The 288,358-nt window shown below is 44.7% G+C and overlaps 1 protein-coding gene across 1 annotated transcript; it reads right to left on the bottom strand.

Annotated features, from left to right (window-relative positions):
* Positions 1–80,487: 80,487 nt before the first annotated feature.
* Positions 80,488–266,980, bottom strand: ABLIM1 (actin binding LIM protein 1). The gene is made up of 24 exons (XM_060099208.1): positions 266,827–266,980; positions 240,328–240,462; positions 209,171–209,354; positions 204,545–204,654; positions 184,688–184,814; positions 183,050–183,143; positions 135,789–135,876; positions 131,629–131,687; positions 128,598–128,681; positions 118,809–118,886; positions 117,619–117,774; positions 114,184–114,219; positions 111,674–111,803; positions 101,478–101,582; positions 99,734–99,781; positions 96,601–96,747; positions 93,855–93,946; positions 92,553–92,664; positions 90,600–90,664; positions 89,900–89,960; positions 89,106–89,113; positions 88,197–88,271; positions 86,831–86,911; positions 80,488–85,707 (listed from the first exon to the last, which is right to left on the bottom strand). Exons 1-24 carry the CDS (start codon positions 266,840–266,842, stop codon positions 85,594–85,596), a joined length of 2,205 nt encoding a protein of 734 aa, XP_059955191.1. The 5' UTR covers positions 266,843–266,980; the 3' UTR covers positions 80,488–85,593.
* Between the last annotated feature and the right edge of the window lie 21,378 nt (positions 266,981–288,358).

Raw genomic sequence — 288,358 nt, 5'->3', positions numbered from 1 at the left:
TCGTCCCAATTCCCTTCCCCCATCACCCCCACATTGCTCATTTTGGTCTCTTCCTCATCCTCCAGTGGAGGGAGGGAAAAATAAGTGTGCTGTTCATCGTGGAAACTGTAGGCCCTTGTGCAGGCTTTCCATCCGGGCTCTGTTAAAGTTCAGAGTTGTCTGCTCACGGGCTGACAAATCATCAATAAGATTCTTGTTCAGGACTTGCAAGGCCCACGCAGAGCTGGACGGGTCAACTGCTCGATTCATCGCCCTCAGCCCCGGCAAAGCTCTGCGTCCAGATGACCTCCTCCCCCAGTTTTTCTCATCCCGAGGCAGTCCTGCTTTTTGGTCACTAGGTTCCCAACCATAAATGTCTTCCCAACATGCCAAAAAAGCTGCTTCTCGTGATTCCCCTGCTGTTTTACACACAGTTTTATTTATTCAGCTGCGTTTGCTGAAGACCCGTGATTGAGGGTGATTTTCCTTCCAAACGTGAAACTAAGCAGACCTGTTCTTTTAAGTATAAAGACATACATCCCCCTCCCTGCCCCAACGGGGTTCCGAACATTGAGCCACAGGGCATATTATTTGCATGAACCCGACTGCTGGGGACCAACCAAAGTTATGAAGCTGGTGAAAGTTTCTGTGACAAGCAACAGCATCAGGTGGGCTGCAATGAAGAGCAGAAAATGCCAGTAGATTCATCCTGGTCATAGAGAACCGTCAAGTTTTCAAGAATGAGCTTTGGGAAAACACGCCCCTTTACTCCACCTAAAAGGAGACCTCCCCCCACTTCTAGGAGGCCCAATCCCCCTTTCTCTAAAAGTGCCAAATGCCAAGTCAGCCTTTACCAAGTACCCGATGTACCGATGGGTATGTGCCAGGCAAGCTGATAGGAAGTGGGTTTCTTTCTTTCTTTTTTATGGTGGTAATACACACATAACTTTACATTAATTTACCACTTTAGCCACTTTAAAGCTTACAACTCAGTGTTACAATGCCATGCAACCATCACCACCACTACCTAGTTCCAGAACTTTTTCATCACCTGAAACATAAACTCATTAGGTTGTTGCTCTCCATTCTTTCCTCCCCCAGATTTGCGGCAACCACAAAGCTGCTTTCTGACTCTGTAGATTTGCCAGTTCTGAATATTTCATGTAAATGGAATCATATAACATGTAGCCTTTTGAGTGTGGCTTCTTTCACAATGCATCATGATTTCCAGGTTCATCCATGCTGTAGCATGTATGGTATTTCATTCCTTCTTACGGCTGAATAATGTTCCCTTGTATGGATATACCACATTCTGTTTGTCCCTTCATCATTAATGAGGAAGTGGGGTTTTTTAAACAAAAATAATTTTTTAATTGGGCTATAACTTACATACAGCAACATCCTCTGTTTTTGCTGTATAAAAATCTAGTGTTTTGACAAACACACTCAGCTGTGGCAACTACCACCACAATTAAGATACAGAACAATTCCATCACCCAAAAAGTGCCTTTGTGCCCTTCTGCAGGTGACCCCTTCTCTACTTCCAGGCCCGGGCAACCTGCAGAACCCTTGGAGTCTGGCTCCTTTTATTGAACATAAGGCATTTGAGATTCGTCCATTGTTGTTCCATGTATGAGAAGTTTGCTCCTTTTGATTGCTGTGTAGTATTCCATCCTATGGCTGGAGGAAGCCCATATGTCTCCATATATTAAGAGATCTCTTCTCTGCTGGGTGCTTCTGCACAGACACAGCAGGTTCCTGTGTCCTCACACCAGTTTCTCATGCTCTTGAAGGCACCCTCCTGCTGACTTTCAAGGGCACCCCTGCTTTCAGGACACCGAATGGAAGACCACTCAGGGCCATGCATACAAAAGACAAAGCAGTGATTCTCAGCAAAGGCTGCACATTGGAATCAACTGGGGACTTAAAAAAAATTCCTGATGCCTGGGTCCACCCCCAGAGCTCCTGCTGTAATTGCTCTGGGTGTGGTCTGGTCCTCAGGAGTTTTCAAAGCTTCCCAGGTGATTCTACTATGCAGCCAAGGTGATGAACCACAGAGATAAAGGTGTGATGATTGCTTAATGAAAAGTCTTTTTACTTTATACAATTACTTATGAGTCCTTAAAAAACAAATTTCCATAGTGCTGCTATATAACTCAATTCTGATTTCACATGGAGAACTTTCTAGGTTCATGCTGGTCATATCAAATCAGATACATTTGAAAATATCTTTTTTTTCCTCCTAACATCTTTTCCCTTCTGGACAGTGAGGGTGTGGAAGGCAAGAACCAAGATGTCTCTGTGTTTACACACCACTGAACTCAGTTCTTTGTCCTGCTTAAACAACTGGGAGCTCTTATCACTGGTAATCAGCACCCAAAAGGTTTGCAGGCTACTCCTCCGGTGGGCTGTCATTGATCCCGTCTGCTTGGACCTCAGGAGACTGAGCCAGAAATGTAAATAACTTTCTCCAGAATAAATACTCCAGGAGTTTTTCTTTATCTCCATCTCCAAGAAATGGCGAGGGGGAGAGGGCTGTGCTCCATTTACCAGCGCTGTGACTGCGCTTCTCCCCGCTGAGTCTGACCTTCAAGGTCAGTTTGTCATCCTTTTTGCAAGATCTGCTTTTTCTCACCTATCTTGGAGTCTCATCACTTAAAACACATCCCCAAGAAGAGGCCGCCGTCTGTATTCCCAGATCATCTGTGCGGGCTTGAAGAGATGGACAGATGCTTTGCTGTGGCTGCACTACTGGAAAAACAACTCGAGCTGCTCGCTGGTGACCTCTCAGATGGAACAAACCTCCCCAAGAGCAGAATTCCAACCCCAGCTACGAAGCCAACTGGAACCAGAGCCGCTCAGACAGGGCCTCTCAGAAATTCACATAGTAACCACCAAAGACATCAAACCAAGCACAGCGAGGAAGAGAGGCCAGGTGCCTGCCAAGGGCCACTTTCTCTCTGCCTCAGCCTGCCCAGAAGCATCACCTGTCCATCCGGTCCAACAGCACAGGGACTATTACTTGGTGATTCTCCCATCTTTATTTTCTATTTGTCCCATGAATGCAAGTCCTTGGTCCCTAGTGAAGTTGAAGGCTCTGTGGAGGTAGGGACCACATCTTCTGGTTTGTTTTCCCCCACTGTGCTTAAACAGTGCTTTGCTCAAAAGTCAGTGCTTGGAAAACATCTGCTGAGCATAAGGCTTACACACGCACACGCACACGCGCGCGCGCACACACACACACACACACGCACGCACACACGGCCTAAGGAAGGCTCCGCCTGAATTGTTTTGTAATAAAAGGATTACAAGACAGGCCAGGGGCTGGTCTGTCCAGTAGGCTGGGGCAGGGGGCTCACCAGTTACAGACCACAGTTCAGGTCCCCACAGCTAACAGCTCTGGAAGGACCATCCAGAGGCAGCCCCTAGCAGCGGACATATCTCACACCTGGGCAAGACTCTGGTGGGAGAACTTACTCAAGGGTGCAGGTGGGAGGGGCATGGAGGTGGCCGTTCCCCTGGAGACCAGGAACCCAGGGCCAAAGGAGCTCGACCCCCAGGGCACTCCAGCAGGTCAAGGGGCGGCGCAGGAGGGCCGGAGCGAGGCACCCCAGGTTCCAGCAGCCACCAGGGTCCAGGCCAGACAAAGAGGCTTTGGGGCCCAGGGGGCCTTTGTCCCCGGGCTCAGTTAGGACATTCCTTAAATGCAATCTGCCAGAAGAGTGGCTTCATTCAGACTCAGTTATGCGGGTGGGAGGCGCAGAGGTTCAGCTGGGTGGCTCCCCGCATGGCAAGTCCCACAGCAGCTGGCACAAACCATTTCAGTCTCTGAACAAGAGGCTGTCAGGGGTCACTCAAGTTCACTTTGGAAGTTTGGGAAGTACTGTGTCTCACAGAAAAAAAAAAAAAAGAAGGCTGGAAAATAGCAGTGGTTATCTCTCGGTGGAGAGGTTCTGGGAAATTTTTCATTCCTGCTTTACACCCTCCCCTTTTCCTCAACACAAAAGAGCAGTGAGTTATGACATGAAGAGAAGACACTGCTGAGGGGCTGGTATGCTTTCGGTTTGGGCTGCAAATTTAGGTTTGTTCTTATTCACTTGCTATTTGTATTAGACAAAAAGGACACAAACTAAAAATGTATGGAAAGAAACAACAATCACTGTACTGTTCAGATTTCCTGTTTCTTTCCGGCAGTTGGCAAAAGTAATGACACACCACTGGGCTGATGTGCCAGTGGGGCCCCTTCATCCTGTTCAGGCCTCCAACGCGAAGGTCAAAATCAGCCCTGGCAATCTAAAACCACGACCCCCTTGACCTTGGAGTCAGCCGGCAGCAGGCTACCCCCAGCCTGATTCAATGCCCCCATGGCCCACACAGGCAAGAGCCCTTCCTTGGGGCTCCAAGGAAGCTGGGCTAGAGGACAAAGGCCTCCTAGCCCCCCAGCCTCCTTGTCTGGCCTGGACCCTGGTGGCTGCTGGAACCTGGAGTTTCTCGCCCCTGCCCTCACACTGCCTCTGAACTGCTGGAATGTCCTGGGCAGGTTGGGGGTGGGAGTTGTGTACCTTTTGCCCTGGGTTCCTGGTCCAGAGAAAGCAGTGTCCTTCATGCCCTTCCCCCCTGTACAAGATTCTAAATTCCCACTGCTTAGGGACTTCCCTGGTGGCGCAGTGGTTGAGAATCCGCCTGCCAATGCAGGGGACACGGGTTCAATCCCTGGTCGAGGAAGATCCCACATGCCGCGGAGCAAGTAAGCCCATGCACCACAACTACTGAGTCTGCACTCTAGAGCCCACGAGCCACAACTACTGAGCCCACGTGCCGCAACTACTGAAGCCCGCGCGCCTAGAGCCTGTGCTCCACAACAAGAGAAGCCACCGGATTGAGAAGCCCACATACTGCAACGAAGAGTAGCCCCCGCTCACGGCAACTAGAGAAAGCCCGCACACAACAACGAAGACTCAATGCAGCCTAAATAAATACATAAATAAATAAATTATTTAAAAAACCAAATTTCCTTTGCTTAAATCTTAGTTCCAAATCGTGGCTCACCCTTGGCTTTACCACATACAGGCTGTGTGGCCTTGGAGAGCTGAATTCACTTCTCTGTGCTCCAGTTTCCTCATTTGTAAAATGGGGTTAATAACAGTACCAACTTCGTAAGACTGGTGTAAAGATCACAAAATAATCCCATAAAGTACATACACTAAGGTAAATGTTAGCTGCTAAATAAAACCTAAATCTCTCCTAGAAGATGGATATGGAAGACCCTCCATAAACACACACTCCCACACACATATACATTGTAATTTTAGTAGAACAGTTTCAAAAAAGTGATTGGAAATATGCCTGTTTGGTTTTTGCAGGACTGCTACACTGTGTCCTGGCACAAGGACAGCCGAGGTAACTGGGGTGGAATTCGGGTTAAGCCCCTCTGAGGAACCACCTTCCTAGAAACACAGAATGTTGAAAATAAATAAGTGCAGGTTTTCCAAGCTTCCTGTAGCTCCCCAACCCAGGTCTCCATACCAGATACACATGTGCAGAACGAGAGTCAATGGCAGGCTGTGAATTGAGACGTGGCTACCAGGTCCTGGGCTTCTTTTCCACCCTCTGCCCATCTAACCCCTGACCCTGCAGCACCACTCGCCCTACCTGCCTTGATAGCAACTCAGGCAACGTTCCTACGGGCAAAGAGCACACCACCATTAAAAACGTTGCCTCAGGGCTTCCCTGGTGGCGCAGTGATTGAGAGTCCGACTGCCGATGCAAAGGACACGGGTTCATGCCCCGGTCAGGGAAGATACCACATGCCGCGGAGTGGCTGGGCCCGTGAGCCATGGCCGCTGAGCCTGCGCATCTGGATCCTGTGCTCCGCAACGGGAGAGGCCACAGCAGTGAGAGGCCCGCGTACCGCAAAAAAAAAAAATGTTGCCTCAGAAGGGACAACCCATGAGCGTGTGCAGTGGATCCTATCTGCTGTTTTTCCCCCTTCCCCAGCATCTACTTGCCCTTCTTATTTGTACCCAATTTCTCTTTGGGAAACCCTTTTACCCAGCTGTATTTGCAGCTTGGGCGGGACTAGAAGCCCCACCCCCGACTCCATAGCAGCTACATGACCCTGGAGTTCGCCAGAGTGTTTCATTCCCTGAGCCACAGTGATTGGCTTAGGGATGGCCTCATGATGAGAACCAAGCCAATCAGCGGCAGCCGTGGGACTCTTCCTAGAACTACTCCTTGGTCTCCGGAGCTGCTGGAATGTCAGCCCGGGGCCACCTTGGCCATCTCCAGGTACAGCCTCCCAAGGAAACAAAACAGAGCCTGGAGACTCTGACCTTTCAAACCCCGACTCAAACGAGCCTTCTCCTATACCGCTCAGTTTTGTGCGGCCAGGATTTCCCATTTTTTGATTAAGCCAGATTGAGCTGGGTTCTCCCTTGCTTGCAAATGGAGAGTCAGCTACCACAGCACATTTTTTGAGCCTGGAATCTGGGCCGGGCAGTCTGCACACACAATTTCAGTTCATCCTGTGGGGTAGACATTATCATCCCCATTTCACAGAGGGGAGACCTGAGGCCAAAGGAGGGCCACAATGTAAACACCAGAGCTCAGAATCAACAGGGCCTTCTGGCCCCATGCCTAGAGTTTACTCCATTAATCTGAGTCTACTTTACATTGGTAAGGATTTGCTTATTACAGCAGAGAGTAGAATTAAAAAACATTCTAATGAAAGCGAAGTGTGGGGAAAGATCCAGGAAAAAAAGTCCCTTGAGAAGCCTGGGATAAAATGTCACCAAGGCCTGGGATGAGGGCAGAGATACATGGGCAAAGGGCAGTGAAGATCAACTTCGGCCAGCCTTAGGAACACCAGCGGAAGGAAAACTGGAAGGGAAATTCCAAAGGCCCAGAGGGGAAAAGCAGAGCAGGGCACGGCACTGGGGATACGGAAGGACCTGAAAGAAGACCTTCACTTATTCCAGGCAGGGCTGACAGATTTCAAGACAGCCAAGCCCTCCAGGGCAGGCTGATGGGAGAAACAATGGTGGCAGCTGCAACTCTTGGCTCAGGGAGCAAAAGAGCTGGGAGAGAGCATGCCATCCCCAAACCTCCAAACCCGACTCCCCATACCCATAGGATGGAACAGAAAATGGGAGGGGCCGGGGTTGTTCAGTTGTGGGAGAGCAGAAGAAAGGGTCTACCTACAACGGTCCTTAATACTAGGAGGACTGGAGAAGCAGAAGTCCACACAAAGGTGCAACTTTAATAAAGCCAGCAGTTCTGAACAGACAGCTCTTTAGCTAGACCAGCCCTGCCTCTGCTGATAGAACATCTCTAATGGCCGAGAACTGATAATCAGGCAAAGAGCTGCATATCATCCCGGTACGTGAACCTCATCAACTTGGAATCGGTCCCTTTAGCAGCGCTGCAGGAATTAGGAATCGATAATGAATGGAAATTAATTATTTTTGGTAAACTTAACATTCTTTTCCCCTTCTTTTGGTAATGGGAGGAACTGTTCCAGACAGTTCAGATCTGGCGGGCCCCACCTGAGCCATGGGAGGTGGGGATGTAGCTGAGGACTGGCCATTCTTTAGGCCCCAGTGATGGGTTCAAGCAAGGCCAGAATTTCCCCTAGGATTGGCTCTACTGGCTTTGGGAGAAAGAGGCCTTTCCTGTCTTCAGATTATAAACCACGAGGATATATACTTGGAGCTGCAGCCGACTCTCCATCCTCCACGCCACCTTCCCAGTCTGAAGATGAAGCCAGTGCTCAGAGGGGAGGAAAGCTGATAACTAGAGAAAGAGACAGAGCCCTACCCACATTGCTAGAGTTCCTAGGTCCAGCCATGCCTGAAGCTACCTTTGAACTTGCCAACTGCATGAACCTTTTTCACATAAGCTGGGTTTTAGTCACCAATGACCAGAAAGTCCTTATTCATGTGTAAGTGAAGTTTGAACAAATGGTGGCTTCATGTAAACCACCCCCTTTACAAGGCATGCCTCCATTTCCCAAAGCTATAAAATGGCCCCATAGTCATCTTAATTTCCCGCTCCCTTTGAAACGTCCAAGCACAAAGCCAGCACAAAGCACAAAATTTTCTTGGATGACAAATATGGTGCCCGAACCACCAGAAAAACAGCTGACGATGGCCCACAAACACTGAGGGCATATGGCACCACAAGAAGCACCAGGCCTAGGGACAGATGGCAGGGGGTTGCTTCCCAGCCAGGAACCCGGCTCCTCTCTTTCCGGACCGGTGTCCATGTCCTTGTGCTACTCTCCACAGTCCCCAGGACAGGGCCCACAGCACTGCTTTTCAAACGGGACACGACCCTTGAGCGGGCTATGCTGTTAACTCAGTGAGTGACCAGCAGCTCGGAAAAAAATGTAGTAGGAAATATCAGGATGCATAGCATCTAGTAAAGGAGTGTAATCTTTCATAAAGCTTTTGTTTTTAGAGGTATGTCCTGGCATACAACGTAAAATACATTTCTTACCACGGTCACAATCAAAAGGTCTGAAAAACACTACTGTAGGCCCATGATCTCTTATCTGAAACCCACAAAGGCAGAGGTGTTTTGAAAGTCTGTACGTTTTAAATTCTAGAAAAGGACCATGGTGCATAAAGTCTGGGGAAACACTCAGGAATAAAACTCATTAACGTTTCTATAGCAAAATACACAAACATGGGCTTCCCTGGTGGCGCAGTGGTTGAGAATCTGCCTGCCAGTGCAGGGGACACGGGTTCGAGCCCTGGTCTGGGAAGATCCCACATGCCGCGGAGCAACTAGGCCCGTGAGCCACAATTACTGAGCCTGCGCGTCTAGAGCCTGTGCTCTGCAACAAGAGAGGCCGTGATAGTGAGAGGCCCCGCGCACTGCAATGAAGAGTGGCCCCCACTTGCCACAACTAGAGAAAGCCCTCGCATAGAAATGAAGACCCAACACAGCCATAAATAAATAAATAAATAAATAAATAAATAAAATTAAAAAAAAAAATCCAGATGTCGAAAATCTTAAAAAAAAAAAAAATACACAAACATTCAAGCTAAGTGGGCTTGATAGATTATATATCCCCTCACATCATTTCAGATGCCTTCATATTAATTTGTTCCAACCTTACCAAAAAACTCCTGGCTTTCCAAGTTTGGAGATTTGGGAATTGAAGCGAGAAAACTGTGGACCTATGTAGGGATTCTCAGGACCTTTCTCCTTCTTCTGCCTCGAAATTGACTCTTAATTTTCCAATTTTTAAAAAAGACCTCGTGAATAATGGCAAATCCACACTAGACTTTTAATGACTTAATGCAAAACCGCAAAGTCTAAGAAATTCACAGGGCTATGGGCAGGTGGGCCTTTTAAGAATCCTCCTCAAATTAACTTTGCTTCTGAGTGGGGCTCACCCAGTGACTGATGGTGTAAAATGGCACCGTCCGGTTCTTTGGCCACTAGCCACAGGTGGCTGCTGAGCACATGAAATGTGGTTCATCTGAACTGAGATGTGCTGTAAGTATAAAGATGAAATTTCAAAGACCTAGTGCCTGCCCCACAAAAAAGACTGCAAACTATCTCAACAGTTTTTTTCAATCTCTTGATTCCACGTTGAAATGATGGTAGTTTGGATGTACGGAATTTAATAAAATATATTCTTAAAATTCATTTCACCTGTTTTTTAAGTTTAAACATTTTAAACATACTTTAAAATGACATGTGCTTTATAGGTCTATTGGACATCACTGGTCTAAAATGTCTATCATAGGGCTTCCCTGGTGGCACAGTGGTTGAGAGTCCGTCTGCCGACGCAGGGGACACGGGTTCGTGTCCTGTCTGGGAAGATCCCACATGACGCGGAGAGGCTGGGCCCGTGAGCCATGGCTGCTGAGCCTGCACGTCCGGAGCCTGTGCTCTGCAACGGGAGAGGCCACAACAGTGAGAGGCCCGCGTACCGCAAAAAAAAAAAAATAATAAAAAAAATAAAATGTCTATCATAGACTGGGAGCATTTTGAAAGCAAGAAAAAAGTTATCCCTCGGATGGAAACAAAACAAGGTTCAGAGAAAGGGACTTTGCCAAGGTCATACGGTCAGTTTGTAGAAAGCTTAATTTCCTATATCTGCCCTAGGCCTTCTAAACCTAAATTCAAGTAGTTTTGTATCCTAGAGAGTAAAGGAAAGCACAAGGGTCATTCTTTAATAAGAGTTGCATGGGAGCAGCAGAGAAGGCCCCAGAAGATTCTAAATGTATTGGTTGCGATTCACCAAAGTGAGAGGGGCAAGAAGAGGGAAGTTCTCGCCACAGAAAAACAGCTGTGACCTGGATGGAAAAGACTGGGTTCCTTGGTCCAGGCTGTTCTTTGTTTACATGAACAAGGGCCAGATATTCATCACAGAAATAGTCTAAATTAAACCCTTGAAGCCCTGTTATATAAACAACATAAAGGTATCACAGAGTTTTGAGTTGGATCATTGTTTTTGTTTTGACAAAATTTGTCAAAAGAAACTGCTGATGGACAATTTCTGACTCTTCCAGAGCATTTCAGTTTGGGGGAACATTTTAAGTTTGCATTTGGCTCTTTCTTCAAATCTCCCTTTCCCTCCCTGGCCAATCTCTTAGGGACCTCTCCGCTCCTTATCTCCATGTGCCAATGTCTCCAACACAGTGGCCCCCAGCCTCAGACACTCTGAAACTGTCTTCAGCCACCTTTTCTCTGCCATAGCCAAGTTCTCTAACGCAACACCCACACTCTATCTGAACTACTATCCCCTTGACCCTCAAACCAGGCTTTAAGAGCCCCCTAAGGCATGGTCGGCACTTCTGCCCAGCAGTGCGACCTACCCCATCTCACCACCGCCCTGGCCCTGTCTACCCACGCCAACTGTTCAGCAAGTATTTTCCGAGTGCCGGCTACACATCAGTGGTCCTTTTACAATGTAGTAAGCGCCTACTCTCTGTCAGGGCCATGCTAAGCAATACAATAGGGGAGAAAAACGGGCAAATTTCTATTTCTCTATTTCAATTTGCATATATTCCTTGAAATCATAAAACAAGAATGCATGCTGCAACTCTGTTTGCATGTAATGTAGTAGTGTTTCCTTTATTCCCTCCCTCAACCACGGTGCTACTAAATTGAGGATGCTTCTTGTAACCAGTGACATCTTAGAATTAGTCATCCCTCAGTCAGGTCTTCCCCTTCCCACCACAGTGACTTTCCATTCACTCATAGTGAGGGCTATTTGCACCGTGTTAAGTTTCTCTGGACAAGTTACTTTCTAAGTGTTTTCAAGTCTCCTCAATGCTAAAATTGTGTCTGTCTCAAATCTCAAACCAGATGTCTACAGTGCAAGCATCGGAGTTCACTGTAGGTATCCCTGCACCTGGTAAGTACCTGGGTAGGTACCTGTTAGGCACGGGTTAGGCGCACAGCCCTGAGCAGGAGTTCACACATTTGATGACTAAAGTGGTGCTGGGCCTGGGTGAAGAACCCCCCTCTTCCAGCCCATGGCTCTGAAAATCCCTGTCCTGTCCATTCAGAACTGGTTGTTGGGACCCCATCCAGCATCTCCAGAACAATCTTAGCTCTGAATCCCAAACTTGGTTCAGGAGTTGCTTACTTAGAAATAAGGCTTAATTTTAAAAACCTGGGAGTAAAGGTGCCTTCTTTTGCGTTACCATTGTTCTGAATATACTTTGGTGTAAAGTAAAGCAAAAATGCAATGAACTCTAAATTCAGCAACCAGGATTAAGAGATTATATGATGGGCAGTTTTCTACTGAAACTTGAACAATGAAGACAGAATTACGATTAAATAAATAACACAAAATGCTACTCATAATAAGCCAGTAAAAGAGAAAGAATATAAACTAAAAGAGGAAAACTGCTTTTATTAAGAATAAAGTCAACCAAAAGACTGACAAAGTTTATCACACTGAGCTCTTAATAATAAACCTATACAGTAGACATAATTATCCCTTAGATGAAGAAACAGACTCAGGGAGGTTAAGTAACCTGCCCAAAGTCACAAAGCTAGTACATTCAGATCTGAATTTTCAAATCACTCTGGCCTCTCCCACCATAACCTTGGCTGGCCTCCCTTGCAATTTCTTCTTTCATGTCCAGACAGTACAACTTACAAAAAAAAAAGAAGAAGAAGAAGAAAATCTGCAGCCATTTGAAAATAGCGCCTAGCAGAACTGGCATACCTAAGAGAATATTATTGCCTAGATTTATATATAAATACAGAAGATCTCTGCTAGTCCATTTCAACCCTCCTTATTCATACAAGTTGCCAATGACCAAATCACATCCTATGAGAACAGTAACAGTAAAAGAGAACAGTAAACACTCGGGAAATACATTTAACTCACAACAGGAGCTGAGACCACTATTATTAGAATTATTATTAAAGTTTCTGGTGTGTGACATTTAGTTATTCAAATACCCGACAAGTTTACCAGTAAATCTTGCATGGTAATTATTTTGCTAATGCAATATCTGTTAAGCATCAGTAGCCAAATTACAAAAAGTATCAACTTTATTACTGGGTTTAAAATGACTTTTGGTTTTAAAAAGACTAAATGCCTTGTAATCCAGTTAGCCAATAAAAAAAAAAAATCCACCACTCAAATGTATTTTGTGAGCCATGCATGTATACATGCCTTGCACTTGTCAACACAGCAACTGGGAAATGAAAAGTGGTGGGAAGGGGGCTGAGTGAATGTACATGGACCGATCCTACTGGAGGTATTCATCGAAGTCCTCTGGAAATTAACTGACTTTCCTTGCCCCCTGCATAGCAAGTCTATTCAACCAGAGTGGATTCATGGTGGGGTGGGGGGCGGGTTATATCTGGTAATAAAAAGGGAAAGGGTTTGTTTGGCAAATGTGGTTTTAATCAAAGCCTTCCTCTGGCTATTAGAAACAGGTTTCAAACAAGTGACCTGTTGGCTTATTGTAGACGTGGTCAAAGAAAGCCAGACACCTCTCCCTGAACTGTAATAACATATCTTATCCATCTTTTCTTTCATTCATTTAAAAAAAAAAAGGTACTGATATGGTCAGGACAAGAAGCAAAGGAAGCCAGTGGAAACTTAGAAGACTAAGAAAACATTCTATCTTATGAGCCACTGTTTTGTTTCCTGCCTTGGCCCCTACACTCTTTGGTTTCAGCTGAATATACCTTTGCCAAGGACATTAAAAAGGGTCATATCTATGACACTGCCACCTTACTAAAGCTAAGAATGAACAAATGCCACAGAGATAAAGTGTGAGTTAATTTTAGGGGGTCAATTTGACTGGGCCACGAGCATCTATAATCACAGGAACCAATTCCTGATAATAAATCTCTTCCAATGGATGGATGTATAGATGGTTTTGCTTCTCTGAAGAACCCTAATACACAGAGCTTTTGCAAACCAAGGAGATGTCCCATTCAAGTTGAAAGACATTTAGAAAACAGCAAGGAAAATTTCACATGGTTGGGAATTAAAACATTCACCACTGGGCTTCCCTGGTGGCGCAGTAGTTAAGAATCTGCCTGCCGGGCTTCCCTGGTGGCACAGTGGTTGAGAGTCTACCTGCCGATGCAGGGGACACGGGTTCGTGCCCCGGTCCGGGAAGATCCCACATGCCACGGAGCGGCTGGGCCCGTGAGCCATGGCCACTGAGCCTGCGCGTCCGGAGCCTGTGCTCCGCAACGGGAGAGGCCACAACAGTGACAGGCCCGCATACCGCAAATAAATAAATAAATAAATAAAATTTAAAAAGAATCTGTCTGCCAGTGAAGGGGTCATGGTTCGATCCCTGGTCTGGGAAGATCCCACATGCCGCGGAGCAACAAAGCCCATGGGCCATAGCTACTGGGCCTGTGCTCTAGAGCCCGCGAGCCACAACTGTTGAAGCCTGCGGGTCTAGAGCCCGTGCTCTGAAACAAGAGAAGCCACCGCACTGCAACAAAGAGTAGCCCCTGCTCACTTGCCACAACTAGAGAAAGCCTGTGCGCAGCAAAGAAGACCCAACACAGCCAAAAATAAAATAAATAAATAAATTTATGAAAAAAACAAAAGACTATTTAAAAAAAACATTCACCACTATCGTCCTGAAATCTCAAATCTCCTAGGTACTTTTCTATCCCAAATTTATTCCATCAAGCATGGTTCAAAACCCCACAGATCTGGACAGTTTCTTGGGTGCTGAGGCTCAGAAGTTCTCAGAACTTTGAACATGCATTTTCTTTTCCAAGCAAAATTTCTGCAGCAGTACAATAATTTTCTCCATTTGCATATGTGCTATCCCTGTGAAATCATGGGACCAAGTGTCAGGAGATGAACCCAGGCAGAAAATGGTCTGTAGCATTCCTGTGATGTCTCAACCGATCCCAGTTCAGAAATATCAGTGAGACAACTGAGATTATTCCCAAACTCCTGGCACCTGACTTTTAATACAGACTTAAGAAAATCACTCCCATGTGACATGTGACATCTGAGCAGACAGGCTAGAACAACTCTGGTGCAAAGAGTGTGCAAAGTGATGGAATCATTTTGACTTTCTTTTGGCAACTAAGGGGTCACATCCCATAGGGGGGTGTTGTCCCAAGGTGACCGTGTCCTTATGCTTCTCACAGCTTCATTTCTTCAGGCGTTCATTTATTCACCAAATATTTATGGAGTGCCTAATATGTGTTAGACCCTTAGATTCAACCACTAAATAAAATGGGTATGGACCTCCTGGAGTACAGTGTAATCAATACACTTCAGTATAAACTCTTTTCTTATAGTTATGTTAGCTTTTCAGCACCTTTTGGATGAACATCAATACAAAATTCCTGCTATTCTTTTTTTCCCCCTAATCCTGTATTGCCCCTCCCCCTCCCAGTCCCCACTGGTAACCACTAGTTTGTTCTCTATATCTGTAAGTCTGCTTCTTTTTTTTTTTATTCACTATTTGTTGTCTTTTTTAGATTCCACATAAGTGATATCATACAGTATGTCCTTCTCTATCTGACTTATTTCACTTAGCATAATGCCCTCCAAATCCATCCACATTGCTGCAAACAGCAAAATTTCATTCTTTTTTATGACTAATATTCCATTGTAAAAAATTCCTGTTTTTTTTTTTTTTTTTTTTTTTTTTTGCAGTACACGGGCCTCTCCGGACGCACAGGCTCAGCGGCCATGGCTCACGGGCCCAGCCGCTCTGCGGCATGTGGGATCTTCCCAGACCGGGGCACGAACCCATGTCCCCTGCATTGGCAGGCGGACTCCCAACCACTGCACCACCAGGGAAGCCCTCTCTTGGTATTCTTAATGTCCCAATATTCTTCTGTGATTCTTCATGCATGAATGAGTGGCAGAAAAACCTATATGTTTTTTCTATGGCTATTTTACGATGATAGCTGTTAAATTCTCTCCCTCTTACGATGAAGGATGGCCCCCGTATAGTGGAAGGAACTGGGTTGAAATTCAGTGGCTGTACTAACAAGCTGTTTGAACTTCAACAAGTTTCACAACTTCTTGGAACCTTCGTTTTCCCACCTACAGAAGTGGGAAGAAATGGTACCTATTTTCTAGGGTTGGTGTGGGGATTAAATGAAATAACATGTGAAAACCACCAGACACAAAGCATCATTTAATAAATGTTATTAGTACCCCTTGTAGTGGGTGGAATAGAGGTCCCCAGAAAGATATGTCCAAGTCCTAACCCCTGGTACCCGTGCATGTGACCTTATTTGGAATTGGGCCTTTGCTGATGTCGTTAAATTAAGGATCTCAAGATGAGATTTTTCTGGATTTAGGGTGGGCTCTAAATCCAATGACTGATGTCACTGAAGAAACGAGGAGGAGCTTTAAGATACAGAAACACAGGGAAGAAGGCCATGTGGAGACAGACTGGAGTGATACCCACAGCCGAGGAATGCCAGGCCCCACCCAAAGTGGGAAGAGGCAAGAAAGGATCCTCCCCGAGGGTCATCAGAGGGAGCATGGCCCTGCTGATGCCTTGATTTTTGATTTCCGGCCTCCAGAATGAAGAGAGAACAAGATTCTGGCGTTTTAAGCCACCTAGTCTGTGGTAGTTTGTTCCTGCAATCCTAGGTAACTAACACACTTGCCTTCAACTCATGGAACTAGGACAGAATATTCCTACACAGCTTAGGAAGAAAACAAAGGGCCCAGTGAAGACTAGATTTACAAAAGATTTAGCCTGGTTGGAAAGCTCTGAGTTTCCACTGAGTTAGAAGAATCTGATTAGGTTTAAAATCAGGCAGGTAAAAACATCTGAATTTGAAAACATCCATTCTGGTGAAACAGAGCCCTCCATTTTGGCCATAAATGATAGTAAACAACTTTCACAAAAAGCTGAGCAGGTGGCGCAGTGGTTGAGAGTCCGCCTGCCGATGCAGGGGACACGGGTTCGTGCCCCGGTCCGGGAGGATCCCACATGCCGCAGAGCGGCTGGGCCCGTGAGCCATGGCCGCTGAGCCTGCGCGTCCGGAGCCTGTGCTCCGCAACGGGAGAGGCCACAACAGTGAGAGGCCCGCGTACCACAAAAAAAAAAAAAAAAAAAAAAAGCTGAGCGGGTGGTGGGCCCAGGGCTTCTAGGCCAGACCCTGACAGGTGAGAGCAGGACAGCTGCACAGGGCCCAGGGGAGAAGAACGAGGCTGGGATGCAGGCTCTGCTCTCCACTTGGTGCTGGTGAGGTCCAAGCCACTCATGCCCCGGGAGCTGTCTTGCAAGAGTAGGTGCTGGACACAGAAGCAGTGAACTGGGAAAACAGAAGTCGGGGTGGGGCAACCCCTGGAACATACGCCAGACTCAGATTCCAAGTTGTGGCTCTTGGAAGGTTCTCTTGAGCCCACTGGCTTCGCATCCCACGTACAGCCTGCAGTGTGTACACCACACGTGCCTCAAGGCCCAGAGTCAGGCCAGCTACACATTCTAGACTCAGCGCCCTGGGCTCCCAGCGGCCCCCGTCGCAAGAACCAGGCTGAGCCCCTGCTCTGGTTCTGAGTCCTGGTCCTTCCTGTCCTTTCATGTGAGCCCCCGACCAACACTGACAAATGACACTTGCATCATTTCATCTTCCACAGTCTTACTACAGACTTTGCTAACCAATCTTAAAGTTGAGGACCCTGAGTGAAGTAACTTTCTTAAGGTCACAGAGGTGACCAATGGCAGAGCCAAAATTCAAGCTCAGATCTTTTCCCTACCATCCAGGGCTCATCCCCACATCGGGGAGGCCTTCCCTGATCAATCCAGGAGGTTTGTTTCCTCCACCACTCAGCCTGCTCTGTTCATGGCGCTAAAACAACAGCGCTTTCACCTGACGGCTGCCTTACCAAGGTGTTTACTCACATTTTATCTAATCCTCATGACAATCCTATATGAAATATATCATTATCCCCATTTTATAGATGGGGAAACTAAGGTCTCCGAGAGAGACACCGCCTGGCTCAAAGCCACACAACTAATGCGATGCAGAGTGGGATTAGAGCCAAGGCCCCAAAGTGCATGCTCTTTCCCCACACAGAACACTGATCGAGCCCCTGACTTGATAATGAAGCCATAATGCTCAGCAGCTGTTGCTGTGGAACCACTTAAGGGAGAGCCAAGCTGTCACTTACACTTTTTGGAGTCCCCTTTTCCCTTGCTGACATTCCCCTCTGCAGGCTGCTACCTTGTTAAAAACTCAGGAAAGTCACAGTGACAGCTGCTGAGGGTTTGCCTCTGGGTTCCTGCTGCCTGGCATTACCCTTCCCATGGGCACAACCCTTAGGGTCTGTATTAGTGTCCTAGGGCTGCCACAACAACATACACGGAATGATGACTTAAATCAACAGGAATGTACTCTCTCCCAGCCCTGGAGGCTAGAAGTCCAAAATCAGGTGTTGACAGGATCATGCTCCTCTGATGTATGCGGGGAAGAACACTTCCTTGTCTCTTTCTAGCTTCTGGTGGTTGCTGGCAATCCCTGGTATTCCTTGTCTTGCAGCTGCATCGGTCCAATCTTTGCCTCTGTCATCACATGACATTCTCCCTGTGTGTCTCTGAATCCAAATTGCCCTCTTCTTTTTTTTTTTTTTTTTTTGCCGTATGCAGGCCTCTCACTTTCACGGCCTCTCCCGTTGCAGAGCACAGGCTCCGGACGCGCAGGCCCCACGGCCATGGCTCATGGGCCAGCCGCTCCGCAGCGTGTGGGATCCTCCCAGACCAGAGCACGAACCCGTGTCTCCTGCATCGGCAGGTGGACTCTCAACCACTGCACCACCAGGGAAGCCCTGTCCTCTTCTTATAAGGACATTTTATCCTTATTGGATAAGGGCGCATCCTAATCCAGTAGGACCACTGGATCTTAACTGGATTACACCTGCAAAGACCCTATTTCCAAATAAGGCCATATTCTGGGGGTTGGAACTTGAACATAGCTTTCTGGGGGCTCCACAAGAGGCCACATGGAAACCCAAACAAATAGATCTTCTTCTCTGAGCCCTCTCATCTATGGCCCCAGCACTGAGCAAGGCCCTTGCTTCTCAGCTCCATGGGGGCAGGATGGGGGGCCCTTTGGGGTCCTCCTGCTCCCCTTGGACCATGAGTTTTGTTTTAATATCCACACCCCAGACCAAATAAGTCAGACTCTCTCTTGTTGGGTCCAAGCACCTGGAGGCTCCCCAGCTGATTCACACGAGCAGACAGGATTAAGAATGAGAGCCCTGGGCTTCCCTGGTGGCGCAGTGGTTGAGAGTCCGCCTGCCGATGCAGGGGACACGGGTTCGTGCCCCGGTCCGGGAAGATCCCACATGCCGCGGAGCGGCTGGGCCCGTGAGCCATGGCCACTGAGCCTGTGCGTCCGGAGGCTGTGCTCCGTAACGGGAGAGGCCACAGCAGTGAGAGGCCCGCGTACCGCAAAAAAAAAAAAGAATGAGAGCCCTGGGGTATAAGTTGATTAAATCACTGGTTCGAGAGGGGTGGTAAGTCATATGCAACGAATAACTGACACTCCTCTGCAACATGTTCCAGTGCTTCCAGACTCCTTGTATGATAACACGCCTGAGTTGCCAAAGCTTGTTTAAGGCCTGCCTCTCCCCAATTTCCCCTCAGTCTATAAGCTTCATGAGGAATAGTCCTCCATGTCTGTCTTGACCACTGCTTACTCGCAATGCCAAATTTAGTGGCTGGCCCAGAGCAGCTACTCAATACAAACTTGCTAAACGAACGAGTGAGCAAATGAATGAGTACATGAGTGAATGAACAAATGGACACAGGTACTGTGAAGGGCGTCTTAGAAGGAGACAAAGCCACATCAGCGGTAAGTTGAATCCTGCCATCCATCCAAGAGTTCGTAACCCCGAAGGGGGGCAGACCCACCACCCACCACAACTCGAGTAAGAACGTGTCAAGCCTCCATGATTGCCATCCTATGGGGGAGGAAAGGGGAGTGACAAGGGACGGGGGTGATCAGAGCGGGCAAAATGGTGCCTGGGCTGGGCTGTGGGGGGTTTGGATAAAGGGAGATGGGGCAAAGGCGGCGTTCAAGGAGGTGGTGAGAGTGATCAGAGCTTTGGGGGCTGCTGCGAGGGAACAGTGACTGCAGCCCGTGCTTCATTCAGGCAGGCGAACGGTGAGATGAGGCTCCCATGGGGTCGGCCTTGCCAACCAGGTGGAGGTGTGTTCCCCAGGTGAAGCACCCAGGTGGTAATGGGAAATCATAAATGGCTTGGAGCAGAGAAGTAATGATGAAAACAGAATCATAGAAGAGTTAGCTGGCTGTGGTGTGTGGAAACCAGCAATCGGAGGCCCATCTCTGTTCCAGCCCAGCCACAAACTCAAGTTCCCAATGCAGACAGAGGCTGGGCATCAGAGGCTGTCTGATGAACATTACATACTATCCAGAAACTCCTAACAAGACATGTTTTACAAGGCCAATGGCTTGAAATCAGAACTTCAACGCTGAGGGCTTTCAATAGGAAAGAATTCTCTCCCCCTTTCTCTGTATACATACTTATTAAATCATTGGGATCCTTTTGGAAAAGAAAGCTAACTTCTCTGGGCCCTGTTTGACTCACAGTAACATAACAAGGCAGTGTTAAACACACAAAATGTGCAGAAGTGTCGAGGCGTGTGTATTGTTCTCTTGCATTCTCAAGCTAACAAACAATCCAGGAACCTCCCCCCGCCCAAGCATAACCTTGTGGACCCTCCAGGGAATCCAGTTTGTATGAGTATTTTTGGTCATCCCTGGGCACCAACCTGATAGTAAATGTAACTGAGGCTATAAAGTCTGAGTCATAGGTAGCCATCCAGATGATCCAGAAGAGGCTTAAAATAATTTTATAAATTAGTACCAAAATGAAAATATAAAATTCAAATCATCATAGAGAGCTTAGAAACAAATATCTAGGGCTCAGTTTGAGAAAAGTAATCTTCAGTCAGATGCAGAAAACCATCTACAATAGCTTCCAAGGAACCAGTCCCCACCCTCCACCGCACTCCCTGCAGAGCTCATGACCCTCACAAAGGCCTTTCCAACCAAGTCTGTCCAAATCCAGTTATACAATCAGTTTAAGGGGCAACCTTTCTTTGAGCATCTTTGAGATGCCCATCACACATCTGTAACTATCTTTGGGGCTGAGATTGACAACAGAGGTATCCCTAGCAGGACTGTTTAGTGAGCAGCTTCATCAATTACAGAGAAGAGCTGTGGGCCTCAGTTCCAAGGAACAAGATACTGCCTCTTAGCAAAAAGGAAAGATTCTCAGACACTCGTGAAAGATGCAACGGAGGCAGGCCTGGGCTGTGAAAAGGCAGGCCTGGTCGGGATTCTGTCAGGAGGAAGGACACAGCCTCCCAGCGGGGAGGGCTGAGTAGGGTCCTCAAAACCAAAGGACAAAGCGATGATGGATGGACGGGGAGTGCGGATCAATGCCTCTGAAGAGGTCACTTATTTGCGCCTGGTACGCTTCCTAAACGGTTTCTGAAAATGGAAACAGAAAACCAAAACCAAAAGGAGGGGAAAGAAAATGTACCCCAAACCCAGGCTAAAGTTGTAAAGAATATGAAATATGAGCTTTGCCTTTCAAGGGAGTCAAATCAGGTAAAGGAGGGGAGGCAATTATTCTTACCTGATCAAAGGGAACATACCAGTCCTTCGTCTTTTTCCTGATACTACACTGCAAGAGGGATTATTGACCTCTGACAGATCAAGGCTCCTCCAGTGTTTTTTTCATATTATTAATACTTAGCAGCAGGGCCAAGCTGGTCGGCTAAGATGGCCAGGCCACACCACGCCAGTAAACAAGGCTCCAGATGTGTGGGAGGTGACAGCCCACACGTCACTTTCTGGCTGAGCCAAAGGGAAAATAGAGCTTTGGGTGACTTCCCATCTCTTCTGTGTAACGGGAGGCTTCTTGACAAAAGGCAAGAAGACAAATAGCCTTCTGGAAACACTCCGTCTGTGCCAGAGGGCAAAACATCATCAGCTGTTTGCAGACAGACATTCTGGGACTTAAGACTCGTATCAGGCCAACCTCACGTTCTCCGAGAACGTGTTACAGAGAGTGAATTTCAGGGTGCATCACATCTCCAAAATGTCAGGGGAAAATGACTTGGTGATTCGGTCCACCTGTCCAGGGCGGCTGCCTCTATCTCACACCCCTCCCCTGCTTCAGCGCGGGGTAGCCCAATACTGTCCGGTGCTAAAGGGACAGGATGTGATTGTGGGCAGGAGCTAAACGTGAAAAGGGTTGTTTGCAGAGCAGCCAGGAACTGACCAGTAATGAGCCCCAGTCCCCGAAGCTGCTGATAACAGGAGGCCAGAGGCCACACTAGAATGTAACCTCCAGTAAATCACTCTTAATTGCCAGGGGGAGAGGAATGAAGGCTCTGCTTGCACTTGCAAGTTGATTTCAGGTCATTCCACAGCCTTCCCAGGGGCTCCCTGGCAAGGAGGTGAGGCGGGCAGAGGGGCTGGGAGAAACACTGCTCTCCACCCTTTTCTGTGTCCTTTTTGGCAGCGGCCACTGCAAATGCACACACACACGGGAACGCACACACACTCCCAACAGAAAGCTTACTTCTTCCCACCCTTGCAGGCCAGGCTGGAGCATGGCTCTTGGAGTAATTAACTATATGAACACATTAACATACACCGCTGCACACAGGGAGCAGAGACAAGAAGCAGGAGTCACAAGAGTGGGATTCCATGGGCTTCCCTGGTGGCACAGTGGTTGAGAATCTGCCTGCTAATGCAGGGGACATGGGTTCGAGCCCTGGTCTGGGAAGATCTCACATGCCACGGAGCAACTAGGCCCGTGAGCCAGAACTACTGAGCCTGCGCATCTGGAGCCTGTGCTCTGCGACAAGAGAGGCCACCATAGTGAAGAGGCCCACGCACCGCGATGAAGAGTGGCCCCCACTTGCCGCAACTAGAGAAAGCCCTCGCAAAGAAACGAAGACCCCACACAACCAAAAATAAATTAAAAAAAAAAAAAAGAGTGGGATTCCATAAATGGCTCAGAGTGAGTTGGTGCCACACTGCCCTAGCGGTGGAGGAGATGAGAGGCTACGGACACCTGCCTCAAGGGGTTGATGGCTCAGAAAAGGATGCCACTATCTGGTTGGGTGTGAAAACTCACTGCTGATTTTTAACAACTTTTAATGAAAATTTTTAATAAGATTTATGAAATTTTAAAGAAAAATTGCAAACATGTAAAGTAGGAATAGTAAAATGGACCCCCCATGAACCCATTACTGAGGTCATCATTTTCTAACAGTTCTAAACATATCGCCATTCTTATTTCATCTCCTGCTCCACCTATTTTTGCTGAAGTATTAAAAACAAATCTATTGGGGCTTCCCTGGTGGTGCAGTGGTTGGGAGTCCACCTGCCGATGCAGGGGACACGGGTTCGTGCCCCGGTCCGGGAAGATCCCACATGCCGCAGAGCGGCTGGGCCCGTGAGCCATGGCCGCTGAGCCTGCGCATCCAGAGCCTGTGCTCCACGACGGGAGAGGCCACAACAGTGAGAGGCCCACGTACCACAAAAAAAACAAAACAAAACAAAAAAACAAATCTATTCAAAATAGAATACGTTTAAGTTCTGCAATATGCATAAATACCTCAGTGTGTCTCTAGCAGGTAAAGCCTTTTTACATTCAAAACAGATGATCATACAGATGAATGAATAAAGAAGCTGTGGTACATATATACAATGGAATATTACTCGCCATTGAGAAGAATGAAATAATGCCATTTGCAGCAACATGGATGGACCTGGAGATTATCATGCTAAGTGAAGTAAGTCAGAGAAAGACAGCTATCATATATCGCTTATATGCAGAATCTAAAAAAACGATACAAATGAACTTATTTACAAAACAGAGTCACTGACTTAGAGAACTAACTTATGGCTACCAGGGGGGAACCATAAGTTAGTCGGGGGAGGGGGGAGGGGAAAGGTGGGGGGGATGAATAAATTGGGAGTTTGGGATTGACATGTCCGCACTGCTAGATATAAAATAGACAACCAACAAGGACCTACTGTATAGCACAGGGAACTCTGCTCAATACTCTGTAATAACCTAAATGGGAAAAGAATTTGAAAAAGAATAGATACAAGTATATGTATAACTGAATCACTTTGCTGTACACCTGAAACTAACACAACACTGTTAATCAACTATACTCCAATATAAAATAAAAATTAGAAAAAAACCCAGTGATCATACCCAACAAAATGAACACGCCTGTTCTTTAGTTATTTTGGCACCTCCTGCCCAGATGCAGGATTCAGTGGGTAGGAAGGGCAGGACTTGAGATACCCCGTCCTCTTTTGCCACCACCAAGCAGGGTGACCCCAGGCGAGCTGATCAACCTCCCTGGCCCACAGTTTCCTCATCACTAATAGAAAATCAGAGGGGTTGGTCTCTCAAGTTTCATCCAAACTCCAAATATAGCTATTCTCAGGTCTCCGAGGGTTTAAGGGTTTAAGGGTGTGTAGTACTGCCTATAATCCACTTTCACACTCTTCTTTGAATAGTGCAATATATGTGTGCAAGTAAGTTAATCTAAATCCACACCCCAGGGTGGGGAGCTCATACTTAAAGTACCCTAAACAGATTACACACACCAGGAGCTTTGGTTAGTTGAAAGACTCCGATCACAAATCCACACCCCAGGGGCAGCTACTACAGGTCTTTAGTTATTCTGAAGGATGCTGAAACTGTTTCATTGCTGACTCGAGCGGTGTTCCCATAAACGGAGTAGCTAGAAACCCTCTTCCGGAGCCTCCACCCTCGCACGAACCAGGCCCGGGACAAAACGCAGCGCGTTGCTCACGCGTTGCTGGATGATCCACTAGGGTAGCTAAATCCTTCCACAAGCATTTTATGGAACCTGCCTTAAGTGAGGTGCCTGTTGGGCAGAACAGAAAGCTGGGTCTTCATTAGGCCCATAGAACAGACTAAGGCTGTTCTTCTTTTTTTTTAACATCTTTATTGGAGTATAATTGCTTTACAAGGGTGTGTTAGTTTCTGCTTTATAACAAAGTGAATCAGTTATACATATACATATGTTCCCATATCTCTTCCCTCTTGCGTCTCCCTCCCTCCCACCCTCCCTATCCCACCCCTCTAGGTGGTCACAAAGCACCGAGCTGATCTCCCTGTGCTATGCGGCTGCTTCCCACTAGCTATCTACCTTACGTTTGGTAGTGTATATATGTCCATGCCTCTCTCTCACTTCGTCCCAGCTTACCCTTCCCCCTCCCCACATCCTCAAGTCCATTCTCTAGTAAGGCTGTTCTTGTATCGGCTGGCTCACAGATACTTGGGGTGCAGCTGAATTTGGTCTGAGACTTGGTTTCGTTTTAACACAGCAGCAGGGAGTGAAATTGTGCGGGAGGGGACCCACGGCCCCCTTCTATATCTTACACTGGAAGTCACGATGTTTGCCAAAAGCACCCACAGTGGGGCGCTCTGCCCACTTCTGAACTTTTACTCCCGTTACTTTCCTTTATCTGAATTCCCCTCCCCCCGCACCCCGCTTCTCTATAAATTCTTTCCATCTGTTCCAGCCCAACGCAAATCCTGCTTCCTCCAAAGAGCCTTCCCCAGCCAACAGGACCCAGGCAGCAGTCAGGCAACGTCGAACTAATCTTTTCATTTCCCATGACCGTGAGATATATTTGGGGGCTGCAGGAATGCGGTGAGTTACTCACTCTGACAGGCTGGTGTCTGCGGGGCCTCCCACAGGGTCCCAAGGAGAGGACATTGGCTGGTGGGAGCCAAGCGGGGGTGCACTCCTTCTCTCCCATCTTTCCCCACCTGCCACTGGGCAAAGCAGCTAAAATAACGCTGAAAACTCTTCTCAGTCTGCCTGTGACATGCTCAGTTCTCCGTGGAGAAAGCCAGGTGGGTTTGTACCGAGGAAGCGAAGTGGGGAAGAGAAGCCAGGGATTTGGCTACCATCTTGGAAAGAAGGAGCTCAGCTGAGAACAGGCAGATCATCAAATTAAAGGCTTCTGGTGAGGGTAGTTGTAAATGCTGACTCTGAAGAAAGTAGACCGGCAGGGCAAGACCCCTCATCAGTCCAAAAAAAGATGATTTACCAAGGTCAGAATTTGGGCCATGGAAAATTCCCTTTGCTTACTCCTTTTTTTTTTTTTTTTTTTTTTAAGCAGCCCAAGAGCAGAGGGAAGATTATCTTTTTGCGGGGGAAAAAAAAGGCCCCACCGTATGCTAACACATATATATGGAATTTAAGAAGAAAAAAAATGTCATGAAGAACCTAGGGGTAAGACAGGAATAAAGACACAGACCTACTAGAGAATGGACTTGAGCATATGGGGAGGGGGAAGGGTAAGCTGTGACAAAGCAAAAGAGAGGCATGGACATATATACACTACCAAACGTAAGGTAGATAGCTAGTGGGAAGCAGCCGCATAGCACAGGGAGATCAGCTCGGTGCTTTGTGACCACCTAGAGGGGTGGGATAAGGGAGGGTGGGAAGGAGGGAGACGCAAGAGGGAAGAGATATGGGAACATATGTATATGTATAACTGATTCACTTTGTTATAAAGCAGAAACTAACACACCATTGTTAAGCAATTATACGCCAATAAAGATGTAAAAAAAAAAGTCCCCTTTTATAGCTCATAAACCTAGTGAATTAAATGGGTAATATGGAGGAGTTCTATTGTATTTTATCACGGGAAAAAAGATTAATTGGAATGCCTCTCCCCACGAGAACCACTACATTAACTTCTCCCCAGCAAGTCACATCCTGTAGAGACAACAGCAACAAAGGTTTCTTTCCCTTAACTTGGATGAAACAGCAAAATTCCTGAGTAATTTGTTCCAAATTGAAGTTTCTCCTTGGGCTTGAAAAGGGATGCTGTTAAGAGTAGTTTTGTGGAGAATCTCAGGATGGCTGGAGAGCTTAACCCCGAGAATGACCACCGGTCTTTTCCCTTGGCCCCTGGGCAGTCACCTGGACGGGCTCTAGAGCCACCTTGGGGGCCCTCCCTCCCGGCCCAGAAGCCCAGAGCGCCATTATGCATTCCAATGAATTCCAATGGGTTCCCAGATTTTTCCTCTGTAAACACCAAGTCCAGCCCTGGGCTGACTTGCCATTGTTTGGCCCCGAATTTATGGCTCAGATAAGGGAAGCAGCATAGGGCTGGGTGGGGTGGGAGGGGCAGGGGTTGCCACAAGTGAAATAACCCAGTATTTTCTTGTGCTTTTTTCTCCATATCTCAAGGTCCAGAACAGGCTGAGGGTGACCAGCCCCGGAAGCTTCCATGATGCGAAATACCTTCTCAATGACTTCTTTTGTGTACTTTCTTCTATTTTTATTAAACTTTTACTGGAAAATGGAATGTATGCACATGGTAAAAATATACTTATTTGTTTATTTACTTATTTATTTATTCACATCAAACAGCAGCACAAATGTAGAGGATGAGAAGTTTCCTTTTCACCTCAGAACCCCCAGCACCAGCCCCCTCCCTGGCAACTACTATCAAGGGACTATATGTATCTTACCAGGGCTTTCTACTGCATACTAGTCTATGTAAAAAAAAATACATAGAAAAATACAGGTAAAGCTCTTTTATACTAGCAAGCTTGCACCACCTATGGCATTCTGAACCTTCCTATTTCCACCTGTCGATGCCCCCTTGGAGAGCCACTCTGGGTAACACATGGATGTGTCTTGTTCTTTTTAACAGTTACATGGTACTCCACTGAATGGATGCAACATGTTTAAAAATATATATTTTTGTTTATAAAATACTACGGCTATTATTTTGCAAACCTGCACTACAGGAAACGCATAGTAACGAGGAAAATCTCATTAACCCCTCCTTCCCCTCTTTTTTAAACTTTCAGTCCTAGCACTCCAAAATCCCCGTCCCGTAGGTTGCCCCAAAATGATGACACTAGGACATTCACGTGGCGGCCAGCAGAGAGGACAGGGACTGGGAAGATAAAGGCCAGGCCCCCAGAGCTCTGTCTGCACTCTCTGGTCTCTGTCTTGGAAGTCCCCAGGCCTCTGTCACCATGATTACCTGCCAGTGCACCACCCCCCGCCCTTCTCCCAAGGCCAGGCAGCAAAGTAATCTTGTCCCTTCTCTGCTGGTAAAATCAGCAAGACCTGGGTTCACAGTGGACAGAACACTGACTGGGACCCCAGGACCACCCCTGCCTAGTGTTTGTAGAAGATACAAAGCCCCTCGTTGGGCTTCCGTGTGGCGTCAAAGAGAGAAACACCACCGTCCCACCGATTAAAACCGTCTCCCAAGCTCTACACCCCTCTCGCTCCTCAGGCTGTGGCTTCAGCATTCCAGGCTGGGGAGGACACTTTGTCAGTTATTTGGTTATTTCACAGACCTTAACATGCCCACCCCTTAAATCTCCTAGGCAACATTACCCTAAACATCCCAGCTCAAGTTACAGATTTGAAACGCCTGCACGTTATCATTGGATTTTTCTGAAACTTGGTCATTCAAGCAGAAAGGGAAAAAGCGTTCCTGGAAACGCTCTCCGTGAGACAAACAGTACAGCTGGCTAACCCTCTGACACGGGACCATCATGCCCGGGGCAACAGGCCTGCCAACAAGGATGAGGGCTCATGGAAGGAACTGCAGATGTGCAGCTGCCCAGGAGGGTCTTCACAGACACCCAGCTGAGGGACGGAAAGCCCTACGGGTCTCGGAAGACTCTCCATGAGGCTCCCCCCTTCCCCAGCCTTGGCCTCAGAATAAAGGCAGATGCTGCAAGCCCTGGTTCTGGGAGGCCGTTCTCGCTGGTTGCGGAGCAGCAGGGTTTGCTCCAGATTTGTCTTTAGCTGCTCAGCCTTTACACAGGAGCTGCCAGAGTCCTGAACTCACCCCCTTGCTGGATGATTCTAGAAGAAAAAAAAAAAAATCATGCAGCTGTTTCAGCTTCTCCATCCTTGGAAAAACCTTCCAACTAGGAGCTGGAAGGGGCCCAGGGCTGATGTCGCATCCTGAAGAAACTCTTTCCTAGACAGATTTTAGAGAACTAGGTCTGTGGGACGGTGGGTGCGGGATGTTCGATCCCTCGCAGCCGAGGAGTGGCCTGTGGGAGAGCTTGCCTTGTGGCAGTGGTGAGAAGGGAGTCTGTCACTAGACCAGACATTACCTAGTCTAGTATTATTTCAGGTTCAGGTTGACTAGTGAGCTAACCTAGTCACTAAGGCATTAGGGGGGTTACTGCTTCATCCTCTAGAACAGGGGTAAGCAAACGACGGCCCACGGGCCAGATTGAACCCGCCACCTCTTTTTGTACAGCCCTCATGCTAGGATAGGTTTTTACGTCTTTCAATGGTTGAAAGAAAATCCAAAGAAGAATATTTTGTAACACATGAAAATGATATGAAATTCAAGTTTCAGGGTCCGTAAATAAAGTTTTGTTGGAACTCACCCACGTCCATTTGTTTACCGTCTATGGCTGCTTACACATTACAATGGCAGAGTTCAGTCACTGCCACAGAGACCATATGGCCACAAATCCTGAAATATTTACTATTTGCCCTTTACAGAAAAGTTTTCTGGTCCCCTCATTCTAGAGCAGGCCACCAGGTAAAAATCAAGGATATTATGCAGGTACTACTATAACAAGAGAAATCACAAATTTCTACAAATTTTCTATTGACAAAATTGAAAATATCATAATTGAGTACAATGTTGTATAATACAGGTCCAACGCAAAGGAAAATCCTTTTATGGGGGGATAGTTTGCTTATTGGGGGTTCCAAGTTAGTGTTCCCTTTCACCAAATTGATGGCAAATGTTCATCTGTAAAAACCTTTTTTAGCTTGAAGGCCACTGGCCAGTACAAAAAAGATGACTTCAATTTTCTGATCTCTTATTTCCATTCCATGAGAGTCTAATCGGGAACAAATATTAACCATTTTAAATTGGATTTGGGACAACAACAGAGTACATGGTCAGTTATACTGTTCCTTCCTACCCCTCCCCCACAAAAGTCAGCCTCTTAAAGGAACCACACACACTAAAGTTTGTTCGAGAGATTGTGAGAAATTCCAGAGGAAGGACCATGTTTATTTATAAGCACTCTGACGTGTGACATAAACCAAAATATACGGAGCATCAGCTATGAACCAGGCCTTGTACTTGGGTCTGGTGGAGGTGGGGTAGGGGTGGTGAGTTCAATACAAAGAAGTATGAAATGTTATCTACATTTAAGGACTTGCAACTAAGAGGAGAAGAGAAGGAATAAATAACAGTTAAATAATAGAACTAAACTCTGACACCAGTGCTGCTGCTATGGTAGCATGTGACTAGCATGTAAGCAGTCTTTACTGGAGCCTATAAATGCAATTTCTCCTAACGTGGGGGTGGGTATTCAGTTTCCCTTACTCAGAACTGAAAAACCTGTACAATCACTGCTCCTCTTGCAAGAGGATTACAGCAATTACCTATCTCAAAAACCGCAAAGAAGAGCATTCTGAAACAATCACAGTGGGGACTTCCCTGGCCGTCCAGTGGTTAGGACACCACGCTTCCACGGAAGGGGGCACAGTTTCCACCCCTGGTCTGGGAGCTGAGATCCCGCATGCCGCACGGCGAGGCCAAAAAAAAAAAAAAAAAAAAAAAAAAAGAGAAAAAGAAAGAAAAAAAAAAAGAATCAATCACAGGGGCTGAAACAACACTGCAAATTCAGACCCTGATAATGCAGTTGCTGAATGTGTTGTAACCAGCACTGTCAAAACTCAGTTAAAAACACACACAACGACTTCAACCCTATCCAAGGGATAGAAACACTGAAGACATAAGAATAGAGAAACATGGGAAGAATAAAAGACCACCCAGGCAGAATCAGCCAGAGCCTGAGAAACCATTGGAGCTTTCACGCCTCCCTAGAAGTCACCACCCACAGAGACATGAGCCAGCAGGAACGGAAAGAAATGGTGGACGAAGCCCAGGGGATGGGGCTCAGCACAGCCTTCACCTGCCTTCCCGAGGCAGGGAAGGAGAAGGGTACTCTGCTTGGTGCTTTCAAGCATCCCTAGGGACGTTACACAAGTCAAGGTCATAATACACATAGAAAATGTCTCCTTTGGCCCACAGTTTACTAATTCACATTACCCCCCTCCCTCCTAGCCCTGGCTTCCTCAGTGAAAGAGCACCTCTGAACAACCAAACGTGAGATGCTGCGAACTTCATCTTGACTAGCACACGAAGAGTTATCACACAAGTTCAGTACGTGGAATATTTTAGCAGATTATCTGAAAAGCCCAGTGGAGATATTCCTTTTCTACGACTCTTTAGAGAAGCCAGTCTCAGAGTAAGGATCAAATGTGGCACAAAGTGTGACTCTGGATGAAGTCCAACCAAGGACAATTCTGTGCTTCTTGAAAAGAAGCCATCACTGTGCCCATCAAGGTATAGTGTGTGGGTGGCGAATGTGCAGGACACGAACATTCGTGGACCGTTTGCTGTACCGTAGACACTGGACCATACAACGAGCGTAATAATCAAGGGAGTACAACTTTTACATCCATGGTCAATGCTGTCTACAGAACCACGTTCTTGGCAAAATAGCAGTTAATGGAAGAGAATGGTTAGTGGTTTTCCCCCGTGTGATGATATAATTATTAAATAATTATTTTTTGAGCCCTCACACTCTTCTAGACACAAAAATGAGTAAGATGCATTTCTACCCTCAAATGCCTTTGCTTCAATCCAGCAAGACAATGGTGAGCCAAGGGTGAGGGGAGCCCAGAGAAAGGAGTACCTATTGGCCTGAGAGGCTTAAGGAGAGAGCATCACACAGGTGGCTCCATTTCAAAGGGACACTGAGAATCCTCCCCATGTCTGGAAAAGTCTGTGGGCTCAAATGTGTTTTCTGCAACATTGCTCAGAAGGTGCTTCCCAGGAAACTGAATCATGGTTCTTCTGGGTCTTCGCTGGTGCCACACCTCCCATGTGCTTTGTCCCTATTTGCCAGGAAGCATTTCAGGCAAGGAGGTTCTGTCACAGCAGAATCAGAGCCTAAGTCAAGGGAAAGGACCTTCAGAATGAGGATACAAATCACCAGGTGTCTCACCACCTGCTCAGGGACTGCCTGCTGGCAAAGAACATGAAGGAGCATTCTTCTTTACATTACTCATGGAACTCACAAGACAAGCTGCTTATGAATCTTTCTTGTTTGAATGCTAAACATGTTTCTAAAATAAGCACTAGCTGTGTACTGACACAGGAAATTGACTGAAATTTTCAGTCAATTGGGTACAAAACCATCTCATTACCACTGAAGCTTAACCTTTACTTTATTAATCCTCACCAGTCAATAACATTGTAGACACCTGGATGGAACACAGTAAAGGCTAAAACAAAAGTAGAACACACACTAAAATCAGAGCTTACCAGGACAAACTGAGAAGCTTTCTATGAAGAAATATTAAAAGTACTGTCATTGTCTTCATTATCCCTAGACGCCAGGAGATGTACAATGTAAATATCTTCTAATATGATGAACTACAATTTCTACATGAGAAAGGTAGAGTCATTCTCCATAAAGCAGTGTTATTTTGCTTTTCCTGCAAATGTACCATCTTCCAGATTGTCAGAGATCCCCGCTTCTAAAATGGTACCTGAAATTAAGTTAGCCCCCAAAAAACAAAGCTAAGGGCCTGGAAGAGAAGTAATGACCCCCACTTCCCAGCTTCCCAAGACACTACAGTCCAAGAAGTTCTCAAAGAAAACTCATGGAGGAAGAAGCTTGGCCTCCAGGTCTACAGGGGTGTTCTGGCCACCATGGAAGACAGGGAATACATTGCTGGTCATCACTAAGAGGGTCTGGGCCAGTGAGCCCCAGACCCACCAACCTTGAGGAAGCACCTGCCTCTGGCATGGCCTGGGCCAAGACATGAACCAGATGGAGAAGGGGCTACACCAGCTATGCCAGCGATACAGACACCCCCTGTACCAGCTCCTCTGTAGTGGTGATGTCTGACACTAAGTTAGCAAAACCAGGATCTTCAAAACCAGGTCACACTGGCCTAAATATCCTATTTTTCCACAATAAAAAACAAAGGACAAGTCATCTACCACCCAGTGGAATAGTTAAAACTTTGGGAAAATTTTCCCATAAAACAAACGTCTTTAGGGGGTGATAGGAAGACAGATGAAGAGACAGACACACATTTTTTCCTTCAGTGGAAGTTCTGAAATATTGACTCAACTTGGATTGCATTTTTACTGCCACTTCCAGGCAAAATCCTTTTGAGATTTCTTGTTCTGCATGGGTTTACCCCACATTCCTACAAGTGAATGCTTCCAGGGCGGTCACAAGATACTCTCTTAATCCCATAACCCCCAAACCCCGAGTGTTTGATGAAGGTTGAGGAAGTGAAAATTAAGTAGGTCTTTTCCTTGAGTAAATCAGTTCCCTTGCCTTAATACCCCCCAGAGAGTGGAAATCAGCCAAGGTCAGGAGAGTGAGTCTGCCTGGGAAGAGATGATTTCATTGATTGGGACTTTATGGGGCTTGTATGTTTTATGTGGCAAATACTTTTGCTACCCTTTTGCAAGGGCGGGGGGCGGGGTGGGGGTGGGGAACAAAACAAAAACTCCATCCCTGGCAGGGATCCTGAGTCACACAATCTGGGAAGGGAATGAAGTCCAACCTCATTTCCCTACTGTCTGGAGTCTCAATGGCAATTTAGTTCTGCGGGGGTGACAGGGTTTACATCCAAGAGGCTTCCATTCCAAAGTGTGGGGCTCTCTTCAAAAGGCTCACTCACCCTGATCATTCCATGATGAGGGAGCAGACACTGGCTCCAGGGAAGACCCTGAGTGAATTCACACCACACTGCCCTGGACAGTCTCTCCATTGACAAGGCACCCAAGAGCACCTGACCCAGAACTCTTTGAAGACAACACTGTAAGTGTCTTGTCTTCTTTCTGTCTCAAGGTTACCTGTCTCACATCTACAATGGGAATGCAAAGCTCTAGCTACCCTTATAGAATTGTAAGGTGAAATAAGATAATTCACGTAACACATTTGTTAGAGGCATGGCAATGAGAACTCTTCTTTACTCTGAGCTTCTAGGTGGCAGGAACAATATTGGATATGACTTGCACAATCTCTGACTCTGCACTATATATAGATAAGGGTTTAATAAATGCTTGTGATGAGTGGGTTTTTTAAAAATTAAGAGTGAAGGAACATGTTACAAAGCTACAAAAATTAAAACAGCGTGGCAATGACATGTGAATGGACAAACAAATCAACGGAAAAGACTAGAGTGTACAGAATAGGCCCTAGTATATACAGTGATTTAGTTTATGATAAAGACATTGAGAAGGAAAGATTACTGAAAAACACTGTTGGTACAACAGGGTAGCCATCTGGAAAAATATACATTTAGACCCCTATGTCATACCTTGTGAAGAACTTCAGATTGTTCAAAAACTTAAAACATGAAAAATAAGATCACAAAAGTGCTAGAAGAATGCATGGCTGGTGGGAATGTAAAATGTTATAGTCACTTTGAAAAACAGTCTGGCAGTTCCTCAAATGATTAAACATAAAGTTACCACATAACCCAGAAATTCTACTTCTAGGTATATACCCAAGAGAAACAAAAATGTATCATAAAAACTTATATGCAAATACTTATAGCAACATTATTCACAAGAGCCAAAAAGTGGGAACAACACAAATGTTCATCAATGGATGAATGGATAAACCAGGTGTGTTGTATGTATATATAGACATGCAATGGAATATTATTTGGTCATAAAAAGGAATGAAGTACTGATAACGTGCTACAACTTGGATTGAACCTTGAAAATATTATGCCAAGTTAAAGAAGCCAATCACAAGAGTCTGCATATTACGTGATTCTATTCATATGAGAGTCCAGAGTAGGAAAGTAGATTAGTAGTTGCTTAGGGCTGGGGGGAAGGAGAGAACGGAGGATAAGGGGGTGACAGCTAAAGGGTAAGGGGTCTTTTTTTTTTTTGAGGTGATGAAATGTTCTAAAATTGACTGTGATGATGGTTGCAGATGTCTGTGAATACAAAAAAATACCCCACTGAATTGTACACTTTAAATGGTAAATTGTATGGTATGCAAATGATATCTTGATAAGGCTGTTAAGAAAAAAAAAAAAAGATTTTTTAAGTAGAATTTTATGGAAAGACTTTCTAAGTACCAGCAAAACCCAGAGCTATAAAAGGAGATAAATTTGACCACACACATACAGAAAAAACTCTAGTTTAGAAAAATAAACATAAAAACAAGTCAAAAGACAAGAAACTGGGTGGCGGGGGTAGGGGTACAATTTTGCAGCTCATATCCAAAGGGTTAATTTCCTGAGGCTGGAAGCACTGAGATACCTACTCCCAGCCCAAGGCCAGAAGTCCTCACTGGCTCTACCTAACTCTCCACCTCATCTTCTCTTTCTCCATCATCCCTTCTGATCTGGTTACAGGAGGAAAGCAGCAGATTCAGGGGAGGAACCAGGGTCAAGTTCAAGGGCTCTAGCTCTTCATCTCTCTTAGCCTCGGTCCCTCTAGAGAAACATGCTCTGCCCTAGAAGGACTAGACCCTCCAAAACCTATGATCCTTTAAGAACTGCAGTGGGCTTTGCAAATGTATCAAGGGGGAGGGCCATCATCCCATAAGTCACCTTCTAGAAGGCAGCATTTGAGAGGCGGAATCATTCACTCTGATTATTTGGGACCTTTCTCAGCAGCCATCAATCCCATCCTTTTCTCTGTCTCTTGCTGCCTCCAGCCTCTCCATTTTCGCGGCTGTTTGGAGCCCTCCTTGCTGAATCAATGGCATCTTGTCTGTGGTCTTGACCCAGCTCCAAGTGATGAACCAACTTCATTGGGAGCGTCTGCTGAGGGCTCTCTGAGAAGGGCCATTGTTCCCCCCACACTTGTCCAAAGCCTCCATTTAGGGACGGCTGTGAGCGTGGATGGAGGACATTCATCACCGGGAACATTTGCCAACAAATGAGAGACAGCTGTTGGGCTCGAAGGGTGTGTGGCTGAATGTTGCCTGCAGTGAGATTTATTTTTCCAAATGAGAATATCCTCACTTGCCTTTTCTTCTTCCAAATTATAAGAAATGGGGGAAATGCTCACCTTCTCCCTTACCTGTCAGAATCCATGGCCACCCCACTAATCATACAGCGTGCAAGGCACCATGGGAGCACATGAGCAAACAAGGCCTCCCGCACAGAGCGTGCATACACTGCACACACACCTGCCTCCAGGCCCACGGGGAGAAGTGGCTGGGTCACGCGACCCGTGCCCTCTGGCCAGGGATCGGGCCTTGCCTCTCCCGACCCTCCATGTGCCCACAGCAGTGCTGGGTCCACACACTCAGCAGGGACTCCTGAAGGCTGGCTGAGAGAGGCAGATGGGAAACTGGACTGAGACTCCCGGGAATTACCAGGAACAAAGCAAATGCCCACTTATGTGCCAAACATTCTGCTGTCCATTTTAGGGGCTGTAAAACTAGCCATGGGGACAAGGCAGGGATACGAGGAACAGAGACGCACGTACGCCAGCCCAGGGAAGTGCTGACTGGACCCCACGTGGAGTCTGAGCATCTGGAGCCAGATGTGGTCAATGGAAGCTTCCAGAGGCAGGGGTGGTGATGAGGTGGGTGTGAGTGGGAAGGGAGGAGGGATGGGAGCACACGTTCCCTGTCATAAAGAACAGCAGAAGCGCAGGTCTGGCCAGGCCAGCTGAGGATGCAACAGGCAGACAGGACACCTGGAAGCCAGGCACACAGAGAAGCCTGCTTTTAGGAAAGGCTGTTTCATCGGCCAGGGCTCTCCTCAGAGACAGCTAAGCCTCAGCTGTGAGCAATGTTGGGGAATCCTCATCCCTGTCCCAAAGGGGTACACCAAGAGGGTGGACTGCAGCTGGGAGACTCAACACCCCATGTAACATAAGATTCGAATGTGGCTGCCAATCAGGTTTGAAGCCATTTGAGGATGGAGATCATGAGCTCGATCAGGCTCCACCAAGCTGCAGAATGCGCTGTAGGGTCCGACGGAGCTGGGTTTGGATCCTCCCAGATTGGCTGTGAGCTTTTGCTTGTGTTGCCTCTGGCCTCAACGGCTGGCTTCAATTTCCTCCATCCACAGAAAAAGGATAATAATATTTACTGCTGGATTCCTGCCTCCCTGCCCCCATGCCCAGTCCCGATTCGGCAGGCCTAGAATAAGATGAAAGTGTCCAATGGAAAAGCTCTGGGAAGCCTTTTATTAACATTCTAAGCTCAGCCTAACTCAGGGGAACAAGCCTCTGCATTCCAGGGGACTTCTCCCACAGCAAAGCAATGACAAGAATGTCACTGAAAGATTCTAAGATGCTTCTCCTATCAAACCCTCCCAGGTATGCAGCTCCCCCCAGGGAGGCTACAGGTACCTGGGGAGGGGGAGAGGAGGGATGTGAGGGGCTCCCCACCATCCCCCAGGAGGATGTAGGGATTAAATGAGAGGGTGAGAACAGAATGCCAGGGGAGAGAGGCCACTGCTGAGCCCGTGAACACGGCCAATACCAGATGTGGGCAGCGAGACTTACACTCGGCTGAGAGTCTGAAAACTCGCCTTCTGGTAGAAACAGCTTCCTAGTCGGTAGTGACAGTTAAGTTTAAAGGCTCAGGCCCTCAGTTACCCCGTGGGGAAAACAGCTATCTTAAGATTTCTGACACATCTCACTGGGATATTCGTGAAAGTTGAAAATGGAACATACACTGAAATAAGCAGTAGAAGATACTGGTATTATTATTTTTTCATAATCACTATTATCACTCTTGATGCTCCACTTAATATGGAGAAGGCGGCAGCATCTGCAGAGCAGGGAAGATGAAGACAGTCAGGGTTGACGGGTGGGGGGCAACCGCCCCAGAGACAGGCAGTGCTGGAAGTCACGAGAGGTCCAATGCATGTGTCCCAGGCAGCAGCTGCCAGGAAGCCAGGGCTTCCCTGGGCCCAGCAGGACCCCACTGCCAGGCCAGGGAGCAGCAACCTGGGACGAGCAAGCAAAATATACCCCGCAGCAACGTGGCTCTGAGCAGATGTTCTCGTGAGGTTGCAACTGGTAACCAGGCCATGTGGACCCCGGTCCCGTGACTACAGGGGGCTTATCACCCTCCTCATCTTGTAGATGGGCACTTGGCACGGAAGCGTCCACTGCCTGTGGGACTGAAACGAACTTCACCAGCCTGACCGAATCTCTTACTGAGACTTCACTGCTGACTGTGATCCCGCATCTAATTGCCCATCTCAGCAGACAATCTCAGACACGTTCCCACAATGACCCAGAAAGCCCGCCTTCTGGGGAGAGCTGAGAACTAGTCAGGGACAGTAGCAATGCCTAAGGAAGCACCATGGACTGCCCTCTGCCTGCTGTGCAAATCCCAGTCCAGCACTGAAATAACCACCTTTCATACATGTTCGGTGCTTTTCAGTTTTCAGGGCACTTTCATGCGTGGTTTTCATTCATCTTCCCAACAAGCCTGGGACAGGAGTAGAGTGATGATTATTACAGATGGAGAAAACTGAGGCTGGGGTGACAGAGGACTGATGAGGCACAGCGTCCTCATACTAACGGGTTCAGAAACAGGAAACAGTCAGCTTGCCCCTCCCTCACACAGCCTTAGTGGCCGCACTACTGAAAGCAAAGGTTTTAGGCATCAGAAATAAACATGGCAGGGGCTTCCCTGGTGGCGCAGTGGTTGAGAATCCGCCTGCCAATGCAGGGGACACGGGTTCAAGCCCTGGTCTGGGAAGATCCCACATGCCGTGGAGCAACTAAGCCCGTGTGCCACAACTACTGAGCCCGTGTGCCACAACTACTGAAGCCCACGCGCCTAGAGCATGTGCTGCACAACGAGGGAAGCCACTGCAATGAGAAGCTGGTGCACCACAACGAAGAGTAGCCCCCATTCACCGCAACTAGAGAAAGCCCCCGCGCACAGCAACAAAGACCCAACACAGCCAAAAATAATAAATAAATAATACAATAAATAAATTTATTTTTTTTTAAAAAGAAATAAACATGGCAGATCCATGGCAAATACAGAGCAGTACCTTGTTTCACCACCACCTACGGCCCGTAACTAGCCTCTTGGGGCTCTGACCGTGTGCTGAACCTGTGGAGAAGTACAGGATTTCACTCAGTTCTTATAAACCTCTAGGGAAAAGGGTGATCAGCCCCTTTCAGATGAAGACACCGAGGCTCAGAGAGGGCAAGTAACTGCTCAACGTTGCAAGTATCCAAGCTGGATACGAACCAGGTGGGCATAAACCCTGCCACTTTTGACCATTATTATATTCCCTGCAACCTGCACAGTGGGGGAATAAAGCATTCAATGCCTCTTAACAGGGAGAAGTAATTCAGAGATGTTAGGTGGTTCAGAGATCAAACAGCTACTTTCCTTCCCTGGCTTTGCCTGGTGGGAAGGATGCAGGACCATCATTCGGGAATCTCAGGCAACTGTCCTACACCTGCCACCAATGAGCTGTGCGCCTGCGGTCTTTCTCCATGCCCGATCTCACCCTCAGAACCCTCTTCAGTAAAGTGTGGAAAACTGTAATAGGCCTGTAGCACCTCAATCTCTTCAGAGAAGTACGAAGGAGAATATTCTTCTAGGATGTGCTTAGATTTTTGCTATGGAATAAAAGACTGGTGGTAACCTACCCATTTGTAAGAGGCAGTGGGTGACTGGGAAGCTAAATTCCACTGCTTGTAAAGTGCTCTCAGAATATGACCAATTTTGGCTTTGATTGTAATAAACATACTATATTTTGAAAATCTTAAAAAAAAAAAAAAGAATACAACCCAAGCTTTTGGCTCTCCCATCTCATCTCTCACCACCGTCCCATTGCTGACTCTGTTCCCAGCTCCCAGCCCCTAATCCATATTATTCAAGCTCTTGATGATCTCAGGACCTTTGCACCTGCTGCTTTCTCTGCCTGGAACTCCCAACCCTGGTTCTCCATGCAGCAGGCCCCTCCTCTTCACTTAGATCTCAACCCAAACGTCATCTCCGAGAGCCTCTCTGTGACCACCTGGCTGATACTGGGACTGCTCCCTCCCCCTGCCAATTACTCTCAAAACATGCTGTTTTTCATGTTACTACTATCTGAAAGTATCCTTTATTAGACCCATTAATACCGTGCCCAGCTTTATCTCAACACCCAGACGACACCTGGCACATGATGAAGCTCAAAAAATGCCTATGGTGTGAACACCTGGAAATTCGCCATTACAGAGGGCTATTTACACACATCAGCAAGTTCAGTAAAAAAAAACCCACCAAACCCTTCTAATTGGAAAGGACCCTGGGGCTGACACTTGCACTTAGGAGAACAGAAATGAAGATCTACATTGTTCCAACACTGAGGTATACACATTCCAGTGGAGCCAGGAATGGGGAATTCAGGGCAGAAATTAAACTTGGTCAGTAAATGGACAGGTCAGATGAAGAACAGCTAGAAGAAAAAGACATCAGTGCATGAGAAAGAACGGTGGGAGAACAATCAAACCAGCAGAGCCAAGATCAGGGTTTTTTCCATTTTCTGAAAACCTTAAGCTTTATTTCCTGGCTTTTACACATAGCTGGATTTGCTGCTCCGCACCCCCGGCTGAGCCACACCTGAAAGACTCAGCTCTTCTGCCCACGCTCACGAGACCCCAGGCAGCCTCGCAGAGCACACACTGGGCAGAGCAGAAGCAGGCAGTGGTCTCCTCGGTCCAAATGGCTCTACCACACACACCTTTGAATCTCAAAAAAGACATAAAAAAGACAAAGGAAAACAAGTATATTTCAAGTAGGAATAGAGGTGGAACAAAAAATTTCAGGGGCCAACTCTGTTCAGATTAAATAGACCCCAGGTCTGTTTGTGGAGAAGCAGTTGCTCTCGTCTGGATGCACCGATTTTGAGTGAATAGTCCCATGTCCTGGGTGGAGAGAAGCAAAAAAAGAACGGCTGTACAGAGTCTAGCAACTTCGTGTCCAATCAATCAGGTACTGGAAAAATCCAATTCCAATGCCTTCGACTCAATCTGATAAACCTTTGGACACAGCCCTTGGCCGTGACCTGTATGTACTTATTAGCAATCTGAACCCAAAGATGACGCCTGGTGCTCAGAGTAGCTGGAGGTGACTGAAAAATAACACAACTATTAAAAGCCAGCTCTATCATCCCACGCTTATCCAAGGGTGGGTTACAAGCACCCCCTCCCCTCCTGACCACGGCAGGCTGCTAATCACCACTACAGCTCTGAAAAACACATTAACTTTGGTGTGAATTGTAAGGGTGGTCTATCATCACAACCTCACTGGCAAAGGGTCTTGGACAGCCCAGCACTTAACAGAAAGAAAATGGCCTCCCCATTACCTCTTCCCCCTGGCGCGGGGCTGCAGGGAGATGAGTGCCCACCCGACTCCCACCTCTCCATCTCTCCACCGCACACTGCATGCGCTGCTGGTGATGCCATCACTACGCCCAATTCTATTTCAAGTCAGATTTGTAGGCTTCTGGCATCAGCAGCAGACTATAAACAAACTCTTACAAATTCCCTTTCCTGGGCTTCCCCGGTGGTGCAGTGGTTAAGAATCCACCTGCAAACGCAGGGGACACAGGTTCGACCCCTGGTCCGGGAAGATCCCACATGCCGCGGAGCAACTAAGCCCGTGCGCCACAACTACTGAGCCTGTGCTCTAGAGCACGTGAGCCACAACTACTGAGCCCACGTGCCACAACTACTGAAACCTGCACGCCTAGAGCCTGTGCTCTGCAACAAGGAGTAGCCCCCGCTCTCAGCAACTAGAGAAAACCCACGCACAGCAACAAGGATCCAATGCAGCCAAAAATTAAATAAATTAATTAAAAAAAAATTCCCTTTCATGCCCGTATCCCACATTCCCCACTACCAACAGAGATGACATTCTCTCCATTAGGTACCTTTTTTTCTTGGTATGTGTTCCTGCTCAATGTGTACTGCTTTATGAATTTTTAATGGCCTGAAATGCAATTGTCAAAAGGGCCCTTCTGCTTCCTACCTTTCAGTCAGCACTACGTCGTAAAGAGCCATCTATGTTTCTGGACAGACATTTAATCCATTGCTTCCACTGCTGCATAATTTTCTAGAATGTGCACCTGCTGTCATAGTTCACCTAGACACCAAGACCACTTCCCGCACTCCACCACCAAAAATAACGCTGCAAAGATCATCTTCAAACCTGTCTGGGGTGGACCCATGCAGAAAGTTCTGAGTGTTCTGAGAACACTTGGCCTCCTGCAGCCCCTCATTTCCGCCAGCCTACTGGGCGGTTGTTTTGGCTGGTTTGGCTCTGAAAACTAAAGGAGCCCAAGCAAGCGTTTCTTCAGGTGCTCGTTACCGTTCCAGAGGCTCCTTCACCTGTAAACTCCCATTGACACCCTTTACTCACCTTTTCTATTGAGATTTCTGCCTTTTTCTGGCTGATTTGCCAGAGTTCCTTGAATATTCTAAATGTTAATCCCCTGAAGCTTTTAGACAGTGTAAATCTCTCTCTCCTTTCTGCCAGCTGCCTATTACCTTTGTCCGGAAATCTCATTAATGAACAGAAGCCCTTAACTTTGATGCAATCAAACTCAGAAAACAAGGACAGCAACCATTTCTCAAGCACACAATCCTATACATGAGCACTGACAATACACCACCCGTGGAGTGAGGTGCTGTGGACACAAAGAGGAATGTTCCTGGGAACATAGACTTTCCATCAACTGTAACATGACCATGGCCATGGCGAGTCATGCAAGGTGCAGTGAGGGGTTAAAGTCTTCAGGGGGTCAAGGTTAAGGGTGAGTGAGCATTGACAGGTAAGCCTGGCAGGCAGCCCTGAGTGGAGAACATTCCAGGTCAAAGGAACAGCATTTGCAAAAGTCCAATTTGGGTAATCACAAGGAATCCAGTATGGCTGGGGCACAGAACAAAGTGATAAATAGCCATAGGGGCTGGACAAAGAGGCATGGACCACTGCAGAAGGAGCTCAGATTTTTTCCAGTGCCGGACAAGGCAGAGCACATCTCCCTGCTCTCTGCACAGCCACTGGAGAGTTGCTTTAGCCACTGCCTGCACTCAAGGTAGAGGGCCTGGTTCAGGGACCCTAAGAAATCTGGGCTCAAGAAATCTGGGCTCACACGTAGCAAAGTATTGAAGTCTAAGAGAAACCCACAGAATATTCTAGAAAGAAAAGGTTTATGAGCATCCGAGTTAAACTACCAAGGTGGTAAGAGACACCCATTGGACAGATCTGGACTGTCTTGAATGAAATGAAGACTTTCCTTCCTGGCCTCAGCTGGAAGCTGCTCCGCTGCTGCTCTTGCCTTGGTGAAAGTTCTCAGCGACAGAATTCCCCAACTGCCCAGTGTGCTTGTGCCGGAAATGTACCTAATAAAGCCATTAGTGACAGCGGAATCTTACCCAAGACCCCACCAGGATCTCTGCCAGCCAGCTGTTTCCTCCTGAATCTAAACCATTTTCACACTCAGTAATGGTAATGTTTTAAGAAAGAAAAGAAAAAAAAAAAAGCCATTTGTAGAGAATATTTTGCTCCAAGCTATGTGACTGGCCTTATTTTTTCCAGCCAGAGAAGAAATCCATATGCACAGACACATGGCAGCCAAGGATGAAAGCACAGAGCAGCGTCGTGCAAGATGCAGTGAGGGGTTGAAGGCTTGGGTTGGGGGTGGGGTGGGGTCGAGGTCAAGGTGTCAAGGCTGAGTGAGCCTTGACGGATAAGTGTGGGATCTGGGTGTCAGTCCACCCCAGCAGAACACGTCCTCTGAATTCTCACGTTCTCTCTCCCAAGCTGCCTCAACCTCCCCAGGGCAGAAAAATAAATCTTGTTGTAGGCCACCAATCTTATCCTTTAAGGGCATTAGGTAAATAGCTTTAGGAAATTTCAAGAAAATGGGGCTGATTGTCGCTGACAGCTCTTCTCCAAGACACACACACACACACACATACACACACACACACACACACACACACGTGTCCCAATCATGCCTAATGTCTGTGAAGTGAATGATTTTATCAGCTTCTTTCCCCTTTACTGGGGCCCCACCCGCTAGGTATGTTAAGGGCTGCAAGGATGCAAAGAGGGGGGAAGCCAGACCCTCGACATCGGTGCCCCCCATGTCCCCCAACTGTCCCCCAACTGTCCAAAGGCATTTTCAAACACAATCCCCGCAACCACTTTTGCTCTGAGATGACTTCCGAGTCTATTGCTAGGGCCAGGGAGGTAACAAAGTGCCCAAAGCTGCCTACACACTTTAGAGGCCTCCTGCTTAGGACAAGAGGCTCCCACCTGCCAGCTGCCATGAGGGCGTCCGGCGTCCAGCTGTACTTGAGAAACGAGGCTGAAACTGACCTGAAACTTGCCCTGGTGCGTGGGCTCCACATTCTCACACAGAGAATGCAGGCTCCTCTGTCTGCTCGTCAGTCAAGAGCATCACGTCGATGCCTCCCTGCAGACTTGAGAGCACTCGGGGCCCCTACCTCGGGGTCAGAGAAGCAAAAACCCCACTCACTCATGAATTAGAGTCCCCTCCCCCAGTCTCTTTCAGTCGTGAGTGGAGACCTGGGGGGTAGGGGCACGGGAGACAGTCATGCTTCCAAAGGATTTGATCTCAAAAGCAACCGACTAAATTCTCCCTTGGAGAACAAAATGACCTTTCCCACTCTCAAGGGAACCAGTGCGTGGCGAGCCAGGAGCGACACCTGGATCCCATAACTCTCGGAGACTTGCCCCCAGCCTGAACTGTTTACAATTACACGCACCAAACCAGCATCAGATGGGCGGGAGATGGACACTTGCCCACGGGGAAGCCAGGAGGTCAATGGGAAAAAATTATTTTAGTCAGTGTTGAGCCTTCATGTTTGGAACGTTTATCCAAACTGTGGCGATGTTCTCATGCTCCCCCTGTGCAGATGCCAGGCCTTCCTCTGAAGCTCATTTCCAGGGAGCTTGGGATGGCAGTGGGAGGAGCCCCACCCAGGGCTGAGACTACTTCTTCCAGCCCTCGGAGGTGAGCAGGTCACGGGGCTGTTTAAGGACCAGCAGAGAGAGAGCAAGAACCTTCCTGGGCATCCTAGTCTCTGTGACTAGTCACATTAACCCGCCCTAGGTCAGGTGGGATGGCTGGCAAGCTTTCATGGTTAGCAAGTGACTTGGACCATGAGGGTTGGGGAAGGTGACTGTCTTTGCAGCAGGCAGTGTGGAGTGACACTTTCTAGGGCCTGATGAAGCAGCAGGGGCTGCACCGAACAGACTTCACTCAGGCCTCCTCTTCCAGGAAGGAATGAGCTGCTCCTCGTTGGGCTGGGAGCGTGCCCCGTTTCCCACCCTGCCTCTGAGGTCATCAGCTCCTGCTGGGGAGGCCTGGAGTTCTAGCCTTGGCTGCTAGAAATAAGAGCAGAGACCTGGAGGCAAGGGGAGGCTCTCTCTTTCTGGGTCTTTCTGACCTTAGGGTCCTGGGGAAGATCCTTTTTCTAAAGATACAGGAGACCTGAACAGAATTGACAGAAAAAAAAAAAGTGAGAAAGTGTGAGAAAGTCAAGAGGAAGAGAATAAAGGAATGAAAGAAGAGAGCAAGGGTGGGGGAGGGAGAAAAAGAGAGAGAGAGAGAGGACGTTGAATGTACAGAAGAAGGTGTGAGCCTGTGTGCGCCCAGGAGGGGTCTTGCAGCACCTAACATGCACTCACACTTGCCGGAGCTGGTTTTGTCATCAACCTGACCTGCTTTGCCACAGTCTAAGTTTCAGGGCACCTGGGACATTACTGACTTGAACCAGAGAAAGGCTTTCACGAGTCTCACCCCAGCTCAGGTTGCCGGCAGTGGCTCTCTCAGGAGACCCTCAAGGGCTTCACACACCTGGAACTGTCACCACGCACTAGACAATGGCACCGGACCGTCAAACACACCATGATCCTCAGCCACAACTCCAGAAATACCATCCACAGAGACCCCATCTCCAAAACAGGCTAAAAGACATGTATCCAACTCTGCTATGACTGTCATGGCCCAGCCGCACTGCACCAGGCACTCGAGCAGTAGGTGTGACGTTGTTTGGTACTTGCTGCCTCTGTCCAAGCTCTGCCACATCACCACCCTTTACTTCCTTCCACTCGTGCAGGAAACTGCCAAGCAGAAGCCACAAGGAGCCTCTGTTAATGGAAGTACCTAGTGGTGGTGTCCATCTTCATTTCTTCAGAGAAAGTGCTAGAAGGGGATGCCACAAAAGGCCTGATGATGCAAAGCGCAGTAGGGTGGTGACCATCTCAGGCTCATAAGACGTCTGGGATTGTAAAAGAGTATTTTCCCCCAAGGAGACCCAAGAGCATGAAGATGAAGATAAGATGCCCCCAGCAAACCTGCCACCCAGTAAGTCCCAGCCCTGATACCAGGGACACCCAGCACCCTCAGAGTTCCTTCCCAAAGGCCCATATTTGAATTTTAGTAAATCAGCTCAATATGTTCTAGGATTGTGGGTATTAAATAAGTCAGTGAAATCTCCAAACAATAAGCTCATTCAACACAATCTTTCTTCTCCCCCCTTCTGGGGACTTGAATATAGCTAACATGAATAAATCCTCTTGTGTAAAAACTGGGAGAGAAGAAAAAGGGGGGTGGAGGGTGGAAGGAAATGGCAGGATTCCCACTTGTTGGTCTAAGGGGATGGCTGACAGTCCTCAGAACCCCCAAAAATGCCAGTACGCCAGGGTAGCCTGGGGAGATGGTGGTAATCGTTTGCAGTCCGGGGAAGGAAGTATCTGGAATTTCCCTACCCGTGCACTCCCAGCTTCTCCTCTGCAGCCCTCAAACTAGAATTCAAACTAGTACTCATGTTTGTACTCAACCTAGAAGTGGGTCCTTGGGCTGCCCCAAACCTGGCCCTTCCAAGGTGGACCCTCCACAAGCCAGGCCTGACCCTGCATCAGGGAAGATTCACTGCAAATATGCACAAAAAATATTCCCTACCTCTACCCCGCCCTCCACCACTGTCCCCCAACAGAGTTGAGAAAATTAGGACTAAGGACTGCAAGTATTCTATTATTATTCTGCTATTATTCAGCAACTCTTCCTGAATACCCCAAGAACAGGTAGAACAGACCTGCCCCTGTGGGTAACTAGTGTCCTGGACACATTTATGATTAAGAACAGTTGCATGTGTGAAATTCTCCAGTGTAATTCATGACTGAAAGTTATCTGGGCCCATATGGTCCTCAGGGATGAAAGTTCTGCAGCCTTCCAACCCACTGTACTTAATGAAGATGAGAAGACACACAGTCAGCTACCCGGGTCATAGAGCCAAACACAGTTCACCTGAAGAACAAGACAGTTTGACTTAGAGTTTGAGTTTCTGGGAAATGGGAACCACTAAGCTCTTCAGATTCCATTAAGACCACCAGAATGATACTTCCTCATTCTCGGGGGATTCTGCATCCCGTCTCCTGGACTGGTGAGCAAGGGCTGCTGCTGCTCGTGCATCACAAGGCTTTTCCCCACCTGGAAACAAAAGGGCTGATCCCTTACCTCACATGGGAATAGGTGCATTATTTTGCTAAATCATGCATTCTCCCCCCACTCAAAATCAATCCTAGCTAGCACAGACACGCAGGATTGCCAAAATCAAAAGGTCAGCCAGGAAATAATTATAGTGTAGACTCAATTCCAATTCAATAACTTCATTGGTGAAAAAAACAAAACAAAAAACAACAAAAAAAAAACAAACCTTGCAGCATAAAGCCTGCCAAAGTCAATACATTAGATCCATGTGTGTGTAGCAGAAGAGTTCCCAGGGTGGGAACCCAGAGCTAATGCTTCAATATTCCATGACCCTCCTGGGCACATCTGCTGCCTGGGTTTTAGGAGACCTGCTTTTCCTTTTCTCTAAATAGAGGGAGAGCTTCCACCATCACCCTGTCTGTGCCTCACAGATAAGTCTCTTGCGTTTAGCATACCGTCACATAGTCATTTTGTTTTGCACCAAAATTCTTCACTGTCTTCTGCTGCACCTCCAGATGGCTGCAGGCATGACCACACCAAGACCTCAGATGCTATTTACAACCTGTGATGGCCAACCACACGCTTGATGGATTCTTCATCTTATACCACAGTGTCACAAATGGCTAGTGTTTGTTTTAAAGTCAGCTTTCTGGAGGTATAATTTACACAAAGAAAGAAAAAAACAAAAGTGCTTCCCTGTTGGCTGCACAGCTCTAGAACTGTGTAACCACCACCACTATAAAGATGCAAAAAAATGAAGATTTGTATCATTCTAGAAATTTTCCTCCTGCTCCTTTGTGGTGGACCCCTTGTCCCAGCCCTAGCAGCTACTGACCTGTCTCCCTTTCCGACAGTTTTGCCTTTTCCAGAAAGTCACATAAATGCAATCATGCAGTGTGTATAGGCTTTTCGAGTCTGGCTTCTCTCCCTTAGGATACTGGTATATATCCTTCGTGGTTAGTTGCAAATGGCTAGTTTTTAAGCTTTGGACTTCTGCTTTCTGGTCAAAGAGACGAAATAATTGGCTCTAGTTCGTCTTTGCTACGGAGCAACCACATGTTCGATTTAGAGCCTTTTAATAAAGCTGAGGCCTGGGAACAAGGTGACCCACCATCTCGGGTCTGCCCGGGACTAAGGGATTTCCTGAGACTTGGCACTTTCGGTAGCAAAACCAGGAAAGTCCCAGGCAAACTGGGACAGTTGGTCACCCTCTCTGGGAAAGACACCTCTACAGGCAGGAATGCACATGGCCCCACTCAGATTCCTTCTGGGAGCAGCAGGCTGCTCTCTCAGAGCTAACAGCTAACCATCCTTCCTCCATTTAATCAGGAGCAGAAGGCCTATTTGCAATCTGCTGGGGCACAGCTCACCACACTCAACAGGCCTGCTGCTGTCTTTGATATCCTTGCGAGGGGCTCAAGGAAGTGAGAGGAGAACTCAGGGGCCTGTTTAGGAAACAACAGAGCAGGGCTTCTGTTGCTGTCGGTGCCCCTCCCTGCTCCTCCCTGAAATTTAAAGCCCACGGAGAGACGGGACGTGAAAATACAATACGCTGGGCTCATCTGGTTTTGCACCAGTGCAGCACGACGTCCAGGGTAACGCAGGCTCCAACATTTTCTACACATTCTCCCTACTCCCTCTCCATGGAGTTTTTCGTTAGTTTGTTTTGAGACCAACTAGGGAGAAGGTGAGAGCCAAGTGACAGAAAATTAGTAGAGAGCTTGAAGTTCCAGTTAGAATTTAAGGGTCTCTCCTATATAAACGTACTGAGACAGCAAAGAAATTCCTTGCCCAGCTCCTTTCCAGCTGACCTCAAGGGGATTACACAGATGCTCTGAGAAGCTAGGCTGCCTGGGAACGGGCTGAACATCCCCAGCTCAGAGCTCCCAATAGCTTTGTAAAGCATGTGATGGGCACAGCTGGTGCCCAAATTAACGGTGAGGAACCACCCAACCCCCAAGAAGGCAGGAACTGGTGGGGCCAGGACCACATCACCGAAGTTTCAGGGTATTTGCTCCCCTGAATTAATACAACATTGCCCCTTACAAGTACAACACAGAAGCTCTTAACAATTATTCCATCAAGCAGCAGTTAGTAATCATTAGCCTCACTCGTACAGGTGAGGAGACAAGGCCCAGAGAGATTAATTGACTTGCCCAAGGTCGCACAGCGAGTTAGTGGCAAAGGCCAGATTAGAACCCTGAGCCCCGGAGTGCCCAGGCTGGCGCCCAGCTCCACGAGATCCCTCAGCCATCGGTCCAGAGCATGGGCAGAGCCAAGTCTGTGCCCTCGGGAGCCCTGGAGGCCGGGTGAGCTTCTGCAGAGGGCACAGGCAGGCTCATACTCACAGGCAGAAACCTGCAGCATCCTTCTCTGTACCACCAGACAGCAACACCCCTGTGCTGGAACAGACAGAAACAAGGCTCAAGTCGGGAAAGCCAAGGGTGGCCACTGCTGGCTTGCATCTCCACTTCCGGAATCTGGCTTTGAGATCATGCCTCATTTCCCTTTGTGACCCAGGGCTGCTCCTGAGGGCCAGAACCTCAGAGAGGAGGCACTCCTGTTGCCTGCAATTCATTCCTTCATTCATCCCCCCGTCATGTCTCAGGCACTTACTATGTGCCTGGCAGTGCACTAGGGGCTGAGGGGGAGGGATCCTTGGAGGAGAGAGATACCCCTGTCTTGAAGGGGCTTCAGGGGAGACAGACATAGAGGCATATAATGATAAGACAATGTGACTTTAATTCAACAAACAGTTTTTGAGCACTTACGATGTGCTACACCTAAAATAGTGAGGGAACGCAGAGCAACTCAGGGGAGGCTTCATGGAAGAGGAGGCATGTGGGCCAGGTCCTGAAGACGGAGGAGAGTTTCACTGAGTGGCTAATCCCTTCCTGGCTAAAAGTACACTGATAAGGAATGAGCCTGAAAACGGCTCCTAGAACTTCTTTCTAAATAAGCCCTTGCTGTTATTAGAACAGGAATCTACCCTTTAGAAACTCACTTCTCAGGGATCTCTTATCTTGGTTGTGACATGCTGAGCTGTTGCTTAATCTCTTTCGGCCTCAGTGGATCTGTCTCTCAAATGGAAGCGAATAATCCTGCATTTCAGAGAGTGGCTCCGGGCTTTGGAGACACGTTCACACAAAGGTCCTTGAGAAACAAATTCCTCGCATGTCCGATGGCATTCTCTTTCCCACCAAGGCTGCCGTTCTCCACTCTCAACAGGAAATTGGTTTTATTTATAAGAATCACAATCCTAAACTGGAGTTTGTTGGGCTGCCCACATTCCCTCCCTCATTTTCCTCCCCTCCTCAAGACATAGCCTCCCTCCAGAGATTCCTCAGCAACCACAGAGCAAGTAGCATTGAAGAGTGCTCGGAAAACCTGATGGACAAACACTGGAGGTTGTTTTCTAGAAGGGGAAACGGAGGCCTGGAGAGCTCAGCATCTCGCCTGACCAAGCAGATCCCCTGGGACTCCCGGTTCCCAAGCTGCTGCTTCTTCCTTGCACCCTGACTGTTCTCCCTTCCATTTCAGCCTGGGTTCTGGGCAGATGTGCCATCCTCCCTTGGCTTGGGGAAAGTCTCCCTTCTCTGGATGACAGAAGTCTTTAGAGAAACATTTCCCATCATTAAAGGGATTTGGAAGAAAACTGGCACAGCTTCCTCAGCTTTGAAGCTCCTTGGCCCCTCCCGGCCCTTTAATAGTCCTTGGAACCAGCCCAGTTCCCAGAGCTCCCGCCCCTTCAGAAGACGGGAAGGGCCCAGAGCAGAATTCCCCCACCCCTCCTGGCCTTTCAGCACCAAAGGTGACCTCTCAGTATTTGTTTCAGACCATTTCATTGCCAAGGCATCAGGGGCTCCCACACAAAGAGCTTCAAAGTCAGGAGTGCTTGGGGTCAAGTACAACCATGAGCAAACCCTGAGCTTAGGATTCTGAAGCATCACATTGGAGATTGTTTTTCAGTAGCTTCCCCACAGTCTTTTAAAGCCCATGCTTCAGGTGAATTACATTAGATTTCTGTAGGTATCACAAGATTTGGTTAAACCACATCATGTGAGTATGGAGGGGGTATCTGTTTCACTCCACACTTGCTTAGTTTTCCAGGTGAGAAAAGTGTTATATAATTATCTTTTTTCAATGGTTCTCATTGTTGGCTACACACTAGAATCACCTAAAAAACACGCTTAAGCCGAACCCTTAGACCAATTAAATCAGAATGCCTTGGGTGGGGTCTATGCATCCATATTTTTTAAAGCTCCCTGGATGTTTCCCACATGTGTCTAAAGTTAAGACACTCTGCTTTAAGTAGAACTTCAACTGGGAAAACCTGAGCTCCTAGACATGGAAAAACAACATATTCAGATGATTCTTCTGAAGGTGAAATGAATATTATCAATCTGTTTATCTCTTTTAATTAGTTTTCCTTTTTTGGACCTTCCCTGACCACAGATCTCATGATTCCCACATAAGCTTTCAAGTATTTTTACTGGCTTGACTCTTCACAGCTCATCTCTACCTTCCAGTACCCTAGAACCAAGTGCCCTCTCCTGAGAATCAGGTGATATGATTCAGAAACCAAAGAACACAGGAAAAGAATGATACACGGGCTTCCCTGGTGGCGCAGTGGTTGAGAGTCCGCCTGCCGATGCATGGGACACGGGTTCGTGCCCCGGTCCAGGAAGATCCCACATGCCGCGGAGCGGCTGGGCCCGTGAGCCATGGCCACTGAGCCTGCGCGTCCGGAGCCTGTGCTCCACAACGGCAGAGGCCACAACAGTGAGAGGCCCGCGTACTGCAAAAAAAAAAAAAAAAAAAAAAAACCAACAAAAGAATGATACACTTTCAACCAATTACTGTGATCCAAATTAAAGTGACTATCTCAACCTTGTTTGTATCCAAGTGTGACGCAATTTCAGGAAGCTTTGGCATGGACTTCCGAGTGCAATACCACAGATAGAAGGTCAGTTGCATTTGGCCCTGGACACACTCACCAGCTGGAAGAGGAGTAGGAACCAGAATCCTTAACTACACGGTGTGAGTTCAGCCAGTGGGCTTATGCACAGTGATACAAGGATGCCCTTACGAGATTCATAAATATGTAAACACCCAAGGATGGGAACCATCTCAACGTACCCCGCAGGGCTTAGCACAGCTTAGACAACACCAAAGAGATTCACGTACAAGATACAGCAATTCTACCATTACTTTCTAGGACAACTCTTATAAAAGCTCCACCTCTCTGGGGAAGACACCCTCACCTACTGCCTCCACCACCACCTTGTTTTTGCTTAAGAGAATCATGGCCGTCTCCAGAATGGCTTAGAAGGGATGAGGAGAAAGCCTGGAAATGTTTCTGCATTACACACAGGGTGATATTCCAACCACTCTTTACCTCTTACAGAACAATGGAAAGTCAGCCCAGAGCCTAAAAATGTTAGGCTGGTTTTGGAGATGCACAATATGTGACATGTAGGCTGGGGAACGTGGAAAACAATTTCTCCTACATGGACTGATTTGTGAGATTTACAAATGAGAGAAAACATTTTGAGAATCTGGAGATGGTGATGAGGCATTCAACCTATTTGGGGGGAGAGAGAGCTCAAAACTGGGAATTTAGAAATATAGAAGGAGACACTTAAATAACAAATTTTAAAAGTGTTACAAACAATTCTTTACAATTTTTACCTATGTTCTGAGAGCCCAAGTATATCTTGCTCTTCCATTTAATTTTGTTGTTAAAACCACCATACCTAGTCATTCCATAATTATTCAATCTTACAAAAAAAAAAAAAAAAAAAAAAAAACAGGGCTTCCCTGGTGGCGCAGTGCTTGAGGGTCCGCCTGCCGATGCGGGGGACACGGGTTCGTGCCCCGGTGTGGGAGGATCCCACATGCCGCGGAGCGGCTGGGCCCGTGAGCCATGGCCGCTGAGCCTGCGCGTCCGGAGCCTGTGCTCTGCAACGGGAGAGGCCACAGCAGTGAGAGGCCCGCGTACCGCAAAAACAAACAAACAAACAAAAACCCTCACTCTCTGACAAGGAAGAGACTACAGATACTAGTTAGAGTTGCAGGAAGATTGGGTCCAACATGCTTAATTTTGCACAGATCTACTTTTCAAGTCAATGACTGTTCAAAGCACAACTCAGCTTCTCCAGTGAATGGGGAATTCTACATCCCTGGTGAGGTGGGGGATTCCCAAATTCCTCAGCTTAAAGGTCTAGTAAACATATTAGTGGCATTCACCAGTGAAACCTGGAGATTTTTCTCCAGAGTCAAACACTAAAAGATGAGCTGGATTAGCCTCTGCAATCCAGATAATTCTCAGATGTATTCACTTATCACTCGCTGTGCTTGATTTACTGCAAAATGAGGAGGCAGATACATGTGTTACCAAAAACATAAACACTTTGAAACTAAATTTCCTTCAGTTGGCAAAAACCTCTTAGAGGTTTGAGGGTGGGAGGATGTTAAACCCCCAAGAGGAAAAGATAAGTAAGAAGACTTTCTCAGGTTAAGGGCCAAGTCAAAAGCTATTAATACAGAAACCTTCTGATAATAACTGGGCATTTGGAAAGATGACACAAAATGTTATCATTTGCCCTAGCTCAGAAAGATTAATATACTGAATTGAGAAAGTAGCTTACAACCAGGACCTTAAATCAGCAGCTAACACAATTCAGGAAGGGCAGACTCTGAGCTGGAAGTGGCCCTCAGGGAGGCGACTCAAGTCTCGAATTCCCTGGGAGGGTCCCTCCCAAAGGGCGGAGGGGTCCCAGCGGGGTGGGGAGCAGCAAACTGCCATTTTAGAAGGAGAGGGCCTGTGGCTTCCTCAAGTGTTCTGAGACTACCGAAGCACACATTCGGGCACAAAACTGATGTGATCTCAGCAGAATCTGAGACAAAAAACCACCCGGTTAAAAATGTGAGAGAGGCTCCAGGGAGGGCTCACGGAAAACAAAAAAAGAAAGGCTGTCAACTGATTTAACTCGGTCTCCGCAGCTGGCTTCCGTGCTCCTGGCAAAGACCCTTCCTTTCCATGTGAAGCCCTGCCCAAGATTTAGTTCTTTCACCCTCACCTGTAACCAGGTGACCCAAATAAGGAAAATAAGAAAGAAAAATCAAAAGATACAACTAGTTTAGGGGACCAAAGCTGAGCCCTAAAAGTTTGTCAGTTCAGAAATGAGAAACCACTGGAGTGAGATTCCTTGGGAATCTGAGCGGTCTCCTTTATTACTCTCTCCCAGGGGGAAATAAATATAGAAACAGTATTTCCTTTTGCAGGTTTGGCAGAGACGAGTCCAGGACGAGATGTGCAAGAAGCTTTGCCAAAGGAAAGGAGTTGGCGGAGGGGTCCCGGGGGGTCCCCGCAGCGTCATGCTTAAGGGGCAGCTCTTTAACCTCCTTTTCCAGACGCTGTGCAATCCGAGGCTTCTAGACTCCAGTCCCGGCGCTCTAAGCACGGGAGCGAGTCGGGCACAACCAGCACACCAGGGTTTGGCCGAGATCCCCGGCCCAGGCCAACCCCAAAACTTGCCCAGCTGATTACAAGCTAAGCCCTTGGGCTGAGACGCGCTCCACCTGCTGGGCACCCCGCTCTGCCCCCAATCCCTGCACCTCGCTCTTGCTTGGGGGTAAAGCGGCGGAGAAGGGCTCGGAGAGAGAGTTTACCGGAGCGGCTGAACGACTGGGATGGCCCGACCAAGCCCGGAAGAAAGCTGCGCGCCCACCCCCAACTTACGCCCAAGCGCATCCCCTCGCAGGCTTTCTCCGGGTGTGCAAGAAGCCCTCCACTCCGGCTGGCGCCCGCTCGAGAAACCCCAACTACCTGCCCCTTTGCCACCCAAGCAGCCCCGCACTGTTCCGACCTCACTCGGGAACTCCTCGGCCTCGCTCCATCTTTCCGGGGCGACCGGGGCTTAGAGGGTGGGTCTCCAAGCGCACCCCGGGTCCTCCAACAGGTGAGAAGCCTCGCCACGCCGACCCCGGCCCTCCGCGCCTGGGAGGATCAAAGCGCCCGGGCCGCAGCCGCCACCTAGGAGTCCGCTCTACCACCCCGCGGCGCCGCTGTGGCCCGGGTCTTCGGCCCAGATCCGGGCTGGGCGGGGGCAGCCGGCCTGGCTCACCTGAGCCCCGGCGGGACGCGAGGCGCACCTGGTGACGCCTCTCGCTATCCCCAGCCTTGCTTTCTGCCGTGGCGCGGGGCGAGTAGGTGTTGGGGGCGCGCCGACCCGGGACCCGCGTCCTCACCTTTGAACCGCTCCATCTGGGCCGCGGCGTGCGCTCCTCGCGGCTCGGCTCCGGCGCTGCGCTCTCTGCGCTCGGCTCCGCGCCCAGGGCTGCCGCGCTGGCCCCTCCCCGTGAGGTCACGCTCGCGGCGGGACCTCCTGGCGCGCCTGCCGCGCCCGGGGCCCTCGGACCCGGTCCCCTCCCGGCGCGCCGGCCCCGCCGAGGAACTCCGCGGCCGGCCCGGGCGGACCTTCAACGCTCAAGTCCGTGCGCGCCCCGGGCCCCACTCCCGAGGCCGCGGCTGCTTGGCAGCTGCTTCACGTCCCGGCCCCGGGATGGCGGGACAGAGACCGAGACATGCCCAAACCCTGGGGGAGGCCCCGGGGAGGGGCGGGCTCGGGCGGGCCTATGAGAGCCGTTCTTCCAGCCGCTGGGCTGCGAACCCACTGCCGAGAGCGGGAGACTGAGGTCTCGGTCGGAAGGCAGATAGGTGCCTAGAGCGCCCCCCGCTTGACCCCCGGGCCCGCGCGCTTTCGCCTTTGGCATTTCTCGAGGGGCGTCGTGGGGAGAGCGCTGGGGTCAACCGAGCCCATCCCCAGTTCTTCGTGAATCGCTCCCACTCTCTCGCAATCTCTCTGGGCAGCCGATGGCACACACATCTACTTGCTGTCTTTTACCCCAGCCCAGGTTTCCTGGGCGCCTTGTGCCAGGCTCTTCTGAGAAGGACTAGGATTTCTAGAGCCCCCTAGATGAATCCTGGGGCGCCGGGTTTCTGGGCTGGCACAGCGCCAACCGTCCTGGAGGGGTACCACCTCTTCCATAGGGCTCTAACTGCACCCTGCACCACCCTTGCAACCAAGGTCCACACTTCTGTCCTTTACATTTTGTTGTTGTTTTTTGGGGGGAGGGGGTTGCCATCCATCCCTTCACTCTCTCACGCCCTCTCAACACGCCCATGTCCTCCCCACCTGCCCCCAAAGAAGATCCATGTTTTCCTTTAAACTTCCATTTTCACTTTAAAATCTCAATCACAGTTTTTGCTGAACGCCTGGTTTTTCAACACGTCTCCCCCAACTTCCTTGAAGGAACACTTAAGGATGATTTGTTGTTGCTGTTTTCTAAAAGACTTCCTAATTCTTCCTTGGAACAGCAGAGTTAGCTCTGATATTTGGAGACCTTCCGTCCCAGCAGTCTTAGAAATGTTTTTCTCAGTTCCATTAGCAGCTAACATCCATGGAGCCATCCTCACAAACCAGGCATGATGCTAAGGGCTGTACATGCACAGCCTTTAATTTTCCCAATAACCCTGTGAATTATTTCTGTCATGTAGTTGAAGAAACTGAGGCTTACAGAGGTTAAACAACTTGCCCAAAGTCATGCAGCTAAAAGAGAACACAGCAGACATTAGGCTCACGTGGTCTGCTTCCAGATGTTTATTCACAAAACTTTCCTGGGGCTCATAGGAAGTGCCAGGGTGTCTGTCATTGTCTTGGTGAGCACGCAGACAAGTGAACAGTGATGGCCCGGCCAGGTAGGGGCTCTGATTAGACCCAAGCACAAGGGATTCTGGAAGCCCAGTGGAGGGCCCTGATCCAGCCTGGAAAAGCCTCCTAAGCCTTCTAGAAGAGGGGATGGCTGAGCTGAGTCTTAAAAGATGAGTTAGAGCTAGGGTGATGACAGGAGAGGCAAAATGACTGCAGCCTTCCAGGCAGAAAGGACAGTGGGGACAATGGCAAAGAGGCCACATCGAGGCTCTGTGCCTGAGCACAGGGCGTGAGGGAGATGGAAGGGCCAAGGCGGACGCTGCGGTTTCCAGCAACTTAGATGACCAGGTGGTGAGTGTCCCCAGTCAGTCAGTCCTCAGATATTTATTACCTGAGCCCCTGTCAGGTGCCAGGCACTACCGGGCACTGCAGAGCGTGTGAGTCAGGTGGCCGAGGGACCGCTGCTAGGAGTGTGGGGTGGGACGACAAGCAGGAAACGAGCTGAGCATCCCTGAGTCAGACGCAGAGAAGTGTTAGCAGGTTGGGGTGTTGGGGGCGGAATGTGAAGGGCCCCCAGCATCTCCAGGGGGCTTAGAGTCCTGAATCTGAGCCTTCAAACTCACCCCCGTACATTATTTCAATTCTCGCAGCCGCTCTTCCAGGTGGGCCCGGCTCATGGGGGTTCAAAAAATAGGAAAAGTGAAGGTTGCAGCAAGAATGCAAGCATCTCAGGGGACCAGGGGACAGGAAATAGTGTTCAGGGGGCCTTGGGAAGCTGGGACAGGGAACCGGGTTGGGACGGAGGGTGCTTTTGCTTTTCTGTGTTCTCCCTCGTCCCTCCCTTTCCCCATCTTGCAAATGGCCAGGCCTGGTGCCCACCCTCCCATGGACAGTGTCCATCACCGGGTCCCGGGTTTCCTTTCAAGTTCTCAAGAAGAATCTGATCATGCAGCTCGTCGTTTTGAAACCAGCCTCAAGTCTGGTGGCTGGTCACTCTTGGGCAGATTTCAGCTCCAGCTGTCAGCTGGGGCCAGCAGGGAGAGGTTACATGGTCCAGCCCCACTCAGCAGGGCCTTTGTTCCAGCTGACCCTCCCAGAGGGATGAGAGCAGGCTTGGCTCTGACTGAGGTCACTAAGTATAAAAGGTAGGGTTAAACTACCTCCATCCTATGAATGAGAGGAGTTAGGGCCTCACCAAAGTCACCAAGTTAGGTAATCTCTCTTTCAGAACTCGGACTCAAAACTCAGGTTTCCTGATTCCAAACCCTGTGCTGTGTCACACCCCTGAGTTCCGGCTTTCCCGGGGCTCTAACTGGACAGGGCTTTCTTTACCCCAGCCGGTCCTCTGGTAGCTGTCTCTGTAAGCACTTCCTGTAACCGCAACCCCTCTCTGCAGGCTGGGGAGGGGGAGGCTCGATATCCCTATCATGCCTACCTCCCCCCACCCCCCACCCCCCCCCCGCCAGGGTCCAGCCCCTTAATTATCTCTTCCTAAATCTGCTCTAGTTTATCACGGAAACTTGGCAAATCCCAGAGCCTCTAGACAAACAGAAATCAATCGGAAATGTATGCAGAGTGAATTTAAAATGAGACTTCACTGCCCTTTGCAAGAATGAAACCGAAACACTACTTCAAACCATCAGTAGGAATCAGGCCTCTGGAAAGCTCAGTACTGTGTCCCCCTCTCTCCAAGTTCTGGGTGCGGTTTAACCCTGTGTCTTTAGTCACTTTGCAACTTCCACAAAGGAGCCACTCACATTCAAATTATAATTCATTGAGTTTCTGGCCTCCGGGGGATCAGACAAGCTGGTTTCCAGCACCTTCTCAACCTTCTGAGGGCCATGACCGACCCCACCCCATACCATAGGATCCCAAATGGGCTGCTCTGTTGCAGGCAGTCCTAAAACCAAACTGAGTACCTGCAGCCTGGAGTGTAGGTGGTGGGTGGGGGGTGGTGGTGGAGGTGCACCGGGCCCTCTGGGTGTGCAGGTGAAAGTGTCGGCGACACAGATGACTGAAGGGCTCCTTCTCCCTTAATTCCTAAACCAATTCTAGGCACCAGACAGCTTTCTTCAACTGCAAAGGGGTTGAGGCAATTGCCAGCTGAGGCAATGAAGAGGGGAGCCCAGTTTTACAAAATTTATCCTGTTTGATTCTCACAGCCATCCAGGCAGCAGATACTATTTCCCCTTATTTCACACATGGAGAACCTAAGTAACTTGCCCGAGGTCACCACTGGGCAGGACCCAAGCCAGTCCCATTTGAACACCATCTCTGACCCAACTACCGAGGAGTAGAAATGCTGCATCATATGGTACTTCTGTGTTTGACTTTTTGAGGAACCACCAAAATATTTTCCCCAGTGGCTCCACCATTTTACATTCCCACCAGCAACGCACAAGTGCTACAATTTCTCTACCCCCTCACCAACACTTATTTTCCATTTTTTAAAATTACTCCCATCCTAGTGGGTTTCTTTATTATTTTAAGTCTCTGAAGTCAACATGGCATGAAATTAACATTTCTTAAATCTGAATCGTTGCCACAAGAGTGTATTTTATATTATACAGTGAGGACCGCTGGCTGGAGTCCAACCCTCTCGTACTTTTACGTTTGAGGAAACCAAGGCCTGGAATCTTGACGTAGGAAGTGTTCATTCAATATTCAGGTGATTGAGCCTCTCAGCCAGCATGTTTGAAATACTCCAGGATTTAAAAACAAAAAACAAACAAAAAAACCAATAGGGCTTCCCTGGTGGCGCAGTGGTTGAGAGTCCACCTGCCGATGCAGGGGACACGGGTTCATGCCCCGGTCCGGGAAGATCCCACATACCACGGAGCGGCTGGGCCCGTGAGCCATGGCCGCTGAGCCTGTGCGTCCGGAGGCTGTGCTCCGCAATGGGAGAGGCCACAACAGTGAGAGGCCTGCATACCGCAAAAAAAAAACAAACAAACAAACAAAAAAAAAAAACAATAAATATTTGGCCTAAAGAAAGCAAGCAAATCTAGGCTGAAGGAGTAGATAGAGGCGAGGAGAGTGGGGCAGTCGGAGGAGGGGGATTCCTAGGTGCCCCTCTGGTTGGACTCTGTGCCAGAGGTAGCTTGATAGGGAAAAGCAGAAAGTGCCAGCGCCGCTCCCTGGTCTCCTGGTGCCCTTACCTCCATAGCAGGGCTGGCACAGCAGAGGGATACAGGCCTACAAACTGGGGAGAATGTGAGCTTTTAGCTGTACCTCTAGGAAATTTTCAGCTTAGAAAAAACACTCCTAGTCTATTCTGGTCAATATTCCTATAATGATTTGATTTCTATAAAGGGGCTATTTATGTTTATAAGTTTCCTTCAAATATTCCTATCAGGTAGAGTAAACGAAAGGTGACTCTCCGAAGATCTACATAATTGAAGATTGAAGAATCCAAGAATGTCCCTTTGGAAGTAGTTGGACACAGGACCCCTTATTTCATACCAGAGAGGCCTGTGATTCCAGGAGCACGTCTGCTTGCCCAGGTCATGCTGGGGGTCAAGGGCTCATGGCCCAGGGCCCATGGCTCCTCTGGGCCTCCCTTCTGTGGCCTGTGTGTCCTGGGCCCTCCTTGGTCCCTAGGACCCTAGATGGGCAGGGCTACTGGGTTTCCTGACTCCGTGTACAAAGGTCACATTCTGTTCTCACAGCTCTGCAGTGCCAGCTGGGCCGCACACTTCCTCTCAACTCTGGAAAAGCACACTGGAGGTTTTCATAAACGACTCCCACACCATCCCCATTCTGATGTGCCACCCCCCACTCTCCAGAGAGATCAAGGATTGACTCTCCTTCATCACCTTTCTCCCTTTCCTCCTGAAGTCACACATCCACTCCTAGCTAACAGGTAAGAGTCTCAAACGCTCAGCTGGGTCTTCTCTCCAGTAAATTGGGACTGTGGGAGTGAAAGGACACATCCTCCAGTCATCTTCCCACCAAACTGGAGGCTCTGAAACTCGGTGGACACAGGCATCCTCACTCTGTCTTTTCCTCTCTCTGTGTTGTCGCTCCTAACACTTGCCCCAGCCCATCTCTAGGCCCTTTGCCTCCCATTTCCTGCCTTGATTCCCAGTCCATCGATGCAGAACATTTCACAGCTGTCTGGAAACTTGGAATCATTAGCGAATCCAACCGTGTGACCTGACGCTCGGGATGCAGGAACCCAGAGAGGTGCCAGCACCCACCCAAGGGGGCCAGCAGCTGGCAGGTGGCACCAGAGCCCAGACACGGTATCCAGCAAGAGCTCTTCTTCCAGCTGCTTCTGCTCAGGGCTTGGCTGCCCTTTCTCCCTGGGTAGTCCTAATCCTGTGTCATCCTGGATCATACAGGAGCCCTGACATTTGCCTGAATTCTGGTGCCTGGGCAGTTGTCAGAGTCTTGATCATGGATTCACTTCCTTGATTGTTTTTGCTGACTCTTCCCGTGGTTGCTAAGATCATCCTTTCTCAGATGAGGCTCAGACAGAAATGCAGCTGGACCAGAACTGGCAGCCCCGCAGGTCCTTCAGAGTCCCCAGATAAGGCCACCTTGCAGAGGAATCACTCATTTGTGCCTGGAAGCAGAGAGTACTTCCTGCTTCCTTTCCTGAACTCCCTTCCCCTACAGAGTCCCAGCTGTCCTTCCAGACTCAGCCCAGAGGCCTTTCTCCTCCATCCAGTCTTCCCAGAATGTTTTGAAAAGACTGAAGAACTGAAAGGATTCTTGAACTCCTGTAATACTTCCCCCTCCCCCTCCCAGATCCATTTCTTATTTAATAACAGAAAAAAAATGACCGTCTTTTTAAGTCTTAGTATCTCCAAATAGCCTATCGGATCCTGTGAGCAGGAACTCCGTATAGGCTCCTAGATAGCCCGCCAGTCAGGACTGGCATGCCTTGGGTGCCTGGGATTTATAGATTGGTTGTGGGCCCACAGACCCTGCCACAAGCCCACAGCCGCTCACACAGAGGCAGCCACCTCTCTGCAGTCGGTGCTTCCCCAGCACTGCGCTGCCAACAGGCTTAGCTCCCCAAGGCCTCTTGGGGCTGCCTGGGCCCCATACCAGGCCAGAACAGCTCAGCCTGTTAATCCTTCTCCATCTAGCAAGGCTGAGCTTCTTCAGACTCTCGTTGCTGGGTTTCAGAATCCACTCTCTCCCGGTTGACATGCCAGGTGACGCTTCTTCCCACTCCTTGGTGTCCTCTTTTTGGATCCCTTTCCAATGGTTGGATGAATGGAGTGGAATTTTAAGTCTTTTCCCCCAAAGTCACTGATCGGGGTAAGGGATAGCAACGGGAAGTCATCACGTGGAGGTTGGCTCAATCTTGCGGAAACAAGATTCCGTTAGTGTTTAAGGCAAAGTGGGCCCGCACCGATGCAGCTTCTGCCAAGCAGCCCCAGGGCAGGCAGGAGTGGGGCGGAAGGCTGTCCGGAGGGCACGGGCGCATCTCTGTGACCCTGATCCAAGAGCCTTGCCCAGCAGGTCCCGGGTGCTGCTGCCAGCGCACCACGCCGCCTACCCTTAGACTTGGTTTTCCTTTAAAAGCACCAGTTTAGTTCAAACCCCCATTTTCAAGGTTGGTAACGGATGTGCTGAGAGAATGACTGACCCAGAGCCACAGAAGCAGGACTGGGGCTGGACTCTGGGTCTCCTGATTCGCAGGCGGGGCTCTTCCTGCCGCAGCCACTGTGCTGAGGGTGAAAGCAGGTCTGAACCGGTTCCTCCAGGATGGGAAATGTTGCCACATCGGCCAAGGCCCCCTGGTCCTGTTCTGCTCAAAGATGGCCTTTCTAGAGCCCCAAACACCAGGCTCCTCACTATGGGTACAGCCTGGCACACAGAATTGTCCGCAAATCCTCCTGAAAGAGTGAAGTACTCTCCACGGGAGTGAGTGTATCCCTGAGCGGACAAAACTTTGTTCTTGGGGTAGGGTGAAAAAAACCTTACAGTGTATAACTAGACACACACGCACATAGTATATAAACAGATATACAGTCTATCTGTGGGATTAAAATTTCACAGGGGAGTAAGAGCTCAGCCGCCTATTACAATGTGTGTGTGGGGGGGGTTCCCCACGCCCCCAAGCAATGCTCTGACATCAGCTGGGTATTCTACAGTTCAACTCCATTCTGACACCATCTCCCTGGAGATAGCATTAAATCCCACAGGTTAAGGGCTCGGTCCTACAAGACTGTGCACCAAGCCCTTCCCTGGCCCCAAGCCCCACAGCTTCAGATGCCAACTCCAAGTTCAGGTGATCACATGTACTTGTGATCAACTGCCTATGTATTGGTAGCTCCCACAACTTTCTCCTCAGGTTTGATTTATTTGCTAGAGTGGCTCACAGAACTCAGGAATACATTTTACTTACTAGATTACGAGTTTATAATAAAAGGATATAACTCAAGAACGGCCAGGTGGAAGAAATGCATAGGGCAAGGGATGGGGGAAGGGCACAGAACTTCTATGCCTCTCCCAGCTCTCCACTATCTCCACATCTCCAGGGATTCGTGAAGACAGAAGTGCTCTGAACCCTTTTCTTTTGGGTTTTTATGGAGTTTTCATTACATGGGTATCATTGATTAAATCATTGGCCACGGGGGGGGGGGGGGGGGGGGCGGGGGGGGGAAGGGCGGGGACTGATTCAACCTCAAGCCCTTCTCCCCTCCCCGGAAGTCAGCGGGTTGGGACTGAAAGTTCCAAACCTTCAGTCACATGGTTGATTCCCCTGGCAACCAGCCCCCACCCTTAGGAACTTTCCAAAAGTCACCTCATTAACGTAAACTCAGGTGTGGTGAGAGGGGGTTGTTATGCTTATCGAGACACCTTTGTCACTCTTATCACTTAGGAAATTCCAAGGGTTTTAGGAGCTCTGTGTCAGAGATATAAATTTCTTGTTATAAATCACAATGTCACAAGGAGAAAATGTCTACAAAGGTTCCTGGATGGAGGCGACAATGAAAGAAATGTGAGAAACCCCGGAATATAGGCTCTGGAGTCAAGATTAGAATCTCCCCTCTACCTCTTTCTAGCCGGTGACCTTGGGCAACTCATTCAACCTTTCTGTACCCCAGTTTATCCCTTAGTCAAATAGGAATAAAAATTATACTCATCTTGGGCTTCCCTGGTGGCACAGTGGTTGAGAGTCTACCTGCCGATGCAGGGGACACGGGTTCGTGCCCCGGTCCGGGAAGATCCCACGTGCCGCAGAGCGGCTGGGCCCGTGAGCCATGGCCACTGAGCCTGCGCGTCCAGAGCCTGTGCTCCGCAACGGGAGAGGCCACAACAGTGAGAGGCCCGTGTACCGCAAAAAAAAAAAAAAAAAAATTATACTCATCTCATAGGTTGGCTGTGAGAACTACATGAGATGATACACATAAAGAACTTAGTTCCATGTCTGAGACGTTAGTTCACAACAGGTGTTAGATGCATCTTTCAGATTAAGTGGCTGAAAATGAGGGCGTCCTCCTCCACATGATAAGAATCACTCAGGCCTCCGGTGGCAGAGAAAACAGCTATGGATTGTTTCAGCCATCACTCTACATGCAGAAAGGTCCTAATCGGTGCTAAGGATTAGAATTGGCGCTAGGATTTCAACCACCCATCTACCCACCCACCCACTCAGGTGTCTGCCCTCCACCTCTCTGTATCTGACACTAAGCTGGCCACCTGGCATTTTATTAGATGATAAATTGCATGAAGTCCTCAAGGGATTTAGAGCCTAAAGCGGCGGCCAGAGACTCCATCAGCACTGGCAAAAAATGCCTTATCTACTAAGTCAGTGCTTCTTAGACATTAACAGGTATAGAAATCACCTGGGGGTCTTAACATTCAACTTCTGATTTGGAAGGTCTGGAGTGGGACCAGAGAGTTTGCATTTCTCACAAGCTCCCGATGCTGCTGGTTCAGGACTACAAATTGAGGGGCCACGTATACAAGAAGCTGCCCTTTCCCACAATTAGCCAAACCGAGGAAATGATGTTCCCCTTTCTCTGCTGATGGCTGACTATTATTCTGACATCTTTTGGGGCCCACAATAAAGTGTCTAGACAATTTCACGTTGGTAAGTTCTGGAACAAGATCTTCAAGGCGAGTTTATCCTGCACCTGGGGTCATGACCGGTCTCTGAGGATTTCAAACACTGAGTTACAATGAGCTCGCTTCAGTGCTCCTGCTGGATCACACAGTTGAACTTGATTTTCTTCCAGGATCAAAAGACTTCAGGGGGAGGGAGAAGCAAAGACAGGAGAGGAGGAGAGAGGGGAGAGAGAGAGGAGGATCGTAGTAAAGCGGCTTCCCAACTTCCTTTTGGAAACAGCCTCAGGTAGCCACCACTTCTTCTGGCAGAAACAACTGAGAGAATGTAAATGGGAATCCTTTATAGAGGAGTCTCCACCAGGGCAGAGCATTTGAAACCAGGCCACTACAATTGGACAGTGTCTGGGGATCTCATTCTGTCACTCGATTAGAATTTTTAGTGTAATTCAAGTAGTGTTTACGGAAGGCCCCCAAGCAGAAGGGCCTGGGGTGTGGGGTTTGGAGCCAAGAACAGGCAAAGAGGCAGGTCCCAGATGGCAAGGAACAACCATCTTTTTTATTTTTTTAATGCATTTGAGGAGCAGTTTCCTCAGCAAATGAGTAAACTGTTAACACATAAAGATGAAATAACTTGAACTGTTCAGAGAATGAAGCTGCAAGTGGGTTTGACTTGTGGATTTGCTCTTGGACCTGCCCCATTGACCTGAGGGCTCTTGGTAGGATTCACATCCTACCTCACACAAATATTGTCACTTAATTCAAACAACACCTGGGAACATCAAAGTGGTGAGTGTCTTAGAATCTGTGGTCTGCCCAACAGATGGGCCACCTCCAGGGGGGTTGTAAAAGTGGGAGAGCTTGGGAGGCTGTGAGAAAGATTTTCCTGAGCTGGGTCATGTCTTGACTCAGTCCTTCAGACTGAAGGGCCGGCATGTCCTACTTATCCCACCTCCATCGTTTATGATCCGTGCGACATTGGGCACAGTTCTTTATCTGTAAAATGGGGATAATAATAATACCTACTTCATGAACACATTGTAAGGATGCTACAGGATGAAGCACACAAAAAACTTAGCATAACATCTGCTATTGAGTGAATCCTCAAAAATGGGTAGTGGGTACATTTAGCAAGTGCTCAAGTCTCGGGGGGCGGGTGGAGGAGTAAGGCAAAGGAAAGAACTAGAACGCTGTTTTTCAACAAACGCTTTCCTTCGTGTGCATAGAACCAAATTCACTGCCCTCATCCTAAGCCATAAATGTACATCCCACCTGCCCAAGCTTCTTGCCCACTTCCTACTGGGTTAAAAGCCAACACAGCCAGCTCTGAGCCTCTCATGACAGAGCTATGGAAGCACACTGCCCTCGCTCTTGATTTCCACCATCTCCAGTCTCCCATCCTTCTGCATCTCCAGCTGACACTTGGCTGGATCTCACTCTTCTCCAAAATCGACTGCATCTTTCTCCACTACATAGCTTTTGTTTTTGACAACAAAAATAAAACTCTGTTTACATCTTTTCAAATTAATTGCCCTTCTTTGTCATTGCATGTATTTTTAATTGTTGTGTTGAATTCCAACTTATTGATTTGTCATTATTTTTATAATCATTCTCCCACGGAAGTATTTGAGTGATTTCTAGATTTCAATATTCTAAATAGAACATCTAAAAACATCTTAATCCAGATTATCTTCTTCCTTTAAAAAAACATTTTTATTGAGATATAATTGACATACCATGCAAATCACCCATTTAAAGTGTACAATTGAATGGTTTTTACTATGTTAACAGAGTTGTGCACACATCACTACAATTAATTTTAGAACATCTTTATCACCCTAAGAGGAAACCTTATACCCATTAGTAGTCATCCCATTCTCCCCATTTCCCCAGCCTTAGGCAACCACTAATCTATCTTCTGACTCTATAGATTTGCCTATTCTGGAAATGGCATATAAATGGAATTATTTAATATTTCCAAAGACCATTCCATTCCATAGTCTTTTGGGCCTGGCTTCTTTTACTTAGCGTAATATTTTCAAGTTTCATCCATGTTGTAGCAGGTATCAGTATTTATTCCTTTGTATTGCCAAATAATATTCCATTGTATGGCTATATCACATTTTATTTATTCATTCATCAGTTGTTGGACATTGGTCTATTATGAATAATGCTGCTATAAATATTCACGTACAAGGTTTTGCATGCACGTACATTTTCATTTCTGTTGGGTGCACTGCATAGTTATGCCCCTAATCGGGTGTTGCTCTCGTGGTTCAACCCTTGTTCATATGTTGAGCTCATGCTCTCCTCTTCACCCCAAACCTGCTCCTCTTCCAAAGTACACTGCAGGTTCCACCACCTCTCCTGTTGCACAATCCAGAAGCTTAGCAGTCATCCTGTATGCACCCTCAGCTCCTCCATCCTCCACCCCACTGCAACCCACATCTAGTCCAGTTGCAATTCAAATAGAAGCATTCCTCAGAGCATGCTTTGCAGACGTTCTAGAATCAATCAGGCCATTAACTCTCTTTTTATTTTTTTGGCTGCGTCGGGTCTTAGTTGTGGCATGTAGGCTCTTTGCTGCGGCACCCGGGCTTCTCCCTAGTTGCGGTGCACGGGCTTCAGGGCACGTGGGCTCTGTAGTTTGTGGTACACGGGTTCTAGTTGAGGCGCGCGAGCTCAGTAGTTGTGGTTTGCGGGCTCAGTTGCCCCATGGCATATGGGATCTTAGTTTTCTGACCAAGGATCGAACCCGCACCCCCTGCATTGGAAGGGGAATTCTTAACCACTGGACCACCAGGGAAGTCTCAGACCATTAATTCTTTACACACTCATACCCCTCTATTTATACTTGTAGGGTTACTTGATTAATGTCTGCTTGCTCCCTGTTTTATCTCAAGTGCTTAGCATAGTGCCTACTTTATAGCAAGACTGTAAGCCTCTCAAGATTGGATATATATCACATTTCTTTTATAACATCTCACAGATCCCAGTACACTAGTATTGGTAATAAAAATGTGTTGACTTGAACTGCTTTTATTATTATAATTTTTTACAAATTTTTAATTAAGGTATAATTTCCTTACAGAAAATTCAGCCTTTTTGGTGTGCAGTTCCATGGGTTTTGATAAATGTACACAGTCACATGATCACCACCACAATTAAGACCCAGAACATTTCATCACCTCCCAGAATTTCCATGTGTTCCTTTGTAGTCAACCCTCTGCCTCCCCTATTCCCATGAAACCTCTGATTTGTGGTTTTCTATCTCTATAGTTTTGTCTTTTCCGGAATCTCATGTAAATCTAATCATATATCTGTAGCTTTTTGATTCTGGTTTTTCTTCCACTTAGCTCATGCATTTGTGCTTCACCTATGTTATTGTAAGAGCTCATTCCTTTTTATTGCTGAATACTATTCTGTTGTATGGAAGAACTACCGTTTGTTTACCCATTCCTCAGTTAAAGAACATTTGGGATGTTTCTAGCTTTAGGCAATGTGAATCATGGCAGTATAAACACTGATGTACAGGTTTTGTGTGAGCCAAGGTTTTGGTTTTACTTGGATAAAGACCTAGGAGCCGGACTGTGATATCATACGATCAATGTATGTTTAACTTTTAAGGAACTGTCAAACTGTTTTCCAAAGCAGTTGTATCATTCTGCATCCCCGCCAGTGGTGTCCAGGAGCCCAGTTGCCCTGCATCCTCACCAGCACTTGACAGTGAGAATTCTTCACATAGTCTGGATTCCAGTACTTTATGAGATATGTGATTTGCAAATATTTTTTCCCATCTGAGGCTTGTTTTTTCATTCTCTTTATATCTTTCAAAGAGCAGAAGTTCTTAATTTTGATGAACACCAATGTGTCACTTTTTAAATTTTACGAATCATGCTTTTGGTATCATATATAAGAAATCTTTGCCGAACTCAAGGTCATGAAAAATTTCCCCTATGTTTTCTTCTAGAAAATTTGCAGGTTTAGGGTTTTTACATTTAGGTCCTTGGTCCATTTGATTTCTTTTTTATCTCACGAACTTTTTCATCTGCTTTAGGTCCTAAATCTAACCTACGATATGCTTGCCCACATTGCTCTCCAGCCTTTAAGCTCCTTGAGGGCAGGGATTGTGTTTTCTAAATGTCAATATTTGCATGACCCTGAGAATGAGCTCTCCTTAAACTGTGAGCCCTCAGCACCTCACTTGGCTCACCCTAGTCCCCACCCCTTATTTTACTCATGTTCATATTTTCCATAACACCAAGCATCATGTCTTTCACTTTAGGTACTGAATACATGTTACTGACATTTTAAACATGAGATATTCGAATGGCTTTAGGCTGCCTATCCCACTGAGAATGAAGGAGAATTAGCACAACTAGGAAAAAGCATTTCTAGTCATTTAATCAGCACTGACTGTACGCTGTGCACCTACTATGCACCAGATGCTGGAATGCCTCCTGGTGGCCCAGACCTCCAGAAGGGTACTTCATCCTATGTGGCCTTCTTATAGCAGTGCTTATGACATCACCCAGTAAGCAGGAATACAGAATTATACAACCAACCAAAGTGCTCTGATGGGATGTTTTCAAAATCTGAAACACATTCAGGTAGAAAGTATGATAGATAAATAATGTGTCAGTCCCCCCACGTGGCAGACGCTCTATCTTGAGTTCAAGTGAGGCCAGATGTAAAAAGACAAGGGTCTTTTTACTTGCAGGGCTACTTCTCTCTCGTTTTCCCTCTATTTTTCCCTCTAGTTGCACTTTTTCCCCCAACAGGAAAGAGCTTTCAGGGAACACCCACTGTGTGGCTACCTGGACAGAGGGAAGGGAAGGGGGCTTTCCCCATTCAAGGTTTGCAGACTCAAAGACTGAAGGAAAAACCCAGTTTGTCTGGAAGGTGACTTTCTGACTGTCTCAGGCTGTTATAATAAAAATATCATGAACTGGGTGGCTTACACACAGCAGAAATTTATTTCTGACAGTTCTGGAGGCTGGTGATCTGACATTGAGGTGCCAGCACGGTGGGATGAGGGCCTCACCCAGGTTGCACCCAGGTTGCAGACGTCTCCTGCTAACCTCACAAGGTGGAATGGGCTGAGGGATCTTGCTGGAGCCGCTTTTATTGGGTTGGCCAAAAAGCTCGTTCGGGTTTTTCCATAAGATGTTACGGAAAATCCGAACGCACTTTCTCACTAACCCAATATAAGGACACTAATCCCATGAGGGCTCTGCCCTCATCACCCGCCAAAGGCCTCACCTTTGGTCAGGTGTGCTGGGGTGGCAGTTAGATGCCCCCTGTGCCTCTGCTCATGTGTTCCGGCAAAGGGGACACAGTGACTTAGGAAGGACAAATCCATTCTCATCTCTGGAAAGATCTTAAAGAACTTTGATGTTTTGACAGAATATTTCATCCCAGACTAGAAAAAAAAATCTATTTAAATACTGTGCTGTTGTTGTTGTTTTTCTTTTTAAATTACGTAGGTTGAGAAATCGTGAGTTTAAAGCTTAGTGATTTGAACTTAAGCACGTTCTAGAGGCAGGAAAAGACTCATTAAAATAAATTTTATGACCTTGGCATTTTGTATTGTTTAAAGGTAACCAATTACAGAAAATGGAAATGAGATGTCAAGATTTCAATTTTAGTTTTAAAAGCAAACCTAGTTCCCTCTTAGTAATTAATAATTAAAATAAACTTCATAGTTCTAGGGAACAACCTAATTTGGGCAATGTTTTTAAAAATTATAATTTGTGAACCACCAGTCCTAGAATCACTTGACAGGTTTGTTAATAATCTCGCCTTCCTCCCTCTTTTCCTTCCTCCCTCCCTCCCTCCCTCCCTCCTTCCCTCCCTCCCTCCCTCCCTTCCTCCCTCCCTCCCTCCCTTCCTCCCTTCCTTCCCTCCCTCCCTCCCTTCATTCCTCCCTCCCTCCTTCCTTCCCTCCCTCCCTCCTTCCTCCCTTCCCTCCTTCCTCCCTCCCTCCCTCCCTCCCTTCCTTCCCTCCCTCCCTTCCTCCCTCCCTTCCTCCCTCCCTCCCTCCCCTCCTTCCTCCCTCCCTCTCTTCCTCCCTCCCTCCCTTCCTCCCTCCCTTCCTCCCTCCCTTCCTTCCTCCCTTCCCTCCTTCCCTCCTTCCTCCCTCCCTCCTTCCTTCCTTCCCTCCTTCCCCCCTCCCTCCCTCCTTCCTTTCTTCTCTCTCTCTCTCTCTCTCTCTCTTTCACACACACACACACACACACACACACAGAAGTTACTGGGTCCCCCATTAAACCTATCTGGTGGTGAGGCCTGGGAGTTTGCATTCTTAATAAACTCCTGGGATATAGACATTTTCATTCAAGTTTTAAATCACTAATGTATGGGCTCTTTCCCTGTCATGGTAATAACACCCAGTACTAAATACTAATAATACTAACAATAATAATATTTTGCTAACCTTTATTGGGTGTTAGTGTGGGCCTGTTTTGAGTGTACCTCATGCATTAACTCATGTAATCCTCTCAGCAACTCCTGGAATAAGCGGCATCTTCCTCCTCGTTATGGAGATGCAGAAACTGAGGCAAGAGTGCCTTGTCCAGGTCGTGCTGCTGGGTAGTGGCTCTGGACTAAAGGAGTTCATGAGGCACAGGGGGCTCCTGAGGACCCCAGGGGAGAGGTGAACTCACAGGCGCCTTTGCCCCTGCACGCTGGCAGATGGACATTTACATCAATGTGTGCTCTGCGTCTAGCCTAGCCCAGGGCTAGGCTCATCCTAAAGAGCGAAGTCCCCTGAGGGAGGAGGAGACATGCTGCCACCTGACTGGCCAGCTCAGTTCTGCCCAGAGGGGCTCCATCCCCAAGGTGGACTCTACCTGCTTCGGGCTTACCAGTTGAAAACATTCTAACTAGGTTGGGCCACTGAGGCCTGCTAGGCAAGTCAACTGATAGCCAGGCAAACGCTGATCTTCTTTTCTAGGAAGAGAAAAATCAGACCCTTATCTGCCTCTCTGGTGTTGGAGAAGTAGGCCTTGTCTCTCCATACCTGGTCAGTGGCATCACAGTGCCCTGGGGCCCTAGGTCAGTACACTGAGGGCATCTGGCTTAGACCCTTGCCTGCTCCACCTTGCTGAGGAGTCACGAGACCTTTTTTCACTGATAAAAATGCAGTATTAATTTCTTTGGGCTGTCATAACAAATAACCAGAAACTGGATGGCTGAAGACAACAGAACTTCATTCTCTCATCGTTGTAGAGTCCAGAAGTCTAAAATCAAGGTGTAGGCAGGGTCATGCTCCTGCTGAAGGTGCTAGGAGAGGACCCTTCCTTGCCTCTTCCAGATCCTGGTGGCTCCTTGGCTTATGGTAACACAACTCTGATCTTTGCCTTTGCCTTCATATGGCCTTCATTTTTGTGTCTATCTCTGTGTCTTTCCTTTTGAGTATCATATAAGGACATGCGTGGTGAGATTTAGGGCCCACCTGAATCTAGGATGGTCTTATCTCCAGATCCTTGCCTGAATTACATCTGCAAAGACCCTAATTCCAAATAAGGGCATATTCTGAGGTTCTGGGCGGACATATCTTTTGAGGGACATTATTTCAACTCACTGTAGATGCTTTCATATATAAGGATTCAAACATAAAAACAACCACGTTTATGTAAAAGAAGAGTTTGCAGACATAACTCCTGGCTTCCTTGGTCTTACTCTCTCCCCAGCCAGGCCCTGAAGATAGTTCCCAAATTTCCCTGGAGTAACTGTCTCAACAGAAAACTTAGGACTAGAGTTTTTTATACCCACCCTTCCAGCAAACAATAGACTGAAAAAACAGTGAGCACATTGGGGGAAAAAATAAGTTGTCTGGTAGAATAATAGGATTTCTAGGCCATGTTTTCAACCTTCAGACGTTTCTCAAGGTTGTGAGAGGAGAAAGGGAGGTGAAAAGATGCCAGTGGATTGTTTTTCCTTTAAGCAACTAGGCACCTGACCCGTTTTCTCTCATCTCATGCTTCTTTCTGTAAATGGAGACAATCTCCTTCATCTCCTTGAGAATAAGGTGACATTTGAGCAGATTCTGAATCAGAGAGCTAGACACCCTGTTGTGTGAAGGATGGTGCCAGTGATTTCTTAGGGAGGCCTCTGGAGACTGCAGGCCTATTTGCAAGGGCAGACTTCCAAGGCCTTGGTCTGACTTCTGGTCGCATGTGTTAGGGTGATGCAGTCTTGCAAGGTCTGGCGATGGATGCTTGGTGAGTCACAGACCAGCTCCACTCTTGACCTGAGGCCATGCAGCGTGGGCCAGGGGTTCCTAAACTTGGTTGATCATCAGAATTATCTGGAAGCTTTGATATTTTGTTTTAGGACACAGCTTCCTGGCTCCCTCCCCAGACCTACATAATCAGAATCTCCTTGTGGATGAAGCATAAGCTTTTCAGTTAGACCTGGGGCCACATCTTGACTCTCCCCCATCTCCGCATGTGAGTGTGACAGGTCAGCCAAGCTCTGATCTGTGTATTGAGGGCAATGACACTTCCCCAGGTTGCTTTTGGTGGGGGGTAGGGGGAAGGTTCAGAGGCGATGCTTGTGAAAGTGCCACATCCAGTGGAAGCCATCTGATTCAAATAACGATTAATAAATACTAGCAATTTACTCCGAGTTGTCTGAAATACCTTGTTTTTATGTGGAGGAGGAAGAATTTGTTCTATATATTTAAAAAAGAAGAAAGAAAGAAAGAAAGAGAGAGAGGGAGAAAGGAAGAAAGGAAGGAAGAAAAAGAAAGACAGGGTAATCCAGTTGACTCTTACTCCTATCTGATGGGAATGTAACTGCCCACAACATTTTCTAACTTTTCATTAAGAAGCATATGCTTTGGGACAATAGCAGGAATGAAAAAAACTTATACTTTCTGTGCAGTTTCAAGCAAAATGTTGTTATTCATGGCCAGGCTCCACCTTGCAGAGAAAGGCTGGGATTAGTCTTTGCAAAGATGGTCCTTTTGGCAAATCTTAGAAACCACGTGCAAATGAGGAGACCCCAGAGAGCTGTGACAGCCTCAGGAGGAATATGGCTGTTGGACGTGATGGGAAGGGGCTAGAATCTCCACCACTTTTTGGTGGGCCTCTCCCAGTCCTGGGTTTACCCTTCACCGATGAAATGAAATAATCTACACAGAGTAATACTTAGCCCTGAGCCTGGCACTCCAGAGGCTCTCAAAGAATGTCAGCCGTGGCCATCAGACCATCATCATCCATCTTCCTCTTAGACTATCTGGATTCATGTACCCTCAAGTCTGATTCCCAAGCTCTGGTTCTGGAAGCCAGGTGGCTCTACCCTGCCTCTAGGCCTTCTGGAACATCCCAGGATGTTCTGGGAGGGCCCACAAGTAAAACATGCTCAGGACAAAGCAGAAACAGCCTCTGCTTTGGAGGGAGGTTTTCCCAAGCCAGTTTTTCTTTTTATCTGATGGGAAGGGCCAAGTTAAGGGGCGGCAGCAGGGGGACAGCACAAATAAATACAGAGAAACCTCTCCAGGGCCTGCTATTGTGCTTAGCACAATGACAGGCTCTGGAGAGCATTTTTATCCAGTTGAGACTGGAAACTAAAATAAATGTGGTCATATTACACCCTCCTCCAGGGCTCCTCCAGAGCCCTCCTCACCACAGCACTTCCCCGAGTGCCGTAGGATGGAAGGGGCATTTCTTTGTCCGAGTCCTGGCTGGTGTGGGGGGAGAAGGGAATTTAGGGTGTGAAGGCAGGTCCTCAAAATTGGGGCTGAGATCCCCAAAGCCTTGGGCACTAGTCCTTTGACCACCCTGAACTTTCTCAAAAGCTGCTAACACCAAGTCCCCACCCTTCCCAGGGCTTTCCGGCCAACAATGGGCCATGTCCAGCAGGGTGGGGCTGGTGACACACCCAGGCAAGGCTGACTCTGCAGGGAGGAGGAGGGAGCCCCGTTCCAGAAACAGGCAGGGGGGCGCTAAGTAGGACTGGTAGCTTTCTTGAGCCTAGGAAGTGTCCCCCAAGACTGTAAGGACTGGCGGTTCGGCCTCTGCTGCCTTTGGCTGCTTTGAAGTGAGTCATACATTGGAAAGATCTTTCTGAAACCAAAGCCATCTTTCATGGGAATGAGTCTCAACTCTTCTGCAGCTGGTGTTTCTAAACACCCCTCGAGCAGGCTGGGGAAATCCTCCCCACCCAGAAAACACTGAGGTCCAACGGCTCTAAAACTCCTTGGGAAAAGCTGAGCCCCCAAGCTGGCACATTTGGACGCTTCCATCGTAGGCGGCCTGGGACCCTGGCTCCTGCAGTACCCGTGGGGACACCTGAGCCCTTCTCTGCATGATATTTGCTTACATTTTGAGCTTGGAACTGGGGAGATGGGGTCTGAATCCCAGGCCCACCACTCAATAGGCAGATCTTGTATAAGGCACTTGGTTTCTCTGGGTCTGTTTCCTCAGTTCTAAAGTAGAAGTGAGGTAAGGAACTCCATGAAACAGAGCGTGCAATATGCTTAGCTCAGAACTGGGCAAATAGTAAGTCCTCACTACATGGCAGCTGCTTTATTAATAAAAGCTAATATTTGAGTGCCGATTTTGTATCATGCCGGGTCCTATTATACCTGATTCTCACAATAACTCTTTGAGGTAGGTATTTTTATTATTATTCCTATCTTATAGAAATACAAATTGAGGCTTAGAGAAGTTAGGCAAACTGTCACTAGTCACACAGCTAATTATTGGTGGAGCTCAAACTCAAACCCAGGGAGTTTGGGCTTCCCTGGTGGCTCAGTGGTTAAGAATCTGCCTGCCAATGCAGGGGACACGGGTTCGAGCCCTGGTCCGGGAAGATCCCACATGCCGCAGAGCAACTAAACCCATGCGCCACAACTACTGAGCCTGAGCTCTAGAGCCCGCAAGCCACAACTACTGAGCCCATGTGCCACAACTACTAAAGCCTGTGCGCCTAGAGCCCATGCTCTGCAACAAGAGAAGCCACGGCAATGAGAAGCCCGCGCACTGCAACGAAGAGTAACCCCTGCTCACAGCAACTAGAGAAAGCCCGTGCACAGCAACGAAGACCCAACACAGCCAAAAATAAATAAATAAATAAATTTATAAAAACAAAACAAAACAAAAAAATCCCAGGGAGCTTGATGCTATAGCCCACACTCAACTGCTATGTAACACTGTTATTATTACTATTAATTAGCACATCTTGGGAATTCTGTGGTGGTACAGTGGTTAGGACTCCAAGCTTCCACTGCAGGGGGCCTGGGTTCAATCCCTGGTCAGGGAACTAAGATTCCATAAGCCACGTGGTATGGCCAAAAAAAAAAAAAAAAAAATCACAGCTTCAGGGGATCTCAATCATAGATGATTAATGGACAAGAGAGTGTTGTTATTGAAGCATATAAAAGCTGTGGGCTTGTTTTAATGCTGGAGAATTCATATAAAGACTAGAGGGGGAAAAAGCCCAGAACAAAAACTACAATTCTTGAATGATTAAACTATTTAAAATAGTAGTAGACCGTTGGTGGGAATGTAAATTGATGCAGCCACTATGGAGAACAGTATGGAAGTTCCTTGAGAAACTAAAAATAGGACTACCATATGATCCTGCAATACCACCACTGGGCATATATCCAGAGAAAACTATAATTCAAAAAGATACATGCACCCCAATGTTCACAGCAGTGCTATTCACAACAGCCAAGACATGGAAGCAACCTAAATGTCCATTGACAGATGAATGGATAAAGAAGATGTGGTATAGGGCTTCCCTGGTGGCGCAGTGGTTGAGAATCTGCCTGCCAATGCAGGGGACACGGGTTCGAGCCCTGGTCTGGGAAGATCCCACATGCCGTGGAGCAACTAGGCCCATGAGCCACAACTACTGAGCCTGCGCGTCTGGAGCTTGTGCTCCGCAACAAGAGAGGCCGCAATAGTGAGAGGCCAGTGCACCGCAATGAAGAGTGGTTCCCGCTTGCCACAACTAGGGGAAGCCCTCACACAGAAATGAAGACCCAACACAGCAAACATAAATAAATTAATTAATAAACTCCTACCCCCAACATCTTCTTTAAAAAAAAAAAAAGAAGAAGATGTGGTATATTTATACAATGGAATATTAGTCAGCCATAAAAAAGAATGAAATAATGCCATTTGCAGCAACATGGATGGACCTAGAGATTATCATACTAAGTGGAGTAAGCCAGACAGAGACAAATATCATATGATATCGCTTATATGTGGAGTCTAAAAAAAAAAGATACAAATGAACTTATATACAAAATGGAAACAAACCCACAGACATAGAAAACAAACTTATGGTTACCAAGGGGGAAACGGGGGTGGAGAGCTAAATTAGGAGCTGGAGATTAACATATACACACTACTATATATAAAATAGATAACCAACAAGGACCCACTGTACAGCACAGGCAGCTATACTCAATATTTTGTAATAACCTATAAGGGAAAGGAATCTTAAAAAAAATAGATATATATATATGTATGTATAACTGAATCATGTTGCTATATACCTGAAACTAACATAACATTGTAAATCAACTATACTTTAAAAATAAAATAAAATAAAATAAAATACTAGTAGACCTTGTCCAAGTACCAGAGACCCTCATTACCCAATATCATCTGTAAACATAGTGTCTGAGCAGTTCTACTCTATTTCATTTGGCCTCACAACCCCATAAGACAGCCAGAGCAGGTATTCATTCCTAATTTACTGATGAGAAAACTGAGGTTCAGAGAGCATTTGGGATTCTTCAAGTCTAAGTGGCTAATTACCCTTAATAAAGATCACTCAAGTTTCCTGACCAATGACTACATGCTAGGTCCTGCGCTGTGCTCAACAGGTGTTATGATTTAGCAACAATCTTCTGATGGATCTTATTATTTTGTCTATTTTACAGATGAGCAAACTGAGGCCCAAAGAGGTTCAATAACTGGCCCTGAGACACACAGCTAGTGAGTACCCCCCAACTGCTATTTATAACCGTGCCTTGGTGGTAGTGCTGTGGCTCATGGCCGACTGAAGGGAACTGGCCAGTCTCACATTGAGAGCCTCCTCTGTGCAGTGTGCACCCAGAGATTTAGAATATGGGGGATGCATTCCTTGCAGTGTGCCCCCAGAGATTTAGAATATGGGGGATGCATTCCTTGCTTTCAGAGTCACAGGCAGGGACTTCCCTGGTGGTCCAGTGGCTAAGACTCCGAGCTCCCAATGCCGGGGGCCGGGGTTCGATCAGGGAACTAGATTGCCCATGCAGCAACTAAAAGGTCCTGTGTGCGGCAAAGAAGATCCCGCAACTAAGACCGGGTTCAGCCAAATAAATAAATAATTAATTAATTTTAAAAAAAGAGGGCTTCCCTGGTGGCGCAGTGGTTGAGAGTCCGCCTGCTGATGCAGGGGACACGGGTTCGTGCCCCGGTCCGGGAGGATCCCACATGCCGTGTAGCGGCTGGGCCCGTGAGCCATGGCCGCTGAGCCTGCACGTCCGGAGCCTGTGCTCCACAACAGGAGAGGCCAAAATGGTGAGAGGCCCCAACGGTGAGAGGCCCGCGTACCGCAAAAAAATTAAAAAAAAAAAAGAAAGTCACAGGCAGAGAGACATTGAAAAACAGCATGCGATTTGCAGTGGGACAGACGTGGGTAATACCAGCTTTGCTGCTCCCTGAACAGTCAGGCACGTTTAATTAGCTTCTGAGCTTTAGTTTCCTCACATGTATAAGTGGAGCTACAATTATCTGCTTGTAGGGCCGTCCTGGGGGACCCAGTTAATGTAAAGCTAACACAAAGCACTCAAGATAGAGACGATCTCACTACTGTTCAGCTGAGGAGCAGAAACACAGGCAAAACGAGCAGTATTAGGCAAAACTTGAAAAGCGTGCAACGTGATGTTCACCCATAGGCGTGCAAAGAATTTACTGGGGCAGGTTGGGCTGGGCCCACCGAGGCAGGCTCCTAGAGAGGGTGTGCACTGGGGTGTGTCTTTGATTTAGGGCAGATGGAGCCCATGGGAAACTCACAGGGTAACTTCAAAGAGCTGTGGGCAACTGACCTCACAGTTAACACTGCCATCACCTCCTTTCCTCAGGGCCGGGTCTCTCCACCTCCTAGAAGAGCTGGACGTCGTACAGAAGACATGACGCTGGCAAAGCTGTAGAGGTGGGGGAGGGCATGGTGTGTTCAGGGAACTCGTCGTACAGAAGACATGACGTTGGCAAAGCTGTAGCGGCAGGGGAGGGAACTCGAGGTGCTTTGGAAGAGCTGGAGGGTGAGATTCGAGGGTGGGCGTGGTGGGAGGGGCAGCCGAGAGCAGTGGGCGAGCCAGGGCCAGGCAGGCAGGGCCTCGGATTCCCAGCGCAGTCCGTGAGCTCTGCTGTGGGCAGGCATGGGAGACCACCCGACGGCACAGCGAGTTGACTTCCCATGAAATGATGATCAATGGTGGCGAATGCCACAGGGCGCTCAAGATAACCTCGCCCGAAGATCCCACTGGCTGCGGGAACCGCGACCCGAGTGGTGATGTCGGTGTGGGCGGCGGTCAACGGCGAGCGGAACACAGACCTCCAGCCGGGGCCTCCGGGCCCGTTTTCCACAGTAGCCAACTAACCTGCCAGTTGCCTTGAAAATAACCTGTTTCTGGCTTCCAGGAGAGGGTCCACATGAATGCCAGGGCGCCGGATCCCTGGGCAGGTATGAAGGACTGCATGTTTGTGTCCTCCCCAAATTCTTAGATTGAAGTCCTAACACCCAAGGGGATGATATTAGGAGGCGGGGCTTTGGGGAGGTAATTCGATCATGAAGGTGGAGCCCTCCTGGTGGAATTAGTTCCCTTAGAAGAAGAGATGTCAGTGAGATTACTTCCTCTCTTCTCTCACCATGTGAGGACTCAAGGAGAAGACGGCTGTCTACAAAGCCAAGAGGGTTCTCGCCAGACATTGGATCTGCCAGCACCTTGATCTTGGACTTCCAGCTTCCAGAACTGTGAGAAATAACTGTTTGCCATTCAAGGTACCCGGTCTCTGGTGGTGTGTTGTAGCAGCCCATGTGGACTAAGGCACCAGGCTTGGTAGACACATAGTAGGATGGCTACGGTCGGAGAGACCATTGTGAGTATAAATATATCCTTGTGTTTTCTGGCAAGCCCCAAATCTTGGCGGTGAGGATAGCAAGTAAATTGAAATCCTTAAGATTTTCTTTGCTTAAAGTTTGATAATGCAGTGGAGGTCAAAGATGTTTTGAAAGATGTTTTCCTCCCACTGCGTTCTAGTTTCTTAGTAAAATGGCCCAACTCATGGCAGTGGTTCAGAAGCTCCTGTCCTCAAATCTCAAATCCCCAGCCTTGCCTAAGTGATGAGACCATTGCTGCTCTGTGTCACACACAAAACTGAATACCAGCTAGACCAGCACAGTGCAACAGCTCTATTAAATTTTTTTTTCTTTAGTTGACTTGGTCAGTATGGTCTGGGTCATTGGGCAAACAGTTCTGGAATATACCACTGCTATCTGATGCATTTCCCCCTCTAACCTGCCTTCCTACGTGATAAAAGTGCATTCCCAGAACTTTGATTTTGATTTTGTTTTTGTCTTTAGAAGTTGGGCTGGCACTTTTTCAAATGGGACAGACCTTTAAGGGGAGCAGGGGAACCAGAAAGGAAACACGGTGTGGAGGCAGTTACGCATTAAGCACACACTTTATTCACTGAGTTGTGAGGACAACAGTGACGCAGGACAGCGGCAGAGGGGCGGCAGGAGTGTGGAGTGCGTTGGGTGTCCCAAGCACAGTAACGCAGGCCCAGGGCCATCCCACCTCTGCACACTGGCATGTGGCATTCAGGATGCCGACCGATATCCACTCACTTTCACGGGGGACATGATACATCTTTTAAGCAGCATTTCTTCCAAATATTTGCTTTCTTGTTTCTGGAAGGGGAGGGGAGGCAGGAAGAACAGTATGCCTTCCAACACTTGAAAAAAATTCCATTAAACCCAACTTAAAAAGGAAAGAACTGCAAAAGCTTCGATGCAGGATTGTCAGCAACTCACGGAAACCACACATGTTTATTACGGGACAGGTCTGTACATAACACCCCAAAAGAACACCAATCCTGCGGACATTCGTCTTCTCTTCCATAGGGTAAAGAAACATACACATATACAATCACTAAGTGGCTCACTGCCTTTCTGAATGTTAGTGGATGCAGTCTTTTCCTCTACCTTTGGCAAACGGGCTCAGAAAGTGACTCATGGCATCGTCATTCTTGGGAGATACTCTTTTGGGAAGAATTTTATTTAATGATATCAATCGCCACTCAATTACACTAAGCATCAGAAAAGATTGGGTTTAATTTTGCTGTGTACACATATATTGTTTAGAAAGTTTTTCAGCTTAAACTGACCACCTCCCCCTTTCGAGTTTGCCATAAATGAAACTTGCCCCAAATGAAAAATACAAAGATCCATATGCAAAGCGTGTCAGACACCATCTCCCCACTACTCCCTAGGCAGCAAATAGAAAGACAGTGATTTTTTAAATTGCCAAAGTCAAAGTTTCTCCTTCTTTCATTACAACATAATTGGGTAGTTCCCTTAACACACATCGCCACCATAAGGTGTCATTACGAACCTCAAGCCTGAAATGATCGCTTTTTCTGGATAGAATGTTCTTCAAAAGGGAGTACTAATGAGTGAATTTTAGGGCAATCTGACAAACACTTGGTTTATAAAAAGGAAAATGATTTTACAAGCCAGATAAAATCAAGCCTGGCCTAGGAAGTAGATTAAACCGTGACCGGAAATACAGATGAGGTGATTTGTAAAAACTGAGCTTGCTTCAGAGGATGCAGAAGGGTTGATGGCACGGAATTCATCTTCCTTCCAGCATCTTTCCTGACAGTCAGAAAGAGGGCTCTGGGAGCCCACAGCCTGGAGGGTCCCCTGCCCCTTCAACATGCAAGAGAACGCTAACATCAAGTTTGCTTTAAAGAGTTTTTTAGAAAGACCTACCTAGTCAAAAGTGGTTCATTTGAATTTTTAAACTTGCAAAAGCATAGATATATATATTGTATAATCATCTAAGAAGCAGTTCTTTAGAAAAAGGTGTTTGCTTTAAAGTGTAAAGAAGTTAGATGAAAGTTTTAGAAACATTTCTAGCAAGACTTTTCCAAGTGGAGTTGATCGACATCACCAGATGGAGGGGATAGGAATTGAAAAGAGCATTGTTCCAGCCTCACCTCGGAAGAGGAAACTCAGCTTGGAAACAACAGAATGGGGAGTTGGGGAGAAGTGGGGAGACTAGAGGACATGACAGATAGAAACTACTTTTTTTTCTTTTCTTTGCGCCTTATTACCCATTGTCTCTAGCTTTTCTGTTCAAGGTTTCAGGGAACAGGCAGTTTACCTTTTGTTATTGAAGGAGTCACATTAAGAACATTTCATAATGAACCCAAACCAACATGTAGATACCCAGCGAGCTGGACAAGTTTCCAAACGCTCTTTATATCTCAACATAAATCACACCAGAAGACTAAATGGTATCCTGGCTTTTTTGGAAGAAACTTTAAAGGAAGCACTGACTTTCAGGTCATCATAGAGGCCTCTTCATGCAATCAGCCTATGCTTCAAGAATCACTAGTAAGCCCAATGCTCAAAAATGTAGCCCTTTATGTATGCACTAGGGAAGCTTACCATGTGTATACTTCCTTTCCTAGAGTAAACAATCCTCATTAATTTGATTGTGTTAACAACTGGAATTTTTTTATGCGGGGCAGGGTTCAAGCAGAGAACACTGATTTCCTGTGTAGTGACCTGGACATTTTCGGGACAAGCATGCTGAGTCCAGTTCAACAAAACACATAGGGCGTTGTAGCCCACTGATTCAATTTGGCAGTTGGAAGAATCAGGTTGCCCTGTGACCCATGCCCGTGGCTGGAGCCTTCTGCTGGGGAGTGGGGTTGGGAAGCCCACTCTGCATTCCCAGTGCCCCCTTCCCTAGAGCACAGCACTGCTCTGCTTGCAGCCAGGAAGCTACTGGCATTTTCTGGCAAGGCATTTTTGCACGGTGTAGTTTAAATTAGCTCATACACTTGATATGGAAAGAAGCTATTTCCCACCCCACCCCCCGCCAAGATGGATGCAAAACTGAATTCAAAAGTTACAAGAAAAGTAGAGTTTCATTAGTGGCGGCAAATTTAGGCTCAGTTCTTTAACTACCATCGCCATTTTTCTTACACTGACATTTAATCTGCAAGTACGTGGATTATAACTCATTAGCCGATGAAAAAAAACCCTCTCCTCCAGCCGGGCCCTCGGATACGTTTGGCCATTCCTTGTTACTGGTCGTGGCAGGGGAACACTGGGACTACACCATGGTCCTCACCCCTCACACTTTGCCAGAGCGGAGCAAGGATTAGGACACACAGGCGTTGTGCCCAGGCTACCCATGCAAGAGAGGTCGCAGAAGATGGGACAGCGGATGTACTGAATGAAGCAAGAGGCAACAGATAGATGAAAGGGTGAAACTGTGGGCTGCAGTCTGCCTTCAGTCCAAGGAGGAGGTGGTCTCACACCTACCTCATCAGAGCCATTTGCTAAATACGTTAGTAGGTCCAACACACACACACACACACACACACACACACACACACACATTTGTGAGAACAGTCCTCAAACATTCAGTGTCTAGCAAAGGTCAGGCAGATTTAGATTCCCTCGGGAAGCACACAGAATACTATGAAGCAATTGCAGTATTCACTACAGCACCCGGTTGCTAGAGTGTGTCACACGTTAGGTCTGCAGTACAAGGTCAGAAAGAATATTCTACTTGCTTTTTACCACTGGTGGTGTCAGCTACTAACTCATTCTAATACTTGGTGCCAGCAGGAAGAATTTCTGAGCTTTTATGATTAGTGGTATACGCAGGTGAATTCAGATGTTTTCTTCTTTGGCTTTAAAATAGAGTTTAAATTCCTAAACAGAGCCCCAAAGCATGACAATAAATGTGACAACCTCCTACACGTGAGTCACGTCCTGTCTGAGTCTCAGCCAGAGGCTTTCAGGAACCATGGTGGGGTCTTAAATGCAAGTTTTGGGGTAATCTTCAGCTCCAATGTGAATCTTGTGTTACTGAGTTTGAGGACTCCGGTGAGATGTTCTGCTGTCTACACACAGTCTGATCCTAGGTCTGCGGTCTTCGGTCTGATGCTGACTTGAGCTACATCTGTCATGGAATATGCTGGCTTCTAACCACCAACACCCTTCCACAGGGGACCTGGTGGCAGGGATGCAGTTAGCCTCACTCTTGACCTTTGAGTCATGTGCACCTGTGCAAACGTCCCTGAGGAGCTGCAGCATAGTGGGACAAACATTCGAGCAGGAATGAAGTTTAAAAGCACATGCAGACTCACCAAACTGCCCTGGGTGAGTGAAACACATAAACACACACATGCAAACCAGGAAGTCAACAGAGCTAGGCAAGAAAGAAAGCTCAAAAGACCAAGTTAAATCAGTTGGAGGCAATCTACCTTGGAGTTGCAGAGATTTCAAAGAGAAAAACATGCCTTTCCTTAGCCTACTACTGAAAAGACCTTTAAAAAAACCAAAATCAGCGAGGGCTTGATGTGATTTAGAGGATGCCGGATAGAGAGCAGAGTTTGCTGGGTGGGAGAACTTGCATTGAGAGGAGACAGAACTTTTGTTTTTGATCAAGACTGCTGTGGCCTTTGGACAAAACTCGCCTAACAGCATACAACTGGGCCAATCTGGAGACAATCCCCCTTTCCTTTCTTTGTAAGAGTGGAGGGCTGCGGGGCTGAGACATCTCCTGTCCTTGGTGGGGAGAAGCACGCTTTCTGAAGTAGAAAAGGGTTTAAGGAGAATTTTCATTCACTCCTTTTCCTCTCTTTCTCTTAATTCTTTTTTCTTTTTAATAATAGGCTAAGTGGGCTTCCCTGGTGGCGCAGTGGTTGAGAGTCCGCCTGCCGATGCAGGGGACGCGGGTTCGTGCCCCGGTCCGGGAAGATCCCACATGCTGCAGAGCGGCTGGGCCTGTGAGCCATGGCCGCTGAGCCTGTGCATCCGGAGCCTGTGCTCCACAACGGGAGAGGCCACAACAGTGAGAGGCCCGCGTACCACAAAAAAAAAAAAATAATAATAATACTAATAATAGGCTAAGTAATTTGCCAATCAGGTCCTAGCATACAGTAGGGGACAAGGAGCATGTTAAAAATGACTTTGGTGGCTGTTGAAACAGAGCTGCCGGGGGCCCCGATTCTGCTTTCCCTCCTGCTGAAGTCCAGGCAGGGCTGCAGGAGGCCAGTGAGGAAAGGGAGGGCAAAGGCTGCTGCCACATGGATCTATCCCTCGGGCTCTTCCTTCTCAGCCGCGGCGCTACATAATAAATATACTTGTACTTTGGAATAATTACAACTGCTTTTGTCCATGCGGCATCCTAAGGGCACTTGCTGGCTCTTACCCATACAGTCCCACTATTATTGAATAACAGTTGAAAGAAAACAAAAGTAGCTCCTGCTGTGCACATAAGGTGATGGAAAAAGGTCACACGTGAACACTACTGTCGAGAGTGGGCACACAGACATTTCTACCCCACTGCTTCTGGGCGAACGTTGCCATGGGCTGGCCCGACATTTGGCTCATGGGTGTTTTAATCAGATTTTCCCTTTTGGTTGCTGCTGAGGGACAGTAGTTTGCAAATTCTCCAATCAAGTTGGGGCCTTACTACAACATCCTATGTGTCACCGCCATGGTCAGTCCTTTTTCTAATTGCTGTCTATGGGTGGTACTCAGAAGAGTTTTGCTTTTTTCTTCATGTCGTTGCGTCTCCAAAGAGGTAACTTGTCAAAATCCTGGATGGACATTCCAAAGATTTCCCGAAACACTTCTGGGGCTAAGTGGCGCTGTGATGGGAGAAGAGAACAGTGGTCAGTCCTGATGGCCACATGGATGACCTTGAGAGTTGCTCTCCAGTTTATAAGTAATTGTTTTGAAGAGCAAAAGGCAGAATGATGGAAGAGGAGTTTATCTCTGAGGCTTCTTAGCAGGCACTGGACCCAGTGGTTCCTTACCTGGCCAGGCCAGGTGAGGCACCCTTCCTACCAAAGAAAAGAGCTGGTGGAGTATTAATGATGATTGTAATAACACTGCATGGCCATGGGGCACGGTACGAGGATTCATTATGCTGGAGGTGACTCCGCTTCAGGTCCTTGGGACGCTGAGGAGATGCAGGGAAAATGGACCAGAGCAATAAGAAAGCCAGAAAGAGATTTCCAGAGGGGTCCTTTGGCAGCCCTGGGGCGTCTTCCTGCCTCAGCAGTGGGAGTTCAGGTGGTTGCTTGGTCTACTGAGGAGACCAAGAACTTCAATCTCTGGCCCGCCTAGTAAAGTTCTCTTAGGACAGTGGAGGCTTTATTCTCTGTGCCAGCCTGACCTCACATACAGATGTACTGCTTTTTGTCAGAGAAAATTAATGATTCTTTATGAGATTAGCAGACAGAGTTTTTCTTAATTAAAACCATTCAGATGGAAAAGTACAAAGATCAGTCTTCCACATCTAAGGAGGTCTTGGGTAGGTGTACCCAGCTAACCCTCCAACAAGGAATGTGGAAACAGCCAAGAGAGAAACTTGCCTAGTACACACCTGTTTACTGAACGCTCCCTCCCCAACCTCAACAAACTCAACCCAGGCTCAGAGAAAGATAAGGATTTGGGGGTATCTGAAGAGTGATGGAGTCTCCATTCTACATCACCAGCCCTAAATGAGGGCAACATCACATTTCCAAAGAAAATGACTAAACTCATACTGCATCTCCTGGGTTGTTCTTCTGAGTTTTACCATACGTTTTTAGGCTCATCTCCTAAATACAAATTTGGGTTTTCCTCCAAGTTAGCTTAGTTTAACCTAGGTTGATCCTTTTTATTTTTTGCCTTAACTGGAACATTTCTTAGGGAAAAGTTGTGGAAAATGCACAGGAATATGCAGTTGGGACAAGTTTTTTTGTTTGTTTGTTGTTTTTTTTTTACCTCTAGCCTGGTTCTGTCCACGTCTCTTAGGATTTTGCTGCGCCCTCTGTTGGTCACCATCAGCATTTCATATGGAAATATCTGAGAAGCAAAGAAAAACACCTCTTCTAGAATACTGCTATTCATTTTATTTTATTTTATTTTTTTTTGGCCATGTGGCATGTGGGATCTTAGATCAACTAGGGATCGAACCCGTGCCCCCTGCAGTGGAAGTGCGGAGCCCTAACCACTGGACAGCCAGGGAAAAATTCCCACCGCTGTCCATTTTATTAACAAGCAGAAGCTACCTAAAATCTAAGACTCCCAAGATAGAGCTTCTAAGACACTATGGTTAGAGTATTAGAGTGATGGGTGTTCCTCACTCAAGTCTCCAGCAGACAGGGTCAGGTTCCTATACATTCCCAATACCCAAAAGTGTCTCATGTGGCACTGTGCCTCTGGAGGGCGTTGCTGAGTAAAAGAATACAACTTAGTATGTATTGGGGATGAAGGTAAAAATTAGAAGAGAATTGAAATTACAGGTATATGTTTTACAAGGCAGTACACATTTGCAGGGTTAAACAATCTCGTTCCATGACCAGCTCATGAATCCAAGGAACCATGCAGCCCCAGAAGCAGTGTTTTGGTAGATGACCTATTGAAATAAGCCCCAGTTATAGTCACCAAGGAGCACAGCTCTTGGATACCTTTGGAGTCACAGGATGTTCTGGAGCTGGGGCAACCAATCATCCCAGTTTGCTTGGGACTGAGGAGGATCCCAGGATGCAAGACTTCCGGTGCTACAACCAGGGAAGTCTTGGGCAAGCTACGATGTGTTGGTCACCCTATCTGGAGTGGGCTGTAGCTGCTCCACATGGAGCAGGCTTTGCCATGCTCATGGCAGGGGCCACGTAGACACCGAGGTCATAGGAGAGAAGTGATGGTACTTCACTGGGAACACACAGCACCAGACCCAGTGAGGGCTTAAACCTGCCGACTTGGTGTGAAAAACCCACAGAGTGGAAAGATGCTTTATGACACGGCTTGCCTAATGCACTGGCCTGGAGCCAAGTGGGTCTCAACCCTGAAAATGGTGAAAAAGATAGAAAATCAAATCTTTTTAGGGTTATGTCCCAGTTTCATCCCATGTGAGAGGAAAGAGAAAAAGAGCCATACTTGGGCTTCCCTGGTGGCACAGTGGTTGAGAGTCCGCCTGCCGATGCAGGGGACACGGGTTCGTGCCCCGGTCTGGGAAGATCCCACATGCCGCGGAGTGGCTGGGCCCGTGAGCCATGGCCGCTGAGCCTGCGCTCCGCAACGGGAGAGGCCACAACACTGAGAGGCCCGCATACCGCAAAAAAAAAAAAAAAAAAAGAGCCACACTTGCCTTTGGTTCCAACATGTTAGGCATGGAGACACCCCGGTCCATCCTCATTCCAGGCATGTGGCCATCTGGGAGGGTCTGCAACAGAAATACAGGTTTCAGGAGCAGCCCATGGCAGCATGGGGAGCTGAGGGAGAGCTCTGTGGGCTCCTAGACCTCCCTGTTTGGGTCTCAAATCTTCACTGCCATTTTAGAGATGTGTCATCTTAATTACCATGGATTTTTCAAAATGAGCTCCTTGTTAAATAAAAGCAGGGATAGTGGGAATGCTGCTCTTTTATACTCCAGTTGATGAAAGGTTTTGGCTTAATAACTATTACTAATCCCTGAATGCAGGCTGCGCGCGTTAAAGTATATGGTACATCAAAGAACTGCCAGGTCTGTGCTTGTTTTTTATTTTTTAATTCTAATCTTAGCTTTCTTTGCATTTTTCCCCTTTTCTCATTCTCCATTATCATTTTACAAGGTTTAGGTTCTAGGAAAAAAGAATGGTACCACAGCAGCTCTTTCCTATTGGCCAAGACAGGGGTTTCTTTTCATCTGTGACCACACAGAGGAGGGGAGGGCCTCAAGGAGTGAGTGGTTATAACTAAAAGAAAAAGCAGCTGTATGTGTGTGGACCCTTGATGCTGGTCCACTTCCACCCCAGAGAGGATTCTCCAAAGGCAGAGCAAGAGGGTCCTCTGACACCTGGTCTGGTTCATGCAGGCCTGCAGGACCAGGTTGACCTGGGCGCCAGGCATGCCTGCTGCTTATGGCTCCTCACATCTGTGGACTAATGATTAGATGGATCAACCAAAGTCAGGGTCTTCTCAACAGAAACCCTTCCCTGGAGCAGCAGCAGAACGTGTCTGGATTGTGAAAAGGCTGTTTTGCTGGTGTGGCCAACTTGAGAAAGGCAGTGTTCCATACCTGGTAGTCTGGAAAGGAAAGAAAAAGAAAATCTCAGAAGGGCAAGACCACAGAAAAAAATGGAAACATCAACAGAGATTATACCCTATTGCAATTCTCCAAACATTCCCCAACAAGCCACGCTCTCCTGGCTCCGGGTCTCTGTGCACACTGTCTGGCTGCTCCCTGAAGCTGGAAGATGCCTGCTCTGGTTTTAGTTATCAGTTTAAACACCATTTCTTGTGGAAGCTGATACCCTGAAGGTGTTTCTCCCTTCTCTCTGCATCTCCGATCACAGCATTTATCTCACAGAGTTTCCCTCTCTCTTTCTGTCTCTGTCACATGCATTTTTTATTAGTTATCTATTTTATACATATTAGTGTATATATGTCAATCTCAATCTCCCAGTTCATCCCAGCCCTGTCTGCCACCCCCTCCTGCCCCCTGCTTTCCCCCCTTGGTGTCCACACATTTGTTCTCTACATCTGTGTCTCTGTTTCTGCCTTGCACACCAGTTCATCTGTAGCCACATGCATTTTGAAGGTAGGCCCATGTCTTGCTTATCACAGTACTTCCAGGGATCTAATTAGTTCTCAGCACATAGCAGGAGCAATGAATTCCCTCCTACAAACTCGCTTCTTGTGGTCTCACATCAGGAGAGGTCCTCTGGGATTTTAGTAAATGCCCTGATGGCTCAAAGGACAGATGTGACCTGACCGTAGGATGTGACACAGCCTGAGCCCAGCCAACATGCCTGTGACAGCACAGCCCCTTCTTTCCCTTGGTCAGCCAACACCCGGCCGCAGGGCCCTCACCTCGCACTCCCCCGCTGACATCCCCGTAGCTGTTGTACTGAGCAAAGTCTGTAGAAACAGGCTGAAATGAAGAAAAACACACCATTAGAAAATCTGCTCCACAGTACTCGTTTTGGAGTCAGGTGAAAAGAAAGATAGGATGTACAACATCCTAAGAATTCCTCCCAAGCCGAATTCCTGGACCCCTATTATTTTTCCTACCTAGTTCTTCTTCTCTGAAATACCCGTGTTTTGTGGTATATCCTATGCTACTGATCAGCAGGTCCTTGGCAAGCAAGTATCTCTTGCTGATAAATAAAAACACATTTTTCCACATCACAGCTACACAGTTACACTTGTTCTATGCTTTGTGCAGAGGGAGGTTGTGACAACCTTTCCTGTATCTTTTTACAGCAGAGATAATGGCTCCAGTAATTACCTTCTGCTTGATTGTAGAAATATTTGGCACACAATTCATCTAGTCTTCCCATAAGCTTATACAGGCTATTCTTTTATCTAAAGTCAATTTCTCTTTCTCTCAATAGAAAGATCTTATTTTGCCTGTAACTCAAAGTGATTTACCAGGAGAGCAGAGTGATTACAATTTTCATTATATCCAACACTGAGATCATACTGTCAGATGTATTCAGACGATACATCAGCACTCCAACCAGGACTCAAGAGGGAAGAGACTCAGAAACGAGTAATTGAGAAATCTCACCCGGTGAAGCCCATTTTTCCCATAGCCTGGGAGAGATGAGGTTTTCGATGATAGAGCATGTGAAGCTGAATAAGAGAAAGATAAAAAAAAAAGTAATTGTTAGGAACCCAAAGTCCATTTTAGAAAAATAACAATCCAAATATTGAGCTCAAATGTTCACAAAATGCCACCCTATTTGGGTGATGCAGGGAATGGGTGGGCAGTGAAATTTTCGAGGCGGGATGGGGAAGGAAGAAGTGCTTGGCATCTCTGAATCCTCAACACAATCCTAATAATGATGGTAGTGTTTCCATTTTACAGGAGAAGAAATAGGGGCTAATAGAAAGTTAAGTATCTTGCCCACAGTTGCTCAGCTTGTAAAGATCTAAGCAATGATCTAAACCCAGGGCTATTGGGATACATAGGCCCAAGCCCCAGTTGGTATGGCAGCGATAACTGATCTGGAGGCCTACACTTAAGTTACTAAGATCTACTGGCCAACCACAGTTGGACTCCTGGGAGGCTTGGGATAGGGTAGCCCATTGATCAACAGCGTGGACACCTCGTAAACTGCTGGGCTTTGGAGGCAGAAGACCTGGGCTTGAATTCTGGCTCTGCAACTTAACACGTCTGCATCTTCGGGCACGGTATTCCATCTTGTTACGTCTTCACCTCTTGACCCATGTAGATACAGTGCTATTTATTTTTATACAACAGATTTGCAGAATTGGAAGGAACTCTAAAGATTACTAAACCACCTAATCCAAGATTAATGCCAGTGACACATCTATGAGAAGTAGCAGGGCATTCCGGTTAAGGGTGTGGGCTCTGGGGTTATAATACTTGGACTCCTAAACCTTAGTTTTGGTAGTTATCAGCAATGTGACATCAGGTAAGTTACTTAAACTTCCCTTTACTTGTCTCCTGATCTACAAAATGGGGAAGATGAAAATAATCATAATATCATCTACCTCATTGGTATGTTGTGAAGATTAAATGAAATAATGTTTAGCATAGGAAACACTAAACACATGTTTAAAGGAATCTTCAGGAGAGAAAATTATGCACTAGTTCACAACATGTGAGAAGATATCTTGTGGGTTAAAAGAGAACAAGCTTATGACAAGTAGAAGCAGGGGAAATATACCGAAAGACTATTTCAGCCCAGTATATAAGGAATCTCTTTCAAAAGTATCAACAACAGCACTGTTAGCCCTCAGCTCTTACACTGAATATAGTAAAGTCATAATACTTTGAAAAAATTGTTCACGCTCTCTACAGTTAAAAAGCATTCTGGGGCTTCCCCGGTGGCGCAGTGGTTGAGAGTCTGCCTGCCGATGCAGGGGACATGGAGGATCCCACATGCCGCGGAGCGGCTGGGCCCGTGAGCCATGGCCGCTGAGCCTGCGCGTCCAGAGCCTGTGCTCCGCAACGGGAGAGGCCACAACAGTGAGAGGCCCGCATACCGCAAAAAAAAAAAAAAAAAAAAAAAAAAAGCATTCTGTTCTTGGACTTCCCTGGAGGTCCAGTGGTTAAGACTCTATGCGTCCACTGCAGGGGGCATGCGTTCAGTCCCTGGTTGGGGAACTAATGCCGCACAGCGCAACCAAATCAAAAAAACAATTATAAAAAGCATTCTGTTCTCTATGAGGATTTTCTTTTTGCCGCTTCCCTCTGAGATGTATGTTCTAGAAGGTAGACCCAGCACAAGGGAACTGACCCCTCTTGGTTCTTGAGACCCTCCAAGGGCTCCCCCCTATTTCCAACAGGAAGGAAACACACATTTAAGGAAGAGCCGTGGCAGGCCCTTAAGCTAAGTTGACGTGACATAGGATTCTTACACTTCCTTTCCTATGGAACGCTCTGCAGACTCCACCAGAAACCACCCTGCCTCTCCTGGAACCGTCAAAATAGGCTCCTTGCAGGCAGGTGGCCAGCTGCTGGCTCAGGGAAGGAGGTGGGTCTGCTGCTCACCTGAGTTGATGGAAGAATCATAGCGCCCGGCGGCCAGGGAGGACCTCTCTCGGCTCTCCCTCTCCTTCTCCATCTCTTCTTTCAGTATCAACTGGCCCAGGCCCGAGTTGAGCTATTCACAGAGAAAAGAAAAATGAAAGCAAAGCCCACAATTACTTTTAGGGAACTGCAGTTTCTTTTTAGGAGATCCTGCAAGAAGTTCCTGACTCTGGAGAGGGCTGAGGCATATTGTCCCAGAGCCTGGTGGCTCCCCAAAAGGTCAGCCAGGTTTTGGACCTTGAACCTACCATAGCCCCTTCAATGTCTAGGCTCTGTTGCCCTAAACCAGGCTCCACATCAGAAGAATGTTCTCCCTCCTTTGCCCTCCCCGCAAAGCGCCAGCAGGTAGACTCAGGAGGGCAACGTGTGAGTATGTACAGATTTTTGATGTGGGAAGGGAAGACTGGGGATAGTAGCCTTTAAAGGTAAATTACACTGATTTGTTTAAAAACAGGGAAAAAAATAATGCACGCTCCTTGTACAGATTTTAGAAAATCCAGAAGGAAAGAATAGCCCATAATCCACCACTCAGAGATAACCCCCATTTACATTCTGATCTGTATCTATCCAGTATTTTTCTATGCACATAATATACAAAATTGGGAACACATAATAAAAGTAACTTTGTATATAACGAGTATCATGTGCATTCCCCATGTGATTAAGTATCTTTGGAAAATGACCCTTACTGGTAGGAGGTGATCATTTCTCGGCTCCCTCAACCCCAGGCCTTCTGGGATGCTGTGGGCCTATGCTGGAGACAGAGGGTATAATGAGGATGTCTTAGTGACAGCCCATTTTATCCCCTCTCTCTTGGCCCAGATGTACACACACAAGGTCCTGTGAGTCCCGAGGAAAGACTTGGAGAAAGGCTCTTTCCCAGGGGAATTCCTTCAGCAGAGCCTGCGTGAGGGCAGGAAGTGTTGTACCACCTCGGAGTGCACTTCGGCTTTACCTGGCCTTTCAGCATCCTTTCGACACATGCACCACACCCACACACCCCACACAGAGTCTCGCTCTCCTCGAAAAGGCCCAAACATTCCGTGTCTCTCTGACCTCCAGGTCACGTCTTCCAGAACCCGCTAAGTATTCTGCCTTATTACAGTCACTAGATGCCCATCTTGTCTCTCCCACTGGACAGGAAGCCCCTGAGGGCTGGGAGTACCTCCTGCTCATCTTGGTGGCTTGCCCACAGCAATCATTCAGTAACGTGGATCGACAGAACCGAAGCGAAGACTGCAGCAAAGTAGTTTAAGGACAAACCTTCATTAATTGCTCCTCTTGTAGCTGCCGGCGTCTCAGGAACTCCTCGTCATCTTCCTCTCTGCCGCTAGATCTGCGTCTCATGTCAGCTCCTAAGTCCACAGCAAAGACAACCTCTCACGTTAGCCCCACAGCCAGGGGAGCTCAAGGGACTAGTCCACCTGTGCTCAACGTGTCAGGCGGGTAAAGTCAGCAGTGGTCTTCAAAATTCGTGAACAACACATGGGAAAAAAGTGTCTGCCACCAGTTCAGCTGGTTTCTTGAGACAACGGGCCCCGTTCGACAAGCCAGTCCACAAATGTGATTCAGTAAGGCATGCCTCCCAACAATCTGATCTGCTCAATTAGAACTCGGTTTGCCATTATGATTGGGTCTAAGTCATCCCACTGGCCACTAGTGAGAGCTTCCATAGTAGGTGGGAGGGGCATCTACGGTTATTATTTTGATGTCCCTGAGGTCATTGTTCAAATACAGAGGAAGCCAAATTCATCTAGATACCATCAAATAGGTGAGACACTCTCTTGTGATGAATTTCAAAATCTTGTTTTCTTTTTCTGAATACTTAGGTTTGTCACCATACCATCACCCTGTCTTCTACCTCCAATAAATTCATTAAGAAGCATGCTTCAGTGGTTAAGACTCCACGCTCCCAATGCAGGGGGGCCCAGGTTCGATCCCTGGTCGGGGAACTAAATCCCACACGCATGCCACAACTAAGAGTTTGCATGCCACAACTAAGGAGCCCATGTGTCGCAACTAAGAAGGCAGCAAGCCACAACTAAGAAGCTCTCAAGCCACAACTAAGGAGCCCACCTGCTGCAACTAAGACCCAGTGCAACCAAATAAATAAATATTTTTAAAAAAAGAAAAAAGAAGCATGCTTTATTTTTCTTTGAGGGGATGGGTCTCTAATGTTTCCTTGCTCTCAGTCTTTCGGAAAATGGTCACAAAAGAGTTTTATACTAATGGGCCAATAAAAAGGGTTAATGCAGCTAAAAAGTTACTTATTTCAGTATAATAGAGCAGATCATGTACAATTTTTAAGCTTCCTGGAAAAGGGGAGATGGAGGGAAAAGGAGGAATCTGTCTGAATGGCTGGAAAATTAAGATAATTATCACTTTTCCTAAGTGGCTTGGACTAATTTAGCTGTGGGAGTAGATGGGAAAGCCTGCTAATCTAATCAAAATAAACTCTAACTAATACCTTCAGGGTTTGATCAGTTGGATTAATGGACCAGAAGCTTTCTTCATTTTGGAACCCCAAACTATTTAGTGATGACAAGTGGTAACAACAAAATATTAATTCTCCCCCAAAGTTTAGCTGTTTAATGTCCCTGCTATGCAACACGACTGAACTAGGAACCTCAGCGGCCCCAAGAACTGCCTGAAGGACGTGGACCAGCAGGAAAAAAAAGCTGACAACTGAGTCTTAGTTTCTAAAATCATGAATATCAACGTGAATTTTCTCTCTTTAATCTACGCTAACAAAAATGAATAGACATAAGGTTTCAAGAACTAGATACATCTTAAGTCAACATAACATATAGAATACTTGTGAATAATGAAACCAGGAGGTATAATAGATTTTTCCTTCAACTATTTCTACAGATATCAATTGCTTTAAAATCCACTTCTATTGCTTGTAAAAGTTATCCCAAAAATAACTTGGCGAAAAATAGAAGGATGAAGAAAATTTGGGAATTTTGGAAAATTGAAGGCCTTTTAGGTTGTCAACAGAAATGTGATAAGATAGTCATATCTTTGTAAAGCTGACTCACTAAATTTTCAGTACTAGCTTCTGAGTTTGCTAATACCATTTTTTAGGGCCAAGTGATTTCACTAATGACAAAACAGTAAACACACAGACACAGTTCTAAAGCATAAATGTGTGGTTCAAAGCAAAGAATGAAACAGCTCAAATGTGACATTTTAGCACAGAAGTCATGGAAATGACAGATGTGAAATCATGTAACTTTACATGAGTAATATTCCAGAACACCTGCTACTCTGTAACAGCCCTTCTTAGTAATGGAGAACATGATCAGGCAAGAAAAATGAAAGAGCTTCAGTGTTAAGACTGGTTGTTAAGAGAATTGTAATTACAACCCAGAAATCGTCTAAAACAAACTTAATTCAAAGAAGTCACACTTCTGTGGACACTCAGTAAATCCACCCACTATGCTCTAACTATATAGAACGAAGTTCTTGGCAGGAGGCTTTGATTCAACTATGCTCAAAAGAGTTACTGGGGCTTCCCTGGCAGTGCAGTGGTTGGGAGTCCACCTGCCAATGCGGGGGACATGGGTTAGTGCCATGGTCCGGGAGGATCCCACGTGCCGCGGAGCGGCTGGGCCCACGAGCCATGGCCGCTGAGCCTGCACGTCTGGAGCCTGTGCTCCACAGCGGGAGAGGCCACAACAGTGAGAGGCCCACGTACCACACACACACACACAAAAAAGAGTTACTGACTTTACAATAATAACTGAGAGTCCACGCAAAACACCCGTTTTAGACCAGTTCTGCACCTCACTGGGTTTGGTTAGCACAAGGCTCTGGTGGTTGGGTTTTTGAAGCACTCTGCACACATGTTAACACTACCTTAGTTCTTTTCACTGTTCTAACTCTTGGTCATACTTTTCTTAAAAAATCTTTACACTAGGACACATTTCCTTGCATATTTTTAAGCACTGCATTTTGAGATCTCCTAGCAATTTGTCCATTTGGCTTAGCTGCTACAGTTGCATACCTATGGCGGCAAGTGAGGGGGGACCAGGCCAGTGGTCCGTCTCAATCTTTGGTATCTCGCTGGGGTCTGGAGCCTGGGCTGCTGGGAACTTGGAAAACTTGATGATGTCTTCTGAAGACTTGCTCTGGGCTGCCAAGGCAGCTGCATCTGGATGAGAATCAGGGGCAGCTTAGCTATCGGTCTGTAAGGCCGTGGTAGTACAATCCTCTTACATAGTTTTCTCGTGCTCTGGCAAAAAGTGTGAACTCCAGAGAGCTGTTTATCACCATTATCAATCACCCAGTCACTAATAGTTCCTAGTGACAACTCGACTCATCCTCCTTACGTTCTGCCAGAAGCAAGACTTCATTCTACATCTGAAAAATCTTGTTCCAGAGCTGTGCTGTCCAATACTAGCTCAAGCTACATGTGGCTATTTACATTTAAATTAATACAATTAAATAAAATTAAAATTCAGTTCCTCAGTGGCACTAGCCACATTTTATGTGATCCACACCTACACGTGATTAGCGGCTACTGTATTGGACAGTATACTTATAAAACATTTCCATCATCACGGAAAGTTCCACTGGACAATTCTAGAGCAATTAGAAATCTGAATCTAGTTAATTTGAAATTAAAGAGGTTAGTGAAAAGCATGACATTGTCATTTGACTGTAGGTGTTAATCACAAGAGAGTTGGTTGGCTTTGAGTTTTTGTGGCTTCTTAGCCGGTTTGTGGCTTCTTGGTCCGTTTCATTTCAATCCTTGACTATTGTATATGTGTCCTTGATTCCCAGGTGAAATGGCAGCAGGAAAATCCACTGTCAGCTTGCAGGAATTTAGCCTTGAGACTTGGGTTTGCCATACCCACTCGTTGTTTTGTTCAAGGGGCTGCATATACAAATGAGTCATCCAGCTTTAAAACCACAAAAGCCAGAATAGGAGCAGCATTAGTTCACAGAGTTCTTAATGGCTGTGCTTATAGGTGGAGTCATTGGCTTAGAGCCCCAAATGGAATCACAGAAATGGAGCAAAACAAACCAGGTTAAATGGTCAGTCCCTGATTCTGGCTAATTTTGCAAGCTGACCTGGGACGTTACTAAACATTTCACAATATATTTATAATGCTATAAATAAAATTTGCCCCCTTCCCTGGGCTCACAGATTTTTAAATCTGGAAGTAACTTTTTGAATTTTCTTATCCAATTTCACATTTTTAAAGTAACTTTCTGGGTCTCAATTTGCTTAAGTAACTTGACTGAGGTCGCCCTACATAATAATAAGGGGTAAATTTTCAGCCAGGCATGGAACAGTGTTTTTCTGAATTTCTAACCTCATGAGAATAAAAGATAAAATCAGCTTGGAAAACACTGCACACTATATCCTCTTCTTAAAGAAGGACAATATGTGTTAGCATATTAAAGACTAAGAAGTGTGACTTTATTTAAGTCTAGCATTTTCCAAATGCACAGGGCATAGACACCAGTCTTTGGTATGACATCTATTTCTATCACAGAGAACTGCTCTTTTGCAGAATGTCCTTTGGGATGTACCGCTCTGGTTGTGCTACTCTTGATTACAAGAGACTGAAAGAAAGTAAAGAGTAAAGTCAAAGTCAATTTCACAAAAAGAAGCAAACTAATCTCTTCCAAATAAATAACCTAACATTATCCTCTCTTTTTAAATCTTAATTATTTGATTATTTTTATTTGGAGAGGCAGGGTCTTAGAGATTTTAGTATTTTAAAAAAAGTCTCTAAACTGATAAATCAAACTGGGAATCCTCTTCTTAAATTAAAAAGAAAATTTCTTTTAAAGCCAGACTTCAAACAGTACTTACGCATTAGAATTGGTGAAGTCAGTAAACATTCACATGTTAATGAGTGGGTGAGAAGACATTAAACCATAAAAAAAAGCAAACAAAAACAAGGTTAAGAAACTTAAAAAAGCAAGCACATGGTGTAAACTCAAAAAAAACACACCACAGATGAAGAAAAAAAAATTATAGTCCTAGAACCGTTACAATACATACATTCTTTTCCCCCTAGAATGTTGGCCTGAAGTTTTTTTCCTTTTTGCATTTTCAACTTTATTTGCTTTTCATGTCATCCTAAGCCTTTAGGACTCATTAATGTCAACTGGATTCTAAAGGCAGCCTTCAAATTTCCAGGCACAATTTGTGTATAATTTTCTGAAATCGCCTGGAGACCAGTCTTGGCTTTCTACCCATTCACAAAGATTTATAGCAGCTGAATTTATAGAGAACTAATAATGTTGGAGGGAAATGTGATTTACAAAGAGTAATATGATTTCCTGGGTTTAAAAATTCTATATTCCCAGAAAAGGAAAACACAATTATAAATCCACATCAGTGGTTCTTAGTTTGCAGGAATTTCAGAGACAAGCTGGCCTAATGTGCTGGTTTTTGCAGGTGAGAAAACTGAAGGACAGAGGTTACGTCTCTGATATCACAGAACCGTTTAGCTGAAGAGCTGGGATCAAGGCTAGGGCCTCCATCTCAGCATGAGTCCCATCCCCTCTACCACAGGGTGCAGACATCTGCATGCCCCATCGGAAACTGGCGAACTGGACATTCAGGCTGATGGAAGCCTGGTCACGTTAATTTTTTTTTGGCCACGCGGCTTGCAGTATCTTAGTTCCCTGACCAGAGATCGAACCTGTGCCCCCTGCAACGGAAGCACAGAGTCCTAACCACTGGAACGCCAGGGAATTCCCTTGATCAAATTAATTTTTAGGTAGCTAGCCTTCACTAGTTTTAATTAGTTAAACTAACTGCAAGCTCATCAAAATTATCAGAGAGGTTGGTTAAATTATTTGATGGCCCCCCCAAAAAGCCTTGTTAGGGAGTTTGTGAATTACTGTGTGACCGTAGCTTTCCCTCTCTATGAGTGAAATGATACATGGTTTGATGGGCTCAGAAATAAGCTAGGAGTTTCCTAATCAAGCTAAGTGTTCTCTATCTAGGAAAACCGACTTCATAATATTTGCATCATAGGAGACCATAAAGGCATAATACACTGGACGCCCCAGTTTGATTCTCAAAAGCAGCAGCAGGTAAGCCTTTCAGAGGACAGTGAAGAGTTCAGCTGACGTTGCTACTTAAAAGCTACGCGGAGGAAAGCGGGTTTTACCATGCTGTTTGTAGATGGGTGGTTTTCGGTAAATGTTGATCCCTTGATCTGTGGAAATGAAAAGCAAAGGTGTGTGATTATGGGGAGCCATCCACCGATGGGAAAAACAGATCAACCAAGAGGCAAACCAAACTGAAGATTCTCCAACAAAAATAACCCAGAAGGTTAACTTTGTATTACAAAGATTGAGGTTACTGGAAGAAGAAATTACAGGCATGAGTGAATTACCATAGACATGTGACATGGAATCCTTTGTAATACATCTTAGGATATAGAGAGATGTCATTCACTCATGAGCCATTTATTTCAAATATACACTTCACTAAAAGTGGGGTTAAAACAGGAAGAAATGCAAGCAGTGCAGATACTGTGATGGTGAGGAAGACATAACCAGTTTGGGGAAGATCCCCAAATTGCTACTGTCTCGAAATTGAGCTCCCAGTAGAGACCAGTGGCTCAATTTACTTTTCAACTAATGAGTGGAACAGTGGAAAGCGATGCAGTGAAATTAAGAGTATATTTTTGTAAAACATAGAAACAATTTTTAGGTGCGAGGCTAGTCTGATGTATTGACGGGATGTTTGACAAAATCCTAGTGTGTATAGGCCAAATTTTACAAAAGAAAAGAAAAATAAAGAGATGCCAAATATCATTCATATATTTATATAGAACCCCATTTGATGATGCAACCATTAAACTTTGACTGCAAATACTCAGGAGGTTTCAAAAGGTTTCCCCAGAATCTTGGGCACTGGATCCTGGTTGGGCATTCTTCATGAAAAAAGTTGCAAACGTACAACAATGATTTTCAAGGTTCGATGAAACTTCATTTATATATATATTTTAAAGGCAGTCCTATCTCAGTGGTATGAATCCCATTGAACTTTCCTCTGTTCAAACTTCTAGGTAAGTTTGGAATGCAAAAGAGAAAAACTACTACAGATTCCAAATATGTATGCTAACATTAACATAATGGGTAATTTATTAAACCACTTTCAGTAGCTAAAAGAAGCAAAACAATGTACTTCTGATGGAAAAATAATATCATGACTTCTGATGGCCAATCTTGCCTTCACAAAGATTGTGAGCTGACCGTAAATGTTAAGATACTGATGGGTTCTGATTTTTCCAGTTCCTGATGGCAAATTACTATTCGTACCATGACAGCAAAGCTTATAGCACCAAGCCTAAATTGCAAGATGTCTTTGTGGGCTATGGAGGTGGTTCGTTAATTACACACTGCAGAAAGACCCTCCAAATGACCCCATTTTTCAGCTCTCTGAAAAGTCCATAGAAAGAATCTCCACACTGGAGACAGATAAAATAAAGTACTCTCAAGAACGCTGTGGTTCAGTCTTTATGCTGAGAAGATAACTAGATTGCCATTGTGTTAGACAATGACACTAAACCACAGAGTGGTATCTCAGAAGGTACTAATATAAGGGTAAAATTAAAAATTTTGTCAAAACAAGACAAAACAAAGCAACTCAACCCTTATTCCTTCACCCTCTGCCTCCCATCCCCCTTCAAAAATTTTAGAGAAAACGTACACCTTCAATACAATCCTGGCATCTCCCATACAGAGCTTTTGAAAGGCCCTCTAGGTCAGATCCTGCAATTTAGGGTTTGTCAGCTGTGAGCATCTCAATTAAAAGAGCATGAGAAATGGAGACGAGACAGAGGCGACAAGGCTACATTCTGCACGGTGACAGGACACCAAGACACAGACCATGTCAGCTCCTACCTGGAACATGGAAATGTTTAGGGGCCTGAGCGTAAGTTGGAGTGAGAGGGCGGCTGTCTGGCCGATAAGGGAGAGGGGAGTTCCGGCCGCTGGATGGCTCATTGCCTCCAATGAGAAGAATGGAGAAAACAAAATGAGAGAAGGGAGAGCAAGAAAGAAAACAAAGCTAGCATAATAAAAATTCAAAATGAACAAACCGGAAGGAGGTACATCAAAAAGGAGAAACCAAAGAAACAAACTCTGTTCATCAACTTGGCTCACAAAGGTGACTGGTATAAGGTTGACTTTTCCAAAAGAGAGATTTGAGTTCAAGTGGAACTAGGTTAAAAGCAGTGAGCGGTAAGATGCATCATTCCAATGGCATGCGGTTGAAGGCTGTGAGCTGGCAGCAAACTGATTAGATGGAAAGTACATTAAGAAGAATGGAAAGTCACTTGCTAATGATTCAGGGTCAGTTGTCAGATGGTTACAACCCAAGCATGTAAAGGGGTGGGATATGCAAACCCCAAAACAATCACTTCCAGGCATAATGGCAGAGGCTGGCAATCAGAATCTATTTCTCTGAATGGGAGGCTGAGTCTGGGAACCTGTGTGGTCCTTCCTCTGAGCAACACAAAGTGCCTTCATTGTAGCCTATGTTTCTGTTGCTTCACTTTGAAATACACACAGTAGAGTCAGACCCCTTTCTTCCAGGTACTTTGGGACCACTTATACTTCTCTCCACCTTTCTCTTAAAAGAGGCTCTACCCAGTCTAAAAATTCCATCAGTGAGACATTTACTGAGCATCTACTATGGCTGGGCAGTGAGCTTCGTTTGAGGTTAAGTAGGTGAATAAGATGTGGTGCCTGGCTGCAAGGGGCTCAGGGTCTACCTAAGGAGACAGGCTTATAAGCAACAAGTACACGTAATATCACGTAAGTGCTTACTCGGGGGTATGAGAAAAATTCTATGGCACTCACGTGAAGGTGCCATTGATTTTTCAGAAAGGCTACAGAAAGATGCTAGAATTGAGTTGGTCATTGAAGAGTAAGCTCACCAGGTGGATGGGTGGCTGGAGGGGTGAGAAGGTCCAGATCCTAGGGAGCTGGAACATCACGGGGAAGGAAGGGCCACGGTGTGTGGGAGCAACAGGACGGGCCTCTGCGGCTGGGCAGCACGGCGTTCTTGGAGGGGGGAGTGGGGAAGAGCCTGCAACGTGCTGGTGGGCTTGGCTGCAAAAGCCTTGAGGACCCCCCCATAGCCACCATCATTCCCTCAGATAAGAACTGCAGGGTGAACTGAGACTTGTGCAAAATCGGAAAGAGTTCAGCTCTTACCCTACTGTCCTCCTTCCCCATGACTGAGCGAACATCCGTGCAAGAATACACCAGAAGATATAGGACTATCAAAAGTTAATGAATTAGTAAGGTAACTACTTTTATGATTGAGTTGTAAGGGTTCTTTACATATTCTGGATAACAAGTTTCTTATCGGACATATGATTTGCAAATATTTTCTCCCACTTTGTGGTTGTCTTTTACCTTCTTGATAGTGTCCTTTGAAGCACAAAAGTTTTAAATTTTGATAAAGTCCAATTTATCTATCAGTTAAGGCTAACAATTTTAAATAAATCATAGATCTTCAGAAAATAGAGGAGTCAATTTTTCTCTCTCTCTCTCTCTCTTTTTTTTTTTACTTTGTCTTAAATTTTTTTTTTTAAATTGAGATACAACTGACATATAACATTATATTAGTTTTAGGTGTACAAGAGCCAATTTCTTCAAGTAGATCAAACTGTTCTAAATCTGGCCAGTAATGCACTAAAGATGTCTGGAGTCTCAAAATAACATGTTCAATAGAGTTTTAATTTTTTGATATGTACAGTTTTAGATAACCAGAGCACAGATCTGTACCAAATGGGCAGTAAGATGTTCAGAATATGAGATCTGAAGTTGTTACTGTCTCAGATTTAGAGTCCAGGTTTTTGGTTATCATGTTCTAAAACTTTTGTCCTTTTTTCTTTTTTTGTTTCAAGAGTCAGTTTAGCATCTAGCTCCCAATATATCATATGCTGACTTTACTAAAGTGAGATATTAGCTCCTAAAAATTATGAAGTTTCACCTACAACCACTGATCTATTAAAAAGCTCATTTAAAGAGAAAGTTACCTCATTTACTATCACTCTCCTAAAGAGTAATAACCAGCTCGTGTCTGAAAAAATTAATATAAAAAACACAGGTAGAGGCAAGCAGGGGAAGGAAGAATACAGTTTACGTTTAGAAGAGAATCCTGCTTTAAACCTAAGGCTGAATCAGAACTAGATCTCATTTACCTCTGTGTGTTCAACACAGTGCCTGGCCACGACTAAGTGCTTAATAAATGTCTGTGAATGAATGACTGAAGTAGGCCAACTAATTAACTCTACAGCAGTGATGACCTAATTTAGTGAGCACCACTGCAGGATCAACCATCATCTTTCTCTTAATTATAGGCAGCCAGATGCTAGGACACAGCAATGGGATCACAATAGTACCTTTTTTCTTTTTTTAAAAAAAATAGCTTTCCCTATAGTTGATCCTTAATAACCCCAATTTAATTGTTTCACTTCAGAAGAATTCTTTACTCCTACAAACATTAGAGATTATTCACAAGAGTAATCCATAATTAAAAAACAGAATAATTCTTGTGGGCTATTCTCAAAGGAAGTTCTAGACTCAACTTTCTTGCTTTATTTGAGTTTTTTTTTCTGAAGACCTTGCATATCTTGAACACTGGTGCTACTGCTTTGGAACCACACTACTCCCTGCCCTTAATCCTGCACCTCTAACCTTCCTGTACTTGTAGAACATCAGATTTTCGGGGGAGGGGAATGTTCTCACAGGTTTTGGTTATAATATCCAATCAGACGAAACTCCATTAAATTTGTTCTGATAGTTACTAGCCAGGGTCCCGCACACACAAAAATAGCTGTATATATGGGACATCAAGGTTTAAGGTCATTAGAATTAGCATTTGCCCAAGTATTCTATCATTAAGATGCTCTGCTGCCCAGTGGCAGTAGAAACCCATCACTTCCATGGTTGACGGCTCTCAAAGGCTATGGAACGACTGTCTGATTTCCCACAAGGTGTATTCTGGCTGAATGCTGTCTCCAGTTGGGCAGAGTTTTTTACTTAGCAGCATATCTTCGGCAACCACCGACCTTTCTAGTGGCTAGAAAAAATGCTAGTATGTTCAAGTCTTTGTAAGTAGATTTAACTCTATAATCATTTAAAATCTCCCATGAGACATTTAAAAACACTAGGTAAACAGCTACTCAGCAACACACCCACCTAAGTGACCCCTGCATAGTATGATTTCTAAACATCACAACGGCTCGTTGGGGAAAAGGTCTCAGAGTACATAACGTTGCTAGGTACCAAATTCTTAGTCCTTGAAATGCGAAAGGCATTAAACATTTTGGCATTAACAAAAAAATTCTCAAGATGAGGCCTTTTCTAAGTTAAACACCCTTTCTTTAAGTGATAAAACGTTTCACTCTATCCTGGATGGAAATGACTGATGAAGGCCCTAAAAGGTTATTTTCGTGCTTAGTTCACTACTCAGGCAAAGTGATATATAAGCCATCAGATGAAATATCATATACGGAAGGTATCATCATCGTCATCGTCATCATCATCATCTATCAGCCTGGAGTTGACATTGTTTAAAAATCATATAATAGTGTATATATCAAAAACTATTGTATATATCACACTCATAGCCATTTTGTTCCTTTAAATAAGTCCTTGCATTGGTTCATCTAAGTTGTTAGTGATCCTAGCTCCTGGGGTGAGAAGCTACTGTATATATAGTACATTTCTTGGTCTTCATTTTTAGCTCCTTCCAAGTCAGCCCAATAGGCCAATTTTTCAGTCCTTGGGAGATCATTCACTGAAGGATTCCCACTGTACTTAAATTCAAATGCTCTGTCCTACTTTTATTCTTCTTTTCGCCACCATGAGAGCCTCAGTGACAAATTCTGAGACAAGTCAATCTAAATGGCAATGCTTGCGTCTGCTGTGGGAAACGGCTGGCAACACTTAGCTTCTGGACTCTAAGTGCTTGTGCTCCAAGATATAAATTCTGAGGGGACCTTAAAGTTGGCAGCATCTAGAATGTCATGACAGAGTTTCAAGATTACTGGTCCTTGTCTAAAGCTTCAATAAACGTTATGGTTTCCTTCAGCAAGTGTCAAATACATATTTGGATCATAGCAACTCATATCTATGGCAAAACAAGGAAGACGTCTTTCAAAGAGACTTAATATATGTAGCCCTCCTGTTTGCAAATCTGATTCATGGACACAGAAGGTAATATCTAACAGTATCTCAAAGGGGAAGGAAGAGAAACTCTGCAAACATGGCACAAAGCCCAAAACAAGGTGAAAATAGTTTTTCCAAATAGGCATGCACTTGTCCAAATGGCCCAACAATGATATACTGATATAGAATGAAGCTGCAAGGAAGGTCAGAGAACAGAAATAAAAAACACAATGGAAAACAAGATGGGCATTACAGAAAATGGATGGGGAAGCCAATGAGATAGAGAGAAAGCTGGTGATGTGCATCTCAGCTCTACACCCATGCAGGTGTCCTGAGCTCCATGGACCCTGGGGGCCTGGGCCACATGCGTCTGAAATAAGGGCCAAGAATTGGACTTGGGCAATGGGAGGTGGGCTTCTGGCTGCCAGAGGGGCAAGGGGACCCCTGCTTTCAGCTACACCTTCCTGAGATGGACATCCTACCCTGGGGTCCTCAAGCTCCTTGGCTTACATTTGTTTTAAAAATAATTTCCCTGAGATTGCAAAACAAGCTCCGAGATAAAGAGTGAATGTTCAAATGAAGAGCCATGGAAAACCCTGGGAGACTTTGCTCCTTTAAAGGTATCTTAGATGTGTTTCTCTAATGGCCATACGTTCCCCCTGGCCTGGAGAGGGCTTTCATGTAAATGGATACGTTTTTCAAAATAACTAAGACGTAATTCTTTGCAGAATCCGTATTTAGCTGTTCAACTAAACTAGGCTTTTAAAGCAATCTCTTTAATATACAAATTCTGCATGATTGATTTTGTAGTTTAGCAAAAAGCTGATTTTAAAACTAAGCATATACTGTTATGTACATTACATTTTGTATCTGAAGTATATAAACTATTTCATCTGAACAAACTGTAGGCATATATCCAGTAAAAAGAAAGTGGGAGACAGACCATTAGATATTTTTTAAGCATAAGCTCGAAGTAACAAACTATTGCTTTCTATAATTTAAACCTATACTATTTGACTGTGTACTTCGAATTCAGACTGAAAAAAGAGAAGATTGTGTATCTACGTTTTTAATAAAGCACGACTTAGGCACACTGAAGTACTGTAATTTTCCTAACCACTTGTTATTTCTATGGAAAAGTTAATTTTGTAGTTTAAATGCCTGAAAGTAGCTGTTTGTCTTGGCCTCCATAAGAATGCAATTTTCTAGTTAAAAAGAGATGGAAAATAAAAGTTTGCTTTAAAATTTATACTTCGTGTATAGCATTTAGACCGAAACGCACCCCCCTTGTAGGAATGAGGGATGAGAAGGCTTGGGGTCTATCTAGTCCTGATGCTGCCACTTCCTAGCTGTGAGTCCTTGGCTGGGTCACTTAACCAGGGCCTCAGCTCTTCATCCACCCCCATGCCTGCCCCCTGCTACTTTACTTCATAGGGACGCTGTGAAGAGTGATGGATTGATGCAACCGGAAGGGCTCTAAGAGCACCATGCCAAGGGGGAAATCACAGAGGGACCAGAGTTGAGTGCTCACTACACCAGGGCATTTCACCTTGCCAACTGCAAATTGGTGCTTGCCGTCTACCTCTACAAGGATGAAATCATGAGCCGCAGCAACTGCTGACCTTCAACACCCCCTGAAAGGAGTGCAGGGTGGAGATCAGGAACGAGGCCCTCTGTGCTCTGGGAAAAACTGACAGGACAGGTCTTCAGAGAGTTAGATACTTTCAGGAGAAGACTTTATGAGCCCACTTCTTGCATCTCCTCGTATCTAGAAAAGCACTAAAATCCTTCATGGTGACATCGACTCCTCGAGACTAGCAGAATCCTTCTGCAAAAAATATGTGCTTGATTGCATGGATTCCCCCTTCACCAAAATCACATCTATACTGACCTTCCCCCTACCTCTTTGGAGCAGTTTCTCAGAGCTATCTGAAATGCTGTCTCCCGGGCTATAGTCCTCATTTTGCCCCAAATAAAATTTAACTCACAGCTCTCACGTTGTGCTTTTTTAAAATTTTTTCTTCAGTCGACAACCTCACACCCCCCAATACCCTAGGAGAGGTTTCATAGATGAGGCAAGTGGCACTCAAAAGGCTAAGTCTACAATCCAAGGTCCCATAGCTAGCATGTGACAGAGATAATATTCAAAGCCGGGACTCCAGTGTCCACATGGGTGCCCATCTCGCCATAAGGCTGCGCACACACACGAGGTATTGAGTCTTGATATTCTGTGATGTGTTATTTGTATAAACTCTGTATAACTTTATAGGGTACATGACATTTTTCTTCCTACACAAAGTAGCTTTCTGAAAGATGAAATATATAATAACCGAATAAGGCAGTTTACATTTTGATGAATTAAAAAATGTATTTTCCCTTGCATATTAGAAACAGAGAAACAAGAATCTTAATTTGGCCAAGGGCTTCTATATTAAAGTCTCTTTAAAATACATCTCTGAAGTTTTTTTCAATAATTTCTTATGGTTTTATAGACATTCTCTAAAGTATCATCTTGACATCTAAGTAATAAAAGTCTTTCCTCCCCCAATACTAATTAGCAGTAATAATTTTACATAAGCTGTCAAGAATTTTAGAAAGTGCTGCACCTGCTGAAAAATCTCTTTGCTAGTGGCAAACGGTATGTGTCTTCAAATAAGCTTGTCAGCAATGTTATTTTTACAGCACAGACAATGCTAAACTCGCATGCTTGTGGAATGACTGCAAAGGGAATTCAGTCAAAGAGCACAACATTTAGGCTGCTTGAGAAAGTGTTAGTGACGTGAGCTCTGGGAACTCGGGGTTAGAATCCCTTAGGTCTGTCTTAAGACCCATGACAACATCTGTGCTTGCCCGCTACTCCCTCCTTAAGCTATTCTCTTCGGTTAATTTGGTTCAAGTCAAGACTACGGAAAAAGTTAGCATCCTCTGGGAGCTCCTACTTATTTTAAATGATGGCTCCTACTTATTTTAAATTGGGGGCTCTTGGCTCGACTGAGAATGGCTGTGGAAACATAACAGACCATGAGGACAATGGGAAGGGCAGAAATAGGCAGGAACAGAAGACAGAAGGCAACGTCCCTCTTCTCCATCGTGCAGAAATCAGGACAGGTCAAAGGAAGATTACTCTAAGGGTTGCCTCAAGGAGAGAAATTTAAGTTACGTTGCCATAGGTCTTTCATACCGTCCGAACATTTTAATATTGTTACGTGGTTAAGTGGCTTATCACCATTAAGACAACTTTGGAACCCTCGTGGCTGAATACTGTTGTGTTTTGCTGAGCCATCACACATACGAAAACCAGGAAGATTCCCCAGATATATATTATATTTTGCTTTTGACCGGAGAAAAACAAAATAGTAATATATATTTTTCTTAAGCAGTAGATAACAAATCTTAGGGTCTCAAACATATTTCCTGTTTCTTCATCTAGAGCCCTTTAGAAATGACATATTTCTCCTAACGAGAGATGCTATGCCAGTTCTAAGACACGGCTGGGTGTAGTCATGACACACGCAGGCATGCTGAGAAGTCCGAAGCTCGGAGCTGACTCTTGGAGATACACCTTATTAGCCTTCCCAGGGTGCTAATAAATCTCCGCTATGCAGGGTGCTGCCTGGAGAAGCCTGCCTCCTTACCTTTGATATGGGGAAGGAAGTGGTGTCGGAAAGGGGAGTTGGGGCGGGAGTCGCTGTGGCCGGAGCTGAGGCTGCCGGTGTGCAGGAAGGACCTCTGCACACCAGGAGACAACAGCTCTGTGCAGCAAGGATCGGGGGCAGGACACGGTGCAAACAGAAAAGAAGAGCACAAATTAACACACGAGCAGGGACAACGCCATCGCTCCAAGGGAGGGAAAAAAAAAAAGAACGTTAATCAGGAGTCTGCAAAAGGAGGAAGGAAAAGGGGTTAAGAAGGCACCTACGAAGGGTCACACAAAGTGGGGAGAGTCTGCAAACAGGTTCAGGTCAGTACAGAGTTCACTCTCCGAGAATAAATGGCTTTAGTGGGAGGGAACGGCCACCAGAAGGTTCTGTCAGGATGACACCAGCTACCACTGAGCCAGGACTGGGCACGTCACTTAGCCTCCACCATAGCTGGTTTGAAAAGGCACCTGACGAAACAGAACCCTCTGAAACATATGTACAAAGCTGACAATCATTTCAAGAACCTTGCAAAGAAATACTTATACGTAAGGGTCAGATTCTTTGTTTTTTAAGCTGCAAACGTCTCCTACTGCAAGTTTAATTTGACTTTGCCTATGTAGAAGGGAAACCTGTCTGTATCCCCTGGGTAGCAAAGAGCTACCTGTGATCCTGAGAATTGGGTAATGGTGACACCAGGGGAGCTGGAAGCTCAGTTATGGACCCTTAACCTAAGCCCAGACCTAAGGACGTGCGTTATCCTCTGGGATCTAGAACGTAGGAGTGGATACTCTGAGGTGCTCTGTGCTGACCATGACTATGCTAGCAGAGCCCCACCTCGAAAAAATAATTATGAGCCCTAACAACCGACATCACGCATGTCCATGACGTATTGTGAAGGGGGAAGAGAAGTGCTTAGAATGGGGAATGTTCTACAGGCTCTTGGCATCAGAACCATGACTAGAACAGAGGAAAACTTTCTACTGCCCAATGAGGACATGACCTTTTAGGGAAACAATGTCCCTGGCTGACCACTCCCTTGCTATCCAGGGATTCTCTCGAACAACAATTTCCCAGGGAACCTCGCATCATTCTGACAAGGGTACGGCTGCAGTATCAGGGTATGCCCATACGTAGGGGTGGTGGCATAGGGATTTCTCATCACCTAGACAGAAAATGGTGTAAATCCAAACCCAGAATTAAAATGAATATCACTGTACATGAAAAATAAAAGGAATTTCTTTCCTGAAAAATTTTCCTTTAACGTAACTCAACACATACTGAGTAAATATTTGAGTCTAGAGAAAACTATACTTTATTGAAGGATCAAAAAGTAAAAATGTAATCCTCTACAAGCATTAAATCTATGGCTTTAAAGAGAAGATTGCAGCCTTTTTACATTCTGTTCATTTCCTTTGGTTTTATTTTATAAAATACGTTAGCATATGAATGGGCTTATTCTCATCAGCCTGCACAGAAGCAAGAGGCTTAAAATGAAGTCTTCATAGACATACATCATCACCAAGTTTGTTTAGAAGGCCAAAATCTTCCCTGGTGAATCTATTTCTCAGGAATCCTCGGTCTGTGCTGGGATCTCCATGCTTTTTCTACTCTACATAGGAGATACCCACTAATAGTAAAAGGGACCACATGCTGCAGAGATAAAGGTAAATGAAGTCCACTGCGCTTAATATTCTCCATCATGGCACACCTCTAGTGTTTTTATACTTTCCAAGTCTGATTCAAAATCTTAGGTTGGAAGGCATCTTAAAAGTTACCAAATACAACCCCGAGGTTGTATATGAGACTTCTTTCTAGCAGGTTCTTAACCAAGCATGCTTAGTAATATACCATGTGCCCGGATGAGGGAAACATAATAAACCCACAAGTAAATGACTAATACTGGATTTAGATTTTAGATAAGCCTAAAAGGCACATCACCATATTTTCTTTTGGAGATCTCCATTTTAAGTCTCAAAGTGCTGAGATTTTCTTCAAGTCTAAAAAAACCAAAAAACCTCCTTGCTTCTAGGTGTTCACTGTCAACATGTAATTATTTAATAAGTCATAATGAATATAACCATAACATGACTCTTGTTTTGAGAAAAGAAATAACACAAACTACAAGGGAATAGGAGTTTGCAATTTTTTCTGGGAGAGGGGCAGGTAGATTTGGCAGCCAGATTTTAAAATACGCTATCAGCGGTGGGGAAAACAATCACATAGAAACACGGATGACTCTAGAGGGTGAATCCCGGGAACAGGTGCCCTTACCAGGTCTGTGAAAATGCTGGGGAGAGCGAGACGTGGTTGGAGTGTAGCTGTGACGGCTGTACACAGGGGAGTTGATGGAGCCCTGGCTGGTGGACCGGTGGATCATCCGGTCCCGCCCATCCTGGTACCCCTGGAAGCAAGTGCGAGAAAGTGGGAGCACAAGGCATACACGCAGGCTGTTGTCAGGTTCACGTGAAATCAAGCTGCACCAAAGTCACCCAGGAACTATCCCGTCTACCTGTTCACGTATACACTTTAGGGCCATATTTCTTAAATAGGTATGCAAAGAAGCATTCCATGGTTAGTGCTTTTTGTTCAAAACCTGTAGTGCTTGCCTTTACCAAGATTTTAAGATGTAAAAAGGATAACCTCCAGTGTTGATAGAGCTCTGGGAAAAGAGGGAATAATTCCAATGACCACGCTTATATGGTGCTTTTCAGTTTTACAAAGTCTGTTCACATAGGTTGTACCATCAGATCCGCATCATAAAGAAGGTAGAACACATGGTATCACCTCCCTTCTTCACAAATGCAGAATCTTTCAGAAGGTTCCACGCAGGTAAGAGACCCGTGTGTGCAGGTGGAGCCTGCTTCAGAACCAGCCTCCTGACTCTCATCTCATCCCTGGATCCAACCACCAACCCACACCATCCATGCTGTTAATCTGGTGATGTTTTACGTCGATTTTCCTGGAGAACAAGCCTGTGGTGGCCTCAAATCCAGTAATTCTACTTCTACTTAAGGAAGCAAATTCCAAAAAGAAAAAAAAAATTTTTTAAACGATCTTTAAGTGGAAAAATTTCCTCAGACATTTATAATGCCACCATTTATAAAGACAAAACTTTGTATTATGTGCTCAACAAAACTGGGGAATAATTAGGTTATGGCATATCAATTTAATGGAATACAATAGCACCACCAGTCTGTCACCATGTCCAAATCTAGAAAAGAATATTGTGGGTATAAAGTATAAAAAAAATCATACACACACAAACATAACATAAAACTTTAAAAGAATTAGAAGAGTACAAGGAACGTTTTACATTTTAGGAATTTGTTGCCCTATGAAGTTTCTACTAGCACGATAAAAATAAAAGTTTGAAAGAATGCATGAAAAAGGACTAAATTAAAACCTCAAAAACTATGGATGTGTGCAATTTGAGAGCAAGAGGCAAAAAAACTTTGATTTGATCCTAGCTGGCTGTAACAATAAATTAAAACAACAACAAAACAAAATTCCCCCAATAATGTGCCTCAACCTATTATTTTTATTATTGACAAGGGGTCAATAATAGAAATTAATTCTTCATAACTTCAGTTGAAAATGATCAGAATATTCATAGAAATTAGTTATTCATAGCACTCGGTCATAAACCACCACAATACTACAGAGATTTTACCATCTCAAATTATAGTGATTACTTAAGATCAGTCCAGTTTTATATAGACTATCCAGCCAGTTACTTAGCTTTAAGACAAGACTACTGATTTTATTTATTATTATTATTTTTAGAAGGGGGTAGACCTAACCCCTGAGGAGTTTGCTCATTGGATACATAAGGAAATGCAAAATAATAAGAAGCACACTAAACAAACAATCCCTTGATTATTATTACCTGTAATAGCTTAAATGAAAGTGCTGGGTTAGACCTGGACCATGCTCAGATTTGAGCTGGTCTGAGCTCAGGCCACCCTCCAAGGGAAACATTATTCTGGGACAACAGAAAGTGCTTCTAAGACCTCTGGTCACCAAGCACCTCTGTCACTGTGGGTGACAGCAAAACCAAGACGCTCCTGGGATCAGGGGTATAGTGTGAAGGGGCTGTTTCATTTTATAGAACAGTATTGTCAACTTCCTGAAGAACCTTTAATAAAATGGGTTGGGAGCGTAACTAATTTGGGGGCTGTGTCTTTGGTGCTGGATGCCGCAGAGGGGAAGAGCATGTTTGGGTTGATAGGGGACCCATGGCTCACTACGGAACCATCACTGACAGCTCTACATGATCCTCAGGAGGTTATTCCTGAGGGAACAGCCAGCCTGGTGGATTTGATAAAAGCCACTATAAGGTCCGTTTACTCTGAGAGGGGGGACAAGATTATTGATTTTAGACTAAGAGAAGTGGCCTCCCATGAAGATGGCTCTGCTGATAGAAACACCATGACCACGGCTGGCCATTTCAGATAATCAGTAGGTTAGGATTCAGATCAATCAATTATAGATGAGAGGAGAGAGCCCAATATCGGGACAAGTGACCCCATTCTCCACTCTCTTTCCTACCACTCAGAGGTGCAGGGTAAGGCTGGTTTTATCCCCTAGTCTCCATTTAGAAAGAAATTTACTTCTGGGTCTTACAGTCATATCTTACACGTAAGGAATCCTACATTCATCATAATCTTGTACACGGGTTTTCTGTTCTTTTGTTTAATGTCCTTTTGCAAAAATTTGAGTCTAGGAATGGTCCAAGTAACTCCCCAATTCCACCCAATATAATTTTCAAAAATGGCACTTACTTCTGCTGAAGGAGTGGGAGACAAAGTCCTTGGAGACTAGAAGAATAAAAGAGAATGAAAGTCACAACGTTTATTAGCTCACTTTCAGTTTTAATTAGAGTTGCTTATCAGAATCACCCGGAAACGTTATTCAAGATACACATGCCAGCACCTTTGCCCATTCCCCGTCTTCTGATTCAGTAAGTTGAGAGTGGGGCTCAGACAGGTACACAAGGACAAAGCTCCCACGAGACTAGGGCACATGTCTCTGCTTAAGACGCATGGGCTTTGGAAATATGTTGCGATGCTTTAGGTGATTAAGTTAGAGAAATTGGAACTATTTCCCCTATATGCTCAAACTACGCTGTTTACTACTATGAGTTACAGTGTCTACTGAAACACAAGAGTTTGGTAAACACAGTTGTTGACTAAATTATAACCGTAGTAATCACCTGATATGTTATGATGACCAGGTCCGTAGCATCCTCCCCAGTGGCCTTGCCAACCTCAACACCATTCACCTTCTGGCTTTCATCTTTCCAGGCACACAGGTTTCCTCGGGGCAGTCAGCAGACCAACCCCTCTCTCACCTCAGGGCCTTTGCACTTGCTGTGCCCGCTGACAGCAGTGCTTTCTACTCAGACACCTGCAGGGCTCACTCCCCATCCTCAGTGAGGTCTCTACTCAAATGCACTACCACACAGTACCTTCCGTGATCCTCCTGCTTAAAGGAGCAACCCGGCCCCGTCATGCTTTCTCCTTACTCAGCTTCATTTTCCCTCACAGCTCCATCACCCTCTAAAATTATGTTACGTATCTGTCTGTTTATTATGTCTCCCACATTACACTGCAAGCTCCATGAGGGCAAGGACTCCATTCATTTACAACCAAGTATTCCCAGCGACTGGAGCAGCTCTTGGCACATATTAGGTGCTCAACAAATATTTCCTAAATGAATGACCGAAATGTTTATGATTAAAATGCAAAAAGCTTTCAAATAGAAATGAAATGCAAACAAAGCATTCTGAAGAACAGGGCCAGTAGTGGATTTCTCAGTTTCAGAATTTGCCCTTTTTTTCCAAATTTACAAGAAGCTCCTGGCTCTCTTGCACTCCAGACTTCCTTGAGCCCCATGGTCTGGTTTGATCGGCTTTCTGGAGGCACAGATGGCTACACAGAACTTCAAGCTTCCTCCTCCAGGTTTCTAAAATGGCAGCAGATGGATTCTCTGGAAGAAGTTTAATAATTAAAGGAATAAATAACTAAATAGCTTGCAAACTTGTCTAAGTTGCAAGATCCATGCATTGGGGAAGAGTTCATGAATACGTCTGATCAGAGGGCCTCCTTGCATCCAGACTTTATGCTCAGAGAAACCCACAGGCCTCATTCTAGGCTATGATGGTAACAATTCTGATTATGATGGCAGCCAGCATTTTTGCTGTGTACTAATTATGTGCCAGGTATTGTTGTAATCTAAATATTTCACTTAATCCTTACAGAAAAACTCTAAGGTAGGTATTACCATTATCTTGAATTTACAGATAAGGAGACTGAAATATGTAATTTTCCCAAAGTCATATGGAGAGGAAAAATCAGTCTGGTTCCAAACTCAGAAACTTTCACTTCAAAGCTCAAACTTTTGGGCCCAGAACACCATAAGGCAACTCACCTCCCCTTGCTTGTGTGACTCGAACCCTAGGAAATTCTCATCCACTTGCTCAAGGACCAGCCCCTATGCACTCTGCTCAGGAGCCTTCCTTTGCCCCTTATCCTCTCTGAAGCTCTGCCACCCAAAGGCCATTGAACCCCCCAGACCAATCAACCTGCTCTTGAGAGGCTGCAGATGAAGTTACAGGAGCATGACCACTAGGTGGCACTACATGAAAACAGACACAACTTCCTGCCAAAAGGACCAGAGCTATGCTTCGGAGGAGAGAGAGAGAGAGAGAGAGTGAGTGAGTGTGTGTGTGTGTGTGTGTGTGTGTGTGTGTGTGTGTGTGTAATTATAAATACAGACATGATTATAAAACAATAAATATTATACATATATTATTGAGAATAAATTAAACAGAATTGCCACGTTTTCACGAACTTTCTTCATCTAAGATCTTAAAGCACTGTGATGTTACAGATGATCGGTTTTAGCCTTGGTTGAATGACTGATTTTGGTCCACTACTTGGGAGACACCTCTCTGAGTGGACTCAAATCAGTCTATAGATGATTCCAATTTAAAAAACAAAAGGGGAAATGTTTAGAGTGAGTTGAATAGGCCAGGGGAAACAGACCAGAGCCCATGAGACCTAGGGGACAGAGAGGGGAGGGTGACCAGATGCTGAGGTTGTGCTCCAGCCTGTGGACCATTAATGTTGGGAGAATTTTTTTTTTTTTTTTTTTTTTTGCGGTACGCGGGCCTCTCACTGCCGTGCCCTCTCCCGTTGCGGAGCACAGGCTCCGGACGCGCAGGCTCAGCGGCCATGGCTCACGGGCCCAGCCACTCCGTGGCATGTGGGATCTTCCCGGACCGGGGCACGAACCCGTGTCCCCTGCATCGGCAGGCGGACTCTCAACCACTGCGCCACCAGGGAAGCCCTGGGAGAGTATTAATAAGCCCCAAGAAGACAGGTAAAAACAACAGTAGTAGCTGCCATTTTCTGAACATTTACCATGAGTCTGGCTCTCTGCTAATTGCTTCAATAATTAGTTAATGTAGATTAGCTTTAATAGATGATAAATTATCTAGATATATAGATAATTAATCTTTAATAGATAGCTTATTTTATCCTAACACCCCATGAGGCAGATTCTGTCATTATCTGTTTTACAGACAAAAAAACTAGGATCAGAATGGTTGTCTCATGGTCAAAATCACACAACCAGCATGTGGACTTCCTGGGTTGAACCCAGGTAACTTGATTCCAGAAGCCCAGCTCATACCACGGTCCTATACCGTGGCCCAATTCTCTCTACTTTGTCTTTTCTTGCACATTCTATCTTATGATGCTGAAAACTGCAGCTGTCAAAATTTAGGGGTTGTGATCTCTCTCCTCATGATCCCATGAATGTACTTCAGTTTGCCCCAAAGCCAAGACCCCATCCCCCCCCACCGAGGACTCTCCCTCCCTTATTCCCTCTGCCCAGCTCACAGAGTCTCCCCTGACAACTTCGGCTTCCTTCCCAGCATGCCGGCTCTGCTATCCTACAACCTGGTACTGATGCTTACTCATCCTGCACTGTCGTTTTCTGTGGTTGGTCTGCTTCCCTACCTCTCCATACCTCTCCAAGGGCAGGGATGGTGTGATAGGTTTTTGGTTACCTCAGATCACCTGGTACAGAAGCCTGCAAACAGTGGGCAACCAGAAGGACCCTCTGATTTATTTTGATTCCAGTCAGTAGTTTTTATACATGTGCCAAAGAGAAATCAGTTGTACCACTCACAACTTCTGGGAATTTATTACCTCTCCCAGGCTCTGCCTCTCCTGTTTGTCATCATAGGCCGAAGAGTAGAAAGGCTCATAGGTAATAAGATCTGGACGTTCAATGTCATAAATTGCCTTGACCTTGGGAATGGCTGCTAAATCCTTGTAATCCAGGATTTCATTGTCCACTTTTGCCTGCCGAAGTTAAACAGAAAGAAAAAATCACTCTGCCGTCTCATCTTCGGGGAACTATGGTTAGCGCATCTCATGTCTTGTTTAAAAAGTGAAAACCTTAAAAATAAACAAAACCCCAAACACTTTGCTTAGCACGGTCATACTCTTTATAAAGTTGCCTGTTTAATACTCGCAGACATAGAGAACAGACCTGTGGTTGCCTAGGAGGAGGGCAGTTGGGGGCGGGAAGAATTGGGAGTTTGGGATTAGCAGATGCAAACTGTTATACATAGAATGAATAAACAACAAGGTCCTACTGTACAGCACAGGAAACTATATTCAATATCCTGTGATAAACCATAATGGCAAAGAATATGAAAAATAATGTATATCTATGTATAGCTGAATTACTTTACCGTACAGTAGAAATGAACACAACACTGTAAATCAACTATACTTTAATAAAATAAATTTAAAAAATAAAGTTGCCCATTTATACCAATATTAATCACATTTTCAAAAAAGTCACCAAAAGCTTAGGAAGAAGTCTATGTAGAATTCATCAAGTAGAGAAGCCTGCAAACCTTCAGGATAATTTCCTAAATTTATTACAGAGAAGGAAAAGCTCAAACAGATGGCCAAAAAAATCCTCCCAGGTGGCTAAAAACAATTACTGCATATTTAATAAACTAAATATTTAAAGCCCTCTGTGGCAGAATTTAAAGACACTCAGTATCAGCATTATAAAATGTATAATTAATCCCCAAATATCTATATGCAAGTTAGGTACAAAAATTTTTTAAGTCCTGCATCGTATCACTGCACTTTACAGGTCATCTACTCGTTCACCCTGTACCGATGGTCACATTCACATAAACACTTGATCATGTGGAGGAAAATGGGATTGAGGTGGCTGATCTACAAGAATGAAAACTAGATCTCATAACAGAACTAAAAATCATTTTGAATTATTCACTTTTGGATTATCCAGCCCATGCTTACCAGCTGCTACCACCCCTGGTCTGGAAGTGTCTCTTCCAGAAGTAGATACTTACATAGATAGTATGACCTGGGGACCCAGGGATACTGGAGCCTGGTCTAGAATAAATGCTTTCGGAAGAAGTCCTGGTAGGCTGTAAAATAAAGAGTGACTTGTAAGATTTCAGACCATGGCTTCAGAATCAAGACTGGCCTAAGTTCCTACACTTTCCTAAAGACTAAGCTGGTTAAAATGAGAAAGAGGTGTACCTTTTCTGAATATGGGAAAATAGAACATAGAAAGAAAGGCAAATGAGAACTAGTTGTACAATCAGCCTTGAAAATGCATTTCAGGGCTTTTCTTTTTCTCCTTGTCCCCTACAAGGGGACACGTTCAAGCACGTTCCGTCTCCATGGCCACAATCCCGGCCCCAGTCACCACCTCTGCTGGTCTGGACTCCTGCAATGGCCTCTCCTCTGGGTTTCCTGCTTTCATTCTCTCCCTCTTCAAATCCACTTGGCACCCAGTGGCCAGAGAGATCTTTGAAGAATACAATTTGGATTGTCCCTATCCTGCTTTTGGCTTCAGGGTCCACATAGAGTGAAATCACAGCTCCCAGGGCCTTGGGATGTTGTCCCTGCCTTCCTTCCCCCCATCACTCACTACCCACTGTCACTCATAGAACATGGGACATGTCACTGCCTCAGGGTCCTTATCCTTGCTGCTTCCGCTGCCCCAAATGCCCTGATCCCCAATTTTACTCAGTTGATTTCTTTTCCTCCTTCAGTCTTGGCTTAAATATCACCTCCTCAAAGAAGCCTTCCCTGATCTTTCACTCCAGAGTTGGTGACCTTGTTATTTCCCCTCACAGTATCATTCTTGGTTTTTTTCTTCATGAATAAAATGTATAATTCTGTATTTGTTGGTTTCATCATCATGTTAATCTCCCTCACTACCTTTAGTTATGACCTCTGCCCTCAGAGGGTTTAATTTTCTCACCACTGTATGTGCCCGATGTTTTACAGAGGTACAGAGAAGGTATAAATATTTGTTGAGGGAATGAGCTAGAATTTATTATTTGTAAACAAATACTCAGCTTGTGGATACTTGACTCATGTCAGTTGCATGTTTTGAGCCTTACCATATGGAAGGTCACTGAGGTAAGGTTAGTGGTCGGCTGCTGGGGAAGGTATAAGAAAGTAGACTTTGTAATAGAGGCTGGAGAACCCTGAGAGTGAGATGGGAGCAGGAGGAAAAGGCATGAGCTGGGATTAACTGCCCCCCACCTCTGCTTGGTATGTTCTGGAAAGCTCTGCAAAGAAACCCAAAGGCCTGGTTTTGGAAGATTTGCTCCCCTCCGTGCAGCTATTTCTCGGAGAGGACAATTTATAGAGCTATGTTAGGAATAGGATTTTTCCTCTTTGGTACTGTTTCTGCTGATTTTTTTTTTTTGTGTGTGTGTGGTATGCGGGCCTCTCACTGTTGTGGCCTCTCTCGTTGCGGAGCACAGGCTCCGGACGCGCAGGCTCAGCGGCCATGGCTCACGGGCCCAGCCGCTCCGCGACATGTGGGATCTTCCCTGAGCGGGGCACGAACCCGTGTCCCCTGCATCGGCAGGCGGACTCTCAACCACTGCGCCACCAGGGAAGTCCTCTGCTGATATTTTGGTACCTCAAATATGAGTCTAACTGAGTCAAAAAAAAAAACCCTCCTAAAAACAAGGATGTTGCATCACTATGGAACTCACATCTGAAACAAGGAAAGCAAACCCGCCTGGCCAACCAGAGGCAGGCAGTGATTAGACTCGCCCTGACAGTAAGAATTCACTAGAGGGCTGGGGTCCGTTGCTCTCCCCAGTGTCCCTGGTATCTCTGAGACGGGAGGGTGGAGGGGGTAGGAGAAAGCACACGGGGTACAGTGGAGGTGTGCCGGGCTCGACACTTCCGTCCCTGCTCCCCTCCCCCCACCCCAGACCTGCCTCATACAAGCACTTTCCTCCTCACGTGACAATTTTCCCTTCACAGGCATATCTCCATATGAGAAAATCCTCAAATCTGAGGATAATGAAAAAGAAAGGATTCACATAATAACACTACTCAAAAAGCCCAACTCCTGGACCCATTTCCCAATCAAAATATAGAAGTGACACCATCCAAGTGCAGCCCTCCTTTAAAAAGAGATGCCACCCCTTCAGAAAGCTGAGCCAATAACCATCTCTGCGGGATAACCATTAACTACGGGTAGTCCTTCAGCTTCAAGTGGCCAGGATCTAACGTTTGCCAAACTCAATATAAAAATGAAACCTCTTATGTAACAACATGAGAATATTAATAGCAGCAAACGTTTATTGCCCACTTACTATGTAGCAGGCCCTGTGTTAAGCACTCCCCAGGCATCCTCTCATTTAATCTTCTCAATAATCCCAGGAAGTAGGTACCGCTAATCTCATTATTTTATAGATGAGGGAAAAGCCACACACAGGTAGGCAAGGGTCAGGATTTGAAACCAGACACTTGAGAGGCAGTGCCCAAGCTCTTAATCCCTGCGCTAAACTTTCTGCCCTTGTTGTAAGGCGTGTGTGGCCGTTTATTTCTCATCAACATGGCTTTGGGACAAATGAGGTGAAAGTAAAAGAAAAATATTGAGATGAACTAGCAGAAAAGAGCGCCTGCTAACTGAAAATGTTTTTGCTGCCACTTACAAGCTTCTAAAGAGCCTGCGATAGCTCAGTGTTAGGGTGGGGTAGGAGAGGGTGCACCCTAGGACAGTCCAACATCTTCGGTTGCTGGCATTGCTAGGACAACAACAAGGTCTGTTTTCATTAAAAGCAGTGAGGACACTGCGTGAATAGCTAAAGTGCATACAGAGCTTTGGGGCCTCTTCCATGTTACTCATCCTAATTTTTGTCAAATGTGGGCCAGGGATCCTTTCTGTCTTTCCTGTAATGATGCACCCGGGGGTGGCTCTGAAGCGTTTTGTTCTCTGGCATACTGTGCAAGCTGATAGGAACGTAGCTGGGGAAGAATGTGAGCACAGGTCAGAAAGGGGCCCTGGGTGCTCCCTTCCAGGGATGGAGACCTTCGTGGAAGGAAAAGGTCTCTTGGCTGAACCAACCTGTCCCAGCACAGTCTCTCTCCTTTCTTTCTTCACTGGATAGAGTATTCTGTGAGTGGCACAGGCTTTCTCTGAAGCATTTTACCCTGTTAATATTGTAGGGCTAAAGGTTTTAAGTTATCCGACAGTCTGAATTCTTGTCAAGTCCCATTTGATTCTTCAGAGGTGTTCAGATCAGAGTCACCCCCAATTTGCGTACAACTGTCCTGGATTCTCTGATTCCAAAATAAAGGTTTTAGAGTTTCATAGTCGGTATTTTCATAGTCAGTTTGCAAAGTCAGCCAACGTTCACCAAATCCGCTACTGCTCTGGCCCTTGTTAGAGAGCTCACTCTGCCCCGTGCATCTTCAGGCTACTTGGAGTATTGGAGAAACGCTTACAGTATCTCTTGGAGGTCCAGAATCTGCTCTTTCTTTCACTGCATTTGCCACTGTTTGCTTTTGCTTCCTTCTGACCTCCTAACCTGACTGTAAACTTTACTTCCGTAGGCATCTTGTTTGTGGGTTATTCTTGCTTGCCTATTTTCTTACAATGGTCTTTATTTTCCTGTTTAAAATGAAATAATGGGATAAAACACACTTCTGTAGAGTATACTCTAGTGGGGTTAAAAGGCTGGTTTTGGAGTCAAATACCTTGGCGCGCACACTGGCTCTCCTACTTGTGTGACATTACATGAGTGTCTCTTTCCTTTCTCTCATTTTTTTTTTTCTTTTAACTTCCTTGAGCTTCAACTTCTCTACTTACAGAATGGAGGAGAGGGTACTTACAACCCCTAGTTCCTAGGGATAAATGAGACAAGACATCTAAAGCTTCAAGCACCTTGCCCAGCACATGGCAAAGACCCAGCATTTTCCAGACACGTGACATTAGACTGGAGTTCTTAGCCACAGTTCATCTCGAATGGCGAGGGGCAACACTGCCTCTGTTTTGTTCCTCATGACAGGACAGTCCTTTCGGATGTGAGCTCCACGGACCAGACTTCCCTAGAGTCCTCCGCAGCTACCACCCTTGGAGGCCTTCCCATACCCTGGAACTCACGTATGTTAACTGTCTCGGCACATGGGCAGCAGCCCCACCTGGAGCTGACAAATGTCCTTCCCCTTCTGGAGAACTCCATGGAGTGAATCTATATCCTTCCGAGATGGTGACTTCCTGCTTACGTCTTGGCTCTAGTTACTAACGCCCTTCCATGACAGATGGCAAAGAGTGGCACAGGCCTGTCTGAGCTGCCAGTGTAGTTCCTGGTTCGCTGCCTCTTGAACTGTGCTCCAAGCTTAAATGGTACACAGGGATGCCCGCTTTTGGCCACACTCCCTAATGGCTCCCAAAGTGTATTTGTTCAACCAGCAGAGGTTAGAGCTCTCTCCCTTATGAAGATCATAAAATTACTTCTAAAAACTGGACTATTAATTTTGGAGTTTGAATCTTAAATATTTAGAATTTTACCTTTCAATTCTAAACATCTAGACTTGTAAGCATGTTGAATTTTATTTTTTATGTGTTTTAAAGTGTCAATTTAAAAAAGCCAAGTCCTAATATTACATCATATGACAAAAAAAATCCATGTTAAGACCTAAATGCCAGTGTAATTTGAGAGAAGTATTTTAGAATAAGAAAGAAAAGAAACATGCTGAATTTTAAATGAACGTCTTGTTTATTAATAATGCACCCCTTTTCTTCTTCTAGCTGTATTTTCCCTCTAATGAATACATAACTTGCTGAAGGTCTCTGATGGCCTTCATCTTCAAAAGGCACAGAGCTGCCTTCCAACACAGCTGCTCATATCCACACAGTCAAATTCAAACTCATCTTAACCTCAAAAGCAACAACTTACTGACATGTTTTCCCTCTTTCAAATCCCACTGACAGTTTCTTCTTTATCATTAACTTAATTCTAGCGTCACCTCTTTGAACTGTAACAAAGTTACAGACGATCCATATTTCCACATGATCCTTAGGTCCAATTATTTAACCTACATTACTATGTTATCCTATTCAGATATCCAAGTTAACAACAGTGACTCATCACATTAAATCAAGAACCCAAATGGGCCAACAGCCCTTGTTTCTGGAATTCCCTATGACAGCTATGATGGATACCCTCTTGCCAATATTATAAATGAAGATCATTTCAAATTTGTATCCCCAAAGGTATGCCCACTTCTGTTCTACAGAGAAAAGGCAACACGGATCTGTGGTGAAGCTGTTAAAGCAGATGCAATTTACTTACTCTCCTTTAATCACTTTTTCCTTGGGCCTTACAGAAAAAAACAACTTGAAAGCACAGCTGGAAAAGTTCAGTTCTTTCTTTTGATGCTATCTTTGGAGGAAAATAAAAAGGTAGAGGGAAGGGTGGAAAAAGCAAGGTAGATATAGGAAGGATTATAGACTGGCTGTGATCTTTCGATGTATTTTGCCAACAAGATTAGGCAAACCATTTAATCCTTATTTTGATAACAAGAGGCAAGGATCCTTCAGAAAGAACCTTGTAGCTGCATGTGGCTGCCCTCACTCAGTCGCTCATGAGGAAGGGGTCTAAATCTACATTCATTTCTCCAGCACACCTTCACATACTTACTTTTGATTTCAAAAAGGCTTTTTATTTTCCTCAAAGGAAAAAAGTAAAACAAAGGGAGGTCTCACCTGACTAGTAGTTCATTTCAACAGTAAAGAGAAAAAAAATGGCATTTGATCACTAATAGCAGGTGCTTGAAAATGCAAGTCTTTTTGTTTTCTGCATGAAACTTTAAAGAAAACCCTCTAACTACCTTTCACTTGATATTTTCCCTTACGCCTTGACTTTGTCCACCTGTTCTACCCTGCAGAAGGCACAGTCACAGAATGAAAATTACATTGAAGAGACCTTTTTATGCTTCCACCCCAGCTCTCAACCTTCTTCAAACGTTCACCATTAAAAAACACTTACCAGAGCTTTGCCGGGAGATTAACCAGAGAAGTGACATTTTCCGATTATTTCCAATCACGGGCCACCATGCACACGTGGTCCCTTCTTAGAAGGGGAGAGCTGGAGAGCCCTCTGCTGCCCCTGCCCTCTCCCACCCCATTCAGCAGAAGCAGGGGTGCAACAACTACGTTCATCTAATCTGCATTCATCCAAAGCCATGCTCTAAGAAGGGAGAGAACTACAGGCAACTGGCACCCAGATCGGAGAGATCATACGAACACCTACGGGACAACTACCGATATAAGGTGATGGACACCTTATACGAAGTGCTGCTAAGGCTGACAGTACCTGCCTTGGGTTTTTGCTGAAGTTCACCAGACAAGGTGGTGATAACAGCTGCAGAAGAAGGAATACTTTTAAAAATCTGCATATACTGAACGTTCACTGCTAAGTCAAAAAAGGAACTCCTTTTGGTTCTGTTTTTGTTTTTGTTTGTTTTTTGTTTTATTTTTGGCTGTGCTGCATGGCTTGTGGGATCTTAGTTCCCCGACTAGGGACTGAACCCACACCCTAGGCAGTAAAAGCACAGAGCCCTAACCACTGGACCACCAGGGAATTCCCAGGAACTCCTTTTGGAAAAAGAAATTTGTGTTTGTGAGGAAGCAGCAGGGACTCACGGGCACACACCTCCTTCTCTAGAGCCAGGTGCACAATGGCCATCAGCCTTTACTATGGCCAGGAGTCCCCACTGTCTTTGCAGGATAAATCTTAACACCCATCCATTCTGATGAATTGTAAAGACACACCAAAAAGAATAAAATTTTCAAACAGAGTGAAAGCTGGGAACAAAGTGGTATGTATGGTAGCAACATTAATAAAACAATAACAGCATTATTTCCTTGTTTTAGACATACTTAGAGCCTCTCATTAGTTCCTTTGTAGAAATATACACATTGTATTTGTTGGGTATATTATGGGTTTGCAAGTGCATACGTTATAATATAGTGAATGTTAGTTTCAGAAGAAAAAACTCATGCCCATTTTGGATGGCAGCCATTCATACTTCAGCCTCCAAAGGCACAACACAGAAGCCCCTTTTTAGAATGTAAGCAAGTGATCCATTCCAGAATATTACAAACTTGGTCCTGGGAATATCGTGTGCTTTGTTTATAATGCATTACAACAGGAATTATAAATGCTCAGTATCAAGTTTTACCTATAGACAAAATTTGCTATTCCTATAAAACTCTTCCAAGTAAGCAAAACCAGAATATGTTTTTCTCAGGTAATTCTATTTTCACCATTTTCTTTACCTATAATTCAGCAAGAGGAAAGAAGGGGAGATTTCAGAATATAAATAATAAACTGACTTTCCTCCCCAATAAAACAAGGCTTATTTCAGGGGCATGGAATGCTGAATGTCCCTGCAAGGTGTACAGTTTACCTAACAACTAAAGCCGCTTGATATTATCTGGTGAAATGAGCTGCTGTGTAGGCCACAATATTTAAAAGATCAAAATATCTGGGTGGCTTGAGAACTGCTTTGGCGTTTTCAGGCTTCTCGAATGTTCTCGTGAGCTGTTCTTCAATGGTCAATGGGTGAAGACCTTGTCCAATACCCTGTTCTCTCTGCCAGGTCCCAAGCTGTTTATACCTTTCTGTGATGGGGCTACAGTTGACCTCACTGATATTTTAAGGCTGAATAATGGGAATCAGATGTCCCTTTTGAACAACAGGATAGGAAGAGAGAAGGCTTTTTCAAGACAGACCCCTGCCCCACCCTCTCTCTCTCTCCCCACCACTTCTCAAGATGCTCCATGTCTCTTAAACTTAATGGTCTGGAGAAGACCAAAAATTCCCACAGTTGATGGTATTCTTCTTCAAGTTATGAAAATGAATCCCTTGGCGATAGCCTTACGCTACCAACATAAAACACTATTTGAGTTATAAAGTATACTTTCAGGGAAAATCCCAAAAGCTGTTGAAAAAGCAACTTCTTGCCAAGTAGGTACTAATTCTGAGCACTCACTTGCAGTGGGGACCATCTTTGGCTCTTCCTCTGGATTCATGACACTATACGTTTGCTGTACGTGAAACCCTGCCACTGGAGCTAAAGCTTTAAGATAGATGAAGATTGTATGACACATACATGTTGGATGTAACCCAGCATCATGGGCCAACACAATGCACTCGAGGCCTGGAGTCTGCAGTTAAGTCTTGCTGTTTATGACCTGCATAGCCTTGGGCTGACTTCATTCTGTAGATGAAGAAACTTAGCAGGTTGATATCTAAAATGTTTCTTTCTACTCTGAAACTCTGTACTTCTAACTACTTTTCAAATCATTTAAAGAAAGAAGGTGAAGTTTTTTTGTTTTTTGGGTTTTTTTTTTTTTTGCGGTATGTGGGCCTCTCAGTGTTGTGGCCTCTCCTGTTGCGGAGCACAGGCTTCGCACGCGCAGGCTCAGCGGCCATGGCTCATGGGCCCAGCCGCTCCGCGGCATGCGGGATCCTCCCGGACCGGGGCACGAACCCATGTCCCCTGCATCGGCAGGCGGACTCTCAACCACTGCACCACCAGGGAAGCCCAGAAGGTGATGTTTTAATAAAAGTAGATCCAAACCCAAACTCTCCTGGGCTGTAGTACAGTTCTGGCAGGCACAGAAAACAGGCACAGGCACAAAGCCTGGACTCAAGAGCTGCGTTGCAACCCTGAGTTGTCAAATGGGTTTCGTCTGGACAAAGATAGGATTGTGGAAAGTCACTCGTAATTTAACAGGCCAAGGTTTCAAAACTGATTCTAAGAGACCCCGAAAGAAGGTCAAGTGTGTGCAGGGAACACACTCCCCTGCCTTGCTGCTCATCTGGAGAGCAGGCTGAGTACCTTCCCTGTTCCTGTAGAATGCTCTGGGCAGGTGTCGCTGCCCTTAAACACCATCTCCTCCTTATACACTATCAAACTTCGCCAGTATTTCATGTTGTCCTCTTTTTGCCTTCCCAGGTTTCTCTCTCACTCTCCCTTTGTAGGAACATGAGTTATAGGCTCAGAGAGACCTGGGTTCCAATCCCAGCTCTTCCACTTACCGCTGGGATAACTCTGGGCAAGTTAGTTAACTATGATGGGTCTCAGTCTCTCCATCTGTAAGATGGGAATCAGGATAGCTACTTCACGGGGATTCTTAGGGAGAGCCAATGAAAGTGTATGTCAATCCCCCAGCCTCTTGCAGAGCTGGTGCCTGGTCTTATTTGTTTCCTTTCCCACTTCGCTACTCCTTCCTGGAGCCAAACCTCTCCCTCCCGAAGCACTGCATTTCCCCAGCTCCACGCTCCTGCTGTTCTCTTCACCAGGCCCACCCCTTTCTCATCATCTCTACATGTTCAAATCCCATTCAACCTCCATAACTCAACTCAAAGACCACTTCTCCTAGGAAGTGCCCCTTGACCCCCTTCCCTCATCTGAACTTCCTTGATCTTTATGATCCATATCCTGTGAGACGTTTCTAGATCTTTTAATAATTATTTACCTGTCTTTTCTTCCTTACTATACCTGGGTACTTAGCAAATATTTGATCAATGAACAAATGTGTGAGCACAGGACCAAAAGGGTAGCTTCCAATGTGCTCGGTGTACTGAAGACAATGCTTTAGTCACTGCTCTAAATGAAAACATTGTCCAGAGAAGAAAACAGCCGGAATCAGAATGTGAGATGCACTCCGTGGGGTGAGAAAAAGCATCTGCCTCTGCAGGAGCCAGGAAGTTATGTGGGGAAAGCAGCAAGGGGAGGAAAAGCGACAGAAGCCTGGGGCCCAGGACAGTGGCTCCCAGCCTCAGCCCAGATACAGCGCCAACCTGCAGAGACGGGGACCATCCTGTGCGTCGAATCAGACTTTTGGGATAAAAGAAATCAGATGGAGAACGACGGATGTTTCGTGGCTGCCATGAAACATGAAAAAGGGAAGAATGAAAAATGAAATAGCTTCAATTCAGAAACACTATCAAAAACAGAAGAAAACCTTCAGGAAAACTAATTTGATAAGTGACAAGTGACATCACTTCAGTGTTGTGTGTGTGTGTGTGTGTATGTATGTGTGTGTGTGTGTGTGTGTGTGTGTGTGTGTGTTTGGGGGTCCATGTTTAAAAGCATAGTAACTGGTCTTTTTCTTTCTTTCTTTCTTTTTTTTTTTTTTGGCTGCGCCATGCAGCTTGCAGAATCCAGTTCTCCGACTAGGGATTGAAACTACACGCTTGGCAGTGAAAGCACGGAGTCCTAACAACTGGATCTCCAGGGAATTCCCTAACTGGTCCTCAAGTTACAGTATGTTTACCTATGTTCCAACCCACCTTCGTTCCTTTCCATTTATTCTGGCTTAAATATTCTGATATATGAAGAGCGAGAAGCCAATGAAGCCACTGAGAGATGTTCTTAAGAATCTGTTATTACAAAAGTCCCACAAATTCTTTAAGTACCAAGAACGTGGATTACTCGGTGGGGCTGCCAAAAGATTCTTAAAACATTTTCATTTTGCTATAGTAACCGCACTGATGTGACACCCAGTAAAAGGCCTGGAAATCCTGGCTCAAGACTGTCATCTGGAGACACACCCTTAAGAGAGCACAAGGTTTATTCCTTCTTCAAAAATCTAGCCTCTTTGAAATCCCACCAGCGTCAGCCAGTACCCCACTTGGGCCACATCAGAACCTCTTTCCTCGGAGGTGCATCATCCTCCTTCTTTCTGGGTGAGTGAGCTGAGGGCTGGACTGACCTCCCAAGTGGTAAATGTTGGCCTTAGGAGAAGAGCTTTGGAAGTCTCTGGAAAGTTTCACTAAAGGAAGAAAAAACAACAGGTCCTCTTGGCCAGAATGAGTGGAAGTATCTCACTAGTTGTTTTCATAATCTTAACCATAGAGTTCCATCAAGATGCGATCAAGAGTGTTGATTTTTTAAAAATCATTTTAGTAACACAATCTGCAAATTCAAGCAATCCTTATAGAGGAAAGACACATTCCATTCAGTCTGGCCACATTAGTATTCCTCTCTTCATCTCCCAAAACACTTCATCAGGGATGAAGTAAAAATGATTATTCAAGAAACTGAAGCAACACTGTAAAGACAGTGCTGACCACTAGCTACTTGGGTGGTTTTTGGGCAGCATCCACAAGCTATGCTGTGAATTTTAAATTCTTATGATAAAAGTGACAGTAAGTAGTATCTTTAATGTTCTAGTATTTTATAATGATAACCTGCTTTCAAAGCATCCATGGGTCCTCAAAAATCCCAGAGTCTGGTGACTGTTCCAGCGTGCACCTGACTGATTGATAGATGGGAAGGCTAGGTACACATGCTCAAGCTGAAACTCTATGTTGAAACAGGGACCAAATCATCCTGATATTGGTGGACAAATTCCTCTCCAGTTTGTCTGGTCTTTATTCAATTATTTTGAGAAAAAGTGATTTTTCCCCCTACACTTAAAGTCTGATTACATTAACTGAATTCTAAGACAATTGCTTTTACTCAGGGTCACAGACAAGGGACAAGTTATGCAAATGGCAAAATATCTCCATCTGATCTTACAGGTGCCAGCTGAAGCAGAAAAAAAAGCAAAGGAAATAAAGCTCCTGGGCAGACCTGGGCTTCACTGAGAATAAAGGAAAGATACTGGAAAATGAAAATAAGAGCCGTCATTCCCAGGGTGGCAGGCCAAAAAAAAATGGGTCTCACTGATAATCATTTCTCTGAAGCCAAGTCACCCCTTCACAAGTGACACATTAGTGATCAGGCCACATCGATGCAGCAGCTATGCAGCTGCTGGGGATTACATACATTGTTCCTTATGTCTGCTAATGGCAGATCAAGAAGAAATGATACCACATTCTAGAGTCTTCTAGAGTCTGGCTTTCAAAACAAATTCAGGCCATTCTTTTCCGTGAGGCACCAGGTGGCCTAGTCAACCTCCAGTTTTTCCAAGGGTACCACTAAGGTAGCTAAACTGAGGGAGTGTAGACTGGGGTCCAGTCTGATTATTGCTCTGAAAAATACTTCACAGCCCAAGTGAAAAACTGGGGGCATCTGAGTGAGATACAGATTATGATCATGGCCTTGCAACTGTGTACATCTCTTTGCTTTTTAAACAGATAAAATATTGTCACCTGGAGGTGATCTGAGAATTGAGTAAGACCAGGGGAAGGCTTTAGAAGTGAGAGATTAAAAAAAAAAAAGGAAAGAAAGATAAAAGAAGTGAGAGATAAAGAGAATCTATCCTCTTGCCCGAGTGGTCCATGTTCTAGGGAGCTACAAAAACATTTTGATGCTACCTAAGGTTTAAGTTATAAAGACAATCAAGAATACCTGTTTACATTGACACGTCTGGGCTCATCATGATTTTCCCCAAAGGTTTAATCAGACAAATCATCAGCTTTTGGAGATGGAGGCCACTTGGTGAATTTGGATTTGAGAAGCCAATCAAACATAGAAAGAGCTGAGCAATGGCCTCAGAGTTTGGGTTGGAGTGATATTATGGACAAAGTACAGAAAAAGCCCAGTGATGAGGTCACCAGATGTTGGACCTAGAACTTGATGAAACATTTTTTCACATCTGTAAGGTTTGACTTTTCCGTTGAATGCTTTCCTAAGAACCTGACTTATGAGGCAAGGCTTATTTTGTCCAACACAAGCATTTGGAACAAAAACCACCATTGATTTAAGGTAGGAGGGAACCTCCTTTTTTGGCCAAATGGGCTTTCCACTTAGTCTACTATAGAGGGGAAAAAAAAAAAGTTATAAAAAAGTACTTTCACCCAAACTCCAGTCCCCCAAATTAGTGACTACAAACACAGTGCCCAGCAAGTACACCTGGCATCATGGCACTATTGCCTTCCTTACCCGCAGTTTTTCCTCAGTCTTGGTGGATTGCTTACAGTCGGGATGCCAAACGGTAGAACCTGGAAAGACAACGCATGGTTAAGAATAAAGGAAATGGAAAGCAGCCAGAGTCCTATTAGATAGAACTTCTGAGAGTGGCCCTGTGCCCAAGTGAATCGTGACAGTTCAAACTCCAGGGGAGTTTTCCACATCTGACCTGAACTTGTTCTATAACAGACATAATCCTAGACCACACAGACCACTAATTGGGCACAAGAGTGTCTTGATGAAAGAGACTGTTCTTGACTGGGTGGTGGTTTTTGTTTTTGTTTTTAAACTGTATCATTATCCATTAAAAGTAATGTCTGTGTGCTTAGCAACAGCTGCATTTAATTTCAGAAATATAAGCCATAAGCCATGCTTATATAACATCAAAACAACCCAGCAACTCAGATGAGGGCAATAAAGTCAAACCAGATCGCCTATAACCAGAAGCAAAACTCACTGAATTTTTTGTTGATCCAACAGGCACAGGAGATCAATCTAACTAGCAGAAAGATTGAAAGTTACATTACAAATCCACAAGTTTTTCTTTAACTTTTAACCTTTTAATTAACTGCAAAAAAGTCTTCACTTTTAAACTAATGAAGGCACGAATTCAGTGTCATTTTCTGTTCCTGGGTTAATGCCTCACTTTATAGGAGTGTAAAGCACTTTCTTAGATGGTACCAGTACCAAAGAACTAAGCAAAACACTTATATCCAATCAAAAGCTCTGTTCTTATAAGAATCAAATGTCTGCCTATATGATTTTTTTACGCCTAGATAGACAATCTATGTAATTTATGGCTAAGGCCTATATGTAAGTCTTATATGTTCATATAAGGGTATGTTCAAATGTGGGAATGGGCAGAAGAACTTGAAGAGGGACTTAAAAAGACCCAAGCGGGGCTTCCCTGGTGGCGCAGTGGTTGACAGTCCGCCTGCCGATGCAGGGGACACGGGTTCGTGCCCCGGTGCGGGAATATCCCACATGCCGCGGAGCAGCTAGGCCCGTGAGCCATGGCCGCTGAGCCTGCGTGTCTGGAGCCTGTGCTCCGCAACGGGAGAGGCCACAACAGTGAGAGGCCCGCGTACCGCAAAAAAAAAAAAAAAAAAAAGACCCAAGCGAATAAATTTACTAAGTTGAAGACTCACAGACTTAGAGAACGAACTTATGGTCATGAGGGGGAAGGGAGGTGGGGGAGGGATTGTCTGGGAGTTTGGGGTTGACATGTCCACACTGCTAGATTTAAAATGGACAGCCAACAAGGACCTACTGTATAGCACAGGGAACTCTGCTCAATACTCTGTAACAACCTAATTGGGAAAAGAATTTGAAAAAGAATAGATACACGTATATGTATAACTGAATCACTTTGTTGTACACCTGAAACTAACACAACATTGTTAATCAACTACACTCCAACATAAAATAAAAAGTTAAAAAAATATGAAAAAGTTACTAAGTGGAAAGCAGTAAGTAAATGATATAAGCTTAAGAAGAATCTCAGTATGAATATTAGACTTTCTACATTTCATTGTTGAAATCTTTCTCTCTTCAAGCAGCAATCTGCGTGTACTTGAAAAGTATCAAATTAAAATAACTCTCGAATTCTTGGGCCTCCCTGGTGGCGCAGTGGTTGAGAGTCCGCCTGCCGATGCAGGGGACACGGGTTCGTGCCCCGATCCCGGAGGATCCCACATGCCGCGGAGCGGCTGGGCCCGCGAGCCGTGGTCGCGGGGCCTGTGTGTCCGGAGCCTGTGCTCTGCAACGGGAGAGGCCACAGCAGTGAGAGGCCCGCGTACAGCAAAAAAAAAAAAAAAAAAAAACAAAAACAAAAAAAAACTCTCGAATTCTTTTACACCACTGAACTAAAATACTATTAAATTAATGACAGGGAAAATGCATTTTATATCAGAATAATACTTTAATCCCTATTTAGCAGTAATTTCTATCTTGCTTAACCCAGGGCCAAAAAAAAAAAAAAAAAAAAAATCAAACAAACCCAAACCAGGCAGACACATAGTCCATTCAGCACTAGCATTTACTCTGAGGCTGGCTACAAAGCACAGGAAAGCGTCTTAATATGGAGAGCCAAGGGCCGGGGGTCAGGGCTGGGTCCAGGAGCTGCGTGCACTGTGGAGGTTCTACTGAGTGGGCGTCCTGGCCCAGAATCCCGGGTGTGCACATGGTGTCACACTGTTCTCCAGAGGTCAGACACGTAGGGAATGTGAGCCAGAGAGAACATCTCATGCTGGGGAAGATGAAACTGCTCATTCTTCAAGGATATGCCAAGAGGGCAGGCAAAGAACACAGAAGCCCAATTCCAGGAGAGATTTACAACAATCCCCAAATTCTGAATGTAGCCCAAACTAACAGAATTGTTTATTTGTAGTATGAATGTGCTGCACTCATGCACAGCCTGAAATCACCCTCTCTATTCAGCTTCCAGAACCCTGTGAACGTGCAAAGCTGCACCCAGACAGAACCCCGAGTCTCGGTTCTCAGCAGACACAGGGGTGACATGCACTCTTGGGACTTTGCTTGTGAGTGCTGTAATGGACACACTTAGATCTAAAACAGAGCCTGGAGACCAACTGAAGAATAAATCTGCTCCATGCTGAAAATGTAAACTGACACCGGCCTATTGCTCTCATGGATTCACAGCCTGTCCTCAGGGGAAATGCATCATATAAAGCACACGTGAGACCACGGATTTGGTGCTTCTCACCTGCCCTTATTGGGCCCTTTAAAATTCAGTGAGATCTTTAATCAAAATTTTTCAGAGAGATCCTTCTAAAGCTAAAAGGATGTTTGGGTTGTCAATTTTTCATACAGCTAGCATTTTTTTTTTTTTTTTTTTTTTTGCGGTATGCGGGCCTCTCACTGTTGTGGCCTCTCCCATTGCGGAGCACAGGCTCCGGACGCGCAGGCTCAGCGGCCATGGCTCACGGGCCCAGCCGCTCCGCGGCATGTGGGATCTTCCCGGACAGGGGCACGAACTCGTGTCCCCTGCATCGGCAGGCGGACTCTCAACCACTGCGCCACCAGGGAAGCCCACAGCTAGCATTTTTAAGGGGAGAGTAGCCAAAGCTTTGCTCTAATACTCAAGAATCATTTCCAGAGACTTTTCTTAGTTGCATAAAAACAAAAATTGAGAGCAAAGCAAACCATTCATTAAAACTACACATAGTGTTACATGCAGAGACAGATGAAGAAATGACATGTAAAGGCCGATGAGACCCAGTAATTAGCGAAACTGAATAAGCAACAGCTCTCGTGGTTCTTGCTAATTTTACTGATAAGCCCTTGTCTATTTAATGACTCTTTTTCCCACTAAAAATAGTAAAATGCTTGCACAGATCGTGCTGTTTGACTGGAGGAGAATCCTCCCCTAAAGCTCTCTGAGAAGCTTCAGAATTTTAGAGGAGACAAAAGCTAATCAGAGCTGTACACTGGGAAAATTTCTCAAAATTATTTTCATTAAAAAAAAAAATTGAATGGCCCTCTGGTCATGAGCCCTTCCTTGGCATCAGAAACTTCTCAATTTCTCTGTCAGGGACTTTGGGTGTGTTCTCTCACTCTCTGTCCCTCTCTCTTACACTATGACAGCTATGTCCTCTTAATGCGATGAAGTACATCTGTGATGCAATTCACCAAATATGAGATTTTCTTCTTCCTGAAAGCCTGGATAAGAGCAGCCTGGGAGGCCCCCCCCCCCAAATCCTTCCCCCAGGACAGTGAAGTGAGAAAAGACAAAGTAGCCATCCAATGTGTAATATTTCTAGAAATGCTTTCCCTCTTTTGGTCTTTTGTTTCCCAAGCATATTCCTGGGGGCTGGGTGGGAGGAGGGGGCGCTGATTTTCACTCTTGTCTAACCTCCACAGCCTGGAACATCAAGTCCAATTCATTCAGCCAGAAGCAACACACTCCTCTGTTAACAGTCTCAGGGGCTCACTGCCAGGATGTCAATTGCTTGGCTGATTAATACTAACTGATGAGGTAACATTTGGCTACATTCATTCTGGATCCACGTAGCCCTGCAGCTAAAGACATGCCTCCTTCTCTAAAAACAAACATAGCAAGGTTTTCTTTCCCCAGGTGGGGAGAACTTACTGGATTCTTGAGTCCACCTTACCTTGAAGATACATTTCCTCTCCTTCTGTGAACATCTGGTTGCACCTGCTGCATCGTGCACAGCTAGGGTGGTAATGTTTGTCACCTGCCTGCAAGAGAAGAGGTACGAAATATTTTAGTCTATGACTGGTCACTGCTCCCAGCCTCTTTTCTGGATGTGGGAATTTGGAGGAAAAGACAAGCAGCTAAGGCAGGAAAAATAATTGTCCAATTGACCAAACTTCCTATACCAACAGTCCTAGAAGCTGAAGCTGATCCCACTGGATCTGGGAGGGGTTCAAAGACCAGCTACTTGTGCCTGCCACGTGAGGTTGGCCCTGCCTCTTGGGGTTTCTGGCATCCAGTTGTCTCTCAGCTTGGGCTCTCCTGGACAGTTGCCAGTTATACAGCATGTGCCTGAGATGAGTCCACTCCACCTCCCAAACAAGCCCACCACCTCAAAAACATTAACATCCAAATTGATGTTGGAGGCCAGTGTTGGTTTGTACTAAAGCAATAAAAAGAAAGGATCCTATTTAGCAGGTTCTTGCTTTCCTAGCTAAACAGTCTGAAAATAATGTAATCTACCCAGCTTACATCAAGATGAGAAAAACCATAGTAAAAGACATCCTATGCTGCTTTTTATCTCGGAAGGAGCCCCAACTCTCTTCTCTGCTGCTTATAACAATCTTTTGCCAAAGTCTCATTTTAATTGTTTTCTGAAGAAGGCATTTTACTGAGGTGGCTCTGCATTATTCCTGGGCATTTCACATTCTTAAATATGACAGATGCCACCACAGTGGGTGTTGATTTCCCCAAAGCAAAATGTCACTGGACACAGGGACAAATCTGTAGACAGGTGCCAAGTCCCTTTAGAGTCATGCTCCAAATGCATGCCCAACAAAGCAAAATCCTTTCGTCCACATCTTAGCAAAAAGTCTCGCCACCCAAAAATTATCAGATGTACTCTGCAATTAAATCATTTCATCAATCGACCATAAAAACATTTCTTTTGCATTAACTGTGCACAAGGCACTGCTGAGAGCCCAGAGTTAGAAGTGACTTCACCCTGTGCCTGTGTGAAATCTCAACAGGAAATCAGAGGTCAGGTAGTGATTCCTTTCTCACACCCTCCTGCAGAAACTATGAAACCAGTTAGCGACTAGAGTGTGAGGTGGTGGTCAGCTACTCAAGATAACCCAGTGGAAAAAAAAAAAGGAAGTTATTTACAAGTAGAAGCCAGGAATGAAACCTTTTCAGTGGTGCCTACCAGAAAATTCCAGAAGTGGAATTTTGCTCTTATCCACACAGCATTATTTATTTATTTTTTCGGCAGTGGGGGTGGGATGGGGGGGCATGTGAGGGGAGTATAGGAAATGTTCACACAAAGTAGCCCTTTCTCTTCGGCCATCTAGGGTCCAATGTGAGTGAAAGGAGGAAGAGAAAATATTACTCAGTTCTAAACTGTGTTGGGTCAGCTGGGATATCAATGCTGGGAGGTCCCAGGCATTTGGACAATCTCTGAATTCTCAAGGAAAATGTCGGGGACAGAATTAAGGCCCCTTGAAGGGAATCTGGTGTAGTCTGCAGTGAAAAGCACACGCCCTCAGTAAGCTAGAAATAGAAAGAAATTTCTTCAAGCTGATCAAGTGTATGTACCACATTTAGTGGTGCAGTATTAGAAGCATTCTAATTAAAGATAAGAACAAGGCAGGGACGTACACTTTCACCAGCGTTTTTCTTTAGTCCTAGCCTATGTGATAGATCAAGAAAAAGAAATCAGTATAAAGGTCACTAATGAAAGAGTTCAGTCAAGTAGCTAGATAAAAAAATTAATATATAAAAACCAATAGTTTTCCTATTCATTAGTAATACAAATTAAGTCCAGGTGATGGGAAAACAGGTCCCTATTTGTAATAGCAACAAATAAACCCTTCGATGCAAGATCTACATAAGGATCTTAACTGATGGGCATGAAAGAAATAGAGACACATGGTACTTGTGGATGGGAAAAGTAAATATAGTAAAGATGCCAAATAATCCAAAATGAACCTATTAATGCAATATATTCTCAGTCAAAATACACACAGGAGTTTCTTTTATAGAACTTGACAAGCTGATTTTAAAAGTTCACATGGAAGAAAAAAAAATGCATAAAAATATAAAAACTGCTTTGGAAAAGAGAGTGGCAGTGAAAGGGGTTTTCCCTTTCCCGAATAAAAAGTTATTCTAAGGCTAAAATAATTAAAGTGTTCTAATATTGGTGCAGGGATAGAAAATAAATCAGTGGGACAGAAGAGAGGAACCAGGTGCACAGCCATACATACAACAAGAGAATTATGATAAAGGTGGTGTTTCAAATGAGTTGAAAGAAATGGGTTATTCAATTAATGGTGAGAACGATGAGTTTTACACTTAGAGAAAGTTAAATCTAGATTCCTAACTCACAACCTACACAAAAACAAATTCTAGAAAGGTACTAAGTTAAAAGTTGAAACAAAATCATAGAAATATTCGAAGAATATGTAGGAGACTGTTTTAACAAGCTTGGGGAGGCTTTCCTAAGCAAGGCAAAGCCTAGAAGCAATAAAAATAAATATTGACTGTGTTCGTGTGCCTGCACACATACACACATGCACACACAATCTCTAGACATAAAACAAAGTTACAGACAGGGATAAAATATCTGTCATGCATTTCAGAGAAAAGATTATTATCCAGAATTTATAAAGAGCATCTACAATGAAAAATAAATGGCAATATGGGCAAAAGGCAATTTCCAGAGGAAAGGTAGATCACCCCCCAAATAATCAGCTCAACCCCACCAGGAATCAGGGGAACACAATTTAGAAAAAGAGTGTCTTTCTTCAACAAATTGGCAAAGATAAGAAGAAGACTAATGTGAGGAAACAGGCATTCTCACACACTGTTGGTGAGCAAAATTCTTTTTGGAAAGCACTATTTATTGAAATTTAATGTATATGTACATACTACTCCCTGATGAACAATCCCACTTGTAAAAGCCATTCTATAGAAATTCTCACACATGTGCCCAAAAGTGTATGTATTAAGGATATTCAGTTTTGAATTACTTATAACAGCAAAGAACAAGGAAACAGAAGCAACCTAAATGAGAAAGTAGTGAAATAAAATATTGACTCATGTAGCCATTAAAAGAAAGAAGCAAACGTATATGTATTTATATGGAAAGAGTTCAAACAAACACTACTAAGAGAAAAAAATCAAGTGGAAAAATAATGCCTGTGATACGGCCACATATAGTAGTGGTCAAAAGTGTGGAGATACTGGGGTAAGTCTGACTGGATTCAAATCCAGTTTCAGCACTATTTGGTCCTGTAAAGGTGACAATCTCCCTAACCTTCACTTCCACAGCTGTAAAATGGGTAGAATAATAGCACTTAACTCATGGAGCTGATGAGAGGGCTAGTATATTGCCTGCCCTCACCCTCTGCCCCCCAACATCCAGCCCTATAAGTCAGGCACTGTTACTATTATTTATACCAGAGAGGACACACACACACACACACACATATATATATATATATGTATATTGATTTTATGTGTGTGCCCTGCACGGAGAGAAGGTAGGGAGAATGCACACCAGTTAGTTTTCTGTGGTTCCTTGTGGGGCAAGAGGAAGGAGCAGGGTGGGAACCTAACAATTTCCTTTATATGTTTCTGTATTGTTTTGATCTTTTACAAGAATTCATTTTTATGTTACTGTGTAATAAAGAAATAAAAGACTAAGAGGAAAAAAGTCCATTGTCTCTTGGAGTCATAACACCCAACGTGATCTTGGGCAAATCACAAACTCTTGGAAACTCTACTGCAAAGTAGAGATGATGAAGTTGATGGTGACCATAACAATAAAAGTGAACATTCTTATGATTATTCTGTGTCAGTCACTGTTCTACATACTTCATAAACATTCAGTCATTTGTTTCACAATAACCTCCTAAGGTTATTATTCCCTACTTTATAGATGAGGAAGCTGAGGCTTGCACAGATTTAGTAAACTTGTTCCTGGTCACACAGCTAGAAAGTGGTAGGGCCAGGCTGCAAACCCAGGTAGTCTGGCTCTGGAGCACATGTTCCTAACTAGCACCATAACTAATAACCATACAGTACCCCCACTGCTGTATCTACCTCACAGTGACACTAGGGTGAATGATCAAATGACATTTTGAATATGTTATGATGTACTGCATACAATAATAATAGGAATAACAACATAATAATCCTTTGCACAGAGATGGTTCTAGGGCCATCCACAGAAAGGCTTGTTAGTGTGGTCTGGGATGCTGACAAAAGGCTCTCTGGATGCTGCCGCCCTTTCCCAAGGACAGGCAAAGGAGAGTCACTGTGTTACATGAGCTGTCATACAAGATGGACGGAAGATTTGTCAAGCGCTCCTGTGGCAGGGGTCTGCTCTGTAAACCGTGAGCAAAACCACAGCTGAGAAACACCGCCATCATAACGCCAGGGGCATCGGTCTTGACCCGTGCACTTGCTTCATCCCATGATGCTGAGCATGTCAAGAGATACAGTGAGCCAGAATCAAAGGGCAGTTGCACAGCCGTTTAAAAGTCTTTCTGTTTGTGCAGCAGTGCAGACCTGGGGGGCGGGGGGCACAGGGTCATGTGCTCAGGATAGGGGAGCCCCTCCTTTGCATGTGTGAGCCACCCCGTCTGTTTCACTTCTTCTTAACACAGGCACCCATGATGGTTCACAGACAAGCCCTGTGCACAGGGCCAGGAAAGGTATCAGAGCTGAACACAGACGGGGCTATATGCAAACTAACCCAAAAAACTGGATGTAGCTGAATCCAAAGCATTTAAATTAGAGTCATTTTTAGAAGAAGGAAAAGTATTTCAGATCATAAGCAAAATGAGACTAAACAGCATCCATCTACGAACAGATGAGGAACACACAATTCACTGTGGAGAGGAGGCTATTGATTGCAAACTTTTTTTTTTTAAGATTTAATTTTATTTATTTTTGGCTGCTTTGGGTCTTCGTTACTGCACGCGGGCTTTCTCTAGTTGCGGTGAGCAGGGGGCTGGCTACTCTTTGTTGCGGTGCACAGGCTTCTCATTGTGGTGGCTTCTCTTTGTTGCAGAGCATGGGCTCTAGGCGCGAGGCCAACTAACTTCAGTAGTTGTGGCTCGTGGGCTCTAGAGCGCAGGCTCAGTAGTTGTGGCCCATGGGTTTAGTTGCTCCGCGCAGCATGTGGGATCTTCCCGGACCAGGGATCGAACCCTTGTCCCCTGCATTGGCAGGCGGATTCTTATCTACTGCGCCACCAGGGAAGTCCCCTGATTGCAAACTTTTGAAGCGCTATGGGCTCTGCTGTGACAGGTGACTTCATAAGCAGTGGTTACCGGGTACCTGTCCCCAGGCCCACACCCTGGAACACCAGCTGTGCCTCAGCCCGAGAGGCCAGATGTACCTCTGGGGCTCACTACAGCCCCGTCATCACCATTTTCCGTCCATCTTTGTACCCTGCTATTTAAAAAATTACAACCGTACTTATTTTCACATATTCAAAATGCACACGTTAAAAAATCCACATTCTGGGGCCTCCCTGGTGGCGCAGTGGTTGAGAGTCCGCCTGCCGATGCAGGGGATACGGGTTCGTGCCCCGGTCTGGGAGGATCCCATATGCCGCGGAGCGGCTGGGCCCGTGAGCCATGGCCGCTGAGCCTGCGCGTCCGGAGCCTGTGCTCCGCAACGGGAGAGGCCACAACAGTGAGAGGCCCGCGTACCGCAAAAAAAAAAAAAAAAAAAAAAAATCCACATTCTGGCTGGCATTAAACTCTATGGACCATAAACGACTTGTTTATTTAGTTGAGTTTGATAAAAGCACCTGCATACACATTCAAAGTGCTAAAAATCACTTGCCTTGAATGGTGCTGATTAAGTCACACTTCTGTGGTTATTATTCCTATTTAGTTCATCTCTAACTTGAAGTATAAACTTTATCATACAGGTGAGAATACCATCTGGGGAAATACCACCTGCTATAAAGCAGGAGAAAGGAGCCCTGAATTCCTTGTGGACACGGGGTGCAGGGAAAGGGTTACAAGATTCAGAATCAGGAGACTGGGGTATTATTTCTTTAATTCTTACTCATGGGACCTCAATTATATCACTACTTACCCTCTCCAAGGCCCAGGACCCTCCTCTGTAAAAAGTGAAGGGCTGGACTAGACAATTTCAAGTCCCATCCGGCTGTAAAATTCTATGATTCTGTGTCAAATCCTGTCCCTCTACAAGCTCACATGGCAGTGTTAACAGAAAAGTAATCTAGGTAGAGAAAGGACATTCTTGATGGCAGGGAATGGAATTTAACCAAAGACTCCATAGTGTCTGACAGCCAGGAGGAGTTCTGACGCCCTAAGCCCTGTGCCAGTGTAACAGGCCACTGGGAGTAGAAAACAGAACTGTAATTATAGACCCCGTCCTTGGACAGATAATCTGCTTAACTCCGGAATGGCTAACTGCCCTTTTCAGTTTCTCTTTACCCCTTTTCTCTTGGAGTGCCTTACTCCTGATACTGCCCAGGAGATATGAAACATGGCCCTTGAGGTCAGCCTTCGGCAATTTATAGCTTATGCCAAGCCTCCTTCCAAAAAGGACTTCCAGATGCTTATCAGAGAAGGCTGTGACCTGAAAACAATGGAACAAAAACCTTAGAGGAAAAAAAAAAATCAAAAGGCTCCACACTCAGGCAAACATGTTTGTTGGGATCCGAGCTTCTCAGTCGGTGAGGACAAAAGGGAAAATGGGCCACGAAAGTCTCACTGTGTGAAAAAAATGGTCACATACAATTGTCACTAGAGAGGCAAGGTTTCCTGATTCTAAATTAGTAACAGTCGCAGCAGGCTGAGGTTCGGTAGGGTCTTGCTCTGTTCCAGGCATGGTACCGAGGGCTCTGAGTGACAGCTCTCGGACAGCCTTGTGAGGTAGGTGCTATTTTACAATTATGTTCTGCAAGCAAAAAATGAAAGCTCAAAGTGAACAATTTCTCCAAAGCTCCCAAGGCTTCCAAAAAGCAGAGCTGGGCTGTGAGTCCAGGCCGCCTGACTCCAGGCCTCCGCTTGCGTAAACTGCCTCCAAAAATCACCAGAGGAATTCGCATAGGGGGACCTCAGTTCTGGAGCAGCAAAACAACTTCCACACTAATTTCGATGATGGCTGGAAACATCCAAGTCGTTGTTTCTTACACAGACCCTTGAGAAAAACTGAGGGTGTAGCACTGAAAGGTCGTTGAATGAAATCATTCTCACCGGGGAAGTTAAACTATCAAGGTCTAGGTTTGCAGTCTCACTTTAAAAATCTAACTTGATTCAGAGATGGTGCTCAGACCACCCAAAGGAATAAACAAATTGCATTTCTGTCCCTGAGACTCTCGCCAACATGGGTCTGGTTGATGGTGCTTTCAGACTAAGGACATGCAAACGCTTGGAGGTTAGTGTGTTGGCCTAGGTCAGGGGTTTTCTAACTTTTCTGCACATAAGCAACACCCAAGAGCCTTTTAAAAATGGGTTCAATGGCCCTGGGGTGGGGCCCCGAAATAAGCTGCTTTTGTTTTATTTTGTAAGCACTGACCTAAGTCCAGGCAGATCATTGTGAACTGGGGAAACCTGACAGTAGATGAGGAAGCCAAAGGGAGGAACAAGCATGTTGCTTCCATGGCAGGTGCATGGGTGGCGAGGGAGAGGCAGAATCACGCTAGTTCCCATTTTGCTCCTGTAGAAATGCGGTGTGAGGGCCGACTCAGCCTTTTCTGCATTTGTTGTTTTTTTCCCTTGGAGTGGGAGAGGTTTCCAGTGCGACTGGACCAGCTTGATCCTGAAGCTACCACTCCCCTGTTCCGGGAGGTTTTTTTTTTTTTCCTGACGCAGCATCCTGTTTAGGCAGGATGGTGAGGGTGTGCCTTGGCCCAAAGTGTGAATCCTGGGCAAAGGTGAATAAATCAGTCTGCCCAGGCAGCCTGCACAAAGCCCACAGCGCTCCCCACAAGTCTGTGCACAGCCAGTCTGCACAGAGAAGAGCATCCTGCAGCCCTGCCACTTCACCGACTCTATAGCCCCAACCGCGGCCCCTGCTCCAAACACCAGGGGGAGGGGCGGCGGCTGGTCTTCCCCAGAGAAGATGCACAGAACGGTGCAGAGAAAAATACGCAATGGCATTCCAGCGCTCTGGTTCCCTCTGACCAGCGCAAAATATAAAAGAATAAAATAGGCTGCAACATCCCGGTGTAACTGCATACTGGCTTTTGGCAGATGGTTACTGCTATCGCATCTCCTTCCAAGGAGCGAAAGGCAAAAAATTTTTAAGCAGTCTTTGCAGTTTAACAGTGCTAGGTAAACATTATCTGTAGACGTGTGCACTCCTGAAAGACCTAACTGGTCTCTTTAAAGTGATCAATAGAGTCAGTATAATCTTTACCAAAATCCCAGTCAGATTATTTGTACATTGACAAGCCAATCCTAAAATTTATATGGCAGTAGGAGAGTGGTATAGCTACTTTGGAAACCTCTTTAGCAGTTTCTCAAAAAGTTGAACATAAATATACCATGCAACCCAGCACTTCCACTCCTAGGTTTCGAACTAAAAGAAATGGTAACTTATGTCCACACAAAGACTTAGACGCAAAAGTTCACAGCAGTGTTCTCCAAAAATAGCCCCAAACTGGAAATAATCCAAATGACTCTCAGCTAGTGAACAGATAAACAAAATGTGGAGCATTCAAATAATGCAATACTGCAAAGTTACTGCTTTTAAATAAAAGGAACAAACTGCTGATACATACAACATAGATGACCCTCAACAACACGATGTTAAGAAGCCAGACACGAAAGACTACATATTGATTCCATTTCTATGAAATTTCTAGAAAAGGCAAAAGGAAAGAGATACAAAGTAGATTGGTGGTTGCTGGAAATGGGGATGGGAATAAGATTGGGAGCAGCGTTGACTACAAAGTCAAAATGAGGTGATGGAAAAGCTGTAAAACTGCACTGTGGTGACGGCTGCACAGCTGTTTAAATGTAATAAAAATAAACTGTATTTTATGGTACATAAACTATTCTTTAATAAAGAGACAGGACAATTAAAAGAAAGAAAACAGTAGGGAGTGGGGGAAAGACCTGACCGGAAGACAAGAGCAACTTTCCTGTGCACTGTTCACAAGGACACATCAGGGTGTGCATGCATTCATTCCTTTTGCGGTGGGGGGGGGGGTCCAGATTCCTTTGGAAAGCTGTTGAAAAATAAAGACTTTTTTTTTTTTGCAGAACAAAATATATCTGCATATAAAGAAAGCTAGATATATGTGTGCAATATTGTACTGTTAGCAGTTGTCTAAAGACTCGAACATTTTCAGGCTTCCCTGGTGGCGCAGTGGTTGAGAGTCCACCTGCGATGCAGGGGACACGGGTTCGTGCCCCGGTCCGGGAAGATCCCACACGCTGTGGAGCGGCTGGGCCCGTGAGCCATGGCCACTGAGCCTGCGCGTCCGGAGCCTGTGCTCCGCAACGGGAGAGGCCACAACAGTGAGAGGCCCGCGTAGACTCGAACATTTTCAAAGGGATTAGAAAACAATTGCCTAATTTGCTAATCTAATCAGTATTTCTCTTTCTTCAGAGGAATCACTATTCTCTTGTACAACAAGAGAAATGGAGCTGCAGAGAGATTAAGTAACTTGCTGGGGACCACATGAGACACTGAAACGAAAACCTGGGCTACGCCATTAACCTCAGTGTCGCTACTCGGAATCTCTCAGACTGGTTCTTTGGCTGTGTGCTTTCATGCACAATATTTAATTGGAGTTTTCTCTGAACTTTTGAAGCAGGTGACCTCATCCTTCATGTTTTATGGTGATCAAACTGAGGCTCAGAGGCCAAATGACTTGCTGCACCAAAACCAAGTTCACACAGCTAAGTGTCAGAACTAGGAAACATCCCAGGTCTTCGGACACAAGTTCGATTCTCTTGTACTGATATCACCACATCATGGCTACAATACTTCTCTTGTTTCAGAAATCTTAGGCAACTAGAAAAATCAATAGAAATATCCTGTATGATATAAAAAGATGGCCAAAATGATTGAGACGTTTTGTTAACATGTATTTTGAATAGTCTGCCAAATTTCAAGGCAGAGCAAATAACTACACTGAAGGCAAAACATAAATCTAAAACGCACGGATATCTGCATTTGCAACTAACCTCTCCTCTCTGGTGCTCCCACAGCTCTGGGCTTGGGCTGTCGCACACATTTAACTTTGCCTCTAACGTTACTGAAATGGAGAAGGACGATATGGTCCTTGTCCTCTCCCCCATGTCCTCAACCTGCCTTTCGTCTGTGGAAAAACTTTAGCCAAAGAATAAGTTTAATCAGAGAAGTGAGAAAATGCAGAAACAAAGGAAAACAGTCAAAGGAGACCAAATAATAATAGTTTAGTCATTAAACACAGTCAAGGACCTTTAGGTCCTCCTTAAGGGCTATAGACAATATTCTGAGCCGTATCCTGCGAGCTGTCTTATAGATACTGAAACCCCCGCCAGGTGGAAGAAGTGAACTACATGATCACCAGGCTGCAGCCATGGCATAAGCTGCCACAATTCCGAGAATTGGCCTCAAAGAAACGGAAACGAACGGAACCTGAAACTGAAGATTAACTGTACCTGAAACAATCAAGATGATGCTGGTTGACCACCGATGCCCAATTTCAAGATGACTGTCAGAGCTTGACAGAGAGTTGGCCTTTGGACAGGCGTCCACCCTCCCTGGTTGCCAGCATCCAAAATAAAACAAACTGTCCTTTCCACCAACCTGGCCTCTTTATTGGCTTTTGAGAGGTGAGCAGCTGGACCCCACTTTCAGTTACATTATGGCTGGGCTGGCTGCCCCATCCCACTGTCCAACATGGAGTAGAAAGAGACGGGCTTTGGAATCAAGAGAACCCAGGGTCTGCATTCTGACCTTGCAAATAGTGTGGCCTTGGGCACTTTTCTGGACTTATTTCTTCAACTGTAAAAACTGGCACAAGAAAGCCTGCCACATAGGATTGTTACGAAAATTAAATAACCAAAGGCAAGTTCAGTTCATACCGAAGTAAGTATCTGGTACCAGTAAGTGCAGGTGAGCTTGCTCCCTCTCGTTCACGTTAGACTATACATCCCTTTATTATTATTATTTTTTTTGCGGTACGCGGGCCTCTCACTGTTGTGGCCCCTCCCGTTGCAGAGCACAGGCTCCGGACGCACAGGCTCAGTGGCCATGGCTCACGGGCCCAGCCGTTCCGCGGCACGTGGGATCTTCCCGGACCGGGGCACGAAACTGTGTCCCCTGCATCGGCAGGTGGACTCTCAACCACTGCGCCACCAGGGAAGCCCAATACATCCCTTTAAAGACGTGGGCCACACATGTGTCATCATAGCTCTAGGATCTCTCTTGCTTTCCATAGAGCAAGTTCTCTAGAAATGTCGGGTAAATTAATAGGCCAATAGAAGCCCTTATCCCCAAATCTCTAGATGCTGAGCAACCATCTCCTGCACAATTATGGCCAAAAGAGAACTAAAGGATGAACTTCTGAGCCCCAGCTGTCATTTCAGTATTTACCTGTTTCCAGATACTACACTAAGCACCTCAGAAACCATATTCCATCTGACTCTCCCTACAACCCTGTGATGGGGGTATTATGTCCATTTAACAGATGAGGAAATTAAAGCTTAGGGACATCAAGAAATCACCCAAGGTTACTCAGTTAGCAAGGAATGGAACTGTGGTCTAAACCCCAGTCTGTCCAACTCCAAACTGTACTCAGAAGCACCAGGTCCTCCAGTCTCCCTCCAGCTCCATTCATGAGGGGAGACCCTTGCTGGGATCTGCCCTAAAAAGGCATTTTTCCTATGACTTTACAGTATCATCTTTCAACTTCCTTTTTTTTAAAGAATACAAATAGGGCTTCCCTGGTGGCGCAGTGGTTGAGAGTCCACATGCCGATGCAGGGGACACGGGTTCGTGCCCCGGTCTGGGAAGATCCCACATGCCGCGGAGCGGCTGGGCCCGTGAGCCATGGCCACTGGGGCTGCGTGTTCGGAGACTGTGCTCCGCAACGGGAGAGGCCACAGCAGTGAGAGGCCCGCGTACTGCAAAAAAAAAAAAAAAAAAAAAAGAATACAAATAAAGGTTTATTGTACCAAATTAAGGTCTTCATATTTTAGTTTGCTAAGGCTCAAGGAAGACTAGATGATTTTTTAAGACCTTAACAAAAATTTTACTTTCACGATCCCTCCCACCCCCAACTATTCAAACGGTGTGATCGATCAAATGTTATAAAACAGAACAAAAAACCAAAACCACTAAAAACAACACCAAGGGGGCTTCCCTGGTGGCGCAGTGGTTGACAGTCCGCCTGCCGATGCAGGGGACGTGGGTTTGTGCCCCGGTCCGGGAAGATCCCACATGCCGCGGAGCGGCTGGGCCCGTGAGCCATGGCCGCTGAGCCTGCGCGTCCGGAGCCTGTGCTCCGCAACGGGAGAGGCCACAACAGTGAGAGGCCCACGTACCACAAAAAACAAACAAACAAACAAACAAACAAAAAACACCAAGGCCTTTAAAAACAACTCTCCCAAATGTTATTTCTTGACATAGGTGGTCTTCGTGGTATGGGACAATGTGATCCTAAATCCTTGTAAAGCAGCCCTGGCAGCTCCAGCCTGCCACTCATTTTCAAATCCAGTTAAGTCATGTCATGTCTCGCAGGTATTAAATGTACTTCCTTGAAACTAGGAACTGATTAAGTAGCATGGATAACATCTCATTAGTCTCTTCCGAAAGTTATTAAGGAATACAACATAGTGTAGAGGGTAACCAGGGACCCAAGGATTTGGGGTTGAATTTCCTTGGGTGTTAGCTAGACTTGGTATTCCCTGACCAAGGTAATTGTTGTTACAGTCTGTTCTACAATTTGGCTTTCTTTCTTTGTCACAAAAAATGCCATGCATTTTACATATTATATCACAATGTTCTCCCTTACCAGGTAGGCAGGAAGTCCTGAATGCACTTTTTTTTTTCCTTTCTTTGGAGTAGGAAAGAGGTGCACCTTAATTTTTTTTTCTTTTTTTTTGCGGTACGCAGGCCTCTCACACTTGTGGCCTCTCCCGTTGCGGAGCACAGGCTCCGGACGCGCAGGCTCAGCGGCCATGGCTCACGGGCCCAGCCGCTCCGCAGCATGTGGGATCTTCCCGGACCGGGGCACGAACCCGTGTCCCCTGCATCGGCAGGCGGACTCTCAACCACTGCGCCACCAGGGAAGCCCAATTTTTTTTCTTTTAAGTCAACTTCTTTACTGAAGTAGAACATACACTGGAAAAAATGCACAAATCATAAATTTCTAGTTCAATGAATTGTCATAAATGCAACACAACTTGTAACTAGCACCCAAACCAAGTAAGAGAACATTATCTGTACCCAGAAGCCCCTTCATGTCCTCTTCCAGTCATTGACTGCTAATCACTATGCTGACTTCTAACTTTTACCTGTCTTTGAAGTTTACATAATAGGGAGCAGATATGTCTGGCCTCTCTTACTCAACATCATGAGAATTATTCATGATTCTGTGTGTACTGGTACTTCACCATGTCTCATGATTCTATAGTATTTCTTTGTGTAATTATACTACATCTTATTTATCCATTCCACTCCTGATGGACATTTTGGTAGTTTTTAAATGTTGACTGTTTTGAACTGTGTTGCTGTGAAATTTCCTGCCCATGTCTTTTGGTGAATTATATACACATTTCAGTGGTATATATACATAAAAGCAGACAATATATGTCAAGGTCACTGCATACGTTTATGTTCAGACTGAGTGCTGCCAAACATATATCCAAAGTGGTTTTTGCCTCTTATTACAATTTTAATCCGAGAGGAATTTGAAGGAATTAAATAAGAAGAATCAAATTAAGAGCGCTTTACCAAATAGATTCCCAAAGTGTTTTCTAACCTCTGTGAAGTGAATGATATTTTTTTTAATAAAATGGGCTCTCAGTAAAAGCTTTGTACTTTAATCCCATCAGGTATCCATTATTCCAGTATCTCCAGAGTGTCATTGAGCAATTTCCAATTCTCCTTTCATCCTCGTCTTTCTGTTCGAGAGACGTGGATGAACTCATGGAGAGACGTGGATGAAATGCAAATAGTCCTCATATTTAATTCCAAAATAGACTCAAAATCAGCAGGCAATGGCTGGCACTCCCTGGATCACTCTGCACAAGTCTTTGTCATGAAGCTTCAAAAGTGGCTTCTTCCAGTTAGGGCTAAGGCCCACTGGCAAGGATCAAAAAAGAATAGGAATTGGAAGGTTGAGGACTTCTGTGGCTACTAAAAGATTTCACTTTTCCTCTCATGATTGAGCTTAAACATTTCTTATCCATTATTTTTATTGTTAATAATATCTTTTGCATTTGTTTTGTAGTTGAACGTTTGTGAAGCACCTTCCTGTTTAATCCACCCAGTGCTTCGGGGGTACCCTATTACCCTTATGCCTATTTATGGATGAAGAAAAGCCTTCTAAGTTACAGAGCTAGTGTTCAATCCAGGGTTTTTGATGAAGTCCATTCTCCCTTCCCCCTACATCCTGCTACATGTCAAGGGTCAGAAAGACTGGAAATTTCCTTGGTAACTTGGACAGCTTAAAAATAATAAGCATTGGGCTTCCCTGGTGGCACAGTGGTTGAGAGTCCACCTGCTGATGCAGGGGACGCGGGTTCGTGCCCCAGTCCGGGAAGATCCCACATGCCATGGAGCGGCTAGGCCCGTGAGCCTTGGCCGCTGAGCCTGCGTGTCCAGAGCCTGTGCTCTGCAATGGAAGAGTCCACAACAGTGAGAGGCCCGCGTACCACAAAAAAAAAATAATAAATAAATAAATAAATAAATAAATAATAAGTATTGATTTTTTTTTCCTTCTTCCATGAATTCTCATGAGGGAGTACAGCAGCTAACTACCCAGGTAAGATCCAAGGGATCTTTGAAGACTATCCCTTGCACAAAAATAACTCACTTGGGGTGTTAATTTGAAATTGTGGACTAGAAAATGATCCTGGTTCCTGGGGTCTCGTTAGGTCTTGTTGGCCCATTTTAGACATGTTATTAGGCTGCCCCAGTTTCGGTATGTGCAACATCAGGAATGTAAAAGGTGGATGTTTGAGAAATCTGTTAGGTTGAATGCTGTACTGAACTTTCAGCATGTTTGGATGTATTGGGACCCGACTGCTTATTTCCCCCAAACCTATGTACTGTCTGAAAAGACTTGTATGTTCTATAATGTTAAAAGGGTAGAAAAGTGTTGCTTCTGCCTAGTTTGCAAGGTTGCTATGTAGGTAAAAGAAATGTTAATTACATGTAAATTTACCTTGAGTACTATGACACAGGGAGAGGATGAACTAGGTTGCAAAATACCATATGATTCTAGGCCATTTTCTTTCCAAATACACTCTGAAAGGGATTTTTAAGGGGTCTCTTTAGGAAGTTAGACCCAAGAGGGACAGACTCAGAATCCAATGTGATATTACGGTGAACACTGAGTGGAACACCAGGTCAGCTGCTGCTCTGCATGTCCTAAAAACTATTTGCATAATTCCAGGGAAGGAACAATGAGAAACTCATCATGCTTCCGGTTTAATGCAAAACCCAGTTTTCAAATGCAGACACCACCCTACAGTCAAGGTCGAAGGTTTTACATCTTTTCCTTTCTTAGCACCAGGAGATAAATATTTGCCTTCAAGTTCAACATTCTTGAAATCTAATCCCAACTGGATAATTTTTGTCTCTTGTTCAAGGGCAAACACTTAAGGTTTCTTATTACTCGTGATCTCATTCCTGGTCTCCTTTCCAACTCAAGAGCATGTTGGAGTCAGCAATGCACAATAACAGGAATCCAAAGCGTCTTGTCCCTGCCAGATGCTCCAAGGGAATCAATGATCAATACACATGTCCTGGCGGCCAAATGGCACAAGTGTGTGCCTGGGAGAGAGTGGATGGGAAAGAGCATGCAGGTCCCCTGTATTTATCATCTTAGTAATGACTTTGTAACTTGCAGGAAACATACAGAAAGCAGGGGTTTTTTTTAATTAAAAATATTTAAGCTTGTTATATAGTGTACAGGAAACATGTCATCCCAATTCAGGGAGATTCTAGTTTGTCAACTGCTTTTCTTCATCAAGTTGCTATCTCTAAAGTAAATTCCACTTCTACGATTTTTATCTTCTCCAGGAATTGCAAACATTTCTCTATCCCACCCATTCTTTTTCCTTCCTCGATATTTCTATTCTAACAGAACTCGTAAAGGAGTTCATGAGAGTTGGGTAAGACCCAGAGCCTTGGGCATAGCCCTTGCCTTGCTTTGGAGTCTTGGGTGATCCTTACACGTTATTTCCACTAAAACCATGGCTCCGAGTTATCAACTCTTTTTCAGATGGTTCAGCTCTGGGCTGCCTACAGCCCAGTATCAGACTAAAAATATTTTTTCTTCCCCAGGGTTAGAGGAGTCTTCAGGGTGGGAACCAATACCAGAACAGTCAGAAAAACACAGCTTGCTTTTAAAAACAACCTTGTCTGATTTCCTCTCTCACTGTGGCTGGATTCTACCCCCTTAACAAACAACCAAGGCTTCCAGCCCAGAATCTGCACAGCCCAGACTCTACCGTCTCACTAGGAGCAGAAGGGAGGGGTGCTCTGGCCATCGCTCTCAGTGCTAATGGTCAGCAGGAAGAAGAAACAGAGTGCAAAGTACATTCTAAGATGGAGAAGGAGATGTAGGAAAGAATTCGGGACCCCACGTTTGGCAATACCCAAATCAGAACCCATTTAAAAGCAAAGCTCGGGGCTTCCCTGGTGGCGCAGTGGTTGAGAGTCCACCTGCCGATGCAGGGGACACGGGTTCGTGCCCCGGTCCGGGAAGATCCCACATGCCGCAGAGCGGCTGGGCCCGTGAGCCATGGCCGCTGAGCCTGCGCGTCCGTCCGGAGCCTGTGCTCCGCAACGGGAGAGGCCACGACTGTGAGAGGCCCGCGTACCGCAAAAAAAAAAAAAAAAAAAAAAAAGATAAAAGCAAAGCTCATGTCTTTGGATGACGACCAAAGCATTTCTGTATCCTGCAAAGTAAGAGATACATGATTCACATTCCAGTCTTTACAGCCTGGGTGGGGGCTTGCTCTGCGACCAACCCTCTGGATTCCTCTGGAAGGGCAGGCCTCGGGGCTGGAGCCAGGATAAGCAGAGAGTTCTGGCCAGGAGGGCAGGCACCCTGCCAGCCGCACCTGCCGCCCCCTCCCACCCGTTATGTCAGGTGACATAGGGTCCTGTCAGAGGGGAGCCAGTGACCTTGTTGTAGCTAGGTGCTGGGACTCAGATGACAGCCTGAGTCACAGACATGGACCAGTGATTCTGTGCAGTCACACAGCTCTGGAACCTTTGAAGTGTTAGACCCTGTGACCTGAGCCGATGTCAAGCCTGCACTTTGCCCCAGGGCAGCAGACTGGCCTGAGTTCTGAGGTCAAGGCATCCAAGTGCTCCTTAGCAAAGTCTACTGAACTTAGTCAAAGCCAGCCTCTGACGACAGACAGACAGGCAGGCAGGCACACCGACAGGAAAAGCCCAGCTGCCCGGGCAAAGCAGCCACTCTGCAAAGAAACGCTGGTCAGTCCTCCCTCCTCACCACTCAGCAACTGGACCAGAGGCCCTTTACTGAGCTAAGGACATTTAAACGGCAGGTTAGTTTTTATTAAACACCACATGGATCACGATCCTCTCTGGATAAAACGTCTTTAATGTCATCCCATTACCTACTGACAAAAGTTGAACTTCCTACCCCGGCATTCAACAGCCTCCACAATCTGGTCTCAACCTACCTGTCCAGCTTTAAAGAATTATAGGTTCCCCTCGAGAGAGGTGGAGTAGCTCTGGGGAAGGGCTTGGGCACCAGCAGCTTTAATGAGCTCCCCTAGTGATTCCCAGGTGCAGCCCAGGCTGAGAACTTCTAGAGTGAGCCTTCTCCAGCTCCCCAGATTCGGGCATTCCCTTCGACTTGCATTTATTTCTGGTCTCGAATATATACTTTTTAAACGTTGATGGAAGTAGACACCCATTTACCTAATGCAATAAATTATAACTGCTGGTTACTTAACAGGTTTTCCCACTAGACTTTTCACTTTTCAGAAGAAAGGACACTGCCTTATTCATTTTCATATTTCCAGAGTCTTGTAGGTGTTGAGCACATAGTAGGTATATTTTGCAAAAATAGTCTACTTTATGTAATAAAATACCAATGCTCCAAGCATTGGGTCAAAAGCTGCCTTCTCTAGGGCATTTTTCTTATCAATTTCACCTGGATATGACCCCGCCTCATCTGCAGTCTTAAATAAATAGCATGCATTTATTCCATTCATATAGTGCCTTGAGCTTCTAGATATTTCTGTGTTTTAGGATTTCCACTAACTTTTAAGTTCCATTAAGGCAGGGACCGTGTCCTTTATAATTGTATATTATAACAATAATTATGCAAGCAGCTAGCAAGTACAAGCATTAAATGCTAAATTCTTGTTTAAAGAATGAATTATACCTCAAACTAGTAGACCCAAAATATGTTAGGTAAGTATAGTACTGAGAAAAATTATCACGCTGTAGAGCAATGACAGAATGAATTTTTGAAATCAAACTATATTGGTAAATTTACATTAGGATTTTATTCTGTTCAAAGCTATGTTTTCCTTTTAAAAATTCGTTTTTATCCCCCCTCACCTCTTTCTAGAATAGTCTTACTTCATGTAATTTGCTCCTAATACATTTCCTGGGAAAGAGTAATTCTAATTCTTTCAGTATGAAACAAACAGGTCACCTGCAAAAAATACTCCCAACTCTCAAGAGAAAAACCAACTGTCTATATTCTCCAATATCAAGTTTAAAGGCCTCCCTTTCTTATGGGACCAAACAGCTGTCCCTCTGCCACTCTCTCCAGCGTGAAAACGGTGGCATCACTTCCTTATCAACAAACTATCTCAGGTGCACAGATGCTCTCTTAGCATCTTCCTGGAAAGGTTGGTCCAGGCACTCCCCATTCAAGACAAGTCAACTGCCTTCTGTCCAATTAGGACAGGAAAGCTGTTCCCACTTCCTTGCTGCAGGCCAGCCATGATGAGCACAAGATGACTTAGATTTGTAAACCTTGCTGGGAGGGATACTTATTCCAAAAATAACGAGTCTATTAAAGGCAGGAGCCTGAACAAACTGCTGTTTTCACCTGTGCCTAAAGCAGGCCAGATTTAGTGATCTGGAGAAAGGAAATGTGTTCCAACCCAATGTAATGCACACATGTGAGTGCCTGGTATGTAGTAATGTCCAGCTGTGTTTTCTAGGGACCAGAGGCCTGTGTGCATGAGGTCAGAGCCTTTAGGCAGGAGCCTTGTTCATTTCTGCATGCCCAGTTTGTGCAAACAGTAAGTGCTCAATAAGCATTCACTGAAAGAAAGACTCTGCCCTGGGATCAAGAGGAGGGGAAAGTGGGTGATGATGATTCAAGGGGTCAGAGAAGACATCACGGAAAATGGCCCTGTAAATGGAGATTAGAAAGGTAAGCAGAATCTCCCTTTCATTACTATATGTACCAAAACTCAAGACTTTTTTCCCTATCACTCACATCACAGCCAAGAACATACCCACCTGGACCACTCCATCCACCCTCTCTTTCCCCAACACACAAAAGCAAACCCAGAAAACCAGACATTTCTTTACCTCGAGTTGCTTTTCTATATAATTTCCATATATAATGATCAGCTAAAAGCTCATTTCTTACCCCTTATACATTTAACTGATAGATGGGATAAATTGAGAGAACAAAAATCACAGAGGGGATAGAAAGAGAAGAAAGAAGGATACTTGTTCTTCATTGCAGAAAAGCAGTGATCTTAGAAAACTGTGTTTCAAACGTCCCAACCATGCGACATAATGGCTCAGAACAGGAAGAAATTAGCTTTATTTCAGTAACAGCCAGTACTCTACCACCTCTTAAATCAAGCAAAAATAATTATCATACACACACACACAAAGCCACTGGCAGGCAACGTCCGACAGTAATGATTTCACACTCAATTTATCCCGAGCTAGCTGATACCACATCACAGCAATTTCACCGGGTAGACTTGCTTCAGTTCACCTCTTCCTAACCTAGAGTAAACGACCACCAATAAAAGTCCAACTCAGCCTGCAGCACTAGTGGGCTTAGAGTCGACGTGAATTTAATGTCCCTCACTAATTCTGGTGGCTGGTGAGAGCAAAGGGCATCCCTCATTAACCAGGAACAAAAGAACAGCTAAATGGTTCTTAGCATTCCTGTCTAGTCCAGAGTATGTAGACATTAAGTGATTGATTTTTCTGAGAAAGGTGATGGATTCAAGGCTACCAAGAAATATATCCTTTACCAAAGAGACGGCAAGGATTAGTGCCCTGGCAGAATCTAGTTGGCTACTGATATCTGCTAAGTTTGGGTCATGTTTCAAATTTCCAAGACAGAGAGACTCTTGAAAATGTCATCACAAGCCTGAAAAGTTTTCAAACGATGCTATCCCTCAAATGATGGTACCCAAGGAATCACTGTGTCTGGCCTCTAAGCTGTATGGGTATCTCTTCTTGGACTATCTGCAGGTTAGTTATCTCAGGTGGCTTGCTCTATGCTGCTCTCCGTAGACTCAGAGAATAAGAAGTTATTTTTCAATATTAGATAGAAGTAAACATAATTAAGACATGAAATGGACATTTTGAATTATGAGCTGTTTTGTTAATTTATGCAATCATTCCCCTGAATTAATTTTTATAGTTGAACTAGAACCGTACCTTTCCAGCAGTGAGTGCATAAAAACACATACAAAAAGGCATTCAAAGTACAGGAAACGGGCTTCCCACAGGCCATTTAGCAGAGTTTAAAACTGTTTCTATACTAGTGCGATCCTGTTTAGAAATTTAAAAGCATCTAATTTGAAAACTAAGAGGCACAAAGCACCCGTCCTTGATAGCTACCACCATGGCATCCTTAGGGATTAAAGATTCAATTAAGAGTCTCCATGGGCTTTTTGCCTGAATGCAAATGCAGCTTTCAGAGAAACAAAAAATCTAAAACACATCTGGGGACATCTCCCAGCACCTGAACGTGGGGTTAGTCCAGGTGAATGCACAGTGGGTATAAAAGAACAAATCCACGCACGAGATCACATTAATAGCAAGTCAAGACCAGGGTCATTGAGAAGTAACGTGTGGCTGAGGCTACCCCAAGCTCACGATCCCCCAGTGAGCGAGTTAAGGCCACCCTGCTTTGGGGAGAGCGTCATCCTCCCCCCAACTCCAGTCACAGCATCCGCCATTGTCTCCACGACCCACCACTGGCCACAGAGAATGATCCAGGCTGGAAAGGTGACCACACCATGGCAATGGCACCTTCCCCAGGACTTCCTGAGGTGAGCAGGGGAAAGAACGGCCTTTTCCACTGAGGTTGAGCTGCTCGGAGCCCCTGTAGCTCCGTCCTCTTCAAGCAGAGAGAGGAGGTGTGTGAGCACGAACACACCTGCAGAGACAAGCCGACGCCCAGAGCACACACACAGCACCCGAGGCCAAGGCTTCAGCCCCTCCGGCCCTCTGTGGCGGCCTGGTCCTGTGAGTCCTGTTGTGCTTTACTTGGTGTTAGGGGTTGACTTGTGCCCCCTAAGAAGATACATTTGTTGCAATTCCAATTCTCAACACCTCAGAATGCGTTCCTCTTTGGAAACCGGGTTGTTGCAGATGTAATTAGTTAAGATGAGGTCAGACCAGAGTTAGGTTGGCTCTTAATCCAGGATGGCTGGTGTCCTCATAAGAGGAGGAAAGGATGACAGGCTCCCTTAGAATGCCAGGTCACAGGAGGCAGAGATTGGAGTTACGCTGCCACAAGCCAAGGAATGCCTGGGGCTACCAGAATCTGGACCAGGCAAAAGGAACCCCCCTCTCCTGCCCTCACAGAGGCCTCGGAGAGAGCCTGGCCATGCCAACACCTTGACTGTAGACTTCTAGCCTCCAGAACTGTGAGAGAATAAATTTCTGCTGCTTTAAAGCCACCCGCTTTGTAGTACTTTGTTACGGCAGCCCTAGGACACTAAGACAGTTGGATTGAGGTGAGTTTCTGCCACTTTTGACCAAAGGTGCTGTATCCCAGTGGACAGTGGGCTGGCCTCAGTTCTCAATTTTAGAAACTAAAACCGTTTTGCATCCAAATGCCTTGTGCAACATAAATAACAGCTGTTTTCTCAAACTATTAAAAACAAGTGACATACCCAGCCACAATCCTTTAGTTTTGCATGAATACAACTTTCTTCTGAAAAATTATACAAATAGATGGTGTTGGTAATCCAGGCCTCATGCTGGAGTCAAACTTCGAAACTCAACTACCAGTGCTGGTTAATTTCAGAGCAAGGCCACCATTCAGCTGGCACCAACTGACCTAAAAACCCCTGCGGATTACAAAAGAAACTTTTCCTTCTGCTTCCTTTTCTTTTTTTAAAAATAAATTTATTTATTTATTTAATTTATTTTTGGCTGCATTGGGTCTTCGTTGCTGCGTGCGGGCTTTTCTCTAGTTGCGGCAAGCGGGGGCTACTCTTCGTTGTGGTGCTCGGGCTTCTCATTGCAGTGGCTTCTCTTGTTGCGGAGCACGGGCTCTAGGCGCGCGGGCTTCAGTAGTTGTGTCACGCAGGTTCATTAGTTGTGGCTCGCAGGCTCTAGAGCACAGGCTCAGTAGTTGTGGCACAGGCTTCGCTGGAGCAGGGCTTGTACCCGTGTTCCCTGCATTAGCAGGCGGATTCTTAACCACTGTGCCACCAGGGAAGCCCTGCTTCCTTTTCAATTAAGGTATCAGATATGCAAATACTTTTCTCATTAGCCTCTTATTTTGCTGAACTTGGCAAGAAAATTCCTAGAAGCCTTGCAGTTCTGGCCGGTGATTTCTACGACTGATCTTAGACTTGCAAATAACCCTCAGCAGATGCCATTCCTGGGGCTGCCAGGGTTCTCCTCAAAAAGCAGCGCTGCTGATTATGACAAGAATGAGGCAGGGAGAAAAACCTGAGAAGGAAGAACACTGATGTTTAGACAGAGGACATGGAGTGGGTTGAACTGTGGCTCCTTCAAGGTATGTTCACCTGGAACCTCAGAATGTAACCTTGCTAGGTATAGGGGTTTTGCAGATGTAATTAAGGTAAGGATCTTGAGATGAGGTCATTCTGGATTAGGGTGGGCCCTAAATCCAACGACAAGTCCTTACAAGAAAAGAGAAGGGGAAACAGATCGCAAGACACAAAGAGGAAGGCCATGGGAAGACTGGCAAAGATTGGAGTGATACGTCCACAAGCCAAGGAACGTTCAGGATTGCCAGCTGCTGTCAGAAGCTAGGAGAGAACATGGGACGGGTTCTCCGTCAGAGCCTCCAGAAGGAACCCACAACCCTACTGACACCACCTCGATTTCAGTTGTCTGGCGCCCAGGACTGTGTGAATAGATTTCTGTTGTTCTAAGCCACCAAGTTTGTGGTCCTTTGTTACAGCAGCCCTAGGACATGAACACAGGGCATCTCCAAAAGCACAGACATTGAAGGGCAGGCCCAGGGCGGGTCTAACCTCACTCACCACAAACCATATTCCACGGCACGACACAAAACTTGGCATTTTCAGGATTACACAGACATCTCTTCATAATCAATCATGATGTTAATCCTAAAATTTGCTTGGAAACCTTCATCGTCATGCAAAGTCATGTATTAACTTGCCCCTTTGTGCACGGTGCTGGGCTGGGAGCAAGGAGGCTGAAGCAATCCCCCCTCTAGAACGGCTAACGTGGAGTGCGGCCCAGACACACGGGACGATGTGAAGCCAACAAGACATCATCTTTGACTGTCGGCCAGTAATTATTTACATCTACAGTTATTCTCTTGTATTTGTTATGGTTTCTTGGAGCAAGGTAAAGAATGAGGCCACTGTGTGGCCTTTAGGAATAAAGTCCTAAATCAATAAGCACTGGCCCCGAGTCATTGCCAAGCGAAGAAAAGGAAACTGTAAAACAATAGGCACAACGTGGTCCTATTTGTCTAAAAAAAGGATATATACCCTCCTACGTTTATCTGTACGTTGGAAACAGGAGAAAAGCAAGATACAGAACTACATTCGGTACGACAGAATCCATGTGCCGGAACTCCATGTTCGTAAACACTTCTGTGGCTGCCAGGGACTCCGAACAACACCCACCTCTGGGGAGCGGGGGTGGGGTGGGAGAGGGGGATGTCTACCAGGGCTGGCAAACTGTAGCCCTGTTTTTGTAAATAAAGCTTTATTGGAACACAGCCATGTCCATTCGTTTGTGTGGTGTCCAAGGCTACTCTGGTCCTTCAACAGAAAAACTGAGTAGCTAAAACAGAGAGAGTAATGGTCCGGGAAGCTGAAAATATTTACTATCCGGCCCCTTACAGAAAGAGTCTGTACAGACAGAGTTACCATCTGCCCTCTGCCTTGTATGATTCTATACCATGTGCTTATCTGTTTATTCATATTTATTTAAAATGAGCACACATTACTTTGTAAAGAAAACTTTTAGAAGCTCTCTACTTGGACAGGGCAGGGCATCCCAGGCAGTCATCAACAATCTTCCTGGAAGCAGGTGGGAACTCAGACGTTTTCAGGATAAGAAGGAAAGTATCCAGTGGCCTGGAAAGGGAAGGTGTCTCAAAACAAAGAGAATATAAAATAAAGCTTTGAGTAAAAACTTCTCAAATATCCACGGAACGACCAGCAGAGAAATTCACTCAACTCCCTAGCACCCTGCTTTCATGCAATAGCTTTAATATTCCAAAGGCCTTTTGGAATACCTGCTTTTTTTTTTTTTTTTTTTTTTGTACAATAAGCAGAGAAGTAGTTGACTGGGTTGGCCTGGCGAGTGCTGGGGGTGGTGGAACACAGAACTGCTCTGAGGCTTGCTTTTGGCTCTCACCAATAGGTTGTGCCTTCTTGTGTTTTCTGAGTCTCAATATCCTTAACTTTAAGAAGGTCAGGCCAGATTAAATCTATGTAACGTTCCTGCCATGATATTTCTAGGGGTCTTGAGCAGGAATTACCTTTAACACAGAAAAGCAGGTAGAGAAGAGATCTTTCAGGTTGGTGCCAGGCCAGGTCTGGGAACCAGCCAACTGAGATGCAGCCCGTGTCGGTGTGAGCTCAGATTAGGCAAGGCCCCAGTTATCAAATGGATCTGGGCTGGAAGTAACGCATGAACTCAGTCAGAAATTCCTTTCCAATACTCTCATAGCAAAGTCAGTTAAATTCAAACCACGAGACACAGTTATTAATGAGCACACCCTAGACCATTATGGAGCTTGAGAGTTGTGTTAAAAAGTCACAGTCCCTCCAGTTTTGCTCAGGGATGGTTAAAGGGCCAGTAGTGGCTGTGATGGACAGAGAAGCTGGGTCACACGTTGGGGCTCGTGACAGATTCCACACACATGCTACCCACGACAGAGCACCTCTTGGTGGTCCCACCCCCAGTCTGGAGGGCCTTTTGATTTTATCACATCAACAAATAGCACATGAACTCCATCTTCCTGCTTATCCTCCCACCAAGGAAAACGGGAACCAGCTGGGTTGGCCCCAAACCTGGGTGAAACTTGGTTATGCGCCAAGGAAAGCTTTGACAGACCAGCCTTGTCAGGACTCTGCCCTGTTAGAATCGTCATCGGGACTTGTCGTGTGCTGGAAAATTCAAGCTGCCAGACGATGACGGACCTGCTCGCAACACACCAGCACAGTCTGCCTAGTTCCTACCCGAAGACTCACATTACTGGGCACGCCACAGATGAGGACACCCCGGGCATGAGCGCAGTTAACCCTTTCCACCTCAACGCTATGAAAATTCAGCAGCTTTTATCATCTTAGAATGGGCTTAGAGAATTACATGCATGTGTCGGCAGAGGTTTCCGATCTTGGCTTTCAACCTCAGCAATGGAACACCCTGGGGCCAACCAAACTCATAAAGACTGGTGTCAGCCTTTCTTCCATATTTTTAACACAACCAAGTGGAGGGGCAGGCAATTGGAAGCACTTGGTTGTGTTAAAAATACGGGAAGAAACACTGACACATTTTACATTTTTAGACTTTTTCCTAGTTGTTTTTTTGTTTTTTCACTTGAAATGTCCATCTATGGCTGCTATGTTCTTTTCTTAGTGAGAAGCTTTATGTTCTAAGGGAAATCAATGTAACGTTGGGAGCTGAAGACAGGGAAACTGGTCCCTAGGGCTGCCCAGGAACCAGCTCGGTTAAAGTTCGTATGCATGACTCAATAATAGCTGAACTTTTTACTAATGGATTTGCTTACATGAGAAAAATGAGAGTTTAAATAATCAATTAAGCCCTGTCAGTTTAAAAAAAGTGACTTAAGATCCACCAGCTAGCTGTCCTTAGAGATGAGCTAATAAGCTCATCTTTACACTGTTTATATAATATTGCAAATAATATTGTAAATATGTTTATATTATAAATAACACTTATAAGCTCAAATAATAAGGAAGAGAGGGAGAAGGTGAGGTGAGGTCTTAGGTTTCATTCATTTGACAAAACCTGATGGCGGGCCTGTGAGTCAACCTGACGAAGAGGAGACAAATGCCGTGGAATATGGGCTTTGGAGACAGACATTATGGATTCAAATCCAGGCCCTGCCAGTAATCATCTGTACGCCACCGGGCAGCTGCTCTGAGCCTCAGTTTCCTTATTCACAAAACAAAGGTGAAAGTAATACAGAGTAATGCACATGGGTGAAAGGACATTAATGAGACAGGGTTATAAAGGGCAGCAAGAAGTAATAATAACTACAGCCATCATCACCCTTTATTAGATATTCCTGTCCCGATGCTTACCCTGCAGAGGTGTGGCTGACTCCAAAACAAGGGACTACAACAGGTGACACTGTTGGTGTGACGTGCCCAGTGAGGTGGGCATGGGGCAGAAAACCACCCAAGACTACTGTGGAGGGGGGCACCACAGAAGGGGAGCACTTGGTTAGATGTAAAGGGGAGCACGAGGTTACTAGGCAGATGGCACCCCCCGCCTCCTTCCCTCCCTCCCCATTCATTCCTCCATCTATCCATCCACCCTCCGTTTATTGAACACCTACCTACCTTCCATCAGATACTATTTTACTTTATTGTATTGAAGTACAGTGGATTTACAATGGTGTGTTAGTTTCTGCTGTACCGCAAAGTAATTCAGTTACATATATCTATTCTTTTTCAGATTCTTTTCCATTATAGGATTATACATTGCTACAGGATATTGAATGTAGTTCCCTGTGCTATATAGTAGGACCTTGTTGTTTATCTGTTTTATATCAAGTAGTGTGTGTCTGTTAAACCCAAGCTCCGAATGTATCCCTCCCTCACCCTTTCCCTTTTGGTAACTATAAGTTTGTTTTCTATGTCTGTGAGTCTGTTTCTGTTTTGTAAATACATTCATTTGCAGATCCTGTTTTAGGTGCTGGCATCATGGTAGCACCTGTCATCAAGTTTACATTCTAGCAACAGGTGACAGACAATGACGTGTATCAGATCGTGGGGAAAAAAAGTGCCATAAAGAGAATAAAACAGGGCCAGGGGACAGAAGATGACCTGAGGGAAGAATGTTCCAGGCAGAGGGAACAGCGAGTACAAAGACCCCGAGATGGCGAGAGAGTGCTTGAGAGACAGAAAGAAGGCCAGTGGGCTGGAGTGAATCGAGGGGAGAGATGTAGGTGACTTGGGGGGGCAGGGCAGGAGCTTAATTTCAGAGGGCTGGCTAAGCCAAGGTAAGGTTTTTCAATAGGTTCTTACAGTTCTGAGGTTAAAAGTCAAAACAAAAACAACAACAACAGGGGTTTCCCTGGTGGCGCAGTGGTTAAGAATCCGCCTGCCAATGCAGAGGACGTGGGTTCGAGCCCTGGTACGGGTCTGGGAAGATCCCACATGCCGCGGAGCAAGTAAGCCCGTGCGCCACAGCTACTGAGCCCACGTGCCACAACTACTGAAGCCTGCGTGCCTAGAGCCCGTGCTTTGCAACAAGAGAAGCCACCGCAATGAGAAGCCCGCGCACCATAACGAAGAGTAGCCCCCGTTCACTGCAACTAGAGAAAGCCCGCGTGCAGCAATGAAGACCAAACGCAGCCAAAAATAAAATAAATAAATTTATATATATTAAAAAAACACAGGTACATTTTTTCCTTATGCTTTAAACCTCTTTAAAAACCACAAAGGAAGACTGGACATCTGCACTCGCCAGCACCCCCACCCCAGTCCTTAGGCCCTAAGCTTTGTTATGTAAGAACCAACACCTTCTTTAATCTGTTGCCAGAACAAGATACACTTTGCATCCTAAACAAGCTGCCAAAACAAAGTAGAAAGCTGGGCTAAAACTCTCTGTTAGAGGATGTTCTAAACTGTTCAAAACACATTTCTCTATCTTTTCAAGTATGTTTATTTGGACAAGGTATACAGATATAAGCGCGGATGCAAGGAGCCGGCTGCAGAGCCCCAAGACAAACTAACACTATTATTATTTAGCAGCAGGGTAAGATAAAAGCCGCCTTAAGTGTAAGCAAGCATTCCTGCTTCATCTAATGTTTATGAGCAAAAAAACGACCTCAATGTGAACCAGCAATGCTGAGGAGGACACAGACACGTATTTGCCAAAGACATTTCAGGCTTGGTGAACAGGAAAAGCAGTGGGGTTTGTTTCCTCTTTTATTAGGGCTCCCTCCCTACAAGGTCACAGTTTAAGCCTGGGCAGCTCAAGGCACCGGTTAGACTCATTCTTGCCCATACAGACTCATACCAGGGGCTCTGCTTTAGAAAACAGAGCTGAGGGACAGTCTTTGAATCACAGCATTAAGACCATCTTGGGCTCCTTTACATACCACTACTGCATCTTTACATCCTGCATACTCCAGGGAAGTCCTCATTTCAAGTCATCTGCCTCATCTGGACACCCCACGTCCTGATATCTGATTCAAGAAATGTGGGCTCTTTTGAGCAGCACTGTTCTGACTTCCCAGTAGACACTCCCAACTCTCAAAGACTTCATACTCTAACACATCAGAGTATATAAGGCATATTTTTTCATTTGTGATCTGCAAGTTCATTGGACTGGATGATTTTCTTAAAAACAAAGAGGATGGGAATGCATTGCCTTTAGGTCAAGTCCTAGGCTTGGTATGCTCTTCTTCTTACTGAAGCCACGAGGCAGCTTTAGCATGTGGGGCTTTAAATATAAGAGCATAAGTTTAATATCTGGATCTCAGGAAGAAAAATTTATAAAACTCTCCCCTCCAAATTTTACGCCCCGCAGAACCACTCTTCCTATATCCTTAAAAGACTTCCCTGGTAGTCTTTCAAACATTAAAGGCTGCTTGGATGGGGAATGGATTTGTCCTTTTTTTTTTTTTTTTTTTTTTTTGGTACGCGGGCTTCTCACTGCTGTGGCCTCTCCCACTGCGGAGCACAGGCTCCGGACGCGCAGGCTCAGTGGCCATGGCTCACGGGCCCAGCTGCTCCGTGGCATGTGGGATCTTCCCGGACCGGGGCACGAACCCGTGTCCCCTGCATCGGCAGGCGGACTCTCAACCACTGAGCCACCAGGGAAGCCCCTGGATTTGTCCTTTTGAAAACAATACACAGAATAGACTATGTGGACAGGACACAGGTGGCAGACATGCGAACTTCTTGCACACCAAGCTCCCGGGTGGTCTTTGTATGGGAATCACGGACATTCACTTGTTTATTCATCAACTACTGAGCAGCCAGCATCCGTAGGCACTGTGCTACATCCTGGTGATCAAATGGACCTAAAATACTTATGTTTTCTGCATTCATAGATCTTAGATCTAGTAAATGAGGGAGTGGATTTTCAAATGAGGAAATGCTTCTAAGAGAGCACAAGGTGTCGGATACATAGGTACCTCCAGGTAGAGGTAAATGGAAGATGTGCTTTGTAATGAATCACAGAAAACACCATGGGCCATTCCAACCCATCACCAAGAATGACTCCAACAAGTAGAGGTGTTTCCTGATATGCTCAGCCAATGTCAGGTACCACCCCTACTCAAGCTGGGCCTGAGGAGGGTTTCCTCCCCAGAGCAGCCTGTGGCCACTCCTTGCAACATACCATGGTGCTCAGCACATCATATCATGTTCTTGGAGAAATGCCAAGAACATGTAATACATATAGGTTGTATATCAGATTGTTGTTTAATAAGATTATGAATGTATACTTTTAAAATTTAAAGCTATAATTAGAACATAGGTCCACCAAAAAAAGTTAAGTAGAACTAAGCAAAATTGGCTATTTCTGATGTTTTGTTCCAGAATTTGTTACGATTTCATTTTGTAATCTGTTAACCTCTGAGACCAAACACACAACAGCATATGCTAAAGGTGTAAGAAAACTTTTAAATGGAAAAAGTTCCAGCCATTGACTTTTTTGTTCTCTGTGAATTGGAAAAAGGCTGTGACTATTTTATTTCATTGACAAAATGAGACCCAACTCTCAGTCAGAATGTTTGAGACTTACTGGTGCAGAGGGGGAAAGGAAAAAAGAAATGAAAGCACTTAGCTACAGGTTCCAGAAGAAAAACCAAATAGGTGTGCCCAGATTTACACAAAGGCACACCTATTTTTTACACCTTATAAAATGCGCTATAATACAAGATGCTTTTTTTTTTTTTTTTTTTAAAGTGCATTTCTGGGATAGGATTCTTAAGATAGGATTCCTTTCAGAGAAGTTTGATTAGGCACTGCATCAAATAAGGCCCACAAAGGACCAGGAGGGGAGAGGCCAAGGGCAGAAGAATGTATACCCAGAAGAGTGCTTAACCCCTGCTCCACCACCCAGCCCAGGATGTGATTTCAAACAAAAACAAAGCCAAGACCCAAACGCTGAGGGCAAAATATTTGTCCTGTTCCTGTTCTTTTGATAAACACCCTCCCTTGGGGTCTTGCCTCCCGGCCACAGCCCTCCCAGCAGGTCTCAAAAGTGGTTACTTAGGGGCTTCCCTGGTGGCGCAGTGGTTAAGAGTCCACCTGCCGATGCAGGGGACACGGGTTCATGCCCTGGTCCGGGAGGATCCCGCGTGCCGTGGAGCGGCTGGGCCCGTGGGCCGTGGCCGCTGAGCCTGCGCGTCCGGAGCCTGTGCTCCGCGGCGGGAGAGGCCACAGCAGTGAGAGGCCCGCGTACGGCCAAAAAAAAAAAAAAAAAAAAAAAAGTGGTTACTTAATAGGAGTGGTTGTCAACTGGGGGCTGATTTTGCCCAGTAGGGAACATTTGGCAATGGCTGGAGACGTTTTTAGTTGTTGAGTTGGGGAAGGAATTGCTACTGTCATCTAGTGGGTGGTGGGTACCAGGGATGCTGCTAAACACAGGACAGTTCCCCACAGCAAAGAATCACTGCATCCAACATGCCAGTCGTGCTGAGGCTGAGAAACCTGGTCTACAGGAGGTAAAACCATGATCATCCCTCTACAGACTTGGGGTGTAAGTCCTGAGTATTTTGAACTTTTCTGTCCTTTTAAATTAGCTATTATTTAGTTGGAGGGAAAAACCTGCAGACCTCTGTTGTCATGATATGATAGACCCTGAACCAGTTGGATAAGCCACAGATTCAGGGGTTAAACTCATTGACACATGAAAATGCAGAAGGAATCCACTTGAAAACACTAGGTCGAAACGTGCATTGAAAGCTTATTTCAAAGAGGCTGAGCCAGGCCTCACATTTAGTCTTAAAAACCCTTCTCAAAAAGTAATTTGTGGGCTTCCCTGGTGGCTCAGTGGTTGAGAATCTGCCTGCCAATGCAGGGGACACGGGTTCGAGCCCTGGTCTGGGAAGATCCCACATGCCGCGGAGCAACTGGGCCCGTGAGCCACAATTACTCTGAGCCTGAGTCTGGAGCCTGTGCTCCGCAACAAGAGAGGCCGCGATAGTGAGAGGCCCGCGCACCGCGATGAAGAGTGGCCCCCGCTTGCCAGAACTAGAGAAAGCCCGTGCACAGAAACGAAGACCCAACACAGCCATAAATAAATAAATAAATAAATAAAGCAAACTGTCAACAAGTAAGAAAAAAAAAAAAAGTAATTTGTATCAAGGAGCTGTGGCAAATTCACCTTTTCTGTAAGTACATCATGATTCAACAAGCCTTTTGATCCATTATAGAATGGCAACAATATTTTAATTAGTTATTTTCACTTACTTGTCAGAACCTGTTTGGATAATCTAAATAACTTCACATCCTCTTAACATACCTCCTGAGGCTGTCTCAGAGAAAACAGGCTCAATTTTCTTTTAAATCCCCAGTCCCAGTTAAGGGATAGATGAAGCTGCTATGGCAACCCCACTCCTGCTGACTTTTAGGTTAGACTCACTTTTTTTTTTTTTTAACCTTTCCCAAATCATAAATCTATTTCTTTCATGGTTGAGATGATTTTTCTTGTCTCATTCCTTCTTCAGTGCTAGCACAGCATGTTTTAAAATTTTTTCTCAAAAATAAACTTTGGAGCATGGTTTGATTAATAACTAGGTTTTCAGAAAACCTGTTTGAACTAGAAAGGCAAGAATCTCTAGATTTCTTACATTTCTTGGCCAAAGATGGTAAAGAGAGGGCACAGTCAGGCTCTTTCAACCTGTAGCTGTAAGAAAATACGAATGATACACAAATGTTTTGCTTCCCCACATTCATTCATGGGAAACTTCTTAAAGGAAAAAATCCTCACTTCTATAGTAACAGATCAATTGAGTCAATTCCCCTCGTCCCTTTTACCACCAGACCCCCCCAAATAGGATTAAGTTCTTTCATCTCAAACATAAATTCCGCAGAGCTCTACAACCACAGACAAAACAAAACAAAACAATCTGGAAACCACACTCTCCTTTCAATCTTGGGGGTAGCAGTCTGAAAAAGCACACTCTTTAAAAGGTCAATAAACTATTACTCTCAGTCAAATAACCTGCCTTTTCCTGCTCTTTACTACTAGAAGCATGAAAAAAAACCTCCGTAGTTCATTCGTATCATAAGAAAAGCAAAAAGTTTAAGTAAAATGTCCTTCAGGCCAGAGCAAGTGGCTTCTGTCGCCAAGATCCAGCATACCACATCTGGAGGACCCTGGGGGTCTCCAATGTCGCCAAGGAAGCGGGGAATTTCACGTCTGCTCTGCAAAGCCAAGGACACCTCCAGCAACGTCACTTTACCTTAACCCAGGGCTCCTTTTCTTCTGCTTCGGTTCCTGGTTTTGCTGAGCGGGGAACTCTGGGCTTCAAACTCACAACACTACAAAGAGGCTTGTAAACGCCAGACCTCAGCCCGACAGACCGGGGCTCCCTGCCCGCCTGGGGGACGTGAGCGGGCTCCTCTCTGAAGCAAGGCTAACGAAATGCACGTCTCTCCAGAGACACACACCGGAAAAACACCGGAAAAAAGAACAGACTGGGGCAGGCGTTCCCACCCTCCCTCTCCCCCCTGCTTTTACTAGTTAAACACACCAGCAACCACTAACGGGCCAGTCCATGTTTCTGAAAAAGGAGGGGGGTATGTTTTCTTTTTTTTTTTTAACTGCAGGTGGGGAAAGTACCATTTCTTCACATTCACCCACGCTTGTCTGCACCATTAATCTGACAGTGATTGTCCCCGGGGGCAGAGGCTTGCATTGAAACCAGTGTCTTATGCTTTTTAATTTCTTTCTTCGATTTGAGATGATGGAAAGGTACACGACTGAGCACAGAGATCAAATAGCCTCCTCTCCTAAGTCACTGCATTGGAGGCACACTTTATGGCATCCTTTCTGTAGGTGTAATAAAACACAGTGCAACTTGACTTTGGTTTCCACTCGTTATTCAGAATTTTCATATTTCAGAATGTTTGTATTGAGATAAATGTGACGCCCCCCAAAACTTCACTTATGAAGCTTCCATGTTTCATATTGTTAGTACATTTTGTATTGTGTCCTTTTACTGCAGCAAAAAAATTACTAGTTACCTACATTCCAGGCACTTTACACACCTTACCTCACTGTCCACTAAACTGTCCTGCAGAAATCCCAGATGAAGCTGCCGCAGAAGGCAAAGCCACAGGCTCTGCATATTTATGAACAGACGGAGCCAGAAACCTTCTACCATGGTGCTAGCACAGCCCTTTTTATGTAGCTCTCCTTTAGGACTAGGGCAAGATTCTGTCATTTTTAACAAGATTAAAGTGATTTAGGGAAATTTTTCATGGAGATTATTTGCTCGTAAAGATCAGCTAATACATAAAAAGACCTTTGTGTGTGTGTGTGTGTAATCTCTCTAGGTTGGTTTGGAAGCAATCCCAAACACTGCTGAAGAAATGTAAGGATTTTAGCAATAAAACAGTGCTTCTAAAATGAAGAGGAAGCTACTGGATTACACGTTATACTAATTACAGGGGGTTAGCTAAATTTCTAGTGCATTATCTTTCCAAGGAGTCAAAAGCCCCCATGAATGTGCTTTCACCACACCCTTTTAGGGCCAGTTTCTCTAAGTGTGATCTGTAGCCCCCTGGCCATACGAGAATCACCCAGAGCAGGGTGGCATGTTAACATGCAGATTCCTGGCCCCAGCCTGGACCCCTAGAATCTCTGGGTGAGGTCTGGTAATCTATAGTTTAAATGAGAGATCCAGGTGATCCTAGAACTTTGCCTCTTGTTTGGGACATTAATAGGCAGTCCACTGGTTGTCAGAGGAGTGGAAGTGTCCCTCCTTACAAAGGAAAAAGGGAAATTCAACCACGCTCCCAGGCACAGGGCTAGAAGTACAGGAGCATGAGATCTGGGATCGCTGCCCCCCAGACTTCATCATCCTCTTCTTCTCTCCCATATTTGGAGTTATCAGCTCCTCTTTCAGATTTTATTTCTATAACCACCTCTATATCTTCTAGGATGGAGAGAAAGAGGATGGTTCATCTTTAAATTTGCCAAGCATATTTCCAAATGAAAAGAGCCCCAAATCACCACCAGACAGAGTCAAGAGTTTCAAGAAAGCTGCCTAGTTGGGCAGCCCTTAGTGAGCAATAATTGATGCCTTTCCTGTCGACCTGCCTTCTCTACATTCATGTGCATGTGATTATGGGAAAGAAAGTGAAGAATAAAGAATCAAAGGATGGGCTTAGGGATCTGTTTGAGGTTCTAAAATTGGATTGTGATGATGGTTGCACAACTCTGTAAATTTACTAAGGATTATTAAATCACACAGTTAACCAGGGTGAACTGTAAGGTATGTAAATAAAGATGTTACTAATCAAAGGGGCAGGTGGTTAACATCTGTTCCAAAGGGACTCAGTCTATATCAAGGAGCTGATATTGGAGCTTTCACAGTCTGTAGAAGCTAAGAGGCCACTTCACCATCATCCTAGATACTGAGAAACGCCCCATCTAGACAAATGTGCTGGGCATTATACAGAACAATTAAACAGAAAGCACAAATCCTCCAGGAGTTTATACTTAACAGACCACACTCAGGTGGATGTGATAACAGACATTAACAGACAAGAAAAAGACACGTGGGCATCTATTTCCCACGTGAGGGAAAGGAACCAGTAATTAGTAGGGTGGTGAGGAATTGATGCCCAAAGAGTATGTGAAGGCCATGACAAAAATTCATAATGGGAAAAACAATCATTCATCAACAAATCTTTATTTAGCAGCTGCTAGATGCCTTGTAAAAAGTATTGTAAAAGAAAATACTTGCTGGAACAATGATAGATTGAATTTATGCGCATGTGGATGTCTAAAGTTAAGTGATTTAAGAATATTTCAAAAGAAAGCATCAACATGACAATTAACTTGTACATCTGAAATAATCACATATTTAACTACATCAGAGAGTGAATCGGTGGGGGTGAGCCTGACTCCTTCATTCAGGTAGGAAGTTATGAGCTCATTCAACGTACTGGGCTTCTACAAAATCTTTTTCTTCATGTATAAAGGAAGAAAATGGAAAAAACATTCTTGAAGCATTGTATGTCAGGCACTGTCCCAGATGACTCATTTATAATCCGATTTAAGCCTTTAAAAGGTAAAGATTATCCGTATTTTACAAATGAGGCTGCTGAGGCTCAGAGAGTTTAAGCAACTTGCTACCCATTGCTCAGCTCTAAGTGTAGGTACTATAATCAAATCCTGGTGTGTCTGGCTGTGTCAGTTCTTTCTACTAACCACTCCTCCCTCTCCCACCTTACCTAAGGCCACTTCAAGCTCCAAAATTCCTGATTCTGTCTATGTTTCCAAGATGCCTGCCTGCAGCTTTGAGTTTTACTGCAGGGCCATGAAAATAGATGGTTTATAAACAGTTTTCATTTGCAAGGCCACTCCAAAGTGTCCTTTAGGGAAAGGGATTACTGAACCAGTTCATTTTCTCTGGGCTGGACGAGTACCAGCCCTGACCGTCACTCCTCCTGGCAAACTCTAGGCAGGTCCATCTGCTGGAATTGGCATTACATCCCTCACAAGGTGGGAAGCCATGAGGTGCAGGAAGCAAGCACGTTCAGGTGGAAAACAAAAGAGGAGGAAGCCTGTTCCTAGTAGGATAGGTAGCAGGGAAGCATCGCTGCCTGAGGCCAAGGGGACCAAATGCACCCATCTCCCCTGGAGCAGTCATCCTCTCCTGGGCCTCGTGGAAAATTTCACATCCTCACCTAGAGAAAGTTGTGCCCAGAATAGAAGCTGTCCTGGTGACCTGCAGATGGTGCCACGTTTCAATGTCTACCCCCAAGTTGAACACTGGCTACAAGGGGCTAAGTGGACAAAAACATAAGGACAAAATACAGCCGAGGTAGCTCGAGACACCACCTTTTGTCTCAGCTGTCAGGAACCCAGAAGCTAAAGAAGATTTCTTGAGACTAAAGGGTTGCCCTAATGCCCACTGGAGGTACAACCCAGATTTAAGGAGAAAGGCTGGATCTGGGTGTAGAGAGCCCTTTGCCTCTCTCACCATCCACCAGATGGGCAGATCCAAGAGGGTGGCAGGCGTTTTCTAATACGGATGAACTTTCAGATGGAGAAATGGATCCAGGTGAACCCACAAAAGCCAATTAACCTCATAATTAAATTAAAATTATGCTAGTCGGCAATGAAAAATATATTTTTCTTAGTTTTTAAAGTTTACAACCTACTTACAAAAATGATTTGAAGTGGAAAACAGCACATTATAAGCATGCAATTAAACCAAACAGTAAAATGAAAACCAAAGAAACAAAGTTGGAAAAAAGTGACCTAAGACGTCAGTCACAAGAGCAAATGGAGACAAATTTCTCACTCTCACCTGCCTGTACCTACCCATTCCTCAAGATCCAAAGATGACTTCTCAGAATTGACAAGAATCTCTTTTAAACCCCAGGGCATTTACTGTGTGTGCCTCTTACTTGGCCCTCACACCACTGTGGGGCCCCAGTTATCTTTTGTGTACTGAGATACACTGTCAAAGATTGAACTCTTTTTCTGCTCCACCATGAAATGGTCATGACAATTACCCTGAAATTCACTGAAGGTCACCTCTGCAGGGCAGGTGAGGCACCTTGGAATCGATCCCTTAGAAGAAGGGGTGTAATCATCCCTTTTGGGGTTATAGTGGTGAAGGAGACATGAACAGAGCCAGGGATGGGAGCAGGTGGGGAACAGGAGGAAGGGAAAGGATGGATGCTTTGGGTCCATGAGAATGCAGACACATGAGCCTTCTGAGGCTCACATAGTGTTGGGTCCTGGAGAGGAGAAAGGACAACTCTGAGGGGTCATCACTTCTGTGCTCAGAACAGTGGCCAAACCAGAGACCCATCCCTTCACTGTACTTGTTGGTCACGTGTCTTCGCAGGTTGCCTCTCGGCTGTTGGGTCCTATCTATTTCCAAAGTTCAATACCATCACTGAGAATCACCCTCAGACTGCAGATGCTGCAACAGCTTTGGGTACTCATAAGCTCTGGGCGTCCCCGGGACACTACAGGGGGTGTAATTTTGGACTCGGACACCCTATTACTTTTGAAATGCATGCCTCATCTATCTGAGAAGATGTCCTAAATCTCACACTTTCTTCTGTGGTCTCCAGTGCTGGGTCATAAGCACATGCTCAGTACTTCTTGCTAATTTCTCTGGAAGAGTCACATTACCCCACTTGGTTCAGCTATCACCCCACTGCCACATTGCACCAGCAAGAAGCTAAGCTCTCTGAAGTAGAATAACATTGAAAAACAAAACATCTTTTTTAACTTAAAATACAAAGTCTTTTCAAAATGTCATTTCCAGAGAAGAAAGCCCTTCCGTTTGTGCTGGCAGAAATGGGTGCTTTTTAAAAATAAATATCGAATCTTTACTGCCTGTGAACAGTCTTCTGCTACCCTGGCAACACATTTCCTCTTATCATTAATGTAGGACAAAGTGGATAATTTTGGGCGAGTCAGATAGATTTTCTTCTAATCATTTATCATGTCAATGTGCTTCTTATGCTCTACTGGGCCAATTCCTGATCTATTAATGATGGAGGGGACAAATATTAGCACTAAGTTATTCTTTGCAAATGAGACGTTGCAAACAACACGTCATAAACCATATGTTGAATTTAAACTTCAGTGTGATTTCCCTCACTGGGGAGATTATATGTTAATCAAGTCACACACTATGATCAGGGGCATGGTTCTGTGTGATGGCAACCTGTGACCATGTGAGGGAATAAAACTTTAAATGCCCACAAAGGAAAGAAGGTGGTACATGATCTGGCATTAAGACATTTATTGACTTGAATCCCCATTCTTGTCCTTTACCCACTTTCTTATACCTAATAAATTAAGCTATCATAGACCAGAAGAAGGAAGAAGAGAGGGAGAGAGAGGAGTGGACTAACCTAGCTACTAATAACGCCAAAGATTTTTATGCCTTTATTTTTCAAATCCTGCAGCCCTAGGAGGTAGCAATCAGTATCCTCATTTTACAGATAAGGAAACTGAGAAATACAGGATCCCAAACTCTCTACCACCTTGTATTGAATATCTCTCTGCATAGATGGATAGATGTATGCATATATGTATGCGTATCTATCTACCTACTACCTATCTACCTACCTACACTGAGATATAATCCACGCCATAAAATTCACCCTTCTAAAAAAAGGGTACCATTCAGTAGTTTTTAGTATAGTCACATACTTGTGCAACCATCACCACTTTCTAATTCAAGAACATTTCATCACCCCCAAAAGAAACTCCATACCCATTAACAGTCATTTCCCTCACCCCCCCAGACACTGGCAACCACTAATAGACTTTCTGTCTCTACAGATTTGCCTATTGTAGGAATCATATAATAGGTGGTCTTTTGTGACTAGCTTCTTTCACTTAGCATAATATATTCCAGGTCCATCCATGCTGTAGCAGGTATCAGGGACTTATTCCTTTTTACTGCTGAATAATATTCCATTGTATGGATAGTGCACATCTTGCTTAACTCATATTTAAGATGAGGCCATTTTTGCAGTTTATCGTTAAGCTGTATTTTAAATGAGGAAAGGTGACTGGTGTCCCTATATTGGAACTGCCTCCCAGGCTCTTCTTGACTCTCCATTGAGCTCTGGGGAGTCCTAGACCAGAGCTCGGTGAAGAAAGCATGCTCCCTCACTTGAGACAGAACCATCCATCAACAGTATTCCCCACGGGCCATGCCAGGTGCCCCTGTGGAGCCTCCAGCTGAGTAAAGGAGACAAGGGAGAATGAGGCATGACGGTGTGGAAATACAACAGACTCTAGGAGCAGGGTCCCTGACCTTCGGTGACATTTTACATGGGTAAAAAGGAAACCAAACAAGCAGCAAATGTTTACTGTCCTGAAAATAGATATAACAGGGTCACTAATGAGATACTTACCCCATTTCACCGGGAATGGTAAATTTTGGTCCTTCTGTAAGTTATTTTGGGAGGCAAATTAATTACTTGTTTCTGCAATGATTATTGCTGGGTGGATCGCGAAGCAGCATGTGTGTACGTGTGTGTTCCTATCTTCTGAGAACTGAGAGACCTGGCTTCTAATTGGGTTCTGTTACCAATCAGCCCCCAGGTCTCTGGCGCTCAGCAGCTTCATCTGTAGATGGAGGTCAGTAGTAACTGCTTTCATCACTTTACAGGCCTGTTGTGAGGATTAAATACTTATGAGATCATTTGTAAATGTTAAGTATATCATACAAAAGCAGGCTATTGTGGTGGTTCACTGTCCACTGGGGCAGAGACCATCTCAACCAAGACTACAAATATTACTTGATTCTTTTCCTTTCCCTCATCCTCAAAAATATGTGGGTCTACAATTAAGTGGAAGGAGGCATGAATTCCTGGGAGTGCAGTGAGAATGAGAAGAATGAAATTATTTTTCTGCATGAACACAGCTTATTAGTCTTGCTTGCATTTATACGACATACATAGAACAAGAAAGGGGGGGCTTCACCATTCAGTCTGTCTTTGCACATTACATCTTCAATGGTGACAGAAAGATTATCTGCCATGCAAGTGCCCTGGGACAGCCTATGTTTCCTCTCACTAGGTAACAGTTCAGCTCAGAACAAGATCTACTCATTGCTTGCGGCTGTTACAGTAGAACATGCTTAAAATACCTACAGCAAAAGGAAGGAAGGGGACAAGGGCCTCCAGTTTATAACATGAATTAGTTTCGCAGGAACATCATAAACATTTGTCCTTGGGCTTTATGAAAAAGGAGTTTTAATCAAAAAGTAAAAACAAAACAAGGTAAAACAAAACAAAGCCATCGGTTTTAATCCTTCGGAGAATCAAGGGAAAGGATTTCCTGACTCACATTGTGATTCCATTTCCGACACTGCAGGGGTACAGCAGGAGGGGTCTAAAGCCAGTCTAAGTCCTGTCTTTTCATCCAATGCTTCCAAGTTAACAGATAAAGACAGGACAGTGTTGCCATAGGTATGAATGGAATGGCACTAAAGGGGCTGGAGGATTGGCCCTGGGCCACATTTGAGGGTCTCTCTTTTACATCGTGAGGCATTCAAATTATAACAGACCCTGTCATACATTCTTCCCAGGAGAGCACAAGTGGCACAGTAAACACCCCACCACAGAAAGACGTGGGCTACCAGCCCTTCTGGAAAGACAGGAGGATTGATTTCCTGGGTGTGGCGACCTGAGGAAGAAGGCCAGGGAAAGACTAGGAGGCCCGCCCTCCGCTGGGAGGAATGCAGACACACCATGGGCCTTTGTCTCTGGGGCCAGAGCACACAGGAGGCTGGGCACACAGCTGGCCAGGTGCCTGCTGAGGGCGGCACTGTCTGCAGAGCCAGCCAACCCTAAGAGCACTGGTCTTGAAGGAATCCGGGAGTGCTCGGTGAACACTGAGCTCCCTGGGGGAAGGGAGCTGTGCAAGAGAACAGACTAAGAGAAGTCAAGTCCAGCCTCGGTCTGCAGATGGAACAGCCCAGGACAGGGAAGGGGGCCGACATGGGACGGGCCCTTTTCCTTTACCCTCCAGACTTCTGTGTCTAGTTTGACACTGGCTTTTTTCCTGTACTGCATTCATTTTGCAACCATTTTGTTGCTGCTTTCTTTCTTGGGAAAGCTGGCAGGTAACAACCTGAACCCAGGAAAGGAAGTTGGTTGGAGTCAGAGATCTCCTAGGACCATCCACCAAAGACGGAAGGAAATTCATACCAAAGGGACGTCCCCAACGTCTACTGACATCTGTGACCTAAGTCTGAAGTCTCACATCATGTCCTGTTACCACTAAGCTGCTAAAGCAGAAGGGAGCAGGGTTGGGGGACGGAGGGGAAGTAAGGACCAGGAGCAGGAAGGTTGTTTCCGAGAAGAGTTTAGAGGTGGAGATGGAGATAGAAGGCTATCGGCAAACTCCAGTGTCTCACACGAATCTGCTTCTGGACTTCTTAGTTAGGAGGCAGGTTGTAAACATCTTCAGAATGCTCCTGAATTTTTAGGTTAATTAGCATAAGCCCTAAAATATGTGCCACTTATAGCAAGATGTCTCTCAAAAACAAAACTGGGGCTTCCCTGGTGACGCAGTGGTTGAGAGTCCACCTGCCGAGGCAGGGGACACGGGTTCGTGCCCCGGTCCGGGAGGATCCCACATGCCATGGAGCGGCTGGGCCCGTGAGCCATGGCCACTGAGCCTGCGCGTCCGGAGCCTGTGCTCCACAATGGGAGAGGCCACAACAGTGAGAGGCCCATGTACCACAAAAATAAATAAATAAATAAAAAATAAAAAAACAAAACTGAAAGCAAGCTAATGACAAATAAAACTACAATCTGAGTGTATGCCATATGCTGAGTGTTATAGGCCAGTTTCCAGAAAATCTCTCCAGAAAAAAAAGAACTGCTGGCTTTGACCCCTTAGATCTAAGACATGAGAATTACAGAACTCAGATCCTTAGAACCAAAGTAACTTTAGGAGTCAAGTGGTCCAAGTCTTGGATTTACATATATATTTTTAATGCTTGTATTTAAAGAAAAAACTGAGGCTCAGAGAAATTGAGTGAGTCACCCAAGGTCACACAGCTGTGAGTTCCAGATCCAAGAGTAAATCCCTGATTTCCTATCCCCTGGAGCCCTTTTCATTAAAACACATGAAGCTCTCCTCCCCACTCCCTCAAGCCAATGTAATGGGTAGAGTTTATGATATTAAGGAATAACGGAGAGAGAAGTTTAGAACAGGGTAGAGTTTCAGAGGTTACATGCCACTCCTTTTTACCTATGAAATGAAGATAGTCTCAAAGAGGCTAAATGATCTGTCCAAAATTACTCAGGAATTAGTGACATAGCTGAGCCTGGAGCTTCTTGCATTGTCCAGGGACCCTTCTCCTTCTCAAAGCCCCCTCCCGTGTCTGGTGGTATCTCAGGTAAAACCACACCCAGAGAAGTAGCCTTAGGACACCTCTGATACTTAGCAAGGGTTCAATTAATACCACACCAGAGCTCCAGCCTTCACCAGGATGATACTTGCATAATTTCCCAGGTTTACTGGACTGGTGCCCCCCCCAAAGATATATCCACATCAAATCTCTGGAACCTGTGAAAGTTTGGAAAAAGGGTCTTTACAGATGTAATTAAGCTAAGGATCTTGAGAGGAGGCAATCATCCTGAATGATCCAGGGGGACCTCAAATCCAATGACAAGTGACCTTCTAAAAGAAAGGCAGAGGGGGGGGGTTGACACAGAGAGGAGAGGACACAGAGGGGAAGGCTCTGTGGAGATGGAGACAGGGATGAGGGTTATGTAGCCACAGCCACTAGGAGCTGGAAGAGGCAGGGAAGGATCCTCCCCTAGCCTTTGGAGGGAGCACAGCCCCTGCCAGCACCTCAGTTTGGGACTTCTGGCCTCCAGAACTGTGAGAAAATGTTTCTGCGGTTTTAAGCCACCACTGTTACAAAAGACACAAGGAACTAATAATACATTTATAATCTCTATGGATAAAATCAATCAGAAACATAACAAAAAAAATCAAAGATCACAGAATGGATAGGCAAACTGTGGTACATCCATACAATGGAATATTATTCAGCCTGAAAAAGGAAGGAAATACTGTCACATGCTACAACATGGATGAACCTTGAGGACATTACACTAAGTAAAATAAGCCCATCAGTGGAAAACACAAATACTGTATGATTCCACCTATATGAGATACTCAGAGTAGTCAAATTCATAGAGACAGAAAGTAGAGTGGTCACTGCCAAGGACTGTGGGGAGAGGGGAATGGGGAGTTACTGTTTAATAAGTACAGATTTCAAAGTCATAAAGTTATGGAGATGGATGGTGGCGATGGTTGCACAACGTTAGGAATCTATGTAATACACTGAACTGGCCACTTAAAAATGGTGAAGATGGTACATTTTATGTTATGTTTAATATGGTAAATTATTTTACCATAATTTTAAAAACAGAAAAAAAAAACCAAACCCCAAAAAGCAAGGATTACAGTATTTACAACAAATCCAGAATCATCATGCTTTACCTACAGTGGGTCAGAGAATGAAAGGCAGAGGGAAGAGGGCAAAGTTTTGTGTTGGGAACCCAGCCAGGTTGACTCATGAGCTGTCACATGTCAGCTGATCACTGTGCAGGACATTTTTCTAGATCACACACCCATCTGAGGGGGATGGCACACCCACTGGGTGGGTCTTGAATCTGCCCGGAACCCCACTGCAACCTGCTCCCAGAAGCCCCACCTCTGCGGGTCTGTGTGGAAAGTGTCCCAGGCTTCGTCCTCATCAATGGCCCTCACGGAGGCCTGAAGCCAATTGGGTGAGGGGCCCTCGCAGCCCCTGCAAACACTGGAATACTCGGGTCTCCAGGGAGAAACCAGAGTAAGCAGACGTGTCTTCAAAACAGCATGTTCTTGCATCTAGTTTTCCTGTAGAGATTCCTTCCTACAGCTGTTGAACTAAATCTGAAGATGATCAACACCCCTCACCAGCCCTTCTGCCTCCCCAACTCTTTTGGGGGGACAGAGTCCCACATCTGGCCTGCGGAGATAGCTGCTTCCATCCACGCTGTCTACAAATGTGGTGCTCAAGCTGAGGGCTGCGTTCACTGTCTTCCCGCCTCTCTTGCTATAGCTAAACATCTTGGAAATAGTTCTGGTGTTTTAGTTATTTGTTTATTATTGAATTAGAATCGACATACAATATTCTATTAGTTTTAGGAGTACAACATCGTGATTCGGTATTTTTACACATGGTTCATCACAGTAAGTCTACATTCCATCTTGTTTTAAAGTGAAATTTCCTAATTGCTCTCAACTCTACAGGTTTATTTCAGACCTGTGCAGCAGATCAAACTTGGGAAGCCAAGGAATGCTGTAAGGCCCCACTCAGGGCTCCTTACTCTGTGGAGGGATGAGGGGCTCATTCAGAGGACAGGTGAGGGCTACTGTACTGTGTGTCTTGGGATGAGACTGCTGGACTTTAAGCTACCCTCTGGATGGGTCACATGCATCTTCTCCAATAGCTTTCCTAGGGATGTGCATCACCCTGGGCCCCAAACCCAGCCTTGACGTATCCTTGGGCTGGCAATAAAAGCCTTGTTGGAAAGGCCATGAAAACTCCTCCTTGCCCCCCAGCTGTGTGTGTGTGGTGGTGGACATCTACTTCTCAGGTGTCACTCCAGCTAGTGCCACCACTGTTTGGTGTCCAAAGCTCTCCTAACTGGCCTCCCTGTCTCCACCATTTCTTTTTAAAATTGAGGTGAAGTTCACATACCATACCATAAAATTAACCATTTTAAAGGGAACAATTCTGTGACATTTAGGACATTCACAAGGTTGTGCAACCATCATCTCTATCTAGTTCCAAAACATTTTCATCGCCCCAAGGGGCACCAATAAGCAGACACTCCCCATCCCCCGTCCCCACCCCCCAACTCCAGGCAACCACCAATCTGCTTTCTCTCTCTATGGATCGATCTCCTCTGGATATTTCATCTAAATGGAAGCATACAGTGTGTGTGGTCTTTCATGACCGGCTTCTACCACTTGGCATAATGTTTTCAAGGTTCATGCATGTTGTAGCCTGTGTCAGAACTCCTTCGTTTTAAAGGCTGAATGATATTCCATTGTCTATATATACTACATTGTGTTTATCTGTCCGTCCATGGACTCATGGGCTGTTTTCCCTTCTGCCTGGTGGGAACAGAGCTGCTGTGAACATGGGGGCACACGCCTGCATTTGAGGACACCCCCCTATTCTTCACACAACAGTCTGATCCAGCCACGTGACACTCTAGCCACAATCACTTCAACACTTCGCACCACTCTCAGGGTAAAGCCAAACTCCTGAATGTGACTTTTGAGGTCCTCATGCTCAGGCCCCTCCCATTCCTCCAGCATCATCTCTCTCAGCCGTGCTCCTGCCCAGATGACTTTGTTTCTTGGGTACGCTGTGCTTGTGCTTGCCTCTGAGCCTCTGCCATTGCTGTTCCTCCTTCCTCAAACACCCTTCCCTGAGTCAGAGGCAACCGCATTGATAACACGCATTTTCGTATCTCCCAAATCCAATTAGCTGGACTAGGTCTCAGCACAGAGCCAACGTCAGCCCCCCTCTGCACTTCACGGACAGGAAGGCGCTGCTGAGCTTGCTGTGGGATTAGGAAGGCTACCCCGAACTTGGTGAAACCCCACAGAAGCTGCCCAATGACGCCTTGGGGGACTCTCAGATTCAGTCCTGGGTCCCTGAAACATAGCCTGCTGGGAAGTTTGAATGAGGTGAAGTGGATTCAGTGCCCTGGTGTCTGCTGAAGCCATGTGACAAGTTGTTCAGGTACCTTCCAAGGACTCCACCGGGCGTCCTGACTCACCTCTGCTCAGTGCACATCCTCCGCCCTGAGACACGGGATGGGTGTGAGGCAATCTCTGCTTTTTCCATGGGAGTGTGTTAACACCCCACAGGCCTATGAGAAGCCAGGCAGTGACTCTCTGTCCACAGGTGGCCCCGGGCCAGGAGGAGCTCGGCTCAGCCCAGAGGCAGAAGCTGGTGGGGCTGCTGCTGAGAAAGCAGGAACCAAGCTCCCTGGTGCGAGGCGGTCACACCTGAACTTGACAGGCTTCGGCTCAGCCTGGACCACAGGGCGTTCTGGGTCACACAGGATGTGGTTTTCTAAGGGTGGGGAAGTCAACGCTCTCACCTCTAATGACTCTTTCTTCTCTTAGCTTCAGTTTGGAGCCTCTGTTCCCTGAGTCTGTACACTCCCACATGTACACACAAGAGTGCACACGTGTACACGCACACACGGACATGTGGGCACACATACACACAGGTGTACCACCCATACACATGGTTCTAGCACGCTCTTCATTTCCTCTTTTCTAACTTCTAAAAAAAAGAACAGTTTAATATAACCTTTCCTACTACATAATTCCTAACAGACTCTTTTTCATTCTTTTTTTCCCTCAGATTCCCCAACCTTCCAGTTTCCACACGAGCACTCAGTAGGCAGTGCCTGAGAAGACAGTACCACACAGTAGTTCTCTAAGCGATTTGTCATCTACAACTACTTTTTCCTCCACATGTGAGAAAAAGATGGAAAAAAATGGAAAAAGAGACCCCCGTGTATTTTCCAGGGCCTTGAGGAAGATGACAGTAGCTTTGAGGGAAGCCCATCTGTCACTTACCTCCAGGACCTTGCCAGTGATAAACTGGTGGCAGGCTTCACATTTCACCCCGAAGAGCCCCTGGTAGTCCTTTTCGCAATACGGAGTGCCATCCCTGCAGGACAAAGAGCGTCAGCTCCCGAGAAAGCCGAGGGCAGGAAAGACACCCAGACCCCATTTCTCTCCGCCCTCCTGCACAGAACGGTAGCAGAAGCTATTTCTCTCCCACCCAGCACTCACATGTCTGGAGACCTGCTCAGACAGGGTCAAAGCCCACAAAACCAAATGATCCAGAGAGAACGCTGAGGTTCTCCAAGCCGTGTGGAAATAACAGCCAAATGGTTATGGCTGCTGATTCCTGGACGGCCTCAGACCTAACTAGCAAAAACCTGGAGTCTCTCTCTCTTGCAGCACCAGGCCAGATGGGCTTCAGCTGTGGTCCCAAGGTCCGTCTTCCTCAACCCCCACCAGCTCACTGACTCATATGCATCCCAACAGCATGGAGACGCCATCCCCTTAGCCCTCAGGGGCCCTAGTGGTCCAGGGCCTCTCATTCAGCCTCCTGCAAACTCCTTCATTTCCCTCAGGGCACAGTGAAAAATACCATGTTCTATGTGTGCCATCGTATGGAAGAGTTAAAACATGCCACTTCAGACAGCCCAGTTACCTAGCGCTGCACAACCGTCAGTGTTAAAGGCCAAGCATTTCTCTCTTCTTACTTTGGCTGTGCATCAGAATCACCTGTGCAGTTTCTCTCTTTCTAATAGTGGGGTTTGCTTCACCCCAGACCTGCAGAATTGGATTTCTAGGGGGTGGGGCCTAAGCTACTTCTTTTGTTTGTTTCACTATATTCAGGCGTTAAATTCATTAAATTTTTTTTTGAATAGGTGCTGGTTGGAGACCATGTTTTAAAGTGGATAGGGGAACATTTTCCCTCACTGCCACTGGACCTTCCCCCTGCTTCACGCTCATTCTTTCCTCCTTAATTTTTTTTTTTTTTTGGCCTGGTTGCACGTCATGTGGAATCTTAATTCCCTGACCAGGGATCAAACCCCGCGCCCACTGCAGTAGAAGTGTGGAGTCTTAACCACTGGACCACCGAGGAAGTCCCTCCTCCTTAATTTGAAAGGTAACCACTGTAACTAGTTGTTGCAGGTTACATTAAACAAAAACAAAACCTTCACCTGTGCTATTATCTACACCAGCATCTGACTCTAATGAACCTATTCCCTGGTGGTCCTAATGGGCTCTGTGCCTAGACCCTGAGTGGTTTTTTTTGGGGGGGGGTGTCTACAAATATGTCTGAGACCTGGAAGGAGGGTAAAGGTTTACTAGTTCCAAATAGGAAAAAAAAATTAGCAAAAGTGAAATTACTAAATGATTAATTGGTTACAACATACAGCCTACCGTTATGTCAGCTTCATTAATTGTTACATTAGGCAATGATGAATATTTCATTAAACTTAGAGTAGGCAACAACAGAAGAATAAAATTCTCTTCAAAAGTTTTATAGCAAAAAGTTCACATTGATTGTGGGATGTGAATGTCTTTCATTATGTCTGATGGGAGGGGGTGGAGTCCCGGAGAGCAGGGCCTACAGAGGGCCCAAGACGGCCCCATCTCTGCTGAAAGGATCCACGCCCCAGGCCCCAGTCTTACTTGCTGATGTACTCTCCGGTGAGGACCTTCCCGCAGGACTTGCATTTAAAGCAACCCAAGTGCCACTGCTTTTCCAGGGCCAGTAGCGCCTGCCCGTTCTTGATATCTCGTCCACAGCCAGCACAATCTGGAAAAAAGTAGCCACCAGTGGTTACTCCACGCTTGTTTTGCTAAATCCAAGCATGCAGGCCTGCTCTGAACCCCAGTGTGCACCCATCACACACTCAATAAATATTTACTTAAGCACAATTTCATTCCGCGTTCTCTCCCTGCACGAAGCCTTCCCCAGCAGACTCGCAGGCCCCATTCTCACACAGGATGGGAACGTCATAAACCTCCGTGGATCCAAGGGCATGGATGTCCTTCACCAGTTTATTTCCTTGGGGGTGATTTAAATACCCTCTGAGCTCCAGCTGGCGCAGAGAATATTTAATTATAGTGTCTTGGCTGTGATTTTAAGAAAGCTCTCATCGGCCTTTATTAATTGAGGGCACATGTGAGTAGCTAAGCACCCCCATGCTGGATGCCTCTCTAACACTATGTATGGGACTCTTGGAAGGCTGCCCATAAGTCTCAATTTTGTAAACAGGACTCTACTTCCTTATCAGCCTAAACCAGACTTTCGAAGATTTGTGATCATCAATTCAATGGCTTTTAATTCCTTAGCTTTCAATTCTCCGTGACAGGCTCCTGTGAAGCAGATAGAGGAGAAAGTGTTTCTTCATGGTAGAGTGTGCAGGCCCTGGAATGAGACAACCTGGTTCTGAACACCAGCTCATGTTGGCTAGCCACGTGACCCAGGCTGGTTCTCCCCTTTTCTAAGTCTTGGTTTCCTCATATGAAAGCCAGGATGCTATCAGTGCCTGTCTCAAGTTCTCTGATGAGGAATCAATGAAATAAAGGACTTAGAGCTCTATAAACATTTGCTATTATTACAATTGCCCTTATTCTGATTATTAAAAACATAGTTGTTAGGGAAATGGAATATTTAAGAGAACCCAGAAGAATATACAGGCGTACCCCATTTTATTGTGTTTCACTTTACTGTGCTTCAAATAGAATGCGAATTGAAGGTTTGTGAAGTCTATTGGCGCCATCTTTCCAAAAACATTTGCTCACTTTGTGTCTCTGTGTCATTTTGGTAATTCTCCTAATTTTTCAAACTTTTTCATTATTATTACGTTTGTTATGGTGATCTGTGATCAGTGATCTTTGATATTCCTGCTAAGTCTCGCTGAAGGCTCAGATGATGGTTAGCATTTTTCAGCAGTAAGGTATTTTCTAATTCAGGTATGTACATTGCTTTTTTACACATAATGTTTTGCACACTTAATAGACTACAGAATGGTGTAAATATAACTTCCATATGCACTGGGGAACCAAAAAAATTCATGTGACTCATTTTATTGCTGTATTTGCTTTATTGTGGTGGTCTAGAACTGACCCCACCGAATAGGCAGCATCTCCGAGGTCTGCCTATAAATTGGTACAACCTTTCTGTAAAGCAATTTCTGTAAAATCAACGTACCTGAGAAAGTGAAAGAAAGCACTGTTGGCACGTTGCTCATGATGTCCCCAACTGATCACAAAAAACACTCACGGAATAAAGAAATGTGCAGACAAGGCCTCTCGGTACACAAAATGATTACACACACCCCTTTTCTGACCACATCTGTGACTGCTGCTCCTGTACTAAGAATGACATTTCTAGCCTAACTTGAATTCTCTCTCCTTCTAGAAAAACTTCCCTAACAGTACCCAGCACAAGCCCAAACCCTATAAAAAGTTCCTCTAAATGTCATTCAGAGATAGCTCACAATTCTTCTTGTTTTCTCCCTTGCTGTGGTTTAAGTACACTTGACTTTTTTTTTATTGACTACAGGTGTGCTTCTGGTGACCTCTGGTCAGTGGGTATTTACATAACCTTTATATTCAGCAATTTCATGTCTAAGATTTTATTCTACAAATAAATTTGCAAAAGAATGTGCATGTGAGTGTATGTGTATGTCTATCCCCTGAAGAATATATATTCATCCTCTACTGCATTTTTGTAACAATAAAACTGAAAATAGCTTATGTGGACATTAACGAGAAACTGGTTACATTGATTACAGTATGGTCAATAATGGAATACTACATACCATTGAAACAAATGAGGTAGATTTGTGTGCTGACATGGAAAGATGTCCAAAATAGATTGAGTATAAAAAAAAAGCAAGCTGTAAAACAGTATGCATAACATAAGCTCATATATATATATATATTTTTTTTGCGGTATGCGGGCCTCTCACTGTTGTGGCCTCTCCCGTTGCGGAGCACAGGCTCCGGACGCGCAGGCTCAGCGGCCATGGCTCACGGGCCCAGCCGCTCCGCGGCACGTGGGATCTTCCCGGACCAGGGCACGAACCTGTGTCCCCTGCATTGGCAGGCGGACTCTCAACCACTGCGCCACCAGGGAAGCCCATAAATACAATTTTTAAAGGTCAGGAGCGCAGTACGGATGTAAGATGAACTGGCAGGTTTTAATCCAAGGGAATTGAATATTTTCTTCATTCTTCTGATTAGATTATGCCCACTAGGTGGCAATAAGGATTTAAAATAATATGGAAGATGCTGGTTGATAGAATTTTTAAAGCAGAAAATAAACCTTAGAGATGGGTTTTCAATTCTACAACAGAAGACAGTCAGGCTCAAGAAGGTCGGTGGAGCTGTTTGGTATCTCCCCTGCATAGCACTGGGGTTGAGGGAGATCAAAGGTGCGAGGACCGCGAGAGGGCTGGCTTTAGGATTAGGAAGACTTGGGCACTAACTCGGAAAAGTTATTCTCTCTGACCCCTCATTTCTTCATCTGGGAAATGCTGACCCGCTTCTCAGGTTGCTGCGAGGAAGAAGAGAAACTCTGCGTCGTGAAGTGCTTCGTATAACACTTAGAATGCTTGGTACCTGTTGGGCACTCCCCTTTCCTTGGTAGGGGCCGATGGGACTAGAAACCAGGTTTCTTGATTCTGTCTTGCTGTTTTTATTTATTTTATTTGATTTTATTTCATTTATTTATTTTTTTGCGGTACGCGGGCCTCTCACTGTTGTGGCCTCTCCCGTTGCGGAGCACAGGCTCCGGACGCGCAGGCTCAGCGGCCATGGCTCACGGGCCCAGACGCTCCGCAGCATGTGGGATCTTCCTGGACCGGGGCACGAACCTGCGCCCCCTGCATCGGCAGGCGGACTCTCAACCACTGCGTCACCAGGGAAGCCCAATTCTGTCTTGCTGTTTTTATAAGCACATTAATGCCCAGATACCCCAGAGCTCTGACAGCAGCTGAGACAATTTGAGTGCAATAATGACCTCTGAGCATTCTGCACTGAGGGCTTTGGTGAACCAGGCATCGTGGGAGCGTTTTATAGACATGGCGTATACTCTTCAGTAGTTGTTTTTCACAATCTTTACTATCCCTCACAGTCATGGAGTCAAAGTGCCTTGCAGTCTGGAGGCCTCTGACCTCACAGGTGGTGTCCTGAACCTCTCAGATCCTCCATGCCCTGCAGTGTTCCATGGAGGGCACACGTTCTACAACTGATCTTGATATGTTTCATGAAGAAGCATTCACTGAGTGTGACCACCTACAGCCAGTCAGCTGGTGAAACTGGGCTGGAAGTAGAGGCTGGGGATGAGGCTCCTCCATCCCAAACCTTAAGACATAAATCAAGCAAATCAGCAAAGATGGCCTCCTGGAAAGTAGGATACTGGCCCAGCTGATTCAAAGTATTCCAGTGTATTCCACAGAGGTTACCCATTCGTTCCTCTCTGGACAAAAGTTTACACTCTCCTTAAGCCTGATGTCACACTGGGGAAAGTGGAACAGATGCTGAGATAAAAAGATTGGTGCTGATGGTTTGTGTCTCCTATGCTCATTTCAACTAAGCTCTTTTATAAAGCACAAAATGTCCTCGTCTCTATCTTCATGTTTTTCAGCTGTTGAGAAAATTGTTTCCACATCACGGAAGCAGCTGCTGATAAATATAGAAAGCTGGTGATTGGCACTGGAATTACTGCCAAATCAGAAATAAGTAAATATGGAGCAGCATCAAGGAAATCAAACCCTCTAGCAACTCGCTGGTCTTCTATCAGGGATGCACAACGACCAAATGTGAAAACAGAAGCAACCTACAACAGCCTTAAACACTCTGCCCCCAAGCCTTTCATTCTTGGCACAGGAGCCAAGTGAAAAGCAGGGATTTGGCTACTTCTGTCCAAGTTAAACTAATACCCACGTACACACCTGGTTCCATATTTATATCATTTTGTTCAAAGTTAATAAATATCCTTGAGAATAGGGATCCTGCCTGTCTCCTTTAACCTCTCTCTCTCTCTTTTTTTTTTTTCTTTTTTGGCATAGGGCCATGGACCCCTGGGCTTCTAAAGTACTTAAATTGAAGAAGGTGACAAATGGCTCTCTGGAAGGAAACCTGTGTTCTCATCATGCTAAGAAATATGTCATCACTTGGGCTGCCTTTAAGGTCCTGTCAGCCTGGATACCTATGCTCTTTTTAAGAACGGTCTCTGCCTTCCTAGAATTTCCCATTTGGAAAGGGTAAGAGCCAAAAAGATGTCTTACTCTGTGAAGATGATTTTCTGGAACAGAAGGCTGAGGAATGGAGCTACAGAAAAGGGAACTTCGTGGTAACTGAATTCCCAAACATCCCTGCCTTCCCAGGCTTCTGTCATGCCTAGCACCATCAGTGGAGGTGGAAGCTGCCATTCACAGTAGCCACCCATCTGCGACCAAAGCTTCTAGAATATGGAATGGGACTTTTCCTAGTGTCCTGAAATTTTGGGCTATGTATCATCTTAGAGCTGAAAACAATGATGATAAATTTTCCGTCTTCCAGAGCAGGTTGCTAGGAATATCCTTGCCAGATTTACCAAAAGATAGTACAATCTACCCGATGACTCTCAACCTCTACCGCCTCCCTACCTCTGAAACCAGAAATTCACAGAGGCATGGAGGAGAGTGGGCAGGGAGCTGTCCACACAGCAGGAATGGGGTGTTCCCTCCCCTCTGCTGTGAGAGGGATTAGAGGACCCCGGGAGAGGCGGGGACCGGCCTCCCGCTCCCCACCTAGATGTTTACTGAGTGGGGATGCTCAGGCCCTGGTGCTCCTGTGGATCCATGAGAAGCTTGATGTTAGAGTTCTTGGGACAAATTGACTGGACTGTGCTGGAGCTTGGTACCGTTCATGAACAAAAAGTCTGGAGCCTGCTAAGTCTGGAAGATTCGGAAGGCAGGAAGCTGGCTGGAGCCCCTCCTCTTGATGGCAGGCTAAGGAGAAGACAGAAGTAGGAGAGGTGTGCATGGCCACCATTTGGCTCACCGGGGATGCACCTGTGTCCTGTGGGTGGTACCCATGCCCAAGCATCTTGAATGAACCCACCTAAGAAAGCTGCCTGCCAGGCATTAGTAAGAGCTTATGAGGAGCAGGACCTGAGGCTGGGGAGGATGGAGGGGGTTTGTTGAAACAGGTTAGCCAGAAATTGCACACTTTCGTCAAGGAACTCAAAATGGGTCCTATTAGGGCTTCCCTGGTGGCGTAATGGTTGAGAATCCGCCTGCCGATGCAGGGGACATGGGTTCGTGCCCCAGTCTGGGAAGATCCCACATGCCACGGAGTGGCTAAGCCCGTGAGCCATGGCCTTTGAGCCTGCGCGTCCAGAGCCTGTGCTCCGCAGTGGGAGAGGCCGCGACAGTGAGAGGCCCACGTACCGCAAAAAAAAAAAAAAGGGTCCTATTAAAAATTCTCCCCCTAGGGTGGGATGGAGACGCAAAAGGGAGAGGATATGGAAACATATGTATATGTATAACTGATTAAATTTGAAAAAAAAAATTCTCCCTAGAGTTAGCTGAAAGACAACAGTTATAACACCTTGTCCTCCGTACCTCTAATCCCCCTCCCCTCTGCCCGGACTCCCAAGGAGCCACAGGCAGGGCAGGAAGGAGTAAAGAAGTAGAAGAGGCTGTGCCCCCTCCTCATTGCAGGTCTCCTGTTTGGGTCCGGCCTGAGCTGGGAAAAGGGTGCAGCTCTGATGTGGATGTGAGAATAAACTTTTCGACTATACTGGACTTTTAAGAGCTGAAAGTGACCAGAAAGCTGTGGGATCTGCCTAAGATGTTATTAAGGGTGAGAAAGGGAGCAACAGAAAAAAATAAGACTACTGTGTTGTCCCACTAGTGTTCTGGCCCATTCTATACGCTGACTGCACAACTCACAGGGATTAAGGACTTCAGGGGCCAAGGGACCTGGGGTCAAATTCCAGCTCTGACGCGGAACCAAGGGACCTTGGGTAAGCTAGGTAACACTGGGCTTCAGTTTCTTCATTTGTAAAATGGGCAGATTAACAAGACCTACCTTCTGGGGTTGTCATGAGAGTGGAGGGAACATGTGTGTAACCCCCCAGCAGAGTGTCAGGCACATGGTAAACAATCGATGTCTGTGCTCACACCTGCAATCATCTCAGAAAACCTACATTTCATCTTCCCCTTAACAAATAACCAAGACCTACTGTGAGCCTGTGGAAAAGGCATTTTGGTTTCTCTGGTTCCACAATCATCATCGTCCTATTAACATTATTATTATTATTATTATTATATATATTTTTTTTTTTACGGTATGCAGGCCTCTCACTGTTGTGGCCTCTCCCGTTGCAGAGCACAGGCTCCAGACGTGCAGGCTCAGCAGCCATGGCTCACGGGCCCAGCCGCTCCGTAGCATGTGGGATCTTCCCAGACCAGGGCACGAACCAGTGTCCCCTGCATCGGCAGGTGGACTCTCAACCACTGCACCACCAGGGAAGCCCTAACATTATTATTGTTGTTGTTATTATTCATCCTTTAACTTTTAAAAGATCTTGAATACCTCATCTCAGTCCTCCCTTAGGGCTCCCGCTAACCTGGAGGGACAGTGATTATCTACACAAAGTTCCAGAGGGACTCTGAGGACTTTTGGTGTGAAAGTTTCATTTTGCACACAGGACAGTAAGGCCAGGTGGGCCCAAGCTTGGCACAAGGTCACACAGATAAACAACTTCCCATTAACTGCAGAGTGGAAATCTACTGTTCTCACATGCACTTGAACATGAACCCAGGCCTTTACAGGGCTTTTCTGGGTTTAAAGCGCCAACCACGCATTTGTTCCCCTGGTCATTGCCTCTTCTGCTGTCAATGAGCAAAAACAGCCATGATGGAGCTGCAGCATGAGGTTCACTTGTGGGTACAGAGAATTATCATAAAAATAACATAAATCGTAAGAGGGACTAGAGAGAGACTTCACTCATTTATGGATACTTGCTGAGATACTGAGATGTTATAAAATGTCCAAAGAGATTTTAAGTCAATTCAGAGTATTTGCTTCCTTTACCATAAAGTTTTAAATATTAAGAATAAAAAGATCAAGTTTCAGTATTGATACTGTTGCCCATATAAGTTCCAGAAAATTCAAGCTTCCCCTGGAATCCCTCTTTAAAAATGAGAATAAAAAAATAAACTCTAGTTGTCATCAACCAAGATTAGCATATAAGTTCATGGCTATACATGTGGATGAAAAATAGACACAAAATCATTTCAGATATAGGGTTTTTTTTTTTGTTTCTATTTCAAGACACTTCACTTACTATATACTGTTGAGTCTTTCACACTGAACTCATAACCAACAACACTATAACTCATAACTGAAGGAAGCTTTTGTCGCACACATATTTTCTCCATAAGACACCTCACCGCCTTCTGGGAACGAACAGTAGCCAGCTGGGTGTTTTGTTGTTGTTAATTTAAATCTATTATGGATGAATGTTATATATACCTTTTGCATGTTGAATGTACACATTCTTAGAAAGGAACAATGTGTCTGAGACATCACTCCATGTCAAAAACTGCACATCATTAGTCATCAACTTTGAGTTTTTCTCATTCTAGCCTAGGAGATGTGGCAGAAAAAAAGAAAAAAATTTTAAAAAGCCTACAAGATCCGTCCCAGACACATCTACTTCAGCAGAAAGAAGACACAGCAGGCAAACAAAGCAAAAAAATACACTGAAAACAGACATAGGTTGTAATTAATAGAAAGTAGAATAAGATTTTGGAGACCCTATAAAATATTCAAGTGATGTCCTTTTCTTTTTTTTTTTTTTTTTTTTGCGGTATGTGGGCCTCTCACTGCTGTGGCCTCTCCCATTGCGGAGCACAGGCTCCGGACGCGCAGGCTCAGCAGCCATGGCTCACGGGCCCAGCCGCCCCACGGCATGTGGGATCCTCCTGGACCGGGGCACGAACCCGTGTCCCCTGCATCAGCAGGCGGACTCTAAACCACTGCACCACCAGGGAAGCCCAAGTTGTATCCTTTTAACAGACTGTTAACTAGAGGCACTTTATCCCTGGCCAGGAGTCAATATAAGGAGCTTTAAGGAAAACAAACAAACAAAACCCCCAATTTAAGTTCCAGGGTTTGGCTAACTTGAATCCTGAATTTAATGACATCATATATTGTCATTCAATGTCTCCCACAGGATGTGGATTTCCCATGACCTTGTGTAATAAAATGGTGAATGCAGAATACCAGAGAACAGCTGTTCTACCCAAAAAGAGAGAAAGTGGAGACAAGGGAAGTGTGACCTGAACATGGGTCAGATTCTGTGAGGTCAACAAGCTGCCTTTGACACAAGCTTTCAACACGTCTGATCAGCCTCTGACACGTGGATTCCTTTGTGGGAACAACTGTGGGAGGCACGTAGTGGCTGCCCACCCTAGACAGGACAGATGTTTTCAGTTTGCTAAGGGTTGCATCCCTCCCTAGGGTCTAAATGTCCACAGCCACCTGTTTTCACGCTTGAACTGAGCATATGCACCTATGTTACCAGCCTGGCCCTCTTTTGTAGGCCTTTGAATTTGTAACCCATCAATTTAAAAAAATCCAGACATTCCTTATGCTATACAGGCCTCTCACTGCCGTGGCCTCTCCCGTTGCGGAGCACAGGCTCCGGACGCGCAGGCTCAGCAGCCATGGCTCACGGGCCCAGCCGCTCCGCGGCATGTGGGATCTTCCCAGACCAGGGCACAAACCCATGTCCCCTGCATCGGCAGGCAGACTCTCAACCAGTGTGCCACCAGGGAAGCCCTATTTTTTTTTTTTCTTTAATAAGACTTGGCTTACAGTTTTAACATTGTTAAGGTATAAGGGGTTTGGGGTTTGGGTATTTGAAAACCCTTCCTTGACTAAAAAGGCCACATCATTTAGTAGTGATACGAGCGTCCATCTAGCAAGTGTACACCATTGAATGTCTGATCTTCACCTGTGCTGCTCAGTGTTGTCAAGTTCCAACCAGACATCTGAGTTGACAACTACTGACTGGCCACAATCCGTGTCGAGTTACTGACATGAGTCTGCAATTTTCTTTTCTAGCATGTCACGGCAAATTCCATGGGTATGAGGCCACCAAAAGAAAAGACAGATAAGAGGGCAAAATGCAAATGTGTTAGGCTAAGCACTTTTCAAGAATTAGTTTTTTAAGTACTTTTTAACTTCTGAAATTCTACGCTGCCATCTGCCAAAAAGCAATACATGGGGTCACGAGACAAATACTAGTTGGGGCTGAGGGGAATTGGAACATTCATATTTATTTATATTCAAATAGGTGCAGTGTATTTGCCATCTTATGGCTCTCAATAATTTATATCTAAATTCACTAAAAATGATGCAGAATTATTTTAAAAGGTTATGGGCTGCCTGAATATGTAATCTTGAACTAGACTTTGCAAAATCACCTACGTCCTTGCCTAGGTTAGCTGCTCCCTTTGCTATCTTGATGGCCATGATGGAAACATCACAAGCCAGAGGGCCTCTGACCTGCTATTTTAGGTGAAGGTTCTTGTTGTCTTGGGAAAGCAATACTGCACAACAAACAAGTTTTCATGGGCCATAGCAGCAGCAGATTATCAGCCTCATCAGGAAAGTTGTAGGCAGGACCAGGAACAGTCACCTTCTGAGCCCTCTATTATCTAATATTTGGCAGTCAATCCCATCTTTCCTTCTTTTAAAGTGTATATTATATATACTTATAGCTTTGGTCATAATTTTTATAAATACAGACCATTTACACATTTGAAACTTCCAATTCTAACCCCTGAGCCAGTGGTCACAGAATTCCGATAGGAGTATTACGAATTCTCAAGGTCAAGACCCTCCTAGGCTTCCCTGGTGGCGCAGTGGTTGAGAGTCCGCCTGCCGATGCAGGGGACACGGGTTCGTGCCCCGGTCTGGGAAGATCCCACATGCCGCGGAGCGGCTGGGCTCGTGAGCCATGGCTGCTGAGCCTGCGCGTCCGGAGCCTGTGAGCCACAACGGGAGAGGCCACAACAGTGAGAGGCCCACGTACCGCAAAAAAACAAAAAACAAAAAAAGAGAAGCCCCCTCCTTTAATTAGCATTGGGTGTGTTTTTTCTCATATTCATGACCAGGATCTGAATAGGAAATTTCATTAAAAGGAGCCAGATTGTTTGCCTTTCCTCTCCGTTAATTGGTTATGAATCTATTAAGCAGGAGTTGAATGGAAGGAATTCTGACACATGCTACAACATGGACGAGGCTTGAAAACATTATGCTAAGTGGAAGAAGCCAGAAACAAAAGGCCACACTTGTATGATGCCATTTATGTGAAATGTCCAAAATAGGTGAATACACAGAAACAGAAATCAGATTGGTAGTTCCTAGGGGCTGGGAGAAGGGGTGAGCTGGGAGTAACTGTTTAATGGGTACAGAGTTTTCTTTTGGGGTGATGAAAATGTTTTAGAAATAGAAGTGGTGGTTGGACAATGTTGTGAATGTACTTAAACATTCACTTTAAAATGGTTAATTTTATGTTATGTGAATTTCAGTCCAAAAAATCTGTACCAAGAAGGTTTGCCCTTATACTGATTTCCTTAATTAAGCTGTAAACTTTAACCTGGTGAGGAGATTCATGATAAATCTTTAACTGGCTCTGGTCACCCAGCAAACCGGGCTCTTGCCAAAGAGGAAATCATACTTGAGTTTTACGTCAGTTTCTCAGATCCAGTACTCATTAGCCAACATCAGCTCACTGACTCTATTCCAAAGATAGAAAGAAGAAAAGAAAGGGTAGAATGTCAGTTTCAGTACTTTCCTCATGTGACCAGTCACTTAATACATACACAGCTGAAGGTCACAGCAAGGGCAAACTGCAGTGAGACTTCAGTCTGGAATGGGCCTTTTATTTATTTATGTACTTATTTTTTTGTTTGTTTTTTTATAAATTTATTTTTATTTATATTATTTATTTTTGGCTGCGTTGGGTCTTCGTTGCTATGCACAGGCTTCCTCTAGTTGCAGCGAGCAGGGGCTACTCTTCATTGTGGTACGTGGGCTTCTCATTGCAGTGGCTTCTCTCGTTGCAGAGCGGGCTCTAGGCGTGTGGGCTTCAGTAGTTGTGGCACACGGGCTTAGCTGCTCCACAGCATGTGGGATCCTCTGGGACCAGGGCTCGAGCCCATGTCCCCTGCATTGGCAGGTGGATTCTTAATCACTGCACCACCAGGGAAGTCCCTTTTTAAATTTTTTTTTAATTTAACATTATTTTTATTTTTGATGTGCTTTGGTTTTAAATAGGTAATACATACACATAGTTCAACATTTTTTTTTCATGTAGTAAAAATAATTCCTTTCCTTCCCTATCTCCCTGCTACCACTCCCTTTCTTCTGGAGATAAACACTAAGAGTAATTTCTCAGTATCCCTCTGAGGACAGGCTATAGGAATATACAACTATAGATGTACACAGCAGCCCTTTGAACAGCTAAATCTTTACTGCTGCTGAAAAATTAAACTGGGGAATAACCACGCTTCCAATCATTAAAATTCTAGTTTTACTGATAAGTTGTCAGAAGGTGTGGGTCTTATTACATAAAAGACGTATCTAGTGAAATGAAAACAGCAAATAACAAAATACCATTAACTTGCCAACCACTGAAACATGTTTTTGTACACATTTTCCCTTTTTGCCCCTTAGTTGGACCCATTCCCTATAAGGTGGGAACTTTTCTTCCTTTCTTGCAACCGAGATGATCCAGGTTCTGGTTAAGTGAAAAGATATGTCACTCTGGGATCTTTATGTCTGACTCATAATTGTAACAGGTTTCAGTCTGAAAAATCTAAATATTAATGTTCCTTTTTGTGACATACCTTGTCCTCCTGCAATGAATCTTTGGCTACTATGTCAATTCCAAACTCTCTCAACAGTCTAATCCGTACCCAGTAGAGCAATATTGGAACTGCCATGTCAGGTTAGACCCTGTCCTTCCAGGCCAGGGGCTGGCACCTGAAGTGCCCAGACAGGTGAGGCCTCTCTAACCTCACACTCAAAGTTGGGAAATACATTCCCTGACCCTTCTACTGAAAAAAAACCCCAAAGTCAAAAAAACCTTGTGATGCCGTCATCAGCCAAATTATCTAAAGCAATAGCTCCTTCCCCTTTTATTAAATAAGAGGAAAAACTTGTAAATAAGATGAGAAAATGAACATTTAAACATGCCGATACACCTTGCCCTCATGCACCCAAGCTGTACTATGTAATTTTACAAAACCACAAAAGCCATTGTCACCATCGTCATTCAAGTAGCATTCAGAACTCAACATTCCAGACCTGGGAGCTGAGATTTATTACCTGAAAGGCTCTCCTGGGATGGTATCAATTTACCCACTAAATGAACATTCATGTACTTGCTGTATGCACAGTGCTATTCTTAGGGAAAAAAAAATAAAAGAGCTTGTCATTAGGTAGCTCATAGTCTGGTTGGAGAGAAAAAGATGCAAAGAGCTAGGGGAGCTATGCGGTAATAACTGTCACAATAGAAATGCAAAGCACAGCTTTGGCCGGGACACCTGTAAGCTGGCCCTGTAGCCAGGGAGCCTAAGCAAATTCAAAGCTTTCAATCTTTTGTGTGACACTCAAAAGAACAAATGATGTTTGATGAGAAGGCACATGACCAAAATGCTATGGGAAGAATTTATGCGAAGTTGTACATGTGTCTATAGCACTTAGAGCAAAATCCAGAAGCATATCCACCAAAATGTTAATAGAGGTAATCTCATTGTGATGGGATTTCGGGTGATTTTCATCTCCTTCTTTGTACTTTTCTGTAAAATTTGTATTGTTTTACAATGAACACTTAAACCCATTTAAAAAGAGAAGATTGTTATTAGCTCTGTTTAGAGATAAAGATGGCTTTGATTCAATTTCTGGAATGTTTATCTAGGGTTTTAATGTGCTAGACCTTGTATAAGAGAGAAAGACAGCAGGGTCCTTATCTTTAATGAGTTCATTAACTTGGTGGTGGAGGTGGGCACACATTTAAACAATTAAAATGCAACAGGTTATGTACCAATGTTGGTTTTTTAATTGTGACAAATGTATCGCCGTAATACATGATGTTAACTATGCAGTAAAGAATTTGGCTGGTGCCAGGAGCACAGTAGGTGCTCAAAGAAATGCTCATTGAATGAATGAATGACATCCATATCTTTCTTTGACATGGTCCTTTCATTCATCTTCCTCACCTTTTCTCACAGCCATTACCTGTACCCACAACCAATGGTCTCCCCAGCTCTGATCACTGATGTCAAATCACTGATTTTGCACACCACTATTGCCATTACCACCTTAATCTTTCTAGAACATTGTTTTTATCTGGTTGTCCTCCAGGTTAAGCCAAGCTCCACATTGCCAAACTCCTCAAAGCCTCCAGAGACCTGGTGCCCTTGCTCTAACTTTCCAGCTTTTCTTCTCAGGACGTGGAAGAACAAAGCCTTTGTTCTGTTTGGGTTCCCCCTGTGCTGTTTTTACAAGTACCCTCCCCACATTTAGACTGTCCTCCCATGTAGTAGTATCTTACTTAATTCCCATAACAACCCTTAGGAGTAGCTATTTTCCGATTTTCAGATGAGAGCATGAAGGTTCTGAGATATCCAATAGCTTGTCCACGACTTCATGGCTAGGAAGAAGCAGGACCAGGAGTGAAACCCAAGCACTCTGAAAGGTAGAGCCCACATTTGAAACCAGCATGCTACGCTCTCTTCTTCTGTTCCTTTCTGATTCTAAATTATCTCTCAGCTCAAGTTCTAGTCTCGTAACTTCCTTAAAGAACAATGGTTAACATTTGGATGAGCTTATTAGGTTTCATGAATCTTTTAAGTACTTTACTTATGTGATCCCCACAACAACCCAATGAGAAAGGAACAATTATTATTATTATTATTATTTTAACTCATTTATTTATTTTTGGCTGCCTTGGGTCCCCGTTGCTGTGTGTGGGCTCCTCATTGTGGTGGCTTCCCTTGTCATGGAGCATGGGCTTCGGTAGTTGTGGCACGCGGTCTCAGTAGTTATGGCACACGGGCCCAGCCACTCTGCGGCATGTGGGATACTCCCGGACCAGGTCTTGAACCCATGTCCCCCGCACTGGCAGGCAGATTCCCAACCACTGCACCACCAGGGAAGCCCGAGAAAGGAACTATTATTGTTTCCCATTTTATAGGCAAAGAAACGCTGGCAGAGATTGAGTTCTCAAGGCCACACAGCCTGTATGTGGTAGAACTGTATGTGTATAAAAACCAGCCATCAATCTGTCCAGAACCCATACTCTTTAGCAGAGGCCTGCCAAGCCTCCTCTGCCATCCTATCCTACTGGAAGAAAGTGTCTCAAGAAGGTGGGGCTGATCTGTTTTGAAGACCTTGCCGCAAAACCCATCACCATGAGTCAAAACCCAACAATCCATGGGTTGTATGTGTGCACGTGTTCCTGCCTTCACAATAGGTTTTACATATTGGTGGAAAATATCAAATGAACAGAAAAGACAGCCACCATGAACGGTAGAGTGAAAAACACACAGTCACAAAAAGCAAAGATTGTCCTACACAAAAATTCAGAAGTCAATGCCTGAACAGTAAGTTTTTGTTTTATAAGTAGTCAGTACTTTTATCTATTTACTTATTTAATCCTACGAGGTAGGTACCTATTGCCATCCCATTTGATGGAAGAGGACATGGCTAGATGGCTAGAGCCAGAGCCTGACCCAGGCAGTCAGATGCCAGCGTTAGATCATCACCACTCCACCTATTGTAGGTGCCTCAGCAGACAATCCCACTCAACCTGCAAATGTTTTTTTGAGAGAGAACATAGATAAAAGAAAAATTATCTTGCAACTATTAAAAGCTATAGCACCAAATAGAAAAGTAAAATAATTGAAAAATTCTTCCTCCCCTTTGAAAACATGCATATGACTGTTTATCTGAAATGATTTAAATTCAGTCCAAGCACAGCATTTGCCCCAATACCTTAGGAGTTCCAATTGCAGTTGGAACAATGGCAATGCTGTACAGAAGGGGTAAAGGAGAGGAAGATGGGTTTGGATGTATGTGTGGGGGGTGTTCATCGCATCAATCTGCCAAACCCACACACAATCAGACACCCTTTGAAACGGAAAGGGTGATCGTAGACAGCAACCCACTTCTGTTCGGATGCCTGAAATACACCAGAGCCGTGCAGGAAGCAACATCCAAACCCGATTCCCTACCCTCTAGGTTGTCACACACAGACTCCCCCTCACCAGGCTCCTTACACCACAAGAACCAGTCCCTCAATTACTGGCAGATACATGAAGAATGGAGTGAAGTTAGGCCTTAAAGGAGTGTCAATAAACTTCTGGGAGAGCATCATGCTTTCTGGACATACATTTTTATTTCTAAAGAATGAATCAGCTAGACATGGGCCATTGATTTTTTTTTATCAATGATAAAAGCAGTTTAATTACTGTTCATTGTAACCCTGTGAGGCAGTGTTTACTATTATCTCCATGCTATATAATGTTTGTTGCTTATTGAATTCAAATTGCATTAGACTGGGTGCAGCAACAGTTTTTACTAATTCAAGGGCAATAATCTTTCATTGAAGTAGTTTGTTTCTACGAATAACTTCCTGATGGTTTCTATTCACCAAACCTTGCTACACCAGGGAGGTAACTGTGGCCCGTAGAAAGCACACAGCCCTTGCAGGCAGACACTTGAGTAAATCTGCAGACAAGTCAGGTCACTGCTCCAAGGCTCAGCAACCCCCATCTTTGGAAATCAGAGAGTGATACCTACATTGTGAAATAAATATCTGGGACAGTAACATGGCATCTGGAGCCTGGGTTTGTATCCCAGCTCTACCACTGGGTAACCTTGGGCAAATTATTTAACCTCTATGGCCCTTTGTTTCTTCATCTGTGAAAAGGGGATAGTTTTAGTACCAACCTATAGGGTGGTTTTGAGGATTAAATGAGTTAAAATTTGTACACCAGCTACACAGTGCCTGATCACAGTGAGTACTACGCAAGTGTTTTAAGAAGAAAATAAAATAAAGGTGAGAAGAGTTACTGTAATGTGGAAGAAAGCGCCAAGCAGAGTACCCAAGACATCACAGGCACTCCACAGGGATGTCTCCCTAAATTAGAGCAACACAGATATGGTGGCCCCTGAGTGGCTGAAATTGCACCTCTACTGGGTAAGCTCAAACAGAGCCTATTTTGTGTTAATTCTCATCACAGCACTGACTTGCTTCCATTGGCCACTCTTCACTTCTTCTCTCCCTCTCACACTGTCTTCACCTCCTATTCAGTGATTATGGAAAAGCAGCCACAGAACGTGAAATAAAATTTCGGTTCAGAAGAGCAAACTCATTTGTGAAAGAACATTTCAAAGGAAAAAGAGGACCTTGACTCTCTGATCTATTTCACCAACACTGTGAATATTATCAAAGAAAAGTTTCATTATTTGCTTTTCTTTAGGAAACTTTGCCAAGTTAAATTTAAAAAAAAAGAATCAAAGTAACATCAGTATAGTTTTAAAATATAGGTCATTTCTTAAAGAATTACAAAGAATAACCAAGTGTTTTCTAATTATGCTCCAATGAATTTCAGAAACTTGCTGAAAATTCACTTGCTCTTGTATTTGTGTGCCTGCCTCCTTTGGGTATTTTGCATGTGTGTATCCATATATAAGAGCTCTCTTTTTGACAGACACCCACACCCACACGCCCCAGAAATGCTATGTGAGTACTTATCTAAACAGACAAGTACTTGTTGAAAATAAAAATGTTCTGACCAAAGCAGTTGCACAGAGAAAAGGGATTTCATCCACTGGGAGCAAAGGAGAAAATATGATTTGGTCCAACAATTTGCACATACGCAAATCTAGCATTAGAAATGCAATGAATTTGAGTCTGATACATTTTATACTTAGAATTTTAATTTCTTTTTTATGTGCATAACAACTATGTCATATAAAAAAGAAAATATAGATAAAGCAAAACAATGTTTAATAAAAATTGGAATAACTATTTTGGTGGAGCTATGATTAGGAAACATGCTTCCAAATTACATGGAGGAAGAGGACTGGAAGCCTTTAAAAATATCCTCCTTCTGTTTCTTAAACCAAAGAATGAGGAGTATTAGATGAAACAAAAAGACAGCCCCAAACTCGGAGTCAGAAGCCCTGCCTCTAACCCTACCTTATTTTTGGATAGCTTGTGTGACCTTGAATGTCCTCGTGGGCTGCAATATCCTCACCTATCAAGAAAGATAGTTGGACTAAAGGACTCCACTGAATTTGAGGATGCAGCCAGTCCTATAATAGGCCTATGGACATGATCTTCTGTTATAGATTGTCATCCTATCCTGGGACTCATAACATCCTGTTTTTCTTAACTAGACTGAAGAATTCCTGCAAAAGTTTTTTGGTAACATACTTTCAAAGGAAGCCCTCTCAAGCAAGGGATACCTATTCTCAACCTAGGTCACCTTCCCAATGACCTGCATGGGGCAGAGTAGGTAAGCACAGTGAAGGACTTGAAACCCTATTAGGGGTCTAGGATAGTGTCCTGTTTTGTAGCCCTTATCCTACCCAGGCTGCTGTTATTTATTAGTAGGGCATATAAATGCACATGCTAAGGATCTGATCATGTGTGTTGAATAAGATGCACTAATACATTTATTTTCTTCTTTTCTCCCAATGGTTAAAATCCAATTTCTATGTAAATACGTTTGGTCATAACATTCTTATTTTTAACAGGTATACCTCTTCTACTTTAACAGGAGGATTTGGAAGTGCTGTTATAAATTACAAGAAATTCCTCCAGAGCAGAAGGGGCTTATCTCATTCTTATGTATTGAGACTGGCAGGGTTTAAAGGCATTTGTTCCCTGAGGACCAGCACAATCCACAGAAACCGAGGCAAACCTCTATCAAGTCCATGTCCTAATGCCCCAGGAAACAGAGGGAAGGAGAGCTTCCTTGCTTGCTGTCCTGAGTTCAGAATCCCTCTCACCTCAGAGTGAACTGACCTACCCAATGTTATTTACTACAAGAAATACTGCCATTGGCCACTATTTTTATTTGGAAGGAAGTTGGTTTTCTTTGGATTCATACAGGTCAGACAAGCCTTGTCCTCAAGAATTACCAATCCCGGGCTTCCCTGGTGGCGCAGTGGTTGGGAGCCTGCCTGCTGATGCGGGGGATGTGGGTTCGAGCCCTGGTCTGGGGGGGTCCCACGTGCCACGGAGCGACTGGGCCCGTGAGCCACAGCTGCTGAGCCTGCGCGTCTGGAGCCTGTGCTCCGCAACGAGAGAGGCCGCCATAGTGAGGGGCCCGCGCACCGCGATGAGGGGTGGCACCCACGTGCCACTGGAGAGGGCCCTCGCGCAGAGGCAAAGACCCAGCACAGCAAGAATAAATAAATTAAAAAAAAAAAAAAGAATTACCAATCCCATGATGTATGGATAGCTTGTCCCATACTTTCTTCCAATCTCACCTTGGGTGACACTTTTTAAGAGTGGTCTCCCTGATTGCCCCAGACAAACACAGACCCATTGCCCTGCTTTTTCTTCCCACTTTAATTTTCTTCACGTATTCGATATTTTTGTACACTCACTCATTGCCTGCCTGCTCCTACTAAAACATAAGCTTCCTGAGGATTCTGAGTATGCTCTGTCCACGCCTGTATCTCTAGTGTGAATGACACACACATTGTACGTGCTCAGCAAATTATCTGTTCAGTGAATAACTGTCAGAAACCCTCCAGGTGAATAAAGAGTACTTAAGGGTGATAAAGAATAAAGAATTATTTAAGAGTAAATAATAACCACCACATGTGCCCAAGGCACAGTGGGGATAGCTTTTCTAATATAGAGACATCAATCACATCACCACCAAATGCTCTCACAGCTTAACCTCCATGACCAGAGAGGGGCATTTCTGATGTAACAGTTTATAATTCTTTTTCCTTCATTTACTATCAAAATACACAGTGTGATGTCCAATTCTATTTCTGTCCTTTTGAAATAAGGGAGATGCTTCTCACTGCATGGGTTTTAGTGAAGGTTTCTCCACGCATCACGTTTTACAATTGAAAATGCCTTAGAGGGCTTCCCTGGTGGCGCAGTGGCTGAGAGTCCACCTGCCGATGCAGGGGATGTGGGCTTGTGGCCCGGTCCGGGAAGATCCCACATGCCGCGGAGCGGCTGGGCCCATGAGCCATGGCCACTGAGCCTGCGCGTCCGGGGCCTGTGCTCCACAACGGGAGAGGCCACAGCAGTGAGAGGTCCGCATACCGCAAAAAAAAAAAAAAAAAAAAAAAAGAGAAAGAAAATGCCTTAGATAGGCCTACTCTCGGCTCCCACTACCAGAGTTTCTCAAAAAGGAAGGTACCTGCCTAAGCTACCTTTGAGGAATGAAGGAATTCATGTCAACAGGTGGCTGGGGCACTTACTGCCAGAGCAGGAGGCTTCTTTAGGGCTGGAAGACATCGGCTGTGCACAGAGTTGGCAAAGGCAGTCTCTCCCATTGAATGTGACTCGGTCACCGGGTGGAAACGGGCGCCTGGAGACAGAAAGACATTGCCCTCAAGGTTATTGCAGCAATTTCATTCCTCTTCCTCACTCCTGCTTGGCTGGCCTCTGGTGCCAGTTCATTGCTTTGAAGAGGAGCACCAGCCAAACCATTTGAAATGCAGCCTGAAGCAAACCAGCCAGCTGGATCCAGTCCAAACAAACACACAAACGTGCCTCATTTTGAGAGGAAAGGAGAATGCACGGCTTCTACGGGCAACCAGATAGTAAAAGGATACCATTTACCTCCACTCATTAGTGGAGGGATGTTCCAACAAGTCACCTAGCAGGGCACACACAGTAAAATTTTCCTTTTCCAAATGGAAACACATCCATGAAGAAATATTTTAAATGCCATGCATTCCTATTCAAGCTTAAGGCCCTTCCCCAAGAGAACTGGTTACAGGTCAAGCATTAACTCTTTAAGTTCCCTGGACCAATGTGATAATTATGCTGAATTAGACTTTGTCCTGGACGTCTGAATGGGCGAACTAAATATCTCACAGTGCTAGGGGCCCAGCCCCTTATAAACTTGGAGAAATACGAAGATGCTATAAATATCTGTTTAAAAATTAATATTAGCTTCTTTTCAGAAAGATATTTTCCTTTCACATTAGATATTCATCAATAACAGCACACGTTGCAAAAACATTGCCTTCTTCAGGTACGTTATCAGTTTCTTCTGCTCCCAGTTCAGCAGGCAGATAGCTTTAAAAAAAAAGTCATTAATTAATAGCCATATGACAGTTTCCACGCCTACTTTCTTGCAACTGACCAATTTGCCAATGATCTTCATCATGAGTTTTCAAACGTGTGATTCTGTCAATCAGGAAATTGGAAACTCATAAGCTAAACATCCCCACACATCTGAGTTGGAAGCAATTTCTTAAGAACGAATTCAAGCTTCTGGACATGTTTTACGTTCACAGCTGCCTTAAGTTGCCCTTAGGCCGTCTAACAGTTGGTGATTGACCATGATGCACGCACAGATAGTAAATTTGGACTTAACTCCACAAATGTGCTTGCTGCCAGTCATCAAGGAGAGTTTGAAACGCTCACACCGCCAAATTTTAGAAGTGCTGAGTTGAGGTGGTCTCTCCTCTCCTCTCCTGGTGCCGTGTTACTTTCCATTGCTCAGATAAGGCCCAGAGAGGTTAAGCAACTTGCGTGGATCGACCAGCTAGGGAGACCGAGCCACAGGCAGGTGCAGGTGGTGTCCACCAACTCAGAACTTGCTCTGTCTTTAATAATCAAAGTCACACTCTGGTGGATACCAACAAGGCCTATCGCTTCGCACTTATTAAGTTAAACCAAGCAAGCCTCCAATCTGCTCTGTAAGGAGGCCCTCAGGGGGTGAAGAGTCCACAGACACAATAAGCTCAGGTTCTTTGCCTCTGATCAGGGCCAGGACCAGGGTGAGGGCAGCGAGGCACCCGAGGCAAAGCATCTAAGGAGGCCCCCGCTGTCAGGAACGCCGCATGACCCGGGAGTAAGCACCCCTTTAAACTGTGCGCCCAGGAGCCTCCCTGGCTTCACCCTAGTCCAGGCCCTGCATCTGATCTAAGCTTCTATTTCTAAACTTGAGCCCCACACAGATCCACCATGGGACAAAGCAGAGTCCAGTTCTCAACAATGCGACCAGGGCTTCTGAATTTTGTTATTTCATAAATGACCCCCCCTTCATTTCCCTACGTCCTCTGCCCATATGGGTTCACTTCCTTCTGATATTTGCCTGAATGTTTGTAATAGAAGGAGAACTGGATTTAGAGTCAGAACACCTGAGTTCAAATCTTGGCCTTGCGATGTGAGGGACTGGGAAAATCCCTTACACTCTGAGTCTCAAAGTCACTCATAAGAAGGGATACGAATTCCTGATTGACTTCACAGAATTGCTCAGAGGGTTAAATTGATTTCTACATGAATGCAATTTGTAAACTGTAAAGGTGGCCTCCTCAGAGGAAATTGGCGTCATTCAGCAGCAGCAACAGTGGCAACAGTACTACAGCAGCAATAGTGGGCACCTCTCTGCTGGCTCAAACATGCAGGGCCAGGGCTACAGCTGATAAGTGTTTGTCCGTTACCAACTTGAAGCAATGATCTTTCAGGGCCAAGATCAGGAAGGCTCTTGGAGGTTACCTGGGCCAGCACCCTCCAACCTGACTGAGTCTCCTCCTCCTTGGTGGCCCTTCAGAAACTACTAAATCATCATGAGGGTTAGGAGGGAGAAAGGCTAGAAATGGATATTTTTAAAGAGACCCTCCCTAGGGGATTCCAGTGACCATCCAGGTTTGGGGAATCACTTGTATGCAGTTCACAGCCTCTCACCTTACAGATGAGACAATGGCTGTGGAAAAGTTAGCTCACATAGGTCTCAAATCAGCCCAGGAAGCAGGACCAGAACTCGAGTCTCCCGAATGCCAGTCCAGGCTCTTAACCAGGCTGTGATCTACAGCCTGAAAAAGGAGAGGTCAAGAGGAAGCTTTGCTTTTGATTAAATACAGAAAAAAGTTCAGCTCATTAACCCAGAATTTTTAAATTATGATTTTAAAATATATATAATTTTTTTTTTTTTTTTTTTTTTTTTTTTTTTTTTTTTTTTGCGGTACGCGGGCCTCTCACTGTTGTGGCCTCTCCCGTTGCAGAGCACAGGCTCCGGATGCGCAGGCTCAGCGGCCATGGCTCACGGGCCCAGCCGCTCCGCGGCATATGGGATCCTCCCAGACCGGGGCACGAACCCGTATCCCCTGCATCGGCAGGCGGACTCTCAACCACTGCGCCACCAGGGAGGCCCTAAAATATATATAATTTAAAAACGGGCTAATAGTTATATAAAGTTATTAAAGTAATTTGATTATGACTATTTCATCTAAATCTTATTACAATTTATCCACATTAATTACAATTATCTTGTTAATTAATTATACAAAATCATATTTACCCTTCTAGAGTTTACATTTCTCTGGCCTAGAAACATGAAATGCTGAAAAACAAAACAAACTGAACTGAACTGTAGTTTTTACAAAGGCATAGCAAAATGGAGCACATAGAATCAACACCATTCCAAAAGGCATGGGATTGCCTAATTAGTATGGGTCAGTTAAGTAGCTGATCCTTTATTGGTGAGTCTCATTATAGGAGTCAAACCCATTGTGAATTTTGTAATGTGTAGCACTCAAAACACAACAACAATGAACCACATTTTCCACTCACACTTCACACAGTTTCCTCCTTCTCTCTGACTGATCGTTTTAATCAAGCTGCTTTGTTCAGTAAAGATCCAACCTTGGTGGATGATAGAGAGGAGGGGTTGGCAACTTTTCCCCTGAAAGATCAGACTGTAAATATTTTTTTAGACTGTGCAGATCATAAGGTTTCTGTCACAACTGCTCAACTCTGCCACTGTCACTTGGAACCAGCCATAGACAATACATAAACAAACGGGCATGGCTGTGTTCCAATAAAACTTTATTTACAAAACAGGTATTGGGTCTAATTTGGCCCATGGGGCAGTTTGCTCTCACTGGTTATAGAGCAAATGCAACTATTTTACACACCCACTGCCCCACACTGATACTTCCAAATAAGCTTCATCTGATAAGAACTGATACTTCCAAATAAGCTTCATCTTTCCAAGTATTTATGCCATTTCCTCCCATGTTTCCATTGCTCAAAATGTCTCAAGATCTAGAGCTGCTTTCAGATTTGGTTTCAAGGCACTTAAAATCAGTCACATTATTTAGTGGAGGATATCACATATAAAGTTTCCTAAGTAAATTACTTTTTGACTAAGCCTGATAACACACTAGGAAAATAAAAACATCTAAAGGTGCATCAGAAAAAATATTTTAAGACAAATATATGATATCACTTATATGTAGAATCTAAAAAAAATGATACAAATGAATTTATTTACAAAACAGAAATAGACTCACAGACATAGAAAACAAATTTATGGTTACCAAGGGGGAAAGGAGAGGGGGAGGGATAAATTAGGAGTTTGGGATTAACAGATACACACTACTATATATAAAATAGATAAACAACAAGGTCCTACTGTATAGCACAGGGAACTATATTCAATATCATGTAATAATCTATAATGGAAAAGAATATGAAAAAGATATATGTGTATAACTGAATCACCTTGCTGTACACCTGGAACTAACACAACATTGTAAATAAACTGTACTTCAATTTAAAAAAATTTTTTTTAAAGAAAAGATATTTTAAGACTAAGTACAACTCAAGGGACTTCCCTGGTGGTCCAGTGGTTAAGACTCAACGCTCCCAATGCAGGGGGCCTGGGTTCAATCCCTGGTCGGGGAACTAGATCCCACATGCTGCAACTAAAAGATCCTATATGCCACAGCTAAGACCAGGCACAACCAAAATAAATAAATACTAAAAAAAAAAAAAAGAGAGACTAAGTACAACTCAAGACCAAAGTGCACATTCCAAGCTTTGACAGCAGAACCCAGCGCTTCTCTGTTGGGGAAAGCCACACTTACTTGCAGATCGTACAAGCAAAGCAGTTGGGATGGTAGGTCTTGCCCAGGGCGGTCACCACCTCTCCTTCCACAAACTCCCCGCAGCCATGGCAGCGCGTGCCATACATCCTCTGGTAGTCCAGGGTGCAGAGATACTCTCCGTTCTTTATGAAGAAGCCCCCTTGGGCCAGGTCACAGCCACACACTGTGGACAGACAAGTTCACATCTGGTCATCATCTGCCAAGCTGCTGGGCAGCAGTGCCTTCTACCGCATGCTGCTAACTTACTCTATGATCTCAGCAGTATGGGGTTTGGGAGGGGGTGACTGGTACAAAGAGCTATTTATTGTTGGGCTCTGATTCTCTCTTGCCTCCCTCCCCTTTTGCTTCCCTCCCCTTTGGGAGCTATGCAATATCTCATGCAAGTAAAATCCATTGGCTAGGGCTCCACAGCTTCTGTGATATGTCTAAGATTCAGAGATAATCAGTCTTTGATGGAAAGATACCTTTGGTTCATGCGGTCTCAAATACGAACAAAACTGTCTCTTGCAGTGCTATTCAGAAAAGCATTGCTTGCCCACACAACTGCTTGGTTTGGACCAAAACTGTTACTAAGCTGAGTAATAAATTCCCACTACACCAAAAGCTGAAATGTCCAGTGTCTATTTTTTCACACTCTGGAAATACTTTCCCATAGTTCTAAACAATTCAGACGTTTAATTTTCTCTTTGTGGAGTAAATAGGATAAGTCCATTATTTATATATTACAGAGAGAGATAAAAATGAACAAGCAGAAGAGGAAAGAAAAGGGAATATGTCCAAGATAAAACTGTCACTCAGGACCTCAGCACACGCAAAAGAGGCTGCTTTGCTGTGTCTGGATTTTGGCGTCTCTTTCAAAACAGTGCAGCTGTGAATTATGGAGATGGTGCAAAAAAAGCAGGTCCTGGGATTCCAGGTGTGCATGTTCAGGCAAGACCAGAGCAGGACTCAGCAACTGGGCCAAAAATAAAGCCAGAGGCAGCCTCTGCGAGTAAAGATTTTCCACTGCCAAGTGACTGGGAAGCAACACCAAAGCTGGAAATCTCCATTCTTAACCTCTCTATTCCCAAGGTTGGATGACTCCTATACAATTCAGGGCCTTGGGCAAAGAATCCAGGATTTGTCCTGATTATTCCTGCAAGCAGTTGGTATGGGCACTCAGCTGGGGTAGGGACGAGGTGAGTTCAGTCACTAAACTGCTTTCCTAAGGACCTACTGGAACACATGATAAGTTCCCATGACACATGAACGCATCTAGATGAACTAGTGTTGAGCACGGTAAGATTCTGACGGAATCTTACTGCCCCACCCTCAGTTAGCAGTCTCTACTAACGGCAAACTACTAAAGCTATTCAAGGTGACGCAGAACCTACAACAAGCTTTCCACTGTGGGCTCATCTGTCTTTGTTTAGATCAAGGCTCCACTGCTATGACCTCCTTCTTTGCAATTTATAATCAAGTAACCCAAGATGATGGCCTGAGTCCATCATGCCTGAAAATGACCACCATACAAACCTACTGTGATCACATTACCTGGAAACCAGCTTGTTCATCACCTGCCGCCTCCCTAACCTGCCAGTCCCCCCCTGCTCCCACACCTGACTTTTCCTTACCAAATGGTCCTGTGGGTCGAGAGAACTCAAGTATGGACTAACCCCACTCTACCTGCAAATTCCTTCAACAACAATAAACACAATCCTGAGGGCCACAGGACACCTTAGAGATTTTTCTTCAGTATGTTCCTATGTATTCTTTTTTATTTTCCCCCAAGATGACAAAGCACTTTATGGGTAAGAGTCCTCAGCTTCACTTCTTTTGATTCGTCTTTAGGGACCTCCAACCATGGTATCTGATATAAGACTGGGAACCAATTTTGAAATTATTATAAATTGAACCCAGCCTCAAACTTGGCAAATTCCCACTGATTTCACTCCTCAGTGGCATCAAGCAGTTCCAATGACTCAGCTGCTCTTCCAAACTTGGGTATTTCTCAAAACCATGAAAGGTAACAAAATAAGGCATTTGGACTGCTAGTAATTCCCTTCAGTCTCTCTTCCAATCACCTAAGGTAGACAAAATGTAAAAATTCACGGATCCTTTATAAAAAGATCTGGTGGCAATAGGGTAATTATGGTAATACAGATTGTTGAGACAACTTCAAAGCTCATTCTAAATATGTTGGAAACCCCTGTGTTCACTGCTTCCTTAGGGAACCTCTGCAGCCTCTCTAGTTCACATGGTTTTGTGAAGTTGACACATACTCTCCTTTAATAATAAAGTCTTAGTTTATATGAACCTAATATAGCCTTAAAAAAAGACTTTGTAATTACTGTTGAGAGATGCCAAACTAAAATCAAACTGTGCAATTTGATTATTTGATTTGGCTTAGTCCTTTTTTTTTTTTGGCGGTACACGGGCCTCTCACTGTTGTGGCCTCTCCCGTTACAGAGCACAGGCTCTGGACGCGCAGGCTCAGCGGCCACGGCTCACAGGCCCAGCCACTCTGTGGCATGTGGGATCTTCCCGGACTGGGGCACGAACCCGTGTCCCCTGCATCGGCAGGCGGACTCTCAACCACTGCGCCACCAGGCAAGCCCTGGCTTAGTCCTTAAATTCAAAGCAGTGGCCCAAATTGGCTTACCAAACTGTACCACTGTTTCTGGTGGTTTATACACAAGGAAACCAGCATTTGAAAACAGAGTCAGAGGCAGGGGTCATGAAAGGCACACACAGCAAGCAGTGAGAGGGAACGTCTGTACTGCTCAGACCTAAGTACTTAACGTTATTACATTTCCTAAGACTGGACTAGTTGGGACGTAATCTCAGGCTCTTCCCTCTCCAGGCTTAACTTGCCTGTTCCTCCTCTGACCACAACTTCTCAGTCTCCTTGGTCAGACCCCTAAATGCAAGTAACTCCCATGGATATCACCTCCGTCCTCTAGAATACAAGGCCTCCCCGGGAACAGGTCTCACCCACTCTCAGAGCTTCAACTATGACTTTATGTGAAGGATTCTCAAATCTATGTCTTTATCTGTGATACCTTCCCCAAGCTGGGCAGAGATGGCGCACCTAACTCGAACACAGCATTGTCAAAACAAACTCCATCCTCTCGGCTTCTCTGCCATCTCTTCTGAAACCTTCTGCTATTCCCACTTTTAATAAAATGGCAGCGCTATGCATTCTCCCACTCCTACACCAAAATTTTCAACTGTCCACTAAATCCAATCCATTTTCCCAAGAAAACATTTCTTTGATCCATTTCCCTCCTCTGCCTTCTTGCCATCTTTACTCAGGTCCTGGCCTTCAGCATCAGTTTCTTGTATTAAAACAGCCTTATTATAACAGTTTGTGTACTGGCAAAAAAAAAAACCACCCCAAACCTGGGAACAACTCAAATTTCCATCGGCAGAGCAATGGTTGGATAAATGACAATATATCCAGTCTATGGAGTTTGTATTAAAAAGAATGGGTTAGATCAATATTTGTAACCTAGAGGCCTGTCCAGGACATATTGTTAAAAAAGAAAATTTCACAAAGAATTTTAATAATCCCCTTTTAAAAAAAGTCTGCTTATGTTTTCATGAACGAGGAAAAGTGAGTTAAGACAAAACATAGGGTTATTAAATGGGTTATCTCAGTAGGATGAAGAATTGTTAACTTTTTCTTCACATACCTATGTGTCAGCTCACTTTTTAAAATTATTTAATTTTGCTCATACACACATAACATAAAATGGGCCATCTTAACCATTTTTAAGTGTACAGTTCAGTGACATTTAGCACATTCACATAGTTGTGCAGTCACCACCCCCATACATCCACAGGACATCTTTGATCTTGCAAAACTGAAACTCTGGACCCATAAAACAATAACTCTCCATTCTCCCTCCCTCCCCTCAGCCCCTGGCAACCGCCACTCTTACCTTCTGTCTCCAAGAATTTGACTATTCTTGGTGCCTATACAGGTAGAAGCTCACTGTAATAATAAGATGTTAAGGAAAATTATCCAAACCTTGTAAACAAGGTGAAGGAGAGAAGCATGTTCCTCCAGTGTCATGCCGGAGTATTAACAGCCCACACAGAATTATTTCATGACCCAGGGCACTGGATCTGTGTTTGACAAGCTCTTTACTACTAATTAAAAGCCTGGACTTTGAAAGTTAACCATAACTTGTAGATTCTTGTTCGGTAGATGTGCAGATGATTTCTGTCCAGATTTACTCTCCTGTTAGACTGCTAACCAGTTTTATATCTAACCCTGGCATCTCATCCCAACATCCTTTCTTTAATGCCTTTAAACCCATTCCTTTGGTTCTCCTTTGAACCAGCTTTACATTCTGCTAGTTCCTTCATTAATGAATTGACTAAATCTCTGGTACATATTCATTCCATATTCCATATGAGAGTCATGTATTTAACTTTTTGAAAACTACACTTTGACAAAGGAGTTACTCTTTTTAACCAAAAATATCTAAAGGTGAACATTTTAAAAATTAAAAAAACCTTTTGGTCTGTTTTATATTAACAGCTCAGCAAATACTTTTCACTGGTGGCACAAAGTAAAACTTTCCCATCCAAATGATCACACAATCCCAATTAGTAAGGTCGAACTTCAGTAGGCTCTATTTAGGTTTTTAACTCTGGATGCTCCATTTGTCTTTGCTTTGGTTGAAAGTTAACATATGCCCAGGGAAAAGCATAGATTCCTTTCATAAAAAAATAGAGCTGCCACTTGAGGACACAGGGAGGGGGAAGGGTAAGCTGGGACGAAGTGAGAGAGTGGTATGGACATATACACACTACCAAACGTAAAATAGATAGCTAGTGGGAAGCAGCTGCATAGCACAGGGAGATCAGCTCAGTGCTTTGTGACCACCTAGAGGGGTGGGATAGGGAGGGTGGGAGGGAGACGCAAGAGGGAAGAGCTATGGGGACATATGTATATGTATAGCTGATTCACTTCATTATAAAGCAGAAACTAATACACGATTGTAAAGCAATTATATGCCAATAAAGATGTTAAAAGAAAAAATAGAGCTGCCAGTGAAAGAGATTAATCAATTGCTTTCTTCTCATGATCAATTATTGAAAACATGTCCCACTCAAGGCCCCCCTGAATCTTGCCTGCTTTGCTATCACTAAAGCATGGCCACAAACAGTCATATGTCTTGTAGATGTTACACCCTTGAATTAATTCTCTGCAAACCAAGGAATTCCATTAACTAGTTAAGAAGGAATATGCACATTGAAGCAATTTTATATAAAAGTTGTGAAAATAGTAACAGCACATTTAAAAATCTTACATCTTTTAAAAAAAGTTAACAGGAGCTGCTTGTGTTGTAAAAATATCACAGAACAGGAGGGGAACAAAGTATGGAGGTGTCAAATAAGGGTGAAAACAGCATAGTATTCTAGCGGCATGAACAGGGTTGTAGTAGCAACTATTTCTTCAACTTCCTAAAAACAGCAGTTACTTTTTATGTTGCAACAACTTCATTTCAGAGACATTCCATCTGTCAACTAGTTCGTACTGCCAGAAATTTAGGAGAATAGGTAATACTTAAAACTCTGCCCAAATGTTGCTTGGAGGTAAAATGCAAGAGACATTTTCTTCATCTAGATCAGGAGATTGAACATCTCTGCTGGTCTCATTGGTGTTTTAATCAATTCATTCTAGTGAGAGAGGGAGGGATGTCAAGCAAACATGATCAATTTAGTTTTGAGCAATATAAGAATTCTAACTGGGGCCTGGAGCCTTAGGTGGGTTCTTTCTTCTCTTTTCTAAGGCAGGTGCTGGTTTTGTGGTCTGGCACTCTGCCAGCTGGTCAGCCCCTCACAGGGCATGAAGAGCCCTTCTGAACTTGCCCCAGGGAAATGAAGGTTTTTCATGGCAGGATCTGGGTTACATCTGCTCATTTCTGGCAATAAGGGCCATGTGCTTGCTTTCCTTCTTTCTTTCCTTCTTTCCTTCTTTCTTTCTTATTTTTTACATTATTTTTATTTTTTCTTCCAGTTTTATTGAGATATAATTGACATACGGCACTGTACAAATTTAAGGTGTACAGCATAGTGATCTGATTTACCTACATCATGAAATGATTATCACAATAAGTTTAGTGAACATCCATTATCTCATATAGATGCAAAATGAAAGAAATAGAAATTTTTTTCTTGTGATGAGAACTCTTAGGATTCACTCTTTTAACAACTTTCATATACAACACACAGCAGTATTAACTATATTTATCATGTTGTACATTACATCACTAGCACTTATTTATCTTATAACTGGGAGTTTGTACCTTTTTATTGCCTTCATCCAACTCCCCCTCCCCCCACCCCCACCTCTGGTAACCACAAATCTGATCTCTTTCTCTATGAATATGTGTGTTTGATTTTGAAGTACAACTGACCTACAACACTATGCTAGTCATTTATTTTTTTAATAAATTTATTGTATTTATTTTATTTTTGGCTGCACTGGGTCTTCGTTGTTGCACGTAGGCTTCTCATTGCCATGGCTTCTCTTCTTACAGAGCATGGGCTCTAGGCACACAGGCTTCAGTAGTTGTGGCACACGGGCTCAGTAGCTGTGGCTCGCGCGCTCTAGAGCGCAGGCTCAGTAGTTGTGGCCCACAGGCTTAGTTGCTCCAGAATGTGGGATCTTCCCAGACGAGGGATCAAACCCATGTCCCCTGCATCGGCAGGTGGATTCTTAACCACTGAGCCACCAGGGAAGTCCACTATGCTAGTTCTTGTTACTCAACTTAGTGATTTGATAGTTCTATACATTTCCAAATGACCACCACAATAAGTCCAGTTACAATCTGTCTGTCACCACAGGAAGATATTACATACTTATTGACTATATTCCCCACACTGTACATTTCCTACTGGTGACTCATTTATTTTGCAGCTGGAAGTTTGTGCCTCTTAATCTCCATCTTCTCCCCCTTCAACTCTCCCCCAAGCATCCACCTGTTTGTTCTCTGTATCTATGACTCTGTTTCTGTTTTGTTATTTGCTATTTGTTCATTTGTTTTGTTTTTAGATTCCACACAAAAGTGAAATCATACAGTATTTGTCTTTCTCTGTCTGACTTATTTCACTTAGCATAACGCCCTGCAGGCCCATCCACGTTGTCGCAAATGGCAAGATTTCATTCTCTTTTATGGCTGAGTAATATTCCACTGTGTATATACATCACATCTTTTTTATCCACTCATCTATTTTGATGGGCATTTAGGTTGCATCTATACTTTGGCTACTGCAAATAATGCTGCAATGAGCATAGGGGTGCATGTGTCCTTTCTTTTTTTAAATTGAAGTATAGTTGATTGACAACGTTGTATTAATTGTTGCTGTACAGCAAAGTGATTCAGTTACGGGTGCATGTATCTTTTCTAATTAGTGTTTTTGTTTCCTTCAGATAAACACCCAGGAGTGGGATTGCTGGATCATATGGTAGATCTATTTTTAGTTTTCTGAGGAACCTCCATACTGTTTTCCATAGTGGCCACACCAATTTAGAGTCCCGTCAACAGCATATGAGGGTTCCCTTTTTTCCACACCCTAAAAGGGCTACGTGCTCTAGAAGTTCTGCTTTACAGGTGAAACCCTGTTCTGCCCGGCCTGGGCCAGCACTGGCCCTGTCTCCTCTTAGGCTGCCATGTGCAGAAGCAGGGCTGGGATGGACGCAGGGTACGCAGCTCTCAAACACTTCACGGGTGGATCTTCACTGTGAATACCACATACTTCCCAACCTCTTCATCCATCCTCTACTCCAACTAAATTTTAAAAGAATTTTATTTCATCCAAGATGTTATTCTATTCATTTCCTCAAACCCTTTTTTCAGAGAAAATACAAAGGTAGACTTTGACAGAGCATCTTCCCAAACCACTCCCAATTCTATTACAGCGTGGGGTCTCACTGAATCAGATTCTGCTCTGAAATCCAGAGCAGTGTGTTTGAAAGTACCATACACTGTAGCTCCAAAGTACTACATGCTGTCGCCCAGAGTTCAAAATAGCTGAACAGAGACTCATGAACAATAATAAGAGGGGGCAGCTTCCACCAAAAATAACTATTAGCTAATGCATCACCCTGGAAGCAAATCCTAAGCCTCAAAAACATATTGAAATAGTTTTCACCTTAACTTCTAAATGCTCATCGAAATCAATGATCATTTCTGGGAAAGAAGATAGTTAGAAGTCCAACCAGATGGCAAAATGAGACCCCCCCAAAGCCAGGCATTTGAGGGGCTGTATTAATTCCAAGTTTGAATTTACAATAATAACTAAAGAGACTTGGCTGAAAAGGAAACATTTAGGAACCTCTTTTATTAATAAAATCTTCAACAACGAAGTAAGTTTATTTTTAATGCTTGTTGTGGATTAATTATGTGAATCCACATTAATTAGAACCAGTTCAAATAACAAAGATATCACCCAGAATAATATCTCTCCCTCAGCGTACTGTTTTGTTTTGGTTTTGGCCCATAACACAAAACAAGTATTAAAGTCTTCTCTGATAGCATAGATTACTTAATAATTAGGAAAGATCATGCATAGATGCTGAAAATGTGCACAAGGAAGAAATGAAAGGCCGGCCAGACTTAATAGGACCTTGCTTATCCCAGGTAAGCCTACCTCAGACTAGGCCACCCACTGGAATTTTGGGCCCACAGGTAAATTTTAAGATCTATAGTCTCTCCTCTCCCTTTCCCTTTTTCAGTCCCCAGAAAGAGCTCAGTCATGTATCTGTGCCTTTTATGAACTCCCAGACACTAAGGACACAGCCTCCATGAGAATTACATGTGTATCTATAAGCTGACCCTGCAGAAGACAGATAAAGGCACAGATGCATGGCCATTTTTACCAGCAACCACAAAACAGCAGTTAGCATGGGGTCTATTAACCCTCTTAATGGGCTCTTTTTCTCTGGTTTCTCCCGCCCAATCTACCCTGCACACCTCCTCTTAAGTATTATGGTAAAAGACCTCCTGCTTCACTCTGCAAACACTTTGACCTTGCGTCTAAGGCCCTGGCATCTACCAAACATTCATCTGACTCTTCTTGATCATCAGCACTTTATTCCAGCCAAACTGACCCTCCCATCCCCCTGCCGGATAGACACCTCCTCCACCTCCTGCCAACACCCATACCAAGCCCAGCCAGCCTCCCAGGCCCCACTCAGGTTTGACCTTGTGATGAAGCTGATGGCTTCTTCCAGTCCCCTCTGGCTCTGCTTTCTTTCCAGTCCCCTCTGGCTCTGCTTTCTCTGGGCTCAGAACAATTATTAACGTTTGACTGTTAATTTATGTTATCTTGTACCTTATACTGCCATTGAGATTTTCTCCTTATCTCAGTTGCAAGCTTACTGAAGGCAAATAGCACTTCTTATGCTGTTTTATATCTTCCACGATACTTAGAGAGATGGAAACTTATTGTTCCTTTCCTCCTATTTCATATTGCTTTAAACGAGGACAGTGTGGGCAGAACCAAGTTGCTCTGGCACAGCATAAAGAGCCAGTAATCCTGTCTTTGCTTCTGCAAGTACCAAATTGGCATCAAAATAGTGGTGCCAAGGTAGTAACTCCACCCTCTCTCAAATTCTTGAGTCTTTTAAGACTCTGAACTTCCTTCACAACTGAAATTGACTGTAACTCAACAACTTAAGAGACCATTTCAATTCACATGTGCTATGTGCAGGGGCACACTATAGTTCTGCTTTGTGCTCACAATACCAAGAAGGTCCTGATTACAGAGAATAAGACTGTGACTGGGTATGTGCTCCATAATTTAAGATGCATGAAAAGAAACTAGAATGGAATCACAGAGTAGCAACAGGAGTAATTAAAGGGCTGGGAGAGAACAGCTAAGGAAGAAAAAGGTAAATGGAATTGGGATTAGACCAAAGAAAAGAGGTCAGGGTAACTATGGTCTTTAAGTGTATGATGGGTTATTTTAAGGAAATCAATAATCAGCTCTTTTCCATCTAAAGGACAAACTGGGGAAACATTTGCTTTACATGTACCAAGAGATCTAGGTTAGATAAGCTTATAGCTATAACCATAGAGGTGATTACAAATGAAAACAGGCTCTTGCAAGAGGCTATACTAGATCTATGGTTAGAAAATATTTATGACAAAATAAATGGCCTTTCCATTCAGGATAGAAGAGCACTTATCCTTTTCGGTATGGACAAGGTGATAATGTTACTTTCTTGACGCACACAGCTAGATCAAATCACAGAGATTACATTGCAATGAAAAAAGCATCAAATTTATCATTTTATCAGCAACTAAAGTACCATTTTGGAAATGAGATATAAACATGAAGAGTTAGTTCTTATAGCATATAAATTAGATAATATAATTTTACTTAAAAAAAAAACTAAACACAGAAAACTCTTAATCTGTGTATTCAACCCACACACCCCTCGGTTTTCATCCACTTTACTCCATAAAATCCTTGCACTTTATAAATATACATATTCTACATGGAATGATCCTTGTCTGGTAAACATCTTATAAACTCGAAGATGGCAAAAATGGAAAGTGCTATTGGAGATGGGATGCTTTTCCCAAGCCCTTTCACAGAACCCAGTCTTTAAAGACTAATTCTTGAAAATTATGTTGCAATTCATTGACACAAATAGAAGTTGTAACCCAGATTTTCTAATAGTTTTAGATAAACACTTTAAAAATAATTTTGATGTTCATGGGCTTTGAACATCAAAAGCTATCAAAAGGTAGCATTTCCCACACCCTCTAACACACAGTTAAGACATTGTGAAGTGGCGACAGTCTCTATTAAGACATATTCTGTATGCAGATTTCTGCCAATGCTATCTTGAGAGATGAGCTAATGTGATCTGATTTTTAAAAATTTCCACAGACGTCCAATGTTCAGAAGTCTTTTTAAAACTATGTGGCTATAAATAACATACAACACTAGTTCCATTTTTGAAATGGAATAAAGTTACTCTAATTAATGTTTAAAATGCCATCTATCAAATGACAGTAGGAGGGTTATGGCTCCATTCATTTCCGGCAGGAAGCTTGCTTCCCCAAATGAAGGTCAGTGTCAACTCCAGACACACCCCTGTCTCCACCACCTTGAACAAAGCAGCCCCTACCCCTGACCACAACTAGCATGCTCCCCCTTTCCAGTCCTGGGAAGGTTATTATGTTTTCTGGAGCATCCGTGTTTTATCATATCTTGTCCCCTTCTTGGCAACATCCCTGGACCATTCAGCTCTAGGTGGTCTCTGCAGTCTTGGACTCACTGCACCTATGCTCTGGACCACTCACCTGCCCCTGTCCTGCTACCAGCCATGGTTCCTCTAGTAAGCACACCACTTGCCACCAGATCACATGCTCAGTAGGGGTAGGCATTAAGTTATAAATACCTTTCAGACCTCCATAGCCTAGGATGGTGAATGCACAGATGATAGATGCTCTATAAACATTTTACATGGTAAACATTTGAAGGCCATCAAGTGTCAATATTCCCAGATTGATATATGCCAAAAATTAAGTGACTTTTAGTAAGAAAAGAATGCAAATCTGCTCTTTGGAATAATGAAGTCCATTTAGTGGACTTTTATTACAAGGAAAAATTAAGTGGCTATTGTACTTTCATCCTTTACACAGCAGCTCAAATTTCTCTTCCAGGAGAGGTGGGGGTGGGGTAGGAAAGCCTTTCCTGACCACCTGCCCATCCCCCCACCACAAACACACTGAGATCCTCCTGTTACAAGCTCACATTTTTGCCCAGGCAGATCTTTTCATTTTCCCTTTATTGCACCAATGACAGTTGGTAAGTCATAGTTTTATGATTATTTCAGTATCTGATTAATATCTTATCTTAGTCCATTCAGGCTGCTATAATGAAATACCACAGACTGGGTGGTTAATAAACAATTGAAATTTATTTTTCACAGTTCTGGAGACTGTGAAGTCCAAGATCAAGTTGACAGCTGATTCAGTGTCTGGTGAGAGCCCACTTCTTGATTCAGAGAGCAGTCTTCTCATTAGGTCCTCATGTGGCAGAAGGGATGAGGGAACTCTTTGGGGTCTTTTTATAAGGGCACTAATTCCATTCATGAGGGCTCATCCTCATGACCTAATCACATCCCAGAGGCCATACTTCCTAACACCATTGGGGATTGGATTTCAACATATGAGTTTGGGAGGAATACAAACATTCAGTCTATGGAATACCACTATGAAGGCAGAGGTCATGTCTAACTTATATGTATAACCTGATTGTGTATGACTTATTCTTGAGTGCCTCGGCACTTGAAAAAAAATATTTGTTGAGGGACTTCCCTGGTGGTGCAGTGGTTAAGAACTCGCCTGCCAATGCTGGGGACACGGGTTCGAGTCCTGGTCTGGGAAGATCCCACATGCTGCAGAGCAACTAAGCCTGTGTGCCACACAACTGAGCCTGCACTCTAGAGCCCGTGAGCCGCAACTACTGAGCCCACGTGCCACAACTACTGAAGCCCGCGTGCCTAGAGCCTGTGCTCTGCAACAAGAGAAGCCACTGCAATAAGAAGCCCGTGCACTGCAACAACTAGAGAAAGCCCCCACTCACCACAACTAGAGAAAGCCTGCACACAGAAACAAAGACCCAACACAGCCAAAATTAAAATAAATTTAAAAAAATATATTTGTTGAATAAACAACTGTTACTGTTTATCCTCAGAATTTATTGTATACCCTATAGGTTAGCCAGGGTTTTCATCATTGATAGTCATTTGACTGCAGTCTTCAGCTTTGAACTTATGGGTGCAGATAAATTATATATCAGGGAGTTCTATACCCTTGCTTCTTTTGCCCCATTCAGAATTTCATAGGACATAGCTCGATACTGTGACTTTTTCCATCTCCATATTACTAGTCAGGTATGTTTAGAGCATAAATTTTAAAAAATATTTATTTTATTTTATTTATTTATTTGGCTGTGTTGGATCTTCATAGAGGTATGGGGATCTTCGTTCCACGACCAAGGATCGAACCCTCGTCCCCTGCATTGGAAGGCGGATTCTTTACCACTAGACTGCCAGGGAAGTCCCTAGAGCATAAATTTTCATATCTACTTTTTAGCTGAACATTTCCTGAATTCTATATTTAATGATGCTGTTCTAAAGAAAAGCCCAATTCCTGTGAATTTCATAGGCAGAAGGGCCATGACCAGGGAATCCTTATCTGGATGTTTCTGAACAGGCTACTTATATACTCTCCCCCCTGACAACATCCCACTACCAATTCAAAGCCCATGTTCAACAAAGCAGCGGTCCTCAAATTTGGTGAACTGGTTGGAAATGCTAGACCCTGACCACTGAGATGCTGATCAGGGAGACTGGGGTGAGACCAGGAATCTGAATCATTAACCAGCATCAGGGTTACTCTAGAGTAGGTGCGTCTTGGATCACACTTTATCAACTCTGCCCTAAATGGTTTTATAAGTTTAAGCCTCTCCAGGTAGCTTTCACACCATATACATATCTCCTGATACATCACATCTATTGAGGTTCTCCCACTCCTCATGAAATATTCAATGAATAAAGAGAAGCTCAGAGTTTTAGAAGCTTTGAGACACAGCAGAAAGGTGATCACTGGCTCTTAGGTACACTGTAAACACTCTTTCCTGGCGGGAAAGTAGGACTGACTCAGACCACTGGAGGCAGATGATGGGACCCTGGGGGGACCTAGAGTGAAAGGCTAAGGGGAATTTGTTTGAGTCACAGAAGGACCCTTGAAGTTACCTCACAAATGCCTTTCCATCATGGAGAAAGGTGACTCACGTCTCTCTGCTTGGGTTTAATGTGGATAAGAGGGTTTTAGGGTGCTTACCTCATTTGGGAATTGGTTGATCTTATCAATCAAGGAAGAATTCCAAAAGAAACCCTACTTTTGCCCTGTAGCTGTCACTCAGTAGATAATAACCCTCTAGACGCTATCAAATCCCTTCTCAGATTAAACCAAAGAAAAAGAAATGAGGGACTTTCCTGGTGGCGCAGTGCTTGAGAATCTGCCTGCCAATGCAGGGGATACGGGTTTGAGCCCTGGTCCAGGAGGATCCCACATGCCGTGGAGCAATTAAGCCCATGCACCACAACTACTGAGCCTGTGTTCTAGAGCCCACGAGCCACAACTACTGAGGCCTATGCGCCTAGAGCCCATGCTCCGCAACAAGAGAGGCCACTGCAATGAGAGGCCCGTGTACCACAGCAAAGACTAGCCCCAACTTGCCGCAACTAGAGAGAGCCGGGGGGTAGCAACAAAGACCCAACACAGCCAAAAATAAATAAAATAATAAATTTATTTAAAGAAAGAAATAAAGGAAGGAAGGAAGAAATGACCATGGTAGAGTCAATTCTTACAGGATACTTTTCAAATTGCAACCAAAATTCACTAATTCAATCTCATTAGCGGCAGACAAACCTCACCATAGCAGTTTAAAAGTTGGACTACATTTACATAAGTGCAGTTTTTCTTCTTTTCAGTAGATGTCATGATTATAATATGGTATAACATTTGAGTCCCAAGACCACACTAAAAACAGCCTCATCATTTCAGATGCAAATCCAAGTCTACTATCAGAATCACTGCTTCCCAAACTTTCCCAATTTCACTCATGTACCACCTTCACTATTTTTTTGCCATAGTTTTTGTTTCCTTAATGCCTTTTAAAAAATCAGCTCACTTTTTTTTTTTAGGTAAAGCAGACATTTTTATTCATTAGATTTAACGAGTTGATATTATAGTCTTTTTTTTTAACATCTTTATTGGAGTATAATTGCTTTAAAATGGTGTGTTAGTTTCTGCTTTAGAACAAAGTGAATCAGCTACATGTATACATATATCCCCATATCCCCTCCCTCTTGTGTCTCCCTCCCAACCTCCCTATCCCACCCCTCTAGGTGGTCACAAGGCACCGAGCTGATCTCCCTGTGCTATGCAGCTACTTCACACTAGCTATCTTTACATTTGGTAGTGTGTATAAGTCCATGCCACTCTCTCACTTCGTCCCAGCTTACCCTTCCCCCTCCCATGTCCTAAAGTCCATTCTCTACGTCTGTGCTTTTATTCCTGTCCTGCCCCTAGGTTCTTCAGAACCCTTTTTTTTTTTTTTTTGTTAGATTCCATATATATGTGTTAGCATACGGTATTTGTTTTTCTCTTTCTGACTTACTTCACTCTGTATGACACACTCTAGGTCCATCCAACTGACTACAAATAACTCAATTTCATTTCTTTTTCTGGCTGAGTAATATTCCATTGTATATATGTGCCACATCTTCTTTATCCATTCATCTGTCGATGGACACTTAGGTTGCTTCCATGTCCTGGCTATTGTAAATACAGCTGTAATGAACATTGTGGTACATGACTCTTTTTTTTTTTTTTTTTTTTTTTTGCGATACGCGGGCCTCTCACTGTTGTGGCTTCTCCCGTTGTGGAGCACAGGCTCCGGATGCGCAGGCCCAGTGGCCATGGCTCACGGGCCCAGCTGCTCCGCGGCATGTGGGATCTTCCCAGACCAAGGCACGAACCCGTGTCCCCTGCATCGGCAGGCAGACTCCCAACCTCTACGCCACCAGGGAAGCCCCATGACTCTTTTTGAATTATGGTTTTCTCAGGGTATATGCCCAGAGTGGGGTTGCTGCGTCATATGGTACTTCTATTTTTAGTTTTTTAAGGAACCTCCATACTGTTCTCCATAATGGCTATATCAATTTACATTCCCACCAACAGTGCAAGAGGGTTCCCTTTTCTCCACACCCTCTCCAGCATTTACTGTTTCTAGATTTTTTAATGATGGTCATTCTGACCAGTGTGAGGTGATACCTTGTTGTAGTTTTGATTTGCATTTCTCTAATGATTAGCGATGTTGAGCATCCTTTCACGTGTTTGTTGGCAATCAGTATATCTTCTTTGGAGAAATGTCTATTTAGCTCTTCTGCCCATTTTTGGATTGGACTGTTTGTTTTTTTGATATTGAGCTGCATGGGCTGCTTGTATATTTTGGAGATTAATCCTTTGTCAGTTGCTTCATTTGCAAATATTTTCTCCCATTCTGAGGGTTGTCTTTTCATCTTGTTTATGGTTTCCTTTGCTGTGCAAAAGCTTTGAAGTTTCATTAGGTCCCATTTGTTTATTTTTGTTTTTATTTCCATTACTCTAGGAGGTGGGTCAAAAAGGATCTTGCTGTGATTTATGTCATAGTGTTCTGCCTATGTTTTCCTCTAAGAGTTTTATAGTGTCTGACCTTATATTTAGGTCTTTAATCCATTTTGAGTTTATTTTTGTGTATGGTGTTAGGGAGTGTTCTAATTTCATTCTTTTCCATGTAGCTGTCCAGTTTTCCCAGCACCACTTATTGAAGAGGCTGTCTTTTCTCCATTGTATATTCTTGCCTCCTTTGTCAAAGATAAGGTGACCATATGTGTGTGGGTTTATCTCTGGGCTTTCTATCCTGTTCCATTGATCTATATTTCTGTTTTTGTGCCAGTACCATATTGTCTTGATTACTGTAGCTTTGTAGTATAGTTTGAAGTCAGGGAGCCTGGTTCCTCCAGCTCCATTTTTCCTTCTCAAGATTGCTTTGGCTATTCAGGGCCTTCTGTGTTTCCATACACATTGTGAAATTTTTGGTTCTAGTTCTGTGAAAAATGCCATTGTTAGTTTGATACAGATTGCACTGAATCTGTAGATTGCTTTGAGTAGCATAGTCATTTTCACAATGTTGATTCTTCCAATCCAAGAACATGGTATATCTCTCCATCTGTTTGTATCATCTTTAATTTCTTTCATCAGTGTCTTATAGTTTTCTAGGTCTTTTGTCTCCTTAGGTAGGTTTATTCCTAGGTATTTTATTCTTTTTGTTGCAATGGTAAATGGGAGTTTTTCCTTAATTTCTCTTTCAGCTTTTTCATCATTAGTATATAGGAATGTAAGAGATTTGTGTGCATTAATTTTGTACCCTGCCACTTTACCAAATTCATTGATTAGTCCTAGTAGTTTTCTGGTAGCATCTTTAGGATTCTATATATAGTATAGTATAGTATCATGTCATCTGCAAACAGTGACAGTTATACTTCTTTTCTGATTTGGATCCCTTTTATTTCTTTTTCTTCTCTGATTGCTGTGGCTAAAACTTCCAAAACTATGTTGAATAATGGTGGTGAGAGTGGGTAACCCTGTCTTGTTATAGATCTTAGTGGAAATGGTTTCAGTTTTTCACCATTGAAAATGATGTTGGTTGTGGGTTTTTTCATATATGGCCTTTATTATGTTGAGGTAAGTTCCTCTATGCCTACTTTCTGGAGGGTTTTTAACATAAATTGGTGTTGAATTTTGTTGAAAGTTGTTTCTGCATCTATTGAGATGATCATAAGGCTTTTCTCCTTCCATTTGTTAATATGGTGTATCACATTGATTGATTTCCATATATTGAAGAATCCTTGCATTCCTGGGATAAATCCCACTTGATCATGGTATATGATTCTTTTAATGTGCTGTTGGATTCTGTTTGCTAGTATTTTGTTGAGGATTTTTGCATCTATATTCATCAGTGATATTGGCTTGTAGTTTTCTTTTTTGTGACACCTTTGTCTGGTTTTGGTATCAGGGTGATGGTGGCCTAGAAGAATGAGTTTGGGAGTGTTCCTCCCTCTGCTATAGTTTGGAAGAGTTTGAGAAGGATAGGTGTTAGCTCTTCTCTAAATGTTTGATAGAATTCGCCTGTGAAGCCACCTGGTCCTGGGCTTTTGTTTGTTAGAAGATTTTTAACCACAGTTTCAATTTCAGTGCTTGTGATTGGTCTGTTAACATTTTCTATTTCTTCCTGGTTCAGTCTTGGACAGTTGTGCTTTTCTAAGTATTTGTCTGTTTCTTCCAAGTTGTCCATTTTATTGGCATATACTTGCTTGTAGTAATCTCTCATGATCCTTTGTATTTCTGCATTGTCAGTTGTTACTTCTCCTTTTTCATTTCTAATTCTATTGATTTGAGTCTTTTCCCTTTTTTTCGTGATCAGTCTGGCTAATGGTGTATCACTTTTGTTTACCTTCTCAAAGAACCATCTTTTAGCTTTATTGATCTTTGTTATCATTTCCTTCATTTCTTTTTCATTTATTTCTGATCTGACCTTTATGATTTCTTTCCTTCTGTTAACTTTGCGGTTTTTTTGTTCTTCTTTCTCTACTTGCTTTAGGTGTAAGGTTAGGTTGTTTATTTGAGATGTTTCTTGAGGTAGGATTGTATTGCTATAAACTTCCCTCTTAGAAATGCTTTTGCTGTATCCGATAGGTTTTGGGTCATGATGTTTTCATTGTCATTTGTTTCTAGATACTTTTTGATTTCCTCTTTGATTTCTTCAGTGATCTTTTGGTTATTTAGTAGTATATTGTTTAGCCTCCATGTGTTTGTATTTTTTACAGTTTGTTTCCTGTAATTGATATCTAGTCTCATAGCGTTGTGGTCAGAAAAGATACTTGATACGATTTCAATTTTCTTAAATTTACCAAGGCTTGATTTGTGACCCAAGATATGATCTATCCTGGAGCATGTTCTATGAGCACTTGAGAAGAAAGTGTATTCTGTTGTTATTGGATGGAATGTCCTATAAATATCAATTAAGTCCATCTTGTTTAATGTATCATTTAAAGCTTGTTTCCTTATTTATTTTCATTATGGATGATCTGTCCATCGGTGAAAGTGGGATGTTAAAGTCCCCTAGTATGATTGTGTTACTGTCGATTTCCCCTTTTATGGTTGTTAGCATTTGCCTTATGTATAGAGGTGCTCCTATGTTGGGTGCATAAATATTTACAATTTTTATAGCTTCGTCTTCGATTGATCCCTTGATCATTATGTAGTGTCCATCTTTGTCTCTTGTAATAGTCTTTATTTTAAAGTTTATTTTGTTTGATATGAGAATCACTACTCCAGTTTTCTTTTGATTTCCATTTGCATGGAATATCTTTTTCCATCCCCTCACTTTCAGTTTGTATGTGTCACTAGGTCTGAAGTGGGTCTCTTGTAGACAGCATATATACAGGTCTGGTTTTTGTATCTGTTCAGCCAGTCTATGCCTTTTGGTTGAAGCATGTAATCCATTTACATTTATGGTAATTACCGATATGTATGCTCCTATTACCATTCTCTTAATTGTTTTGGGTTTGTTATTGTAGGTCTTTTCCTTCTCTTGTGTTTCTTGCCTAGAGAAGTTCCTTTAGCATTTGTTGTAAAGCTGGTCTGGTGGTGCTGAATTCCCTTAGCTTTTGCTTGTCTGTAAAGGTTTTAATTTCTCTGTCGAATCTGAACGAGATCCTTGCTGGATAGAGTAATCTTGATTGTAGGTTTTTCCCTTTCATCACTGTAAATATGTCCTGCCACAGCCTTCTGGCTTGCAGAGTTTCTGCTGAAAGATCATCTGTTAACCTTATGGGGATTCCCTTGTATGTTATTTGTTGCTTTTCCCTTGCTGCTTTTAATATTTTCCCTTTGTTTTTAATTTTTGATAATTTGATTAATATGTGTTTTGGTGTGTTTCTCCTTGGATTTATCCTGTATGGGACTTTCTGCACTTCCTGGACCTGACTGACTATTTCCTTTCCCATATTAAGGAAGTTTTCAACTATAATCTCTTTAAATATTTTCGCAGTCCCTTTCTTTTTCTCTTCCTCTGGGACCCCTATAATTCAAATGCTGCTGCATTTAATGTTGTCCCAGGGGTCTCTGAGACTGTCCTCAATTCTTTTCATTCTTTTTTCTTTATTCTGCTTTGTGGGAGTTATTTCCACTATTTTATCTTCCAGGTCACTTATCCATTCTTCTGCCTCAGTTATTCTGCTACTGATTCCTTCTAGAGAGTTTTAAATTTCATTTATTTTGCTGTTCATCATAGTGTGTTTGCTCTCTAGTTCTTCTAGGTCCTTGTTAAACGTTTCTTGTATTTTCTCCATTCTGTTTCCAAGATTGTAGATCATCTTTACTATCATTACTCGGAATTCTTTTTCAGGTAGACTGCCTACTTCCTCTTCATTTGTTTGGTCTGATGGGTTTTTACCTTGCTCCTTCATCTGCTGCATATTTCTCTGTCTTCTCATTGTGCTTATCTTACTGTGTTTGGGGTCTCCTTTTAGCAGGCTGCAGCTTCGTAGTTCCTATTGTTTTTGGTGTCTGCCTCCAGTGGGTAAGGTTGGTTCAGTGGGTTTTGTAGGCTTCCTGGTGGAGGGGACTGGTGGCTGTGTTCTGGTGGATGAGGCTGGATCTTGTCTTTCTGGTGGGCAGGACTGCGTCTAGTTGTGTGTTTTGGGGTGTCTGTGAACTTATTGTGATTTTAGGTAGCCTCTCTGCTAATGGGTAAGGTTGTGTTCTTGTCTTGGTAGTTTCCTGGCATGGGCTGTTCAGCAGTGGAGCTTGCTCTTGTTGAGTGGAGCTGCGTCTTAGTGTTGAGACAGAGGTCTGTGGGAGAGCTCTCACCAGTTGATATTATGTGGGGCTGGGAGGTCTCTGGTGGACCAATGTCCTGAACTCAGCTCTCCCACCTCAGAGGCTCAGGCCTGACACCCGGCTGGAGTACCAAGACCCTGTCAGCCACACGGCTTTGTTGTTCATTACATGGTCTGTAATCATGGAAGTGCATCTGAAAAAGGCATCTGAAGAGGCTGCTTTGGTATTCTGAGTCCCACCCAAGCCTTCAGCTGGCCCTGGCCTCAGTCTCTGCTCTCAGTCAGGCCTGCACTCTCCTTAGGCAGGATAGAGACAAATAAATCTCATTTTTATGAAGTTCAATTATTTTAAAAGGCAAATGTATACCATTACTGTAAATCAAAACTTACAGGGCCACTTGCCCTCTATATAAAGTATCTGTAGAAATAAATAATTAAATAATGTGATTCAGTTTGAGCTTTGATATCATTGCCTGATCAAGGCCCCACGCCTGACATCTATTCTCTCTTTGTTATAAAGATCTTCTGCTTCATGAAATTAGAAGGGTTGAAAAAATATTGAAGAGAGAATATTTTTTCCCTGTGTGAGAAATGCTGTATCTGGGAACTACAAAAATAATTTTCTCCTTCCCATACTTAAGAAGACATTGATTGAAATCAAGCCTGGGTGACCTGGATTTAATAATTTGGAAATAATAATCTGTAATTAGTATCAATTAATGATAAACATTTCATTCATTCATTCAGCAATTATTATTGAGTGCTAATGTAAGCTAGGTTTTTTCCTAAGGACTGCTGTACAAACCCGTTGGTGCCTACATTCTAGCAGGAGGAGACAGCCAACCAACAAACCATACATAACTTAAATCATATATAAATACATATATATGTAAACACACACAGATACACATATACACATGTATCCATATCAGATAGTGTCAAAGATGATCTCATTGATAAGTGTCATTTGAGAAGGGACCCAAAGGAAGTGACGGAGGGCGCCAGGCATATATCTGGATAAAAAGTTTGTCAAGCAAAAGGAACTGTAAGTGCAAAGGTCCTGAGGCTCTTCAATGTTTGGTTTGTTTAAGAGCAATCAAACAGGTCAGTGTAGCTTGGCAGAGGGAGCCAGAGAGAAAGTGCTGGGACATGAGGACTGGGAGTAACAGTGAGGAGGGGCCCTGAAGGTCAAATTAAGGTCTTTGGCTTTCATTCTGAAAGATGCGGGAATTCTTTGGAAAGGTGACAGGATCTGGCTTTATTTTTAAGGATCACCTTGGCTACTGCATTAAGAATAATCTGGGGAAGGGGGGCAATGGCAGATGCAGGGAGACCCAATACCATGATTAATCCAGGCAAAACATGATGGCAGCTTGGAGCAGGATCATTATCTTTGGGATAGTGTGAATAGTCAGATTTTTGTATATACTATGAAGATAGGGCCAAAGGGATTTGTTGGTGGAATACTTGCTTCATGTGAAAGAAAAAGAGGAGTGAAAATGACTCCAACGTTTTTAGCCTGAGCAACTGGGAGGAAGGTCTTGATAACTGCTGAAATTAAAAGACTGGAGAAGAAGGTTAGGGGGTAGGGATGGTGCTAGTAACCAGGAATTAGGTTTGAGAGGCCCACTGGAGATGTTGAGAAGGCCTTTGAAGATACCAGTCTGGATTGCAGGGGAGAGTAATCGAGTTGGTATTTGTCAGGGTACAGATGGTACTTGTAAACCATGAGACTAGATGAGGTCACTAGAAAGTGGACATAGAGATGAGGTCTGACCATGGGGTACTCCAAGGGTTCAGGACATAAAAGGAAACAGCAATAGGATGAGTTCAGTGCTTGCTTTAAAAATGCTTGAGGAACATTTCCATTTTCCTCCTTCCTCTATGATATAAACACTCCCATAACCTTTGTTGTACAAATCATCCTTCTTAGAAAATGTGTTCTTCTTTGATCAAGCTGGGTGAACTTTAGCATTCCCTTTCCCAAAAAGTAAGCTTTCATGGACACAAAACAGAGCTCTCAAGAACTATAAAGAACTTGAGAGGGTTTCCCTGGTGGTGCAGTGGTTGAGAGTCCGCCTGCCGATGCAGGGGACACGGGTTTGTGCCCCAGTCCGGGAAGATCCCACACGCCGTGGAGCGGCTGGGCCCGTGAGCCATGGCCACTGAGCCTGCGCATCCAGAGCCTGTGCTCCGCAGCAGGAGAGGCCACAACAGTGAGAGGCCGGCGTACCGCAAAAAAAAAAAAAAGAAGCGAAAGACTTTATGACTCAGGGCGAGTAACATGAGCTTCATATTTGTTACCCATTCCCCATGACCCCCCAAATCCCTCAGAGGCAAGAGAAGCAGGTCACCAGGATGCTGATCGTGCAGGGGGTTTGTGTCACTGAGGAACCCCGAGTTTAGAAATCCCCAATCTTTCATAATGAGCTGCAAGCAAATCTATCCAACCTTTGTTCTAGAGGCAGACATTATCTTTATTATGCTAGACAGCAAACAAATCCATCCCCTACTCCAGAGGGAAACACTATCTCTATCTTCCAAGAATGTTCGCTATACAAACATCCTTGGAAAGATAATTCAGAACAACAAGCTACTGGGCGCCTATGCTCACAAGAGACCCATGGATAATTATCTCCCAGCAAGAGTCAAAATTGTTAAGCAGCGTATTTTGGAGAAGTTCTGAGCCTTTATCCTATTTCACTTTGGAATTCAAAACCTTATCATCTAAATTATATTTATTTGACTAGGTAACACTTTAACATGGTGCAAAATTCAAAAGATAAACTACACAGGATTATTCTTTTATCAACAAAAGATGGCATGAAAGTGGTTTCTGATTTGCTGTGTGAAGGGAGCACATTTGCATCAGACTTATTTTTCTTGCATCCTGATTAATTCTTCCATTTAATCAATTTCCAAATGAGTCAGATTCTCTAAATAGGTATTAAAAGCCTGAACTCAGCACTTAGGGAATATAAGAAATTGCTTCCATTTTACTAGAGCTTTATCAACGTCCACTTGAGTCGGAAAATAACCTACATGCAGTGGGTTATATCCAGTGGGTTAAGTGAAAGCTAAGGGTCTAAACCAGCATAAAGAACTAAACAGCAGCAACATCTCACCCAAGCGCTGCCTGACAGTAGCCTTCAGCACAAGTTCTCTTATCTGTTCCATCTGCCAGGCAGACGTGTAGCTCTGTAATCAATGACAGATAGCTTTACTTACACTCGTTCTTTTCAAAAGATAATGTTGCTGCCTAGTAAGCATTTGAGGGCATATATCATAGTAAGCACTCAATAAATCTTGCTGACTAGCTATGCCATTAGAAACACTTACAAATATTCAAGTGACAAAGAAATACATGTTTACTGGTCATTCATTCATTCATTCAGCTTTCCCCTTATTGGGCACCTAATACGTCGGGCATTGTTTTAGGTACCAGGTACACAGTAGTAAACAAAACAGACAAAAATCTCTGCCCTCGAGGGGAGCTTACTCTTTAGTAGGGGGTAAAGATACATGAATAAAATATAGTAAATAATGATAAATGTTAAGGAAAAAGGATCCAGCAGAAAGAGATATGGTATAGGGAGCAGCTGAAATCTTATACAGTATAGTCCAGGAAAGGCTCACTGAAAACAGAACATTTAGCTAGATAGCCCTTCTCAATCCTCTGGTCCCTGATCGTTTCTAAATGCTCTAGAACTTTCTGGAAGAAAACTGGATCTAGGGCATTATCCTGAAAAAAAAATGTTCAAGATAGACAACAATAATTATAATGAACAATATAACATATCAACAATGTATATGATGAACTGTGTATATGATTATAATTAACTTAAATTTAATCAAATATTAAATATGTAATTATTAAATATTAAATTTATACTATTTAAACAGGTTTCTTGTTCTCTTATAGAGCATGTATTACAATCATGATGCAGACAAGGTGCTACATTAAAAAATGATCATATCACGGGAACAATATCAGAATGAATGGATAGCATTAAAAAAAAACAACCTCGTTTAAGTTAGGGGGATGGTTGCTGCTAATGCGCAAGCATGAAAAACAAAGCCACTGAGTACTGAAGATAAAGAATAGCTCCATCCAGAAGCCTGCAGCCATATTTTATTTCCATTGGGTTATTATAGAGAATAACAGAAGCTTTGGGGATCTCCTTTTCTTTTAATTATAGAATCCATCCATTAATTAAATCACTTTCCCCATCTCATTACCAGATGGGCACATTTTCCAAGGTTACAAATGGAAATTAGGTTTTACTTCCTTCAGACGCTGGCATCGTTATTATTCAGTTCCTGCCTTTTGCCCTTTCCCAGGGGAATTCCACACACAATTATAGAGCTTCAGCCATGATCTGGATGCCAAACACTTTCGAATACTTCTCCCCAACACAGACCAGTACCTCTCGAGTGCTAAGCCTACGAGACTCTGTATGGACCATGTGGGCTCAGCCTCAATGTATCCCAAACTGAACTCTCCTCCCGCACTAGCCTATCCAGTGCTCCTGTACATCCTTAGTTGCTGGCAACCATCTGTCCACCCAGGCAGTCCAACTGGAAACCTGGATCCTTCTTCATTCCTCATATTCAATCAGTCACAAAAACCTAGCAACCTTAACTTTAAATGTCTTTTAAATCTGTCCCTGAGTCCCTATCACACCTGGTGCCACCTTACATTATTTCCACCTGACTACCATTCTATCCCCCTTCTGCATCTATCTCCCTGCCCCCAGTCCACATCCTATCTTTCTCTCCATCACAGCACCTATTACTCAATATAATACATGCTGCTTATGTGTATACCTCTTCAAATAGCCCCGAGTTCTCTGACACACAAACACGTATGTGTATCAGCACACAAACATGCTGTGCTCTTTCTTTTCTCAGCATTTAGCATAATATCTTGCATGGAGTGTGTGTTCCATTAACATGTACTAATTGGATACGTAACTCTTGGACCATCAGATCCCAAGATATCAGACGTTTCAGGAAGTGATATAGGTTCACCAACCAAATTCCTGCTCACCAACCCTGACCCTGTTACAGCTAAACCTATGAAGTCGTGGACTGCTTATGGGTTTAAGTTTGTGTTATGAAGTCTAATTCCTCCACTGCAACCCTTCCCCACCTTCATACTTGTCTAGCTCTCATGTAAGACGTTCAGTGTCCTCTTTGTCCCTCCTCCTTCAAAATCCATTCTTAGTAAAAGAGTTCATCTCTGCTTTTTATTTCCACGGGTATTTGCATCTTAGGGCTTTCTTTCTAATTGTGGAAAGCCCCCTCAGGTCCCAGTCAAGAACTACAAGGCTTTGGCAGCATGGTATATGTATGAAGGAGAGCTGGTAGGAGGGAGGGGAGAGAACCACCCGGAGATCCTGACTCAACTTGCGGTCAGAACCTGAATGTTCCTCCTCCCGCACTCAGCCAGGTCTTGACCAAAAGCCCAGGCTTGTTTTAGCAAATGCTCTCCACCCAAAATCCTCCATCCTGGGACATTAGCTCACAATCGGAACATGACATCTCTATTTTGCTTTTCCTTCCAGTTTTATTGAGACATAACTGACATACAGCTCTGTATAAGTTGAAGATGCACAGCATAATGATTTGACTCACATACACCATGAAATTATGACCTCAGTAAGTTTAGTGAACATCCATCATCTCATACAGGTGCAGAATTAAAGAAATAGAAAAAAAATTTTTTTCCTTGTGAAGAAAACTTAAGCTTTACTCTCTTAACTTTCACATGCAACATACAACAGTGTTGATTATATTTATCACATCGTACCTTACATCTCTAGTACTTATTTATCTTATAACTGGGAGTTTGTACCTTTTGACCACCTTCATCCAATTCCCCCCACCTCTGCCTCTGGTGACCGCAGTTCTGATCTGTTTCTCTGTGAGTTTGTTTTTGAAGTATAATTGACCTGCAACACTATGTTAGTTCCTGGTACATAACACAGTGATTTAACATTTCTATACATTTCAAAATGATCACCAAGACAAGTCTAGTTACAATCTGCCACCACACAAAGGTATTACATAAATATTGACTGTAGTCCCCACGCTGTACATTTCATACCAGTGGTTCACTTATTTTGCAGCTGGAAGTTTGTACCTCTTAATATCCCTCACCTATTTCTCTCCCACACCTTCCTCCTCCCCTCTGGCATCCACCTGTTTGTTCTCTGCATCTATGACTCTTGTTTCTGCTTTGTTATGGTTGTTCATTTGTTCTGTTTTTTAGATTACACATATAAGTGAAATCATACAGTATTTGTTGCTGTCTGACTTATTTCACTTAGCATAATACCCTCTAGATCCATTCATTTATTCTTTTGCAGATGGCAAGATTTTATTCTTTTTCTGTGACTGGGTAATATCCATTGTATATCACATCTTCTTTATCCAGTCATCTATTGATGGGCACTTAGGTTGCTTCCATATTTTGGCTATTGTAAATAATACTGCAATGAACATAGGGGTGCATATATCATTTTGAATTAGTGTCTTCATATTTTTTTGGATAAATACCCAGAAGTGGAATAGTTTAATCATATGGTAGTTCTATATTTAATTTTCTGAGGAATCTCCATACTGTTCTCCATAGTGGCTGCACCAAGTTACATTCCCACCAACAGTGCACGAGGGTTCCCTTTTCTCCACATCCTCGCCAACACTTGTTATTTGTGTAAAAAGGACACCTCTGCTTTAGATGTAACAGAAAGAAAACAAAACAGTTGTTTTAAGACAGCTTCAGTCTGGGCCACTTGGGTTAGGACGAAGACAGCATTCTTCAAGGAGAAGACTTTTGTTTCCTCTGGGAAACCCTCCTAATGAGCTTATAAAACGTAGAGACCCTAAGGTAATTTAGACTCCTGATCTGACAATGAGGGGGAAGGAAGTTGGGGTCCCTGGGATGGAGGGGAGCAGGGCCTTTGTAGAGAGAGGAAGCCCTACCAGGATGGTAGCAGATGAGGTTCTGAATAAGTATGAGAAATGGCCCTCATCTGTCCTTTCTGCTCAATTTTTCTGTAAATGTAAAATTGCTCTAAAAATTAAAGTCTATTAATAGACTTTTCCAGTTAATAGAAAGAAGGAAGGAAGGAAAGAAAGAAAGAAAGGAGGGAGGGAGGGAGTGAGGAAGGAAGGAAGGAAGGAAAGAGAAAGCCTGAGAATACCAGGCAGTTGTCTATTCTGTGCTATAACTCCCTCCATTATCCCAGACATTCAGTAAACTCTGCTGAAAACAGCTGCTTTGTGAAGTGGTACTTTGGGAAAAGGAGGAAGAGAAATGGTGTCCAGTATGGGGTGAAGCCATGTGAAAGGCACATCACTCATAAAGGGGAGACCAAGAACTTGGGAGTGGCAAGAATTTAGAGCGAGAGGGGACCACAAGAAGGTAAACCTCGAGGAATCTCTAGAACTGTGTTGTCCAATACTACAGCTACTAACTGCCTGTGGCTATTGAACGGTTGAAATGTGACTGACTGGTCCAAATTGAGATGCACTGTAAGCTAGTATGAAAAAAAAAGAATGTCAAGTATCTCAATAATTTTTATTTTAATTACTTGTTGAAATGATACTATTTTGGGTCTGTAAGGACAAATAAAAAATATATTATGAAAGTTAACTGCACCTGTCCCGTTATACCTTTTTAATATAGCTATTAGAAAATTCAGAATCATGTATGTGGCTTGCATCATGTTTCTACTAGACAACACTACTCTAGAATCTTGGGGAAAAGGCATAAACTTGCTAGAGTATAAGACACGGGGAGCTTAAACACTTTCTTTGGATAGTAAAAAAAGGGGTGACCCCAGTAAGTTGGAGACATAAGACAGTAGACTTGACAGGTAAAGTATGGGAAAATACAAATTTACAAGAACCGATGACATTTATTTTAGTAAAATTTTGTTTAAACTGAAAATAATTCCTATGAATGATGTGTTCTCAAAATATGATGTAATTTATAAAAAAATTCAACTTTTCAGGAACATATTGATAGCATGAAACAAAGTACATATGGTACAACTTTCGAACATAAATAACTTACATTCAGTCCTTCGATTTAAACTAGAAGAAAAGCATGGAAACTTCTACCTCCCGGGGGATAAACGAATGTGTCTTCTAATATCTTGATGTGTTGAACAGTGACCACCCGGAGACTAACACTTTGTACTTTCAACTAGAAATATAAACTACATACAGGGCTGCCCTTGTTTACTTTTTTCTGTTTATTTCATACCAAATCTACTCCTTAAGCCATGTCTCAGGAAATCGATGAGCAAAAAATAAAACAAGGGGCTTCCCTGGTGGCGCAGTGGTTGAGAGTCCGCCTGCCGATGCGGGGGACACGGGTTCATGCCCCGGTCCGGTGGGGGGGGTCCCACATGTCGTGGAGCGGCTGGGCCCGTGAACCATGGCTGCTGGGCCTGCGCGTCCGGAGCCTTGGTCCGCAATGGGAGACGCCACAGCAGGGAGAGGCCCACGTACAGCAAAAAAAAAAAAAAAAAAAAAAAAAAAAAAAATATATATATATATATATAATGCCTGACCCCAAGTTAGCCAATCAGGATGTAAGCAGAAGTTATAGTTTTTTCTGACATGCTACCTAAAAGTCTCTAATTCAGTACCTCTGGGTTCTGTATTATGTAGAGATATGGTTATGTGTATATAGAATTGGCAAACTTCAGACCTGGGGTGATTTAAATATCACGTGGTCTAGTCTCTTTCTTTTACAGATAAAGACACAGAGCCACAGAGAGGTCACTTGCCTGAGACCATAGAGCTGCTTTAGCGGCAGGGGCAGGACTTAAGGCACACAGAGTGCGGACACAGTCAGTACCCTGGGTGTGACCCTGATGTTTCCTGATAACCAACTTGGGTCGTCTGAAAACCGGGGACTTATCGTACTTGCTCATAGGGATTTCCAGGAGGATCAAAGACTCTCTCTCTATATGATGCGCATTATAGCCTTTGTCATCTCTGTCACGCTCAATGGGAGCTAAACTCATGCCCTTCCTTCCCCTCCACCCTTTTACCCGAGCTATGTGCTAGTGCTCTTTATCCTGAAAAGGTTACACTCAGTGAAAGAAACAGCTGTGGACTCCAGAAAAGCTTTTGCCCGCCGCCTTTGATCATGTATTTGAGGGTCTCTAGGCAGCCCGGAGCTTACTTGAGAGACCCCGGGGACAGCTGGTTAAGATGGCAATGCTGACCCTTTGTAGCCTAAGGGGCTCGGAATGAAACACGGTTTCCAGGAATGAGGGTGGGTACCACGTACAGAGCTCAGAGTACAGCTACAGAGCAGGCTCATGGTCTTGCTCCTCTTCCACCTCTTCCAACATCACTGAACCCCAGCCTGAGCTATCCAGACGTGCCCTTAGCTCAAGTAACATATTTCTCAAATAAACACACAGAAACTACTCTCTGCTTCCTTGGCCACTTGGCCATGCCCTGGCTCCAGAATAACAGGACAGCACATTGCATACATAGATGCCAAGAGTTGCACACCCAAAAAGGGGGGCTTGTTAATGGAAATCAACCACAAATGGGTCACTTTTTTTTTTCTTGCGGTACATGGGCCTCTCACTGCCGTGGCCTCTCCCGTTACGGAGCACAGGCTCCGGACGTGCAGGCTCAGCGGCCATGGCTCACAGGCCCAGCCGCTCCGCGGCATGTGGGACCCTCCCGGACCGGGGCACGAACCCGTATCCCCCGCATCGGCAGGCGGACTCTCAACCACTGCGCCACCAGGGAAGCCTTGGGTCTCCTCTTAAATGGGAAGTATTTTCCTGCTTGGAGGCCTTCCAAGTGTTCTTGCTTAATTCTCACTTCTCAACACACACACACACACACACACACACACACACACACACACATGCACGCACAGAAGCCAGTGCCTTAGCACCCCAATCTTAAAGTTTTCCAGTCCTCCTTTAAAAAATGGCTTTGGGACATGGTTACTTTGAAGTAGGAGTCCCTCATCTCAGGGAAAAAGAAATATAAAGTACAGATAAACAGCAAGGTCCTACAGTATAGCACAGGGAACCACATTCAATAGCCTGTGACAAACCAGAATGGAAAAGAATATGAAAAAGAATATGTAAATATATGTATAACTGAATCACTTTGCTGTACACTAGAAACTAACACAACATTGCAAATCAACTATACTTCAATAAAATAAAACTTAAAAAAATATAAACTTTATATTTCTGCCCCACTGGGGCAGTCCAGTGGTTAAGACTCCATGCTTCCATAGCAGGGGCCACGGGTTTGATCCCTGGTTGGGAAACTAAGACCCCATATGCCGCATGGCACAGCCAAAAAGTAAAACAAAACAAAACGAAACACAAAACTCCATTTTCATTGCTTTTCCACAATTAGTCTCCCCTCCTAGGATCAGGAACCTCAGTGAACACCCAAAGACAGGGTACTGCTGGTCTTGGGGGTGGGGGGAGCTCAGCCTCCCCCTTAAGTTTAATCCATTCCCAAGTTAGAGAAGGTGAGCAATTCCAGGGTCTGGGAGGACATTCATTTATCATCTGGTGAACGGGTGTGGAGTTAAGGGGATGGGGCAGCCTCCAAGGCAAGGCCATGGCACACAGCCAGGAAGCTGGAGGCTCCATACCTTTGCAGGTGAAACATTTGATGTGGAAATGTTTGGTCTGGACCCGAAGCACTTCACCCTTGCACGGCTCCCCACATTTGTGGCAGAGAATGACAGGCTTCTCTGACGGGTGGTGAGGGTCCTGAGGGTGGGCCACTGAAAGAAAAACAACAAAAGATCCATGTGAGTAGAAAGCATTCCTACAAAAGGAGTCATTGTGGGCACGCATAAATAAACCCAGAATTTTAGTTATCAAATGAGCCACATATTGATTCAATAAGCACCAATGGAGCCTCTGCCCGCATGTCATAATTACGGAGACACACAGATCAATAAGAGAGTTATGGCTTTAACAGTCTGGTGGGGAAAACACTGGGCTTGTTCCTCTGGCAGCCAGAAGTCTTGTCTCTTCCTCCCAAACTTCTCCAGGGCTATGTAATCGGGTCATTAAGTATATGATATTATTTGGTTCAATATTGTGCAGTATGTCCTTATCTTGATTTAGAAAGTGCCTTCCAGCCGGGAGTTCACTGCACACTGTAAGTTCCTTGACAATGAGGACCGTGTATTAAAGCTCGTATTTTTGTGTTTCTCGCCGTGTTTACTCCCGCTTCTTTCCCCAGCTCCTCTGAACACAGCAGAACACTCGTGCACCAAAGGGGCTCAGTTAGCATTTATTTCCTTCTTAGTTAGCAGGCATTGGCTAGTTCCTAGTCTCCAAAGAGTCATTCCTGATCCTCATTTGGCAACTCAACCCGTTGGAGGTCTACTACGAGCCTCCTATTGTGTGCACAGTTCCTGATACACACACTGCAGGCAGTCCTTTAAAAAAAATAAATTAGCAACTACGTGGATTTCTCTCTGAACCTCAGTTTCCTCTCCTGTAAAACAAAGGGAATTGGATCAGCAGATTTCGAAGATCTTTCCAGGCTCTAAAATCATATGATGGGGCTTACAGGGATTATTCTCTCAGTTTTCCAGAGTGTGGCCTTCAGAGAACAGAAGTTATTGTGACTGCCGTGCCCCAGGAATAGGATTACAGGCTCCTCTTACAAAGGACCAAGAGAGTAGGCAGCAAAAGGACACCTGTGACTTGACGCTACCCAAGGAGCTTCATTGAACCTGCAGTGTGTCCAGCCGGAGAATGCAGCAAGGCGTTTTTTGCTATTAAATTCCTTTTCTGATTTGCGTCCTCAGAAGGAGGAACCGTGTGATATACAGAAATGTATTACATAAGTACCTACATGAGCGTGATATGGGATAAGAACAGTGAACCTAAAATTAATCAACCAACACAAAGAACAAAGATGATTTCTTTTTTCAAACGGTAAAACCAGGTTGGACCGGGGGAGGGGGGTGTGGGCAGGTATTGCTGAAATTGAATTTAGAAAGCACCTCACAGCAAGGAGCTCTCTGTATACCACGAGTATAATAGTGCATTGTTTCCCTCAGACCACTGTAATGTTCTCATTTCGCCTGGAAAGAGTTTGAATAAGACAGTCCAATTAATCCATTACTAGTTAAATTCTCAGAAACAAGGTTCTCCTTGTGAGATTTAGACCAGCAGCAGGTATAGTTTCGGGTTAAACTTCTGACCTGAAATCTCTGCACTGGACCCCAAAGTGTTCGGCAAAGGTATGAACATCGTGATACCCCTGCATTTCCTTATCTGCCTGCTGGGATCTCTCTTGGAAACCTGTATTCACAACAGAAGTCAGTACTATCTAAAGGAATTAAGAAGGGGCTTCCTTCCAAGATCTCTAAACAACCACTGACTTTTAAAATGATGTGTAACAAGGCCAAACATCTATTCACCTGGGCATTAAAAGAAAAATTTTCCCTTAACAATATCTGCTTTATGTAAGGTTTTTCGTCTGTCTGTTTCAACTTCCTGCTTCCTATAAGAATGGAGGAAAATAACATTTACTGAGCATCTGTCTGCTAAGTGCCAGGCACGGTGCTAGGTGCTTACATATAAGTCATTCTATTTCATCCTCACCACCCCTCTCTCAGTGACTTGGGGAATACTGTTCCCCCTTGACAGATGAGGAAATCAAGCCTCAGAGAAGCTGAGCAGCCTGCTCAAGTAACAGTAAGCGGAGGCTCAAAGATCTACACCCAGGGCTTTCTGACTCCCAAGCTCATGCTCCTCTTGTCTAAGTCAGAAATTTAGAAATCAGAAATTATTATAAGTCCAGCAATGATTGTTAAGTCAGGCAATAATTTGTTTAGCCAGGCTCAAGTGCTGTTCTAAAAGCAGCAACTAGGACTTGGTTTATAAAGGCTTATACACTGTGTACAGTAATATACTGCTAGCTGAGCATGGCACCCAGATGGTAGTCTTCAAGGTGGCTCTGCTGACCCCCTATATCAGAACTCCCTGTGCCATGTATTAAATATGCAGATTCCTCAGCCCACTGAACGAGGGGTGTGAGTCAGGGACCTATTATTTTCGTAAGCTCCTCAGGTGATTCTTTTTTTTTTTTTTTACATCTTTATTGGAGTATAATTGCTTTATGATGGTGTGTTAGTTTCTGCTTTATAACAAAGTGAATCAGTTATACATATACATATGTTCCCATATCTCTTCCCTCTTGCGTCTCCCTCCCTCCCACCCTCCCTATCCCACCCCTCCAGGTGGTCACAAAGCACCGAGCTGATCTCCCTGTGCTATGCGGCTGCTTCCCACTAGCTATCTATTTTACGTTTGGTAGTGTATATATGTCCATGCCACTCTCTCGCTTTGTCTCAGCTTACCCTTCCCCCTCCCCATATCCTCAAGTCCATTGTGGCACATATATGCAATGGAATATTACTCAGCCATAAAAAGAAACAAAATTGAGCTATTTGTAATGAGGTGGATGGACCTAGAGTCTGTCATACAGAGTGAAGTAAGTCAGAAAGAGGAAGACAAATACCGTATGTTAACACATATATATGGAATTTAAGGAAAAAAAATGTCATGAAGAACCTAGGGGTAAGACAGGAATAAAGACTCAGGTGATTCTTATGCATACTACAGTTTAAGAACTATTGTCCCCTTAGAATTCAGACAATACTGTTAAGCAAGTGACAGAGAAGGGTTAGAGTGAAAAAAAGTAACCCACAAGACCATCCACCTCAGAAACAATATTAGAACACAGTGGATCTCTTGATGAGAGGGAGAATGCATTTTTGGATGAGAAATTACACTGCAGTTTCTCCTGACACTTGCATTTTTTATAGCTAAGCAAGCCAGCTATGCTGAGTAATGATGAGGGAAGGAAAATATCATTTCACTTCTTGGCTCTTCCCTTTGCCCTCAACACAGGTGCCAATGCACATGCTGGCACCAGTCACGAAAGTCAGAACCGGGATCAGCATCTGCATTTTGCAGGCATTTCCCTTTGGAAATATATATTACACTGTGAAATCCTCCATGCCCAGAGATGACCTTTATGTTCACCCAGAGATGAGCAGAGACTACATCACGTTTACTTGCCTTTCCATCATACGTCAGCCTAGGCAGACGCTTATCAGAACCACGTACTTGTGAAGAAGTGGGCTCTGCTTGTTGGAGGACAGAATCCAAAGACCAAAAGAGACTCAGTATTTATTTCATCCCAACTCAAATCAGTATAGACAAAAGAATCTCTCCGCTTTTTAAAGATCAAAAAGGAGGTTTCTTTTACATAACTTCCTTTGGCAGTTTGGTTAATACCGAATGTATATTCTTTGTCTCAAGCCTACATTTTTTTTTTTTTTTTTTTTTGCGGTACGCGGGCCTCTCACTCTTGCGGCCTCTCCCGTTGCGGAGCACAGGCTCCGGACGCGCAGGCTCAGCGACCATGGCTCACGGGCCCAGCCGCTCCGCGGCATGTGGGATCTTCCCGGACCGGGGCACGAACCCGTGTCCCCTGCATCGGCAGGCGGACTCTCAACCACTGGGCCACCAGGGAAGCCCTCAAGCCTACGTTTTTGAAATATGCTGAGCCCCTTGCAACCTAGGAAATGACATTACTGCTGTACTCCTCTTAGTTGCCAACTAGCTCTGTTGCTAATTTTTACTTGATTGCTCCATCCTGCAGAGCCTGGGTGGTCCCTCCGTATTCTACTGAGAGGGAAAATGAGGGGCAGAGAGCTTACATTCTTTGTGCCTGAAGTCAGCAGCAAATTATTGGCAGAGGTACACTCAGCACTCGGGCTTCCCAAATTTTTTCTGCTGTACCAAGTAGTCAGTGATTTACCCCGGAATTTGGGCAGACATGGTTAAAATCTTCCATGGCTCATCAGTTTGTTGCTAAAATAAGAATAATACGGGGGCTTCCCTGGTGGCACAGTGGTTGAGAATCTGCCTGCTAATGCAGGGGACACGGGTTCAAGCCCTGGCTTGGGAGGATCCCACATGCCGCGGAGCATCTAGGCCCGTGAGCCACAAATACTGAGCCTGCGCGTCTGGAGCCTGTGCTCCGCAACAACAGAGGCCGCGATAGTGAGAGGCCCGCCCACCGCGATGAAGAGTGGCCCCCGCTTGCCACAACTAGAGAAAGCCCTCGCACAGAAACGAAGACCCAACACAGCAAAAATAAATTAATTAATTAATAAACGCCTACCCCCAACATCTAAAAAAAAAAAAAAAGAAGTGGGGAGTTAAGCCCCCCATCACTGAGGGTGGAATGTCATCATAAATTATTAAAAAAAAAAAAAGAAGAATACGATGAGAAACCAAAAGCATGGTTGCATATCTCCTGAATAGCGAGGAAATGTATCTGAAGAGCCAAGAATTTATTTGCCTGAAAAGGTAAAGGGATTCGTCCACTGCATAGTATCCAGTTTGGAGGGGTTCTGGAGACTCAGAACAGGCTATTGCGAGGCTAACTGAGGAGTTTCACACTGCCTTTCACAGTCAAGTAAAGCAGGTGAGCCTCGTCCCTGAGACTCCAGCATAGAACAGAACCAAAGTTCCATTCTGGATGTGTTACTTTGGAAATGCCTATTAGAGATCGCAGGTGATGAGACTGTGTGTGTGTGGTGGTGGGGGGGTTGAGATCATTAAAGAAACCTGTTACCTTCAGTGCCCCCAAGCAGAGGACATTAAAGGCTGTAAGAGGAAAGCTGAAAAGATTAGGTGGAGCCCCTCCTGATATTCCAGAACCAGCCTCGTCCTACCCAAGTTCTTTCCTTCTGAGGGACAGACCATGGAACTAGACCAGCAGAATCAGAATATCTGAGACCGCATATTTGAAATATCTCCTTAGCAGGTGACTATCACAGCCTATGACAACATCCTCAGTATGAGTTATACCTTGCCCCGGGCTATCTGAATTATTCAGAATCTCCCAGGTAATAAATCCCCCTCCCAAGTACACTTCCCTGTCATTAGCACCGTCACTCCCTTCACCAGCCTTTGAAACCACACAGGCTTGATGGCTTTCAAAGCCCTTCCATCTGCATTATCTCGTGTTACTCTCATGAGAGCCCAACAAGGTAGGAAGAGCAGAAACTGTCAAGCATGTTTTACCAATGGGCAAACTGAGACTCAGAGGAACAAAGTGACTCACCCAAGGTGACACAGCCATGAAACAGGAAGTTGGCAATAAACCAATGCAGTGCTCTTTACACCCAAACGATCCCCTAATCACTGACGCTTGGAGGCTTGCAGTCATCCTGGTCCCACCCTCTCTTTCATCTCCCATGAAATTCTGCTCTAAAAAATAAAGTCTATTAAAATAAAAACAAAATAACTTCCATTCTCTCTCTCAGTCCCAATCCATCAAGTCTAAAGTTCTTGGTCTCATTTCAGAGATCTTCAATCACATGACCCACAAGAGCTATCTAGATATTTAAGAAGAAACTACATTGCTGAGTATTTCTCACTGTGCTGAGTGGTTTTGAACTCTGGCAGGCCAACCCCAAAGATAAACACTAAAATCCTCTGCTGTCCATTCATATAAATATACAAAGCTCCCTTTAGTGAGGCCTCCTGACCACTTCCAGGTCAGTCATCTGAAGCTTCTCTGAAGCTCTCACTGTAGCTTATATTAATAAAATATTTCATTCTCCTCCAAGTCCTAAAGCACTAAATACCTGCACTGTCACCCAGCACTTAATTTTCTCTTGTTTTGTGTTTATTTTGCTTTTGTTTCACAGTGCATCAATCCTGACCCTACAAAACTGCAAGGTCAATGGTCAGTTCCTCCAGGTTTCTGGGATACTTCTGATTTCAAATAATCTGAGTTGTTCTCTCTGTACTTCTCAGTTCAATGATTGGATCAGGGAAAATACAGTTACCATCCAATACCACTATTGGAGCATCTCCCATATGAAGCTACAGATTCTTGAACTTATGACATCTCAATATGTAACTCTGTAACACCATTCTATTATTGTAACAAGTACAATTTATTGAACACTTACTATGTTCTAAGCCCTGTGTTAACTGATTTACACTCGCAATCACAGATAATCATCACAACTGCCTTTCGGGGGTGCTGTCTTATTATTCCTGTTGTGCAGAGAAAGACACCAAGGCTAGGAGTCAAATACCTTGTTCAAGACTTATTTATGAAACAGAAACAGACTCAAAGACTTAGAGAATGAACTTATGGTTATCAGGTGGGAAGGGTGGGGGGAAGGGATAGTTAGAGAGTTTGGGATTGACATGTACACACTGCTATATTGAAAATGGATAACCAACAAGGACCTACTATATAACACAGGGAACTCTGCTCGATATTATGTAACAAATGGGAAAAGAGTTTGAAAAAGAACAGATACATGTATATATATATCACTGAATCCCTTTGCTGTACACCTGAAACTATCACAACATTGTTAATCAACTATACTCCAATATAAAATAAAAAGTTAGAAAAAAAAGATTACACAACCAGGAAGTCGTCTGACTACAAAGCCCACACTCAGAAGCACTGGGTAGGGGATTTCCACAGGAAAATATTATGCAGCATAGAAGGAAACCAAGCTAGTGCAATGTACTAAATTCTGATTACACAGCTCAGAAGCAGTGAACACCCAGCTGCATCATAATCCCAAAGGTAACACCTGCTAGTAAATAAGCAGATGGGAAATAACACTTCAAATATAAAAGAAGTTATTCCAGGCTGCGGCAATTTACGGGGAAAGATCACTTACAGGGGAAGGGTAATAGAGCAAGGGGATGCATCCAGCCTCCACCCTGAGCAGAGGCCGGGGTTGGAAAACTGTCTGGTTAGGACTGGTCTGGATTTGCAATCACAAAATGATTTTCTGCCGGTAAGTTTGGTTTCTGTCTAAAGACAGGAATCCTATTATCCTGGGAGCCTACAGTTCAGAGAGACTGCTTCACTACTGAGAGAGCTTTCTATGCTTCTACCCCGTTAGTTCCCATTTCATTGTAAACACACATCACAGAGGTGTGTTCTCCCGCCTTTCCACCGCTTCTCTCCACCTCCTCCTCCCTTTCTTTTCTTTTCTTTTCTTTTTTTTTTGTTATATGTGCGCCTCTCACTGTTGTGGCCTCTCCCGTTGCGGAGCACAGGCTCTGGACACGCAGGCTCAGCGGCCATGGCTCACGGGCCCAGCCGCTCCGCAGCATGTGGGATCTTCCCGGACCGGGGCATGAACCCGTGTCCCCTGCATCGGCAGGCGGACTCTCAACCACTGCGCCACCAGGGAAGCCCTCCTCCTCCCTTTCTTTATGCTCGAATGGTACTAGTATTGAGCCTAGGAATCGAGCAACTCAGGTGTTTAAATAAATGCACAGAGTGCTTAATTTGCAGTTTACCTAAAAGTCCGTTTCCTGCTGTGGCAAGTGGTAGTTACGGAAAGCTACCCCCTGTTACCATGTCCAAAATGATCCTTCTCTTGAATTGGCTTCCATGACCTAATTTCCTTATACCATGTTAGCCTGGTGGTCAGGATTACTGCTCGGCACAAAGCACACGGCCGCCTTGGCACAAACACTCCCGGCAGGCAGTAGGACGGCTCTGTTCTAGCGTCCGGCCACTGGTGGCTTTCCGCTTGTAACAGATCCCAATACCTGACTTGCCTTTTCTGAGGCAACGCAGTCTTGTCTCTGCTATTCCTCCAAATATAAAAGACACCGTCACCAATGGGTCAGCTGGGATCCTGATTATAGCAACAGCCCAGGCTTTAATCCAGTTAATCTGATTCCCCCAAGGCAAAGAGGTACTAGGATTATAATAATTCAGCCAGGAAATTTCCTCCGTGTAAATCATATGATGCTCTTGCCCTGCTGTGCGTGCTACACCGGCCTTCTGCGTAGGAAGGTTAATCTTAGAAAGGGATTTACCAGCAGTTCGGTGTCTTCTCCTCCTGCTTCTAAAAGAGTGTCTCCCTTGACACACCGTTTGGTTGAGATGACTCACTGAGACCACTCCCTTCTTTGGCCTCCCCTAGCCCTTCTCGGACAGCACGTAGTCATTTAACTTTGGAGCACAGTCACTGCTAGAAAGCCACACCGCTGCCCCCGAACAGTAACTCGAAAGGACCCTGCAGGAGACCTGACTCCCTGCCCTGCCTCTCCTGACACGAGCCTCCACTTCCCCGAGACCATACAGAAGGGCTAAGAGGGGCTTCCCTGGTGGCGCGGTGGTTAAGAATCCGCCTGCCAATGCAGGGGACACGGGTTCGAGCCGTGGTCCGGGAAGATCCCACATGCCGCGGAGCAGCTAAGCCCGTGCGCCACAACTACTGAGCCCGTGTGCCGCAACTACTGAAGCCCACGTGCCTAAAGCCTGTGCTCCACAACGAGAGAAGCCACCACGATGAGAAGCCCGCACACCGCAACTGGAGAAAAGCCCGTGCACAGCAACGAAGACCAAACACAGCCAAAAATAAATAATAAATAAATTTATTAAAAAAAAAAAAAAAAGAAGGGCTAAGAATGCCTCACAGGTTGAAGTGGGGACAACATGAGGTCATCTCCTCGTGGGCGAGCGCCCACAGCACCGGCCTGGCACACAGATGCCCGAGTCATCTGAATGTTGGGAAAGGCTGTCACTAGCCCTGATGAGCAGGAATTTCTCAAGTTTAACAACAATACCTTCTGAAATGTGATACAGCCTTTGAAAGTCACCCAGGGATCTCAAATTGTCCCTGCCCCAGCAATTCGACTTAGAAATGGATCAAGTCAAACACTCGGGCTGTGGCTGCAGCCTGAACCCTGCTGGCAGACCACCAAGAGAGAGGGCCACAGTCTAACAGCATTTAGGCCTAGGGTCCTGGGATGGGGTTTCACTTAGGCCTGGTGGCACCACCATTACCTTCTCCCTGCTAATTCCAAATCCAGACACATGAGAGGGGTTTAAAAAAAACAAAAAACCAAGATGTTAATTGTAGTGTCCTTGTGAGGTACACACTGAAGTCTGCTAACAGCACAGGAAGCTTCCCAGCTGCCTTTAACTTTTTTTTTTTTTTTTTTTGCTTCTACTTACTGCCCAGGACACACTGGGAATTACTAACTAGTTAAAAACAGCACTTAAGACAAACTAATGAAAATTGTTAATATGTGTATGGTACTTCACAATTTACAAAAGGTGTTCAAATATAATATCTCCCTTGATCCCATCAACCTCAGATCTACCTCACTGAGCATTAGCAATGTTAAGGACCTTCCCCCCAAGAGTGGTGAGCCGGTAGGGCTCTTGCCTGCTGCAGAGAGCTGGCCTTGCACAGCTCTGCCCAACTGGGCGCTCAGTGACTTCACCTTAGTAGCCTGAAATCAGTCACGGGGCGGGTATTTACACCACGGAAATTGGCAAACTTTACCAATCAGGGCTTTGCCCTGTGCCCGCTCCCACAGACGGTTGTGACACATTTACTAGCACACCACTGTGCCCGAGGTCACCTGCTGGTAAACAGCAACATGAGGCTTTTAATTCAGCTGGTAGTAAATTTCAGAAACGAGACTTTGAACCCTTTCTGAAGTGGCCCTCCCACTCGCACTCTGTGAATAAACACGCACAGTCACCTTCCCCTGGGTCTCTCCAGCGACCGCAGGCCTATGGGGAAGATGAAAGCAAAGGACTTGAGTTCACAGTCTTCAACGTGCAGAATCAGACATGATCTTACAAACGCTGGAACTACACTTTAGGTATTTCAGCTCCTTTCAGAACTTCAGTTCTGGCTTGTTCAAGCTTTCTGTATGACATAACTGTGCCCCGTGTTACCTCTGCAAGAAAAGGCAAGCACACATCATCTATACTTGTCACCTTGCCAGGTATTTTCCTAGTCATCCAGGCGACAGAGAGCCTGACCCTGGGTGGTTCGACCGTTCTCTCATTTAACTTCAGGGATTCATCTGCTGGAGTGGGGGAAAAGAGATTATTTCCTCAAGTTTAGCAAAGTTCAGACTTAGTGAAGTCTATCACTGGAAAAGAAAAAATATGTTTCAAGTTCAACATGCAACCAGTGGGGGAAGCAGACAGAGACATTACATAAATGTCTCCATTAAAACTCCTAAAGGCAACCTTCCAACGCTTGGGAAATAACTTCTTACCAACAAGAGTCAACAAATACTGACCACATAAGAGCTGCTGTGTGTCCTGTGTTGTTCCAGGCCCTATGGGGAACTCTGGAGACAGACCTCCCGTGCCCTACCCAGTTCTGTGCACAGCACACAGGAGGCTCTCCCTGGGGAGCTGGTCAATGCTGAGAGAAAACCACTAGGGAGCTGTCCTGGGAGGTTGAAGACTGTAGGAGAGGCACAGACGATAGGCTAGGACTTCTGCAGGGAGAAGCATGCAGTAGGTTGGGATGAATAGCTGGAGAAAGTTCCAGGGAGGAAGGCGTGGGATTTGAGACCGTGGTATGGGAAGAATGTAAATGGTGACAAGGGGAGGACAGTTCCGGGAGCAGGGACAGCGTGAGGCAGGGCCTGGAGGCGGGAGAGCTATGGTCAGTCGGGCAGCCCTCGGACCCAGACGCTTCTGGGCAAGAGCAACGCAAGGCGAAAGCGGCAGCGTTTCTCCCGTGACACTTGTGTAAGTCCCAGATCCTGCCCTCAAAGAGTTTACACTTTTATGAGGGTAGGTTAGATGGAAGGAGGTGGAGGAAAGGCTAAACAGACAGATAAGGAGATAGAGAGAGATGGAGAGAGAGACAGAGAGAGAGAGAAGGAATATGAATGGGAATAAAAGGTACAGAGTAAATCGTGTGCTGAAATAAAAGTGTAAAATGAGGAGAGAGAAACCAAAAAAATTTTCAAGAAGGAAGCATCCTTCCAGCTGGGCCTTTAAGGCAGGGTAGGAGGGCAGGATTTAAATGAGTAGGAAGGAAGAGGAAGGCATCTTAGATGAGGGAGGGGTGGGATGGGGTATATCTGGGGACCGTCAGGACACCTGGTTTGGCTGAAGCACACAGTGCGCAAAGGGCAACGTGGAATAGAAGGCAGTGAACAAAGTTTGACCTGCGCATCCTTGAAGGACAAGCTAAGGCACAGACTCTAAAGGTTCCTTATCTCCCCCAGGTGGAGGTCTTGAGATGAGTGATATAATCAGAGTATAGTTGGCCTATTTCTTAGGAGCTGAGTTAGGACTGTTTTTCAGCTCACAGTGCAGGCAAATTGGGAGCCACGCACTATGACATGATGGCTTTCAGCGAGGGGTCCCCTCCAGCGGTGAGATGGTCACAGTCCTGATTCCGGTCAGACAGACCTGGTGCAAATCCGGGCTCCACTCCTCTTAGCCCTGTGATCATGAAACAGGTTACTTTTCTTCCCTAAGCCTCAATTTCCTCTTCTGTAAAATGGGGATAAAACCTATTCTGACACTTACAAGGATAAATGTATGTAAGGTGCTCAGCACTTTTCCTGAAAGATAATGAGTGTTCACCAAATGGAAGCTATGATGGTTCCCATGGTGTTTCAGTGTGGGGATACGGTGAACTGTAGTTTCAGGTCCTTGATCACAAATAAATGACCATGTGCTCCGCCTGAAACACAAATACGTTGAATTTCCAGCTCTGCTGTCTTCTGTGACTTTTAGCAATGGACACCTACTCTTCTGCTGGGTAACACCCAGTGAATGTTCAGTGCACCCAATGAATCTTACAGTTTTCGGTGTCATCATTTCAGTTTAACCCGTAAGGCTCTAAAGAGCAGATTTTGTTTTATCAGCATATAGTTCACACATCCTAAAATTTACCCATTTAAAGTGTACAATTCAATGTTTTTAGGTATATTCACAGAATTGTGTGACCATCACCACAAGTGGTAATTCTGGTATTTTTTACATTTTTATCACCCCCAAAAGAGACCCCACACCCATGAGCAGTCATGCCTCCATCCCTCCCCTGCTCAGCCCTGGGCAACCACTAATCTATTTTCTGTCTCTATCGATTTTAAGTAGCAGGTTTGACGAGTGTCCGTTAGTCTCAGCTTCTCAACATCTGCAGAGCAATCAGAAGGAACAACTGTATACACACACATGGGGATTTACCTCTACACATCTCACACCTTACTAATGCATGGAATCCTCCCCACTAAGGTGTATATTTGTTTTTCACCAACACATCCCAACCTGACAGATGTCCTCATTACCACTTCAGTTCTGCTGCCCTCGTGAAAAAGAGCCCATCAGAACTAAAAAAAAAAAAACTGGATGAGACACCATCAGACCCAGTTCACGTCTCATGTGGGAGGTTTTCACAAACACGACTTGCCTAGAGGTATGTCAATGCTGGAGATGTGCCAGAAAATTAGAAACAAGAGGATATGCCTCTGAGTAATTGGTCCCTCAACAAGTAGGGAGCTAGGAGGGGTTTAGGGGGCAGTTGGGAAGAATGCACAGGGTCTGTCTTCAAATAGTGTGGGCTTTTGACTCATGTTCAATCCCTTTGCTACAGAGCAACCAGAATGATCTTTTAAGGGCATTATTTGAGTAGATCATACCACCAACTAAGGCCTCTAAGTAGCTTCTGCCACATTATCCAAGGACCCTATGGGAGCCCACGGAGCCTGCCCACCTCCCTGGTCTGTTCTCATGTCCTCTCCACATCGCTCCCAAGCTCCAGTTCCTGATGCTTCAAGATCTCCACATGCCCCTTCCCTTCCAGAGGGCTCGTCCCCCTGGTATTTGCAAGGCTGGCTCCTCCTCTTCTGGTCTCACCCGAAAGCAGCTCTCACATCTACCCTTGAGAGCTCTTCCGGGACCACCCAAGTCAATTCGGGTTCCCTGCTTCCCTTCTACCCCCATCTCTGTTTGCTTGCTTTATACTTACCACAATCTAAACATTCTGTTTCCTTCTTTTCTGTCTTCTTCACTACAAGGTTACTGCCACTGTATTCCCAGGGTCTAGCACAGTTCCTGGCACAAGGTCTATGCTCTGTAGATGTATGTTCAGCGTGTTCATTCACTTAACACTAGCCTGATTTTCTGTCTCTTTTCCACAGAAACAGCCTTTGGGTGAAACTGAAAGTTGGTTAAATGCCTTGGGGTCACCAATCGGATGTTATCAATTAGGTAATGTTGATGATGTCAATAAACTCAACTAATGACATAATGACTAAGACTTGCTTAAATTTCTGACTCAGAAAAAAAACAAAAGCTGAAGGAATGAGCTTACTGGTGGACCAGTTTCAAATCAACTCTGGCTAAGCTTCTCTCTGACTGAGAAGCACACGAAGGAGTACCACTCCCAGTTGAACTGACCTGGGGCCAGGAGCAGAGGTGGCACCAGAGCCTTGGAAAATGGAAACGCAGTGGTCCCAGAGCAGGACGTCACATGATGATGGGGAGGAACCAGCAGGGGCTGCTGCAGCGTGGGCGGGCAGTTTCCTCGGCAAGAATCCTGGGCACACCTGGCTTCCGGCCTCAAACTTTTTTTTTTTTTTTTTTTGCGGTACGCAGGCCTCCCACCACTGCGGCCTCTCCCGTTGCGGAGCACAGGCTCCGGTTGTGCAGGCCCAGCGGCCATGGCTCATGGGCCCAGCCGCTCCGCAGCACGTGGGATCCTCCCGGACTGGGGCACGAACCCGTGTCCCCTGCATCGGCAGGCGGACTCTCAACCACTGCGCCACCAGGGAAGCCCCAGCCTCAAACATTTTAAAACAACCATTCTTATAAGGTCCACATGTTCCTGCACCAAATCTTTATCAGCCATCTCATTTCATTCCACAGCAGAAAGATGAACTAGTATCATCAGCTTGCTTGACCAGGGGACGTGGGTTTCAAGAACCCAGTCAGTAGAGCTCCTTGGTGACGTTCTATCACAGGACAGTAGGAGCGACTGGCCACAGGAAACCACTCGCGTGGTCCTGGAGCAGGGTGGCATGACAAAAGTTTCCAAGGTCTTGCTGTGCTTGAGGTGAACTGGGAAGACACTGGCCAGCAGAAATGGGTGGCTCCTTAACTCACCTGTCTAGCTCTGTTTACCTGCCCGGGTGCTGAAACTAATCTGATCACTGAACTCCATCCCAATGAAAACGCTGTCCCACCAATTTTACTCAGTCCAGAGGTACAGTGAAAACAATAGCTGCAAAAGCAAACAATTACTGAGCTCTTGCTAGGTTATTTTAAATGTCTTATAGTATTGATTCAACCCTCACAACAACCCTGTGAAGTTGGTACAACTGATATCCTTCTTTTCTGATGAGGAAACCGAGGCACAGGCGGGGTTAAGTGACTTGCCTGAGGTCGCACAATTAGTAACAGTGGAGCTGGGATTTTCACCCAGGCAGTCTGGCTGCAAAGCTCCCGCTCATACATGCTACTCGTTTCCAGGCAAACCTATAACATCCCGAAGGCTTTGGGGATAATCATACAAAGTTAGCAAGGTAAATGGAACAACTGTACCACAAGGGACAAATGAGAAAGAGATGAACACATACAGGGAAGGGTTTCACAAGTTCAGGCTCCGAACATGTCCCTCCTGAAAATCCCAGCCGAAGGCAGTTTGACTGCCTCTCCATCCAGCTACAAATTTAATTATTCTCACCACCTATATTTTCGTTTTATTTTCTCTGCAAGGGATCTTGGGTCATTCCCTTTGGCTCTGGGTTGTGCACCTACCCTGCTATTTAAATAAACTTTACAGATCAACAGACGTTCGAGCAACGTTTTTGAGCTTTTTATACAAGTTATGTCATTGAAATGAATCCTGACAATAAAGATATGAAGAGGGTAGTACGGGTTTTCTCCCATATGTTTTAATTTTTATCAAAGTTTAAGAAACTAAGAAGGCTTCTATGCATAAAAACCACATATACTGGGCTTCCCTGGTGGCGCAGTGGTTGAGAGTCCACCTGCCGATGTAGGGGACACGGGTTCGTGCCCCGGTCCGGGAAGATCCCACATGCCGCGGAGCGGCTGGGCCCGTGAGCCATGGCTGCTGAGCCTGCGCGTCCGGAGCCTGTGCTCCGCAACGGGAGAGGCCACAACAGTGAGAGGCCCGCATACCGCAAAAAAAACAAAAACAAAACCAAAACACATATACTTATAATGCACGATGGCAACTGCCTGCCTCACCTCTCCTCCCACCTCTCCACCTTCACTCCTCTGTGCTCACCATAAGCAGACGCGTTCAACTTTTGGTGTTTTTCCTGGTCTTCATCGCTCTGTTTCTTAGTCTTAAGAAATTCTTACTGCTACTCTTATTGCTACATTCTCATACCAACTCAGTCACTACTTATTAACATCTTGTTCTTACTAATATGGCTAAACCACATTTTCAATTAACTGTGGTCAGCGTTTACACTTTGAGAATGTAATTATCGTTCGACTAGAACCTGCAGTGCAATCTGTGAATACAGCCCCTTTCTTGTACAACTTTTTTTTTTCTCCTAGATGTCATCATTTCCTTTTCTCCCACTAGCCTGGTTTCTGATGAACAATCCATCATGTTTATTTTTATTTTTTTAACGGTTTTTGTTGTAGATCTAACCAATAATTCTTTCCAGAGCTCAAACTTATCAAACCTCCACACCCAGAGAGAAAAGTGGGTGTTCTCAGTGCTATTTTCACTGAAGAAAAAATCAAATCTCACACAGGGGAAGAGCTTGGCTCCACGTCCTCTGGAGACATGATTCATCTGATACTAACCCCAGCATTCACTGCCTGGCAGCGCTGCCTCTGGGGAAAGAAGATGTGCAGGCTGTGGCTGCACAACTCCAGAGGGGGCCGCTCCCCCGCAGGAGAATGAGAACGGGGCCCTGGAGGGAGGTGACACACAGATCCTGTAAAGAAAGGGAGCCTTCCCACCTCAAATACTGCTCCTCATGGTCTTGCCCTGCACTGGCTCCCCACCCCTGGTAGTATCGTATGGGACACTCTCTGTCTTTGTAGGTTGCCGCTCTCTGTCTGGCCTTGTTTGTTTGATTCATGTTTAGCACCTGGCTTCTCTGCCTACCTATTAAGCAAAGCCACCATATCAGCGCCACCTCACCGTGGTCCCTGGGCTCTCATGTTAAGCATGGCCTTTCCCTAGGGGTCTCTCCATCACGGCCACACCTTCCAACGGCAAGAAGCCACTCTGGTGCTGTTGTTTCATAGTCCAAGCTCTTTTTGAGCCCTGTTGCATCTTGCAGGGGTGCCTCCAACTCAAGATAGGGGTGATGGCAGACACACCCAGAACCCAAAGAAAGGTTATGCTTTTCCTGCTGCACGGGAGGCTTGTTATGACAACTCACCTCTCAGACATTCCAAGAGAGGGGTGAACTCTCTCCTAAGCCCCTACGTTATAATATTTCTTGAAATACTCTGATATGTCAAAACTGAATGCTATATAGCACATGGTGCCCAACCAATGGAGGAGAAGAGATGTTGCACCGATGATGGGTGACGTGGTACCTGACAGACTGCCCAAGCCCTGAACTTGTTCTACTCTCCCTGGTTGTGATGCAAAAACAAGGGGACCAGGCGAGCAGACAGGTGATGTGGAATCATAGGGGGAAATTCTTCTAAATGAAAAAGTCATTCCAGAAATATCAGGCTTAGATGCTAATGAGGCCTGAATGGGGGTTTCCTTTGGCCTTTCTGCTGAAATTCAACCACGTAGCATTTTACTCTGAATTTAACAGCTGGGTCAGTCCTTAATTGACCCAAAAGATGACAAGCACCCCAAAAGAGGACATCAAATTCTGGCCAACTTCTGTTTAGGATAAAATGATCACTAAAAGATTCCAAAATTATTCTGTCAAAACTTCTCCAGTTGCAAGTCAAGAAATCCAGCTTAACCAAAATGACCAAAACGTACATATTAAAGCACAGTTGTAAGTGTCCAGGATAGAAACATGGTTGCCCAAGAAAGTACCTTGTTCTGTTTCCATCCAATAAAACTTTAGTTAGTGTAGATGTTCTAAACCAATGGTTTTCAAACTTCAGGTCTTGACCCAGTGAAACAGGATATCGGTTCAATGGATCACGACCAGCTTAGTTAAAAAAAATAGGAGAGGCTAGAAAAGAGCAGAGAGTAAAGGTTAAGTATTGCTTCATGTGACTTTTTCTGTAGCCATTTATATGCATAAGCGCACAAGTCTTGAGTCTTGATGTGTCAAAATGGATTTCTTACTGTGAGTAGGTTTGCTGAGCCCTGTGTTAAGCCCCAGACCACAACCGGAAGGCCCCTTGGCTGAGTCCTGCCCGCAGACATGTTTTGTTTGGCCTACACAAAGAGTTTTTTGAAGAGAAAGTTGAATCATTTGCCAACATTTAAGCATCTGGAGATTTTACATAAAAACCCCTATTTCTAGTCACTCTTGGAAATTGGAAGGCCTGGTCACGTGGCCTACATGCCTCCATTCCTAGTTTCGTGGGAACCAGGATAGAGCAACAGAGTGGCTTTTCGCTGTAGAGGGGTCCCTGCTGTCCAGTTTGTCCTAATCTCCATTCATTTAGGTCACCTGCCTGATTCTTGGAGGCATCTGTATGTATAGCCTTTGGTTCTAACCATCCTCAACTCAACCTGACCTGCAAAGCCCTCCACGTACCCTTCCTCCCGTTCACTGCAGTCGCGTGACCAATAGTAGTTCCTGCCAAACTCAGCTGGCTGCGTTTCCTCCATGGCTTCTGTTTTGACAATTGGAAACCTTTCTCTCATTTCCCCTTTATTCACTTGTTGCACTCCTGTTCAACCTTCAAAGCCTCGCTTGCCATGACCTCCCAGGAGAATTAATCACTCCCTGCACTGCAGCCCCATATTACTTTGAGTTCTCTGCTGCATACATTTCACATTATATCATAATCACTTCTGTGTTTACGTTCCTTGCTAGAATGTGAGTGCTTTCAGGTCAAGAACTACATTATTTGTTTCTATACCTAGACAGCTCATCTCTTATTAGGTTCTGAATAAACATTTAAACAAGGATAACCACCTCCCGCACCCATACGCATCCTTCATCCACTTGTTAGTTCGTTCAACATTCACTGAGCACTTACTATGGAGCAGACACTGTATACTGAGTACGAATTGAATTAAACACCATCCCTAACAGGAAGAAATTAACAGAACCCTTCAAGGTCAATCTTAAATGCTTCCTTTTCTGATTCATTTGAAACACTAACTCTTCCTTCCTTTGAACCCCAAGAGAATACCATTTATACCCCTTCTGATCACCTTGTGTTGCCTCTCTTTTCAATCAGCACCCCTCCCCACAATGGCTAATTCATTAACCTACTGAAGGTAGGACCTTTTCAGTGTATCAGGTTACCCCCGAAATGCCTTGTGGAGAGTAGACCTCAGTAAATTTGTGATGCGCTCAAGAAGCCCGTTGCTATGGTTCATTGCTTCAGGCTGGGCTCTTCACACATGGCAGGACTGGCAGCGTCTTCCAGTTGAGCAGGAACTGCACCACTGAACCCAGTCCAGCAGATACCATTCCCACTGTCGGCCCTAAAAAAGTTCCTCGATGGCTGTCCAGACAGGGCTCCCATGAGTGACACACAGCAATCCAGCAGACACTCATCTAGCTCCACGTGTCACTTAGGGGACCCTCCACGGACCTGGGAACCCGCAGCTCCTGCCATTTTTCTGAGGGGTACTCAGCCCTCTCTCTCATTTCCCATCAGATACTCCACGGTGAAATAACCGTGCTACCTTTTTCTACCATTCTCTATTTGTCTTAATTTTTCTTAAGTTTCTCCCTGCACAATGTTTCAAATAGCATTGTGAATACAGACTGTTAAACAATCAATGTTGTTGAATGACAAGACAGAATCCAGACATCTAGAATACAGACCAATATAGTGGAGGTGGGTGAAATGCTCCAGGTTTTAATACTATGTTTTAGCTCCTCAAAGACTATCCTGGCTCCTTTGAAACTATCTTTTACAAAAGATTCCAAAAAGGTGTATGAACCCCAGTAAAAATGTTCACCTAACCCTTCTAGAACTAGGAATGATGGTTACAGAGTGGCACTCCTGTGCCTTGACTCCCTGCCTTCCCCAAGTCAAGCTGAACGCCAACTCACTCCCAGGGAAAGGCACCTTGTAACTTCCTCCCATGCCCACTCTCTGCCCATCCAGTGTCATATACTAACAGCAGTTTCCTGGCCACTCAGATCTCCCAGAAGGTCTTTTTTTTTTTTTTTTTTTTAATGAACTATAGCTTTATTCTACGACGCAGGAGAGTCAGAGTGAGAACAATGCTCTTGGCCTTCTCTTTGCTGTCTGCATTGTAAGCAAGATAAATTAGCAAAAGAGAATGGAGAGGCTACTTATATAAAAGTTCTCACTTCTCTGCCTGGAAGGCTGATCATTTTACCCACAGAAACCATGGATTACCTAGACAGTGTCAGAGTATGGTCCCCGGACCACAAGCGTCAACATCACCTGGGAATTGCTAGAAATGCAAAACCCCAGGCCCTTCCTCAGACTTACTGAATCAGAACTCTGGGAGCAGGACCTAGAAATCCCTGTTCTTACAAGCCTTCCAGGTGGTTCTGATGCCTGCTAACAGTTGAGAACCACTGCCCTAGATATAGCAATTTCCCTGGAAGTCTTAAGAAAACCAGCATCTTCACAGTTAAGTCCAAGTATTCAAATAAGTCAGCCTATTGGATTGCAATGGGACACAGAAACTCAACCCTGGGGCCCCTCAGGGCACACTGGACCATAATAGCATTAATCATGTCAGTGTGAACGCAAATACAACGTTTCAGAGAAAAGAGGTCATGCATACAAATATTCACCCTCCCCACCGTTAACAAAATTTGCCCTTGAATACACAGCCCCTGCCAGTTTGGGATAAACATACCTCTCGGTATGAGTCACCATCACACCAACACACAATGAAATAGGAAGCTGGGCTGGTTTCCACTGTGGTGTGCCCAGATCAGGCTCAACCACAATGGGAAGAAATCCTGCACCACTCACCCATCACTGAACCTTCTGAAAGGTCCTCTGACTCTCTAATGCTGGCCCAGGAAAATACTCAGCATTTCGGCTTTGGCATACGAGATGCAAACACTATGAGGGCCCTCCTGCTTGCCTCCCGGGAGCTGTGAATATGATGATGACACAGAGGAGCCACCTCCTCACAGAGGATCGGTGCACAAGATTTTGCTCTTGGTAGGGTGAGTCTCACTGAGGATGTCTTTTCTGCAGGACTTTGGAAAGTCAAGTTCTTGTCCTTTAAAAAAGGGTTTCTCCTAAATACCCATCGACAGATGAATGGATAAAGAAGACCACCCATCTCAGTGGCCCAACCAGCTGAGGTGTTCTCAAGAGCGGGTAAATTTAAGCCAATGTGTTCCTTCTCTCAGATTTCTTTCCACATTCAGCCTGAAGTCTAATTGTGGAAACAAAGTCTTTTTTTTTCTCTCTGGATAAACATTTTTAGACATCAGTGAGTAGGTGGCACAGGGCAGGGATTTGTTGTGATTTTTTTTTTGTTTTTTAATGTGAAGTTCTTTCCCTTAGCGTTAGAAATGCCACCACCCAGACAGCCCTTCGGTTGTGAAGAAAACCAGAGCAGAGCCGTACTTCCTAGTGAGAGTAGTACTATTTCATTTATAAAACAGTAAGAGAAATCCACACTTGGTTTTTTTATCCTCTCGAGTGGAATATGATGACAAAACTCCAACTCCTCTCCCTCCAAAGATTCAAAGTTCACAACTGAGTTGTGTGCATAAGTCACAGATCAAGACAATGTATTCTGAAGCTTAGAGCATCGTGGTGTCTCCTTAAATCAATAGTTTCCCTTTAGACCTTACTTAGGAAATATCCCTGTCATTGGTGTCCCTTGAAAAACTTGGGGCTTTTCAAGTTAAGGAAAAATGAAGAACCTAGACAATGCCAGGCACAGGTAGGGGTGGGGTATGAAGCATCAACCTGGGAAGCAGGGTTGGAAAACTGAATCTAAGAGAAGCTATTTTACACCAACACGGGGCCTGGAAGGCAACTTGGATGGATAATGAATTATTATACTGCAGAGAATGATCTGTTCTCAGACTTCCCCAAGGATGGAACAGAAATGGGTTTTGATTACCTTAGGCAGTGTGCACGCACCTGAGTGGGTAGTGTTTGTGTGGGTGTGGGTTTTGGAAGGAGTGGGATGGGGGGGGAAGAACAGATACCATTAGAGGCAACAACACATGGCAACTCTAAAGGTTGTTTGATAAGACAACATATGAAGTCAACAACTCCTTAGGGAGAGACAGACACTCTTCCTTAAGTCATACAGGTGATGATTATATTGTTGTATAATTTCTCTGGTGTTTACTTAAGTGTTCAGAGTAACTCTAGAAGAACATACAGAAGGGACGGGCCTTTGTAAAGCACTGTTAGGAAGCAGAACTTGAGTTAGGTCTTGGGCAGATACAGAAAAGGAGACTATATATATTTCTTACCAGGACAAGATGGGCAGAATGACCCAGGATGGAGAAGGAAGATACCACCATGATTATTCAAATAGGAAAAGTGGGGGGGAGGTACCATAAGTACAGTTAGCACAGATTCTGGAGCCAGAGAGGCCTGGGTAGAAAATCAGCTCTTCTACTTTCTAGCTAAGTGATCCCTGGCAAGTTTCTAAACTCCTGTGAGCCTCCTCTCCCTCATCTATTAAAGGGGAGGAGTACCACTGACCTGGATGGTTTCATAGATTAGAGACAATGTACGTAAAGCTTTCAACACAGAGTAGTATAGTATATTTTCGATAACTGGCAGATTTAATAGTAACATTAAAAACAAAAACAGAACCTAGTGGCAGGGCAGGAATAAAGATGCAGACGTTGAGAACCGACTTGAGGACACAGGGAGGGTAGGGGGGCTGGGATGTAGTGAGAGAGTAGCATTGACATATATACACGACCAAATGTAAAATAGATAGCTAGTGGGAAGCAGCCGCATAGCACAGGGAGATCAGCTCAGTGCTTTGTGACCACCTAGAGGGGTGGGATAGGGAGGGTGGGAGGGAGGGAGATGCAAGAGGGAAGAGATATGGGAATGTATCTATATGTATAACTGATTCACTTTGTTCTAAAGCAGAAACTAACACACCATTGTAAAGCGCTTATACTCCAATAAAGACGTAAATAAATAAATAAAAGCACACACACAAAAAACAAGATTGTCTTAGATAGCGGTGGGGAGGAGGTAATTTCAGGACTTGGGGAGAATCCTCAATGATTAGCAGGAAGCCTTGAACTTTACCTCGTCACTCATTTAGGTTTCTGAGCTGGAAATATGATGACATCAGCATCCTAAGAGGATTACTTTGGTGCCAGTCTGTAGGACACACCTGAGACCCAGTACACCACTGTTCTCAGAAGTTGCTAAGAAACAAGATTGCTCCGTGTGTGTGTGTGTGTTTGTGTGTGTGTGTCTCATATACCTGAATGTCAGGTGGAGGATGAACGTCTCTCCACTGAGGGTGAACTAGAATGAGTTTCACTGGGTTCTGCTCTACCTTAAAAGCAAGTTGGGGGACTTCCCTGGTGGCGCAGTGGTTAAGAATCTGCCTGCCAATGCAGGGGACACGGGTTCGATCCCTGGTCCGGGAAGATCCCACAGGCCGTGGAGCAACTAAGCCCGTGCGCCACAACTACTGAGCCCACGTGCCACAACTACTGAAGCCCATGCGCCTAGAGCCCGTGCTCCACAACAAGAGAAGACACCACAATGAGAAGCCCGCGCACCACAACGAAGAAAAAGTAGCCTCCGCTCGCCGCAACTAGAGAAAGTCCACGTGCAGCCGTGAAGACCCAACGCAGCCAAAATAAATAAATAAATTTATTTAAAAAATAAATAAAAGCAAGTTGGGTCATCTAACAGTGACAGAAAACTTCTGAGAAACAAAATAAACAAAAAATGATGTGCTCAAATGTAGAACTCTGTTTTCCTTGATGTGACTCCCTCGCTGCTAAATTTTTATCCTTTTACATGATTTCCAAACCATAAGCCCCCCCTTATTATTTAAATAAATGAGTGTTTATACAACGTAATCTCTAGTATTTGCTTATTCTTGTTTTCTCTAACAAAAAGGAATAATAAATCCCTTTTGTGTTCATTTTTTAAACTTGTACTAGAACACACATAAGCTAGACAATTACAGTTTTTAAATGAGTAGAGTGGGCTCTGGAATTGAGGTTGATGAAAGTGTATTCAGAAAGACAGATACTGAGTGATAAACCCACAAAAGCTCTCCTGCTTCTTTGTTACAGGACACAGCAAGGGTAAGACGCCATTGAACGCGTCAGAGAAATAACCATTTCATCAAGATTCCCAGATCAATAAGTCTCTGCAACTGGAAATGGGTGGGCACCTGGTTAGGAGAAGAGAAGAGAATGAGGGTCAAAGCATGTTGGCAAATGTCATTCCACACCTGTAGAGGTGTGATCTACCAGCATGCTTTCTTTCCAGTCAGCGTCAATCCCAAGCCGAGAGATACATGGAAACTTTACCTAGGAGAGAAAATGGTGGTGCAAATCAGTGTGAGCTAAACCATCTCTAAGAGGTGAGCAACAGGGAATCTATGTCACTCCTTCAGAGGGCTTCCCATGTGCCTCAGGATGGATGCTGCCGTGATCCAAGCTCGCTCAAGGCTGATTCGTGTCAGCTCCAGGAGAAAGGAAGAAGCTAGGCCTCTCTGGCAGCAAGAGAAAATGGAGAGGACTAGAAAGATCTCAGAATCAAGAAGACACAGGTTCTGCATCCAGCTCTGACAACAGGCCAACCTGTTTCAACTGTGAGAATCTACGATGGGCAGGCACCAAGCTATGAACTGGAAGATTAAAGATAGAGACACAGGGCTGCTTCTGAGAGGCTCGCTGTCTAGTGACGGAGCCAATGGGTGTCCACACACTTTAGTAAATGCAGACACTGAGCCATGTTCCGCTTTGATGGAACACAGAGGATGAGCGCTTGGTCCAATTACCCGCTGTGTGATTTTGAGCAATTCACCTACCCTTTCTGAAGCCCAGTTTTCTCACTCTAGGATGAATGTCTGACTACGTGCTTTGCTGTGCCCTTCTCGCTTTAAAAGCTATAATGAAATTCCTTTCTTTCCACGGAAGCGCTTGTGTACCCACCAAAAACCCTGCCTTCCCCTGCTGTTGGCTGAGGTCAATGCAATCAGGAAGCTGGGAGACAGAAGTGGAGACTGACACAGACCTCAAAATAAAAAAGGAACAGCCTTTAATCAGTGGCTAAGGGCTAAGATAATACTAGTATGTGACCTCTCGGTGCCCTGTCCAAAGTGTTCCCGTCAGAAAGTGGCTACTGACTTGTAAAGCAAATGTGAACCCAGGCAACCCGAGCTTTGGGAAGTCTGCAATGGCTTAAAAAGAGCTGCTATTCGGGGACCACTGATCTATAATACATTCACCACATACAGCAAGTCTGGAGCTTCCATGGACCCCTGGGGGATGGAATCGGGAAGTGGCTTTTACAATCCCCTTTCCCATCACTCATAAATTACTCCTGTTGGGGAAAAGAACTCAAATCCATTAGCAACAGAGATCAGAGCCAGGTTGTTTCTCTCCTCTGTGGGAGAGGTAAAAATGAAGAGACCTGACCTTGATTAAATGTCACCATCTTTACCTGTTACTCTGAGGGTTCCCGGTACCACCCCAAAAAGAGAGGAAACATTATTAGAAGCACCTATATTTGCACCAAATCATTTCACTCAATTACCCCTTAGTCCATGAAAAACCAAAGCTAAACAACGTGATTTATGAAAGATACACAGGAGCAGAATGGATAGAGAAGAAGCTGTTTCTCTTTGTCCTAAGGTGTGGTCTTAACACACTTAGCTGTCACGATCCTATTTCTCCATCCACCCATTAGCATAATAAACCTGAACTGAGTTTCCAGCAATAGGGATCAATTTGAGTTCAGCACGTTCACCTAATATTTATTCCCTGTAGGGGCTTTACGAGAAAGTAGATAAAGATAAATCGCTGAAATGTTCAAGACAGCCCCCAAAGAGCAGACATCTGTGTTTATGGAGAAAAGTACATCCACAGTCAGAAAATGTGGTAGAATAAATCCAAGCTTACCAAAAAAGCAAAATTAAACGGTGGTTACTCACACTATCAAATCATGTTGTAAAGGTACTGAAGACATATTAAGGGAAAAAAAATCAAGTCACAGAAAATGATCAAAGAATGATCCTTTTTAAATACTATCTATCTATCTATCTATCTGTCTATCTCTCATCTATCTATCTTATTCCTGTCTAGAAGGTCTAAAAGGATGCACAGTAACTATTAACAATTTTGCCTCAAGAGAGAAAGGGGAGTTGAGGTGTACAGGGTAGGGGCAAGGAGATTTCATCTTTCATAGTCTCCTGTGACATTTCACTTTTCTTAACGTTAAGACATATTTATATATTACTTGGATAATTAAAATCAAACACTGTGGTGCCCTTTTATATTTCCCAGATAAACAAACTATTTAAACTACAATTCAATTCTGAAAGATTTAACTTCCATTTCAGGACCACGCCCAGTGCATAAATACTGCACACCTGTGCAGAGCATGATTGCCCTCTCCCTTTTTACTTTCTTCTTAAGACATAATCTGCCACCTTTGACATGTTAAGCATCCTTTAAGGTGTTTGGAGTTTTGATTAGGGATGCCACTGAAATGACAGGTTATTAGAGAGGCACACCTGGAACCTTTAAGACAGCCCGCTTCGAACTTCCAGCCAGTCCAGCTAGGCTTGGGCAGATGCCAACACAGCACAGACGTGGTAGAAGGGTCCTTTCATTACACATCTTCATTAATTTATTGATTTGGGTGGGGGTAAGTGAGGAAGAACGGAGGCTAGGATGAGGGCAGGAAGGCAAGGCTCAAACACAACCAAAAATTCAAAATGCAATGTCAGGCAAAAGAGACGCGCGCCCGGGAGCTCGGCTGTGCAAACACTCCAGAAATAGGATGTGCTTCTGACGACGCCGTGGCTAAATGAAAGGTTCTTGATGAAGTAAGTCTCCCTTCTGTGGAAACCCGGACATCACAATACAGATTCTCACACCAGGAACATGTCTGCCCGGCTTTCCATTGATCATCCCCCATTAGGTGGCCGAGCCCTGAAGCACCAGTCCAACTTCTGCAACCATGCACAGTGATCGATATTTATAATTACCTTTCTCCTTCACCATGGCAACCAGGGCCTTTGGCGAGCAGCGCCGAAGGAAACAGGAACAAAGTCTAGGAGTGGGAGCGCCCCTGGGCAGGCAGATCGGCTGTGGCAGAGGCAGCGAGGAAGAGCCGGGGCATCCACTTGCCAAGTCCGGGGCTTCTTTCTAAAATCCCGCCCCCCTCCCGTCTGGAAGGCCGAGCGAGCTCCGGTGCCCGCCCCAGCGATCGCTGCCGAGTGGTGGCCGCGCCCTGCTGCGGGGGGGCCGGGGGGGGACGCTGCCCTTCGGCCTCAGCCACTCACTACAGCTGCTGCTGTAACAAATGCAAAATTCCAGTGTCCTAATCTCTGGTCACTGACACCACGTAGCATTCCTCGAGCCGGGAAAATGGGCATCAAAATGCTCTGGAGCCCTGGCCCCCTCCCGGGGTCTGATAAATGATTGCCAGAAGAGGGGGGCCGAGGGGCAAGCCAGGGACTGTTCCAATAAGGAAAACTAGTCAATTGTTAGCTTATTAGCCTCCTATTACTGCTGCTGTCAATTCAGCTTCTTTCAGACCAACTGAATAAATAAAATTAGCCTTGGCAGCTCATGCAGCTCAATATCAAAAAAACAAACAACCCAATCCAAAAATGGGCAGAAGACCTAAACAGACATTTCTCCAAAGAAGATATACAGATGGCCAGCAAACACATGAAAGGATGCTCAACATCACTAATCATTAGAGAAATGCAAATCAAAACCACAATGAGGTATCACCTCACACCAGTCAGAATGGGCATCAACAAAAAATCTACGAACAATAAATGCTGGAGAGGGTGTGGGGAAAAGGGAACCCTCTTGCACTGTTGGTGGGAATGTAAATTGATACAGCCACTATGGAGAACAGTATGGAGGTTCCTTAAAAAACTAAAAATAGAACTACCATATGACCCAGCAATCCCACTACTGGGCATATACCCTGAGAAAACCATAATTCAAAAAGAGTCATGTACCACAGTGTTCATTGCAGCTCTATTTACAATAGCCAGGACATGGAAGCAACCTAAGTGTCCATTGACAGATGAATGGATAAAGATGTGGCACATACATACAATGGAATATTACTCAGCCATAAAAAGAAACGAAATTGAGTCATTTGTAGTGAGGTGGATGGACCTAGAGTCTGTCATACAGAGTGAAGTAAGTCAGAACGAGAAAAACAAATACTGTATGGTAACACATATATATGGAATCTAAAAAAAAAAAAAAGGTTCTGAAGGACCTAGGGGCAGGACAGGAATAAAGAAGCAGACGTAGAGAAGGGACTTGAGGACATGGGGAGGAGGAAGGGTAAGCTGGGACGAAGTGAGAGAGTGGCATGGACATATATACACTACCAAATGTAGAATAGATAGCTAGTGGGAAGCAGCTGCATAGCACAGGGAGATCAGCTCGGTGCTTTGTGACCAGCTAGACGGGTGGGGTAGGGAGGGTAGGAAGGAGATGCAAGAGGGAGGGGATATGGGGATATATGTATTCATATAGCTGATTCACTCTGTTATACAGCAGAAACTAACACACCATTGTAAAGCAATTATACTCCAGTAAAGATGTTAAAAAAAAAAAGTGAAAGGGTAACCTTTCTATTTTTATTGTAGAAATTGCAATTTAAATCTATGCACGTAAACTTGTGTTAAATTCCTACCCCCCCAAATAAATAAATAAATAAAATTAGCCTTGGTAGAAAAATAATGCTAGTGGTTCCTTCAAGTTCATTTTCTTCAACTTTTAAGGTCCTGGAGGCTTAGTTATAATGAAAAATGAATAATGACATATGATTTGTGATTTGCCCTGCTGCTCCCCGACCCCATTCCTGAAATGGGAGGAGCGGGGGACCGACCTGACAATGAGAGGGAACCTGGGAAGAGGCTCTTTCAGGATTCAATTCCTCATCCAGGATTAAATTCAGGATCAAAGTAAAAATCTGAGTTATCAGGTAGGATTCTGACTTCCCCCTTCTCCCTGCTTTAGAGTTTTCTAGACAAGCCCCTCTTGGGTTGTGTATATATGAGGGAGGAACCCTCCCAGCCACAAAGTGAAGGGTAGTCACCCCTGCACCGCTCACCAGCCTAAGCCTGATCCGGCAGTGACAGTGAAACCTGACAAGTGACAAGTCTTTTGATTTCTGACCCGCAGGAGCACACGTTGGTCTCACGGGAGCAGGTGACTTCCGGGGGTGGGGTGGAGGCTGGGGTCACTAAGCCGACGCCCACCCCATTCCAGCACCTGTGTCCGAAACCCAGATCGTTAGCTTGCTCTCCCCACCATGTGGGAGAGGTGTGATGAGCAAGAGACACAAAGGCAGATGCCGTGGCTCGGAGACAACCCGCCCTGCAGAACCAGAACGCACAGCCAGGATTCTACTGTTTTACTGCAAATATTTGTACCGTGTTGGGTCTAAGAGGGCTGGGGTAACAGAAAGGAATGAAGTCAATCAACATGCCTCATCTTTGCCTCCGAGGTTGTTTATAGCTGAAATGACGCTGGGTGGGGCTGGTTTTCTGCCGGGTAACAGTGGCAGAGCTCAAGCAGCTGTGACATTCCTACATCTGTGATTCAGGGCTTTACTATTAATAGCCTGGGTATCTCTGCCTGTAAGAAAGGGCTAATAAGGCCCCTCCAACCCATGGGTCGTCATTTCTATGACACAAACTTCTCCCACGGTCCTCCCTGCCCCCACTGCAGCCCCATAGGGTCATGTTTTTCCTAAGTCAGCAGCCAGCTGGAGTGTAAGCACTATAGAGCCTTTAAGCGGCTTCTCTAACTTCCATTCATAAATAAGAACCAAGCATGAGAGCAGCACGACCTCAGGTCGAGAGGGATGGGCAGGGCTCAAGAGCAGGAGGGGACAAGACCTTTCTATCCCCGAAAGTTCACGGCTAGCACTGCACAGTCTACTTCTCCCATCCCTAACACCCTCAGAGCCTGCAAGGAGATGCGGACAAGCAAAATTAAACTCAGAGAACTGGAATTTGTTTGGTGCTGTGAGCCTAGCAGGTGAATTTATTTTATTATATTTTTGCTGCATAAATAGATTAGCCCCTCACTGAGGCACTCCCTCTCTCACCCTCTCTCTCTCCCTTCCTGCCCCACACCCCATGGAATGTGACACTAAAACACCATTGTGTTTCTAGTCCAAACCAAATCATACATAAATATTATGGATACTGTAAATGCAATTAGTTCAATTTCTCTTCTATTCAGGGTGACCATTTTTAATCCTGAGATTTCAGTTTATTAACCAAACTGATTTATTAACAGCTCTGAACCTACCTGTATACCTTTGTGGATAAACTGCACAGAAACCCTGGTTGAGGAAGGCTCACTGGCTGCTTTGGAGACTACGCCAGCAGGGTAACAGCTGGTGCCTATTCATTTCCAGAGAAGTCTTTTCCAAAGGAAAATACTACATAGTGGTTCAGAGAGATTGCCCCCCTCCTGTGTTTTCCATGGAAAGAATTTTCCTGTACCACAGTCAAAGTGAATGAGTCACCAGCATTTAGTTGCTAAACAACAGTCATATAAGCTAAAGTCCCCCCAACAGTCAGACACTGCTACTTTAGGATAAAAGCATTCACTCTGCACTTTTAAGATAACCCAAGAGGGTATTACCAAAGTTATTTTTGGAATGTGGCAGAGTAAAACCAAATTGTTTTTGTCTCTGGCCTCAGGGCCAAATAATTAAGAGCTCTGGGAACAGAAGCAAAGCATAGATATTTTCTACTTTACAGTTAAAGCTACAAGAAGTGCAGCAAAATAAATGAAGGAAAAAATAAAAAATGTACAGTTCATAAGACAGCAGGACTTTTTATTCTTATTTCTAGAGAAGATTTCCAAAGAACTTATCTCAATCTCATTCCACTCAGATGAGATAAGACTTCATAATACAGACACCAACCCGTGGGTTCATTTGTTGTTTTATTCCCCCAAACTGACTCACTGCCGCCTTGTCATTCACTCACAAAATGAAGCCAGGGTTGTCCACAAGTGACCAAAGGACAGAAACCATTTTGTTGGAGAGAAAAGCTTTGTGAGCACACAGCCACTCTTGGCAAAAAATCAAGAGTACATCACTTCCAAAGAAGCCATGCCAATTAAGAGGGAAATGGGAAAACCAGAAAACAAGTAACCTGATGGAGTCCACATCCTCACTGCTCTCTCCTACAGAGCCCTGGATTGCCTATGGCCTGTGCATCCACAGGGCAGGAATTTCAGGACCCCTCCATGGCCACCGATCCCTCAACACCTTTGGACTCATTGGCAGAAGAGGGCTCAAAATTCTCTCTAGCAGAATCCAGCTGAAGGAAAACTTGAGAATGAGTCTGTTATTTGCTTTCCATTTAATGTTTACATCTATCAACCTCACTGCAGACATTTATGGGTCATCTATGGTACATCAGGTACTGGGCTGGCAATACCAAAACAGGAAGAGAGAAATCACTGCTCTGGAGTTGCTTACCATCTAGTGGAGGATATGCTCACACACAAAAACTCTCAACCCAATTAGGAAGGTGGTAAGGCCAAAGTGGGGGACTTCCCTGGTGGTGCAATGGCTAAGAATCCACCTGCCAATGCAGGGGACACGGGTTCGATCCCTGGTCCGGGAAGATTCCACATGCCATGAAGCAACTAAACCCATGAGCCACAACTACTGAGCCCACGTGCTACAACTACTGAAGCCCAGGCGCCTAGAGCCCATTCTCCGCAACAAGAGAAGCCACTGCAATGAGAAGCCCGCGCACTGCAACAAAGAGTAGCCCCAGCTCGCCGCAACTAGAGAAAGCCCGCACACAGCAACGAAGACCCAACGTGGCCAAAAAAAAAAAAAAAAAAAGACAGAAGTGGGTGCACAGGGTGCAGAGCAGTACTGAGCACAACCTGGGGAGTCAGGAGAGGCTTCTAGGAGGAGTAAAGAAGTAAGAGAGGGCTGCCAAATGAAGAAAGGGGGAAAGATCATTCCATGGCCTCCTCATGGGACAAGAAGGTATCAAGCTCACTGTTCAAGGGGAATGGGGAGAGGTTCAAACTCAGGCCAGGGTGGCAGGTCATGGAGGGGTCTGAATGCCACACTAAGGACAATGGACATTAGAAGTGATGTGATGAGAGTCTCAAACCTGAGCTACCTATTTCTTTACCAATTAAGTTCCAAAGACTTTGGGTGCATTTCAAAGTCTGCCATGATGTGTTTCCAACCATACTGCCTCCTTCCTCCAAAATGGATTGTGTTGGTGTGTGCATGTCCCGTGTTTAGCAGACATGCCCAGAAAGTGTCTATGTTTATTAGTGTACTTAAATATTTCCCTGAGAAATAGAATAAAATGACAGCCAGGCACATCCCACACATAGCATTTTAAGTAGCACAAAGCATTTGGGATTGGCTTATCCTCCTGTAGTAATGGCTTCATGTCCACAATGAGGCTGTGAGCTCCATGAAGGGAAGGAGGTTTTCATGCTTTGCTAGACTCCAAGAGTGCAGCCTGCAGACCTCCAGGGATAAAAAAATACGAGGGGTGCTTTAAATGCATACACCTGGTCCCATCCAAGGTCTGATGATTCAGATTTTCTGGGATGAGGCTTGAGCTGCACCACCTCCTTAAGTGATGAAGGACCACTGACTGGCCTAGCACATTGGCCTGCATCACAGGAAGTAAATGAACATGAAATTTACAAACACAGCTATAGCCCATGCTGCTACATCTACAAAACAGCCTCCATCTTCTCAGTTGGCTGAAATAACAATCATCCTGACATTTACTGCAATCTTCATGAAAATTTATTAGTAGTGATGATTCCAAAGTCTCCTACAGTCTGACACAAACTCCTAAATGTCTGATCCCTCTTGATCCCACTCCCACGTTTTCAACGGAGAATTCTTAGGATTTTTTCCATGTGAATCTCACAGAATCAATGCCCAGCAAACTTGTTTTCCATGCGTTCTTCAAGTAGAATTATTTTACGTTTGTATCCAAAACTTCCCCGTGGTCCTTCTCAGAAGCCAGTTCTGAGTTTGGACCTAAACAATAGGTTGCAGCTTGGGAAAAATTACTAAGGTATATTTAAAGCTCTCTATAAATAATCCACTAAAGATATAAACTGCAGAGGGAGCACAAAACAAGCTTTTTTCCTGAAAGTGTACTGGAACCTATTACTGGAATTCAAAGGATCTTTTGATAGTACAGAGAGTTTCATGAATTTTAGCCTAATTTCAGGCACATGAGAAGTTCACAAGAAGTCCAGAAATACCTTTGAATTACTTGGGAAAAAAGGCCTTTTTTTCCCCCTAACAATTTACTATTGGCTTTATCTTTTCCCCTAATATTTTCTAGGTAGAAATACAGTTATTGGGAAAGAAAAACGGTCATTTCCTATCATCTGGAGCTGTGATGCCTTTCCTAGCAACACCCCCTTCTTGCTGGTACTTAATGTCACCAGTGCTCTGAATTTTACTACACTGCAATGAAGGATTTATATGTCTATTTTTGCAAAAGATTGTGGGCTCTCTGAGGGAAGGGATCACATGTGAATATCTGTATTCACATAGTGATAGGCACAGAGTAGGAATGTGATATTTGATGAATTCTAAGGAATAAATGTCACTGGCTTACCATAGTAAGTCAAAATGCTAAGTATTCATTTTTATATCAAAAAGGCTGATTTAAAAATCTTACTCAAGTAAATTAAAAGTAAATTCAGTCTCTTATATATAAATCAATTTAGTGGTTGCTTGAAAGTATTTGCCAAGATGCAAACCAATAACTCATCATGGGGAGAAATGAGTTGAAAGGAACTTAACCAGGTAGCATTTTACAAAGTCTCCTTAATAACTAATCGTAAGTACCACTTTTGTCGCCATTTACAGAGTGCTTATTATGTGTCAGCTACCAGTCTACTCTCTTTACATTCATTTATCACCTCATTTAATCCTCCTAACAACTGGATAAGATAACATTATTATCTTTACACTTGAGGGAAGAGGCTTGTCAGAATCCAAACCCATGGGCCCTCCCTTTGCTTTGTTGGGTCTTTTGCTTTGTTGGGTCTTTTGCTTTGCTGGGTCTTCATTCCACAGAGGTCATGAAAGAGTCTCCCTTCCCCTGTTCCCAACTACACACACACACACACACACACACACACACACACACACACACACACACACACATTTTTTGAGTCAAGATGCACTCAATGTACATCAACTTCTTTGGCATTTACAGAAGACTTGACACAATGGAAATGATGTTCCATTTTGCCTTGTCCGTATAAAATGATCTTCTCTCCTGATACCTTATCCTTCATTGGCTCTTGGACTTCTTATGATAGGACCTGCCAGGTGAATCTCATCCCCTTAGCCTGCTGGGCTCATCCTTGGCTGGACAGAGGAAGATGGTTTGCCCAGATCCACATTCTCGAGTCTTTTAAGTTGCAATTCAATCATCTACCCTGTCTAATCATCCTCAAGGAATAGCATTCCTGTGGTCTACATAGAGAGACAACTAAAAAAAATGTATGGGGGGTGGTCACAGAATTTTTGCAAAGTTGACAAAGACTCCATGTGCCCCCTTCACTCTAATTAGGCCCTGGCGCACTCCCAGAAAATAACCTCTCTCACATTCTCCTGGGACATTTCAGCCATCGTCTGAGGGACAGGCCAGATAAAGCATGCAAAGTGCATGGCCATTAGTGTATGTTCTGCCACAGGAAAAACAGCACTGTCACCCAACACACGTCTGAGAGCTGAGTTCCTCCAGCTCTCAGGACAAAGAGACAAGGGACCATGCAACCAACCCTCTGGTTTGTGAAAAACTATAACTTGTATGAAAAAAAAATAGGCATTAGCTTCACATTGAGATGAAAACTAAAGTCCTAAGGCAGACTTGTCCAAGGTTACACAATTACTTGGAAATGGCCAAAACCCCTGGGGTCTTACCTGCTACCTGTGGTTATTTTGTCATGCTAACCGGCCACACAGGCAACCTGATCAAACAGCCAGGATTTGAGTCCCAGCTCTGCCACAGGCTCAGGGACCTCGGGCATGTTATTTTCTCTCTGGGTTTCAGCAGTCTCATCTGTGAACGGTAGTAACATGCTCCACTTGTGAGGTTGTGGTGAGGACAGGGCTGGCTTCCTGGGTGTGCGACCTGGGAAGCTGTGTAGGAACCTGTGCTCAGATGGGCCCTCCATTTGGTTTAATGCTCTGCTCTTGTTATATTGAGATTTGTAAGAATTTTATCTTTGAGCTTGTGTTTTATAAGTGAGGTTGGATGGGATAATGGAGCCTGCGTGTGCGCAGACAAGAGAGGTGCAGGACGTGTGTCTGCCATTCCTGCTGCTCCCTTCACAGGTGGTATTTGCGATGCCCCCTGAGCTCCCAATTCCAGTGGACTCGTGATGCATGGGAATTCAGGGAGTGCAAGGGAAGTGTGTCACATCTACGACTGAATAAACAGCAGCACTGAGAGGTCACTTTCCATCCAAACCAGAATGCAAAAAAGAAGGCAAGGTGTTCAAGGAAACACAAACGACCAAGGGACCCTATCATATCCTTTCTGACTCATGTAACTTTCCTATTTAGCCAACCACTTACACTGAAAATGATGATATAGAAGCAAAAGGAAAGATAGGACAACCTACTGTCCCCTTTCCCTTCCGTCCTTCCTTACCCATCAGTAAGCCAAAGGTAGAGAGTGTCGCTGGAATGCGCATGCATCCAAGAAGTGAAATAGAAACAGTTGAGCTATTTGGGTGCAGAATTCCCAAGCTTCTGGAAAGAATGAAATACATATGCATCTACGATCTATGAAATATAAATTGTGCAATTTCACAAATGAGTTCAGTGCTCTTATATTTGAGTTTAAAATGAGCGGTGCACAGTGTAAACATGAAAGGTCAAACTTCATGTCAACAATTTAAAATTTTACTTTACTTAGGACAACATTAATTAGCAAATAAAAACATTATGACAAGGTAAGAAAGAGTCTGTGGAATAAAGAAAAAAAAGCTTTATATTGTAGTACCTTTAATGGCACTTTATTCCTGCACTTTGAACGAGGGGTCTCACATTTTCCTTTTGCACTGGACCCTGCAAATTATGTACTGGGTGAGGCTGAAAGAGGCTCTCTATGAAATGAAAGTGCCTGGCATCCAGAAGGAGCTCAAGGAAGGTAATAACGATTGTTATTACTTAGTTTCTCACTGCTTCACCAATTTACAACAAAAACAGGATAATGGAAAACTGTAAAGCTCAAGTTTTCAAAACCATTTTGGGCTATAGGGAGCCTTTTCTTATCAAATGTGGGGAATTTTACTTACAATGCCTTAAAGAATTTAGACCCCCTCCTGATACCTTGACACACGACCTTTGCTGCCATATGAAAAAGGCAGTGTGATGCCAACCATCCAAGAAACACTGGACTTCAATGTTAGGAAACCTCCCCAGGAAGACAAAGTTAACCTCAGCCCACTCATTCATTCAGGAAATACTTACTGAGTGCTTACTAAGTGTCAGGAACTGTTCTAGGTGCTGGGATGTTGCTGTAAGGGCAATAGACAAAAATCCTTGCTGTGATGGAGCTTACATTCTAGTTGTGTGTGTATGTGGTTGATATAATAAAATATACATATATATATCATATGATATAGATATATCATATGATGTAGATGACAGAAGTGATAAGTACTATGGAGAAAAATCAAGGCTGGAGAAAGAGAGTTGGGGGGAAGGAGCTGTAGTTTGAAGTGAGTGGCCGAGGAAGGCCTCTTTGAGAAAGTGCCATTTGCGCAAACCTGAAGGAGGTAGGGGAGCAGCCATATGGATATTTGAGGAAAGAGCATCCCAGACAAGTGAACAATAAGAGCAAAGGTCTGAAGGAGGGAGGTGACCTGGTGTGTTCAAGGAGTGTGAGGTGGAGGGAGGTTAGAGAAGAGGAAGAGTTAGGCCCCTCCCTATCAGTCATGTGAGGACCTTGGCTTTACAGTGAGTGAGGTGGGAAGCCATTGGAAGCTCTGAGCAGAGAAAGTTGCATGATCTGATTGTCATTTCCACAGGATCCTTCTGGCTTCTGTGTGAGGCAAGAGTGAAGGGGAACGGGTACCAAATGTTGAATTAGTGAATGAAATTTAAAAAGAGCTCGTGTGTGTGATGATGACACAACAGAATGAGATGAAGAAAAAGATTATACAAATAAGAAGTGGAAACTGAGGACCAAGACAGGATCAACAGGAATAAATGAGACACCAAAGAAGATAAATATCTAATTTATTTAGATAAATATCTAATATCTAATTTATTTAGATAAATATCTAATTCCTAGGATAGGAAAAAGTTTGAGATGATCTCAACGAGTGCAGAAGAAAGACCCTAAAACAATGAGAGACAATCAATAGATGTGCAAAATAAAGGAAAATGAAAAAACTTATGTCCCAGAAGTAGAGAATTTAAGAAGCAGAAGATATATTCAGAGATCTAATACACAAGAATTTCCCTGAAATAGAGATAGATCTGAACTTGCAGATTTAAAGTATGTAGAGATACTATTTTAATAAAGTTTGATACAGAATGCTAACTCCAGGTCTTAACCTAAGCTTTTGAACTTCAAAGGATATCATTCTCCATATATCCAGACAGAAAAAGCCCATCACTCATCAAAAGAGAAAAACTCAGGCTAATCTCAGACTTCTCAGTGCAATGCTAATGCACGGAAGACAGCGGAGCAATATCTGAAAATCTTGAGGGAAAGAAAGTGTGTGTCGCAAGAACCTTTCACTCAGCCCAAATGTTGTTCAGACATAAAGGCAATGGACAAACCAACCACAAACACAGAGGTGGTCAGGAAATACAACACCACGAACGCTTCTTTGGAAAATAGCTTCACATCAACATCTAGTCAATGAAGAGATGAGTGAGGTGAGTCAAAATAAACTCAGGAATGCAAATATTGTAGTAAAAGGACTAGCAGTGAGCAGTGAATTCTATTAAATGTGAAACTGATACCCCAATTACTGGATTATGGTTATGAAAGAGAATGGGAATGCTCTTTTGAGCAAAGAAAGCAAAGAACAACATGAAAACAATATTATAACTAACAAATATCAGAGGTGGGTAGGAGAGACGTATGAGAGAGATACTGTCCTTGTCTTCACAGCAGGAAGAGATGACTTGCACCCGACAGTCCAAGATTCTTGATCTAGGCATCTCACAGAAGCACCTGAAGTCACATCACCCAATTGCTTCATCTTTGCTTAGAGATTATGCAAAACCTAACCCCTATTTGTCTACTTCATCTCCCATCACTTGGACTTGGTAAGGCAAAGGGTATCACAAGGCAAATGTATCTTCCGGGTTCTAAAAGGGAGTTAATACACCTTTACCTTTTTACTGATTCTTTTTTTTTTTTTTCAGATTCTTGGTTCAAGATCCAAAATTGTTTCTCATTTATTTATATCTAGGATTTCCATAGTATCTTTCCTCCAGAGAGGCTGATGAATGAAAAAGAGATGACACACTGGTTCCAAGGATACCCACATAGAGTTTTATTTTTCTTTCCAGTTATTGAGCCTGCATATTTATGAAAATGCCATGGAATTTCTCATGACAAGACTTTCATTATCAACACAGAGTCACTGCCCAGAGGTAATGATATGCCTTGGGGGATGCTTGCCCTAATCATTCCTCTTCTGCCCCCATTCAACCCCTCTTCTGAGTGGGCACTGAGCAATATGACTTCATGCTTTGGCTGTGGCTGATTGGATCATAAGTAGACACTGGATGGGGAGGGGGGACCCATACCTCAGCTGGCCAAGCACTTACAATGTATATCCTGCCTTGAGAAAGAGGAGCTGAGTCAATTAGGTTTTCACTTCTGGGACTCTGAACTAAGAGTCATATAGAAAAGTCCTAGTCAGGGGCTGGTACATGTATTAAAAGATCAAGTAAGGCCAGGCCAGGGGCAGGCTTCATAGAGACATGTGGATATCAAAATTCCAAGGGGTAAAGTGTCGGAGGAAGCCAGTTGGGAAGGAAGAGAATAGGACATTCCCCAAAACTGAACAGATGGTCCTGGAGCAGCCTGGGATTCTATGCTTCCTGAGGCCTGACTGCTCAGCATTTCCTGGGTTCCTATGAGACCTCTCTATGTTCTTACACATATACATTCCTCCTTCTTTTGAATGCTCGTATGTCCTTGGCATTCACCTCTAAAAGTCAAACCTGGTTCCTAGAAACATCAGATGAGTGAGTTAATGCTCCTGAAAGCAGCTAAGTGCTTCTTCCTTTAAAATATGTCAGTAAGGCTCCTTGGTTTAACTCTGGTCACAGGGGTTAGCACAAACAACTGCCTCATAAACCAAGATGCCCCCAAAAGTCTTTTAAGACTGCAGTTATGTTTTTGGGGGAAGGATGTGATTTATGACATTTATCAAGCTCTGTAGAAATGAATCATTTTATAATAATATTCTATTTACATATATACATGGGCTTTCATTTTAAAAATTTAAAGTTTCACATTGCTACAACTGCACCAAAGATTGTGCTAGTACTATATGCCATATGCCACATTGGCTGTATTTTTGAAAGAGGTATAAAAGGTAGTTTTATTCCTTTCTTCCCTTCTCACCATTCCCCAGCAAGATAGAAAACACTCTGCATATGCATTGGATTTGTTGAGGTTTAGGGAGATTGGAGGGAGGACAGGAAGGGAAATATTTAGAACTTAAATTTTTCTTGGTTTTGGATCTGAATTATACACTATATTTTTCCCTTCCTGAATAAAATATACTAAGAGTGCTGGGCATTTACCAATATGCTTCATTGGCCATTAAATTTACACACAGGGACTTCCCTGGTGGTGCAGTGATTAAGAATCACTACTAATGCAGGGGACATAGGTTCGAGCCCTGGTCTGGGAAGATCCCACATGCCACAGAGCAACTAGGCCTGTGTGCCACAACTACTGAGCCTGTGCTCTAGAGCTGGCGAGCCACAACTAGTGAGCCTCCATGCCCCAACTACTGGAAACAGCGTGCCTAGAGCCCGTGCTCCACAGCAAAGAGAAGCCACCGCAATGAGAAGCCTGTGCACTGCAACAAATAGTAGCCCCCGCTCGCCGCAACTAGAGAAAGCCTGCATGGAGCAGCGAAGACCCAACGCAGCCAAAAATAAATAAATAAATTTATTTAAAAAAAAAATTTACACACAGAAAAAAGCAACGAAGCCATAAAAACAGCATTAAGGGGCTTCCCTGGTGGCGCAGTGGTTGAGAGTCCGCCTGACGATGCAGGGGACACGGGTTCGTGCCCCGGTCCGGGAGGATCCCACATGCCGCGGAGCAGCTGGGCCCGTGAGCCATGGCCGCTGAGCCTGCGCGTCCGGAACCTGTGCTCCGCAACGGGAGAGGCCACAACAGTGCGAGGCCCGCGTACCGCAAAAAAAACCAAAAACAAAAACAGCATTAAGCCATAGCATCACACAGTCGAAAGCAAAGTGGGCAAAATTCAGGGAAGAATGAAAAGAAATTACCACTGATTCATTAATTATGCATTTACTGAACATCTATAATACATAAAACTGCATAAAGCTGACTGATATATAGATCGAAGATGCCTAGATTAAGCCCTCAGTGAGCTTACATTCTAGTAGGGCAAGTAGCACAAGTACTTATATAACTTTAAGGGGAAGTAGAAAGGGATTGGAATCAGAAGTACTGAGAAAATGCTATAAAGGTTTGAAGAAAGGAATGCTTGCCGTTTAGCAAAAGAGATAGAGGAAAGCTTCAAGTAGAATATGGTCCTCCCCAAGTACAGGAAGTTACAGAAAGTTGGTTGGGCTCAGCACCTTTTCACCAGTTGCTACAGATAGGAGATGAACTAGACCACTCCTGGTATCCAGATAAAAGAGCTAACCAAGAAACGTGTTGAAAGTAGCTTCTCGTGTCCTCTTTAAAATCTTAAAATAGACCAACTGAACCATGATCTACGCAAGATCAAGTTCAGTTGAAGTATTACTAAACAAAGTAACATCACATAGTATTTCCATCAATGATAATATTGTAGCAATTGATGACTTCAGTGATGGGGCAGTTAATTATTAAGGAGCCAGTACCCCTGCCAACAGGGCTGGCTACCAACTGGTTACAGAGTTTGAGTGTCACTTCAAGGACAGGTCTGGCCTGAGGAAAAGATAACAGATGAACATATCCAGCTACGTATTAGAACCACATGATAGCCCTTCAGGGAAAAGAGTGATATGAAACAGAACTGGGAACTGTCCCCACACAAAGAGCAAATGTTAAACATCCTAGAATATTCTAGTGATGTCAAAAATGACATTACAACATGATCCGGGGCGTGACAGACACAAGGAGAGAAAGCTGGGTGCTGGCAGTGGCTCCAGCTATGTGACTTTTCTTCCCAAGCCACCTTTATCCACCAGGGACCTATTTTATGTCATGGGAATGCTCCCTCTCCACTGGCCCACATGCAAACCTCTGTGAGCTGGATTTTTCTGGGCATTGTGAGTCAGAACATCTCTGACATCCTCTGATTCATTTCAGTTGCTATCTATGGCTACAGAACTTGGATGAGGAAAAACCTTTAAACAGCAACCAAACAAAGCTTGGGGGCGATCCTAAGGCACCTGTAGCAGGAACAACAAAACCAGCTAACTAAAGTCACCAAGTAAAGATCCTCCCTTCCTTTATGTAATATGTTTGCAAACCTTTAAAGTTGTAGAGATAGACGAGGTTTTGAAGATTAAGATACAGGGTATAAGCAGGCATGAATGTACACATGGGATTTTTCACTTTAATGAAATCCGGTTATTTCATATTTGGGGAATAGTTCTGACTTAATTTAAAATTGTATTAAGGGCAATTTTAATGCAAAATAGCGTAGTCCCTGGGGAAAACAGTTTGACAGTTCCTCAAAAAGTTAAACATAGGGTTAACATATGACCCAGCAATTCCACTCTTAGGTATATACCCAAGAGAATTGAAAACATATGTCTTCTGTCCACACAAAAATTTGTATACAGGTGTTCCTACCAGCATTATTCATAATACCCTAGAACAGAAACAACCCAAATGTCCATCAGCTGATGAATAGATAAACAAAATGTAGCATACCCACATAGCCATATAAAGGAACGAAATACTGATAACATTCTACAACATCAATGAACCATGAAAACATTATGTTAAGTGAAAGAAACCAGACACAAACGGTCATGTGTTGTGTAATTCCAATTATATGAAATGTCCAGAATAGGCACATTCATAGAGACAGAAAGTATCAATAGATCAGGAGCTCCCAGGGGCTGGGGAGTGGTGGTAACAGGGAGTGACTGCTAACAGATACAGGGTCGCTTTTAGGGGTGACAAAAATGCTCTGGAAATAGATAGTGGTGATGTTTGCACAACTTTGTGAATACACTAAAAACCACAAAATTGTCCATGTTAAAATGGCGTATTTTTATGGCATGTGAATTATATCTTAATTTTTTTAATGTATGAAATATGTTTATTTACCGAGCACAGCATTTATTATACACTGGAGAAACAAAGCCCGCTAAAACCACTTTGCTGCAAATAAGAACCTTACTACTTGGCAAAGAGAGACATGCAGACAAATAGATATAACCAAGCATAAAAGTGCATAAAGGTGGAAATACTTATCCATAAATGGGCATTTGTGTGGTATTCCCCAAAGAGGGGACATCTGGAGAAGATTCAAAGGCAAGTTTCACCTGAGCTGAATCTCAAACTAAACTAAAACAATTTTTGGTAGTCCTTTGGTCTTCTCTTCTGCAATGTTAAGCAGGGAGAAAGGAGACCAGTTCTTTATCTAATTTATCCAGCAGATCTGGGGAAAGTCACTTCACTTCTCTGGGCCTCAGTCTCCAACTCCCTGTACAAAGGTGTTGATATCAAAGTTTTATTTCCATCCTTAAGAAACATCTAGAATTCTAAGGCATACCATAGTTCTTCTAGAGCTCTGGCCTATTTAGATTTGAAGGTCCCATGAATTCTGATTTTGCATTCTGAGTGTGGTGTCTTCTGGAGGTTGAGAAAGGAATCATCCGCTCTCCTGGCTACATCACAAATAGCATCACAAATAGACTATGCTGCTTTCCTGTTGGCAGCCTTCATCTTGCATCCCAGAGCCATTCCAGGCTCATGGCTGATTTACTAAGTTAACAGGCATCTATGATGATAAGCACTGGGTCATATCCCAGATTCATTAGGATCACATGATGCTAAATCAGGGGTTTCTGTGAAGGTAGTCCGCTCTTCGTAAGAATAAAAATATTTTTAAAGCCAGGGAAAAAAACCAACACCAAACAATAAACTTAAACAGATTGCCTTACCTTCTGACTTTAAATAAGATCCGTTTTTTAGTATTAATACATATAATTAAAATTAATGGGGCATTTCAACATATTCAGTTACTTAAGGAAGTAAATTAGATGGGACCATTTCCTGTGAAAATAAGTTACTTGTCCACATTCCTAGGCCTAAAAAATAAATAAATAAAAACAAAGAAACACATCAAAGCAATAAGGCTGGACCAAGAAGAGAGAGGCAGTGGAACTAAGTGAAAAATGTCTTACTTCTATTTTTTTCCTTCTAATCTCATTTCACTGGGGTATTTTCTTTCTACTCCTATTCTGGGTCTGTCTCCTCTATTTTCCAGCTCAAATCCTACTTTCTATTTCCCTGGCCATCCCAGGTCCAAGTTATCTTTCCTTGCTTGGAAAAGTAATTGTATTTATTACCTAAGAATTTATTTCACTCCTCCCACATTTGAGGTGGAGAGAAGAGGAAAGGGGGAAATGGTTATTGAAAAGCTACTAAGGCTAGTTTATTTTCTTCTTTTACATTTATATTTTATTTTAGTCCTCATACTATTACTGCAGTGTAGGTAGTATTATCCACATTTGATAAATGATAAAACTGAGGCTCAAAGATATTAAGTATGGTGTCTAAGTCACAACATCTAAAATGAGTAGTGCTGCACTTTGAACTTGGCAGGGCAGCCTGACCCCACAGCCCAGAACTTGCGGCCACTGCACCAAACTGCTTCTTCCGGCCTAAGCTACTTGAAAGCAGGAGGATAATTTTACGCCCACTGTATTCTAACATAGCGATTTGATTTCTACAAACATCTATTCATTCATTTACTCATACACTTACAGCCTTTTTCCATACTAGGAACTATAATACAGTAAAAATAGAAATGTGGCTCCCTCCGTACTCTCAGAGAGGACCTTGCAGTGTGCTAAGAGAGAGAGGCTTATAAACAGGTACTTCTAACAGAGATGCATGGGATGCTGTACAGCACACAGGAGGATGAGGGAAGAGGTAAGACAAGCCTGCCCAGAGGACGAAAAGCTTAAAGCAAATCCTGCCTGAGAGTCAGAGGAACCGGGCAGGCTATGGCAGGAAGCAGAACAGCACGGAGATAGAAGGTGAAAGGGCCCTTCAAACACCTGTGACAAAGACCTCTGGTGTGAGTGTTGGGGCAGAGGGGGGTTAATGATTGAAAATGTGATAGAAAGGCAGGGTCTGACCGTCAAGGGCTTGACACCCTGATTCTGCGAAATATGATTAAACTAATGGAACAGGAAGCTTTGGGAAATTAACAGGGGTTATTGATAACTACAAACCCATGAAAAATGCAGGCTGTCTAATGCTTTACCACATAGCTGAAATCTCCAATCTCTCCTTCCATGCCCTCCCAAGACTCAGAGGTTGTTTACCACCGATCATTTCCCACCTCAACAGAATAAAAGTCAAAGTAAGACTACTGTTTTGAGGGAACCACATCCCATCAACAAACTGGACGTGGCCCTGGTGGCCTGGTGTGGTGGAGGAACTGAGGGCACCACTGAGCACATCTCCTTGCCAACACCAGATTCCTGTCACCGCTTTGTGTCCAGACAGCCACTCGTGTAGCCATCGGCGAGGACAGCAGGGCTGAGGGGAGGAACCGGATATTCCTTCTTGTCACGTCTTCTGGAAAACATTTTTTTCATGGCCAGAAGTCAAACACCCCTCTCAAATTTAAGGTGGGGTGGGTAGGGGTCTTCACCATTGAGTCTGAGATTTGCAAAGTATTTAAAACATTTTTCCAACACACCATCTCAACACTACCAGGAAGATGCGATAGAAAAGCTCCACAGAGTATTGGAAGGTGTGCTCTTCAAACTGTGGACAAGAAAATGTCCCTTCTAGCCTTTGGGCCACAGTGTCCAAGACCTCCCTCTGGCCCTTTGACAGAAATGTCTGATCTATGGGGTTGGGATTAGTGACAGCGAACGGGATGAAAAGGGACACAGAAAGTTAGAGAACCACAGTGTTACATGCCATGAACAATACAACAAAACAGGTTGCTGCCACTTCAAGAAGCAACAATGTATTAATCACCAGGGAGGGGACTGCCAACTCTACTTTGCTCCCTGGTCTCCAGTCCAGAACATTTTGCTTTGGGATTTGGACTCAGTTGACAACATAATAATTGAACGCTTTCAGATGACCTTAGGGCTTTTGATAGCAGCACCAGTCTCTTCTTGTTTGTTTGTTGAGAAGGTAATGGCCCTAAATATGCCTCTTTCATTTGTATTAGACCCAAAAGCTCAGAAGGTCAGAAAACAACACAGGTTCACAAACTTACTCTAAGTTCCGACAGTAAGGTGAGGAGAAAACCCCATGCAGATAGCTTGTAATTATGAACTAGGAAAAAGAAATATTTGCTAAGTTTCCTAGCAAAACCAATTTATTTTATAAGAGAATCTTCTAATTTGAGTTGTTAAAGTACTTCTTTAGAACTACTATTTACAAATTTTAAGTTTGCCAATGCTCAGCAGATCTCATGGATGACCTGTCCTTAAGCTCCTAGGGCTAAGGCCTTACCACGTCATGGTTAAGACCATGAACTTGGGTGTCAGGCCAACCTGGGTCCAAATCCAGCTCTTCCACTTTCTACCTATATAACTTTTGGCAGGTTTCTTAACTGCATATGCCTCAGACGCCTCATCTGTAAAACAAAGATTAAAGTAGTACTGGCTTTGTTGAGTTATTAGGAATATTAAATGGGGAAAAATTATAAAGCACTTGGCACAGTGTTGGAGACATAGCAGTCCCTCAATGAATGACAGTGGTTCTAGAGTGGTATTGCATCCACAATCAGAGATACAATCAGATCCACACGCAGAAGCTCTTTTTTACGTTCACTGATATCTTTGCTTTGTCTACACGTCCCAGCTTCTTGCCAATTCCTTTCCTGTTCTTAAGTGGGGAAAACAGTTCCTTCTCTAGTGACTTCTGGGGGTTGTTTTGAGCATGACAAAAGAGAAAGACACATAGGGGCACTTTGAAAAGCGTCTAGCTCTGCACAGCTCAAAGCAGGAGCGAGCACCAGACAAAAACAGGAAGCTGCAACATCTTGAGGTCTTTCTGGCAGCTGCAGGAGGCCTTTGCCAAATATCCCGGAGCATCCTGCCAGGAGCTGCTCCTGAGCACTGTGGGGCTTTGCTAGCACAGGAACACACATGACTGCAGGAGGGTGAGCTTCCTTCAAGCACCTGTCCTAAACAGGATACTCCAAGCACACTTTGTAGCTTCCTGGGAATCCCACTTCCTGTGCTGTGTTTATACTCCCGGGCCCCAGCAGCACAAAAACTGGACCTCTATTGCTTCACAGCAGTGGAAGACAAAATCATTATTTTTTTGAAATAATAAACTACTCTATTGTATTTTTATTGCAGTTAAAATTTAGCAGATGCTTGCGTGTGCCACTATGTCAAACACCTCTGAGGTGCATGTTCTCATTTAATCCTTATCATCAGTGCTGTCCTTAGACTCAGGCAAGCAGGGACCCTACCCCGAAACCAAACCTTCCTCAAAAATGTCTAAGTCCGGGCTTCCCTGGTGACGCAGTGGTTGAGAGTCCGCCTGCCGATGCAGGGGACACGGGTTCGTGCCCCGGTCCGGCAAGATCCCACATGCCGCGGAGCGGCTGGGCCCGTGAGCCATGGCTGCTGAGCCTGCATGTCTGGAGCCTGTGCTCCGCAACGGGAGAGGCCACAACAGTGAGAGGCCCGCATACCGCAAAAAAAAAAAAAAAAAAAAGTCTAAGTCCCTTCTTGTTGCCTGAGACCAGCTGGGGCCAGCAGTGCTATCTAGGCAGGGCAGTCCAGCCTCCTCTTTGGAGCACTCTCTAATGATCCTTTATGTCTCTCCCTTGCTGTGCAGGGGGTTGACCAGATGCCTGGAGGAGCTCTAGCCAACCAAGGCCCTGGAACTAGCTCAATTCCTGGAGGGGAGTTTGGTGAATAATCACTCCCTGAGGCTGGCATGGTATTTCTTTACCATGATTGAGCAGGATTGGACTGTTGACACACTGATTTGGGGTGACTCAAATTGTTTATGTAAACAGGGGCCCCACAAAAAATATTTGCCCAGGAAACCATATGCCCTAGGGGCAGACCTGCTCATAGCAATCATGTAAGGTGTGCGTCCTTCAGCATACCTTACAGATGGGGAAACTGTCACTTGGAGACACTAATTTCCCAAAATAACACATTTAGTAAGTAGAAGAGCTGGGACTCAAATTCTGAAATGTCCAACCCCAAAGCCACACACTGAACTAATCCCCCAGGTTTCCTTATCTGCCTCCACTAAGATACTGATACCCCAGTGATGGTTACACTTTCCTTTACCCAGGCTCTCTTTGATACTGTTTATTCTCTTGGTCTCTTGTGATTGAAACTACAGACAAGCCATTGTCCAGCACACTCTCCATCAACCACAGTTTACCTGGTCTCCCCTTGACTTCCTGCCTTCTCTACTGGCAGACCTTATCTCTTTCCTGAGCATCAACAGCTCATTCCAAAAACATTTACCTTGAATCTCTTTTATTTATTTTATTTATTTTTATTTAACATCTTTATTGGAATATAATTGCTTTACAATGTTGTATTAGTTTCTGCTGTATAACAAAATGAATCAGCTATACAAATACATATATCCCCATATCCCCTCCCTCTTGCGTCTCCTTCCCACCCTCCCTATCCCACCCCTCTCGGTGGTCACAAAGCACCAAGCTGATCTCCCTGTGCTATGCAGCTTCTTCCCACTAGCTATCTATTTTACGTTTGGTAGTGTATATATGTCCATGCCACTCTCAGCTCACCCTTCCCCCTCCCTGTGTCCTCAAGTCCATTCTCTACGTCTGCGTCTTTACTCCTGTTCTGCCCCTAGGTTCATCAGAACCTTTTTTTTTTTTTTTTGATTCCATATATATGCGTTAGCATACAGTATTTGTTTTTCTCTTTCTGACTTACTTCACTCTGTATGACAGACTCTAGGTCCATCCACCTCACTACAAATAACTCAATTTCGTTTCTTTTTATGGCTGAGTAAAACTGTATATGTAGAATCACTGAGTAGAAGCACCGAACTCATTCATAATTAAATGTTAGCTCCAGCAGAGAGCTACATGTTTGGT

This window comes from Mesoplodon densirostris, chromosome 1, assembly GCF_025265405.1.
Source record: "Mesoplodon densirostris isolate mMesDen1 chromosome 1, mMesDen1 primary haplotype, whole genome shotgun sequence".
Lineage (NCBI taxonomy): Eukaryota > Metazoa > Chordata > Mammalia > Artiodactyla > Ziphiidae > Mesoplodon > Mesoplodon densirostris.
Note: the sequence above shows the minus strand (reverse complement) of the source record. Positions and strands in the feature narration are given on the sequence as shown.

Coding starts and splice junctions, on each gene's coding strand:
- ABLIM1 (XM_060099208.1), bottom strand. Junction 117,775..118,808: donor CCCCAGGTCATACTATCTAT/GTAAGTATCTAC, acceptor TAACTTCGGCAG/GCAAAAGTGGACAATGAAAT. Junction 86,912..88,196: donor CTAACATGTTGGAACCAAAG/GCAAGTGTGGCT, acceptor TTTGCTTCTCAG/ATATTTCCATATGAAATGCT.